This window comes from Bufo bufo, chromosome 6 (genome assembly GCF_905171765.1).
Source record: "Bufo bufo chromosome 6, aBufBuf1.1, whole genome shotgun sequence".
NCBI lineage: Eukaryota > Metazoa > Chordata > Amphibia > Anura > Bufonidae > Bufo > Bufo bufo.
The window spans coordinates 342238340-342489797 of record NC_053394.1 but is presented as its reverse complement, the minus strand read 5'-3'; the positions used below and the strand labels follow the sequence as shown (position 1 = coordinate 342489797).

General features: G+C 45.0%; 1 protein-coding gene across 3 annotated transcripts; it reads right to left on the bottom strand.

The window, feature by feature from the left end:
- Positions 1-16438: 16438 nt before the first annotated feature.
- DLGAP4 (DLG associated protein 4) lies at positions 16439-162529 on the bottom strand. 3 transcript variants are annotated; one of them, XM_040434917.1, is made up of 10 exons: positions 161531-162529; positions 160482-160693; positions 145760-145874; positions 138313-138853; positions 45486-45838; positions 41923-42011; positions 37715-38088; positions 35978-36069; positions 21790-21942; positions 16439-18104 (listed from the first exon to the last, which is right to left on the bottom strand). In XM_040434917.1, exons 1-10 carry the CDS (start codon positions 162527-162529, stop codon positions 17880-17882), a joined length of 3153 nt encoding a protein of 1050 aa, XP_040290851.1. In that variant the 3' UTR covers positions 16439-17879. The 3 variants fall into 3 exon arrangements, with proteins under 3 accessions (XP_040290851.1, XP_040290854.1, XP_040290853.1); XM_040434920.1 differs by lacking the exons at positions 138313-138853; positions 145760-145874; positions 160482-160693; positions 161531-162529 and adding an exon at positions 66992-67100; XM_040434919.1 differs by lacking the exons at positions 138313-138853; positions 145760-145874; positions 160482-160693; positions 161531-162529 and adding an exon at positions 66755-66902.
- Positions 162530-251458: the final 88929 nt, after the last annotated feature.

Here is a 251458-nt window from a genome sequence, read left to right as displayed (position 1 = left end):
CACCGGAGGGGCATGGCTTAATGGTAAGGGGCATCCCGAAATGTGGTGTAAAGTTAGACAAATGTGTTTTGCTATTGGCCAAATTAATCATCCAGTTTGGCACATCTTCAGACTGTCTACTCTTAAAGGGTTTCTGTCACCCCATTAAACCGTTTTTTTTTTTTTCTTTACTAATAATCCCTATAGTGCGATCTCATGATACATAAGCAAATTAATCATTTTGGTTCAGTAGAATTTGCTAAAAATCAATTTTTAAAATATGCTAATTACCTTGCTACCAGCAAGTAGGGCGGCTACTTGCTGGTAGCAGCCGCATCCTCCGATGGTAATGACGCCCCCTCGGCATGCTGATTGACAGGGCCAGGGAAGGGAATCGTTCTCTGCTGGCGCTGTTAGAATTTGAAATCTCGCGCCTGTCTTCAATCGGCGCAGGCGCACTGAGAGGCGACCGCTCGCTCGACCGCTCCATCCTCAATTCGCCTGCGTCGATGACGTCATCAAGTACACCCGGAAGAGAAGACGCCGGCATCGCTGGAAGGAGGCGGAGAGTCTGGTGACGTCGCTGGATGCTCGAATCAGGTAAGTATGTACATAATAAGCATGCTGCCACAAAAACCACCAACGAAATGGGAATAAATAATTTTATAAAAATGACAGTTATTAACACTATACCACCAACGATTATTAATAATAAATCTCTTCCGGGTGTACTTGATGACGTCATCGACGCAGGCGCATTGAGGATGGAGCGGTCGAGAGAGCGGCCGCCTCTCAGTGCGCCTGCGCCCATTGAAGACAGGTACGGCGCAGGCGCGAGATTTCAAATTCTAACAGCGCCAGCAGAGAACGATTCCCTTCCCTGGCCCTGTCAATCAGCATGCCGAGGGGGCGTCATTACCATCGGAGGATGCGGCTGCTACCAGCAAGTAGCCGCCCTACTTGCTGGTAGCAAGGTAATTAGCATATTTTAAAAATCGATTTTTAGCAAATTCTACTGAACCAAAATGATTAATTTGCTTATGTATCATGAGATCGCACTATAGGGAATATTAGTAAAGAAAAAAAAAAAAAACGGTTTAATGGGGTGACAGAAACCCTTTAAGGTCTCTTTACACGGGCCAACTATCAGGGCAATTATGGGAAGTAGCTTTCCTAGAAATGCTCGTTCAGATAACCGGCCTGTGTAAAGGTGTACAGGTCCTGCCTATCACCCGATAAACGGGCAATCGGGTGAAGACTAGTGATGAGCAAACCAACTTCGGATGAAACATCCGAAGTCGATTCGCATAAAACTTCATTTTAATACTGTACGGAGAAGGAGTTCCATACAGTATTAGAATGTATTGGCTCCGATGAGCCGAAGTAGACTTCGTGCAATAACTTCATAAATTAATTTGTACTCTAAAAAACCATTTCCCGAACTCAGGTTCTGTTCAATGTACCACTTGGAACCAAACCCGAGTTTGCGAAATGTTTTTTTACAGTACAAATTAATTTATTAAGTTATTGCGCGAAGTCTCGCGAGACTTTGCGAAGCAATAACTTCGGCTCATCGAAGCCAATACATTCTAATACCGTATGGAACTCCTGCTCCGTACAGTATTAGAATAAAGTTTTATGCGAATCGACTTCGGACGTTTCATCCGAAGTCGATTCGCTCATCCCTAGTGAAGACATTTGAACACCATGCGATTTTGCAAGTTCTCCCACTTAGAAATCATGTAGGGGTCTGAAATTCACATTGTAGGTGCATTCCCACTCTGAGAGACAGCATTTAAAAAAAATCAGGAAATCACATTGTATGATTTTTTAATAATTTATGTCTTGCACTGCTGAACATAAGCATTTGAACACCTGAGAAACAGCAAGAATTCTGGCTCTCAAAGACCTGTTACTGTGCCTTTAAAAAGTCCACCTCTACTCCACTCATTAATCTTACTTAGTATCACCTGTCTGAGCTCTTTAAAGACACCTGTCCACCCCAGAGTCAGTCAGACCCCAACTACTACCATGGGCAAGACCAAAGAGCTGTCAAAAGACACCAGAGACAAAATTGTGGACCTCCACAAGGCTGGAAAGGGCTACAGGGCAATTGCCAAGCAGCTTGGTGAAACTGTTGGAGCAATTGTTAGAAAATGGAAGAGGCTAAAGACGACTGTCAGTCTCCCTCGGACTAGGGCTCCATGCAAGATCTCACCTCGTGGGGTATCACCTCGTGTGATGATAAGAAAGGTGAGGAATCAGCCCAGAACTACAAGGGAGGAGCTGGTCAATGACATGAAGAGAGCTGGGACCGCAGTTTCAAAGGTCGGTAGAACACTACGCCATCATAGTTTCAAATCATGCATTGCATGGAAGGTTCCCCTGCTCAAGTTCTCACATGTCCAGCCCCGTCTAAAGTTTGCCAATGACCATCTGTCACGAGGGTATCGAGAACCACGCCTGACTCTGTTATACCCGGGGTCAGGAAGTCGCAGCGGTTGGCTGCACGCTCTATTTAATATAGGGCTGTTTTCCTTATGGTAGCTTTCTGGGTTTGCTTTGCAAACCCTTTTGGCTCACTCAGGGATCCGTAGCTCTTTCTCCTCAGCTGTTCCTTGTCCAGCACTCCCAATCCTCCTTATATTCCTCTCTCACACTTCTCTGGTTGCCAGAGATAGAACTTCCTGCCTGGACATCTATTCTGACCCTCTGGAGCTGTGTTGCTGCGTTCTCTGGTAGTTGGTCCAGAACGCTACCCTCCGGATCCCTGTTGGACCTTTGTGGTCTATTGTGATCGCCCACCTGGGTGTATGTGTTTGTTTGTTTTGTCTGTCCTCTCCCTGGTGTTTCCCTCTTAGTGATAGTGGTGCGGACTAGCGATCCCACCGGCCCGTTCACTATCTAGGGCTCATTTTTAGGGAAAGCCAGGGTTTAGGCACGTGATCGCCGCACGGGTGAGGAACCCGTCTAGGGATGTCAGGGCAGTCAGGTGCCAGCCGCAAGGTGAGTCAGGGGTCACCACCTTTCCCTCTCCCTTGGACAGGGCTTTCCCTTTTATCCTCCCTGTGCGTGACGTCGGTCATTACATTATCTCTGGCCCTTATTTTGTGTAGGTAAAAAAAAAAAATTTTGTTTTTACCTACATAGAATCCAGTATGGATCAAATTGCTGCTCTGTCCAAACAATTTCATGGCCTGTCTTTTGAGGTGGCAGGATTGAAGGCGTCCGTCCTCCAGCAACAGCAGCGATTGCAACTGACCGCAAGCCCAGCGGTTGCTACAGGTAACCAGGTTGTTGCGGAACCCAAGGTCCCTCTCCCTGACAGGTTTTCTGGGGGAAGGGACAAGTTTTTGACATTCCGTGAGGCCTGTAAGTTATATTTTAAACTGCGCCCTTACTCCTCTGGTAATGAAGATCAGCGGGTGGGGGTTGTTATTTCCCTGCTGCAGGGGGACCCGCAGTCCTGGGCGTTCTCTTTACCTACTGATTCCCAGGCTTTTCGGTCAGTGGATGAGTTTTTCGGGGCCTTGGGTCTCATATATGACGACCCTGACCGAGTCGCATTGGCTGAATCAAGATTACGGAGACTCTTACAAGGAGAGCGGCCGGTAGAGGAGTATTGCTCTAAATTCCGTAGGTGGGCTACGGATACCCAATGGAACGACCCGGCTCTCAGGAGTCAGTTCTGCTCTGGGTTATCCGAAAGGGTTAAGGATGCGCTTGCATTATATGAGACCCCCTTTTCCCTTGATGCGGTTATGTCCCTTTCTATCCGAATAGATAGACGCCTTAGGGACAGGTTGAAATAACCGGAGCAATTGGTAACCCCTCCCAAGCAGCAGTTAGTCTGTACGGACTTAGACGAGCCTATGCAGCTAAAAGGAACTACTTGTTAGGTCCGTCCTCCTGAGGCTCGCCGTAGGCGTGGGGTTTGTTTTTTCTGTGGGGAGAGGGGTCATTTCATTATTGTCTGTCCTTCTTTCCTCAGAAACAAAAGACCGTCGGAAAAACTACTAACCCCAGGCTGTGTGGAGGATGTCAGCCGGGGGGTATACGTTTCTTCCATACGTACATCGCAATTTGTGTTGCCAGCGGTTATTATTTTTGGTGATAAGATGGAGACTATTTATTTCTTTCTAGACAGTGGAGCAGGGGTAAATTTGATAGATGCCCATTTTGCCCGCACTATGGGTTTGTCTCTCTGTACGTTACAGAGACCCATTCCCATATTCGCTATTGATTCTGCTCCTCTGTCTCAGAGAAACCTCACCCACATTGTTCATAATTTACACCTTCGGGTAGGGGACCACCATAACGAGATGCTTTCAGGTTATGTTCTGGAGGGGCTTCCCACTCCGGTAGTGCTGGGTCTTCCCTGGTTGGTAGCGCACAATCCAGTAGTGGATTGGCAGGCCAGGGAGATATTGGAGTGGAGTGAGCAGTGCAGAGAAAATTGCTTAAATAGCAATTGCTTAGTCGCCTCCATAACTACCCTACCTACATTTATTTCGGACTTTGAGGATGTTTTTTCTGAAAAGGGTTGTCAGAAGTTACCACCTCATCGTCCTTATGATTGCCCGGTTAACCTTATTCCCGGCGCAAAATTACCCAAGACCAGGTTATATAATCTTTCGAGTCCAGAGAGACAAGCCATGAAAGATTATATCTCCGAGAGCTTGGCTAAGGGACACATCAGACCCTCTTCTTCACCCGTGGCTGCAGGGTTTTTCTTCGTTAAAAAGAAAGATGGGGGCCTGCGTCCTTGCTTAGATTTTCGCGAATTAAATCGGATAACCATCCGAGACCCATACCCTCTTCCTCTCATTCCTGACCTGTTTAACCAGATTGCGGGTGCTAGGTGGTTCTCCAAACTTGATCTTAGGGGGGCCTACAATCTGATTCGTATTAAGGAGGGGGATGAGTGGAAGACAGCGTTTAACACCCCCCGAGGGGCATTATGAAAATCTAGTTATGCCTTTCGGTCTGACCAATGCTCCTGCAGTCTTTCAACATTTCGTTAATGACATTTTTAGTCATCTAATCGTCAGGTTTGTGGTAATATACCTAGATGATATTTAAATTTATTCGTCTGATCTGAAAACACATGAGGTGCATGTCAGACAGGTACTGCAGGTCCTACGGACGAATAAATTATATGCTAAAATTGAAAAATGTGTCTTCGCCGTTCAGGAGATACAATTCCTAGGTTATTTTTTATCTGCTTCAGGTTTCCGTATGGATCCTAGGAAGGTCCAGGCAATTTTAGATTGGGATCTTCCTGAGAACCTCAAAGCACTACAACGGTTCTTGGGCTTCGCAAATTTCTATAGGAAATTCATTAAAAATTATTCACTTATTGTAAAACCGCTTACTGACATGACTAGGAAGGGGACTGATTTTTCTAAATGGTCTGACGCCGCTAAAGTTGCTTTTTCCTCTCTAAAAGAGAGGTTTACCTCAGCACCTCTACTAGTCCAACCTGATGTCTCTCAGCCTTTTATTGTTGAAGTCGATGCGTCAGAGGTGGGAGTGGGGGCGGTGCTGTCTCAGGGTCCGTCTCCTGGCAAATGGCGTCCTTGTGCTTTCTTTTCTAAAAAACTATCTGCAGCAGAAAAGAACTACGATATTGGCAATAGGGAACTATTAGCTATTAACCACTTGCCATCTGGGCCATTTGCCCCCTTCCTGACCAGGCCAAATTTTGCAAAACTGACATATCTCCCTTTATGTGGTAATAACTTTGGAACGCCTTTATTTATCCAAGTCATTCAGAGATTGTTTTCTCGTGACACATTGTACTTCATGATAGTCATAAATTTGAGTCAAAATATTTCACCTTTATTTATGAAAAAATCCCAAATTTACCCCAAAATTTGAAAAATTCGCAATTTTCTAAATTTCAATTTCTCTGCTTTTAAAACAGAAAGTGATACCTCATAAAATATTTATTATTTAACATTCCCCATATGTCTACTTTATGTTGGCATCATTTTGGAAATGTCATTTAATTTTTTTAGGACGTTAGAAGGCTTAGAAGTTTAGAAGCAATTCTTCAAATTTTTAAGAAAATTGCCAAAACCCACTTTATAAGGACCAGTTCAGGTCTGAAGTCACTTTGTGGGGCCTACATAGTGGATACCCCCATAAATGACCCCATTGTAGAAACTACACCCCTCAAGGTATTCAAAACCGATTTTACAAACTTTGTTAACCCTTTAGGCGTTCCACAAGAATTAAAGGAAAATGGAGATCAAATTTTTAAATTTCACTTTTTTGGCAGATTTTCCATTTTAATCAATTTTTTTCTTTAACACATCGATGGTTAACAGCCAAACAAAACTCAATATTTATTACCCAGATTCTGCGGTTTACAGAAACACCCCACATGTGGTCATAAACTGCTGTATGGGCACACGGCAGGGCGCAGAAGAACAGGAACTCCACATGGTTTTTAGATGCCATGTCCCATTTGAAGCCCCTTGATGCACCCTTACAGTAAAAACTCCCAAGAAGTGACCCCATTTTGGAAACTAGGGGATAAGGTGCCAGTTTTATTAGTACTATTTTTGGGTACATATGATTTTTTGATCATTCATTATAACACTTTATGGGGCTAGGTGACCAAAAAATTGGTTGTTTTAGCACAGTTTCTATTTATTTATTTTTACAGCGTTCACCTGAGGGGTTCAGTCAAGTGACATTTTTATAGAGCAGATTGTTACGGATGTGGCGATACCTAATATGTATACTTTTTCTCATTTATTAAAGTTTTACACAATAATAGCATTTTTGAAACAAAAAAATTATGTTTTAATGTGTCCATGTTCTGAGAGCTATAGTTTTTTTATTTTTTGAGAGATTTTCTTATGTAGGGGCTCATTTTTTGCGGGATGAGGTGACGGTTTTATTGGTGCTATTTTGTGGGACATACGCGTTTTTGATCACTTGGTGTTGCACCTTTTGTGATGCAAGGTGACAAAAATTGCTTGGTTTGACACAGTTTTTTTTGTTTTTTTTTTATGGTGTTCACCCGAGGGGTTAGGTCATGTGATATTTTTATAGAGCTGGTTTTTACGGACGCGGCAATACCTAATATGTATACTTTTTTTATTTGTTTCACTTTAACACAATAATAGCATTTTTGAAACCCAAAAAATGATGTTTTAGTGTCTCCATGTTCTAAGAGCTATAGTTTTTTTATTTTTTGAGAGATTTTCTTATGTAGGGGCTCATTTTTTGCGGGATGAGGTGACGGTTTTATTGGTACTATTTTGTGGGACATACGCGTTTTTGATCACTTGGTGTTGCACCTTTTGTGATGCAAGGTGACAAAAATTGCTTGTTTTGACACAGTTTTTTTTTGTTTTTTTTTTACGGTGTTCACCCGAGGGGTTAGGTCATGTGATATTTTTCTAGAGCCGGTTTTTACGGACGCGGCAATACCAAATATGTCTATTTTATTTTTTCTATTTTTAAATTTTTTTTTTTTATTCCTTACTTGGGAACTTTTTTTTTTTTTACATGTGAAACTTTTTTTATTTTATTTTTTCAACCCTTTATTTTTTTTATTTTATTTTACCCTTTTCGTCCCCCATAAGGTCATACAAGACCTCTGGGGGACATTTGCTTCACTTTTTCTTTTTTTTTTCACTGTTGATTTCTCCTGTAACTGGGGCTGACATAGTAGCCCCAGTTACAGGACAAATACACCCCTAGAGAGGCTGTACAGCAGCAATCCAGCGCTGTACAGCCTCACAGCCGGGCTGATCGAGGTCTCTCAGAGACCTCACACAGCCCCTGCACTCTCCGGTCACGGCGGTCACATGACCGCCGGGCCGGAACAGGAAGCGCACAGCGCTTCCTTCTCTGCAGACACAGCGCTCGGTGAGCGCTGTGTCTGCAGCGATCGTGAAGGCAGGGACACCTGGGCACTGTCCCTGCCTCCTCTCTGGGTTGCCCTGCTGTCACTGACAGCGGGCAACCCGATCAGCAGCTGCACGATTAGCGTGCAGCTGCTATTTCTGAAAGGACGTTCTAAAACGTGCTTTCAGAAATAGACGTCCACCCATAGGACGTTTATATCCTATGGGCGGACGTAAAGCGGTTAAACTTGCGTTTGAGGAGTGGCGTCACTTCTTAGAGGGGGCAGTCCACCCCGTCACTGTCATTACGGACCACAAAAATCTTCTGTACCTCGAATCAGCTAAGCGTCTCACCCCTAGACAGGCTAGGTGGTCGCTATTTTTTACCAGGTTTAACTTTGTTATTACCTATCGTCCTGGGGCAAAGAACACCAAGGCTGATGCACTATCTCGTTGTTTCCCTGGAGGGGGTAATGTGAGTGATCCGGTGCCCATTCTTCAAAGAGGAGTGGTTGTTTCTGCGGTACACTCTGTTTTGGAGGGGAAGGTGTTAGAGGCCCAGGGGGACGCCCCGGTCTCTTGCCCCTCAGAGAAATTGTTTGTACCGTTGAACCTACGTTTCGAATTATTAAAGGAACATCATAATTCGGCACTTGCTGGGCACCCGGGTAGTAATGCAACCTTGGAGCTATTGTCTCGTCGTTTTTGGTGGCCAAGGTTGCGTCAGGATGTATTGGATTTTGTGTCTTCTTGTTCTACCTGTGCGCGCGCAAAAGTTTCACATACACGTCCTGCAGGGTTTCTATTACCACTCGTTATTCCCAATAGACCATGGACACATCTGTCAATGGATTTTATCACTGACTTACCTTTGTCTGTGGGTAAAACAGTTATTTTGGTAGTAGTGGACAGGTTTAGCAAAATACTTCATTGCGTTACCCGCACTACCTAATGCTAAGACTCTTGCTCAGGTATTCGTCAGTGAAATCGTGAAGCTTCACGGGGTCCCCTCTGATGTTGTTTCGGATCGGGGTACCCAGTTAATTTCTAAATTTTGGAAAGCTTTTTGTTCCCGTTTGGGGGTACACTTGTCCTTTTCCTCAGCTTTCCATCCTCAGTCGAATGGACAGACTGAGCGTACCAACCAAAACCTGGAGACATATCTAAGATGTTTTGTGTCTGAAAACCAAGAGTTGTGGTCATCATATTTACCGTTAGCTGAGTTTGCCATAAATAATCGTCAGGAATCCACTGGCAAGTCACCATTTCTTGGTGCATATGGTTTTCATCCCCAATTCTGTACTTTCAAAGAGGGGGGGTCTTCTGGGGTTCCCGAAGAGGAACGGTTTTCGTCATCTCTTTCATCGGTATGGCAGAAGGTGCAAGCTAACTTGAAAAATATGGGAGGTAAATACAAATGCATGGCTGATAAGAGACGGTCGCCAGGTCCGGACCTAGGAGTGAATGACTATGTATGGTTGTCTACTAGGAATATTAAATTGAAGGTTCCCTCTTGGAAACTGGGTCCTAGGTTTATTGGCACTTACAAAATTGTAGCCATCATCAACCCCGTGGCTTTTCGCCTGGAGTTACCTCAGACTTTTAAAATTCATAATGTTTTTCATAAGTCGTTACTCAAAAAATATGTTCCACCATTAGAACTGTCACCGCTGCCACCCCCTCCTGTTGTCGTGGATGGTAATCTAGAATTTCAGATATCCAAAATTGTTAATTCTCGTCGGGTCCGCCGCTCTCTTCAATATCTGGTGCATTGGAGAGGTTACGGTCCCGAGGAAAGAATGTGGGTTCCTGCGTCTGAGGTAAACGCCGACAGGCTAGTTCGGGTTTTTCATGCCTCTCATCCTGAGAGACCTGGTCCTGAGTGTCCGGAGGCCCCTCGTAGAGAGGGGGGTACTGTCACGAGGGTATCGAGAACCACGCCTGACTCCGTTATACCCGGGGTCAGGAAGTCGCAGCGGTTGGCTGCACGCTCTATTTAATATAGGGCTGTTTTCCTTATGGTAGCTTTCTGGGTTTGCTTTGCAAACCCTTTTGGCTCACTCAGGGATCCGTAGCTCTTTCTCCTCAGCTGTTCCTTGTCCAGCACTCCCAATCCTCTTTATATTCCTCTCTCACACTTCTCTGGTTGCCAGAGATAGAACTTCCTGCCTGGACATCTATTCTGACCCTCTGGAGCTGTGTTGCTGCGTTCTCTGGTTGTTGGTCCAGAACGCTACCCTCCGGATCCCTGTTGGACCTTTGTGGTCTATTGTGATCGCCCACCTGGGTGTATGTGTTTGTTTGTTTTGTCTGTCCTCTCCCTGGTGTTTCCCTCTTAGTGATAGTGGTGCGGACTAGCGATCCCACCGGCCCGTTCACTATCTAGGGCTCATTTTAGGGAAAGCCAGGGTTTAGGCACGTGATCGCCGCACGGGTGAGGAACCCGTCTAGGGACGTCAGGGCAGTCAGGTGCCAGCCGCAAGGTGAGTTAGGGGTCACCACCTTTCCCTCTCCCTTGGGCAGGGCTTTCCCTTTTATCCTCCCTGTGCGTGACGTCGGTCATTACACCATCTGGATGATCCAGAGGAGGCATGGGAGAAAGTCATGTGGTCAGATGAGAGCAAAGTAGAACTTTTTGGTCTAAACTTCACTCGTCGTGTTTGGAGGAAAAAGAAGGATGAGTTGCATCCCAAGAACACCATCCCTACTGTGAAGCATGGAGGTGGTAACATCATGCTTTGGGGGTGCTTTTCTGCGAAGGGGACAGGACGACTGCACTGCATAAAGGGCTTCTGTCACCCCACAAAACTCTTTTTTTTTTTTTGGATAGTTACATTCCTTATAGCGCGATATAGGAGAATATAATCTTATCACTTACTTTCATGCGGCCGTTTCTTTAGAAAACGAAGTTTTATAATATGTAAATCCGGTCTCTACCAGCAAGTAGGGCGTCTACTTGCTGGTAGCCGCAGCAGAAAACCGCCCCCTCGCTGTGTTGATTGACAGGGCCAGCCGTGATCTCCTCCTCCAGCCGGCCCTGTCAGTATTTCAAAAATCGCGCGCCTCTGTTCATTCGGCGCAGGCGCTCTGAGATGAGGAGGCTCGTCTCCTCAGAACTCCCTCAGTGCGCCTGCGCCGATGACGTCTTCTCTTTCGGTGATGTCATCGGCGCAGGCGCACTGAGGGAGTTCTGAGGAGACGAGCCTCCTCATCTCAGAGCGCCTGCGCCGAATGAACAGAGGCGCGCGATTTTTGAAATACTGACAGGGCCGGCTGGAGGAGGAGATCACGGCTGGCCCTGTCAATCAACACAGCGAGGGGGCGGTTTTCTGCTGCGGCTACCAGCAAGTAGACGCCCTACTTGCTGGTAGAGACCGGATTTACATATTATAAAACTTCGTTTTCTAAAGAAACGGCCGCATGAAAGTAAGTGATAAGATTATATTCTCCTATATCTCGCTATAAGGAATGTAACTATCCAAAAAAAAAAAAAAAAAAGAGTTTTGTGGGGTGACAGAAGCCCTTTAAGGAGAGGATGAATGGGGCCATTTATTGTGAGATTTTGAGCAACAACCTCCTTCCCTCACTCAGAGCATTGAAGATGGGTCGTGTCTGGGTCTTCCAACATGACAACGACCCGAAGCACACAGCCAGGATAACCAAGGAGTGGCTCCGTAAGAAGCATATCAAGGTTCTGGAGTGGCCTAGCCAGTCTCCAGACCTAAATCCAATAGAACATCTTTGGAGGGAGCTGAAACTCTGTGTTGCTCAGCGACAGCCCCGAAACCTGACAGATCTAGAGGAGATCTGTGTGGAGGAGTGGGACAACATCCCTGCTGCAGTGTGTGCAAACCTGGTCAAGAACTACAGGAAACGTTTGACCTCTGTAATTGCAAACAAAGGCTTCTGTACCAAATATTAACACTGATTTTCTCAGGTGTTCAAATACTTATGTTCAGCAGTGCAGGACAAATAAATTCTTTATAAGGCTACTTTCACACTTGCGTTCAGAGCGGGTCCGTCTGGTATCTGCACAGACGGATCCGCTCCTATAATGCAAACGCTTAGATCCGTTCAGAACGGATCCGTTTGCATTACCATGATAATGCAAACGGATCCGTTTTGACTTTACATTGAAAGTCAATGGGGGACGGATCCGTTTGAAAATTGAGCCATACTGTGTCAACTTCAAACGGATCCGTCCCCATTGACTTACATTGTAAGTCTGGACGGATCCGTTTGCCTCCGCACGGCCAGGCGGACACCCGAACGCTGCAAGCAGCGTTCAGGTGTCCGTCTGCTGAGCGGAGCGGAGGACAAACGCTGCCAGACTGATGCATTCTGAGCGGATCTGCCTCCACTCAGAATGCATTAGGACTGGACGGATCCGTTCGGGGCCGCTTGTGAGAGCCTTCAAACGGAGCTCACAAGCGGACACCCGAACGCTAGTGTGAAAGTAGCCTAAATCATACAATGTGATTTCCTAAATTTTTATTTTTTTTACTCTGTCTCTTAAAGTGGGAATGCACCTCAATGTGAATTTCAGACCCCTCCATGATTTCTAAGTGGGAGAACTTGCAAAATCGCAGGGTGTTCAAATACTTCTGTTCCTCACTGTACATAAACCATTAATTATGGGCAACAGATTGTGCAGTGTAAACAGGAGTTTGCTGCTTAGACACAATTATTCTCTATGGGGATCAACAATCCCCGCAGAGGAGGCTCATCCCCATACGGTGGAGGCGATTGCTTCTGACGAGCAGGCAATTATCCGGAACAGATGCATTGTTCCCAATAATTGCCTTCTATGTTGATTCGTGCAATGTTTACGCAGTCTACATTGTAGACAGGACTGGTAAATCTGCCCCATTGTTTTTCTACTTTTTTGAGGTTCTAGTCCACCACTTTTCAGTACTGTTAAAAAATTGCAACAGCAACCAATGGGTATATCTTACAGCATACTTTTTGGTACACAGATGTACTGCATTTGCTTGAACTTGGTGCTAACCTAGCCTTAGGGATACTTACGAGTAGGTAATGCAAGCCAGATTAAAAATAAAGATATTTATTAGGTAGCAATAAAGAAAAAAAATAATAAGGGCATCAAGGGCCTTCTATGCAAAAATTTTGTAGCTTGTGTTTATAACCCCTTTAATAGCTTTATTAAAAGTGATTATTACATCTAATTTCGACAATGCTTGATAAGTTAACTATAAATTACCTTATGTATTCTGTAAATGTCTCTGTGAGCGATCTCTACTGAAGAACAGACGGAATATTATTGACAGAACTTCTACTGAGGTGCAGTATGTTACAACGGCCTATAGGGTCAATATACCCCTTCTCAGGGTTAAAGGGGTTGTCTCAGATAAGGAAAAAGGGTCTGCTACACCTGCCCCCAAAACATCCCATCGACAGAAGTGGGGTTTTTAAAAAAATAAAAATATCCACATAACCGTCTTCTAAATATGTGGAATAAAGCTAGAACAAGATGGCCGTCATACAGCATGAAACTACTGCATCATCATCAGGCTGTACTACTAATCCATATAATGCATGTGTGAGTACGGAAATCACATTACTTAAAGGGTTTGTCTAGGATTACAAAAAAAAAATGTTTTTCTTTTATAATAATGTAGGGAAGGGGGGGGGGGGGCTTATAGCAAAGCACAATCTCTACCCCATTATGGTGCAAGATATTTCCACTCAGGACAGAAGTTGGCATTTCTTTCCTCTATGACTCCCCTCCCCCTCTTATGCTGGATTTAGACGATTGTGCTCAGTCTAGGAAACACGGCCCGTGTGTCCGCCACATCTTCCGGACCAACTACGGCTCCCCTGACCCAAACGGACTGCATTATAGTGATTTATGACAAAGTCAGGTTCCACCTGATTGTAGATCTCTTGTACTGAGCTGACATGATGATGTTGAGTACAGTACAATAGACCCACAATCAGATGGGAACTGACTATCACAAATCACTATGATGCAGTCAGCTCAGGTCCGGGAAGCTGTAGTTGGTCCAGGAGATGCGGAGTCATTTGAATCACGCCTTCAAGACTGGTCTAGGGTCTGATTTAATTTTAGGAGTCTGGTCTTGTGTGTTGATAATTGTAGGGATCTTGTCTGGGGTCTGAATGAATGTTAGGGGTCACACTGGTAAAGCCCTTTAAGTTACATGACCAAATAGAGCTGGGCCTTAAATGGTGCAATGGTATAACAGCCCTGTAACCCAAGCCCACATTGACTGAGCTAGTCCTAGAAGCTCAAACTGAGTTTAGGGGTGTGAATAAATTTAGCGTTCTGAATTCATTTAGGGGATTAAATACATGCAAGGGTCTGGTAAGAGGATATTTACAAAAATGCCATGGCTCAACTCCATTCACTTTAATGGACAAGCATGGCACTGTTTCTAGGGGTAAGAAAAACTGCAATTTCCCCCTAATTCTGGAAAAACCCTTTAAAATTACACGATCAATGTAAGCTAGACATTCCATGATGCAACAGCACAATAGCCCTGTAACCCAAGCCCTCTTATTCACATTAGCTGACGGACATGTTGTTTGAGATAGTCTTAAAAGGCTGAATTTAGGGGTCTGGATAGGGAGCCTAAAAAAATTCAGGGCTCTGGATCTGTTTAGGGGTCTGATCTTGGTCTGAATTTATTTAGGAGTTATTTATCAAGTGCCCGCAGTGCTGGTCCCCCGCTATCTCTATCTTCCAGTCACCAGCTGGCTATGGGCATGATCACAAGCAGCGCTTCCGGCCAATGACTCGCTGAAGCTGGGATAAGGTCACAAGCAGCATGTTACCGCTGAAGCCAGTCATTGGCTGGTGCAGTGAAAGTGACAATGCCCATAGCCAACCATGGGGACCAGAACATGGAGGACCAGAGCAGCATGCTGCAAGCACATGATAAATAAAAAGTATTAAAGAAAAACCCCTTTGGTTAAATAAGTGATCTAGTCTTCCCACTAATAAAATAATAATATTTAGGCAAATATTTCTCGAAAATCTATAAAACAAGACATCTCTTGACACTTAGTTTAAAACTTTACCTGACCATAGACCCAGGTAAGCAGATGCAGCCCACAGACAAGAGAAGGAGAAAAAATTCCACTTTTTCCCTAATTCTGGAATACCCTTTAAATGGCATGACCGATGTGAGTTAGACATTCCATGATGTAATAAGACAATAGACTTGTAACCAAAGCCCGTTTGTTCACATTAGCTGACAACAGACATGTTCGTTGAGATAGTTTGAAAAGCTTCTGATCTGGGTCTGAATGAATTTACGGGTCTGGTCTGGGGTCTGAATGAATTTAGGATTCAGAATAAATTTAGGGGTCTGGTCTGGGTATGAATGAATTTAGGGGTCTGGTCTGGGGTCTGAATGAATTTAGGAATCGGAATAAATTTAGGGGTCTGATTTGGGTATGAATGAATTTAGGGGTCTGGTCGGGGTATGAATGAATTTAGGGATCTGGTCTATGAATGAATTTAGGGGTCTGGTTGGGGGATGAATGAATTTAGGGGTCTGGTCTATGAATGAATTTAAGGGTCTGGTCTGGGGTCTGAATGATTTCAGGGGTCTGAATGATTTCAGGGGTCTGAATGAATTTAGGAGTCTGAATGAATTTAAGGGTCTGGTCTGGGTATGAATAAATTTAGGGGTCTGGGGTCTGAATGAATTTAGGAGTATGAATGAATTTAGGGGTCTGGTCTGGGGCATGAATAATTTTAGGGGTCTGGTCTGGGGTCTGAATTAATTTAGGAGTCTGGTCTGGGTATGAATAAATTTAGTTTTTTTTTTCCCACTAATAAATAATATCTATTTATCAAAATATTTCTAGAGAATTTGTAAAAGAAGATGTTTTTACTGTTGGAGCTTAGCTCAGACCTTCACTTTATTGTAGACCCTGGTAAGTAGACTCAACCCACGGACAAGCATTGCACATTTTCTGGGGAGAAAAATAAAAACAGCCACATTTTTTTTTTTCTAATCCTGGAAAACCCCTTTAAGTTACATGACCAATCTGGCACAATGATACAACAGACGTTGGTTTAGTTGTAAAAGCTCTAATAAGCTGCAAGAACAGGGGTCAGGGGTTGCTATATTCACCAGTAACAAAAAATAAAAGTAATACTAAGTGTAAACTGTAACCTCTTAATTTCTTATAATGCTATATATATATATATTTTAAAAAAATCACATGCATGATATTTCCGAACTGTACACATTAACTTCTCTCCAGCATGACCTGTCTGAAGACTCGTAATATATCTTTAAATATAAATAGCCCTTTGTGTGGTTTCATCTCGCTGGATGTAACGTCCACAGAACATCACAGTCTCACTGCCATTGATAGAGAATAGAAGAAAAATCAGCAACCCCTATTTTTTGGGCGTTTTTAGTCCACAAGTATTTAAAAACCCACTTGTGGGACATTATTCCATCTGATGATGTAACGAGATGCAAAATAGAATTCGAGTGTAAAATACATTTAGAAATCAGCAGGGCCTCATACAACAGACCTGCTTTGCTACAAATTCCTTATTCCAGGCACAGCATGAATAGAGTCAATTCCACATATCAGGCTCTATTGCTCTTTATTGGGTGCATCCCTAGGAATAGATTTTTTTTTTCTCCAAAATTCCAAAACATCTGAATATTTTTTTAATTTTTTTTTTATTTAAACTTATTTTTTTTTTCTCCTAAAAATCCTGTTTCCACGTTTGCAAAACGTGAAGTTCGTTCCTGTCTGGTTCACGTGGGGAAGAAACCTACAAATGATGTCATCGATTGAAGAAGTGGGCAGGGGAAGGAGTTTGTGATGTCACCAGTGTATGATACTCAGCATCATTATACGGTGTGACCTGATCCTCAGCATCACCGTACAGTACAATATGTCTACTCGTTGATGTGTGTTATCAGAGCATAGAGATACGTGGTATCGCTATACGCGGAGATGTTTTCATTGGCGTGTAGAAAATTTATGTCATACAATGAGGTTGCATATTATTGGTGAACGGATACTCAGCAGCATTATACAGCGCAGCATGTTCAAGGTTAATGTATAGAGATACTCAGCATCACGATAGAGTGCGCCATGGCAAACTGTCAATGTATTGAGATACTGTGCATCGCCACAGGTCGGTGGGTTGACGACAGTGTACGGGGTATGTGATCTTATATAGTACAGTGTGCTTTGTTTCTCTTCGCATTGCTGGCCTAGCTTGCAGACTGGAGTTTTCAACAGCAATAATATTGTCTTCATTTAAAACCGGGTCTAAATCAGAACGACATTCATAATTAGCACTAAAAAAATAAAATAAAATAAAATGTAATCATCTGCTAGTAAAGTCAACAATGCATTGCAGTGCAGAGGCTGCCATTGATTGTGCAGAGCTGCTCATTGCCGCCCTCTGCTGGGAGCAGAGCACTGCATCTACAAATGCTGCAGAGCAATGTGCACGTCTACCAAGCCGGCGGTCTACTCCAACAGATGAAATTTAGGGGGCAAGTGTTTAATCGGAACCATACAAATCTGCATGCTCCTGCTTTATAAGGAGAGGGAGGCTGGCGGGGGGCGGAGGGGTTGATCCTTATTGCAATAGGTGCTACTTATCACAGACAAGGGGTGATACAAAGATGGCGGACCGTCCAAAACCAGGGTGCAGTCTTTGTGCAATAGTGAGATTTTGGGGTGCCTTATTGCCTCGGCCCAGATAAGGAGAGGGGTTAGTGGGGCTGCATAACATGGATACCCCTTCCAAAAAACCTTCCAATTTGGGTCTCTTCCCCACACAGACATGAAAAATCTCCTTAATTTTTAAGAATAATTAATTGAAAAGTCCTGCACACCATCTGTGGAACCCTCCTGACAGCACCTTGTGACTGCCAGGTTCAGCCGCCTAGAATTAGCGTGCTCTTGTGCCTTTCTCCCTGTGTCTCCCACTTGAGTCTGTCAGTAAGTCTATAGTTGCCAAGACCCTCCATTTCCCCATGATTGGCACACCAGAGGCTCTCTCACTCAGAGCCGCGTCTGTGCCTCTGGCACATAGATCTCGATGCTGTCCGCACTCTCTGTGGCAGAATTCTGGCGCACCGAGGCCGCTCTTTTGGCCGCCATCAGCCTTTTGCGGGCTTCTTGTCGCTGCTTGTCGCTGTTGGAGGGGCCTGGTGCCTTGTCACGACTCAGAGGAGGCTTGGGTCGGGCTGGTTTCTTTGGCACAGGGGGAGGAGGTCGTTTTATCTCCTGTGAAATGGATGGATAAAAACAATGAGATTTAATTTTTTATCCCCCCCCCCCATTATTTAGCATCTACAAGCAAAGTACAGAGTAACGATGGGTGCCATTCTTCTATCTTAGGCTACTTTCGCATATGCAGCACAGCAATCCGGCGGAAAACAGCCTGCCCAAGTTCTCTGGATCCCGCGTACCAGGATAGTGCCACCTGCCCGCTGGACCCTATTCACTATAAGGGAAACTAGTGGAGATCCGTCTGCCTCCTGGCATAAAGGTCAGCTAGACAAAAAAAACAAATACGTCGACTGGCCGAATCCCACCATATATGCTGGGGAGCGTCTGGATCATTATAGTCAATGAGGTCCGGTGGGCACATGGCACTATCCAGCTATGCCGAATCCAGAGAACTGTGGCAGGGGTTCCCTCCTGGATTGCTGTGCATTAGACAAACAAACAAAAACCTACACGGCCCAAATCCCACCATTAGATATGAGCGAAGCGAGATGTAACATCCAAAGTCACTTTGTTCAAAACTTCGGATTGATACTGTACGGAGATCCGTTTCCGTACAGTATTAGAAGGTATGGGCTCCGATGAGCCGAAGTTAGTTACTTGCATAGTCGCACGTGACTTTGTTGAATAACTTTGGTAGTTGATTTTTCAAGTGGAAAACCACTTTAAGGCTTCAGACCGAACTCTGCTTCAGTTCCGACTACTACCTCGGAACAGAAGTCGAGTTCTGTTTCAAGTTTTAAAGTGTTTTTTTTTTGTTTTTTTTCTTCCTCTTTTTATTCATTTTATTATTTTCAAATGTTGAAAAATTATGATTTGAAGTGATATTATGTTATAATGAATTATAAGTTGGGTAAAGATATATTGGATAATAATAAAAATCTATTACCGAAGTTATTCAACGACGTCACGCGCCACTTGGCGAATAACTAACTTCGGCTCATGGGAGCCCATACATTCTAATACCGTACAGAGACGAATCTCCGTACAGTATTATTCCAAAGTTATGAACGAAGTGGCTTCGCTCATGACCACCCATCATATATGCCGGGGAGCGCCTGGATCCCCGCTGATTTTCATTATAGTCAATGGAGTCCAGTGGGTACGCGGCATAATCCGGCTATGCCGGATCCAGAGAACTCCGGCAGGCTCTTATCTGCCGGATTGCTGTGCCTGAAACTAGCCTTAGCAATGTTACAATATTGAGAATTAATACAATAATTTCACCTTTTTACAACCCAGTGCTGTATTTCTTCCTCAATGTACATATTCCCTATTCACAATCGGCAGTGGGCGGCCACGTGGAACTGAGAAAACTCTGTTGCCCCATCCCAAAGACACACTTTTATTTAAAATATTTATTTTATTTTTCCTTATTTTTTCATCTGCGTCCACTCTAATGCCTGGTTAGTTACTGCATATCAGAGACGGAAGAAGAAAAAAGAGGGTTAGTCGCTGGGCCTTCAAGACGAGGGTCCAGGAATAACTTCGCAGGGCGCCAAAGGGAAGGCAGACAGTCTAAAAGCAAGGTTCAACTCAATTGGACAAAAATATATTATACAACGTTATTGGTAGAGCAAAGGAGGGGCAGGCTGCCAATGGTCTCAACCTAACCCTGATGCCCTCAGGGTAGGTGATAGGAATGAAAAAGTGATGTTGCGCCGAAACGCTAAAAAGGACCAAAGAGGAGGCGCCAAAATCCCTAGGATCTGGGACTTGGATTATAAAAAACCCCAAAAAAGAATCTATGGGGTTTGTACAGGCAAGTGGAGTGACAATACTTACACACTCTCAGGATGTATACACTTTCGGGATCAGATCACATATGGTCAACAGTGGTAAAAATTACACATACAGCAGTGGTGTAGAAAATTGCGTATAAAATCAAGGCGTGACATATAAAATCAAAATATTAGTGACTCACTTCACCCAGGAGGGTAATGTGGGATAAAGATCAAGACACCCACATCACACCTCCTGCGCCTGGGTCGCCCGTAGAGATATCAGAAACGAACAATGACCACTCAAGAGTCTTTGTTCTTTTTTCTTTTCTTTTATTCCAAAGCCAGGGTGGGGGAGTGAGCAGCTCAACGCGTTTCGGGGCCTCTTAATGGGCCCCCTTCATCAGGAGCAGATACTCCTAATATTTTGATTTTATATGTCACGCCTTGATTTTCTACACCACTGCTGTATGTGTAATTTTTACCACTGTTGACCATATGTGATCTGATCCCGAAAGTGTATACACCCTGAGAGTGTGTAAGTATTGTCACTCCACTTGCCTGTACAAACCCCATAGATTCTTTTTTTGGTTTTTTTTTATAATCCAAGTCCCAGATCCTAGGGATTTTGGCGCCTCCTCTTTAGTTACTGCATTACAGGTTATGGAAATATCCTATCATACTGGTGTTCCACCCATTACCCATCCCTGTGACGTAAGTTTGGATATTGAGATCTTGTGAATACGTTTTGTCAGAGCAGAGACAAAAAGTGCTTTCAACGAAAATAATAGGATAAAGGCCACGCTGGGGAGAAAGCAGACGGCAGCTGCTCGGAGGGGAGTGCTGTATTTGTGGGAATTTGGAAAATGTCAGGACTAAGTCATGCATGAAGGATACTGTGCTAATGAAAAGACATATGGAGAGCAGCAAAACCCGGCCAAATTATTATTAACGGCGCCACTTTTACCATGGCCTTACTCTGTGCTCCCAGTGTTTATTTGGCAAAGCACATAAAAAATAAAAAAACTGCTATTTTTGTACAGAAAGCAATGGGAGGCTTTGAACAAAACTGGATTCTGGTTTATATTCCTTTGGTTATGTCTCGTGTAAATATTAGGAGAGGAGACTACGCACAGAAATGTAAGTTATGTGAAGATCTCGGAATCTGTGTGGCTGCTTCTTAGTTAAAGGCTATGAACACCTTCAGAGACAATTTCTTTACGATTGCCTTTTAGGCTATTTCACATCTGCGTTTTTTGCTGGATCCATCATGGATTAAGCAGAAACGCTTCCATTAGGATTATACAACCATCTGCACCCGTCCGTTATGAACAGATCCGGTTGTATTATCTCTAAAATGACCAAGACGACTTACAGGGGTTTTGGTGCCGGATTCTTTTGTGTCCGAGAAAACGGATCCGGCGCCATTAACTTACATTGCTCCGTATCCCATGACGCACTCAAAAACACTGCTTGCAGCAAATTTCTGTGCGTCATGGGAACGGAACGGAACAGAGTGCATTCTGGTTCTGTACAGGGTTTTCAGCTTCTGGCTGACGGCAAACTGAAGTCTTGAAAATGGTGAGAAATTAAAAAATGCACCTGTCAGCAGGATCACCCCTATTAAATCAGGCATAGGGCCTGGTTAGGTATGCAGCTGTTTGCGGTGCTCCCAAGAAAAATAAAATAAATAGTGCTTCAGTGCACCGAGGGGTGTGACCATCACCAGAAAGCCGACAGGCTACGCCCCATCCCTCGGTGCACCAAAGCCCTCATGTGTATAAAGAACAAAACCCTCTTTTCTTGGGAACACCATAACCGACAGGTATCACTGGATGTCAGCAGAATCAACCCCACCCAACAATATGCCTGGTTTAATAGGGTTGATCCTGCTGATCCGGTTGATCTTTACAAATAAACTCCTGGAGCGTGCATCTATTCGCCTAGGAAACAATACTTACATTTCTATCAGGGATCTCGCTCAATGCCCAGCCATTGGCCTTGAGCTGGAAGAGTTCATCAAATTTCATGCTAATATCTTCTATGGAAAGCTGCAACAGGTCCCAGAATCCGGCAAGGTCCTGCGCTGATGGACGTGGGTTTGAGTTGGGGTTCTAGAAAGAAGGAATAAAGGGTGAGGCGTGAGGTTATTTTAGATTTTTTTTTTATACAGCATTATAATAAAACCTTCGACGAGCGGAGACAGAGACATCCCCCACAGCAATGTGAGATCAGCTGTGCAGTCACTTAGATGTGCCACATGCCCATCAGAGTGCCAGGGGTTTTATATGTCCTCACAATCTCCTGCCCCTTCCACATTCTCCCAGCACATTACTGAATAGTGTGACTACATTACCAGCTGTCGCACACTCCCTCCTCCATGTCCTTCCACAATACAGGTTTTTAGAATCTCGCCAAGAAGCACACGTGGATTAATCAGTATCTGAGTCCCACGGTCAGTGACAGAATCACTTGTGCTACACAGAGTCTCCTGCACTACGTCATACCAAAGACATATGCAATATACGGTATTATACATAATGGGAAAGAGAAGGCAACTTGCAGATACAGGGGTTATCCCACGAAAAATATTACAAATGAGGTATTATTGCAATATACATGCAATAAAAATATCGTTCGTTTTTTTTATGTACATTACATTTTCATTTCTGGTAGCGCCCCCTGCTGTTTCTCATGTGGCTGAAATTCTGGTTCACTCTATCTTCCCTGCAGCTGGGGCTTTGAGCGAGGGGGTATTTTCTCTGCAGGGGAGGAAATGGTTAAAAATAGCTGGCCGCGGCGCACTCCTGGGAGATGCAGGTGCTTGATGGTCACCCACAGAAAGCTGAGGAGCTGCAGAGAGGTGAGTAAAGCAGCTAAGAAGGGTGAAAATAACATTGGAGAGCAGCGGTTTCTGCAGTGATATAGGTACCATAAGGCTTCACGCATACAGCCATTTTTTTTTACCGCTGTAAAAATGTCCTATCCTTGTCTGCAAAATGGACAAGAGTAGGACATGTTCTATTTTTTTTTGTGGGCGAGTGGAATGGACAAACGGATCGCATGCGGACTGAAAATACGGTCATGTGCATGGGGCCTAATGGCGTGCATTACTCCAGATATTTTTCTTTAATTTGTGGAAAAACCCCTTTTAAACATATTTGGGAATTGCATCATAAGCAATTGCCCACTTTAATAATCATTTCACAGGCAGGAACAAATCCGACAATGAGCCCACAGGGCAGCAGGGTAGTTACCAGGCACACTTTGTGACAGCCTGCATTCCGTGAAAGTGAAGCTGCTCTGGGGCTGAGGTGGGGCGGCTCAGGAGCAATTCAATGGTTTTTATGAATGGTCAATATAAAGAAAACTTGGCCAGGGAAATCACTTTTTTGATACCAAAAGCTTGGTAAAAATTGCCACCCCATTAGCCAAATACAGCACATTGGGGCAGATTTTTACGACGGCAAATGAGAATTCAGCCACAAACTGCACAAAAAAACAGACATAGCTAAATGGAGTCCTAAAATGCATCACGTTTATTAATATACTGCGCCATAACTTTGGTAAAAACGTAATCCAGCCAAGAAGTGGCATAAGGCCTCATGCACACGACCGTGGCGATTTTGCAGTCTGCAAACCTCGGATCCGCAAAACACTGAGGTGGCCTGTGTGCCATCCGCATTATTTTGTAGACCCATTGACCTCAATGGGTCCATGGTCGGCATTTAGCGGACATATTCTACCTTTTTGCGGAATGGACATATGGATGCAGAAAGCACATAGATGATCCATGCACTTTACACATCGGTATGTCCCATCCGCATAAAAATAGAACATGTCCTAAACCTTACCGCAAAATGCAGACCACGGACTCGCTGAAGTCAATGGGTCTCCAAAAAATGTGGATGCAATACAGACAGTATCCGTATTTTGCAGACCGCTAAATACATACGGTCGTGTGGATGAGTCCTAAGTCTGAGAAAACTCTCCAACATGTCTATCAGGCTGCACAAAATCCATCCACGCAGCGAAGGCGATGTGATAGATTTGGCACACCTTCTGCCGGTCTTCTCTAGGTTTGTGCTGTATTCACTATAGACAGTATTAAAAGGAGTTATCCCATGACTAATGTAAAAAATTAAAATCAGTCATCATATAGGACATGACAATCTCTTTCTAACAAAGTTAGAACCAGCCCTGTACTTCACATGGATCCAGAGATCTCCACATTCATTGCTCTGCTAGTTATATCAAGCTGACAGCTCAAGGGGAGTGTCTATTCTGGGTCAGCTAAGAGGGCGTGTCTCAGCTCTCCCTATCACAGCTCAGGGGGCGTGTCTCTGCTCTCCCCATCACAGCTCAGGAGGCGTGTCTCTGCTCTCCCCATCACAGCTCAGGGGGCGTGTCTCTGCTCTCCCCATCACAGCTCAGGAGGCAGTTGAAGCATGAAACTGAGCATGTACGGCCATCTCAGTGAGCAAAAAAAAAAAAACAGCAGGTGGCGCTATACAGATACATTTTATTAAATAACTCAGTGGCTGTACTAAATGTTTAATTATCTGCAATTACAAAAGAATTCAGATCCAGGTGCTGGTTTGAAAACTGTGGTATATTTTTCGTGGGACAATAAATCTATCTCCTTGAGCAGCATGTGCATTGCACAGCGCTATCTATAGCACATTACAAAGCAATAGGACATCTTCCTATATAGCAAGCACACAATATTTCTGATCCTAATTATTGCACTGTAAAAATATCCCAGGATTTATTCCGGAAATCCGGCTGTGCGAGAGGTACTTTGATAGATGGCTGCATATGGGTTATACCTCATTACACGGCAACAATAGTTGTACACTGGAAAATATTTTTTTTTTCCAGGACTGCTGCCTTAAAGTGCTTTGCTATCTAAACTGCTAATGGAAGACTCTGCTCCAAGGCATTACAATATCATATATAGACGAGGAGATATATCTGTGGAAGAGCAGAGTTCATAACGGCAGGCCATTACCAAAGACCTAAATCGGTTTTATAGCCCCTTATATATCATAGGAGGCCTGTAAAGTCTTAAAAAAAACCAAAAAAATAAAAAACATTGGGGTAAATATATTAATAATATTGGAAAGAGTCACTGTACTTTCACACAATTTCTTTTCTTTTAATAGAAAATAGTGTAACTAGCAAAATTCTAAATCACTTCATTTAGGCTACTTTCACACTTGCGGCAGTGTGATCCGGCGGGCAGTGCCGTCGTCGGAACTGGCCCGCCGGATCCGCATGTGACTGAAAGCATTTGTAAGACGGATCCGGATGCGCATCCGTCTCAGAAATGCATTACAAGAACGGATCCGTCTCTCCGCTTGTCATGCGGACAGACGGATCGGTCTTGTATTTTTTTCCCCATATTTACTGGTCTGTGCATGCGCAGGCCGGAAGGACGGATCCGGCATTTTGAATGCCGGATCATGCACTAATACATTCCTATGGGGAAAAATGCCGGATCCGGCATTCAGGCAAGTCTTCAGTTTTTTTTGCCGGAGATAAAACCGTAGCATGCTGCGGTTTTATCTTTTGCCTGATCAGTCAAAACGACTGAACTGAAGACATCCTGATGCATCCTGAACGGATTGCTCTCCATTCAGAATGCATGGGGATATGCCTAATCATTTCTATTTCGGTATAGAGCCCCTGTGATGGAACTCTATGGCGGAAAAGAAAAACGCTAGTGTGAAAGTACCCTTAAAAAATCTGCCTGCATCCACCTAAAAAAAAGCTGTAAAGTCATGGCCACTAGGGGTCTCACTTCCACCTAAGTCACAGTCCACTGTCTGTTGTTGGGCAAAATCGGTTCCTGGTAACAGAGACTAAGAAGACTGGCTGAGAGAAACTGGGGGCGTGTCGGAGCTTTCTGAGATCCTGAGCCTGATAAAAGAACTGCTTCTACTCTACTTCTGAGCCCCCTGTGTGTCTGTAAGTTTGATTTCCCCCTCATCTATTCTGTGAGCTCAGAGCTGAAAACAAACATAGTGGAAAGGATGTCACAGCAGTACAGTGCTGCCAGAATGGTGACACCAACTGTTTCTTAGAGAAATGCATCTAGCTGTGCAGCTGAAACAAAGAATAATAAGGTTGAAAAAAACATTAGGGAAGCCCAAACATAACTGTTCCTTCACAGTTATGATTGTACAAAAAAGCACATTCCAATTTTTTTTTTTTTACTCAGTTGGGCAGGATAGAATGGTATGAGTGTTTTATGGTACCTGCAACGAATGGGAGCCAATTGGCAGAGAAATGACATAGATTACTGCAATTTCCATGAAGCACTAGAGTTTACAATGACAGGGGAGAACTATATACAGCCTTAGAGCCCCTTTTACACCGGCAGACACTGATTTATAGGTGACAATCAAAAAGTGGCAGAAATTATTTAAAAAAATGTCACCATGTAATTGATCAATTTCTTTTTTTCACCCCATATTCGCACCATTCTGTCACAGCTGAAATGACAGCCCTGTGCACCTTCTATACAGCAACTTTTCAACTGCATTCCTTTTAGGCAAATGATATAGATTATCGAGACAATTCCCCTGGGCAAGTACACAATACAGCTGGGTAGCCACGTATCCATGCTTAACACACTCTATGACAACCTGACAACCCTCCCACTACATTACAGTTCACACAAGATGAGAGAGAGTGAACAGGGAACATGGGCACAGCAGGAGATGTACATGTCAAGATTATACAAAAATTCTAAAGCTATCGGAAAAACATCCTTGAAATTGAAGGAAGAAAACCCCCAATTTTACCAACTGAGATGTTGGTAAGTATCCGAAAATAAAAAAAAAATGGTCTTGGGTTTCTACATCGCCTATGCAAACTATGGGGGTCATTGACTATGTGGAGTACGCCACTTTTTGCCGTACTTTTGGTGTCGATTCGGTGGCCGAAAAAGGGGGTGTGGTGTGGGCGGCCGATGTGTCTCATTTACCATTTTCTACACCGGTTTATGGCGTGGAAAATGATCTTAAACTACGGCAGCAAGGGAGCTGGCGTCGTTTAAACCATGTTCCACGGCCGGCGCCTCTACATAGGTTTGGCGCCTCCGTCGCCAGCGCAGGGGTATTAAGACCAGTGTATACATCGCCGGTCTTAATAAATGAGCCCATGTGCGTCTCCATGGTAACAGTCAACTTTTTTGAGTTATTCTGTAGTCGTACTTCCTTCCAATTGCCCCCTATTTTATGTTCAGCTGCATAGAAGCTAAAGAAATACAAATGGAAGGAATCTGTTACAAAGCTGCTTCATTTTAGATGTATTGAGAGATTAAAAGTACATTCACCCACTTTTAATACACATCAAAAATTCAGACATGTATTTGCATGGGGATCAGTGGCGGAAATATGAGGCCGATCCTTGAATTTCTGCTGTGGATTTGCAGTTTGTCATGCCGTGGATCCATACGCGGATTATCAATGGGGGTGATCCGAATGCGGCTGCACGCAGGGTTTGTTTGTAGACTGGAATCATTAAAGCACAATGGTCTGCAGGGGAGCTGTGTACATAAATTTTTTTATTTTTAACCAGCGCTATCCGTTTTCCAGACGTGCACATAGCCTTTAATTCATTTGCCATTTAAAGCACATATACCACAATGCACGATGGAAGCAGCACAATAATTCACAATGCAAAAATAAAAGTAAATTAATCCAACCCGATAAGTGCATCGAAACGACTAATACTGAAATGAGAGCCCTAATGTGCTTTAGAACAAATGCTCCCAGACAGGCGGATACAACATATCAAATGACTATTTTACTGCCTTTCCATTGAAACCTTTTGGCTTAATGCACCCATTACAACACATCCTTAAATACTGCAGCTTCCTCCCACGTAGCCGACAAACCCCTGAGCACTATCCAGGCAAAACTCACCACCACACAATGCATCTCTATTGAAAAGGAAAATCTCCTTACGGGTTGACTAACCATTTTTCCTGGAATTTTATCCATAGCCGCTGACAAATCCTATAATCTTGTTGCCACCCTAAACAGCACATCTGAGGCTACGGTGAATGTAAGATATATTTAACATGGATCTGAGTTAAATATTTATTTTCTCCTCTGACATCAGTTTCCCAGAAAAGCCAAGAATCTATATTTTTGTGAAATGCAAATGTTAGATCGGGAAACAGTTCCATCAGTTTCAAATATATCTTTTGTTTTCAAGTTAAAGGGGTATTCCGGTTGTGACAAGTTATCCCCTATGCACAGTGTAAGGGATAACTATCAGATCATTGGGGGTCCTATGAGACCCCCCTGATCATGAGAACGGGACCCCGTACCTCCTTCAGTCATCTTCCGGAAACAACTGAGTGCAGCGCCCGACTATTTCCGGAACTCCCATAGAGATGAGTGGAGCAGCAGTGCACATGCCCACCCTGCTGCTCTGTTCATTTCGGGGGACCTGTTCTTATGATCGGTGGGGGTCACAGCATTAAGACCCTCACCAATCTCATAGTTATCCCCTATCCTGTGGAATACTCCTTTAAAGGCCATGTAAACATTTGGGGGCAATTTTTTATTATTATTGCACTGTACTCATTTTGAGCTAAAAACTATTTTTTTAAATTGGTTTAATTATAAATATGGAATCCTTTTTTCTGTACAGAGCTGACATGCTCTAGTACAGGGGTGCACAACCTTTTCTGGTTGGGGGCCACATTGTCAGCCTGAACCAATTACAAGGGCCGGAAATAAAACTTAAAGGGGTATTACCAACAGAAATATTTTATTTATGGCATATAGAATATACAGTATATATCATAAATGTCTACTTACACTTCTAGTGCTCCCATCTATGAGGGAATACATGCAAGATATATGTGATATATGTGAGCAGCCACAATAGACATACATGTCTGCTACCAGATGGTTTGGGGGCCACACAGAATGGTATTAAGGGCCGCATGAGGCCCCTGGGCCACAGGTTGTGCACCCCTGCTCTAGTAGCACCCTTTGGACTGTCTGTCTTTTCCGTCAGGCCAGGAGCTGACGGACTCCTTATCTCTTCTCTCTGACCTTACAAACACTCACTATAGCTCAGTTCTTATCTTACTGATAAGAATGTGACTTAAATGACCTCTCTGTAGTTTAGAGATAAGGGTTATTAGATGACCAGGACAAAGTAAAAGTGAAAGTACCAGTCACACAGCTAGAAAAACAGTTAACCCTTTGTGACTGTATGGCTCAATATTTTTTTTAATAAAGACCAATTGAAAAAATGATTTTTAGCCAAAAACGATTAACATGCGATCATAAAAAAAAATTGCCTCCAAAAGGTGTACATAGCCTTTAATGTTAACCACCTCCGGACCGCCTAACGCAGGATCGCGTTCCGGAGGTGGCAGCCCTGCGCACAGTCACGCATATATGCGTCATCTCGCGAGACGCGAGAATTCCTGTGAACGCGCGCACACAGGCGCGCGCGCTCACAGGAACGGAAGGTAAGAGAGTTGATCTCCAGCCTGCCAGCGGCGATCGTTCGCTGGCAGGCTGGAGATGTATTTTTTTTTAACCCTAACAGGTATATTAGACGCTGTTTTGATAACAGCGTCTAATATACCTGCTACCTGGTCCTCTGGTGGTCCCCTTTGTTTGGATCGACCACCAGAGGACACAGGTAGCTCAGTAAAGTCCCACCAAGCACCACTACACTACACTACACCCCCCCCCGTCACTTATTAACCCCTTATTAGCCCCTGATCACCCCATATAGACTCCCTGATCACCCCCCTGTCATTGATTACCCCCCTGTCATTGATCAACCCCCTGTAAAGCTCCATTCAGACGTCCGCATGATTTTTACGGATCCACTGATAGATGGATCGGATCCGCAAAACGCATCCGGACGTCTGAATGAAGCCTTACAGGGGCGTGATCAATGACTGTGGTTATCACCCCATATAGACTCCCTGATCACCCCCCTGTCATTGATTACACCCCTGTCATTGATCAACCCCCTGTAAAGCTCCATTCAGATGTCCGCATGATTTTTACGGATGCACTGATAGATGGATCGGATCCGCAAAACGCATCCGGACGTCTGAATGAAGCCTTACAGGGGCGTGATCAATGACTGTGGTGATCACCCCATATAGACTCCCTGATCACCCCCCTGTCATTGATTACACCCCTGTCATTGATTACACCCCTGTCATTGATTACCCCCCTGTAAAGCTCCATTCAGACGTCCGCATGATTTTTACGGATCCACTGATAGATGGATCGGATCCGCAAAACGCATCCGGACGTCTGAATGAAGCCTTACAGGGGCATGATCAATGACTGTGGTGATCACCCCATATAGACTCCCTGATCACCCCCCTGTCATTGATCAACCCCCTGTAAAGCTCCATTCAGATGTCCGCATGATTTTTACGGATGCACTGATAGATGGATCGGATCCGCAAAACGCACACGGACGTCTGAATGAAGCCTTACAGGGGCATGATCAATGACTGTGGTTATCACCCCATATAGACTCCCTGATCACCCCCCTGTCATTGATCACCCCCCTGTCATTGATCACCCCCCCTGTCATTGATCACCCCTCTGTAAGGCTCCATTCAGACATTTTTTTGGCCCAAGTTAGCGGAATTATTTTTTTTTTTTCTTACAAAGTCTCATATTCCACTAACTTGTGTCAAAAAATAAAATCTCACATGAACTCACCATACCCCTCACGGAATCCAAATGCGTAAAATTTTTTAGACATTTATATTCCAGACTTCTTCTCACGCTTTAGGGCCCCTAGAATGCCAGGGCAGTATAAATACCCCACATGTGACCCCATTTCGGAAAGAAGACACCCCCAGGTATTCCGTGAGGGGCATATTGAGTCCATGAAAGATTGAAATTTTTGTCCCAAGTTAGCGGAACGGGAGACTTTGTGAGAAAAAAATTAAAAATATCAATTTCCGCTAACTTGTGCCAAAATTTTTTTTTTCTATGAACTCGCCATGCCCCTCATTGAATACCTTGGGGTGTCTTCTTTCCAAAATGGGGTCACATGTGGGGTATTTATACTGCCCTGGCATTCTAGGGGCCCCAAAGCGTGAGAAGAAGTCTGGTATCCAAATGTCTAAAAATGCCCTCCTAAAAGGAATTTGGGCACCTTTGCGCATCTAGGCTGCAAAAAAGTGTCACACATCTGGTATCGCCGTACTCAGGAGAAGTTGGGGAATGTGTTTTGGGGTGTCATTTTACATATACCCATGCTGGGTGAGAGAAATATCTTGGTCAAATGCCAACTTTGTATAAAAAAATGGGAAAAGTTGTCTTTTGCCAAGATATTTCTCTCACCCAGCAAGGGTATATGTAAAATGACACCCCAAAACACATTCCCCAACTTCTCCTGAATACGGCGATACCACATGTGTGACACTTTTTTGCAGCCTAGGTGGGCAAAGGGGCCCATATTCCAAAGAGCACCTTTAGGATTTCACAGGTCATTTACCTACTTACCACACATTAGGGCCCCTGGAAAATGCCAGGGCAGTATAACTACCCCACAAGTGACCCCATTTTGGAAAGAAGACACCCCAAGGTATTCCGTGAGGGGCATGGCGAGTTCCTAGAATTTTTTATTTTTTGTCACAAGTTAGTGGAAAATGCTGATTTTTTTTTTTTTTTTCATACAAAGTCTCATATTCCACTAACTTGTGACAAAAAATAAAAACTTCCATGAACTCACTATGCCCATCAGCGAATACCTTGGGGTGTCTTCTTTCCAAAATGGGGTCACTTGTGGGGTAGTTATACTGCCCTGGCATTCTAGTGGCCCAAATGTGTGGTAAGGAGTTTGAAATCAAATTCTGTAATAAATGACCTGTGAAATCCGAAAGGTGCTCTTTGGAATATGGGCCCCTTTGCCCACCTAGGCTGCAAAAAAGTGTCACACATCTGGTATCTGCGTACTCAGGAGAAGGTGGGGAATGTGTTTTGGGGTGTCATTTTACATATACCCCTGCTGGGTGAGAGAAATATCTTGGCAAAAGACAACTTTTCCCATTTTTTTATACAAAGTTGGCATTTGACCAAGATATTTCTCTCACCCAGCATGGGTATATGTAAAAAGACACCCCAAAACACATTCCCCAACTTCTACTGAATACGGAGATACCAGATGTGTGACACTTTTTTGCAGCCTAGGTGGGCAAAGGGGCCCATATTCCAAAGAGCACCTTTCGGATTTCACTCGTCATTTTTTACAGAATTTGATTTCAAACTCCTTACCACACATTTGGGCCCCTAGAATGCCAGGGCAGTATAACTACCCCACAAGTGACCCCATTTTGGAAAGAAGAGACCCCAAGGTATTCGCTGATGGGCATAGTGAGTTCATAGAAGTTTTTATTTTTTGTCACAAGTTAGTGGAATATGAGACTTTGTATGAAAAAAGAAAAAAAAAAAAAAATCATCATTTTCCACTAACTTGTGACAAAAAATAAAAAATTCTAGGAACTTGCCATGCCCCTCACGAAATACCTTGGGGTGTCTTCTTTCCAAAATGGGGTCACTTGTGGGGTAGTTATACTGCCCTGGCATTCTAGGGGCCCAAATGTGTGGTAAGGAGTTTGAAATCAAATTCTGGAAAAAATGACCTGTGAAATCCGAAAGGTACTCTTTGGAATATGGGCCCCTTTGCCCACCTAGGCTGCAAAAAAGTGTCACACATCTGGTATTGCCGTACTCAGGAGAAGGTGGGGAATGTGTTTTGGGGTGTCTTTTTACATATACCCATGCTGGGTGAGAGAAATATCTTGGCAAAAGACAACTTTTCCCATTTTTTTATACAAAGTTGGCATTTGACCAAGATATTTATCTCACCCAGCATGGGTATATGTAAAAAGACACCCCAAAACACATTCCTCAACTTCTCCTGAATACAGAGATACCAGATGTGTGACACTTTTTTGCAGCCTAGGTGGGCAAAGGGGCCCATATTCCAAAGAGCACCTTTCGGATTTCACTCGTAATTTTTTACAGAATTTGATTTCAAACTCCTTACCACACATTTGGGCCCCTAGAATGCCAGGGCAGTATAACTACCCCACAAGGGACCCCATTTTGGAAAGAAGAGACCCCAAGGTATTTCGTGATGGGCATAGTGAGTTCATAGAAGTTTTTATTTTTTGTCACAAGTTAGTGGAATATGAGACTTTGTAAGAAAAAAAATAAAAATAAAAAAAATCATCATTTTCCGCTAACTTGTGACAAAAAATAAAAAGTTCTATGAACTCACTATGCCCATCAGCGAATACCTTAGGGTGTGTTCTTTCCGAAATGGGGTCATTTGTGGGGTGTTTGTACTGTCTGGGCATTGTAGAACCTCAGGAATCATGACAGGTGCTCAGAAAGTCAGAGCTGCTTCAAAAAGCGGAAATTCACATTTTTGTACCATAGTTTGTAAACGCTATAACTTTTACCCAAACCATTTTTTTTTTACCCAAACATTTTTTTTTTATCAAAGACATGTAGAACTATAAATTTAGAGCAAAATTTCTATATGGATCTCGTTTTTTTTTGCAAAATTTTACAACTGAAAGTGAAAAATGTCATTTTTTTGCAAAAAAATCGTTAAATTTCGATTAATAACAAAAAAAGTAAAAATGTCAGCAGCAATGAAATACCACCAAATGAAAGCTCTATTAGTGAGAAGAAAAGGAGGTAAAATTCATTTGGGTGGTAAGTTGCATGACCGAGCAATAAACGGTGAAAGTAGTGTAGGTCAGAAGTGTAAAAAGTGGCCTGGTCTTTCAGGGTGTTTAAGCACTGGGGGCTGAGGTGGTTAATGCTAGGTTATCAGAAAATTACTTAAAGGGTTTCTATCACTTCATATGACATAATTAGCTGGCAGACACTAGCGATCTGCTAGTGTCTGCTCTGGCCAACCATCCTACTATAATGACTTGTGGGGCAGCGGTTTTGCTAAAAAACTAACTTTTATAAATATGCTAATGAGCCTCTAGGTGCTATGTGGGCGTCATTAGCACCTAGAGGCTCCGTCTACCTTCATACACAGCGGCCGCCCAGCACGTCCCTCCAGCCCGCCCATGTCCTCCTCCGTGTGACGCAGCGGCCGAATTCTTGCGCATGCGCCGTGCGCGGCTGTATTCGGCGCATTAGAGATGTCTGAGCTCGGAGCGGTCAGACATTCAATGCGCATGCGCCGAATACAGCCGCGCATGCGCATTGAATGTCTGACCGCTCCGAGCTCAGACATCTCTAATGCGCCGAATACAGCCGCGCACGGCGCATGCGCAAGAATTCGGCCGCTGCGTCACACGGAGGAGGACATGGGCGGGCTGGAGGGACGTGCTGGGCGGCCGCTGTGTATGAAGGTAGACGGAGCCTCTAGGTGCTAATGACGCCCACATAGCACCTAGAGGCTCATTAGCATATTTATAAAAGTTAGTTTTTTAGCAAAACCGTTGCCCCACAAGTGATTATAGTAGGATGGTTGGCCAGAGCAGACACTAGCAGATCGCTAGTGTCTGCCAGCTAATTATGTCATATGAAGTGATAGAAACCCTTTAAAGGGGAACCTAACTTACATTTCTGATATGTCTTATAGCGGTGTCAGAAGAGAACATTGATGGAGGTCCATGAGCTTGGACTTCCACCGATTCCTCAAATGGGTAGGCCAGAGGGGTCTAAAAACCACTCCCTCCACTATAAGAATACATGACCAAGCCGACACACGTTACGGTATGCCATCAGTTCATCAACCAGAGAATGCAACCATTAGCTTTCATCTATCTAGGAGACGTGTGTGTGTCGGACATCTCCTGTTCTTGGGATCTCATCATCCAGGTTACACAGAATTTACTAATGTTAACCGCATCTGTTCCATTTAGATGGAGAAGGACCCAATATCTAAAATGACTGAATCCAAGGTCAACAGAAATGCAACTGAATAATTTAGGCAGGCCAGAATTAAACTATAGGATTAATTATTTAGGAATGTGCAAGTCATAATAGATATTATGGGAAGGCGGTGTATATCAGGGACGGACTGGCGACATGTTTCCAGCTGCAGATTAACCATTTTCTGCTCTGTGTGCTTGTTGAACGTATTGTGGACCAGACAATGGTATCATTTTTTATGCATTCAATATACTCTATATATAATACACTTATATTTAACCAACCTTCCAGGCTCCCCCCACTAAAGACTCCTTTACACTGGCCAAACATCAGGCAGATCATCGCTAACAAGCGGTTGTAGTAATGTTTGTGAGCGATAATCTGCCGTGTAAAGGTGCCGACGATTAACCGATGAATGATTGAAAGTAACACTTGTTCTTCGGGCAATTGTATCTTTCATCCGGACACCTAAATCATTGTTTGCCGGCAGCAAATTGTGCCGCAAATAATGATTCTGTATGAGGACGAGTGATGACATTAGCGATCAGTCCTCCCCATACTGTGGAGGAGATCGCTGCATGTAAACGTGGTCTCCTTCACTGACAAGCAAGCAAGGATTCCTTCCTAACAATCGTCTGCTTAGTTGAGCAATGTAAATGGGCCTTAAGGCTCACTTGCCTCAGTACATAATAACTAAAAAAGAAAGTAATCTACTCCACATACAGCTTCAGGATGATCCATTTCTATGCCCCACAGTCTTAATGGGGTTGGCCACCTTCTGGGGGGTTGGGCAAACCCCTCCTCCTGGCCAGACCTGCAAAAGGGAAGCATACTTACCTGCTCCCCACTCAGGTCGCCCTCTGTCAACATCGGCTTTGAAACCGCCGCAGCCAATCATTTGCTGCAGTGGTGACCTGCCCCCATTGCGCCATGTGACCAATTGACTTGACTGAAAAGGAGCAATTTACTGCTGGGGCCGTTGATTGGCTGCAGTGGTGACAAAGTGGACGTCTGGCAAGTTTATGGAGGGGAAGTGGGCCTTTCAAGGCTGCCTAATAATTGGCTGCTCAAATATATTCTGGCCTTGCTTGTATTGATCTTACGGTGAATATGTAAATAACAAAAAAGTATAAAAAGTCAAGATTTTCATTAGATATTATGCACATAAAATAAATCCCACACAGGATACATGCTTGTTCCTCTTGTATGGACCTCTTACCAGGTTTTGCTCACACAAGCCACGGAACTGCTGGAACTTCTGCGACATCAGAAGCTGAGCGCTGCCAACAGCACTGAGGAGCTTCCCAATCACTGCAAGCAGAAGGCAGAGGTCAGGATGGACACGTTTCAAGAGAGACATGCTTATCTGGGAGATAAATTGGCGTTTACTTTGCCAGCTTGGCTACTGGCACCAGGTTCTCACTGAGAAAGGACTAATGGAAATAGCTACAGCGTCCAAACCACAAAATAGCATCACATGCTCCTGTGAGTGTGTGTATAATATATATATATATATATATATACACACACACATACACACACACACACACACACACAGATATATATATGGCTACTTTCACACTGGCACTGTTCCGGCACGCTGCGGTATTTGTCCGGCCGCCTCTCAGCATGTTTGCAGTGCTGCGGCCGCATCTCCCGCCCATCCCCATTATAGTGGATGGGGTCGGCCCGGACTTCTGGCAGCACACGAGTGTGCTAGTACGGCTCCGGCAGGCTGTTCCCCTGCCAGGACAGCCTGCCGGACAAACTAATAGTGTGAAAGTAGCCTAAAACAGCTACAAAAACAGCATGAAAGCAAAATAAAAGTACAAAGGTAAATCCTACATTTGAATGAAATTCTATATGTCTATGGTTTTAGACTCTGTGTTAAAGGGGTTACACCACAACCATTCACCACAGTACCCACCAGTCATACATTTATCACCTATATGTCACCTGTCGCTATCAGTCCCATAGACATTGAAAGGAGCAGCAAAGCCCATGCATGAATGCCACTCCATTCAAACTTCTCTGTAAAAGGGGCCTTGGGACCCACGTAGTGAACAGAGGGGTTTCAGTGGTTAGACCCCCATGATCATACATTTATCACCTGTCCTATGGATTGGTGCTAACTCTTCCTTATGGGATAACCCCTGTAAATGTTATGGAATGTAACCACGACCCATGCAAAGGCACCTTTAAAGGACATCTGTCAGCAGTTTTGTACCTATGAAACTGTCTGACCTGTTACATGTGCGCTTGGCAGCTGAAGGCATCTGTGTTTGCCCCATGTTCATATGTGCCACCATTGATGTTTCAATATATGAAAATAAGTCTCTGGGAGCAACGGGGGCGTTGCCATTACACCTAGAGGCTCAGCAATCACTGCAACTGCCGCGCCTTCTGCACTGTGATTGACAAGGCTAGGAGTGATCATGTTTAAACTGCCTGGTCCTGTGAAAGTGGAGAGGGCGTGGCAATAGCAGAGAGAGCAGAGCTTCTAGGTGTAACGGCAACGCCCCCATTGCTCCTAGAGGCTCATTTGCATATATTAAAACATCATTTTTCTCCGCAGTGTGGGCACATATGAACATTGGACCAACACAGATGCCTTCAGCTGCCAAGTGCACATGTAACAGGTCAGCCAGTTTCATAGGAACAAATCTGCTGACAGATGCCCTGTAAGATTAGGGCCTATATACCGTATCCTGTCAGTGCTAGTGAAACTGCACCCATAAACTGGAAGTCGGGGGCCAGAAGAAGCGAGCACCATTACTGAGACACAGGCTGCAGAGAAATGTTACCTAGGGCCCACTATACTGGATGCCATTTCACCCACTTATTCAATGTTCTTAAGACATCTGTCAGATGACCTAATTCCGCCATCCATACACGTTAACTACCCAACATTACCGCCAGTTGGACACCTATGACCCAGAACCATTAAAAGGATTACCTTCTTCACACAAGTTGTTATCGCCCGTCTCCCTCTGCATCTGCTTACACCAGCCCTCCAGCCTTTCTGTCTCAGCCTGCAACAACTTCAGGAACCAGTGTCCATCCCTGCGGCAAGCGCCCGCCTGGGTAGGCTCGGTAGAAGGAGGAGAGGCTGCAGAGTCCAGCCAAGGGTCAGGAGGAGGAAGGGCAGAGGCCTCTGTTTCCCCACCATCTCCATAGGAGAGGTGCTTTTTGGGGAGGGGCACTGGAGGACATGGGGTGGGATGGCGAGGGGGTGGGCAGTCGGGCACACTCTTGTCAGATGAATTGCTGGGCTCTTGAGTATCAGAATCTGTCTCTTGCTTGGAGGTCATACTGCTGGATCGGCTATTCCTATTGCCGGACAAGAAAAAAAATAAAAAAAAGTTAGGAGCTGCCAGGTTTCTAAAGAAGTAAAAGTGCAACAAGAAGTGGAGACTCATCTGTGAAGCTGGTCTTACACATGACAGTTACATCATCTAGAATGTGGCCGATATATCGTCCGTGGGATGAACGTATGAACGTTCCCACTAGCATCAAGCCAGGCAAAACCATCAGATCAAACACGTATTAGATTAGAAAAGAAAAGAAAAAAGGGGGGGGGAGGGGGATTTGCTCACACGATCATCCAAATTTGGCAGGTCATGCCATGCAAATTTACTTTCAGCAGACCATGGCTTAAAGGGAGTCTGTCACCTCCATATGGCCATATACAGTGCTTACATGGCTCTGTAGCACACCTATACAGGATTGGAACGGTACCTTGGTTCTTTTCTTTAGACTTCCACCAGCAGGAAAAACTAAGTTTAATTCATATACAAATGAGCACTTGCAAGTGCCCAGGGGCGGCGTTCAGTGTGTAGGTGCCCAGGCTGCCCTGCCTTCTTTTCACTTTACTCCTCCCCAGCCTCTGCCTTTGCCCGCCCTTCAAGTCCGGACCTATCGATGAGGCAAGAGACTTGGAGGGCGGGCAAAGGCAGAGGCTGGGGAGGAGTAAAGTGAAAAGAAGGCAGGGCAGCCTGGGCACCTACACACTGAACTCCGCCCCTAGGCACTTGCGGAGTGCTCATTTGCATATGAATTAAACTAGTTTTTTTCTGCTGGTGCAAGTCTAAAGACAAAGACAAAGGTACCGTTCCAATCCTGTATAGGTGTGTACAGAGCCATGTAAGCACTGTATATGGCCATATGGAGGTGACAGACTCCCTTTAAATGTTATAACCTGACAGGCCAAATTTCTAGCTGGGAGACGTCTGCGGTCAGCTGAATGGCCAAAACTGGACTTTTATATATATGAGCTGCTGCGGATATACCATAAATTTGATTATTTTTTTTTTATGGATTAATGAAAAAATAGACATGCATACAATTGCAAATGGTGAAAGCAATGGTATATGTATGCAAGGTGAAGAGATAGAAGTACTTAAAGGGGTATGACGGGAACCCAAACATTTTTGCAGAAGGCCAGGAATGTTGTAAAATAAAAATAAAGCTCATCAACCTGTTCAGTTCCCCTCCATTCCAGCACCAACACTGTCGTGGTTCTGGTGGTCTTTGTGATGACTGCTCCACATGATCGCTGCAAGTAATCACTGGTCTCAGTGCTTACATTAGGTAGTCATGTATGTCATCACTGCTGAAAAACTGGTTCTGCAGCGACGACTTACCAGCCTACCACATGTGACTGTGGAGGCCAGGGATTGGCTACAGAGCTGGAAATCAAAACTGGGTGGGGAAGCACCAGAACAGAAGCAGATGTACCATGTTTTTCGCCCTATAAGACGTAATTTTTCCCCTTCAAAGTGGGAGGAAAATGTCACGGTGAATACTATGGGACCCACAATCAGACTGGGGTCTGATTGTGGGTCTGATCTGAGGTCTTCTTAACATTGGGGTCCAATCTGAGGTCTGATTGAGGGTCTTATTAACATTGCGGATCTGATTGGGGCTGTGAGTTGAGGTCTGATTAACACTGGGGGTCCGATTGGTGGTCTGATCTGAGGTCTAATTAAAAATATGTTTTTCTTATTGTCCTCCTCTAAAACCTAGCTGCATCTTATGGGCAGGTGCGTCTTATAGGGTGAAAAATCTGGTATGTAATTTCTACATGTGCTGATGAAGAAGGCCCCATAGCAAAATAAAAACGTGGGCTCCTTCTCCTGGTTAAATTTTCAGCATTCTAAAAACCTCCATGACCATCATCCACAGCCATGGGAGCTATTGCTTCTGCAGTTCCTGTCGTTCTATAGTATCTAAAACACTTAAAATATGGCTGTGCAACAGCTGCCTGCCATCACAGACAATGGAACAAAGCTAGTCAACTTCTCCAGCTTATCCACCTTCCTACCAAATCATTGAACCCTGTAAATCTGGTGATGGAGGGTGAGAGCTTACATATAACTTCCCTTTTCCCTCTGAGATCATCCCTATAAAATCTGATGAAGCAGATTAGTGAAGCTTACCGTATACCGATATACTGATGCTCACTGGAGCATGAATTATATATTTGTGGCTATGCTTGCTTACACGAACAAAGAATTCACCTTGTCTGCGCTGAACTTTTATGCAAATGTACAAAACAGAGGAGGACAAGAACACAAATAGCCATAAAATGATAAGATCGGATATTTACATATGCTAGCGCACATTCGCACTGTGCAGATACTGGGTGTTACACCACGCTCTAGCTGCCCCGCTAGCTTTAGAAAGGATCTGTCCGCTCTCTCGACTTGTCTGTTTTATATTCCCCCATTAAAGAACAATGCAAAATCACATTACATAGGCATCTGTGATCTGCTGTTCCTCTGTTTTTCCTCCTGGAAATGTATGAATAAACTGACAACTGGGAATAATTATTCCCTTACACAGATTAATAACGTTGTACTATTACTGACACTCTCAGACCGGTGGACGCATACATCTTGCAACATTTTTTCCCCACATAGGGACTAATTGGATTTGCAGAGTGACTGCAGTTTTACACTAATTTTCTGTCAAGTTGGACTTTTAAAGTTTAATTAATAAAATTAATTGAAACAACAAAATGGGGGAGATTTATCAAAGTGGGGTAAAGTAGAACTGGCTTAGCTGACTGTAGCAACCAATCAGGTTCCACCTTTCATTTTCCAAAGGAGCTGTGACAAATGAAAGGAGGAATCTGATTGGTTGCTATGGGCAACTAAACCAGTTCTACTTTACACCAGTTTGATAAATCTCCCCCAATATGTGCTGAAAGACTGTGACGTATCTTGTTCAGTAACTTAAGTTGGTCATACATATTAGATCAGCGTAAGCTAAACCTGCCAATTTCGGAATGACCAGCCAACCATCTAATGTGTACAGGATGTTGGTGGAGATATGGATCAGGCAGTTAGATTTCAACACGCCCGATTCTTTTGTTCTCGAGGAGAGATAAGCAGCAGCCAAGCGAGTCTGGCAGCTGCTTTCTACCCTTTCCTGTCCAGAACACATGTACGCTTAGCACAGCTGACCATGCACATGTACGTGTTTATGGGGAGGGGTTGGGAGAGAGAGCTGTCAGCTGATCATCCAATGCGTATGCCTGGCCAAAACGCCCTTTACATGAGTGGGGGATAGGGTCGATCACACGACAAACGAGCAAAGCAAGCGATCATTTAAGTGGCACATAAAATCATCGCTTGTCGGCAGCACATGGCTCTGTCTAAACAGGGATGAGCTGCCAAGGAAATCGAATATGTATGGGGATGAACGATCGTAGTGGTGATCCTTCATCCCATATAGAGAGGATAAGAGCATGTAAAGGCAAGATATATAGGGTAGGAGTGTTCACAGGAATATGTAGAGTCATGCCGCCCTTCAGCTCATATGAGCAAACGCTCGCTTGTTGACCGATTTGCATCTTTCCCCAGGAATCAATAGAACTGAATGAGGGAGGAACGACTATGGTAGCAATCGTTCCTCCCACTTTCACTTTGCTTCGGACTGTGTAACAGCCTGATGCAAACAAGCGCTGATGGTCGCGTTCATCATCAATTGGCGCTCATCCTGTGGGATTATCGGGGCGTCTAATACAACCCTAAGTCTTCATTACTGTGGCCACCAGGAAAGGACTTGTTTGTCCAGGCGAAGCATTTTTAAATCAGATTCATTTAAGGGCAACACGGACTGTAATCCTTTTTTCCGTCTGGCAGGACATAGTAAGCTTACCTCCACTCTTCTTCCACTTGGACTCCGATGGACTGAAATCTGGCGGGAGGGGGCGGCTCGGGAACAGGCACTGGTTGTATGCTATCCACCTGTATAAAGGGGATATACGATGAGATTATAATAAAACAGTGATTGGGATATTAGCATGTATCAGGGATGCTGAACCTGTGGCCCTCCAGCTGTTTCAAAACTACAACTCCCAGCATGCCCTAATAGTTGTAGGTAGGGATGAGCGAATCGACTTAGGATGAAACATCTGAAGTCCATTCGCATAAAACTTCATTCTAATACGGCGCAGAGCAGGAGCTCCGTACAGTATTAGAATGTATTGGCTCCGATTAAGTTATTGCTTCCAAGTGGTCCCTTAGAACCGAACCCGAGTCCGGGAAATGTTTTTTACAGTACAAATTAATTTATGACTTTATTGAGCGAAGTCTCGTTAGACTTCGCGAAGCAATAACTTTGGCTCATCGGAGCCAATACATTCTAATACTGTATGGAGCTCCTGCTCCGTACAGTATTAGAACAAAGTTTTATGCGAATCGACCTCGGACGTTTCATCCGAAGTCGATTCGCTCATCCCTAGTTGTAGGCTGTCCCGGCATGATGGCAATTGTAGTTTTGCAACAGCTGGAGGCCTGGAGGTTTGGCATGCCTTGCATACATCAATAGAAGTACTATATGGAAAAATAGATATTTACGGACATTTTCCACTGACATTTCTATAGACCTCGCAATCTGACGATTCTACAGTCAGTAGTCTGTCACAGATGACTTTTTTCCTTCTGCCAACCATTAACTGACTTGTAAAGTAGTAACCACGGCTCTCAAAATTGTACTGCCGAGGTTACTACTTTCCACGTTGGTGAGGAGATTTTTCCTACCACAGAGCACCTTGCTTATACCAGTGAGTTTTACCACCATTAACTGACTGACATGCAGTTATTCCGCCTGCTTTATAGGACATACTGTAGTCAGTAAGCTGCAAAAAGAGGTTCTGCAGCAGCTGAAGTGTGTATGAAAAGGAATAATATTCCCTTAACTAGAAATTCTAAAGCATACTAGAAATGACCTTGGACCTCTGCAACCTGTCCGTCAGCAAGTGGCATTCATCATGTAGAGAAGGTTACTACAAGGCACTTACTAATGTATAGTAATTCTCCATATTGTCTCCTTCGCTGGCTGGATTCATTTTTCCATCACATTATACACGGCTCGTTTTCTGGCCGTTACACCTAGAGGCTCTGCTCTCTCTGCAATTGCTGTGTCCTCTGCACTATGACAAGGCCAAGACAATGTAAATGTGATCACATCTGACTGGCCCTGTCAATCACGTTGCAGAGAGAGCAGAGCCTCTAGGTGTAATGGCAACGCCCCCGTTGCTCCTAGAGGCTCCTTTGCATATATTAAAACTTCATTTTTCTCAGCAATGCGGACACATATGAACATGGGACCAACACAGATGCCTTCAGCTGCCAAGTGCACATGTAACAGGTCAGCCAGTGTCATAGGTACAGATCTGCTGACAGATGCCCTTTAAAATGTATCCTCACATGAAATCAACATGAGGTGGTTCAGATCTTACAGTAGGAAGAACATCTGAGCTGCACCAGTGACAATCATTGCTCGGAGCCCAAAATCTGCCCAGAGCAGTTGTCACCTCCATTCTTTCACACCTCGGTGAAGGGCATGTATGTCTGAACTTGGCCGTAACTGCGAAACACTACACGCCCAGATACAGGACCATTTTTGTACCAACAACTGCATTTCTACAGTGAATTTCTGATAAGGGCGTAAGGTAGATTTATCATCACAGATGGCAATTACTTTAATGAACACTTGCATCTTTTTCCCACGGCGCTCTCTGAGCGGTATAATAAACTACTTTTAATTGAATGGTGCAGGCATTTCTGGAATCACATCGTGGATTCACACGTCAGGTGATGGGAAGTCAGAAATGTCAGTATCAAAAGACACAGCGCTGTATGAACTACAGAGTATGGGGAATTACGAATTGCTGAGGATCAGAAAAACATGACCGCTGTCCCCAGCTTGTGTGCGGGTGTGCAGCTCTCCCTATTCATTTCAATGGAACAGAGCTGCAATACCAGATGCAGCCTGTGGACAGGTGTGGCACTATTTCAGGAAGCAGCCATGTTTTTCTAATCCTGGACAACCCCTTTAATAAAGTAGTAAGCTTGAAGCGTATGTTTTAAAATGTCCAAGTGACAGCAATGCCCAAGTTCTTTAAGGGATTGTTCAGTTTCCACATTTTATATATAGTGGGGGCTCCCACTGTGGGAAACCCACATAATCAGCTGTCTCAATGCAAATTCTAATTCTTCTTGCGCCACTGTAGGAAAAAGGAATCAGTCCAGAGCCGAGGTGCAGGGCGATATGGAGGAGACCAAGATGACCTAATAGGACTACAGGAAAGCACCTAAAGGGGGTTTGCCCTGCATGTCGTCAGCAGAACATAAGCTGCTAATTACCACTACAGGTTACTGTAAAGCAGGAAGCTTCTCCTGATGGTAGCAGTAGTCCAAAACTTCCCCCACAAGCTCGGCAGGTTATTACTGGAACAATTATGTGACTAATGGGATTGATTCCATGAATAACATTATACACAGGCTGTGTTACACCTGCTCGTTAGCAACCATCTGGCAGTGTAAAACTGCCGCCGATTGCCGATGAACAGGCAAACGCTCGATCAGGCAATCCAAATCTTTTGACATCTTAAAAAATAATCAGATCTGACGCCGGCAAACCATTATACAGTATGGGGACGAGTGATGGCATAGCGATCGCCCCTCCGCTGACTCGCGCAGGGCAAAGGCATATTCTGGAGATCCGGTGATGTACCGGGCTTTCCATGGGGAAAGCTACGTCACCGGCACTAAAGAGCGGGCTTTAGCGCTGCCCTAGCCTGTACAACGGCTAGGGCAGCGCTAAAGCCCACCCATCAGTTGGTAGTGGGCAGTGTAATATTATACAGCGCAGTGCAAGTGAGAGCATCGGAGCAAGAAATTCTCCAATGCTCATGTTTACCTGAAACCAGACAACCCCTTTAAGGGAACTTCTATCACTACAATTCTCTAATCTAATGATAGTTTTAAAGGGGTAGGCTCATCGTGGACACTGATGGTATATTGCTAGGTGTGGGTCTCTATGTCCAGAACAGGCCATCCAAAGTGACGGAGAGCACACTACGCGCACTTGGCTATTTCCGTCAGCCCTACAGCGTTGAAGAGCGCAAAGCGCAAGCGCGGCTGCCTCTCTATTCACTGCTTTGGGACTGCCAGAAATAACCAAGCCGGCTCGCAGTTATTTTCAGAACTGCCGTAGCGGTAGAGGGTGGCCGCATATGTGAGGCTGCTCTCTGTTCACATTCTGGAGATAGGAGCAGGTCTCAGAGGTGTGGGACCCGCACCTATCTGACATTCATGGACTATCCCAGCGATCAATGTATTGGCTATTGAACACTACTGTGTGCGTGTATTATAGGGCTGAAAAAGCAGAGATTCCCAAGAGGAACCAGGTAATGTTGCATGTTTTAGACTCACCTGAATTCCAATGGAGGACAGTTTACGTTTCGGGAAGGGTTCAGGGGCGCGCGGCTCTTCTTTGATGCTTTTTACGGCTGCATTTTTTGGGGGTACTTCAGGAGGGATTTGCCTGATTGGAGTTGGGGGGGCAATGCGGGTTACACTGGGTGCCCGGGTGCTTTCAAGGCTCTCAGTGGAGGTGCTGAGCCCAGACTGGCTGTTGGCTTCACTCTGCCCCTCCTGTGCATCCAGATAGGAGTCCTGGGCAGATTCAGTACTACTTTGTACAGTCACAGATATGAAGGGTTTGGAGGTGGTGCGAGGGGGTACAGGTGGGGGGGTCTTCTTGTAACCCACCAGACAAGAGGAGCCTGTGAGAACAGAGAAGAAGCTATATTAACAAGTACAATACACCATCATAATCAGCATATGTCAACAGGTACGTGGCTTCTGGCATTATGACAACCTCGGCACCAAGAGTTATTAGCGGTTGCGTATCTTTACTATTGGAGTCCTGAAGGTTTTGTGTATATGAAGCACCGTAAATGCAGATGTACCGCACCACAAAGTCATCCAGGGGCTATCCCATGAAAAGTATTACTATGCAATGAATACAGCATACTTTATTGCAATAAAAATATTGTTGGGTTGTGTACATGACATTTTTCCCTCTGGTAGCGCCCCCTGCTGTTTATCCTATGGCCATTATTCTGGTCCACCTTCTCCTGCATTCAGTGGTGGACAGTAGCTTCCCTGCTCCAGCATAGCGATGTGATCAGAAACCTTTCATCCATTATTCCTAAATTCATAGACATATACAGTATAGCTATGTCTCTCTCTAAATTGGGGGGAAGGGGAGCATTGCATACCCTAGTGCTATTAAATACTGGAATCGTTGGGGTCGTGGGTAAGGGACTATTTTCTATGCAGGGGAAGAAGATAGGAAAGCAATGGCAAAGCACTCCTAGGAGATGCAGGCGCTTGATAGTCACATGGGATGAGCTGCTGCCCACCCGCAGAAACATCCAACCCCTATAATGGCTTCCCCAAGAAAAATGATGTTTTACTATATGCAAATGAGGCTCTAGGGGCAATGGGGGCGTTGCCATTACACCTAAAGGATCTGCTCTCTCTGCAACCTCTGCACTTTGATTGACAGAGCCAGGCAGTGAAAATGTGATCACACTTGGCCCGGTCAAAGAGTAGTTGCAGAGAGAGCAGAGCCTCTAGGTGCTCCTAAAGGCTTATTTGCATATATTAAAACGTCATTTTTCTCAGCAATGCGGACACATATGAACATGGGACCAACACAGATGCCTTCAGCTGCCAAGTGCACATGTAACAGGTCCGCCAGTGTCATAGGTACAAATCTGCTGACAGATGCCCTTTACAGCACTACCTATATGTCCACATCATTTGGATCTATACCATTGCAGTATAGCTCCCTCTGTACACTATGTTGGCACGGTATGGCACATTATGCATACGACCCTCTGAATGGCATTATCCTGTCCACTGTCTGCACTACATCGTTTACCTCCAGGTATGGTACTGACACAATGGAGGTGGCGTATATCTGGCGCAGATTCTGACGCACGCCATGTTGTGGCAGAATCTGACACCTCTTCCCCGCTCAAGCCAGGTCTAAAAAAAAGGGCGTGTGGCATAGACAGGGAATTTTCTACCCCTGGTTTAGGCGTAGAAAATGGTCTAAATGTAAGACAGCAAGGAAGCCGTCATACATTTAGAATCGACGGTGGATGCGCCAAAGTTATGTAGAGACCTGTGGGATCCACCGCCAGCGCTTATTTAGACTGGCGTCTAAAAGGCTGGTCTTAATAAATGTTATATGCACTAAATGGTCATCCTCTATGACGGGGAATAAATTGTGATCGTTTGTCCCTATACAGATCCATTGTTTACACAGGACGACGTGATGCCAGCAAATGAGGATGGGGCTACATGTGTCACAAAACTATCTTTCGCACCAATGTCACACAAGATTTCTTGAAATAACAGTCAATGGTGTTGCCCTGCGACACGACAGTCGCAAAAAATCCATCCAAGTTGGATTTTTGTGTGACTGTCGCTTTGCAGTCAGCAACACCATTGACTATCATTACAATAAATGACGCAATGTAGTTGTACCCTTTTTGTCGCACGACACATGTCATCATGTAGCCCTAGCGTTAAAGATGTGATCATCCAACAAATGAAAACGGTTGCTCATTTGTCAGATAATCAGCGGCATCTTTACACGGGGCAATTATTGGGAATGAGTATTCCTATGAATGCTCATTTCTGATAATTACCCTGATCCTCAGCCTTTGCAACCCCTATGATGCCTCGCATCACTCCTCATGCCCGCATGAAGGGGGATAGGGTGCCGCAGCCGATAGCAGGCCGCTACGGGATCGAGCCTCCCCAGCATCGCGGGTGATACTAGGGACGCTCGTTCCCTTCGCGGCCTGCTCTTGGCTGCCTCCCCCGTCCCAACGGTGCAACGGGGCGATGCAGCGGCAGCCGTGCAGGCATCAGGTGCGCCGTGCCGGGCAACAGGGTAAGTATATCCTGTACGAGGTGCATTATGGGGGGCCTTATAGGGGTTGGATAACCCCTTTTGGCTATAACTATGGCGCCCTGTTATGTATCTTCATTTAATCATCTAGGACTTGGCGATAAAAGGCTCAGAATATGGAAATATTGCTGTGCAGAGGCTCTCCGGGTAATCCTAGAGAAACATCAATGCATAAAGCGATCTCCATGTGTCTATAAGGTTCAGAGCTGGAAGGCACAAGGTTCCGCTGTGAGTTACGACACCGCTGGAGACGGCGTATACGGTTTACTGGTAGCGAGAGGTTCTGGAATGCTGCAAAGTCCTATTAAAATACTCAGACACAATTCACACACTGCCACTTAATGCACTATTACAGACACATGTAATAAGCAAAGCAGACGCAACGTACACAAGACAGCTGCCACGCAACATAGCAGAGCCTGTACAATAGGCCTACATGCTGCATACCAGACACATAGTATTACATTCCACACCGCGCACATTCGCAGACACACACCCTGCATAGACACTTCCAGGGATTAGTGTCTGACTCGCTATCCTGATTACTTCCCTTGATGTCTGACCTACATTTCCTGCACACATCAGCCGGTGACATATTCAGGACTGCTCGTAGCAACAATTCAAGCTCAAATTAAAAATGCAACTAATCTGTTAATGTGCACACAATAGATTGTGCCCTAAGAAAAAGAAGACCGCGAGGGATGTATTCCTTATAAAGGGATTTTCTTAGCGGGGGTACCGGCTCTCCTTAAGGAGACCGGCTGTGTATGGAGACTTGCGTTGTTGTTTTCCAGTGTTGAGATCTTATGTCGGATCTCAATACCGGAATTAACAACGCAAGGGTGAAAGTAGCCTTACTGGCAATGCTCCATGGGAAAATGATATGTCAAGAGGTACCTGCCAGGGAAAGAGAACCGTCTCGCTTGTGCCACCTTAGGCTACTTTCACACTAGCGTTCGGAGCGGGTCCGTCTGATGTTTCATCAGACGGATCCGCTCCTATAATGCAGACGTTTGCATCCGTTCAGAACGGATCCGTCTGCATTATAACTTAGAAAAATTTCTAAGTGTGAAAGTAGCCTGAGCGGATCCGTCCAGACTTTACATTGAAAGTCAATGGGGGACGGATCCGTTTGAAGATTGAGCCATATGGTGTCATCTTCAAACGGATCCGTCCCCATTGACTTACATTATAAGTCTGGACGGATCCGCTTGCCTCCGCACGGCCAGGCGGACACCCGAACGCTGCAAGCTGCGTTCAGGTGTCCGCTTGCTGAGCGGAGGCTGAACGCTGCCAGACTGATGCATTCTGAGCAGATCCGCGTCCACTGAGAATGCATTAGGGCAGTACAGATGCATTCGGTGCCGCTTGTGAGCCCCTTCAAACGGAGCTCACGAGCGGACACCCGAACGCTAGTGTGAAAGTAGCCTTAGGGATATGCTCTGTGACCTGTGCAGTAGGGATGAGCGAATCGACTTCGGATGAAACGTCCAAAGTTCATTTGCATAAAACTTTGTTCTAATACGACGCAGAGCAGGAGCTCCGTACAGTATTAGAATGTATTGGCGCCGATGAGCCGAAGTTATTGCTTCGCGAAGTCTCGCAAGACTACATAAATTAATTTGTACTGTAAAAAAAACATTTCCCGAACTTGGGTTCGGTTCCAAGTGGTACCTTGGAGGAAACTTCGGATGTTTCATCCGAAGTCGATTCGCTCATCCCTACTGTGCAGAGTTCAGGAGGGAGCAGATAAGCTGTGATATCACCTATTGTCAATGGTGGATCCTGAGTTATATATATATATATATATATTTTACGCACTTATATAGCGCTACTATATTCCGCAGCACTTTACAGACATTAGCATCCTACTGTCCCCAATGGGGCTCACAATCTAAGTTCCCTATCAGCATGTCTTTGGAGTGTGGGAGGAACCCGGAGGAAAACCCAGGAAAACACGGGTAGAACATACAAACTCCATGCAGATGTGAACCTAGAACCCCAGCACTGCAAGGCACCAGTGCTAACCACTGAGCCACAGGTTTTATATTATATAATATATATATATATAAAATATAATATATGTCATTGTAATCTTGCCTGTGATGAGAATGAGATGACTGCTGAAAAGAGATCTGTACAGACCACGCCTGTTATTAGGCTTTGGGGCCAGAGAGAAAACTGTAGGATTTTTTTTTTATGCAGATATTGACATGGAAAAGTAAAAGTAACATCGCAAAAAATATGACAGCATGATTTAAACTGAAATAAACCGATAGCTGTACACAGTGGAATATATTCTACTTGTTCTTGGGAATCCACCGGGAATCTAAACCTTCACTTTTCTATAAGAAATGGGAGAAACGGGTCAATAGGGATTACGGAAGAGACTTTCCATCATGGGAACTGTCTTCTGAAAGATACAGAGCACTACTGACGGCAGAATAGACCAGATTACCTGAATGCTTTGTGACCCAAGTTATAAGAATGGAGACAACATGGTGTGTCTCTACAAACATACTGGGGGTCACTTCTCAAGCTCAAATACTCTTAAATTAGGCGTATTTCAGGCGCAGATTGCGGCACAACGATTAGTAGCGCAACTTCTCCCCGGAAATAAGTTAGCGTGGCGTGGGCGGGAAGGGCCGGCAGGCCAGTCTCATTTACCGTTTTTCTACGTTTCAGGTATAGAAAAAGGTCTAAATATAAAATAGCTTGAAAGTTGTCCTACATTTAGAAGTGGCAGAGGATCCGCCGAAGTTATGGAGAGGCTGGCGCTATGAAGCCAACTATAGGGCTTTATTAAGATGGTCGTCTAAAACGCCGGTCTTAATAAATGCCCCCCCCCTGAAGGGTAGAGCAGATGCCCATTTTGTATAGATTGAATGAAATTTGTTTTGAGGACCTGAATGGATTAATATAGCCTATAGAATGACGGGTCTTATTGATGTCAAGACGCCCAAGCTAAAAGTAATGTTCGGTTCAATCACCTTCTACCGTCATGTTGGTACACATCTGTCAAGCGGCTGATCATGGCGCAATCATTTTCCTGACTGCTTTGTATACACGCAAGGATTACTGTGCCAAGTGCTGTCATTCCGACAGATGCATAATTGCGGGGTATGGCAGGTTCTGTCATAGACATATCAGTTGATAACTCATTAAATAATCATCGCCCTCAAAGCCCTCTCTAGATTAACAGGGAGTAAAAAACAGTACGTGCTCCGTGTGCATAAGGGCTCATTCACACGCCATATCCATGCTGCGGACCACAATGCATGGGAACCGACCGCGTAGACTCATTGACTTGAATGGGTCTGCAAAAGACTGGACATGTCCACGGACCCAAAAGCCCACAGAAGGGCTTCCGAGTGTTTCCGTGGGCTTTTGATCCATGCCTCCCGCTCCATAAAAGATAGGACATGTCCTATCTTTTGCAGTATTTTGCGGATGGTGGACCCATTCCAGTCAATGGGTTCAAACGACAGCACGGAGTTCACACCGATGGTGCCCATGTATTGCGGACCCGCTGTTGGCGGTCTGCAACACAGGCACGGCGACCATGCGGTCGTGTTGGCGGCCGCGGGTATGGTTGCTGCCGCATGGCCTTACTTCCCCCTCTTGCTCCAGAAGCGGGAATAAAACCACTGAAATGGGCATTGCGGCCATGATTGCAGCAGGTCATCCGCTGCTTTCAGCCTTCCATAAAAAAAAATTTTAAAAGTAGATTCATTTCATTTTATTTTTTTATGGGACCAAGTACAGTGATAGGCTATTTCGGCGGACCTATAGAGAATGAATGGAGCGGCAGGGTACATGCTCAGCCTGCGGCTCCCTTAGGGTGGGGTTCTCAGGATCAGTGGGGGTCCCGGCGTTCAGATCCTCACCGATCAGTTAGATACCTGCGGATATGGGATACCTTAAAAACTTGACACAACCACTTTAATGATATTTGTGCTGTCTAATAAAGAAGATATATTTTCTAAAAATGAGTGCCCATTTCTGCTTATTTATCAATATTATACACTAAAGACAATTGTAGGTTTATCAATAAGGAAACCTTGTCCATAGACTGGCCTTTAGAGAGGACCTGTCCCCTCTCCCGACAGGTCTGCTTTAGTAACTACTTGCATTCCCAGTGTAATACCTATTCTGGAGCCTCTTTCCATATAACTAGGTTATGCGATTCCTCTGTTATTCATGCTAGAAGTTGTGAATGAATTGCTAGCAGTTAACAATGAAGGTCCAGATGGGTGTTGGGGGTGTGACACTAGCAGCACTGATTGGGACACCCCTCTGAACCTTTCTTACAGACTGCTGGCTATTCATTTAGGACTAGAACAATACAGAGTCACATGAATAGATAAGCTGGAATAATGACATAGAATATGCAAGCAGTTACTAAAACAGACATGTCAGGGGAGGTGACAGGTCCTCTTGAAACTCATACATAAGGAAAGTCTTTGTCTTGGATTTTTTCCAGATGGGTGTTCTGTACTATTTCAACCTCATAATGACACGAGGGACAATAATTCCTGCATGGCTGCACGCTACAATGCTTCTGTTACAGATCGGCTCTCAGTTCTTGTTATACAAGCAAGATGGTTCCAAGAATTCTGGAAGCAACGCGGCCCCAAAAAATGACCAAAATCCTCAGGCTCCGACAACATACAGTTCCAATATCTTATTCTCAAAAATTGTTTCTTAACTAAAGTACCGGTACACAAATCTGATGGGAATTTTGTTGGATTTTTTTTACTGGGTTTATTAACTCAATGCTTGCACGTGAGGGTTTAAAGGGCATCTGTCAGCAGTTTTGTGCCTATGACACTGGCTGACCTGTTACATGTGCTCTTGGCAGCTGAAGGCATCTGTGTTGGCCCCATGTTCATATGTGTCCGCATTGCTGAGAAAAATGATGTTTTAATATATGCAAATGAGCCTCGAGGAGCAACATTACACCTAGAGGCTCTGCTCTCTCTGCAACGTGATTGACAGGGCCAGTCAGCTGTGATCAGATTTACATTGTGCTGGCCCTGTCATAGTGCAGAGGACACGGCAATTGCAGAATAAGCAGAGCCTTTAGGTGTAAGGGCAACGCCCCCGTTGCTCCTAGAGCCTCATTTGCATATATGAAAACTTCCTGTTTCTCAGCAACGCGGGCACATATGAACATGGGACCAACACAGACGCCTTCATGGAAAGGATCCGTAATTTGCAGAACAACATATGGACACGGCCACGTGCATGAAGCCTACCTTATTTTTGCAAAGGATAAGGGTGTTAGGCATGGGAATTCACAAGCTCCACCATCATAGAGCTCTAATAAGAAGTGGGACTCAGACCGCGATCCAAATATACGGCCACCGACTGCTGGGGGGAATCATGCCACCTGTCACTTTGCAGTCCCCGTCTAAACGTCTTCCTGATATTTAGCCTGGTTGCCATCTAACGGCCTACATATTCATGATGACAGAGGAAGCCACACATGAAAGCAGACCTGTCACATTCTGCACATCAAATGACTGTCGACGCTGACATCCGAGGAACGCGCGTCCATGTATAATGCGCTGGCTGTCCGGTCTCTTATGTACGTACAAGTCCTAACACAGCAGCTGATGTCATTTATTATTATAGCATTCATAGGACTATAAAGCCGAAATAATGAAATTGGAATTTTAAAAATTGATCTCTTACTCAGCTCCACTCGAGACCCTCCAGGCTCCTCCGAGCACTGAAGGAATTCAAGGAGACCCATTAACAGTACGTGGCATGAACATTCAATTATTTCACGAGTACTGACAAAGAGACCTAGAAAATTACGGTTTAGAAAATGTAGACTGGCATGATGACATAACCATTAACGTATACATTTTCTGTGTACGTTAAAGGGAGTCTGTCACCTCCATATGGCCATATACAGCGCTTACATTGCCCTGTAGCACAGGATTGTAATGGTTCCTTTGTCTTTACACTTGCAGAAGCTGGAAAAACGAACTTTGATTGATATGCAAATGAGCACTCGCAAGTGCCCAGGGGCGGCGTTCACTGTGTTGGTGCCCAGGCTGCCCTGCCTTCTTTCATTGTTCCCCCGCCCCAGCCTCTTCCTATGCCCGCCCTCCTATTCCCTTGCGTCATCCTAAGGTCCGGCCGAGATCCCGCGACTGTGCACTTCCTCACCGGGCTGGAGCATGCGCACTGCGATGCCCATTGTGGGCATTGCATCGCTTTAACTACTGCGCATGCGCCGGCAAACGCCACATTGCCGCTGGTTTTGCGCCGTTCTCCGGAGCATGCGCAGTAGTTAAAGCGATGCCATGCCAACGATGGGCATCGCAGTGCGCATGCTCCGGCCCGGCGAGGCAGTGCGCAGGATCTCTGCCGGACCTTAGGATGACGCAAGGGAATAGGAGGGCGGGCATAGGCGGAGGCTGGGAACAATGAAAGAAGGCAAGGCAGCCTGGGCACCAACACAGTGAACGCCGCCCCTGGGCACTTGCGAGTGCTCATTTGCATATCAATCAAAGTTCGTTTTTCCAGCTTCTGCAAGTGTAAAGACAAAGACACCATTACAATCCTGTATAGGTGAGCTATAGGGCAATGTAAGCGCTGGATATGGCCATATGGAGGTGACAGACTCCCTTTAAACGTATTACAAAATAGTGATAGGAACCCACATTCTCTGCAGATGAAATATTTCTTCATTTAGGGTGGGTTCACATGTGGCGAATTAATTTGCAGTGAATCAAGAAAATCACTGCGGAAAAAAACACCTGAAAAGGGCAGGTTTCTGGTATTTTATTTTATACTAGATGGTCCTAACCTACTTTAGCATATCTTGAGTTCTGTTCACACTGGCTGTGTGCACTCCGCATTGTGGTCAGATCCATTGACTTCAATGGGTCCATGATCCGCAAGATGTGACGAAAAATAGGACATGTTCTATCTTTTGCAGTGTGGAGGCGCATACCCGGAAGCCCAGATTGGCATCACAGCATTACTTTTACACTATGTGTTCAATAGTCCAGTGGTCAGTCATTAATGTGTGTGCACCCTTGCAGACACATAGGCAGCGTGTACCCTCGTAACGTAGCGCGCAATATTATTTTATCTTCCACTAGCAGAAGGACCTGGCTTCGCTCGGGTATATTTCATTTAATGTTTGTTTCTGTCGTTAAAAGATATCAACAGTATCCTCCATAACAGTGACCTCTACAGCACACCGCCCCTTTAACAGTGAACTCCACAGTCCCCCACCCCCTAATACTGACCCCCCCCACAGTGTGCGGCTACTTTAAAATGGGACCTCCACAGCAGCTCATCCCCTTAACTTTGACCTTCACAGCAGCCCGCCCCCTTAAGGGTCCATTCACACGTCCGTAGCGTGTTTTCCGGATCCACAGATACGCAAAAACACGGACAGCGGCAATGTTCGTTCCGCATTTTGCGGACTGCACATTGCCGGCACTAATAGAATATGCCTATTCTTGTCCGCAATTGCGGACAAGAATAGGACATGTTCTATTTTTTTCGGGAACGGAATTGCAGACCCGGAAGTGCAGGTCCGCAATTCCGTATCCAGGCAGCACATCGTGCTGCCCCATAGAAATGAATGGGTCTGCAATTCCGTTCCGCAAAATGCGGAACGAAATTGCGGACGTATGAATGGACCCTAACAGCGAGTTTCACAGCACCCCACTACCTTGACAGTGACCTCCTCAGGGGCCTGCCCCCTTAACAGTGACCTCCACAGTACCCCACTGCCTTAGCAGTGACCTCACAGTACCCTGCTGCCTTAACAGTGACCTCCACAGTACCCCACTGCCTTAGCAGTGACCTCACAGTACCCTGCTGCCTTAACAGTGACCTCCACAGCAGTCGCCTCTTTAATAGTGGCCCCTGCCCCCTTAACAGTGACCTCCACAGCGCCCTGCCCCTTTAATGCTAGGGCTACACGACGACTTGTGTCGCGCAACACTTTGTCTCAACAATTTTTATAATTAAAGCCTATGGTGTTGCACTGTGACATGCTGCAACAGCCGCAAAAAATCTATCCAAGATGGATTTTTCTGCGACTGTCGTGTCGCAGCATGTCACATGTTGCAGTGCAACACTATAGACCAGGGATCAGCAACCTTCGGCACTCTAGCTGCTGTGAAACTACAACTCCCAGCATGCAAACATGGTCGGCTGCTCTGACAACTCACATAGAAGTTAATAGAGCATTCTGGGAGTTGTAGTTTCAGAACATCTGGAGTGCCGGAGGTTGCTGATCCCTGCTATAGACTATCATTATAAAAATTGTCGCGCCAATCAATGTCGCGCAACACATTTCGTCGTGTAGCCCTAGCCTAAAGCTGACCTACAGCAGTGAAGAAAAGTGGCTGGGTTGTTATGGAAACCTGGAGAAAACGGTGTGTATGTGGAGACTAAGGGCCTGCGAGCTTCTATTGGCTGATAAGGGACATGTGACTGTGTATGGCAGTTGGGATATGAAGAGAAAGACTTGCAGGCTTGTATTGGCTAATGCAGGTCATTTTTTGGGAATATCTCAGGAACGATACGTCCTAGAGAGCCGAGACCCCCACAAGATTTCTTTCCAGGCAGCAAGGGACGTGTATAAGTTTCGTTGAAATCGATGGTTGCATTTTTAAGTGATCGCGGAACATACATACATATATTAGGGTGGCCAGACGTCCGGTTTTAGGCTGGACAGTCCGGTTTTCAGGCTCCCTGTCCTCCGTCCAGCGCAGTGCCTGGACGGACACAGGGATGTCCTCCTTTTCAGTAGCTATCTGAGCGTGAGCTGCAGCAACTGCGGCGGTACAAAGCGCACGGCGTCATAGCTACCAATGACGTCGTGCGCTCCTGCACTAAGCAGGATGCTAGTCCGGTATCTCACGGACCGTGTTCCACGGACGTGTGAATGAAGCCTAATGGAAGTACAGTATGAGCCTGTGGCAGGCGTCGGGCGCCATATCACAAATCAATAAGGCCCCTTTCACACGGGCGTTGCGGATTGGGGCCGGATGCGTTCAGGGAAAATGGTGCGATTTTGACACTAAAACAAGTCAGTTTTCACAGCGATTGCATTCCATGTTTGTGTTTTTTCCGCGCGGGTACAAAACATTGTAATGCGTTTTGCACGTGCGTGAGAAAAATCAGCATGTTTGGTACCCAGACCCGAACTTCTTCACAGTAGTTCGGGTTTGGGTTAGGTGTTGTGTAGATTTAATTATTTTCCCTTATAACATGGTTATAAGGAAAAATAATAGCATTCTTAATACAGAATGCATAGTACAATAGGGCTGGAGGGGTTAAAAAAAAATAAAAAAATAATTGAACTCACCTTAATCCACTTGATCGCGCAACCCGGCTTCTCTTCTGTCTTCTTCTTTGAGGAATAGGACCTTTGATGACGTCACTGCGCTCATCACATGGTCCATCACATGATCTTTTACCACAGCGATGGATCATGTGACGGACCATGTGATGAGGATGCAGTGACGTCATCAAAGGTCCTTTTCCTGTGCACAGCAAAGAAGAAGACAGAAGAGAAGCCGGGCTGCGCAATCAAGTGGATTAAGGCGAGTTATATTATTTAAAAAATTTTTTTAACCCCTCCAGCCCTATTGTACTATGCATTCTGTATTAGGAATGCTATTATTTTCCCTTATAACCACGTTATAAGGGAAAATAATAATGATCGGGTCCCCATCCCGATCGTCTCCTAGCAACCATGCGTGAAAAATCGCACCGCATCCGCACTTGCTTGCGATTTTCACGCAGCCCCATTTACTTCTATGGGGCCTGCGTTGCGTGAAAAACGCAGAATAGAGAACATGCTGCGATTTTCACACAACACACAAGTGATGCGTGAAAATCACCGCTCGTGTGCACAGCCCCATAGAAATGAACGGGTCCGGATTCAGTGCGGGTGCAATGCGTTCACGTCATGCATTGCACCCGTGCGGAAAACTCGCTCGTGTGAAAGAGGCCTAACACTGCCGCATGCGCTGGATCAAAATGACGATCTAAATGCAAAATAATTTTCCGCAATAATATTTAAAAATTCATTGACTGAATAAACAGTTTTTAATATAAAAAAATACGTTTTTCTGAATTAAGCAATTTGACACCCACCTTGGTAACGTTTCCTAGGTTTTCCTAAAGACTATAATAAACTTATATGTCTGCAACTCATTGTATGTGGATATCATGTCTAACCAGTCGTATGACTTCCATCCATCCTACTACTCCCCAGGAAATGGCCGCCAGGCCTCAGATGGTGGTTTCTAAGCAACAGACTCATTGCCTCCACACGGTTGCCGTGACAACACTCAGCCACGCAGCGTCCTTTTTAACCCTTTTGTTATTATGGCAACAAAGTTAGGCCCAAACCAGCACAAGTGAGCAGGGTCGCCGTGAGGAACAAACAGAAAGGAAGAACCGTGACTCCACTGCCCTGACAACCATGTGGCTTTGAAGCAGTGCTCCACACAAAGGTTTATCCAGGGTCGGCACAGCTCCGTCATGGGTCAAGTGTCCTGTCTGAGACATTTATAGACTTGTCAGCGTCTCCAGCAGCCAAATGGTGACAAAACAGGTGACAAGACTAGATTTTGCTTAAATGCGTCCACAAGGTCGTACTGGTCAACAAAGCTTACGTGATGACAGAAACTGGACAGGTCACAGGAACGTGCACCTACGATATAAACTTCCCAGTGCGGGCGACCCATGTTTTCACACAACGGTCACTCACTGAGACTAACGTCCTCAAGTTGTCCACTTCTGCAGAATATGGCGCTACTACAGCTCTGGTTACCCCTCTCCAGCTTTCCTAGTTCCCTGAAAGGCAACTCTGCCTGGTAACACGAAGGCCTCTTTCACACAGGCCAGAATTCCGCGCGCGTGCAATGTGTGAGGTGAACGCATTGCACCCGCACTGAATCCGGACCCATTCATTTCTATGGGGCTGTGCACACGAGCGGTGATTTTCACGCATCACTTGTGCGTTGCGTGAAAATCGCAGCATGCTCTATATTGTGAGTTTTTCCCGCAACGCAGGGCCCATAGAAGTGAATGGGGCTGCGTGAAAATCGCAAGCGTGCGGATGCGGTGCGATTTTCACGCATGGTTGCTAGGTGACGATCGGGATGGGGACCCAATCTTTATTATTTTCCCTTATAACATGGTTATAAGGGAAAATAATAGCATTCTTAATAAAGAATGCTAAGTTAGGGATGGAGGGGTTAAAAAAATAAATAATTAAACTCACCTCATCCACTTGCTCGCGCAGTCCGGCTTGTCTTCTTTCAGGACCTGGAAGAAAAGGACCTTTGGTGACGTCACTGCGCTCATCACATGGTGATGGACCATGTGATGAGCGCAGTGACGTCACCAAAGGTCCTTTTCTCCCAGGTCCTCGAAGAAGAAAGAAGACAAGCCGGGCTGTGCGAACAAGTGGATGAGGTGAGTTTAATTATTTATTTTTTTAACCCCTCCATCCCTAATTTACTTAGCATTCTGTATAAGGCTGGGTTCAGACCTGAGCGTCTTTGATATGCGCGTTTAACGCGCGCTTTTGACGCGCGTTTTTTGCAATAGTAAACGCGCGTTTGTGTGATTGACTGCAATGTCCTATGGCCACAAACGCGCTGTAAAACGCCCCAAAGAAGCTCAAGAACTTGTTTGAGCGTAGGGCGTTTTTCAGCGCGTTCAAACGCGCTGTAAAACGCTCAAGTGAGAACCAGGGCCATAGGGAAGCATTGGTTTTCATGTGTTGAGCGTTTTACAGCGCGTTTGAACGCGCTGTAAAACGCTCAAGTGTGAACCCAGCCTTAAGAATGCTATTATTTTCCCTTATAACCATGTTATAAGGAAAAATAATAAAATCTACACAACACTGATCCCAAACCCAAACTTCTGTGAAGAAGTCCGAGTTTCGGGTCTAGGTACCAAACATGCTGATTTTTCTCACGCGCGTGTAAAACACATTAAAAAGCTTTGCACTCGCGTGGAAAAATCGCACATTTTCCCGTGACGCACCCGCATCCTATCCGGCCCTCACACGCGACGCCCGTGTGAAAGAGGCCTAAGACATAAAATGGAGGACGTATAAAAGCGTACTTTTTTTTTTGTGTGGCCAATGTTCAGTTCCAGGGCTGTCCGTTGTAAGCTCGCCCAGCACCCTGACGGGAATATCGCCTGTGTGAAAAGGGCTACTAAGGGTACTTTCACACTAGCGTTTTTGTTTTCCGGTATTGAGTTCCATCACAGGAGCTCAATACCGGAAAAAAAAAGATCAGTTTTATCCTAATGCATTCTGAATGGAGAGCAATCCGTTCAGGATGCATCAGTTCAGTCCCTCTTATGTTTTTTGGACGAAGAAAATACCGCAGCATGCTGCAGTTTTATCTCCGGCCAAAAATACTGATCACTTGCCGGAATACTGGATCCAGCATTCATTTCCATTGAAGTGTATTAGTGCCGGATCCGGCATTCATTTCCATTGAAGTGTATTAGTGCCGGATCCGGCATTAAGTGTTCTGGCAAAACGGATCCGTGCGCAGACCTTTAAAAACGCAAAAAAAATAATAATACCGCATCCGTTTTTCCGGATGACACCGGAGAGACGGATCCGGTATTTCTTTTTTTTTTTAATCAGATCATTTTTATTAAAAGGTTTTACATACAGCCAATTGTTCAGATAAACCATACATTATATGACAATAGGATATCAATACAGTAAACTCAATCATACTTTATCCAAATCAGCATGTCAATAACACTGCATCAAAAAAAAAAAAAAAAATCTTTATTAAATCTCCCAGTCCCCCCCCCGTGTGGTCATCTCCCTCAACATGGACAAAAATGCTCCAATTCTCTTACATCTTAGCTTCCAAATCCCCTTAGGACCATTCCATTCCAAATATGCATCAATCTCTGAGACTTCCCCGCAGGTCCAGCCAGCCACACCTGCCATTGCTTCTTAAATTTCTGTACAGTGCCTCTTTTAATATAGATGCCACTCTCCATGGATATCATATGATTGACCATATTTATCCACTCTGACTTAGGCCTCATGCACACGACCGTTGTGTGCATCCGCGGCCGTTTTTTCCGTGGAAAAATCGGAAAATGCACCGTTTGGCTTCCGCGTCCGTGATCCGTTTTTCCAGTCCGTGAAAAAAATATGACCTGTCCTATTTTTTTCACGGACAACGTTTCTTGGACCCATTCAAGTCAATGGGTCCATGAAAAATCACGGATGCGCACAAGATAGTCATCCGCGTCCGTGATCCGTGTCCGTTTTTCCTATAATTTTCAATGCAAACTTGACTTAGTTTTTTTTTTCACTTTTCATGTCCGTGGATCCTCCAAAAATCAAGGAAGACCCACGGAAGAAAAAACGGTCACAGATCACGGAACAACGGAAATCCGTTTTGCGGACTGCAAAAAAAAAAAAACGGTCGTGTGCATGAGATCGGCTGTATCCAGTGTTTTGCAATGGATTTACATGCAATGTACAATAATTTAGCAATTGCTAATTTATAATCATTGGTGGTTGTTAGGTCCTCTACATACCCAAGATACCCCACCAGTGGAGTCTTTGGTAAAAATAACTCCATAGCCGTTTTCTATTTGTCTATACCCTCCACACCAGAAACGCTCCAGTTCTGTGCAGGACCAAAACATATGAGCCAAGTCTAGGGCAGTTAGAGTCCGCACGTAGACCCATCTTAAACAGGAGCCGTGGCGTCTTGTATACCCTATGAATAAGGAATAAATGCGATCGCCTATGTGCCACACTCATAGATATCGTGGGTACTGCCCCCAAAACATCCCTCCATTTTTCCTCCGACAGTTCTCCAACATCCCTCTCCCATTTAGCCTTAAGACTGGTTAATGGATCACGTACTACATCTAGTAGACTGGCATAAGCCATGGAGATAATGGTGCACGATGATCTGGCCTGCACCACTGAATCAATCACCGGCATGGAGTGCACAGTCCAAGGAGGAGTCTTCCGTTCCTGAGTCTGCATGGCATGTCTCAATGGTAAGTATTGGTAAAATACACGGTTCGACAATTGAAATTCTGTCTGTAGTTGTTGAAAGGATTTAAGATTATTCTCTAAGTACAGATGTGCTATTCTTGTTACCCCAGCTTTTCCCCAACTGTCAAAACCTTCCAGCTGGAATAGTTCCCCCAACCTTTCATTCCTCCAAATAGGGGTATATTTTGTACATCCAGTAACACCTATTAACTCCTTTGCTTTCTCCCAAATTTTATGTATCAGAATCATGGTAGGTAGGCCTGGTGATATCTGTCGAAACTTATGTGCCTCTAGTCGGATCCGGTATTTCAATGCATTTGTCAGACGGATCCGCAAATACCATCAGTTTGTGTCCGGATTGCCGAAACCGGCAGGCAGTTACGGCGACGGAACTGCCTGCCGGAATCCTCTGCCGCAAGTGTGAAAGTCCTCTTAGGGTGTCTTCACACGTGACGGAAAAATATGCCTTATAAAGATTTCCCCCTTATTATGATATGGGGTTAAAAAGTGTTAATTCCTGCCCCATGTTGCAGCTTTTCTATAGCACAATTTCTCCATTAGTTTCAATGCGGGATGAAATCCGCACAGAAATCCTCATCTGTGTATTTTTTTTTGTCCGATTTTTCTGCCACTTGTGAAGGCACCCTGAAAGAGGCCTAACGAGGTACCGTTTAATCACCTAGGAAAAGTGCCTTGTAGGAGTTGAAAGGGCAGCCATATCGAATATCATATTGTGCAGGCAGAGAACGTTGAATGTGGTATCTCCATTAATTAAAGCAGTTGTCCGATTAAAAATATTCTACATTTTTCAAACCAGCACCTGGATCAGAATACTTTTGCAATTGCATGTCATTAAAATTTTAGTACAGCCACGGAGTTAGTCAATAGAATGTATCTGTATAGCGCCACCTGCTGTTTGTTCATTTCATTATTTCTCTGTGCACCTCACTGTGGTGGTCGCACGCGCTCAGTTTAAATCTTCAATCGCTGCCAGTCATATCTTCTGTTAGAAGCTGTGACAGTTACAGGAAAAAAAGCTAAAGCAGAAAGACACGCCCTCCCACCTGGGAAAAGACACGCCCCTGAGGGTCCAGACTGAACTACATCTAGTAGAGCAATTGGACAACTGAATGGGGAGATCTCTGGATCCATGTGAGGTACAGGGCTGGTTCTAGCTTTGTTAGAAAGAGGTTGTCATGTACTATAGGACGTCTTATTGTCATTTTTTACATCAATCATGGGATAACCACTTTAAAAGGGACCCCGACACCATGAAAATGATATTCAATCTACCAGCAGCAGGAAAATCTGAGCAGATTGATCTGTTAGTTTTATGGGAAATGATTCAATAGGTTATTTAACTATGGAGTGAAATCCTCCCTCATCCTGGGCTTAGGAGTCCAGTGGGCGGAGTCACCCAATGACTGTCAGCCTTCCCTGTATGAGCAGGCACAGGACTGCCCACTAGACTCCTAATCATAGGGATTTCAATCAATTACGCATTATCATGAAGAAACGATATATGAATCTGCTCCGCCACTCCTGCCGATCGATCATTCGCTCGATATGACAGGTTCCCTTTAGGCTAAGTCTACACGACGACATTTGTCGCGCGACAATTTTTATAATGGCAGTCTATGGTGTCGCACTGCAACATGCAACATGCTGCGACTGCGACGCAACAGTCGCAGAAAATCCATTCGAGATGGATTTTTCTGCGACTGTTGCGTCGCAGTCGCAGCACGTTGCACGTTGCAGTGCGACACCATAGACTGCCATTATAAAAATAGTCGCGCGACATTAGTGCAACAAAATGTTGCGCTACAAATGTTGCAGTGTAGTTGTGCCCTATTTGTCGCGCAACAAATGTCGTCGTGTAGACGTAGCCTTAAATTCTGACACTGACTAATAACTGGATGACACTAAAACTGTACGACTTATTTTTTTAGCAAACAGAGGTGGTGTAGCACAGCGACAGATGTGTAACGACAAGGAGACATTTTACAGGAGATTCGGCTAAGCAGGCAAACAAAGCACAAGCGCTCCCTCCGCTCTGTGTATATATAATTATTTACAGCGTCGTACTGTTTTCACACAATTGCATCAGCAGCGGATGAGCAGATCAGCAGGGGCCGGGCGGGTGCTGAGCTAATTCTGGAACAAGGGATTTATAATATCACCATAGACATCAGAGCCAACGAAGCTCATTACATGCGAAAAAGAGCCACCGCCTCCTCTTGGCATCCCACCAAGTTTCTATCAAGCCGGTATCAATATCCAACACCTCAAGCGGCAAGATTGTTTTCTATGACTTTACCACAATGAGGCCACTTACACATCATCAGATCCCCTTCCTCGGGAGAAAAGTTGGCATCCTAATAAGGCTCCATGCATACGACCATGGCCGTAAGGTTACGACTGCACGGCGAAATGTGGCGCGTGACTTCTTGTTACAGAAAAGTCGCACAAATTTTCTGTAATGATAGTCAATGGCGTCGCAACAAGACATGCTGCGACAGTCGCAAAAAAAAAATAAATAAATCCATCCAAGCCGTATTTTTTGGTGACGGTCGCGTCGCACTGACACCATTGACTATCATTATAAAAAAGTTGCGCGACTTTTCTGTAACAAAAAGTCACACGACGCATGTCGCCATGTAGCCGGACACTAACAACAGACGCGCAAAGTATGAATCCCTTCCGTGTACGTTCCGTGATTTTCTCACTCCCATCACTAGAATGGACTATTCTCATCCGCAAAATGGACATGTCCTATAATTTGCTGAAACTGATCAAAACATGATTTGTGCCCGACCCCATAGAAATGAATGGGCCTGTGTGCCAACTGCAAAAATATGGATGAAAAATTCAGTCGTGTGTATGAAGGGGTTAAAATTGTATTATACCAAACACTCAAATTTCCCAAAAAGCAATGGGTACAATACCATATACTAACGCTAAAAATTAAAAGAAAATTAAAAATAAATATTGTATTAGGCTATTTCTCAGCTATATCGGTTCATGGGAAAGTTGGGTGACAATATTACATATTACAGTTCCCTGAGGGGTGATCACTTAGGGTACTTTCACACTTGCGGCAGAGTAATCCGGCAAGCAGTTCCGTCGCCGGAACTGCCTGCCGCATCCGACAAAACGTATGCAAACTGATGGCATTTGTAAGACTGCTCAGGATCCTGATCAGTCTGGAAAATGCATTGCAATACCGGATCCGTCTTTCCGGTGTCATCCGGCAAAACGGATCCGGCATTTATTTTTTTTCACCTTTATTTCGGTCTGCGCGACGGCTCCGGCGTTCCGGTATTTTTAATGCTGGATCCGGCAAGAAATACATCCAACAAGGAATTTTGGCCGAAGATAAAACCGTAGCATGCTACGGTATTATCTCCGTCCTGAACAGTTAAAACGACTGAACTGAAGACATCCTGATCGGAATGCTCTCCATTCAGAATGCATGGGGATAAAACTGATCAGTTCTTTTCCGGTATTGAGCCCCTAGGACGGAACTCAGTGCCGGAAAAGAAAAACGCTAGTGTGAAAGTACCCTTAGCTCTTACAGGCTCCAGAATGGCGAATCCACCTGGAAATGGAGTAATAAAGGCAGTGGGTTTCTATCAATGCACAACTATCAGCCTGGAAAATCCGAGTGACAACCCGAAGGGCCCAAAAAGTCCAGTATTTTACATCCACGTACGATCCCCTATTTTTAGAGTATTGCACACGGATCCGTTCATTTCTATGGGTCTGCAAAAAAAAAAAAAAAAAGACACCCCACAGATCCATGTGCTGGCCGCATCCATATGTGCGTTCCGCTAATTACAGAACATGTCCTATTGTCGTCCGTGATGTGGACGAGAATAGTCCTTTCTAGTGATGGGAGTGAGAAAAACACGGACTGCACACGGAAGCGTTGTGTACTTCGCGGATCCGTTGTTTGCGGATTCCAATACGTCCGTGGTCGTGTGCATGAGGGGCGTGCTTAATTGACAACGTTTTTAGAGTGGTAATACACCAAACACAGTCTACAGAGGTAGTAACAAGCAGTTGGAAAAAGAGAGAGACGTAACACATACCTGTACTGTTAGCAATACATAAAATAATACCGATACATTGGAACACATACACGGAAATAAGGACGCAAGCGGGGTAATAATACAATTAAAGCAAACTGGCCCTGTGCTAAAAAAATAAATAAAAAAAATATATAATAATAATAATTATTGATACCTATTTAATATCAGGGATGCTGCACAGCAATTCTCACACTAAACCCTGCTGCAAGCCTTGCCATCTATGGTGCAAAGGGTTAATGCAATAGCCGGTAGATGCAAGCTGGTAGCAGAGACAGACCTCGAGCGTCCTTGCCTGTACTTCAAGTGAATCTTCCGTCTTGTAGGATGCGGAGCAGGGTGTATCCACTGTACCACCCCATTGTGCTCCGAATTACATAAGTGGTGAGTAATGGCACATAGACACACCGCACCCTGCAGAGCATCGCACCCCACAGGAAAAAAATTAACCAACCCTGTATTTTTTTGTAATAATAATAATAATAATAATAATAATCAATGCTGCACGGTCTGTCCTACACAGGCATAACCTATAGGAAATATAAGGCAAAAAGCATCGCACCTGGTACCGCACAGGCTTGGGTCGCCGGTCGGATTGCCGCAAGCCACCGACAACTGTCTAGAGTACGGAAAGCTATCCCTACCTCCGGGATCGTGGGTTTGATATCATTTAGCTTAAAAAGGGTTAATTGCATTGCTGTCACTGAGCTGGCAGACACGCCCCCTTTTAAAGAGACGGTGCCATGTGACTACAGGATTCTGCTATGAGTCAGAAAACCACCGGCAAAGAAATACACACCCAGCATGTGTCATGTCTGTGCGGGACACACAGAGCCAAGCGTATTATTGTGAACATGAGGGGCGCACACTACATCCGAATAATGGATCCTGCTCGATTGGCACCGAGGACTCAATGACCTCCTACGTCCTGGGAAAAGTGAGGGCGGGCGTGTACGTGTGACACTCAGCAGCAGTCAATGTGACGCCCTCCATGCATTCTCCACCGCCGCTGCATTATGGAGGCAAACACAATGGCCTTCCCGTCAGCTGCTCGCAGACCTACGCGTGGACAGCTGGGGAGCAGCTGCTTTCACGGGCGTGGACTTTGGTTTGTACACAGTGATGTTCACTGTGGGACGTATTTAAGGATAGGAGCCCTAAGGCCCCTTTCACACGAGCGAGGTTTCCGCACGGGTGCGATGCGCGACGTGAAAGCATAGCATCCGCACTGAATCCAGACCAATTTGTGTTTTTTTTTCATACATCAGTTCTGCGTTGCGTGAAAAACGCAGCATGTTTTTTATATTTTGTGTTTTTCACGCAGCCCTGGCCCCATAGAAGTGAATGGGGCTTTAGTGAAAAACGCATTGTATCCGGAAGCAAGTGCGGATGCAATGCGTTTTTCACGGATGGTTGCAAAGAGATGTTGTTTGTAAACCTTTCGTTTTTTATCACGCGCGTGAAAAACGCATCAAAACGCATTGCACCCGCGCGGAAACAACTGAACGCAATCGCAGACAAAACTGACCAAACTTGTTTGCAAAATGGTGCGAGTTTCACTGAACGCATCCGGACCTAATCCGTCACGCTCGTGTGAAAGAGGCCTAAGGATAACTAATGTCCTATCCTTAGGACATATTTACGAAGAGCGGCTTTTCCGCCGCCGTTAGATTCGTCTAATTTCCGATGACGTGTATTTTGGCATAAATTGCACCAAAATGTGGCACGTCTAGATTTAGGCCTCATGCACACGACCGTATTTTGTTTCCGTGTCCGTTCCGTTTTTTTTTGCGGATAGGATGCGGACCCATTAATTTCAATGGGTCCGCAAAAAACGCGGACAGCACACTGTGTGCTGTCCGCATCAGTATGTCCGTTCCGTTGCTCCGCAAAAAAAATAGTGCATATCCTATTTTTTTCTAGTTTGCGGACAGGGATAGGCATTATTACAATGGATCCGCAAGAAAAACGGATCCGCAAAAAAAAACGGATGCCATATGGAACGTCATTCGTTTTTTTTGTGGATCCGCAATTTGCGGACCGCAAAACACATACAGTCGTGTGCATGTAGCCTTAGAGAAATTATTTAGGCCTAGCCTGACAAAGGGGTGATGCTTTCTGGAAAGGGGCTGCATCTTCCCGTGAAAGGGAGCGTGTCCTAAGATGCATCACTTCGTTGCAAAATTGTGCCATAATTTTGGAGTAAAATTCTCTCTCAAAGTAAGCCAACCAATAGAGCTGGGAATAGAATAGAGCTGGGCCTCAAGCACACGACTGTGTCCGTATTGCGCTCCGCAAGCAAAATACGGACACCTTCCACGTGCAATACTCATTTTTCTCACACCTATTACTTGAAATGACCATTCCTGCCTGCAATACGGACAAGAATAGGACACATTTTACAAATTGTGGAACGGACGCACGGAGGCAGATTTTTTTTAATGGACCCATAGAAATGAATGGGTCCAAGTGTGATCCGGAAAAAAGAAAAGAAAACATGGATATGAACTACTGTCCTGTGCATGAGGCCTATTCCTGCGCCACACTTATCATCCACCCTGAGCCCCTGTGATAAATCTGGTGCAGAGGTAGACTCTAAGCTTACACCACCTATAGGATTAGTAAACCTGGGCAACGCTGGGCCGCCGGGTGCTTCATATAGAAGCAATGCGTGAAGGGGAGAATACCTCCGTAATACCGCCAGCGATGGAGAGCACCGTGACTGTTCTCAGATTTAGGCCTCCTGCACACGGCCGTTTTTTCCCCCCGTTTACTGGCCGTTTACTCCGTATGCATTCCGTTTCCGTATTTCCGTTCTGTTTTAACATAGAACATGTCCTATTATTGCCTGCAAATCACGTTCCGTGACTCCATTCAAGTCAATGGGTCCTCAAAAAAAACGGAACACATATGGAAATGCACCCGTATGTCTTCCGTTTCCGTTCCGTTTTTTGCTGAACCATCTATTGAAAATGTTATGCCCAGCCCAATTTTATCTATGTAATTACTGTATACTGTATATGCCATACGGAAAAACGGAACAGAAAAATGGAACAGAAACGGAAACACAACGGACACAAAAAACGGAACAACGGATCCGTCAAAAACGGACCGCAAAACACTGAAAAAGCCATACGGTCGTGTGCAATAGGCCTTAAGATGTATTCAACAGAAAGACAAAGCGCCCGCTGCCTTTAAAAGAAATCTGGTGTATTTTTCTATCTTCTGTGCCCAAATCTGTAAATACGTAGAATAAACGTCGCACTGATTTTAACGGGAATCCGTGCTCTAGTTTAAACGGCGCAGATTTTCCTGTGTGTGGATATCAAGCCTGCATTGCAGAAAAACAATACTATTTCCATGTCCATTCTTGGCCGTGCCCAACTAAATGGGGGGTAAACCCATGTGCTGACGGTTGGGTCAGCCTTGGACTTCTGCGTTATATACAAACCGGATTTTTCCGATGTGCATTTCCTTCCTAAGGAGTTATAGTAAGGCTGTATGCTCCCCAAGTGCCTTATAGCAAGCCGTAATATGGTCATGAGGCCCAGAGGTGCCATTAGTGATCCTTAGGGCTCAAGCACATGACGGTTGTTGTTTTGCAGTGGCAAAACATGGATACTGGCCGTGTGTATTGCGTATTTTGCGTCACGGAACAGCTGGCCCATAATAGAACAGTCCTATCCTTGTCTGTAATGTGCACAATAAAAGGGCATCCATGTAGGCGTATGAACACGGAATGCACACGCACGTCATTTCCGGGTTTTTTTGGGAGCCCCAATGAAGTGAATAGTTCCGAAAAAAATTAAATGGAACGGACAAAAAATACGTTCACATGCGTGAGCCCTTACTAGCCCAACTTGTCGATGGAGTCAGCAAGGCACCACTGGCGTCCACTGTGTGATGTCACAACCAGAATTTCATCTTTCTGCTCCGATGACTGAAGAGAAATATGGAGAAGTGAACTCAGCCTTAGGCCCTATGCACGCAACACAAAATTTTTGCGGATCAGAAGAGGACCCATTCATTTCAGCCGGGTCAAAAAAGATGCGGACAGCACACCGTGCGATATCTGCATCCGTATGTCGGCTCCGCATAGAACATGTCCTAGATTTGTCCATTTATCGGACATAGTGCGGGACATGTAGAAGGGGAAAATGCGGGATGCACACAGCCGGGATCCGCGTTTTGCGGACTGCAAAATACATATGGTCATGTGCATGAGGCCTTGGAGTGCAGTAATGACGAAAGAACTTAAAGGGGTATCCCAACTTTGGAACATTGATGGCCTGTTCTCAGGAGCGGTCACTGATATTTGATCAGCGGGGGTCTGACTCTTGGCACAATGCCGATGAGGGTCGGTGTCCGTGATGGCATTAGTTACAAGATGCTCAGTAGTTCATCCGCGAAGAATGTGCGTTTGGTCCGGGTGTCCATGCGTCATCCACGGCCAGGCTGAAAATTGGTTTCAAGAGCGTCTCCTACCAATGGTATATGAAAACCAAGGATGGTATCCGTACTGTGTCCGTGGCTTTCACGGATCCATAAACTACTATGTGTGTGAAGGATCCGTAATCACGGACAAAAATAGGACATGTTTCTGCCGTGTCAACACGGACCCACAGTCCGTGGAAAGCCACTGATGTGTGGATAGGTATGTGTGCGGACTGCGATTCACTGATGTGTGAAAGACTCCGTAAGCCGGGATACCCCTTTAATACAAAAAGGTATTATTTGCAAGAGCAGAATTATTATACAAGGGTAGCCATACAGATGAATCTGCCTACAATTGTCGCCTTACCAATTTCTACTACGATCAGAAGCATCATGAAATATTACTGTCAAGTATCCTTCCTGTCCGGCAATACCGCACAAGAATCCTAGCACTGAATAAATAATGGGGCTTCTGACGGGCGCCGCTGAGCCTCCAGGCCTCCTGCACATTCCCTGCTACCCGTAAGAAAGCTATTTTTCTCTCCAAGACAGTTTTGATGCATGAGGCTTCCATGTACAGTTTTAGGCCCGTGTGCACCCGCACCGCAAAAAAGTCATGCATGTAATACTTTTTTGCGGTGCGGACCCCATTCAAGTGGATGGGTCCGAGATCTGCATGCGGCGGCCCCGTGGTCGGTGCCCGTGCGTTGCGGACCACAAATTGCAGCACGGGCCTGGCCAGCACACGGTTGCAGCACGGGCCTGGCCAGCACACGGTCGTGTGCATGAGCCCTAAGTACTGGGCCATTGCTGAGAAACGTAAATTGCGATCCGCAATGCACGGGAACCGACCGTGGGGCCGCCGCATGCAGATCTCGGACCCATTCACTTGAATGGGATCCGCACCGCAAAAAAGTAGTGCATGCACTACTTTTTTTGCGGTGCGGAGGCACGGACAGAAAACCCACGGAACCACACTGTAGTTCTTCCGTGGGCCTCCGATCCGTGCCTCCGTTCAGCATCACCCGGATTGTGGAGGTGCACACAGCCGGTGCCCGTGTATTGTGGGCCGCAATACGGCCACGTGCATGAGCCCTAAGAATGATTTAAAAATAAGTTTTAATAGTTTAAATCTGAATTTTTTCTGCAGCAGGACAATATCCCCAAATATACAATCACTGCCATTAAAGGGGTCGTCTCACTTCAGCAAGTGGCATTTATCATGTAGAGAAAGTTAATACAAGGCACTTACTAATGTATTGTAATTGTCCATATTGTCTCCTTTGCTGGCTGGATTCATTTTTCCATCACATTATACACTGCTTGTTTCCAAGGGTTAAATGCAGGCCTCTCTGGTGGCCAGGACTGTGGGAGTTTGCATAGGCACGCATGCGCAGCAGATCCCATCCCAGCCATATATTATCTGCTGCAGTGGTGGCCAGGGCAGGATCTGCAGCACATGCGTGCCTGTGCACGCTCCCAACGTCCTGGCCACCAGAGAGGCCTGCACTATAGTGTGCAAGCACGACCCCCGCTGCTGGATTGCAGGTGGTCGTAACCCCCTGTGATGGAAAAATAAATCCAGCCAGCAAAGGAAGCAATATGGACAATTACAATACATTAGTAAGTGCCTTGTATTAAATGCCATTTGCTGAAGTCAGACGACCCCTTTAAGGGTCTATCTTCAGAGTAAAGAAGAACAAGGAGTCCTGGATGTGATGATATGGCTCCCAAAGAGCCCTGATCTCAACATTATCAAGTCTTTTTGGGATTACATGAAGAGACAGGAGTGGAACAACCCTACATCCACAGAAGATCTGTGGTTAGTTCTTCAAATTGTTTGCTCCTATAAAATCTGCATGCCACTGAACTTGGAAGAATTGAGGAAAAGGGTGGTCACACCAAATATTGATTGGATTTAGAGTTCTCTCTCATTGATTCACTTTACCTTCTGTTAATTGATCAATGTGAACCATTAACACTTCTATTTTTGAAAGCATTCTTACTTTGCAGCCTTTTTCACACACCTCCTGCACATGTAGAACTATTTCTTCCATCACACGTATGGGCCGACAGCTGTCACCGCTCTACCCTTCTGGTATTCACCTGGTGGCTGCCTGAACAAGGAGGTTCACACAGCGCAGTGCCAATTAGAGGAGCTCACAACAAGACAAAAAGCAGTGACAGAACTTATCCCTAACGAGTCACTGCATCCTGCAGAGCTGACGCTCACAGACATCCACACACGATACGCTTCTCTGTATACTCAGGTGTCCTTTTGTCCTCGGTAGTAGGGTCAAAGATCACACAGTATACAAACTCCTGACATTGCGCGCGAAACCCTAAATCAAGCAACACTCACATGTCAACACTTCAAGTGGACATCTGCAGATTTGCAGCACTAGGGAATGGAGAGAGGGCAAGGTAGCTTCAGCATAGGCGAAGGGCAGCTGTGGAAATGATGACATCATTCTACGTGCAGTATGTCCTAATCACCCTACAAGGAGTGATCTCACTGAACTTTTATATACTGTAGATCCACGTGGTGCCACAAAGTATCAAGAGTGCCAAACTATGCCTCCGTCTCAGAGAACTAGTGAGCACCTCCCATGGGAACTTTCATTGATTTTTATAAGGGGTTGGTGCTCCCCGAGTACACAGATACCTGCGTGGGGAATAGAGTGGTCATGTGGACCTACATGGTATAAAGGTACCCGAGCATGGTGTAGTGTAATGTTGGTACGTGACCAGAATCCACATTACTAATCCAATTGCCCTAAGGCTGGCCATACACATGCCAAGCATGCATCTGTTCTGAATACGGAGAGGGGAAAAAGTCACAGCTTGCCGCCCCCACAACAAAAGGATTGGGCATGCTGAAATCCACCTGCCCAATCCCCTAAAACTGGATACCGGTGAAGAGCCCCATAGATATTAGATGATTGACCAGTCCCATCGAAAATTGTTGGGTTCGGATGACGTATTTCATGTGCACTTGGCAGCTAAAGGCATCTGTGTTGGTCCCATGTTCATATGTGCCCGCATTGCTGAGAAAAGGGATTGTTTTATATATGCAAATGAGCCTCTAGGAGCAACAGGGGCGTTGCCGTTACACCTAGAGGCTCTGTTCTCACTGCAACTGCCACGCCCTCTGTACTTTGATTGGCGGGGTCAGGCATGATCATATTTAGGGCTCATGCACCCAAGCATGTGTGGCCCCGTACGGCGGCCTGCATACAGTGGGTCCGCAAATATACGGGCACAGGCGATGTGCACGCCATATCATGGATGCGGACCTATTGACTTGAATGGGTTTGCAAACCTCAAAATGCGGAGCGGAGGCACTACGAAGCGCTTCAATATAAAAAATAGAACATATCCTATTTTTTGAGGTGTGGACCGTCTCTTGTGGATCGCAAATTGTGGTCCCTAATCCAGAGGCACCATTCGTGTGGCCTGAGCTGGCGGATGCAGAACCATTTGAGTCAGCGATCCGTCTGCACCGCCAAAAAATTAAGCCTATTCTATTTTTTTTTTGTGGTGCTCAGGCACTGACCAAAATGCCACGGAAGCGCTCCGTAGTGTTTCCGGGCCTTTCTGCTCCGTGCCTCTTCTCTATATCTTCTGGATTGCAGACGTGAATGGGTCCGCATCCGTGATACTGTGTGCAGGCGGCCGGCGCCCACAGTTGGCCGTCCGCAATATGGGCATGGGCCGCACATGAGCCCTTAGGGACACATTGTCCCCTAGAAATGCTCTTTGTAGCCTTTTAGTCTCACGGTTACTTCTGCATCTATCTTATACATCACCAGCCAAAGACGGCAGGGCATAATCCTGAGGCCTGACCTCACATTGAGAGCCCCCCCCCCATTAAATCCAATAAACAGATCAGTTAGCACGCAACTACCTGCACGTAAGACCCTTCCTGCGTACTAAATTATTGGTTCAAATAAGGTCCTCAAAACCCTTGAAGGGGAATTCTATCTCCAAATCCATTCTGCTCAGACGGTTGATGAAAAGCTCTGGATCGGCCTGAAACACGCCACATAGTAAAACGTCTACCTCGCCATATTCCCCCAGGCGGGTACAAAGGAAACTGGACAAATACAAGAATTCAGGTTATTTATGCAGGAAAAGTCGAAAATATGAACGCGGCAAACTTAGGCCTTGTATAGTATACACTTCAGTGAATCAGGGGGCAACTACACAACAGTATCCGTTTTGCAGTCCGCAAATTGCGGATCTGCAAAATAGGGATACCGGTCATGTGCGTTGCACATTTAGAGGATCAGCACATCCTTCCCTGTTAGAAATGCCACAAAATGGACATGAATAGGACACGTTCTTTCTTTTCGCGGACTGCGGAATGGACATACAGATGCAATATCTACTGAAATGAATGGGGCCACATCCGATCGACACAAAAAAAAAAAAAAAAAAAAGAAGTAGAATGGATGCGGACCGAAAATACGGTTTTAAGGTATCAGTGGATAAACCCACGAAGACGCACACTACTTTGGAGCAGACCAAACATGCCCATTGGATCCGTGAAAAACCCCTGGCACAACACAGATGGCATCCGTGTTTGGTCTGAGGTTTTCCCAGACTACTGGTAGGAGGAGATGTTCTGGACCAATGAAACGCTTGTAGAGCAGAAGTAATGGCGGCACATACCCCTCCATTACCAGCAGTGACTGCCATGCCTACGAAGTTAGAAGCCAGAACCCTGAATATTTTTGCGAATTTGAAGGGGGAGAGGTAGGTGGACACGGTTTACGAACCAAGAAAATACTTGACACAATGGGGGAGATTTATCATCATCTCCCTGCATCAGAAAAGCGCCGTAAAAAAAAAGGACAAAAAAAGGCACTACGTGTTTGCTATTGTTTAAATGGGAAGTTTTTACGCCACTTTTCAGAAAGGGGGGTGCGACAAGGGCAGGATAGAGAGGTGGCAAATTTATCTTCATTTATGCCAGCTTTCTGGTGCAAATGAAGCCTGAAATCGACGGTAGCTCAGAGCTGCCGTAGATTACCGTCTAGGCGCATGGACTGCCGGAGGATGCGCCTAATTTATGAACAGTCCTGTGCCTCGTCGTAAATTAGGCGCATCCTCAGGCAGCAAAAGGGATATCAGGACTGGCGCAGAAAGCACCGTTCTTGCTAAACCTCCTCCCAATTTATCCAGTGATAGGAAAAATGCCCTTGGTGGTGAAGACCTGTCCACCATAGCGATCACTGGATATTCTGCTAGCAAACAACTCGGCGACCTTTGATAAAGGTGGCGCACGGGATGCCCCCGGCTGGCCCTATGTTGTGGCAGCTGCTCCACGGCACCAGTAACAGGAGTAGTAACAGCTGTGGTGGCGACCCCATACTGAGCAGTCCTTCCATCTGACCCCATCTTACCTCCACAAGGCCCACCTATAAGGCCTCATTCATCTCTGACCATACATCTTAATAGGTCTGTGGCACTGCACACGTTTTTTTCACCCATTATCTTTGCGTTGAGGGGGGGAAAAACTAATAAAAAAAATTAAAAAAATCACAGCATCTTCTATATTGTGCGTTTTTCACGCAGATCTGGCTCCACAGAAGTGAACAGGGCTTGCATGAAAAAAAAAAACTGAAGACTTTCGGATAAAAAGCGTTTCTCACGGAGGATTGCTAAGAGATGCCGAGTGTTATTCTTCACGCATTTGAAAAACGCATCAAAAACGGATTGCACCCATGCGGAAAAAACTGACACTCAGAACGCAATCGCAAACAAGAGGAATTGAACCAGAACAGACCCCGACTCCGTATCGCTCGTGTGAATTAAAGGGGTTAAAGGGGCTGTCTCACTTCAGCAAGTGGTATTTATAATGTAGAGAAAGTTAATACAAGACACTTACTAATGTATTGTGATTGTCCATATTGCTTCCTTTGCTGGCTGGATTCATTTTTCCATTACATTATACACTGCTGGTTTCCATGGTTACGACCATCCTGCAATCCGTCAGCAGTGGTCGTGCTTGCACACTGGTGGCCGGGACCATAGGACCGCACATAGGCTGGTGCTTCTTCCTATAGTATGCAATCACGACCACTGCTGCTGGATTACAAGGTGGTCGTAACTATGGAAACGATGTATAAAGTGATGGAAAAACGAATCCAGCCAGCAAAGGAAGCAACATGGACAAAGACAAACCCTTTAAGTCCATAGAACATGCTGTGATTTTTTCCTGACCTCAAAGTTGTGCACAGACTCAATGAGATGAATGGGTCAGGACTCCGTCCGGATGCAGTCTGTCTGCAAAACGGATCACATCCGGACAGAATAGTCACTCGTGCGATATTAGCCTGCGCTCCCCGCGGTCCGGACACCCGCTCCCTACTAGCTATTAAAAGCGCCACACCAATAACAGGAAAAAAGCCCGACTGACACCACATGGAGCAACATCAGACATCTGAGCGACTGACAAGAGACCACCGCAGAGAGACGCACAAACAGGAATCCCCACCGCGTCCCACAAAACATCACAGGCGAGGCGGGCAAAACCCCCATCCAGAGATCAACGGGCACACACACAGAGAGCGCCGCCTGGCACCAGACGAAATGAACAGTGCACCGTGTTAAATTAGTATTTTCCTCAACCAGGTTCAGGCATGTATACCCAGACATGTGTCATATGCCACGTCCAGCCAGCAACGTAACCCAGACTCGGCATGAATGGTGCCAATCTAGATGCCATGCGCCAGTAAGGGAAGCAATGCCAACTGGCACCAGGGTGACAATAACCGTTGCATGCAAGAAATAAATAAAATAAAAAAGCAAGCAAAGCACCCACCCCAATATATAGAAACTATTCCTGGGGCGGGCAGCAGGCCTGGCACAGCGCTGATCAAAATCTAATGCTGTAAATGACTGCACTTCTCCAGTATAGTAAGAGCGTGGCCAAAATCTCCATGCCAGCCTCACAGTTAACCGTGTCCGTGCCAAGACTACGGAGGGGAGAAAAATCTGCCAGCGGAACAGATCTATGCCAGGGCTCCAGTAGCCATGGGTGGCACTTCCACATGGGTATCCTCCCACAACCCCAAAAAAAAAAAACATGCGAGGTGACTTGGCATGAAGACATGCCAAAAATAGAGGGATCAGACTGATGCCCGCTGGTGGGTGATGTGAATGATAATGGGTCTATAGAGATATGCCACCTTCTCCAGCTGGCATCACTGCCATAGCAGCTCCACAGCACAAGGGGAGAGGATGGAGGAGGAAGATGGGGCTTCAGCTCAAATACAAGGAGAGGAGCTGCTCCGGGCACCAGCAGGGTGGGTATGGAGGGCATGCCATGCAGGAGGGGCACAACACACAGAATCCAGAAAACGGTGCACTCACATTGCCTCCACAGCTCTTGAAACAAAGCCAGGATGATGGAATCAGTGAGTGGGAGAGACGGGGAGGGGCTCCGGGGGTCTCTAGCGGATGGGCACAAAGGGGGTCCAGGTGCCAGATCGGAGAATAGGTCGGGGTGGTGATGGTGGATAGACGTGCAGAATACGGACAAGGGGGATCCGCCCTATTCATTCATAGGAAATCGTCGTGCTGAAGAAAGCCCTGTGGAGGCTCCCACTGCGATCAGGCCGGAGACGGGGCGGCAGGCGGAGGGCACTGCTCCGGGCACCGGGGTGATGATGTGGGGGAAGGAGCGGTGACAGAGAGAGAGAGACAAGGGACAGACACGGACACTCACCCTCCTGCCTGCTCCCTCTGCAGCGTCTCCCCTTTAAGAGGAGGGGCCGCTTGGGTTAAAGCCCGGCTCGAAGACCCCGCCCAGCTGTAACGTCATGACACCGGAGGGGGCGGGGCTTAGGCTTACTCACGATGACGTAGCCGGTTAAAAGGCCAGCGTGAAGACAGCGTCCTTTTATTATTTCCCCCATCTATTTCTTAAAGAGACAGACACAGCTATAAGGGAGACGTTACCTTCCTATGGCGGGCCGTACACTTGCTGCTGTGGAAGGAAGCGGTTGAAGCCGACCAGGTTTCCTAGGCGACAGAGGACCCTTCCCGTGACTGTGTACAGGGGGAGGGGCGGAGCAGGCACTATCTGCAGAGCCACATGTCCCTCCAACCACAGGCTGCTCACACATGCAGAAGAGGGCCCCTGTATATGGGGCCCCCTTGCTGTTGCTGGTATCCATTAGGTCAGGCCCTGACATAGACAGAAGGAAGCTGCTTTTAAGCTGGCAGTGGGGCCCTTACCTATTGGGCCCCTGTGCAGCCTTAGGGTCAGTTCACGCAGAGTCTTATGGTGCAGATTTGGGAGCATTTCTGCCTCAGAATCCGCAAAAAAAAAAAAAAAAGCCTCAAATTTTACAGTTGTAAAAAAGAAACATGGGGGGGAGCTGAATCGGGGGCAGAATCCGCGCTAAATCTGCCATTGAAATCAATGGGAAGCTGAAAAAAACAGCTCCAAAATCCATGCGTTTTTGTGTGTGTGTTTTCCGCACGTTTTTGAGCGCAGATCTGCTTAGAAAATCTCAGGCTGTAAATTCAGCTTTGTATTGAAGCGAACACCCATTGGTTAAAAAAAAAAAAAGACGTGATAAAAACTCCATTAAAAATGCGTAAAAACTGTGCTGAAAAATAAACGCAGATTCCACGCTATTTTTTTAAGCGTGTTTCTGAAAATCCGCCGTGTGAACTTGCCCTTACATTTTGCACCTATGGTTCAGCCCTCTCGGACTGTCAGGGAGGCTCCCGGATACATAGGGGAGAACGCCTGGACTTTCGGAAGACCCGGCAGATCTCCCGGGTGCCCCTAGCTGTGTGCGGCACGGGGGCCGATTCATCAGACACGGTGAGGGGCAGCTTAACGGGATGAGGGGGGGGGGGTGCCTAGATCTGTGAGAAATCATCACCACAATCCCTTATCTCCCGCACCATTCTGCCCAAAATGACGCCCCACCCCCTCCTCAATGAGAAGAACAAGTACTGTAAATATTGGGGGGCACTGTATTTACAGGGTTTGTCAGCAGAAAAGTTATTAACCCTTTCACCCCCTGATTTTTTGTTTTGTTTGTTTTTTGAGTTTTCGTTTTGCGCTCCCTGCCTTCCCAGAGCCAGAACTTTTTTTTTTGTCTGTTCACATAGCCATATGAGGGCTTGCTTCTTGCGGGACAAGTTGTACTTTAATATTGCATATGATGCAGTGAGAAGCGGGAAAAAAAATCCAAATGGGGTGAGATTGCAATAAAAACAGCAATTCCACCACAGTTTTAAGTTTTTTTTTTATTTACGACGTGCAATAAAAATGAACAGTTACTTTCAGGTGAGTACGATTCCGGCGATACCTTATATGTATAGTTTTTCTTGCGTTTTGATAGAGCTAAAAAAATTAAAATGTGGTAAAAAATTAGTTTTATTTTTTTGTCTCCATATTTTGACCCCTATAACTTTTTTGTAATTATGTGTACGGAACTGTGTGGGGGCTCATTTTTTGCGGGGCGATCTGAACTTTTCATTGATACCATTCTGGGATGTGTATGAGCATTGGAGTCTATGAAAATTGCTTGTTTCCTATGGAGCCCTATTACAGGCAAGGGCTCCATAGGAAATACTATGCAGCAGCCTCCTGTCATTCACAAAGACAGGGGCTTCTGCACACAAGCTCCGGCTCCGCCAATTGCCACACCGCGGAGCCGGAGCACCACTGAAAGCGCGCGCTTCCGGTGTTTCACGCGCTCAGATGCCGTGGTCATTAGTCACCTCTTAAGGGGGTACCCCATTTATGGCCTCTCCCTGACCGATCTCAAGAACGGGGCCCCATCTCGCAGCTGCGGTGAATGGACAGGTAGCGGCGCATGCTCGGCTCTCTCCACTTCTACTAGACCGCCTGCACATGGGTGCAGGTGAGATAACAAACATCCGTGCGGATTTATATGCGTTTCTGCAACATATGCGCACCAAAATCTAATCACAGTTTTTGGTGCAGATTTGATGCGCAGATCTCGCCCCTTCCAATGAAAAGGGCGAAATCTGCAGCTAAAACCACAGGCATAACTGAAATCCATAATGCAGGTCAATATCCGCACAGAAAAAACCTACAAAGTGAACGTGAGAATAGTGAAATCTTAGACACTTTACTGGTGCTGTACTACGCTGCACAGAAAAACTACAAGTATACCGCAACGTGCACAGAAGCGTCAAGTCAACTCTAATAGAAGGAAATGGAGAGAGCCGAGCATGCACATCCATACACTGCAGCCAGCAAACTCTATGTACAGCTCCATACACTGCAGCCAGCAAACTCCATGTACAGCTCCATACACTGCAGCCAGCAAACTCCATGTACAGCTCCATACACTGCAGCCAGCAAACTCCATGTACAGCTCCATACACTGCAGCCAGCAAACTCCATGTACAGCTCCATACACTGCAGCCAGCAAACTCCATGTACAGCTCCATACACTGCTGCCAGCAAACTCCATGTACAGCTCCATACACTGCAGCCAGCAAACTCCATGTACAGCTCCATACACTGCAGCCAGCAAACTCCATGTACAGCTCCATACACTGCAGCCAGCAAACTCCATGTACAGCTCCATACACTGCAGCCAGCTAACTCCATGTACAGCTCCATACACTGCAGCCAGCAAACTCCATGTACAGCTCCATACACTGCAGCCAGCTAACTCCATGTACAGCTCCATACACTGCAGCCAGCAAACTCCATGTACAGCTCCATACACTGCAGCCAGCAAACTCCATGTACAGCTCCATACACTGCAGCCAGCAAACTCCATGTACAGCTCCATACACTGCAGCCAGCAAACTCCATGTACAGCTCCATACACTGCTGCCAGCAAACTCCATGCACAGCTCCATACACTGCAGCCAGCAAACTCCATGCACAGCTCCATACACTGCAGCCAGCAAACTCCATGTACAGCTCCATACACTGCAGCCAGCAAACTCCATGCACAGCTCCATACACTGCAGCCAGCAAACTCCATGCACAGCTCCATACACTGCTGCCAGCAAACTCCATGCACAGCTCCATACACTGCAGCCAGCAAACTCCATGCACAGCTCCATACACTGCAGCCAGCAAACTCCATGTACAGCTCCATACACTGCAGCCAGCAAACTCCATGTACAGCTCCATACACTGCAGCCAGCAAACTCCATGTACAGCTCCATACACTGCAGCCAGCAAACTCCATGTACAGCTCCATACACTGCAGCCAGCAAACTCCATGTACAGCTCCATACACTGCAGCCAGCAAACTCCATGTACAGCTCCATACACTGCAGCCAGCAAACTCCATGTACAGCTCCATACACTGCAGCCAGCAAACTCCATGTACAGCTCCATACACTGCTGCCAGCAAACTCCATGCACAGCTCCATACACTGCAGCCAGCAAACTCCATGCACAGCTCCATACACTGCAGCCAGCAAACTCCATGCACAGCTCCATACACTGCAGCCAGCAAACTCCATGTACAGCTCCATACACTGCTGCCAGCAAACTCCATGCACAGCTCCATACACTGCTGCCAGCAAACTCCATGCACAGCTCCATACACTGCAGCCAGCAAACTCCATGTACAGCTCCATACACTGCTGCCAGCAAACTCCATGTACAGCTCCATACACTGCAGCCAGCAAACTCCATGTACAGCTCCATACACTGCAGCCAGCAAACTCCATGTACAGCTCCATACACTGCAGCCAGCAAACTCCATGCACAGCTCCATACACTGCTGCCAGCAAACTCCATGCACAGCTCCATACACTGCAGCCAGCAAACTCCATGTACAGCTCCATACACTGCAGCCAGCTAACTCCATGTACAGCTCCATACACTGCAGCCAGCTAACTCCATGCACAGCTCCATACACTGCAGCCAGCAAACTCCATGCACAGCTCCATACACTGCAGCCAGCAAACTCCATGTACAGCTCCATACACTGCAGCCAGCTAACTCCATGTACAGCTCCATACACTGCAGCCAGCAAACTCCATGTACAGCTCCATACACTGCAGCCAGCAAACTCCATGTACAGCTCCATACACTGCTGCCAGCAAACTCCATGTACAGCTCCATACACTGCAGCCAGCAAACTCCATGTACAGCTCCATACACTGCTGCCAGCAAACTCCATGTACAGCTCCATACACTGCTGCCAGCAAACTCCATGTACAGCTCCATACACTGCAGCCAGCAAACTCCATGTACAGCTCCATACACTGCAGCCAGCAAACTCCATGTACAGCTCCATACACTGCAGCCAGCAAACTCCATGTACAGCTCCATACACTGCAGCCAGCAAACTCCATGTACAGCTCCATACACTGCAGCCAGCAAACTCCATGTACAGCTCCATACACTGCAGCCAGCAAACTCCATGTACAGCTCCATACACTGCAGCCAGCAAACTCCATGTACAGCTCCATACACTGCAGCCAGCAAACTCCATGTACAGCTCCATACACTGCAGCCAGCAAACTCCATGTACAGCTCCATACACTGCAGCCAGCAAACTCCATGTACAGCTCCATACACTGCAGCCAGCAAACTCCATGTACAGCTCCATACACTGCAGCCAGCAAACTCCATGTACAGCTCCATACACTGCAGCCAGCAAACTCCATGTACAGCTCCATACACTGCTGCCAGCAAACTCCATGTACAGCTCCATACACTGCTGCCAGCAAACTCCATGCACAGCTCCATACACTGCAGCCAGCAAACTCCATGTACAGCTCCATACACTGCAGCCAGCAAACTCCATGTGTAGCTCCATATACTGCAGCCAGCAAACTCCATGTACAGCTCCATACACTGCAGCCAGCAAACTCCATGTACAGCTCCATACACTGCAGCCAACAAACAGGGCCTGGACTAAGGCCTCTTTCACACTTGCGTTGTCCGGATCCGGCGTGTACTCCACTTGCCAGAATTACACGCCGGATCCGGAAAAACGCAAGTGTACTGAAAGCATTTGAAGACGGAGCCGTCTTCAAAATGCTTTCAGTGTTACTATGGCAGCCAGGACGCTATTAAAGTCCTGGTTGCCATAGTGGGAGCGGGGGAGCGGTATACTTACAGTCCGTGCGGCTCCCGGGGCGCTGCAGAATGACGTCAGAGCGCCCCATGCACATGGATGACGTGTCCATGAGATCACGTGATCCATGCGCTTGGGGCGCCCTGACGTCACTCTGGAGCGCCCGGGGAGCCGCACGGACGGTAAGTATGCTGCTCCCCAGCTCCCCGCTACACTTTACCATGGCTGCCAGGACTTTAGCGTCCCGGCAGCCATGGTAACCATCAGAAAAAGCTAAACGTCGGGTCCGGCAATGCGCCGAAACGACGTTTAGCTTAAGGCCGGATCCGGATCAATGCCTTTCAATGGGCATTAATTCCGGATCCGGCCTTGCGGCAAGTCTTCAGGATTTTTGGCCGGAGCAAAAAGCGCAGCATACTGCAGTATTTTCTCCGGCCAAAAAACGTTCCGTTCCGGAACTGAAGACATCCTGATGCATCCTGAACGGATTTCTCTCCATTCAGAATGCATTAGGATAAAACTGATCAGGATTCTTCCGGCATAGAGCCCCGACGACGGAACTCTATGCCGGAAGAAAAGAACGCAGGTGTGAAAGAGCCCTAAGGGGCTCTATACCGGAAAAGAACTGATCAGGCATATCCCCATGCATTCTGAATGGAGAGTAATCCGTTCAGTTTGCATCAGGATGTCTTCAGTTCAGTCGTTTTGACTGATCAGGCAAAAGAGAAAACCGCAGCATGCTACGGTTTTATCTCCGGCTAAAAAAGCTGAAGACTTGCCTGAATGCCGGATCCGGCCTTTTTTCCCATAGGAATGTATTAGTGCCGGATCCGGCATTCAGAATACCGGAATGCCGGATCCGTCCTTCCGGTATGCGCATGCGCAGACTGAAAAAAAGGTGAAAAAATAAATGCCGGATCCGTTTTTGCCGGATGACACCGGAAAGACGGATCCGGCATTTCAATGCATTTTTTCGACTGATCAGGCATTTTTAAGACTGATCAGGATCCTGATCAGTCTTACTAATGCCATCAGTTAGCATACATTTTGCCTGATCAGGCAGGCAGTTCCGGCGACGGAACTGCTTGCCGGATCTCTCTGCCGCAAGTGTGAAAGTAGCCTAAGATAGATGTGAGTCCCAAAAGGTGGAACCTGCATCTATCAGACTTTTATGGCAAGTCCTGTGGATAAGTCAGAGATGGGAATATTCCTTTCAAGAACCATTTTCAATGCCCCGACTGGCAGAATTGGGGTACATTCACATGTGGCAGCTTTTGCTGCAGAAATGTCTGCCATTGCCTCACTCATCTGAATGAGATTAGCATAAATCATGGGAATTAGAAAGCAGCACTGACCCGGGCAGTGCTGGAGCGGCAGTGGCGGGGGATCGGTGGAGGTTAGTATTTCTTATGTTTCTGACCCATTATGAGCCCACCTGCAAATCGCCTTGTGGATGTGTTCAGTGAAAAATGCGCGATTTCGCAGGCGAAGTCATTCAGTTTAGCCTGCGATCACGTTCAGCTCAGTTTTTATCGTGTGGGTGCAATGCGTTTTGCACGCGCATGATAAAAATCTGAATGTATACAAACAACATCTCTTAGCAGCCATCCGTGAAAAGTGCATCGCATCCGCACTTGCTTGTGGATGCGATGCGGTTTTCACGCAGCTCCATTCACTTCTTTGGGGCCAGCGTTGCGTGAAAATCACAGAATATAGAACATGCTGCGATTTTCACGCAACGCACATGTGATGCGTGAAAACCAACGCACATGTACACAGTCCCATTGAAATGAATAGGTCCAGATTCGGGGGGGGGGGGGGGGGGCGCAATGCATTCGCATCACGCATTTCACCCGCGCAGAATACTTGCTCGTGTGAAAGGGGCCTTAGAGATATGAGACAGATTTATCAGTGCGTTTATGCCAGTTGTGTGTAAGTGCATTCAGGATGAGCGCCATATTCATAAAGCACCTATTCCACAACAGTTGGGTAAAGTAGGTGTGGAGTGTAACTTTTTAATTAAAAATGCCGTCCACTTATAATAATCTTGCTAGGGGGCATAGGAAGTTTTGCTATGAGATCTGTGTATGCCCCAATGTCTTATTTCCTACCGCTTTGATATCACCAACATATTCTGTCTAGTATGCAGGGATCACAATGTCCCTATTTATATTGAGGATCACTACTAAGGACAGGCTGTTATCCTAAGGAACGATATATATATATTTGATTAATTAGAAAATGTTTTCTTTCCTGACATTTGGCCAGCAAATCTGACCAGAATGCCCCTGACCTGTATAGAGTAAATATCTGGTGCAGTGACCCAGAGCTGTGCACTCCGTGCCCCCCCTGGGGCATGACGTAGACATCTATTCTCCATATAGGCCAGTGACTCCACACAGCAGCATTTACTGACCGAGTCTTGTCTGGAAAGTACGATGGAGCAGACAGGCAAAAAAATCCTGCTGGACATAATTAAAATTTAATGTGTATATAAATAACCTTAAAGGGGTTAATTAATTAATTATTAATTGAAGCTAATAATATCAAATCTGTGGGGGTCAGATACCCAGGAGCCCCAGCGGTCAGCTGTTTGCAGTAGCCAGCTATGGTGGAAGCGTAAGAGTGGACGGAGCCGGAAGCAGAAGGCTCCATCGCCAATGTAATGACCGTGCTGGCTTACTGCTGCTCAGCTCCAGTTCACTTAGGGGGTCATTTATTAAGACCGACGTTTTAGACACCAGTCTTAATAGCCCCCTATATCTGACTGTGAACACGCCAAAGTTATGAAGAGGCGCCGGCCTCTCCATAACTTCGGCGCATCCAGCTCCAGTTGTAAATATAAGACAGCTTCCATGCTGTCTTACATTTAGACCGTTTTCTACGCCTAAACCAGGTGTAAAAACAGATGAATGAGAGGGACCTGCCGGCCTGTCCCCGCTCACAGCACGCCCACTTTTTAGACCGGTCATGATCAGGGAAAAGTCGCAGATTGCCGCACAACTAACTGCGCCTGAACCACGCCTAATATAGCCATATATCAGGATAAAAAATGACCCCCTTGGTGTCCACTGTTATATTTCCAGCGCAAGCGACTGCCGCAAACAGTCCCAGGTGTCGGACCCCCACCTATCTGATATCGATGACCTGACCTGGGAATAGGTCATCAGGTATCTTAGTGGGCCAAGCGGGCACCAACTAGTCATTTCCAACAGTAGACAGAATTTTTTAAGGGTTAATGTATGTGGCAGATCACCTCATCATGCCCCATTGATGTTTGCATGTGCCAAGTGTTGGCATACCCACCCTCCCTTTCTCTGGTGGTTAGTTGTACTCTTTTATGGCAGTTTTTCTGTTTTAGTTGCTTACGGATTATGCAACACTGTAAGACGCATGTGGTTAGCGTTATCACATCATTATTAAACCCCATGGTGGGTGGCATGATCACGGTGGGTGGCATAATCACACAATTATCATTACTGTGGGCCTCTAAGTTGATTCCAGTGTGTGCCCAATGCACCCAGGCTGTTCATTTCCCCTGTGTGTCCATGTACCATCTACTCTACCGACCTCGGTATGTACCAGGTATAGGAAAGTTAAAGGGGGTTTCCAACACCCGACATTCATCCCTTATTCACAGGGTAGATTATATTTGTCTTATTTCTGGGGGCTCCACCGCTAGGACCTCACTAGAATGGGGGTCCTGATCCACTTGTTCCTCCTAACTGCCCAGCCATAGTAAGTAAGAAGATGAATGGAGCGAGAGCGAGAACATTGTGTCTATAGGGATAGAGGAAACCGCTCTCCGCTGTATTGTCTGTCTCCATCAGCTTAAAGGGGTTGTCTGGGACTCAAACGTTGATAGCTTATCCTCAGCCTAGGTCATCAATATCTCATTAGTGGTGGTGGTACATGTCGTTAGGAAGCATAGGCTTTCATTTTGCAGCAGAACTTGACATCTACCTTCTGTAAGCATAGTATAAACTACCGTAATAAGCAGAAATAACGGATGAAATATGTCTGAAGTGCCACAAAGCCAACGCAGATGTCTGGATGTGTCATCTCCCAATAGTCACTTTTCTCTAAGAAAAAACCCAACTAATTAAAAGGAAATAACTGGCACTTGATTTGACAGAAATTGTCAGCAAAGAACAAAGCTTTACATCTTCAGCTATGATCTTTTTTTACAGTGAATATTCCCCAAAATATTCATTTGAGGATGAAGGATCCCCTATATATTCCCCTATATACAGTGATTCAAATCCTAATTAACTGTATTCCGTGCAACAGAGAAAACGAACGGACCTCCAGACTATTGCCAGATAAATATTTGCCCCTGTGGCACACCCATCTGGCTCATGATAAAACTGAATATCACAGCACTTGCTACATTCACATGCGACATTCTCCACGAATGCAGAATCCGCGCGGCCGCCGGGCTGTCATCCGCTTATTAAAATTTGATGCCTCTTAATACTCCCTTTGCTCCTATTGATATCTCTGGATAATAAAATGATACATCCTGGAGTCCTCCTGTGATTTATGGTTATTGTATTCCAGTTATACTATAGGAGCACAGACAATATCCAGCCCGACGTCTAGAAATATCATATTGAACTTTTCATAATTCAACAGTATTGAAATAAATGACTTCTATACCCAGCATACCCTAGGAGGCCATCGCTAGTGCAATGCTGACAACCCATGGATCTGCAACGTATATAGGACTTTATAGGTTAATGTATCATATTTTATAGCCCTCTCCCACAGCGACCCATGAGCTGCATCAACCCAGAGCTGCATTAGCTGGTTCTGTAAGTTATTTAAAGGGCATCTGTCAGCAGAGTTGTGCCTATGAAATTGGTTGACCTGTTGCAGGGTGAAGACATCTGTGTTGGTCCCATATTTATATGTGTCCGCATTGCTGTAAGTAGAGGGCCAACCCAAATTTAAAGGGCATCTGTCAGCAGGTTTGTCCCTATGAAACTGGCTGACCTGTTACATGTGCACTTGGCAGCTGAAGACATCCGTGTTGGTCCCATGTTCATATGTGTCCGCATTGCTGAGAAAAATGATGTTTTAATATATGCAAATGAGCCTCTAGGAGCAACGGGGGCGTTACCATTACACCTAGAGGCTCTGCCCTCTCTGCAACTGCTCCTCCCTCTCCACTTTGACCGGCAGTGTAAATTATCACACCTGCCTGGTCCTGTCAATTAAAGTGGAGAGGGCGCGGCAGTTGCAGAGAGAGCAGAGTCTCTAGGTGTAATGGCAACGCCCCCGTTGCTCCTAGAGGCTCATTTGCATATATTAAAACATCATTTTTCTCAGCAATGAGGACACATATGAACATGGGACCAACACGGATGTCTTCAGCTGCCAAGTGCACATGTAACAGGTCAGCCAGTTTCATAGGGACAAACCTGCTGACAGATGCCCTTTAAATTTGGGTTGGCCCCCTGCTTACAGAGGAAAAAAAAATCTCCCGCTCAGAATTCTGTTAAAAATAAGAAGAATCCAGCCTCAGCCAATCAGTAGCTGAGGAGGGTCACTGCTGAAGGCAATGTTTGTACGAAGAGGGGGACGGGACAACCAAGAAGTGTCAAAATAGGAGCATCTGGGAATCGGCGTGGAATACGTTTAAAAAATATATTTTTTTAAAGCATTCTTAGCCTTTTCAACATTTTTGGCCACGCTACCCCTTTAATAATGTGTCTAACGTGTCATTAGACTGTAATTGTTTCAGTGACTTTTCAGAATAAGCCGTCGCGTGTACAGCATATTATTTTCTACATTTATTGCCAGTTTCCTCCGCACTTCCCACCATCCTATGCTAGATTAATTGGTGCTTTTAGAAAGTGCAACTTGTGCCACAAAAAAACAGGCCCTTTGTACAGCTATGTGACCAGAGTTATGACTCCGGGAAGGCAGGAAGTAAAAAACTAAAATGCAAATATGGGAAATCGCTGTATCAGGAAGGGGTTAATCAGTCATACTAAAACACTGGATGGTCATTCACAAAGACCGGCTTTTTACACTGGTCTTGGTTTTCCCCTGCGCCTACTTTATGATTCACCAATGGCAGTATGTGCGCCTGGAGTAAAAGGTACCCCAGACCCTGAGAAGAGTAGTTTTTACTCCTCTTTTTACGCCCAGGCGTAAAATGTGCTGTCTCGGGCCCCTATCACTCCCAAGGGGCAAGGACGGTGCGAAAACATCCGTGCAACAACATATTGTCACACGGTCGTTCAAAAAAGGATCTTGTGACTATTTTTACACCAAAAGCTTCGTAAATGTCCCCCATTGTGTCAGATACGCCAAATTTTGATGATCACTTGATATAAAGCAGAGCCTTTGTCGGAGGTCAGTAATGAATGGTCTCCTAAAGTCAGATTCCAGCCAGGATTATATAGAGGCTGTTTGCATCCAGGGGCGGACTGGGAACTGGGAAGTAGCCCTGGAAAAAAAAACTAAAAGTGGCCGTATGTCGTAGGTGGATCCAGATTGACAAGAAGGCGGGGCAACACAAGTAAGCGGGGGCCGGCAGTATCTTAGTGGAGCACAAAATACCGCCCCAGCAGAACCAAATGCCACAATGCAGCATAAAATACTGAGGACAGTGATGCAGTTAAAGGCACCTGTGGCCGCCGGCCAGGAGCACAAGTACCTAATACTCCTAGCATTAATTAAGGCTGAGAGCATCGGATCATTATGTATCCAGCTGGCGGCTGTGAGGAGGGCTCCAGTGGCCTCCTGGGCATCGGCCCACCGGAATACTTCCCTGTAGTCTATGGCCAGTCCGCCCCTGATTGCATCCTATTTTCGATAGGAGGCCTGTAAAAACGTCCTATGTACAATCATTGGCAATTATTGCAATACTCAGATTACAGGTTGGATCTTCAAAAAATCATTTAGTTTCATTATTTTTCAAGGTCCTGTGACCTGTGGCATTTATCTGAAGATATTTGCAATTACATTCACTGAAACCTCGTAATCATTAAAGAAAATCTCAGGTAGTAAACACAAGGCACAAGGTTTTACTGATGCTCATTATTTTCTGCTTATGATTCATGTGTTGCTTTTTCTGAATATTCTAGCCATCATTAGTATAAAAATCCAACAACAGGACCTAATAGTACAACAAATGTCCTAAATAACCCAGGAAAATCTATTATAGGCACAGGAACTCGTTCTCGTCTCAGTCCAAATCCATTGCTACCTGCAATCAAGGTCATCAGGACACTATTCCGGCGCCATTCTCAATGTAAGACAACGTCCGAGCTGTCCTAAAACAGGCGTAGAAAATGGTAAATGAGACCGCCCCCTTCCATGCCCATTTTAGACCTGGCGTGACCGGGGAGAAGTAACTAAAATATACTGCCCCAGAACAGCTAAATACCACAACACAATATACTGCTCTAGCAGAACCAGATACCACAGTGCAGCACAATATACTGCCCCAGCAGAACCAGATACCACAGTGCAGCACAATATACTGCCCCAGCAGAACCAGATACCACAGTGCAGCATAATATACTGCCCTAGCAGAACCAGATACCACAGTACAGCACAATATACTGCCCCAGCAGAACCAAATACCACAGTACAGCACAATATATTGCTCCAGCAGAACCAGATACCACAGTGCAGCACAATATACTGCTCCAGCAGAACCATATACCACAGTGCAGCACAATATACTGCCCCAGCAGAACCAAGTACCACAGTGCAGCACAATATACTGCTCCAGCAGAACCAGATACCACAGTGCAGCACAATATACTGCTCCAGCAGAACCAGATACCACAGTGCAGCACAATATACTGCTCCAGCAGAACCAGATACCACAGTGCAGCACAATATACTGCTCCAGCAGAACCAGATACCACAGTACAGCACAATATACTGCCCCAGCAGAACCAAATACCACAGTGCAGCACAATATATTGCTCCAGCAGAACCAGATACCACAGTGCAGCACAATATACTGCTCCAGCAGAACCATATACCACAGTGCAGCACAATATACTGCCCCAGCAGAACCAAGTACCACAGTGCAGCACAATATACTGCTCCAGCAGAACCAGATACCACAGTGCAGCACAATATACTGCTCCAGCAGAACCAGATACCACAGTGCAGCACAATATACTGCTCCAGCAGAACCAGATACCACAGTGCAGCACAATATACTGCTCCAGCAGAACCAGATACCACAGTGCAGCACAATATACTGCTCCAGCAGAACCAGATACCACAGTGCAGCACAATATACTGCCCCAGCAGAACCAGATACCACAGTGCAGCACAATATACTGCCGCAGCAGAACCAAATATCATAGGGCAGCACAGTATACTGCCCCAGCAGAACCAGATACCACAGTGCAGCACAGTATACTGCCCCAGCAGAACCAGATACCACAGTGCAGCACAATATACTGCCCCAGCAGAACCACATACCACAGTGCAGCACAATATACAGTTGTGTTCACAATTATTCAACCCCCACTGAAATTGAGTGTTTTGGCCAGTTTGACATTGATTTTGATCATTTCAGTCATCTTGTTTACAATTAAATCAAAGAGGCACTTGTAAGTCAGACAAATATAACGTAACATTTATAATGAAATAACCACAAATGTCTTTTCTGTGCTCACATCATTATCAGTTTTATTCAACCCCCAAGTGACATTCAATCTTAGTACTTAGTACAACATCCTTTTCCAGTTATAACAGCTTTTAAACGTGAAGCATAGCTTGACACAAGTGTCTTGCAGCGATCTACGGGTATCTTTGCCCATTCTTCATGGGCAAAAGCCTCCAGTTCAGTCACATTCTTAGGCTTGCGCGCTGCAACTGCTTTCTTTAAGTCCCACCAGAGGATCTCAATCGGATTTAAGTCTGGTGACTGCGATGGCCACTTCAAAATGTTCCAGCCTTTAATCTGCAACCATGCTCTAGTGGACTTGGAGGTATGCTTGGGATCATTGTCCTGTTGAAAGGTCCAACGTCTCCCAAGCCTCAGGTTTGTGACGGACTGCATCACATTTTCATCCAATATCTCCTGGTACTGAAGAGAATTCATGGTACCTTGCACACGCTGAAGCTTCCCTGTACCTGTAGAAGCAAAACAGCCCCAAAGCATGATTGACCCCCCGCCATGCTTCACAGTAGGCAAGGTGTTCTTTTCTTCATAGGCCTTGTTCTTCCTCCTCCAAACATAGCGTTGATCCATGGGCCCAAACAGTTCTAATTTTGTTTCATCAGTCCACAGAACACTATCCCAAAACTTTTGTGGTTTGTCCACATGACTTTTGGCATACTGCAGTCGACTCTTCTTATTCTTTGGAGACAGCAAGGGGGTGCGCCTGGGAGTTCTGGCATGGAGGCCTTCATTACGCAGTGTGCGCCCTATTGTCTGAGCTGAAACTTCAGTACCCACATCTGACAAATCTGTTTTCAGTTCCTCAGCAGTCACACGGGGACTTTTCTCCACTTTGCGCTTCAGGTAGCGCACAGCAGTCGAAGTCAGCATCTTCTTTCTGCCACGACCAGGTAGCTTTTCAACAGTGCCCTTTGCCTTGAATTTGCGAATGATGCTTCCTATGGTGTCTCTTGGTATGTTTAACAGCTTTGCAATCTTCTTATAGCCATTGCCCTTCCTGTGAAGAGAAATCACCTCTTCTCTTGTCTTCCTGGACCATTCTCTTGACTTCACCATGTTTGTAAACACACCAGTAAATGTCTAGAAGGAGCTGAGTATCACAGTCCTTTTACATCTGCCTAATTGGTGCTTATTATGCTTGATTGCTGCTCCTTGACATCCACAGGTGTTTTCAATACCTGATCGAAAACACTTGAATGAACCTCTGTTCTTAAGAGTGGTAGTCTTTAAGGGGTTGAATAATTGTGTCAATGAAGAAATCACAAAAAAAAACATTTAATACTGTATTACAGAAACAATTGATGTCATTTTAGTTGCATTTGGTTCTTTAAAAAGTCCTTGTAAGATTTCATTCTGAACACAATTACAAATGTACACTAAATTCCCTAAAACCCTTTACAGCATTGGGGGTTGAATAATTTTGAACACAACTGTACTGCTCCAGCAGAACCAAATACCACAGTGCCGCACAATATACTGCTCTAGCAGAACCAGATACCACAGTGCAGCACAATATACTGCTCCAGCAGAACCAGATACCACAGTGCAGCACAATATACTGCTCCAGCAGAACCAGATACCATAGTGCAGCACAATATACTGCCCCAGCAGAACCAGATACCACAGTGCAGCACAATATACTGCCCCAGCAGAATCATATACCACAGTGTGGCACAGTATACTGCCCCAGAAGAACCAGATACCGCAGTGCAGCACAATATTCTGCCCCAGCAGAACCAGATACCACAGTGCAGCACAATATACTGCCCCAGCAGAATCATATACCACAGTGTGGCACAGTATACTGCCCCAGCAGAACCAAATACCACAGTGCAGCACAATATTCTGCCCCAGCAGAACCAGATACCACAGTGCAGCACAATATACTGCCCCAGAAGAACCAGATACCGCAGTGCAGCACAATATACTGCCCCAGAAGAACCAGATACCGCAGTGCAGCACAATATTCTGCCCCAGCAGAACCAGATACCACAGTGCAGCACAATATACTGCCCCAGCAGAATCATATACCACAGTGTGGCACAGTATACTGCCCCAGCAGAACCAAATACCACAGTGCAGCACAATATTCTGCCCCAGCAGAACCAGATACCACAGTGCAGCACAATATACTGCCCCAGAAGAACCAGATACCGCAGTGCAGCACAATATTCTGCCCCAGCAGAACCAGATACCACAGTGCAGCACAATATACTGCCCCAGCAGAATCATATACCACAGTGTGGCACAGTATACTGCCCCAGCAGAACCAGATACCACAGTGCAGCACAATATACTGCCCCAGCAGAACCAGATACCACAGTGCAGCCAGCACAGTATACTGCCCCAGCAGAACCAGATACCATAGTGCAGCACAATATACTGCCCCAGCAGAACCAAATACCACAGTGCAGCACAAAATACTGCCCCAGCAAAACCAGATACTACAGTGCAGCACAATATACTGCCCCAGCAGAACCAAATACCACTGTGCAGCACAATATACTGCCCCAGCAGAACCAAATACTACAGTGCGGCACAGTATACTGCCCCAGCAGAATCATATACCACAGTGCAGCATAATATACTGCCCCAGAAGAACCAAATACCACAGTGCAGCACAATATACTGCCTCAGCAGAACCAAATACCACAGTACAGCACAAAACACTGCCTCAGAAGAACTAAATACCACAGTGCAGCACAATATACTGCCCTAGCAGAACCAAATACCACAGTACAGCACAGTATACTGCCCCAGCAGAACCAGATACCACAGTGCAGCACAATATACTGCTCCAGCCGAACCAAATACCACAGTGCAGCACAATATACTGTTCCAGCAGAACCAAATACCACAGTGCAGCACAATATACTGCTCCAGCAGAACCAGATACCACAGTGCAGCACAATATACTGCCCCAGCAGAACCAGATACCACAGTGCAGCACAATACACTGCCCCAGCAGAACCAAATACCACAGTGCAGCACAATATACTGCCCCTGAGAACAGCAAGAATCCAGGAGTGAACCTGCAGCCGCCTGCCAGGTCAGGCAGCCCATCTACATCTTACCTACCCTGGTGTACTATGAAATGCCACCCCTCTGTAACAATGCTGATTGTGCACAAGACTGCAGAACTGGACTTCAGCTGTAGCACTCACCTTTCCCAAGTCCTAACAGTGGCTCTTGGTACTCCCAGGGACTGAACTGCACAACAACAATACAATTGCAAAAACAATATAAAGGAGTGGATGACAGATCTATGGGTTACAGCGGTAAGTAGCGAACAGAATTGAAGCAATACTGAACTGGTCCTTTCAGAATTTAACCCAGCAAATCAGTCAAAACAATTTAACAGCTCAGCAATGAACAAATCCCAAACACAACAAAAAAGACTGTAGAACTACAGATTTCAGAATACACAAAAAACACACTAGACAGAACAAGGTACAGTCATGGAACTACAGATCCAGGAACATAGCACAAGATGCAAAATATCTGGAAGGAATTCAACAAGGAAACTCTATATCCAGCAACCTAAATGCAGTAAGTTCTGGCTATATAAAGGCTCAACAATCAGCAACTCCAACCTAATTAACCAGGCTAAGCTAGGACGTAACTAAACCCAGATTCAAGGCAGTTGCAAGGGAGTAACTAGGTGAACATGTAGCAACAGGAAGGTCCCTGCTGCTCCTAACTCGATCATCACACAAGCCATGGTTGCATGTGCCAGGGATTCTGCCCACATTTTTGGTGAAGATCCATTACTATAGAGACCCTTACACCTTTCTTTCCCACCCATATTTCTACACAATTGTATACGCATTCTTCAATTTACGATGTGGTTACGATGATGGGTCTCATCTTTTTAGCAACCGTGTTATTTTGACGAAACAGTAGGGAATAAACAGCTGAATAAAATCGTGTTGTGACAGAAGAGGGCAACTCAAGGACTCCCTGATTTTTTTTTTTTTTTGTATTTTAGGTGGAAAAGCTCCTTAGGGAAGAAGAGGGCTGACATTATTAGGCCATGTTTAGATGACATAACAGTTGCTAGTGGGTATTACAAGGTTCATTTCTGGGCCCTAGTTTCTGTGGATATGGCATAGAGAGTGACGTTTTCATGCCGGCGGATGAGCTAGATTCTTGTACAGTAATTAGCTGACAAGTTAATCGTATTGCACTGCAAAGTCCTGTACTCAACTTAAAGTTAAATTGGGAAACAGTAAATTAATTTTGGGAAGTAATAGGATTCACAAGAACACTATAAGACAGGATCCTGACACAAACAGTCTTAGGGCTCATACACACAACCGTATGGCTTTTTCAGTGTTTTGCGGGCCGTTTTTAACGGATCCGTTTTTCAGTTTTTTGTTTTAGTAGTGTTTCGGATTCCGTTTTTCCGTATGGCATATACAGTATACAGTAAATACATAGAAGAAATTGGGTTGGGCATAACATTTCCAATAGATGGTTCCACAAAAACAGAACGGATACGGAAGACATACGGAGTACATTCCCATTGACTTGAATGGAGCCACGGAACGTGATTTGCGGCCTGGCCTGGAGAAGACGTCAATCAAGCACCGCCGAATCCAGGAAGTGAACGTCGCGCTGGACAAAGGTAAGTATGAAAACTGAAGATGGGAATACCCCTTTAAGGAAAATGAAGTTTAATCTTGTCTTTCTTCCATCTCCAACTGGTGGATAAGGGCGTGGGGCTTAAAGAGCAACTAAACTTTTGACTAAGAATTTTATAAGATGTCCCTAATGCCCTAATGAAACTTTTTCTAATATACTTTATTAATGGATTTTCGATTTTTATTAGACTTTTTCGAACCTAAAGTGCACCATTCCCTGTGCGCTTAAAACTGACATTTCCGGAAAAGATGAGTGTGCATATTGCTGCTCCTGCCTGTTCCCCACCGGAGGACTACCAACTCCTGGCATAGCCTTGTGCTATGCCAGGATTAGCTGAGTGAAGCGGGCTCCTGCCCATACGCACTACGGCTGCAGCCCCATTCATAAAATGTGTACAGCCTGTACTCCGTGCGCTGTGGCCCCATTCATATAGTGTACAGCCGGTACTCCGTACACCGCTGAGCAGTCAGTTTTAGGGAAAGTCTAATAAAGATAGAAAATCCATTAATAAAGTATATTAGAAAAAGATTTAGTAGGGCATTAGGGACATCTTATAAAAATTTTAGTCAAAGGTTTAGTTACTCTTTAAAAGAGGCTGAACAATCTACTTATCCTACTGCAGAGGGGGGAGGCTCCTGCTCAGTTTAAGGCCTCATGCACACAGCCATTGTTTTGGTCCGGCTCAGGCGCGGACCCATTCACTTCAATGGGGCCGCAAAAGATGCGGACAGCACTCCGTGTGCTGTCCGCATCCGTTGCTCCGTTCCGTGGCCACGCAAAAAAAATATAACATGTCCTATTCTTGTCCGCAAAACGGACAAGAATAGGCAGTTATATCAATGGCCGCCCATTCCGTTCCGCAAATAAATTGCGGAAGGCACACGGGCGGCTTCCGTTTTTTGTGGATCCGCGTTTGCGGACCGCAAAAAACAGCACGGTTGTGTGCATGTAGCCTTATATCAAGTCACAGGATTGTGTGGAGGGGGAGGACATGGCTCATTTCCTGGGAGAGATAGAGAAGAATTCTTCAGGCCTCTTGCACACGAGCGTTGTGCGCCCATGGCCATATTGCGGCCTGCATACGGCGGGTCCGCAATACATGGGCACTGGCCCGTGTGCACTCCGCATCACGGATGCGGACCCATTCACTTGAATGGGTCCGCAATCATGGAGATGCGGAACGGAAGTATGGATCGGAACCCCACGGAAGCACTAGGCAGTGCTTCCGTGGTGTTTCTGTCCGTGCCTCCGCACCGCAAAAAAGTAAAACTTGTTCTATTTTTTTGCGGTGCGGACGGATCACGGACCCATTCTAGTTGAATGGGTCTTGATCCGTCCCAGCCTCCGCACGGACGTTGCCCGTGCATTGGGGACTGCAAATTGCGGTCCCCAATGCACGGAACGGATGCACAACGTTCGTATGCAAGAGGCCTTATGTAATTCTTAGTTTCAGTTGTAATATGAGGCAGGATAGGACCAAGGGGATGGAGGAGATGAAGAGTGGAAGAGCTGGCATACATTTTTTAAAATATTTTTTGTGTATTCACTGTGTTCAGTGTTCCTTTTTATTTTGATATCATTAGGGACAGGTCTTTTAATTGTGATCTACAGCTGGCACTTGTCTGGGGCTCCTTTGACAGGTGCTTCATGTTTAGGCAGGGGCTATATGGGGCAGAGCCACAGTATGTTTTCCATTGGGAATAATAGAAGTTAGAGATATATCAAAAATGTTAAGGGGGGGATGATTCTAAAATGCATTGTTGCATTGTTGCATACTGAACCCTGCAGCGTGCGCCAGTGATGTGAGTGAGATGAGTCCGATGGGGCTCGCTGTCCCCACCCTCCCCTCCTGTTCGGTCTCTTTCCTATCCGTAACAGGAAAGAAACCTGAAATTACGCCAGCAGCCGCATGGTCTCATGCTACTTTCAGCCTGCCATTCATTTCAATGGGAGGCAGCTCTGAGAATTGCAATGGCCATGGTGGCGCTGAGAAGGGACAAGTCGTGGCCACAGCTATAGACCGCTACTACGTGATCCTCAGCGCTGCCTCCCATTGAAATAAATGGAAGGCAGAAAGGGCATGGCAGGATTTCGGTAAAATTTCTGTGCGTCTGCCCACTCCAAAATTCCACAGAAAGAAATGCAGTACAAACGGTCCCTTATCTAGTAGATGCCTGAAATATATGCTTAAAGAGCAGAGGTGATAGCAGTTATAGCAGACCCCTCTGTGGGGGGCTGGACCAAAAGCGGGACTCAGGTCTAAGGTCTCCCCATATAAAAATCTGGTTTGACAGGGGTCAAGTGGCCACTGCAGCCAATGACTGGCCACAGTGGTGACGTGTCACCCATCCGGCAGGTCACTGGGTCACATGACACATGGGCAACCCATCATTGCTGCAGCCAGTCTTTGCCTGTAGTGTACCCCAGAGTAGGGTACTTCCAAAGTTGTTTTTGTTATTTAATATTATTTAATGTGATTCGATGTATTGTATTGTACCCATATGGTTCTGTAGGATGAACCCTCACTTTGACATTATAGGAGGCAAGGAGATGGACTTAGGTCCACCCCAGTTCAGAATTCTAGTCTTAGCTGAGGAAAAGAGAGGAGCTACATGTGCTCACTGCTTGGAGAAACTATTCCTGAGTCTCAGAGAATCACTATCTCTGAGATATTTACAGCATTAAAGCCCTCTCTACTCTACAGTACTCCAAATAGGGAAAAGGAAGAACTAGAAGGTCCATAAATCTGCAAGGCCAAGCACTGGAGTCAGTCAGTAAGGTATTCACTGTTTAAGGCTGATAGAGACTTTACTGCAGTGAGAGGGACATTGATAATCTGCTATCAGGGATGTACAGTACTTTCTACCGTTGAATGTACTACAACTCCCATTCTGGACTTCAGTAAAGACAGACTTGCCTATTTTCTACATCTTGCCTGGTTACTGACTCCAGCACCATTCACCAGCCACATCACCTGCCATGCAGACGTACAAAAAGCATATGTCACCGCCGGCTCTGGGAGAGATCTTAGAAGTTCAGATAGACAGAAGACTCAGGAGTTGATCTGACAGATCTCTCTTGTTTTCATTGTTGCTGACAGGTTTCCACCGCTTCGCAGGTGTTGCTCATTATCAGTCAGGTGGCTCCTTTATATGTTCCACCTTTCACTGGTTTCCCTGCGGTTAATAGTTCTTCTGAGGAGTGCTCTGCTTGTGTGGTGATTATCCTGTTCCAGTGGCTTCTCAAGCTAAGTCCTTTCCCTTTTCTTGTTGTGTCAGTCCTGACTAGGCCTCAGGGAGACACTGGTTCCTTCAGGTTGGAAGGAGCTTGTTGCCTCTTTCCCTGTTCCCTAAGCTGAGGGTTTGGTGCAGTGTGTCAGCAGTCTTAGGTTCCCGTGCATGTGCATTTCTACCTTTGAGACTTGCACATGTGGTTAGCAGCTTAGGGAGAGAGTCAGGGTTTGCTAGGAGGTGACGTCTTTATTCCCTAGGCTTGGGGCCTAGTCTGTAGTTGTTTTGTTGTTGTTTCCTTCCCCGTACTACCTGTAACAGCATAACACCAAGGACACCCCAACTACCATCAAGCAAGAGCCTCAACATTTCACAAAGTGTGATGAGAGGGGGCTAGCACCGAGCTGCTCTAATGGTTTCCTTCAAGGTATGTACACCTTTGGGGGCAATTTGTTGATTATTGCATTGTATTTATGGAGTAATTTTTTGGGTACATAGCTGAGATGTTGTAGAAGCAGTCTGTGGATTTTCTGTCCTTTCCATATAGCTCAGTTCTTATCTTACTGATACGATTGTGGCTTAACCACCTCCGGACCGCCTAACGCAGGATCGCGTTCCGGAGGTGGCAGCGCTGTGCACAGTCACGCATATACGCGTCATCTCGCGAGACGCGAGATTTCCTGTGAACGCGCGCACACAGGCGCGCGCGCTCACAGGAACGGAAGATAAGAGAGTTGATCTCCAGCCTGCCAGCGGCGATCGTTCGCTGGCAGGCTGGAGATGTGTTTTTTTTTTTTTAACCCCTAACAGGTGTATTAGACGCTGTTTTGATAACAGCGTCTAATATACCTGCTACCTGGTCCTCTGGTGGTCCCCTTTGTTTGGATCGACCACCAGAGGACACAGGTAGCTCAGTAAAGTAGCACCAAGCACCACTACACTACACTACACCCCCCCCCCCCCGTCACTTATTAACCCCTTATTAGCCCCTGATCACCCCATATAGACTCCCTGATCACCCCCCTGTCATTGATTACCCCCCTGTCATTGATCAACCCCCTGTAAAGCTCCATTCAGATGTCCGCATTATTTTTACGGATCCACTGATAGATGGACCGGATCCGCAAAACGCATACGGACGTCTGAATGAAGCCTTACAGGGGCGTGATCAATGACTGTGGTTATCACCCCATATAGACTCCCTGATCACCCCCCTGTCATTAATTACACCCGTCATTGATCAACCCCCTGTAAAGCTCCATTCAGATGTCCGCATGATTTTTACGGATCCACTGATAGATGGATCGGATCCGCAAAACGCATACGGACGTCTGAATGAAGCCTTACAGGGGCGTGATCAATGACTGTGGTTATCACCCCATATAGACTCCCTGATCACCCCCCTGTCATTGATTACACCCGTCATTGATCAACCCCCTGTAAAGCTCCATTCAGATGTCCGCATGATTTTTACGGATCCACTGATAGATGGATCGGATCCGCAAAACGCATACGGACGTCTGAATGAAGCCTTACAGGGGCGTGATCAATCACTGTGGTTATCAGCCCATATAGACTCCCTGATCACCCCCCTGTCATTGATTACACCCCTGTCATTGATCAACCCCCTGTAAAGCTCCATTCAGATGTCCGCATGATTTTTACGGATCCACTGATAGATGGATCGGATCCGCAAAACGCATACGGACATCTGAATGAAGCCTTACAGGGGCGTGATCAATGACTGTGGTTATCACCCCATATAGACTCCCTGATCACCCCCCTGTCATTGATTACACCCCTGTCATTGATCAACCCCCTGTAAAGCTCCATTCAGATGTCCGCATGATTTTTACGGATCCACTGATAGATGGATCGGATCCGCAAAACGCATACGGACGTCTGAATGAAGCCTTACAGGGGCGTGATCAATGACTGTGGTTATCACCCCATATAGACTCCCTGATCACCCCCCTGTCATTGATTACACCCCTGTCATTGATCAACCCCCTGTAAAGCTCCATTCAGATGTCCGCATGATTTTTACGGATCCACTGATAGATGGATCGGATCCGCAAAACACATACAGGCGTCTCCCTGGAGCCTTCCAGGGGGGGTGATCATCCCATATAGACTCCCTGATCACCCCCCTGTCATTGATCACTTCCCCCCCCTGTCATTGATCACCCCCCCCCCCCTGTCATGCTGCATTCAGATGTCCGTATGATTTTTACGGATCCACGGATACATGGATCGGATCCGCAAAACACATACGGACATCTAAATGGAGCCTTACAGGGGGGTGATCAATGACAGGGGGGTGATCACCCCATATAGACTCTCTGATCACCACCCCTGTCATTGATCACCCCCCCTGTCATTGATCACCCTCTGTAAGGCTCCATTCAGACATTTTTTTGGCCCAAGTTAGCGGAATTTTTTTTTTTTTTTCTTACAAAGTCTCATATTCCACTAACTTGTGTCAAAAAATAAAATCTCACATGAACTCACCATACCCCTCACGGAATCCAAATGCGTAAATTTTTTTTAGACATTTATATTCCAGACTTCTTCTCACGCTTTAGGGCCCCTAGAATGCCAGGGCAGTATAAATACCCCACATGTGACCCCATTTCGGAAAGAAGACACCCCCAGGTATTCCGTGAGGGGCATATTGAGTCCATGAAAGATTGAAATTTTTGTCCCAAGTTAGCGGAAAGGGAGACTTTGTGAGAAAAAAATAAAAAATATCAATTTCCGCTAACTTGTGCCAAAAAAAAAAAAATTCTATGAACTCGCCATGCCCCTCATTGAATACCTTGGGGTGTCTTCTTTCCAAAATGGGGTCACATGTGGGGTATTTATACTGCCCTGGCATTCTAGGGGCCCCAAAGCGTGAGAAGAAGTCTGGTATCCAAATGTCTAAAAATGCCCTCCTAAAAGGAATTTGGGCACCTTTGCGCATCTAGGCTGCAAAAAAGTGTCACACATCTGGTATCGCCGTACTCAGGAGAAGTTGGGGAATGTGTTTTGGGGTGTCATTTTACATATACCCATGCTGGGTGAGAGAAATATCTTGGCAAAAGACAACTTTTCCCATTTTTTTATACAAAGTTGGCATTTGACCAAGATATTTATCTCACCCAGCATGGGTATATGTAAAAAGACACCCCAAAACACATTCCCCAACTTCTCCTGAGTACGGAGATACCAGATGTGTGACACTTTTTTGCAGCCTAGGTGGGCAAAGGGGCCCATATTCCAAAGAGCACCTTTCGGATTTCACTGGTCATTTTTTACAGAATTTGATTTCAAACTCCTTACCACACATTTGGGCCCCTAGAATGCCAGGGCAGTATAACTACCCCACAAGTGACCCCATTTTGGAAAGAAGAGACCCCAAGGTATTTCGTGATGGGCATAGTGAGTTCCGCTAACTTGTGACAAAAAATAAAAAGTTCTATGAACTCACTATGCCCATCAGCGAATACCTTAGGGTGTGTACTTTCCGAAATGGGGTCATTTGTGGGGTGTTTGTACTGTCTGGCCATTGTAGAACCTCAGGAAACATGACAGGTGCTCAGAAAGTCAGAGCTGCTTCAAAAAGCGGAAATTCACATTTTTGTACCATAGTTTGTAAACGCTATAACTTTTACCCAAACCATTTTTTTTTTACCCAAACATTTTTTTTTTATCAAAGACATGTAGAACAATAAATTTAGAGCAAAATTTATATATGGATCTCGTTTTTTTTGCAAAATTTTACAACTGAAAGTGAAAAATGTCATTTTTTTGCAAAAAAATCGTTAAATTTCGATTAATAACAAAAAAAGTAAAAATGTCAGCAGCAATGAAATACCACCAAATGAAAGCTCTATTAGTGAGAAGAAAAGGAGGTAAAATTCATTTGGGTGGTAAGTTGCATGACCGAGCAATAAACGGTGAAAGTAGTGTAGTGCAGAAGTGTAAAAAGTGGCCTGGTCTTTCAGGGTGTTTAAGCTAGGGGGGGCTGAGGTGGTTAAATAAGTGTTTATGACCTCTTAGTAGTTTAGTGATAAGGTTTATTAGAAACCCACAAAGTGAAAGTGTTTTTTTTTACACAATAAAAGCACACAGAGCTATGGGGACTGGATATTGCGGATGTGCTAGCGGCCATCTAGCAACCCATGTCCTCAGCTCTATACACAAAATCCCGGTGACAGGTTCCCTTTAAGAGTAAATCCATATCATGTAACACTAAAATCGTCCTCATGTAACAGTAGCAGCACAGTGGACTCAGTTTTACAAAATTTCACATACTGCATAAAAAATCAGTGTGGAATCTGCTGCAGAATTCACCTGTGATATGAACTTTAAATCGGGAGCGAGCATATAGAGTTATGTCGCAGATTTTACATCGGATTCGTTGTCGATCTGTGGTGAAAATCAGGGGTGGACTGGGAACTTAAAGTGACCCTGGAAAAAACCTGGAAAGTGGCACCATGTTGAAGGTGGATCCAAATTGAAAGAAGAGAAGGTTTGGCCAGCAATACCTGTGCAGAACAAAACACTGTGCAGCACAAAATACTGCCCCCAGCAGAACCAGATGAGACAGTGCAGCACAATATACTGCCCCCAGCAGAACCAGATGAGACAGTGCAGCACAATATACTGCCCCCAGCAGAACCAGATGACACAGTGCAGCACAATATACTGCCCCCAGCAGAACCAGATGACACAGTGCAGCACAAAATACTGCCCCCAGCAGAACCAGATGACACAGTGCAGCACAATATACTGCCGCCCGCTCCACAGAATGAAACTGCACCACCATCCTCCTGAGGACACCATACAGTTGAATTTAGGAGGGCACCTGCGGCAGATGGCGAGGTGCATGAGTACCTGACGCTCTTACATTAATTTATGCTGAGAGCATCAGATCTTTATGTACCTGGCTGGCGTCTAAAAGGGGGGCTTGGACGGCTCTCTCAGCACTGGCCCACCAGGAAATTTACCTGTAGGGTCTATGGCCTGTCCATCCATGGTGGGAAATCTCTGATGGAAGTTACATCCCAATTCTGTTTTCATGCATTGATTACTAGGAGACTCTCACTGCATACAGCATTGCACTTCTCCTGGTTAGTTTAGTGTGTACCATACCTCCAAAAGCTACTTCAACCCTTACTGAGTTTCACTATGGGGCACTAATATGTATTTTTTTTTCTTTTCCTTTTTTATTTGTATATAATATGAAGTTCATTCAAAGTGAAGGGAATCACAGTGCCATATTTATAGCATCAAAAAAACAACAACCCCCAACAGAAAGAAAATGAAAAACTTCAGTTCTCTCTCCCATATCCTCCTGCTCTTCCTTCTCCTTATATCTCAAAACAAGGCCAAGTTCCTATAATCATTATTCTTTGAAAAATTGAACCATGGCTTGTAAGTTTCAAATACCTGTCTTTATCAAGTCTTGTCTTTTCTCCATACAGAACATTATTTAGTCTGCCCACTACTAGTTGGAGTACGATGATTTCTTCGTACACCCATGTTAGGGTCTTAGACACATAAATTTGCGATCTCAGAATCTCCAGAATAAGCTCATGCGTTTTTTTGCTGTGATTTTTTTAATTGTTTTTCTAGCAGTCTGTCTGACCATTAGTGTTTCTTTTATGGTGTTTTCCCTATTGAGAAGGTGATGTAAAAATGCCTGAAAAAAAAACAAAAAAACCGCCAAGAACTACAAGAAGACAGAAAGAAAAATAAATGCCACTTAATTCACAAAAACACCAGTACAAAAAAAAAGGCTTTTGTGTCCTGCATTTAATTTTCCCCATAGACCTTCGGCTAACATCTTGAGCTGACGTTGTTACAGAAAAAAAAAGCACCAAAAACACAGGTGCAAAAATGCAACTAAAAACACAAAGTGCAGAAAAAAAAGGATGATCTAAGTTTGGTTCAGTAGAACCATTTTGCAAATATAACTGAAGTATCACCATCAAGATTGTACACCCATTGGCCAACCTCATGTATGGTCACAGGTGGACGCCACAACTTCTGCCCGTACCGTTAGTGCTATGGCAATTGTGTGCATTATCTGTCGAAAAACTTAAAGCGGTTATGCCATGATTGATGTGAAAAATGAAAATCAGATATCATATAGTAGATGACAATATCCTTCTAACAAAGCTAGAACCAGCCATGTACCTCCCATGGATCTCCCCAATCATTCCTCCAATAGTTCTGCTAGATTTATTTCAGGCTGGCAGCTCAGAGGGCATGTCCTTTCTACTGCAGCTCTATCCCTGTAACTGACACAGCCTCTAACAGAAGACATGGCTGATGGGGGCAGTTGAAGATTTAAACTGAGCACGTGTGACCACGTTAGTGAGGTGGACAGAGAGATAAGGAAAAGAATAAACAGCAGGTGGAGCTATACAGATACATTTTATTTAATAGCTCAGTGGCTATACTACATTTTTTATTACTTGCAATTACGAAAGTATTCAGATCCAGGTGCTGGTTTGAAAAATGTGGAATATTTTTGTGGCACAACCCCTTCACGACAATTGCCGGCTCGTCGGTAGAGTTAAGGCAGTGCATTTGCTCTTCCTCATACACTTTTACTGTATGAGGACAAGTGATGGCTGCTGCAAATACAAATTCGTTTAGACCTTCTGCCCAGAAACCATGATTGAGGTTTCCGCATCCACCAATCATTTCACCACAGCAAAAAACGCAGGTGTCCTAAAGATCTGCCTGACAATCTGGCAGTCTAAATTCAGCTTTACTTGCCGCACCTGATGTTAGAAGGACATGCACGATTTTACATGGGTTGAGACAAATACCCTTATCTGTACGGAGCAGGAAGACGAGAAACAGGCCTGATGCAATTAAACTGCAGGCAGACATGATAAAGGGAGAGCTGACTCAGTTGTGTTAATTAGGGAGGATCAGAGGATGGAAGGAGTGGGTCACAGTTCAAAATGGACAAGTCATTAATGTTCGGAGGTATTAACCGGGCTTAAGTGAGTGGACGCTGCGCCATTAGCAGAACCACTTAGATGGCAACAATAATGCATCACAAAACTAGCTGATCGTTTTCGGATGAAATGGATTAAAGCCGCATCAGCACTTCAGCCATACACACCCAGACCTAACACTGAGTTCTAACACTGAGTCCTAGTGGATGCCCGGCAGCAATATACTCTCCGGCATCCTGGGCCACTTCATCATTCATGCCCAGCTGTAAAGGAGAATAAAGCTATAGTGTGATTGGGATGACATAACTAGGAGGAATTAAGAATTCGGCCTGGTTTGCAAACAGATTTTTCATTAAAGTGTTATCCAACCCCTATAATGCCCCCCAAAATGCCCAGGCCCCTCATATTGGTTGTAATTACCCTGCTGCCCGGCACCCACGTCGCTTCTGATGCCAGCACGGCCGCCGCTGCATCTCCCCGTCGTGCGGATCAAAACATCTGCCGATGGGGGTGGGCAACCAATAGCAGGCCGCAACGGGGCGGAGCCTCCCTAGCTTTTGATCCACACTACGGGGAGGTGCAGCGGCGGCCATGTGGGCATCAGAAGCTACGCAGATGTCGGGAGCAGGGTAAGTATAACCAGTATGAGGGGCCCGGTTTGCATGAATTACACCTATTATGTTTAATGATTGATAAAAAAAATGGCTGCACAACATTTTACATACAATGGGGATCATTCTAAATTAAAGTGGTATTATACTTGCTATAAATGGAAAAATAGAAGCTCTTTGCGCACATATTTGATCAAACGTGTGTCGGGCCCATCTACCAGGCGTCAAGGTGGCTTCCGCAGACGGGTCCCTAACACTAGTATACTGCCTCTCTTGGACTTGCTTAAGCCTACAATTTTCAGGGCAGTGTAAGATTCAGCTACATTTATACTCTACTCAGAAGCCCCAGGCAGATGGGTGTTGCTCAGTCTAAAAGAGGCGCTACCCTCAATATACATGTATACTACAAGAAAATTTAGACTAGCACATTCATATTCATAGTCACAGGTGCATATCCATCAAGCGAACATGGTTGATAAAATAAAAATGGCTGCACAACATTTTACATACAATGGGGATCATTCTAAATTAAAATAGTATTATACCTACTATAAATGGAAAAATATGAGCTCTTTGCGCACATTTTTGATCAAACGTGTGTCGCGCCCATCTACCAGGTGTCAATGTGGCTATTTTTATAAAATATACAGTGACACTTTATTTAGCTCAGTAATGAATCAGTTAGGTTACAGATCAGTTGTGTAACATTGGTCAGAAGGTTACCTGAAGGCTTATGGGCCTTGGTGCTAAAATTCACGACATGGCACAGAGCTTTACAATGTCAAGTTGTTTGAAGCTACTGTATAATGTGACTCCTAGAGCACTCTGTGGGTCCCTACTGTCGCTCCGTATGCCTCTGACTTCATATGAAGAAATGCAGTCTTATCTCTGCCACATTCCATGCCGCTAAATGCCGTTGTAATGTGCCATCTTTTCAATTCTAGACCCTAAAATTAATTTCAGACCCCCAGACCAGACCCCTGAATGAATCCCCTACCCTAAATGAATACAGACCCCGGAATACTGTTCAAAATTAATTCAGGCCCAACCAACAGCAAAGAAGGTAAATGCCCCATTACATGGGCTGATACAGCGGGCAAATATAGGGAACAAACTGTTTGTTCTCAATAATTGCCTACTCGTTACAAGAGGTGAGAACTGTATTTACATGCAGCAATCACTTCCGCTGTATGGGGACAGGCGATTACTTGAGTGTATCTGCATCCTCGCATACATATATTGTTTCTGATAGCATGATCTGCTGCCCCGAAAGGATGACAAGTTGTTTGTTCATTGGAGATCGGTGCCACCATTAAACAGGGCAATTATCAGGGGGATTCTTTCATAGGAACTCTCTTTCCCAATAATTACCTGATCATCGGCCTGTGTAAAGGGTCCGTAGGTAGCAGATACTGTAGTAGCCTGGTTGCAATCGCTAGGCCACTGTGTCTACTTTACAAAATGCATATTGAAATACTCTTTTAAGGAATTTAGTACGCTCTAGAGCCCGTCTACAAATCCGAGCAGAGAATAGCTACAAAGACGACGCCTTCCTCAGGAGGACATACGTGAAAGGTTATTAAAAGAGATTGTGTGAAGTGGACAACTACAAGGTCACTTTCAGACGGAAGTATTTTAATTAGTATTTTGCATCAGAATTTACAAGCCAAAACAAAAGGTGTTCACACAGCCGTATTGTCAGGTGCACTTTGGCATGTGAAATCTGCTCCCCATTGTTTATAATGAGAATCCATGTTGCTGTGGATTTTTCCATTGAAGAGAGCTAATCCACGTTTGGATCTGCGCCAGTTGTTAATGCAAATCTGTGGCAGAAATAAGAGCGTCAACCTCATATTTCTGCTGCAGATTTTACCTTGGAACAAACAGTGAATGTACAATAGAAACACTTTCGCCTCTTCAGTTTTGGAAGCACTCCTAGTTTTGGCTTACAAATACTGATGCTAAATATTGACCAACATACTTCTGTGTGAAAATGGCCTAAGGTCAACGAATGACAGATTGGACAACCAGTGTATTAGCAAAATAAGTATTTCACTACTGTCTCTACCTACTTGGACGATCCACCCTAAATGAAGGCCCCCAACTGGGCAACGGTCCCTTCCCTGACAAATTGTGCAGGACCTACTTAGGGGAGACAAAAGTGGAAGTCATAAATGACCGAATCAAAACCAGAGATTGCCGTCAGAACCAAGGAATAAACAAATGCAGAGTAATATACCAAGCAAGGTCAAAACCAGAAGGTAACATCAGAACCAGAATCAGCAGTCAGAGGCAAAGTCACTAACAGGCAGAAGATCAGCAGATACCTGTTTAAATACCTTGCCTTCAGGAAGCACATGACTCTGTACCCACATTGATTGGCCTAGCGTCCCTGTTCCTCGGTAGGCCAACTATCTCCACTGTCAGGGCTGGTTGCCACAGCAATAGAGCAATGCTGGCGGTGCAGCAATAGCGAGGCATGACTTGTTGCAGTAGTGCGGCCAGGTAAGTAACAGTCTGGGAGAAATAGACTGAATACCAGTAGTTCTGTGAGCTTCAAGCATACAGATTCCTGTAGCTTTCATGCCAGTTTTAACAAGCTTATTCTTTTCGGAAAACACGCTTCATTGGTTTTGGCTTTAAAAAAAAACTGCATTAAAAAAAACCTTCATGTGTGAGCATACCTATACTGCTGTACGCACCCACTTGTCTGAGCTCAGGGAGCATTACATACTCTTTTACGCAATCACACCAGCTTAGGAGCATTGAAGAGTTAAAGGGGTTGTTCCAAGATATAAACTTATCACCTAGCCAAAGGATAGGAGATGAGTATCTGATCGATGTAGGTCTGACCGATGTAACTTCCACTGATTCCAAGAATGGTGGTCCCATGCCCCGGGATAAATGATTCGGTAGGTCAAGCATATGTGCTGCCACTCCACTTATTCTCTGTGGGACTGCCAGTGATCTATCTCTGACAGTCCCATAGAGAATGAATGGAGTCCAGTTGTTCTGTCCCCAGATGCAGATCCAGTTGTTTCTGTCTGTTTAGCAATTGACATTGCATTTAACTGTGTTGTAATTCATTTGCATTGCATTGTGTGGTAACAGCACCATCTATTGATGAGTTTAGGTATTTCATCCAGCCTGTTTTTCTCTATTCATTATGGGAGTCCCAGAGCATTGTAGGTAGTTCCTGGTTCTTGCTAGTCTTGTACTGGTACAGCAAGCAGCCACCATCTTATGTCTCAGGAGCCACACACTCTCACTGGTTTCCTGCCACGTCATCTGTTATTCAGCCTGTTTTTGAGCATAGCCGGTAAGAGCACTATCTATGTGTCATTTACTGCAGTTTATTATGTTTTGTATCTGATAGCTCACTATCATTGTATTATCTCATATACTGAATGTATAGCAGATTGTGAATTATGCCATGTACCATGGATATTTATGTTCTAAAATACTACTGTTTTATTCTGTAGTTTCACCTTTCCTGTCATTCTACAAGCAATAAAGAGAACCTTAAAGCTGAACAGTCTCTTTTCCTCAGAGGACAGAAGGTTTAGCTACATGTCAAATTACACACCGTGCTAACGTGTATGAGGACAGTATAGTGAAACGACTGCTGAGAACAAGCTCAGTGAATAACTGCCAAAGACAGCAGTGAAACGACTGCTGAGAACAAGCTCTGAAGATCAGACTGACGGAGCCGCCATTATCCACGCGGAGCCTGCATACGGATATCGCAACAGTCTCCTAACAGTCGCACTGAATATCTGACTATACGGAGCACGCCATTATCCACGCAGAGCCTATTGCAGCAGTCTCCTAACAGTCACAACATGTCTAATAGTCGAGCATCTAATAGGACATCGATCAGAGAAGCTGCCGCCATTGCCCTCGCAAAAGCAGAAGCTGCAAAGGCAAGAGCCAGCTTCACAGAACAAGAGATGCAGATAAAGCTGGAGAAATCGCAACTTGAAGCGACTCTAGAAAAACTCGCCGCAGATAAAGAGACAGCAGCTGCCATAGCAGAAGCAGAATTTCTAGAAGCCACGGAACTTCAGGAAAACAAGAGTCATCGCAGTATCGTCCATCCAGGACTTGAATTCCAAGATCCACAACAGCGAACCTTACAATATGTCTATCAACATTCCAAGTCAGATGACGACCCAGATCCACAGCTTAATACAAAGATGTTTGTTGACAAGCAAAGACAACATGCTTATTCGGATCATTAGAAAGTCGACTATCAGTCTCCTTGCAGCAGACTAGAGAATACATATCAGAGTGAAACTGCCTACAACAACTTCCCTCCAGAACAGAGAATCAGAAATCTGCCCCTGCTAAGAGATATGCCCTTTGCTTCAGAACGGTATTACACAGACCGGATAAAACCAGAGACTTCCATCAGGTATGGCCGTGCACCACACATTCACTCTGACAACACACCACCAGCCGGTTCCAGCGCCAATCAAGCCACAATGGACTTTGCCAGGTTCCTTGCTCGACGTGACCTGGTCACCAAGGGACTTGTAAAGTTCAGCGACCACGTTGAGAACTATCGAGCTTGCTTCCAAAATGCCATCAGAGACTTAGGTCTGTCATGTAGTGAGGAACTGGATCTCCTGGTAAAATGGCTGGGAAGTGAGTCCGCCGAACACGCTAGAAGGATTAGAGACATCAATGTAAATTATCCAGACATTGGTCTAAAAATGGTCTGGGATAGACTTGATGAGGTTTATGGCGCAGCAGAGGTCATAGAAAGCGCCTTATTTAAGAGAATTGAGGACTTTCCTAAAATAGCGAACAAAGGCTATTCAAAGCTTAGAGAGTTAAGTGACTTATTAATGGAGTTCAGTGTAGCAAAGGCAGAAGGGGATCTGGTGGGATTAACATTCCTTGACACTGCTAGAGGTGTGAATCCCATAGTTCAGAAGCTCCCATACAACCTGCAAGAGAAGTGGGTCATGTATGGTTCTCGGTATAAACAGACTTACAATGTACCATTTCCTCCATTTAATGTGTTTGTAGATTTTGTCTCTGAACAAGCAAAAATCTGAAATGATCCTAGCTTTGATTTCATGATGTCATGTGCCACCACTTCAGTCAGTAAACCTCGTAGGGCAACAGTGGAGGTCCACAAAATTAACGTTTCTTCCACAGGTTCAGTCCATAAAGAGTTCAGCTCCTATCAAGGAGGAGACAAACCCAAGGACCCGACCAGACAGTGTCCCTTACACAGGAAACCTCATTCTATACTTAAGTGCAGAACCTTCAGAGAAAAGTCATTGGAAGACCGCAAGACCTTCCTCAAGGAGAACAACATCTGTTTTAAATGCTGCTCTTCAACTTCGCACTTCGCCAGGGACTGTGAGGTTAGTGCAAAGTGTGCCGAATGTGACAGCACAAACCATAACACAGCTCTACACCGTGGGCCACCATCGTGGGCTTCACCCAAAACCCAAGAGCATAGCGGGGAGCTGAAGGACACAAATACTGACACTTTGGCAGTTACTTCTAAATGTACAGAGGTTTGCAGATACCTCAGGGGAGGCAGATCCTGCTCTAAAATCTCCCTAGTGAAGGTTTACCCAGCAGACGACCGAAGCAAAGCCATCAAAGTGTATGCAATTCTAGACGATCAAAGCAACAGGTCGTTAGCGAAGTCTGCCTTCTTTGATAGCTTCGACATCAAAGGACCCGGTGCCCCCTACTCTCTAAGAACTTGTGCTGGTACAGTGGAAACAGCCGGAAGGAGGGCAAGCGATGGTCAAGTGCGTCTGCATTTACCAACTATACTGGAATGTAACCAGATTCCTGACAACAGGTCCGAGATACCTACGCCAGAAGTAGCAGCGCATCAGCCTCACCTGAAGCGTATAAGACACCTGATCCCGAACCTTGATCCTGAAGCTCAGATAGTCTTACTCCTCGGGAGGGATATCCTACAAGTCCACAAGGTTAGACAGCAGATTAATGGACCTGACAACGCTCCATACGCCCAGAGACTTGACCTAGGATGGGTCATTGTAGGAGAAGTCTGTTTGGGAGGTGTACACAAACCAACAACTGTCTACAGCATGCTTACCAGTACACTTGAGAATGGACGCCCATCTCTTCTCCAACCATGCGAAAATCACTTCTTCATCAAGGAACTGCCTCAAAGCACTTCATCACCAGGTACCTTTGCAGGTCCCACCTCCGATGACTTCGTCTGGGATGCCAATCAAGACCACCTGGGATCCACAGTCTTCCGAAAGACTAAAGAAGACAATCGTATAGCGATGTCATTCAAAGATAGACTGTTCCTAGATATAATGGAGCAGGGAATGATGCAGGACGAAACAAGAAGCTGGGTTGCACCTCTACCCTTTAAGCCTCAAAGACAATGCTTACCCAACAATAGAGCAAGTTTTCAAGCGATTTGTCTCTCTCAGGCACAACCTATGAAGCAAACCTGAGATGAGAGATCACTTCTTTACCTTCATGGAAAAGATATTCCGGAACGGTCATGCAGAGCTAGCACCTGTACTTTGAGACTCGGAAGAGCGCTGGTACCTGCCCATGTTTGGCGTGTATCACCCGAAGAAGCCAGGTCAGATCAGAGTAGTGTTTGACTCAAGTGCCAAGTGTGAAGGCGTATCATTGAACGACGTTTTGCTGTCAGGCCCGGATCTAAACAACAAGCTCATAGGAGTGCTTCTCTGTTGCATTCACGGCTGATATCCAACAGATGTTCCATTGCTTCCTAGTTAATAAGGAACATAGAAATTTCTTGAGATTCCTATGGTTCAGGGACAACGATCCCTCTAAAGATGTTAGAGTATCGTATGAAAGTTCACATCTTCGGCAATAGTCCTTCTCCTGCAGTCGCCATCTATGGATTAAGACGCGCAGCTCAGAAAGTAGAAGAAAAGTACGGAGCGGAAGTCAGACTCTTTATAGAGAAGGACTTCTATGTGGATGACTGTCTGAAATCAATGCCCTCAGATTATACTGCAATCAGTCTTCTTAAAAGAACCCAAGAGATGCTCTCTCTGTCTAACCTGAGGCTACACAAGATCGCTTCTAACAGCCAGAAATTGATGGAAGCCTTTCCTTCTCAGGACCATTCAGAAGACTTGAAGGATTTAGACCTAGGCTTTGACTCACCTCCGATGCAACGGAGCCTTGGCCTGCTATGGGACATAAAAGCTGATACTTTCACTTTCCAGGTTAGCAGAGAAGAAAAATCCTTTACTCGCAGAGGAGTACTGTCAGAGGAGTCGGCCATAAGCAGTTTATATGACCCACTGGGATTTGCAGCTCCTATACTCATCGAAGGTAAAGCTATGTTAAGAGACTTCACCAGAGAAGGGTCGAACTGGGACACTCCCCTTCCCATGAAGGAAAGAACCACGTGGATGGCCTGGAAGAAATCCCTTACAGCCTTATTGGATCTTCACATAGCTCGTCCATATGTTTCTGTACCAACTACCAAGGTTGAGACACAAAAACTTTGTTTTCTGCGATGCTTCAGTCAAAGCAATTACGGCAGTAGCTTACTTGAAGACGTTAGATACCAGCGGACAATGCCATGTAGAGTTCGTCATGAGTAAAGCGAAACTAACGCCACTCCAGGAACACACAATACCACGCCTGGAACTATGTGCCGCGGTGTTAGCGGTGGAGTTAGCCGAACTCATCGCTGCAGAAATGGACCTGGAGATTAAAGACTCTGAGTTCTATACAGATAGCAAGATAGTACTGGGATATATCTGTAATGAAGCTAGACGCTTCTATGTCTACATCAACAGAGTTCTAGGGATCATAAGATCTACCTCTCCTGAACAATGGAAATATGTACCTACTTATCTCAACCCTGCAGACCAAGCAACCAGATCCATCGCTGCTGACCGTCTCAAGGATACGATTTGGTTTACAGGCCCCACCTTTTTGTATAAACCGACACCCAACACAACAGAAACTGCCATGTTCGAACTAGTAGACCCAACAGTTCTCACACCCGCCACACTGCTTACCCAAAAGACTGAACAAATTTGTGCACCACCCGGAGAATTCAATTCCAAAGATCTTTACAAGAATCGATGGAGAAAAGTACAGAGTCTCTCAAACTCGTTCTGGGACAAGTGGAAAAAGCTATACATTCCCACTCTGCAACCGAGGAGAAAGTGGCAAACCAGCAAGCCTAATCTCCAGACCGGCGATGTAGTCCTAATGAAAGACTGCCAGTCACAAAGAAACGAGTGGCCGTTAGGTCTTGTGACTAAGACATTCCCAAGTAAGGATGGAATTATACGCAAAGTAGAATTGAAAATACGGAGACGGGGAGAGACCTAATTGTTCCTTAGACCAGTAGGAGAACTCGTTCTACTGTTTGCACCCAACAAATACAATAGTGACGTCGGTTGACGTCAAGCGGGGAGTGTTCTGTCCCCAGATGCAGATCCAGTTGTTTCTGTCTGTTTAGCAATTGACATTGCATTTAACTGTGGTGTAATTCATGTGCATTGCATTGTGTGGTAACAGCACCATCTACTGATGAGTTCATGTATTTCATCCAGCCTGTTTTTCTCTATGCATTATGGGAGTCCCAGAGCATTGTAGGTAGTTCCTGGTTCTTGCTAGTCTTGTGCAAGCAGCCACCATCTTATGTCTCAGGAGCCACACACTCTCACTGGTTTCCTGCCCCATCATCTGTTATTCAGCCTGTTTTTGAGCATAGTCGGTAAGAGCACTATCTATGTGTCATTTACTGCAGTTTATTATGTTTATTGTATCTGATAGCTCACTATCATTGTATTATCTCATATACAGAATGTATAGCAGATTATTCTGTGTCTTATGCCATGTACCATGGATATTTATGTTCTAAAATACTACTGTTTTATTCTGTAGTTTAACCTTTCCTGTCATTCTACGAGCAATAAAGAGAACCTTAAAGCTGAACAGTCTCTTTTCCTCAGAGGACAGAAGGTTTAGCTACATGTCAAATTACACACCGTGCTAACGTGTATGAGGACAGTATACCAGTGGTCAGCACCCCACCAATCAGATACTTGTGGATAGGTGATAAGTTTATATCATAGTACAACCCCTTTAAGTTTACTGCACTTCTGCCTCTTTTTTGTGGACGCTGCAACTGAAATCTATGGAGGCTCTGTGGGACTCACTTATCAAAACTAATAGAAAAACCAGCCTTATTGACCATAGCAACCTATGTTAGTGCAGTATTCATCTTTCCTGAGCAGCGCTCTGGCTGGTTGCTTAGGACAATGACGGCAGTTTTTCTGTTAGTTTTGATAAAGGACCATCATTGCATCGGCACTTTCTGCAGGTGTTGTGGTCTTCTCCATTATAAGGGCACTCAGAAATAAAGGGTGGATGAGCAGATTTTTGTGGCACCCTTTGTGCATGGCATGTACGTAACCCGTGCCAGGAGATAGCATCTATGTTTGTAGGAAATGCACGGATATTACACCATAATATGCTTATATGTAGTCCTGTGGATATTCTACTCTACACGTATGGTGAATTTTACTTCTAATAAGGCCTCATGCAAAGACCATTGTTGTGGTCTGCATCCGAGCCTCATTTTTTGCGGCTCGGGTGCGAACCCATTCACTTCAATGGGGCCGCAAAAGATGCAGACAGCGCTCCGTGTGCTGTCCGCATCCGTTGCAGCGTTCCGTGGCCCCGCAAAAAAAAAATATAGCATGTCCTATTCTTGTCCATTTTGCGGACAAGAATAGACAATTCTACAATGGGCGGCTTCCGTTTTTTGCGGATCCGCGGTTTGCGTACCGCAAAAAATGGAACGGTCGTGTGCATGAGGCCTAAGACTGATGAGCAGCTTGATGGGCAGGTCCAAGAACACAAAAGTTAACTACAACCAGGAACATCTTCATGGAGTGTGAATGATTTCCCTCCAGGCAATTAGGCTATAAGTATTAAGCCTCATTCACACGTCAGTGTTTCACGGACGTGTGCTGTACGTGTTCTCCACAGATAGCACACGTCCCTATTCATTTTTAATGTGTGTATTCACACATCAGTATTTTAGCACGGTCCGTGGGTCCGTTTTTTTGCATGGATGCATGCTCTATTTTGTCCGTTTTTTTTATCCATCAGGCCCATTATAGTCTATGGGTCCGTGAAAACCACGGATGGCATCCGTGTTGCATCCGTGTTTCACGGATCATTAAGAAGAGATTCTTTGAAAATTATTTTTCAGCTGTTTAGTGTCAGTGAAACACGGACAGCAAAAAACGGACACACGAACCCAACACGGACCCTTCACAGACAACTACACAGATGCATCAAAGACCACCTGCTCACGGATTTGAGCACGGACTCAATGAGGCTTTATACAGAGGCCAATGTATAGGAATAAAGTGCTATGAAATATGTTTTAGCATTGTATTGCTTTTACAGCTGGCATCAGTGTAGATACTTTGGAGGTCATTTATTAAATTTGCTATGATATTTTTGTGCCGTAAAAATGTCGCAAGAGATGCCACATGCGACATTTTGTGCTTATGCCGTGGCTCGGGAGGAGACGGAGCGAAGGATGGGAGTGGTAGCGGCTCTGGCTAAAACAGTCAATTACAGTGGCAATCCTCACACCGATGCTCCTTTAAGGCAGGGCACACCTTGATGTTAGGGCTCCTGTCTGATATTAGTAGGGGTGCCCTTGAAGTTACAGGCTTGGTGCAGGTGCAAAGCAGGAGGTGTAGGGTGCAATGGCCGGTATATGGTGCAGCAGTCAGTAACCAGGCCAGAGGTAAAAAACAAACATCTCTCTTTAATAAAGTACAGAATGGGAGTTATAGTACATCCAACAGTATCAAAACACAGTTCCATCAATTCACAGTGCAAATCTCCCCAGATAACAATGTATGTATTTGAGTAAGAAAGGGATTTCTAGTACTCTTTCCTCTATCTTTCCAAAGTCTCTCTACTCTTGCAATGATATCTGTAACTTCCAACTGAGGAATACAGGGTTAAAAGTGTTTACCGAGATTTTTTTTTTTTTTTTTTATGACCTATCCTCTGGGCTAGGGACAGATCCAGGATCCACAGTCAACTTCCTGTAGGGGCTGTGTCACAGCTGGTTAGCTCTGTCACTTCCACACATAACCAGATTGGGAATATACATGGCATAAAATGACATAACATTAAATAACAAAACAATTTTGCAAGTACCCTGGTTTGGGATACTGCACTTATTTTCTTAAACATCTGGTGAGCCTCACCCCTTTCAGAAGTGGAGTAAAAAGTTGGTCAGGATTACAGATTAGAACAGTGTTATGTTTCATTCATGATGTGCATCTTTTCAAAAAGTCACTAAAAAGTTGCATCTTCATGCTAGCCTACCCCCTGGCATACTTTCACTGACAGTGGCTAGACCACATTGCGTAAAATCTGAGCACCACTTCATAAATATGGTGCATCAACACAAACCAAAGACACTAAAAACACCTCAAATGATAATTCCCCCTTTTGTGTGAAAAGCCATATGTTCTCTCTTTCATTTTATTATAAAAAAAACAAGTGGAGATGAGGTAACACCATGAGAATATTGAGGACCCGTGACGGCCATTTTTCACTACCAGGGGCAGATGCAGATGGCTCCAGGGCTAGGCCAGTTAATAGGCCCTTTGTTGTCCAATAGCTGCTCGTCATAGAGTATAATCCATTTGTAATTGTCAACTATGCTATTTAATTAAATCTAAAACGCAATTCAAACTGGATTTGTCATGTACTGTCAGCGTACAGGGCGAAATAAATCCCCCAAAACATTTGCTGACAAGCCCATAGGCTTTAAAGTGGTTATCCAGGATTTAACAAATTGCTGTCAATCGACTAGATTTGTGATGATGAGACATTCTGTAATTTACAATAATTACAGTTTTGCTTCTGTTTAGCCTATTCCCATGTTGGTAATATGACCTTTTCCACTCGCCAACGTCACATCCTCCAATCCATTGCCACTCCCTGCGCAGGGGCGTAGAGAGGGGGGGCAGATGGGGCAAGTGCCCACAGGCGCACCCGCCCGGCAGTTCCTTTCACCGATTCACTATTCTACTGAGCTCTGGCGCTCCCCCCTCAGGCCGCACATCATGCTGCTGGCTATAGGAGGAGTGTTGAAAGCCCAGGAATCAGCTATCACGGTCGGCGTGACTATCACATACGTGACACAGAGGGAGGGAACGAGGAAGGCCCTGCCCAAGTGAGAGGGAAGGTGGTGACCCCTGACTCACCTTGCGGCTGGCACCTGGCTGCCCTGACGTCCCTAGACGGGTTCCTCACCCGTACGCCGATCACGTGCCTAAAGCCCTGGCTTTCCCTGAGCTGAGCCCTAGATAGTGAACAGGGCGGTGGGAACACTAGTCCGCACCACTAGCTCTAAGGGAAAACACCAAGGGGAGGACAGACAACACAGACTCAACATATAATCCCAGGAGGGCGACAACAGGAGACAACAATAAGCCCAACAGGGATCCGGAGGGAAGCACTCTGGAACGACAACCAGGATTCACAACTCCAGTGGGTCAGTATAGATGTCCAGGCAGGAAGCTCTATAACTGGCAACTAGAGAAGTGTGAGGGGAGAATATAAGGAGGTTGGGAGTGGCAGACAAAAAACAGCTGAGGAGGAGAAGCTACGGATCCCTGAGTGAGACAAAAAGGATAGCAAGGCAAACACAGAAAACAATCACTAAGAAACAACGTGATCTTTAGATATAGAGCGCGCAGCCACCCGCTGCGACTTCCTGACCCCGGGTATAACGGAGTCAGACGTGGCTCTTGATACCCTCGTGACAGTACCCCCCCTTTCACGAGGGGCCTCCGGACACTCAGGACCAGGTCTCCCCGGATGAGAGGCATGGAAAGCCTGAATTAACCTGTTGGCGTTTACCTCTGACGCTGGAACCCACATTCTTTCCTCGGGACCGTAACCCCTCCAATGCACCAGATACTGAAGAGAGCGGCGGACCCAACGAGAATCAACAATTCTGGCTATTTGAAACTCCAGATTACCAGCCACAATAACAGGAGGAGGTGGCAGCGGCGATGGTTCTAGAGGTGGAACATACTTCTTGAGTAACGATTTATGGAAGACGTTATGGATCTTAAAAGTCTGAGGTAGCTCCAGGCGAAAAGCCACAGGGTTAATGACGGCTACTATTTTATAGGGACCAATGAACCTAGGGCCCAGTTTCCAAGAAGGAACCTTCAACTTAATATTCCTAGTAGACAACCACACATAGTCATTCACTCCTAGGTCCGGACCTGGCGACCGTTTCTTATCGGCCATGCATTTATATTTACCACTCATCTTTTTCAAGTTAACTTGCACCTTCTGCCATACCGATGAAAGAGATGAAGAAAACCTTTCCTCTTCGGGAACCCCAGAAGACCCCCCCTCTTTGAAAGTACAAAATTGGGGATGAAAACCGTATGCACCAAGGAATGGTGACTTGCCAGTGGACTCCTGATAATGATTATTTATGGCAAACTCAGCTAACGGTAAATATGATGACCACAACTCTTGGTTTTCAGACACAAAGCACCTTAAATATGTTTCCAGGTTTTGGTTGGTACGCTCAGTCTGTCCATTCGACTGAGGATGGAAAGCTGAGGAAAAGGACAAGTGAACCCCCAAACGGGAACAAAAAGCTTTCCAAAGCTTAGAAATAAACTGGGTTCCCCGATCCGAAACCACATCGGAAGGGACCCCGTGAAGCTTCACGATTTCACTGATAAACACCTGAGCAAGAGTTTTAGCATTAGGAAGTGCAGGTAGCGCAATAAAGTGTACCATTTTGCTAAACCTGTCTACTACTACCAAGATAACTGTTTTACCCGCCGACAACGGTAAGTCAGTGATGAAATCCATTGACAGATGTGTCCATGGCCTATTGGGGATGAAAAGTGGCAATAAAGACCCTGCTGGACGTGTATGAGAGACTTTCGCGCGTGCACAAGTAGAACAAGTAGACACGAAATCCATTACATCCTGACGCAACCTTGGCCACCAAAAACGACGAGATAATAGCTCCAAGGTTGCTTTACTACCCGGGTGTCCAGCAAGTGCCGAATTATGATGTTCTTTTAATAATTCAAGACGCAGGTTTAACGGTACAAACAATTTCTCTGAGGGGCAAGAGGCCGGGGCGTCCCCCTGAGCCTCTAACACCTTTCCCTCTAGAACAGAGTGTACAGCAGAGACAACCACTCCTCTTTGTAATATAGGTACCGGATCACTAACATTACCCCCTCCAGGGAAACTACGAGATAATGCGTCTGCCTTGGTATTTTTTGCCCCAGGACGATAGGTGATTACAAAGTTAAATCTGGTAAAGAATAGCGACCACCTAGCTTGTCTAGGGGTGAGACGCTTAGCCGATTCTAGGTACAGAAGGTTTTTGTGATCCGTAATCACCGTGACGGGGTGGATTGCTCCCTCTAAGAAGTGACGCCACTCTTCAAGCGCCAGTTTAATCGCCAACAGTTCCCTATTTCCAATATCATAATTCTTCTCTGCAGAAGATAATTTTTTGGAAAAGAAAGCGCAAGGACGCCATTTGCCAGGAGACGGACCCTGAGACAATACAGCCCCCACTCCCACCTCTGACGCATCTACCTCGACAATAAAAGGCTGGGAGACATCAGGTTGAATTAGAACAGGTGCCGAGGTAAACCTCTCCTTTAGAGAAGAAAATGCATCTTTAGCGGCGTCAGACCATTTGGAAAAATCCGTCCCCTTCCTAGTCATGTCGGTAAGGGGTTTAACGATCACTGAATAATTTTTAATGAACTTTCTATAGAAATTAGCGAAACCCAAAAACCGTTGTAGGGCTTTAAGGTTCTCAGGAAGATCCCAATCTAAAATTGCCTGGACCTTCCCAGGATCCATGCGGAAACCTGAAGCAGATAATAGATATCCCAGGAACTGTAATTCCTGAACGGCGAAGACACATTTTTCAATTTTCGCATATAATTTATTCGTCCGTAGGACCTGCAGTACTTGCCTGACATGCACCTCATGTGTTTTCAGATCAGCCGAATAAATTAAGATATCATCTAGGTATATGACTACAAACCTGCCGATGAGATGACTAAAAATATCATTAACGAAATGTTGGAAGACAGCAGGGGCATTGGTCAGACCGAAAGGCATAACTAGATTTTCATAATGCCCCTCAGGGGTGTTAAAAGCTGTCTTCCACTCATCCCCTTCCTTGATACGAATCAGATTGTAGGCCCCCCTAAGATCAAGTTTGGAGAACCACTTAGCACCCGCAATCTGATTAAAAAGGTCAGGAATGAGAGGAAGAGGGTATGGGTCACGGATGGTTATCTGGTTTAACTCACGGAAATCTAAGCAAGGACGCAGGCCCCCATCTTTCTTTTTAACAAAGAAAAACCCTGCAGCCATGGGTGAAGAAGAGGGTCTGATGTGTCCCTTAGCCAGACTCTCGGAGATATAATCTTTCATGGCTTGTCTCTCGGGACCCGAAAGATTATACAACTTGGACTTGGGTAATTTTGCCCCGGGAATCAGGTTAACCGGGCAATCATAAGGACGATGAGGTGGTAGCTTCTGACAACCCTTTTCAGAAAAAACGTCCTCAAAGTCCGAAATAAATGTAGGTAGGGGAGCTATGGAGGCGATTAAGCAATTGTTATTTAAGCAATTCTCTCTGCAATGATCACTCCACTCCAATATCTCCCTGGCCTGCCAATCCACCACTGGATTGTGCGCTACCAACCAGGGAAGACCCAATACCACCGGAGAGGGAAGGCCCTCCAGAACGTAACATGAAAGACACTCATTATGGTGGTCCCCTACCCGAAGGTGTAAATTATGAACAATGTGGGTGAGGTTTCTCTGAGACAGAGGAGCAGAATCTATAGCGAATACGGGAATAGGTCTCTGCAGCGTACAGAGAGACAAACCCATAGTGCGGGCAAAATGGGCATCAATCAAGTTTACCCCTGCTCCACTGTCTAGAAAAAAAGAAATAGACTCCGTCTTAACACCAAAAACAATGACCGCTGGTAACACAAATTGAGATGTTCGTATGGAGGAAACGTATACCCCCCGGCTGACATCCTCCGCACAGCCCGGGGTTAGTAGTTTTCCGACGGTCTTTTGTTTTTGAGAAAGGAGGGACAGACATTAATGAAATGACCCTTCCCCCCACAGAAAAAACAAGCCCCCCCCCTACGGCGAACCTCGGGAGGACGGACCTGACGAGAAGTTCCCCCTAGCTGCATAGGCTCATCTAAGTCAGTACAGGCTGACTGTTGCTTGGGAGAGGTAACCAATTGCTCAGGAACTTTCGATCTCTCCCTAAGACGTCTATCTATTCTGATAGAGAGGGACATAACAGCATCAAGGGAAAGGGGGGTCTCATACAGCGCCAGTGCATCCTTAACCCTTTCAGATAACCCAGAGCAGAACTGACTCCTGAGAGCCGGGTCGTTCCACTGAGTATCCGTAGCCCACCTACGGAACTCTGAGCAATATTCCTCTGCTGACCGATCTCCCTGTAGGAGTCTCCGTAACTTCGACTCAGCCAGGGCGACTCGGTCAGGGTCATCATATATGAGACCCAAAGCCCCAAAAAATCCCTCCACTGACCGAAGAGCCTGAGAACCAGGGGGTAACGAGAACGCCCAGGATTGCGGATCCCCCTGAAGCAGGGAAATGACAATCCCTACCCGCTGTTCTTCATTACCTGAGGAGTAAGGGCGCAACTTAAAATATAATTTGCAGGCCTCACGGAACGTCGCAAATTTGTCCCTTCCCCCAGAAAATCTGTCAGGAAGAGCAACCTTGGGTTCTGTAACAACCTGGTTACCCATAGCAACCGCTGGGGGTGCGGTCTGCTGCATTTGCTGCTGTTGTTGGAGAACAGACGCCTTCAATCCTGCCACCTCCAAAGACAGGCCTTGAAGCTGTTCTGCCAAGGCATCAATAGGATCCATATTGGATTCTAAGTAGAGAAAAAAAAAAACAACAAATAAAATTTATATATTTTTTTTTCTCAAAAAGTAAGGGCCAGTTATAATATCACGGTCGGCGTGACTATCACATACGTGACACAGAGGGAGGGAATGAGGAAGGCCCTGCCCAAGTGAGAGGGAAGGTGGTGACCCCTGACTCACCTTGCGGCTGGCACCTGGCTGCCCTGACGTCCCTAGACGGGTTCCTCACCCGTACGCCGATCACGTGCCTAAAGCCCTGGCTTTCCCTGAGCTGAGCCCTAGATAGTGAACAGGGCGGTGGGAACACTAGTCCGCACCACTAGCTCTACGGGAAAACACCAAGGGGAGGACAGACAACACAGACTCAACATATAATCCCAGGAGGGCGACAACAGGAGACAACAATAAGCCCAACAGGGATCCGGAGGGAAGCACTCTGGAACGACAACCAGGATTCACAACTCCAGTGGGTCAGTATAGATGTCCAGGCAGGAAGCTCTATAACTGGCAACTAGAGAAGTGTGAGGGGAGAATATAAGGAGGTTGGGAGTGGCAGACAAAAAACAGCTGAGGAGGAGAAGCTACGGATCCCTGAGTGAGACAAAAAGGATAGCAAGGCAAACACAGAAAACAATCACTAAGAAACAACGTGATCTTTAGATATAGAGCGCGCAGCCACCCGCTGCGACTTCCTGACCCCGGGTATAACGGAGTCAGACGTGGCTCTTGATACCCTCGTGACATCAGCCTTCTGCACAGCCAGCAGTGCGATGTGTGTATGGGACTGCATTGTCAGGCAAGCAGGTACACGTAAGTATTGTGTTTTTTCTTTCTTTCATGGAGCTGGAGAGGGAACTGTGGGCCACACGGAGGACATAACTACTGTGAAGGGGTACAAAATTAGGCATAACTACAGTGAGGGGCACAAAAGTGGGCATACTTACTGTAAGGGGCACAAAGATGGGCATAAGATGGGCTTAACTACTGTGATGGGCACAAAGGGTAGTATGACTACTGTGAGCGGGCACAAAGGTGGGTATAACTACTGTGAGGGGGCACAAATCGGGCATAACTACTGTGAGGGGGCACAAAGATGGGCATAATTGCTGTTACGGCAACTAAGGTGGGTATAACTACTGTGAGGGGGCACAAATCGGGCATAACTACTGTGAGGGGCACAAAGATGGGCATAATTACTGTTACGGCAACTAAGGTGGGTATAACTACTGTGAGGGGGCACAAAGATGGCCATAACTACTGTGACGGGCACAAAGGTGGGTATAACTACTGTGAAGGGGCACAAAAGTTGGCATAACTACAGTGAGGGGGCACAAAAGTGGGCATAACTAAAGTGAAGGGGCACAAAGATGGGCATAACTACTGGGACGGGCAATAAGGTGGGTATAACTACTGTGAGGAGGCACAAAGATGAGCATAACTACTGTGACGGGCACAAAGGTGGGTATAACTACTGTGAGGGGGCACAAAGGTGGGCATAACTACTGTGAGCACAAAGGTGGGTATAACTACTGTGATGAGCACAAAAGGTGGGTATAACTACTGTGACGAGCACAAAGGTGGCCATAACTACATTGAGGGGCCACAAGGAGGACATAAATACTGTGAAGGGGCACAAAAGTGGGCATAACTACTGTGATGAGCACAAAGGTGGGCATAACTACATTGAGGGGCAACAAGAAGAACATAACTACTGTGAAGGGGCACAAAGGCAGGCATAACTAATATTAGGGGCACAAAGATGCGCATAACTACTGTGAGGGGGCACAATGTGGGCATTAGTACTTTGAGGGGGCACAATGTGGGTGGCAACCAGTGGCTGCATGGCTTCGGAGTAAAACTGTGCTTCCATTGGCCGACACCGGTGGGTTTGGCTTGCCCAAAGCTGGCAGCCACACCGCCGGGCAGTGCCCTAAATATGTCTGTAGATTAAGAACAGTATTGCCTCGTGGCAAGTAAATTTATATCTCACTTTTTATATTGTTTGTCTTTAGTTTAGTTTATTCCTACTGATAGGAGTAGCTTAGCTTATTCCGGTTATATTAACTTACCACTACCCACAGAATAGGGAATAACTATTAGATCGATGGGGGTCCTACTTCTGGAACTCCCACCGATCACGAGAACAGTACCCGTACTCCGTGGAGTGGCCGGTAAGGAATGCGATCAGCCACTCCATTCATTTCTATGGGAGTCCCGGAGATGGGAGATAAATTGATATAATCAGAATATCCCTTTTAAGGCCTCATGCACACGACCGTTGTGTGCACCCGTGGCCGTTGTTCCGTTTTCCGTGATTTTCTGCGGACCCATTGACTTTCAATAGGTCCGTTGAAAACTCGGAAAATGCACCGTTTGTCATCCGCCTCCGTGATCCGTGTATCCTGTCCGTCAAAAAAATATGACCAGTCCTATTTTTTTGACGGACAACGGTTCACGGACCCATTCAAGTCAATGGGTCCGTGAAAAAACACGGATGCACACAAGATTGGCATCCGTGTCCGTGATCCGTGTCCGTAGGCTACTTTCATACAGACGGATCCGAAGATCTGTCTGCATAAAAGCTTTTTCAGAGCTGAGTTTTCACTTCGTGAAAACTCAAATCCGACAGTATATTCTAACACAGAGGTGTTCCCATAGTGATGGGGACGCTTCTAGTTAGAATATACTACGAACTGTGTACATGACTGCCCCCTGCTGCCTGGCAGCACCCGATCTCTTACAGGGGGCTGTGATCCGCACAATTAACCCCTCAGGTGCCGCACCTGAAGGGGTTAATTGTGCATATCATATCCCCCTGTAAGAGATCAGGGGCTGCCAGGCAGCAGGGGGCAGACCCCCCTCCCTCCCCAGTTTTAATTTCATTGGTGGCCAGTGTGCGCCCCCCCCCGGCCCCCCTCCCTCTATTGTATTATCATTGGTGGCCAGTGTGCGCCCCCCCGGCCCCCCTCTATTGTATTAATATCATTGGTGGCGAGTGTGCGGCCGCCCCTCTCCCCCCCCCCCCCAGATCATTGGTGGCAACGGAGAGTTCCGATCGGAGTCCCAGTTTAATCGCTGGGGCTCGGATCGGTAACCATGGCAACCAGGACGCTACTGCAGTCCTAGTTGCCATGGTTACTTAGCAATATTAGAAGCATCATACTTACCTGCTGCGCTGTGTGTGACCGGCCGGGAGCTCCTCCTACTGGTAAGTGACAGATCATTAAGCAATGCGCCGTACAGACCTGTCACTTACCAGTAGGAGGAGCTCCCGGCCGGTCACAGACAGCGCAGCAGGTAAGTATGATGCTTCTAATATTGCTAAGTAACCATGGCAACCAGGACTGCAGTAGCGTCCTGGTTGCCATGGTTACCGATCGGAGCCCCAGTGATTATACTGGGTCTCCGATCGGAACTCTCCGCTGCCACCAATGATCGGGGGTGGGGGGGGGGGAGAGGGGAGGCCTCCAATGATATTAATACAATAGAGGGGGGGCCGGGGGGGCGCACACTGGCCACCAATGATAATACAATAGAGGGAGGGAGGGGGGCCGCACACTGGCCACCAATGATAATACAATAGAGAGAGGGAGGGAGGGGGGGGGGCGGGGGGAAAATCCCGCACACTGGCCACCAATGATATTCAAACTGGGGAGGGAGGGGGGTCTGCGCCCTGCTGCCTGGCAGCCCCTGATCTCTTACAGGGGGCTATGATACGCACAATTAACCCCTTCAGGTGCGGCACCTAAGGGGTTAATTGTGCTGATCACAGCCCCCTGTAAGAGATCGGGTGCTGCCAGGCAGCAGGGGGCAGTCATGTACACAGTTCGTAGTATATTCTAACTTGAAGCGTCCCCATCACCATGGGAACGCCTTTGTGTTAGAATATACTGTCGGATATGAGTTTTCACGATGTAACTCAAATCCGATGGTATATTCTAACATAGCATAGAGGCGTTCCCATGGTGATGGGGACGCTTCAAGTTAAAATATACCATCCGATTGGAGAAAACTCCGATCCGATGGTGTATTAACTCCTGACTTTACATTGAAAGTCAATGGGGGACGGATCCGTTTGCAATTGCATCATATTGTGTCAATGTCAAACGGATCCGTACACATTGACTTGCATTGTAAGTCAGGATGGATCCGTTTGGCTCCGCACGGCCAGGCGGACACCAAAACGACCCACAGACGAAAAAATGGTCACGGATCACGGACCAACGGAACTCCGTTTTGCGAACCGTGAAAAAATACTGTTGTGTGCATGAGGCCTAACTGCAAGCTTTGATGGAGCTTGTACATTGCCTTTAAGAGGGAACATACTTTTCCATGTGCAACAGTATTATTTTCAGTTGTTTTCTGAGAAGGCATCAATATAATTTCCTTACTGAAAATGCACTTGCCTAGCAGCAAGACTCCTGTAAAGAGGTCATGAATAAGTAAAACCGTTAAAGCTGGCTGGCCATTTTACTAATATGTATGTGAAGAATTTAACAAAGCAATTAATGTCAATTTCTCTACTTAAAGTGGTTGTCCCATAAAAAATATTCTAAAGTTTTCAAACCAGCACCTGGATCTGAATACTTTTGTAATTGCATGTAATAAAAAATTTGGTATAGCCGTGTATCTGTATAGCGCCACCTGCTGTTTGTTTTTTCCTTATTTCTTTGTCCTGCTCACTGAGATGGTCGCACATGCTCGGTTTCATCCTTTAATTGCCTCCTGAGCTGTGATAGGGAGAGCTGAAGCACGCCCCCTGAGCTGTGATAGGGAGAGCTGAGACACACCCCCTGAGCTGTGATAGGGAGAGATGAGACACGCCCCTTGAGCTGTGATAGGGAGAGCTGAGACACTCCTCCTTAGCAGCCCCAGAAAAGACACTCCCCTTGAGCTGTCAGCTTGATATAACTAGCAGAGCAATGAATGTGGAGATCTCTGGATCCATGTGAGGTACAGGGCTGGTTCTAGCTTTGTTAGAAAGAGATTGGCATGTACTACCGTATTTTTCGCCCTATAAGATGCACTTTTTTCCCCCCAAAAGTGAGGGGGAAATGGCAGTGCGTCTTATGGGCCGAATGCTAATACTGATACATAGCCGGCTGCGATGCTGCACAGCGCAGCAGTGCATTAGCGGGGAGGGAGGAGGGGCTGGAGGCCGGCAACTCGCGGCTTTCACAGAAGTATACATATCTAAACAGTAATCCTTAACGTCGAGTAACTTTAACTTTAAAGCAGCACTATCCTGTTTACTACCTTACAATCAAGCTCTGGTAACAGACAGAGCGGGCGGCGGCGTAACGTCACTCACTCACGTCACGCGCCTGCTCCTCCCAATTTATGAATGAAGCAGGCGTAGCAAGCGCGTGACGTGAGTGACGTTACGCCACCTCCCGCTCTGCCTGTTACCAGAGCTCTTTTGGTAAGAGGACGTTTTTGCCAAACCTCAACCTTGTCCTTAACCTTGTTTATCGCTGGGGTTACATTTAAGCTAATATATTTGTTTATGTTGGCAGATATTTTTGTCCCCAAATATTTAAAGTGGTCTGTGCAATCCAACACCTGTATGCCAACCGAGCAATCTCCAGTCTGTCGATTTTAATGGTAGATCTCACTCCACTTTTCTAATAATTCCCATCCCCACCCATGCCTTGGTTGAAATTGATGGACGTATGTCTTTTTTCAACCGTATTAACTATGTAACTACAAATCTAAATAGACTGGAAAACTCATGTTGCATTAGTTCTGTCCAGTTAATAGTGAGAATCCAATATTCAGGATCAGGGGCGGATCGGCCATAGACCTTACAGGGAAATTTCCTGGTGGGCCAATGCCCAGGGGGCCGGCCAGTGGAAGTTTTTTGTATTTTGTGCTGCTGGCAGTATTTTGTGATGGACTGTGGTATGTGGCACTGTTGGGGTCGTATAATGTGCCACAATAGGGTATTGCTGGCCCTGCCCTTCATCAATTTGGACCCATCTAAATAAACAGAACCACTTTTAGTATTTTTTTCCATGGCCACTTTAAAATCCCAGGTCGCCCTTGTTAAGGACTCTTTATCTATTGGACAGAGTGGACAACAGCCACCAAGAGTGTAACGGATCTCCTGGCACCCCGACTGGGTACCTCCGCTGATGGATGCTCCTAGTGCTTCCCGAGAGCTCCAAGCATTCCACTTGACACCGTAAGCACTACAGACCCCACGAACCGCCGCAGCTTGGTTGGGATCTCGCTGTCTTCTACCCACCCTGGACCTACGACAAGGCTCCAGGCTCCAGTGGGTGAACCTCTCTTCCTTCAGAAAGCGATGCAGGAACAAGCTCTTAAAAGACCTCAGTGATTATAGCCAGGGGAGTATACAGTGTATAGCATTCCCCAGTGTAGATACAGCCTCCCCCCCCATCCCCCACACATGAGACGAGGCTCTATGTTGAGGGTAAAACAGGCGCTCTTTAATGTGGCTACATGTCAGCCTTTTATGCAGGTCTTCCAGCAAGGGACACTCCCCCTGGGGACCTCTAGAAGACTGTGACAGTTTATACATTAGCCAATCACATGCATTTACAGTATTGAAACCTTCCCAGCAACCACCCCCCTCTGTCTGTGACACAATCAACAAAATACAATGGGCATTGCCTGTGATACAATTACCAAACACAATTAACAAAACACAATAGGCTCTGCCTGTGATACAATTACCAAACATAATGGGCTAACTTAATCACTCACAGGCAGAAAACACAAATTTTCCCCAAGACACAGAAAACACCTCAAAACCCCACATATCCCCATTATACATCCATAGATAGCTCTGATCTGGGCGAACAACATATCCAAAAATCACCCAGATCTGAGCAGGGGTTCCAGAATTCCATGGAAGTCACATTTGGCCGACCGCAAGCATGGCTTTCCTGCCCAAAACAGTGCCACAGATTTAGGCTGTGCGGCCGGTCTGTCTTCTCCTTCAAAGTTAGTATATGGGCCATAATCCTGAGACAAGAGGCTGGCAAACAGGCCCCTCCAAAACCCAGTGGCGAGGTTAGTTTCATCACACATCTCCCCCTTCCAGGGAAGACTAACCAACTACCTGACTCCATGCCGGTTGGTACCTGAGTTAGTCTGGCAGCCCACCCACAACCAAATATTGGACCTGTTGAATTGGGTAGCCTGTCTCTGTCCAGTGAGTCCACCAAGGTTGTGTTGGTAACTAGAACTCCCAGTCTCTGTGTCGCTTTCTGGCTGGGAGTGGAGGTTGCTTTGTGGGCAGGGATCAGCGGTACTCTGCCCTGGTGCCAGCGCATCAGCTAGGGTAGCCTGTGGGGAGTCAGGCACTGGACAAGAGGATAGGGGAGGGCAAATGCCAACTGTGCTCTGCCCAGATGCCAGCTCCTCCGCTGGGGTAGCCTGTGGGGAGTCAGGCTCTGGACAAGACGATAGGGGAGGGCAGAGGCCAACTGCGCTCTGCCCAGATGCCAGCTCTTCCGCTGGGGTAGCCTGTGGGGAGTCAGGCTCTGGACAAGAGGATAGGGGAGGGCAGAGGCCGACTGCGCTCTGCCCAGATGCCAGCTCTTCTGCTGGGGTAGCCTGTGGGGAGTCAGGCTCTGGACAAGAGGATAGGGGAGGGCAGAGGCCGACTGCGCTCTGCCCAGATGCCAGCTCTTCCACTGGGATGGGGTCCGGAATCCTACCCCCAGGACCTTGTTGCAGATCGGCTGTGGAGAGGAGGGATCACTTACCTCCTCCTCCTGGCATTCCTGCGGGGTTGGTTGGGGATCTGTACCGGCCGTCCAGCATCCCTGTAGGTCTGGTGCAGAGACCGCGGTCCCATCTGCAACATCGGAGTTAGGGGTGCTGTCTCCCTGTGGTTGGGGAGAGAGACCGGTTGTCTCCTCTCCCTGCAAGGTACACTGCTGCTGGGGAATGGAGATGATGCTCTTCTCTCCCTGTAAAACATACTGCCGCTGGGGAGCAGGACCGACTGTCCATACTCCATGAAACTCCGGCTGCCTTCGGGGATCTGGGCGGACTGCCCAGCATCCCTGTAGGGCCGGTGGAGAGACCTCAGTCCCATCTCCACCTGCCACAGGGGGTTTCCCCCAGGACCAGTCTATGAGGTCCCCTATTTCTGCAGCTGGTACTGAAGCAGGGGATACTTTAGTCGGGTCTTCCCAGCTGTAGGGTTATAGGTCTGGGACTGCCACCCAGCTCTCTGGCAGTGTATATTGGGGCCGAATTGAGCTGAGGAAGTATCGGTAATCCTGCTCCAGCTTCCACTCAATTGTCACTAGAGATGCCAGGTCTTGTCTCACCTCTCTCGCTGTAGCCCAACCATGCATACCCTCCCTGTAGTCATAGATATCCCAGAACTGGGACTCTCTAACATCTTCAAACTCTGGTTCTGCGAAGGCCTCAAACAGGCCAGGGCCATCGTAATCCTCAACCTCGGGTCTGTCGTGCTCAGCCATCCAGGGGGAGTGCCGAATCCATTACCACCAGAGTGCCTGGTAGGCGTCATCTAGCCAAAGCTCCTTCCATACCAGGCTCTCGAGTTCTGTTGCCCACTCATCCAGGGGCTGCTCTACCAGAAGGGGCATTTGCAGGGCCACTCGCATCTGCAACCGCTGCTCCTCAGTGGGGAGACTCTTGCCCCGCCGACGCTGTACGTCTTCCAGGGCCTCATGCCAGATGCCTTTCCGGACTACATCCCTCCAGTCCGGGTCATCCTCCTCCTCATAGTGGAACGCTGTTCGGGAACAAACTGGTTCCATACTGCTATAGCCAGGGGCGCTGTACGGGGACAAGCGTTGCCCTCAATTTTGTAAATCCACGAACGGTGTCTCCGAACTGCTTCTCCTCTCACTAGGATGCCACCCCACTGCTGCCACCAATGTAACAGATCTCCTGGCACCCCGACTGGGTACCTCCGTTGATGGATGCTCCTAGTGCTTCCCGGGTTTCCAAGCACTCCACTTTACACCGTAAGCACTGCAGACCCCACAAACCGCAGCAGCTTGGTTGGGGTCTCGCCGTCTCCTACCCACCCTGGACCTACGACAAGGGTCCAGTGGGTGAACCTCTCTTCCTTCAGAGAGCGATGCAGGAACAAGCTCTTAAAAGAGCTCAGTGTTTATAGCCAGGGGAGTATACAGCGTATAGCAATCCCCATTGTAGATGCAGCCTTTCCCCCTACACATGAGATGAGGCTCTATGTTGAGGGTAAAACAGAAGCTCTTTAATGGGGCTACATATCAGCCTTTTATGCAGGTCTTCCAGCAAGGGACACTCCCCTGGGGACCTTGTGGAAGACTGAGACAGTTGCCAATCACATGCATTAAAACCTTCCCAGCAACCACCCCCCTCTGTCTGTGACGCAATCAACAAAATACAATTGGGCTTTGCCTGTGATACAATTACGAAACATAATGGGCTAACTTAAAGGGAGTCTGTCACCTCCATAAGGCCATATACAGTGCTTACATGGCTCTGTAGCACACTTATACAGGATTGTAACGGTACCTTTGTTCTTTTCTTTAGACTTGAACAAGCAGGAAAAATGAAATTTAATTCATATGCAAATGAGCACTCCGCAAGTGCCCAGGGGCGGTGTTCAGTGTGTAGGTGCCCAGGCTGCTCTGCCTTCTTTTCACTTTACTCCTCCCCAGTCTCTGCCTTTGCCCGCCCTTCAAGTCTCTTGCCTCATCGATAGGTCCGGCCGAGGGCATGCGCACTAGGTGAAGCGATGCAGTGCACATGCCCCAGCCCGGCGAAGCAGTGCACAGGCGTGGGATCTTGGCCGGACCTAGTGATGACGTAAAGGACTTGGAGGGCAGGCAAAGGAAGAGACTGGGGAGGAGTAAAGTGAAAAGAAGGCAGAGCAGCCTGGGCACCTACACACTGAACGCCGCCCTTGGGCACTTGCGAGTGCTCATTTGCATATTAATTAAACTTGGTTTTTCCTGCTTGTGCAAGTCTAAAGAAAAGAACAAAGGTACCGTTACAATCCTGTATAGGTGTGCTACAGGACAATGTAAGCCATATGGAGGTGACAGACTCCCTTTAATCACTCACAGGCAGAAAACACAAATTTTTCCCAAGAAACAGAAAACTCCTCAAAACCCCACATATCCCCATAATTTATACATCCATGGATAGCTCTGATCTGGGCGAACAACATATCCAAAAATCACCCAGATCCGAGCATTGGTTCCCGAATTCCATCGAATTCACATTTGGCCAACCGCAAGCATGGCTTTCCTGCCCAAAACAGTTCCACAGATTTAGGCCTATTGCACATGACCGTATCGCTTTTTCAGTGTTTTGCGGTCCATTTTTCACGGATCCGTTGTTCAGTTTTTTGTTTCCGTTGTGTTTCCACTTCTGTTCCGTTTTTCTGTATGGCATATACAGTATACAGTAATTACATAGAAAAAATTGGGCTGGGCATAAAATTATCAATAGATGGTTCCGCAAAAACGGAACGGATACGGAAGACATACGGATGCATTTCCGTATGTGTTCTGTTTTTTCTGCGGAGCCATTGAGTTAAATGGAGCCACGTAACGTGATTTGCGGGCAATAATATCTTTCAACGGAACAGAAAAACTGAAATACGGAAACAGAATTCATACGGAGTACATTCAGTTTTTTTTTGCGGACCCATTGAAATGAATGTCCACGCAAAAAACGGCCCATAAACGGGGAAAAAAAATGGTCTTGTGCATGAGGCCTTAGGCTGTGCGGCTGGTCTATATTCTCCTTCAAAGTTAGTATATGGGCCATAATCCTGAGGCAAGAGGCTGGCAAACAGGTCCCTCCAAAACCCAGTGGCGAGGTTAGTTTAGTCACAAAGAGAATCTCTCGAGTTCAGTGGGTCGATGCGTCTGTGCATTACACACATCAATGGGAACTGTGTAACGTTTAATTTCCCAAACTGTTGGGTGCCTACAAAGATTACGGCTGATTGTTGGGGGATCCAGAAGTGGGGCACCTTGGGATTAGCTTATCATTTGGGAACCATTTTAGTAAAAAAGCATTGTACTATGAAGACAACTCCTATGATTTAAAAAAGGGATAGAAGGGACTTGTGTTTGCCCCCCTCCCCGAACCCTTTCCAGGACACTTGTGTTAATTCACAAACCCTTCTTTCTGAAGGTTTACACCACCCAGGAGCAAAAGGAACCAACCAAGGGACCGACAGCAGCCACATGGTCTTCATGTGAGGAATGCATGTCTTTTTCTCTAGTGTATTTCAATTACGATGTAAACCTCCGTTGTCCCCAAAAAAGCAAATCAACAGGATGGAAGATTTTTCATAATATCACACATATTTTTTTTGTTTTCAGACTCAGAGCACAAAAGTGGTTTCACATACTGCTAATGAAATCTTTACAGTTAGGATACTTTCACACTAGCGGCAGGGGAGTCAGTCAGGCTGTTCCGGCGGGTGAACAGCCTGTCGGGTCCGTCCTGCCGCTAGTTCATGTGTGCCCCTGGACTGCTGCTCCGTCCCCATTGACTATAATGGGGGCGGAGTTCCGACGGCAGCGCACGCCGAGAGGCAGCCGGACTAAAAGTACTGCATGTCGTAGTTTTTGTCTGGCTGCCTCTCGCCGTGCGCTGCTGTGCTGCCACCGGAACTCCGCCCCTGCCCCCATTACAGTCAATGGGGACGGAGCGGCAGTCCAGGGTCACACGTGAACTAGCAGCAGGACAGATCCGACAGGCTGTTCACCCACCAGAAGAGCCTGCCGGAGTCCCCTGCCGCTAGTGTGAAACTAGCCTTAAATGAGTTTTCCAGGATTTTGATATTGATTGCCTCTTCTCAGAATAGGTCATCAATATCTAATCGGTGGGGGGTCCAACTCCCAAACCCCTGCTGATAAGCTGTTTAAAGAGGCTGCGGCACTCCAGCGAGCGCTGCGGCCTTTTACTAGGCCAGTAACGTCATGTAACATGGCCTATGTGCAGCAAAGTTCCATTCAAGTAAATTGGCCTGAGCTGCAATACTAAGTATAGGCACTATACAATGAACAGCACCAGGCCTGCTAAACTGTTAGGAATGTCTCAGCCTCTTCAAACAGCTGATCGATGGTGGTGGCTAGTGTTGGACCCCTCACCCATCAGATACTGATGATCTATCATAAGGATAGGACATCAATATTTTCCTCTTGAAAAACCACAATTAAAAGGGGTTGTCCGGGTTCAGAGCTGAACCCGGAAATATCCCCATCGTCACCCCTCATTTCATGCTCCAATGCTTTCCTTTGCCCTCCGCTGAATCACCCAGGGTAAAGGCTTTTTTATGGAGATGCGGTGTTGTACCGGGCTCTCCATAGGGTAAACTAGGCAGAGGCTTCCGCCCAGCAGTGTTGCCAGTGAGGTCACCAGCACAGATGGGCGGACTCTAGCGCTGTCCTAGCCATTTTACAGGCTAGGGCAGTGCTAAAGCCGGCCCATCAGTGCCGCTGATGTCACCAGGATCACCGCTAGGCGGAAGTCTCCACCTAATTTACCCTATGGAAAGCCCGGTATATCACCGCATCTCCATAAAAAGCCTTTACACTGGGTGATTCAGCGCAGGGCAAAGGAGAACATCGGAGCATGAAATGCTCCAATGCTCATATTAGAGGGGCTGCCTGGGAGAAGATGGGCATACGTCCGGAGTCAACTCTGAACCCGGACAACCCCTTTAATGTGGACAGTTAAAGCAACCCTACAAGATACCCTTTACTAAGGCTCGTTCCCCAGTACGTGTATATGCCTGATAATCACCTTTTTCTCACTTGTGGTTTAGTAGCCTATACTTTATAATCATTCTGTCCTTGTTGTAATATAAATCTTCTCTCCATGCACTGACTTTATGGGGAGCTTGTGACAGACTAGTTTTTATACACAGCAGCCAATCAGGGCAGGCAGAGCTGTAAGGGGAGGGAGAGAGCAGCAGCCTTAGCCTTAATGATAAGAAAGGGGGCGTGTCTCAGACCACCTCAGGCTCCCTGTAAGCACTGGAGCTAAACTGTAGTCACAGATTGCAACCTGCCCTAACAGAGCAGACCTAAAGAACAACCAAGGAGTAAGATCTGATGAAAATGAATATATATTTTTTTACATTCTGACTGAACAGTCACTTTAGCAATTAATGCCACATGGAACAGCGCAAGTTATTATAAAGAGTTATTACTTTTAGCAGCATGACAAGCAGACAGGAGTACAGTAGGCAGTATTTGTATGATCTGTATGGGCAAAGTGGTGATTTGTGGAAGGAATGAAAGAGGGATGCATTATGGAGCATTGTGAATATCTATATGAATAATCTCCGGGGTTAGAAGAGGATTAGTAGAGGAATGAGAAAAAAATCTCCTATAATATATTTCAATCATTGCTTCATCCTCTACGTATGACTGAGGGTAACCCATTCCTGGTTGTAGTGGACATGCATTTGGAACTGATAGGTCTGATGAAATATGAAGATCAGCAAGCTATACAAATGCTGGTCCTGCTATGGATAACTCACCGATGTGTCTGGGTAGAGTCCGGCTGGTGATTGGTAAAGGGGGAGACATGGACTGTAGGGAAGTTGTGTCGTCGTCCTGTGAGCAGCCGGCCTGGATGGCACGGAGGTAGCTGTGGCTGCGTGAGCGGAAGTAACTGGGTAGATGGAGGTCAAAAGCTTCATGTTGGGAATTTTCAGTTTCCCTGAACATAGCCGGAACCAAGGGGTACCGCTCTCTCTTTTCTTCTGGTGACATTGGGTATCTTACATTTGGCTCCTCTGGAACTTGAGACAAGGGGTACCTTTCCCTCAGCTCCTCAGGCACCTGGCACAGTGGATATTGTTCGCTCTCTTCTTCCTCCACTTGGCAAAGCTGGAACCTGTCTCGAGGTTCCTCTGGTACTTGACATAGATTGTATCTTTCGATTGGTTCTTCTGGGACTTGGCACAATGGATACCGATCCCTCTGTTCCTCAGCTACCTGACTGAGGGAATGATATATGTCCCTCGTCTCTTCCATGTCTTGTGTTTGGTACTGCAGCACGCAGCGTGGCTCAGTATCCTATGAGAATAAAGAAGTAAGAACATTTTTATTAAAGAGAACCTGTCTCCATGATAATGCATAGTGATGAGTGGCAGGGGTCATATTCGAATTCGCAATATTTTGTGAATATTTTGTAGAATATTCGTTGAATATTCGCGAATTTGAATATTTGTTATATTCTACGATTTTTTTCACTCGAAAAATCGGCAAGGTAATGATTGCATAATATGCAGATTTTCGTAATGCGAATTTTTAGCGCAAATTTTTTAATTGCCGAGTAAAAAGATGATTCCTCCCTGCTTCTTGCTTGTGGGCCAATGAGTCATAGCACTATATCGAATATATTTGTTTTTTCGAATATTCGTAATATTCTAAAACAAGAATATATAGCAATATAGCCAATATTCGAAAAAACGAATGTAGAGCAATTTAGCTAACATAGTGCTATAATCTTTTTTTTTTTATAGTTATAATTTTTTTCTCATCTGAAGTTCAGATTGGAAAAAAATGTCAACTATTAAAAAAAATATATTATAGCACTATATTACCTAAATTGCTGTACATTCGGTTTTTTCGAATATTCGAAAAAAACTAATATATTCGATATAGTGCTATATATTCGTTTTTTAGAATATTCATCATTTTTCCCATCTAAAGTCATGATTCCTCCCTGCTTCTTGCTTGTGGGCCAAGCAGGGAGGAATCATGTTTTTACTCGGCAATTGAAAAATTTGCGATAAAAATTTGCATTACGAAAATTCGCAATCAACACTACTCCTAAAGTCAAAGATATTGCAGCCTTCTCATTGGCCCACAAGCTAGAAGCAGGGAGGAATCATGTGTACTGAGAATTATTAGGAACACCTGTTCTATTTCTCATTAATGCAATTATCTAGTCAACCAATCACATGGCAGTTGCTTCAATGCATTTAGGGGGGTGGTCCTGGTCAAGACAATCTCCTGAACTCCAAACTGAATGTCAGAATGGGAAAGAAAGGTGATTTAAGCAATTTTGAGCGTGGCATGGTTGTTGGTGCCAGATGGGCCGGTCTGAGTATTTCACAATCTGCTCAGTTACTGGGATTTTCACGCACAACCATTTCTAGGGTTTACAAAGAATGGTGTGAAAAGGGAAAAACATCCAGTATGCGGCAGTCCTGTGGGCAGAAATGCCTTGTGGATGCTAGAGGTCAGAGGAGAATGGGCCGACTGATTCAAGCTGATAGAAGAGCAACGTTGACTGAAATAACCACTCGTTACAACCGAGGTATGCAGCAAAGCATTTGTGAAGCCACAACACGCACAACCTTGAGGCGGATGGGCTACAACAGCAGAAGACCCCACCGGGTACCACTCATCTCCACTACAAATAGGAAAAAGAGGCTACAATTTGCACGAGCTCACCAAAATTAGACTGTTGAAGACTGGAAAAATGTTGCCTGGTCTGATGAGTCTCGATTTCTGTTGAGACATTCCAATGGTAGAGTCCGAATTTGGCGTAAACAGAATGAGAACATGTATCCATCATGCCTTGTTACCACTGTGCAGGCTGGTGGTGGTGGTGTAATGGTGTGGGGGATGTTTTCTGGGCACACTTTAGGCCTCTTAGTGCCAATTGGGCATCGTTTAAATGCCACGGGCTACCTGAGCATTGTTTCTGACCATGTCCATCCCTTCATGACCACCATGTACCCATCCTCTGATGGCTACTTCCAGCAGGATAATGCACCATGTCACAAAGCTCGAATCATTTCAAATTGGTTTCTTGAACATGACAATGAGTTCACTGCACTAAAATGGCCCCCACCGTCACCAGATCTCAACCCAATAGAGCATCTTTGGGATGTGGTGGAACGGGAGCTTCGTGCCCTGGATGTGCATCCCTCAAATCTCCATCAACTGCAAGATGCTATCCTATTAATATGGGCCAACATTTCTAAAGAATGCTATCAGCACCTTGTTGAATCAATGCCACGTAGAATTAAGGCAGTTCTGAAGGCAAAAGGGGGTCCAACACCGTATTAGTATGGTGTTCCTAATAATTCTTTAGGTGAGTGTATATCACTATATTCTAAATATTCGCAAATTTTCGAAGTACCAATATTCGCGATAAAATTTGCAATTCGAATATTCGTGATCAACACTAATAATACAGTGAAATCTGCAGGCAGCATGTTATAGAGCAGGAGGAGCTGAGCAGATTGATATTTTGTCAGTCACTGAATAAGCTCACAATAAGCAGATATTTAAATGCATAATTTACAGGTTTTATGGAATCTTTTCCCACAAAACTAAACATACCGTAAATTGCTCAGCTCCTCCTGCCCTATAACTGGCTGCCTATAGATTGCACTGCATATATGGTGACAGGTCCTCTTCAACATCTTCAAATATAGCTTTTTTTCTATTAAATGCTCCAAACAAAATATAATCCACAGATATGATTTCATAGCTCATGTGCATACAGTGAAATATTAAAGTGTATGCCTAATAGTGTTTATTCTGTCACGCAATCCACACCACAGTGACTCTAAGGCTACTTTCACACTAGCATTTCTATTTTCCGGTATTGAGATCCGTCAAAATGTAACTGAACAAAACGGAATTCTCCAAAATGCATTCTGTTCCGTTTGGTTGCGTTCTCATATCGGAGACTAAACTGCAGCACGCTGCGGTTTTCTTTCCATCATGGGATGCGGAGCAAGACGGATCCGTCATGACCCACAACGCTCTGACACAAAAGAAAACGGATCCGTCCTCCATTGACTTGCAATGGAGTTCATGACGGATCCATCTTGGCTATGTTAAAGATAATACAACCGGATCTGTTCATAACGGATGCAGATGGTTGTATTATCAGTAACGGAAGCATTTTTGCTGAGCCCTGCCGGATCCAGCAAAAACGCTAGTGTGAAAGTATCCTAAGGCACTATTTCCTCCAGGGTTTTTGCAGGATCCTCACATTCTCTGTGGCATCACACCCTGGCACTAAACAGACTCAGGAGGTGGTGTGCAGCATGGCATACAACGCCCTGACCCTGGCTGGCATCAAATCGCTTTGTCATCTCTAACCCTAAGGCCCCTTTCACACGGGCGAGAATTCCGCGCGGGTGCAATGCGTGAGGTGAACGCATTGCACCCGCACTGAATCCGGACCCATTCACTTCAATGGGGCTGTGCAGATGAGCAGTGATTTTCACGCATCATTTGTGCGTTGCGTGAAAATCGCAGCATGCTCTATATTCTGCGTTTTTCACGCAACGCAGGCCCCATAGAAATGAATGGGCTGCGTGAAAATCTCAAGCATCCGTAAGCAAGTGTGGATGCGGTGCAATTTTCACGCATGGTTGCTAGGAGATGATAGGGATGAGCAACCCGGGACCCCATTAAAGTCTATTCACAGTATTATTTTCTCTTATAACATTGTTATAAGGGAAAATAAGAGCATTCTTAATGCAGAATGCTTAGTAAAATGTGCCTTGAGGGGTTAAAAAAAATAAAAAATTAACTCACCTCTTCCACTTGATCGCGCAGCCAGCATCGTCTTCTTTCTTCTTCTTTCAGGACCTGCGAAAGGATCTTTGACGTATCTTCTGAATGAAGATAGAAGATCCTTCTATCTTCATTCAGCAGGACCTACGCTGACGTCACCACGTGGTGAGCGCGATTACCCTATCAAAGGTCCTTTTGCAGGTCCTGAAAGAAGAAGAAAGAAGACGATCCCGGCTGTGCGAACAAGTGGATGTGGTGAGTTATGTTTTTATAATTTTTTAACCCTCAATTGGCATTATACTTAACATTCTGTATTAAAGAGTGTTATTATTTTTTCATTATAACCATGTGGCAGTGCCGCAGGTTGCCCACCCCTGATCCAATGTGTATGGGGGGCCTACGACTCTTTCCTGATGGCAGATGGCAGAGGAAATAAGGATCTGGCAGGCTGATACATTTGTTCTCAGGAAAATAATCTACTGTCCGAGGAGGAATACATGAATGATGGGATCGGAAGTGATAGCCAACAAGTGTTTGGCCAGCAACTGTCTTATGTGTGTAGCCGGCCTTAGGCCCCTTTCACACGAGCTAGTATTCCGCGCGGGTGCAATGCATGACCCATTTATTTCAATGGGGCTGTTTACATGAGCGTTGGCTTTTACGCATCACTTGTGCGTTGCGTGAAAATCGCAGCATGTTCTATATTCTGCGATTTTCACACAACGCTGGACCCATAGAAGTGAATGGGGCTGCCTGAAAAATCGCATCGCATCCGCAAGCAAGTGCGGATGCGATGCGTTTTTCACTGATGGTTACTAAGAGATGGTGTTTGTAAACATTCATTTTTTTATCACGCGCGTGCAAAACGCATTAAATCGCATTGCACCCGCGCAATAAAAACTGAACAACTGAACGCGATCACAGACAAAACTGAACTTGCTTGCGAAATCGCACATTTTTCACTGAATGCATCTGCAACGCATCCGAACCTAATCCGCTCACGCTCGTCTGCAAGGGGCCTTGGGCCTTAGGGCTCAGGCATGCGAACATATTTTTTTCCGTGTTCGTTCAGTTTTTTTTGCGGCGTGTATGCAGAACCATTCTCTTCAATGGGGCCACAAAAAATTGAATTTACTCCGTGTGCATTCCGTTTCCGTATGTCCCTTCGGCAAAAAAATAGAACATGTCCTATTATTGTCCACATTACGCACAAGGATAGTACTGTTCTATTAGGGGTCAGCTGTTACGTAGTGCAAAATACAGAATGCACACGGCTGGTATGGCAAAACAACAACAGTCATGTACACGTCAGTGTTTTTGTCAGTGATTTCCATCAGAGATAAGGTATAATAGAACGATTTTCACCTGTTCTTTTAGAGCTGTACCTGATGGAAATCACTGACCAAATAATGACTGTGTGAATAAGGCCTTAGACTAGGTTCACACTGAGTTTTTTGGATGTGGATTCGAAGCAGATCTACCTACAGGATCTTCAGCCAAAGCAAGAAGTGGATCCACCATTAAGGAGGAGTATAAATCCTACCTTTATATTACTGATTCCTTTCAAATCCACTTCTAGCTTTGGCTGAAAATCCTGCAGGAAGATCTGTCTCAAATCCTCATCCAAGAATCTCTGTGTGAATCTAGCCTAAGGTAAAGGAGAAGCAATCACAAACCAGAGAAAAAATATTGTGGACTAGTCATTAGAAACAAAAAAAATCATCAGGAGGGAACAGAAAAGACTACTTTTTGCAATACATTTTCTAAGCCTGGACAGTGAAGGTCATGCTTTCTCCAACTGGAAATTGAATGCTGTAGCCAAATTGGCTGGAGTCCCGTGAAGTTTGGCAGCCTTGCCAACAGAAAATCTTGCTTTCATTTTGATAAAATATGGAAATACATTTTAGTCTGGATGTCCAACAGTTCATTAAAGGAGTTCTCCGGGAATTAAGAAAATGAAAATATGTAAATATTACTTTATTATAAATATATTCCCAAATACCTTTCATTAGTTATAATGGCTCGTTTTGTCTAGGGAGCAATGATTAGGAGAAACAAAATGGCCGCTGTCCTATTAGTACACACAAAACCTGTCCTAATCACACAGGAGGACAAGTTACTTCACAACACTGAGCTAAAGAGCTGCCTCCTCCTCCTCTCTGCTCTGCTTGTCAGGGATTATGTTCCTGAATACAGTTTATTAAGATATTTAGCTGAATTTTTGTGGGAATGGAGTTCATAAGGAAACATGAAGAACAGAGAGGATGGAGAGAACAGACTGTGGTAATGTGGGGCTGTGGTAATAAAGACTGCATACAAGAACTGCTGCTCATTAGCCAGATCTGCTCATGAACTCAATTCCAACAGAGATTCAGCTAAAGATCTAATCTGCATTCAGGATCATAATCCCTGACAAGCAGAGAGAAGGATGAGGCAGCTCTACATCTCAGTGTTCTGCAGTAACTTGTCCTCCTGTGTGATTAGGACAGGTTTTGTGTGTACTGATAGGACAGCGGCCATTTTGTTTCTCCTAATCATTGCTCCCTAGACAAAAAGCCATTATAACTAATGAAAGGCATTTGGGAATAGATTTATAATAAAGTAATATTTAAGTATTTTCATTTTCTTAATTCCCGGAGAACCAGTTTAAGAAAGTGCACTTTATCACGGAGTATGACCATCTTAGGCTGCATTCACACGTCCGTGGTGTGTTGCGGACCCGCAAATTGCGGGTCCGCAACACACCAGCCCGGCACCCCCATAGAAATGCCTATTCTTGTCCACAAGCTGCGGACAAAAATAGGACATGCTCTATCTTTTTGCGGAGCTACGGACCCAAAGATCGGGGCCGCGCACCGCAAATGCGGATGCGGACAGCACACTGTGTGCTGTCCGCATCCATTCCGTCCCCATAAAGAATTAATGGGTCCGCACCCGTTCCGCAAAATTGCGGAACGGATGCGGACCCATTTTGCGGACTTGTGAATGGAGCCTTATTGTGTGGTGGCTTTCACTATGAAGGCAGTGTAATGGCACATAGACTGTTGTTGCATTACGTGTTTGCTTGGTTCTTCACTAGTGTTGAGTGAACTTGCGGTTTCAAGTTCGGCGTACAAGGTTCAGGTTATCTAAGAATTCCGTTATGGATTTTACTAACATGGGCGATAAGTTATGGTATGGTAGTGGAATCCATAACTGAATTCTTAGATAACCTGAACCCAAACTTTGCACGCCGAACTCGAAACCACAAGTTCGCTCAACACTATTCTTCACCAGACAGCCATGAAATACAGTGTCTTGCATGATATATATTTTACTGTACTGTGTCTCTTATATCCGTAATAACCCATTGGAATGGATTCTAGAATAAAATGGCTTCTAGAAAAGTAGTGCTGACTGCACACAGGTATGTATAGGTGCAGCCCTCCTCACCTGGCATAGACTGCTCTCTTCTGTTGCGCTCTCAGTCAGCTGATTATAATCCTCTTCCCAACTCTGGAACTTTGGAGGGGACAGAATGTCCATGGAGTCCACACGTTCCAGACTCCTATGAAAATGATCACAAACAATTCTGGTTGTTCAGTGAAGAAATAACACATAGCATAATATTTCCATAGGCCATGTATCTGCATTGTGGTCCGCAAACCAGGGATTTGCAAAATACGGACACATTATGTGTCCAATCTGCTTTTTTCTCACTTCTTTTACTAGAAATTACTATTTTTGTCTACTATACAGACAATAGGGCATGTTCTATAATTTGCAAAACGTACACAACATGAGATATCCACGTGTTCCATTTTTTTGTGGAACTATAGAAATGAGTGGGTCCATGTGCAATCCACACAAAAATGCGAATGAGACATAGATAAAAGATACAGACATGTGCATGAGGTCTAAGAGATGCCAATTTCCTGCGGTCTGAAGCCTAGGTTCTCAACCTTTGGTACATGTACCCCTTGAAGAGCTCACTGAGTCTCCTGGGGATACTTGCACTGTCCTCGTGGTGTTTAGTGATGAGCGGCAGGGGCAATATTCAAATTAGTGATATTTTGCAAATATTTTGTAGAATGTTCATCATATATTCGTGAATTCGCTATTATTTTCTTGATTGCGAAAATCGGCAATGTAATATTCGCGTAAAGCGGGCGCAATACAGGCGTGGGTCACTTTTGCTACATTTTCCAAGCTGCTAGAAGTTTCCTGAGACTGGAGAAAATGGTTGGCACAGCAGAACATTACAATAGCTTTATATGCAGATAGAGTGCTCCAATATATTTGCAATTGCGCTAATCGGCAATTAATTATGCACATTTTTTGGCGCAATACGTGAAACTTCACATTTTAGTAGGTCTGACTACATATTACTGATTGGTGTACTAAGTATTGTTGTGACATCACAGCACTATGTCTGTAGCATGTATGTATGGACAGCAGAACCTATCACACTGCCTAACACCCTGCACTGGAACCTACCAGCTACACTATATCAGGATATAACCTACACTGACTATCTCCCACTAACTATCTGTATTATATATATATATATATATATATATACATACATATACATATACAGTCAGGTCCATAAATATTGGGACATCGACACAATTCTAACATTTTTGGCTCTATACACCACCACAATGGATTTGAAATGAAATGAACAAGATGTGCTTTAACTGCATACTGTCAGCTTTAATTTGAGGGTATTTACATCCAAATCAGGTGAACGGTGTAGGAATTACAACAGTTTGCATATGTGCCTGCCACTTGTTAAGGGGCCAAAAGTAATGGGACAGAATAATAATCATAAATCAAACTTTCACTTTTTAATACTTGGTTGCAAATCCTTTGCAGCCAATTACAGCCTGAAGTCTGGAACGCATAGACATCACCAGACGCTGGGTTTCATCCCTGATGATGCTCTGCCAGGCCTCTACTGCAACTGTCTTCAGTTCCTGCTTGTTCTTGGGGCATTTTCCCTTCAGTTTTGTCTTCAGCAAGTGAAATGCATGCTCAATCGGATTCAGGTCAGGTGATTGACTTGGCCATTGCATAACATTCCACTTCTTTACCTTAAACTCTTTGGTTGATTTTGCAGTATGCTTTGGGTCATTGTCCATCTGCACTGTGAAGCGCCGTCCAATGAATTCTGAAGCATTTGGCAGAATATGAGCAGATAATATTGCCCGAAACACTTCAGAATTCATCCTGCTGCTTTTGTCAGCAGTCACATCAATAAATACAAGAGAACCAGTTCCATTGGCAGCCATACATGCCCACGCCATGACACTACCACCACCATGCTTCACTGATGAGGTGGTATGCTTAGGATCATGAGCAGTTCCTTTCCTTCTCCATACTCTTCTCTTCCCATCACTCTGGTACAAGTTGATCTTGGTCTCATCTGTCCATAGGATGTTGTTCCAGAAGTGTGAAGGCTTTTTTAGATGTCGTTTGGCAAACTCTAATCTGGCCTTCCTGTTTTTGAGGCTCACCAATGGTTTACATCTTGTGGTGACCCTCTGTATTCACTCTGGTGAAGTCTTCTCTTGATTGTTGACTTTGACACACATACACCTACCTCCTGGAGAGTGTTCTTGATCTGGCCAACTGTTGTGAAGGGTGTTTTCTTCACCAGGGAAAGAATTCTTCGGTCATCCACCACAGTTGTTTTCCGTGGTCTTCCGGGTCTTTTGGTGTTGCTTTGCTCACCGGTGCGATCCTTCTTTTTAAGAATGTTCCAAACAGTGGTTTTGGCCACGCCTAATGTTTTTGCTATCTCTCTGATGGGTTTGTTGTGTTTTTTCAGCCTAATGATGGCTTGCTTCACTGATAGTGACAGCGCTTTGGATCTCATCTTGAGAGTTGACAGCAACAGATTCCAAATACAAATAGCAGACTGGAAATGAACTCTGGACCTTTTATCTGCTCATTGTAATTGGGATAATGAGGGAATAACACACACCTGGCCATGGAACAGCTGATAAGCCAATTGTCCCTTAACAAGTGGCAGGCACATATGCAAACTGTTGTAATTCCTACACCGTTCACCTGATTTGGATGTAAATACCCTCAAATTAAAGCTGACAGTCTGCAGTTAAAGCACATCTTGTTCGTTTCATTTCAAATCCATTGTGGTGGTGTATAGAGCCAAAAATGTTAGAATTGTGTCGATGTCCCAATATTTATGGACCTGACTGTATATAAGCTATCTAACTAACTAACTATCTAATGTAATGACACCGTAAAGCACAGAGCACAACAATGACACTGCTGTCTCTCTCAGAACTCCATAAAACTGTAGAAAATGGCTGCTGGAGAGGTTCTTATATAGTAAGGGGTAGGCAGCTTCCCTATTGGTTGCTAGGGATGTTGCTAAGCTGTGACAAAGACATTGCAGCCTTCTCATTGGCCCACAGGCAAGAAGCAGGGAGGGATCATGGGTTCAGATGAAAAAAAATCTAGAATATTTGAAAATACGAATATATAGCACTATATTCTAAATATTCGTGAATTCTCGAAGTGCCGATATTCACGATTAATATTCGCTATTTGAATATTCGCGCCCAACACTAGTGGTGTTCTTTTGGTGCAGTACAGTGTATGACCATAGCCTTGGGGATACATTGATGTGATTTATTTGGTAAGGGCCAGGGGTACTTGGTTTAGGAAATACAGGTCTACAAAACTGATATGATTCAATGCTGCTTGCTAAATAGTCTTTGCCAAGTGACTTAAAAGGGTGTTCAGGACTTAATATTAGATCAGTAGGGGTTCAGTTCCTGGCGCCCCAATGATCAGCTGATTAATTCTGCTTTACCCGGCACAGATACTACAAAATGTACAGAGCTGTGCCTGGCAAATCGTCCTGGCAAATTTGTGCCTGGCAAATTCGTCCCTCAGAAACCAGTTGGGTTCCGCCAACTTTTTTGACCATCAATATGAGCTTGGCAAGAATCCGACACCCTGCACCTCTGCTGATCAGCTGTTTCTTTGCATCCCCAGCAACTGAAGTTGGCGCCAGAACTACACAGCTACGTCCTGTGTATAGTGGACGGAGCTGGTAACTGCAGCGCTGCTCTCATTAAAGTGAATGGGAGCAGCACTCCAGATACCTGTCCACCACACAATGGATGGAGTTGTGTAGTTCTGGCACTGACTTTGTTGGGAACAGATGACCAGTGGGGGTGTGGGGGAACAGAAGCAGCAGGAATGGGACATATGTCAGTTCCGTGGTACCCGCAAAAAGATAGAATATGTTGTATTATTGTGTATTTTACAGACAAGGATAGGACTGTTCTATAGAGGCCAGGGCGGTACGTTCCGCAAAATGAGGAACTCACACGGCCGGACCACAAAACTGGCTACGGCCATGTGCATGAGTCTTTAATGGTAGGAAACCTCTTTAAATGTGGACAATGGAGGAACATAAGAGATATGGTTGATGTGTTAAGTTGGTGTAGGCAATTGTATTTAAATAATAGTAGAACAAAAGTGTTATGATTTAGCTTTTTTAGGTTTATTATTCTTTTTAGTACTTTTTTATATCTGTAGGTTGCATTGTTCAATATTCTTCTAATATATTGAGAAATAAAAAAAAAAGAAGATTTTATAGGTTTGAGGAGGACACATTATGTTGGAGACTACATTTAGAAATGCAAAAAAACATACATTGTGGGGGTGTCACAGTCTAAGAGAATAAAACATGAGTGTCATACACTGGTGGACCAGTACAGTTCAGTATGTTGTAAGGAAATGCAAGGACATTGTGTGCCTCTCTATAGTTACCATACAACGGCTCTTCCTAAAGATGGCCATCCACATTCAACTAAAGTTGATAAAAATGGACGATTTCAACCACAACAAATGTCCACCAGGTGAAATTTACAATGAACGACCATTAAAGAGATTTTCCCATCTCAGACAATGGGGGCATATTGCTAGGATATGCCCCCATTGTCTGATAGGTGCAGGTCCCACCTCTGGGACCCTCACCTACACTGAGTACGGAGCCCGGAAAGTTATGGAGGTGCACAGCGCATGCGCAGCCGCCCTCCATTCATTGCGCTGGCTCAGCTATTTCCGTCGGCCCCATAAAAATGAATGGCAGCGGTGGCTGCGCAAGCGTGGTGTCCTCCTATTCACTACTACGGGGAGTGAGCTTGGTGGTGGCCGGACCCCGCTAAACTCTGAGTTTTCTGGCCGCCACCTTCCCTGCTCCGTTCTTGGTGTAAGTATGGGTGCCAGAGGTTGGACCTGCACCTATCTGACAATGGGGGCATATCCTGGGAATAACCCTTTAAAGATCCACAAACAGAAAGATCATTCATCCTTGGCATGGTGTCATGAACTTGTATGGACTAAAATGTGTATGGCTCCACTGATGGAAGATCACTCGCCATTCATTCAATGGTTCTTCAACCACCAACCTCTCTGATGTGTATGGCCATCTAAAGGGTTAGTCCCATCTCAAAAATGTATCTGCAGGGTATCTAAAAGGTGTGGGTCTCAACTCCCACCATCTTGAGAATGGGAATCCCTTGAACACCATCAATGGACAGGTAGTCGCTCATGTGCTACTCTCTCCATTCATGTCTATGAGGGTTCTGAAAGTAACGAAGTATGGACTGGAGTGTTGTATTAAAAATTGCCTTTTTCATTGTTAATTTGTGTACTTGCTGCATATTTAAACAGATCTCACCAGCATGTTCTGCCCCCCCTTCTCTCTGACAGCCACCATTATATGATATATAAGATGCCATGTTAAGGCTACATTCACACGACTGTATGTGTTTTGTGATCTGCAAAAAATATGAATGCCGTCCTTTTGGCATCTGTATTGCATCAGTTTTGTTTGCGGATCCATTGTAACAATGCCTATCCTTGTCTGCAAAACGGACAAGAATAGGACATGCTCTATCTTTTTAGGGGCTACAGAAAGGACAAATGGATGCGGACAGCACACGGTGTGCTGTCCACATTAAAATGAATGGGTCCTCATCCAATCCGCAAAAAAAACGGAACAGACACAGAAACAAAATGCGTCCATGTAAATGTAGCCTAACCCTGTTAACCCTGTAACCCTTTAATCCGAAGCGCCAGATTAAACTCCTGCTCCTGGAATGCAGCAGAAGCAGGTTGGGTCCCCAGCTGCTAGTGACAGCAGGTGACCCCGAGGAGACGACATCAGCAGTTTATTACCGCTTCTGCCTTCACTTCTGCTCGGTGCATAGTGCTCAGTGAATAGAGGAAATGGCTTTTTCTCAGGGGCATAGAAGAGTTTGCGTCTGTTTTCCTTTGTAATTGTGTCTCCTTTGGGCGCCCCAGTAACAGTTAAAATGCAAGTGCAAAAGGCAAAATAAAAAAAAGTGTCAGTGCCTCTTGGGAGACATATGTGCCAAAAAATAAATAACAAAAAAAAGTTTAAAAATATAATAAAATACTAATAAGATTTAAAAAAAAAATCGCCCACAAAACTATACATATTATTTGTGTAAGGGGCTTACGGTAGTACAGTGAAGAGCCCTGGGAAAGCAGGGAATGAGTGCAGTCGGTTGTGGTGTGCCGAAACCGAGGGTGAGGTAGGCCTGAGAAAGAAGAGGGCCTACCCAAGGAAAAGATATGGAAGAAATGAGTTGTAAATGAGTGGAGTGGTGGGAGGGTCAAAAGCTCAGACCTCAATGATGCAGGAGCCAGGTAAGGGGAGTGCCCTAAATAGGCTGGAGGCGGACCTCAGCCCCTCCCACAAATCCAGGCAATCTGCCTTAATACTTGTGTAAGGGGCTTACGGTAGTACAGTGAAGAGCCCTGGGAAAGCAGGGAATGAGTGCAGTCGGTTGTGGTGTGCCGAAACCGAGGGTGAGGTAGGCCTGAGAAAGAAGAGGGCAAAAATGGAAATAAACCAGTTTATTGTAGCCAATTGATGTATCAATAGCTTGACCCGACATGTTTTGGAAAGCCACTCTTAACTCTTGTGTTGGATTGGGAATGTATTGCGCGTAAGCGGATGACTCCCAGCGCCCCAATTCCCTGATGACATGAGTGAGGATGTTGGCACTGGAGGCCGTGAACGTGGCTCCAATGCGAAAGGAGTGCCCTGAGTAGTTCGCTGCGTTGAGGCCTAGTTGTGTGAGGGATGACCCGGCATGGGTCATGAAGGTGGTAGTGGTGAGTACCGAACCATGTAGTTGAAGTAGCGGTTGAGAGGGTAGAACTTGTGACGCTGATTGTAAGCATCCAGGACCCTGACTGGACACCATCTGTTGTGCGTGGGGTAATATGAAATGTTGACGGGTAAGTGCTGACTATTCTTGGAGTGAGGTAAGGACAGGATGTAGTGAACCATGTGTTTTGACAAGTGGGAGACAAGAAGACAAGGTGAGGTTCGGGTCGTGGAGGCTGTAGTGAATTTCCCGGAACTCAGGAATCCGTAGAAGGCCAAGTAAATTGCCGTTTTGATGATGGAGTTGGTATCTGTTTCAAGAGGCGTGGCGTCCAGTAAGTCGGATAATGCTTTGAAGATATGATTGATTATGGGTAGCCTCTGGGCTGGACGTGCGGGTTCCGTTTCCTGAATACCTCTGAGTATGGATTTGATCTGGTGCGAGGACATGAAGCTGATGTTATTGGGGTGTATGATTAGCATATGATGTTGAAATGCCAGTGAGATATAGTTTGATGGTGTTGTATGACATTTGAGTTTGAGGTGGCAAAAAGAAGACAACCCCGGAAGAGACATCATGACAAAAGGGTGCGTGATGTTGTGTTCCAACAGGGACCTGTTGAATAGTGTGAACGCTCTGTTGTATGTTCTATGTGTATTGTCTGATAGTGCTAAGTGGGACAAAGACTGGCTATGCCGCATGATGCCTTCTAATCCAGAATGAGCTGTTTGAAATGATGGAGTGATGGAGGCCGTGGGTGACGCTGATGAGAGAGCTTGATGAAATGCCTGAAACTTGACGCGAGACAGATTGTCAGCTGCCGTATTGCACACCCCCCGGGACATGGAAACAATGTAAGAAGAAATCATTGCAAGCGGCCAACCAAGGAAGTCTCCGCAGAAACCTCACAATTGTGAGAGATTTGGAACGATCCTGTTGATGAACTGGCAGGTCGTATGGTTGTCGGAATAGCACCGGACCGACATGTTTGCCCATGAATGACCCTACGCTACGGCAGCCGCCACGATGGGGTAGACCTTGAAAGCGCTGAGGCAGTGGAGAATCCTTCCAAACCCCGGACCGCAGGAGGCCAGCTGCCCCACAGCCAATCGTTCCCAAAAATGGCCGCGAAGCCTGTGGTAGATGCCGCATCTGACCAGATAGAGGGGGAAGAGTCCGACGGCTGAGGGAGAAACAAGCTCCCACCATTCCAGGTGGACAGAAATCTCCCCCACATGCCCAGACCTGCCGCAGCGTGGGCATCCAGGGACAACCTGTGCGAGTCGTGTAGGAAAAAAGGGAAGAGGTGCAGAAGCCGTGATATAAATGAGCGACCCTGAGGTGGATGCGCATGGCAAAGATCAGGGAGCCCAGCAGGGACTGCAGTTCTTTGCGGTTGCCGGTGCTGAGTTGAAGGTAGTTGTCTATGTGGGCGAGAATGTCCTGGATCTTCCCGGATGGCAAACTGGCTTGCATTGAGGCTGAATCCAACTGGGTACCCAGGAAAGGTGATGACCGTGTCTGGCCCTTCTGTCTTCTTGGTGGCGATGGGTACCCCAGGTTCCTCCTCCGGTATTATGTGCGCCGGGCTGACTTCTTGGTCCTCCAGGCTAACGGTCGACGTGATCACTGGCAATCCGGCCGGCGCCGGTGCCGCTGCCGGCCCTGCCAAGGAGAGGGTCGCGGTGACCGATTCCAGCCTCTCCAACCTGGCGTTGACTTTAGACATGGATGACATTTAGAGAGGACAGCATGGTATGTATATCCCCTGTGCTGGACTGGCTAGGTCCTTCCCTTGCCTCCCTGTTATCGATTGGCGTGCGCAGCAGCCGGAAAAACTCTGCTTTCCTCGCCGTGGCGGGGAAGGGAACAAGCCGTCACCTTAACTCCGTCGTTATGCGCGGGATTGTCCAGGATCTGATGGGTGCTGGACTGGCTAGACCGTCTCCCTGGGTAGCAGTGACGGATCTAGCAGGGGTGCCAGGTAGGGAGAAGTTCTCTATCCCTTCCAGAGACATGGTAAAACAAAACAGTTGATTAGCTTGGGGAAACACAGGATCGTGCTGGCAAGCTAGCTAGGCCGGAAGGCGAAAAAATTATACTTGCATGGTGACAGATGAGGCCCTGCTAATTTGCCAAGCGGCTTGAGAGGCTCTACCTATGATTTGGCGCGAGGGGTTAATGAGGCCACTTGTGGTAGTGGCAGGAGCGTTGGCCTCTCGGTGACTGTAAGACAGGACTAGGGGAAGGGAGTGACAGGTGAGGCCCTCTCTATGCAACACGCGAGGCGGCTTACTAACGAGGTGGCGCGTTGGGCGGGTGCCTCTGTACGTTTGAGGCGGGGTGTCGGCCTCGCGGGACCACTAACTGCTGGCGAAGCCAAGAAGGGGGTAACCTAGTGGGATGATGGTGCCCCTAAGCCAGCACGCTGACCCTAACGGGATCATTCGAAATGTAAGGAAGACTTTTGTTAAATGAGCAGGTGAACGTACCTGGTGGTAAGAAAAAATTCTCCGGATACATGGTAGTGCAAAATACAATATAGGTTGACCGCCTGAAAAAGGGGGAGGGTAGACATAAAATAGTGTGATGAAATGTGACAATGTACATGGAACATATGCATGACCCGGAGGATCATGACGGTTGTTCATGAAATGATAGCTTGCGCCTGGTGTGAGAAGAGACCAGCGCGTGGCGCATGACCGTGCACAAGTGGGAATGTGCGTTTTGCAATCCAATGGAACGTATTGGTCTGTGTCCTTTAATTATTATTATTTTTTTTTTTGGTGACCAGCTGATATCTCTTCCCCCCCCCCCCCTTTTTTTTTTTTTTCTTTTCTTTATTAGTAACCAGACGATAACTCCTCCCCCCTGTTTTTTTTTTTTTGTTTTGTTTTTAATTATTGTGTGGGGCTGCTGGGGTGATGTTTGACTTTGGAGGGGCGTGCTGGAAGCCCCCCCTGCAACCTGCGCAGGAGGGGCCCCCTGTGTGTCCGGCGCCCCCTGAGCTTTTGTTGGGGCTGCTGGGGTGATATATGACTTGGAGGGGCGCGCTGGAAGGCCCCCCTGCCGTCCGACGGCGGCCCCCCGCATCAGATGCGGCGCGCACGGTCGCCGGGACACCGCGCACGCGCCGACGGAATCGCCGCGCATGCGCAGAACCCCGGCCGCGCATGCGCAGACCAGGCACCAGGACGCGGCCGGGCGCCATCGGCCGCGTGGCAGGAGGAGCGGTAAAACAGGCAGGAGGCGGTTGGGAGGGGATGTCTGTGCAGCGGTCAGCCCAGAGGAGGTTGAAATGAATAGGGGGTGTGCCGGTTGCACCGCCCCTGGCCCCTGTAGCTGCGCACGTGAATACATGGGGGGGGGCCATGAACGTTGCTGGCGAAGTTAAGTGAATCATGTGGATCATGCTTGGAAGTTTATGTGATTGTTTGTAAGGAGTAACATTTTGGAGCATATGAAAATGAAAAGCCATTTATTTTGACCCCATTCGTCCGGAGTCCCCCCACGGCCGCCGGGACACCGCGCATGCGCCGTCGAAATCGCCGCGCATGCGCAGAACCCCGGCCGCGCATGCGCTGACCAGGCACCAGGATGCGGCCGGGCGCCATCGGCCGCGCGGCAGGAGGAGCGGCAAAACAGGCAGGAGGCGGTGGGGAGGGGATGTCTGTGCAGCAGTAAGCCCAGTGGAGGTTGAAATGAATGGGGGGTGTGCCGGGTGTACCGCAGCTGGCCCCTGTGCTGTGTACATGAATACGAGGAGGGGGGGGGGAGGAGGGCATGAATGTTGGATGTTGAGGGGTGAAATGAAATAACCAGAAATGGGGAATGGGGCTGGAACCATCAGGGAGCTGACCGGAGTGACGGTCCTGTGGGGAGACGCCAGAATAGGCATGAGCAATGAGCTGCCGGTGATTGCTGCGAGAAGCCGTGACATGGGTGCAGCGTGTGTGATATAAACAACAGAAATGGGGGATTGATCCAGGCACCATTGGCCGCCTGCTGCAGAGCTGTTGACCGAAATGGTGGTACGGTTTGTGAACAAATGCGCATGAACAGGTGTGACAGAAATGAATACTGGTGACTTTGTATGAAAACCGTGACATTGGTGCGCATTGATGAAAATGAAATGAACCGGTACAGGGGCAACCGTGAGGCCCTGCCTGTACCGTATGAATGACTCATACGCATTTGTGCTCCTGCAGCCGTGCACATGAACATGAGGAGGGGGGGGGGGGGGGCATGAATGTGGGTGATTGTGGGGTGATATGGACTGAAAAAGAAATGGGGAACGAGCCTGGAACCACAGGGATGCTGACCGCAGTGTTGTTTCTGTGGGATTGCTTGAACAAGACATGACAAAATGAGATGCTGGTGACTGTGAGAAATCCGTGACATTAGCGCAGCGTCCATGAAATGAAATGAAACAGAAATGGGGGATTAGGCCAGAAACCATTGCCGCATGCTGCAGAGGTGTTGACCGGAATCGTAGTACGGTGTGGACAATTGCGCATGAACAAGGCGTGACAGAAATGAATACTGGTGACTTGTATGAGAAAAACCGTGACATTGGTTCAGCGTATGATGAAATGAACCGGTACAGGGGGCAACCGTGAGGCCCTGCCTGTACCATATGGATGACTCAGAAAACCACTGCCTGCATGCCGCAGGGGTGTTGACCGGAGTGGTGATACGGTGCAGATAAATTTATGTATGAACAAGACATGACAGAAATGAAATGCTGGTGACCTGGGCGAGAAAGCTGTGACATTAGTGCAGCGTTTGGTGAAATGAAATGAACAGAAATGGGGGGTTGCCCAGGAACGACTGCATGCCTGCCGCAGGGGTGCCGACCAGAATAGTGGTACGGTGTAGACAAATTTGTGCATGAACAAGGCGTGACAGAAATGAAATACTGGTGACTTGTACGAGAAAATAGTGACATTGGTGCAGCGTATGATGAAATGAAATGAACCGGTACAGGGGGCAACCGTGAGGCCCCGGCTGCACCGTATGGATGACTCGCAGTTTAACGGGCAAACGTGACACACAGTGAACCTGAGTAAAGCCGGAAAAATAGAACCGATATGCTCCAAATCCAGAACTGATGGCAACGAAAAACTCCCAGAAAATCAGCGACTCGCAGGCAACTCTCCAGACACTCCACAAGCGACCTCCTCTCTCAAAAGCTCAGACCTCAATGATGCAGGAGCCAGGTAAGGGGAGTGCCCTAAATAGGCTGGAGGCGGACCTCAGCCCCTCCCACAAATCCAGGCAATCTGCCTTAATACATATCAAAATCACCAACACAAAATAGGGAAACTATTGTAATAATTTATTTTGGTGTCAGTTTGCATACTTAAAGGATATTGTGGAGAATATTATCTATTGTGGGAAAAAATGACATTTACATTTATTTTACACAGTTTTCCCCAAATAAAACTATAAAAAGAAGCAAAATCATTAAAAAACATAATAAAATTGTAATAATTTATTTTGGTGTCAGTTTGCATATTTAAAGAATATAGAGCTATATTGTGGGAGAAAAATGACGTTTTAATTTTTTTCCCACAGTTTTCCCCGAATAAAACAATAAAAAGAAACAAAATCACTAAAAAAAAATAATAAAATGCCCAATGTGTCACGTAGTAAAAAAAAAAAATTATAATAAAAAAACAAAAATATTTTGATAGTCCAACAAATAGAAAAGTTACAACCATTAAATTATTATGTTCAGGCCTGGTCAATAAGCATTGAAATTGTAGCATACACGCAATAACATCTTATCTAGTAACTTAAGTAGAAAATATACTGTAGATGAGGGCAGCAGTATTACCCCTTGGTCACCACTGAGGGGCACTATATTCACAAGCAAGAATCAATAAGATCAGTTTCCTCTTACATGCTTTAGGCAGCCTGGGACTGGGGCCCACCAGAGGAAATAATTCTGAGGGCCCACCTGATGTATATATGGATCTTAAGGCCCCTGTTTTTATTAGAGGTCCAATCATTGTCGGATTGGGGTACTTAGGGCCCACCAGTGTAACTGATTCTGGGGGCCCACCTTAAGGCTCCTGCACACAAACTTATTTTTTTTCTATGTCACTTCACTTAAATTGGGCCGCAAAAAAAATGACTCTGTGTGCATTCTGTGTCTGTATGTCCGCATGGCCGTTCTGCAAAATGATAGAACATGTCCTATTATTGTCGGCATTACAGACAAGGATAGGATTGTTCTATTAGAGGCCGGCTGTTCTGTTCCGCATAATGTGGAATGCACACACCCGGTATCCATGTTTTGCAGGTCCGCAATTTGCAGACTGCAAAACATCCAACGGTCGTGTTCATGAGCACTTACAGTGATAACAGAAATATTAAAGATGAAGTATGATGGCAGACATTCACAGCAAAATGCACAAACATACATGTGGCAGAATTTACACATATATGGATATCCTGCACTTAAAGGGAACCTGTCACCAGGATTTTGTTTAAAGAGCTGAGGACATAGGTTGCTAGATGGCCGCTAGCACATCCGCAATACCCAATACCCAGTCCCCATAGCTCCGTGTGCTTTTATTGTGTAAAAAAAAACCTATTTGATCCATATGCAAATTAACCTGAGATGAGTCCTGTACGTGAGATGAGTCCAGCGTGAAGGAGCCCAGCACTGCCCGCATCCTCAGAATCTCCTCCTTGCTCCCCGACGTCAGAAAGCTAGAGCGCCGTAATCTCGCGATGCGCGAGCTAGTGCATGCGCAGTTCCTTCCCTAAAGCTGATGCCAGCACAGGGAAGGAACAATATGAGGACACTGCGCATGTGCTAGCTCGCTTGAAAACCTGGACAACCCCTTTAAATCCTCCACCATTCCACCAGTATCTCTTTACATTGCAGCAGTGATGCCTGTAAATACGGACTACCATCACTGCCGCCATGTAAACCATCCGTGTCAATACTGGAGAATGTGACGCACTGTGCAGAATTTTTCAGTCATAAGTCCAACCCTATTTGCAGGTCATAACCTTTAACAAAGCCCAAGCAAAGGTACTAGAGGAGCAACGTGAGCAAAGGGAACAAAACAGAGGGTCATAACTGAAGCAGAGACATTAGGGTCACCTGAGGCAGGGTAGTAGTGTGGGTCCTGGAGCAGGGATAACTGGAGAAGAGGCAATATTAGCAGTGCATTTAGAGTGGGGGCATCTGGAGCTGGGGCACTAATGGGGGTGCACCTAAAGCTGAGGCATTAGGGTTGCCTGAGGCAGGGTAATAGTGGTGATCCTGGAGCAGAGGTATTAGGGGGGTAACTGGAAAAGATGCAATATTATGGGTGCATTTAGAGTGGGGGCATTGGGGGGTATCTGGAGTTGGGGCACTTATGAGGGTGCACCTAAAGCAGAGGCATTGGGGGGACCTGGGGCAGAGTCCCCCCAATGCCACTGAACTCTGCAGAGAGCACCACACATTCATAGAACTGTGTCTGCTATAAACAAATCCCCTATTTCCCCCTTACAGTCTCCTACAGCTCACTACTGTCACACACCTGAGAAATCAGCCCAGCACCGCAGACTAGTCCTTCTCTCCAGCAGCCAGTTTTCTGACAGCAGGGAGGGCAGGAGAATGGCCAGACATGTTCTCTCCTCCTTCACTGCCAGCAGCTGGGAAGTTTAGAAGATACTGCGGGGCCCCCTGTACAGTTTACACCAGTAGGAGGCTGCATCACTGTGCCATGCTACAATAATTATCTCTCCTGAGAAACAATAGAAATAATTACTCTTCCGTCTTATCTCTGGGCGCAGGAGACTGGGGGCCCACTGAGGAATCCCCTCCCGGGTGGGTCAGTCCGAGCCTGGGTCCAATATTGTCAGAGCTTGGGCCCACCTGAGGATCCTCTGGTACTCTGGTGGGCCAGTCTGACCCTGGATTTAGGTGTCTGTCTAAATTTGGGACAGTAGTAAAAAAAAAAGGGAAAACAACTTCTAGGTACCTCTGTGTGGTGCTCTGCTCACTTAGTGACTGTTGTGTGGCCTTGAGGTAGCTCTGCCTCCTTGCTGCAGTTTTGGGGGAAGGTTGGGGGCTCCCTTCTGAGTCTTCACTGTCCGCATCACCCATAGCTTTAATGTAGCTTCCACTGCGCATCCGTCGACATGGGATGTCATCATCCTTGCATGGTGCTCCAGACCACTCTCCACCCGGCACCTATAAATCAAATATATAGTTGACAAAGATAATCTAGATATTGAACAAATAAATACATTTACTAAATCTTTACATTTTTTCCTCAGTGCTAAAGTGGCCAGAAATAAAATAATCATAACCATAGCAACCAATCAGATTCCACCTTTCATTTTTCAGAGCTCCTATGGAAAATAAAAGGTGGCATCCAATTGGTTGCTATGGGCAACTGAGTCATTTTTCCTTTTCACCAGTTTTGATAAATCTCCCCGTATTTTGGCCAAAAAGGGAAATGGATGAATACTATGGACATTCAAACATGTTCTCTCTAAGAGGGTTAGTAGATATGGGTCCATCCGACAGATATGGAGCAGTTTATGTTGGGGGGAAGCTAAAAAAAAGGAAAGTTGAACCCGTCGGATTTGTTTTCCCCACGAAAGCCTGGTCCTCAGACTGAGCCTGAGTATTTCAGTATTTTTGGACTTTATCCAGTGGACTCTCTTTTGTATTTGCTTGGCTGCTATGGAATGGGTAGGTGAATGGATAAATAGGGGGCCATACTAATCCAGCCTACTGATTTTGGTAATTTTCCCTGAGAAGCTAAGCATTCAGAGCTATATGGATAGTATTGATATTAGGCAGCATTTCACAGCCTGGAATAGGTCCTGTGTATTAATAGATAAAACGTAATCTTGTCAAAAATTTATAACACAAGGTTATGGTATTTTGTTTTTGCAGCTAGATACAAAACATCTGTTTATATATACATTGTGCCCTCTAATTTTAGCTGAATGCCTAAAAAGCCTACTTTTTGGTCTCATTTTTATCAGTAATGCTCTCATTTGAACCCTGGTCACCTACCTGCAGATACTGGTAGCTAAGATCCTGGTGACAAGACTTTGACTTGAGCAGTGCTTTGTCTATGGTGCCAGATGCCTTCTGACATACATCTCGGGCATGACTTAGTGTTAGTGTTGACCACGAACCTCTTTTGAGTGATGATGTTGAACTAGCGGGGACCACCTCACGAGGTGTAGGCAAAGGGGACAAAGTAAGTGATGGGGGCTGGAAGGGCGTGAACTTGAGGTCATTATTGCTTTTAGATGCTTTCAACATGCTCTCACTGATAGTATTATATCCACTTAAGAAATGTCGAGTTCCATGATCGGGGCGCCTTCCAAGAGTCATCATGCCCGCTGGGTTGCGGTAACTGCCTGTATCACTATCCAAATTGTCATCCGAACTCCACCATCCAGAAACTCCACCGCTTCGAGCCTGGCCCTTACCATCCCCCTTTCCACGTTCTTTACTTTTACTACGTTTTGTTCCCTTGGCATCGTCTGATGACCCTTTCTTGCCATTCACACTGGCCCTTCCACCACCCTCAAGAGACTGTGACTTTGCAAAGAGTTTTTGCACAGAGTGGACTAGATGACGGATGCGCCCAGGGCTTTCGCTGCGGTCCTTTCCCTCTGGGGCTTGCCTTTGGAACTGAAGTGTACTGAAGCCATCTCTGTGAATGGGCAACTGCTTTTCAAACTGGTCCAGGAGGCTGGCAGGAAGGCGGTTGATTTTGGCAGGAGGTGCATGTGGGGTCGGATATGGTGGTGTCTCCTCAGGAGGTTCATAATGGGAATTAAAGTGAATACGAGGAAAGGTGCTACTGTTTGAGAGCTGGTTGTTGAGGGGATACAGGCAGTCAGGGTGTAGGGAGTTGTCAGGGTATCGAGGTTCTGGTGGATAGGCCTCAGTAGAACTGATTAGGTAAGGTGTCCGTTCTTGTTGAACATACAGGGTGTCTGAATGAGAGTCCAGGTTCCCGGACAGGTGCCGGCTACGGGTGTCCCCCAAACCCTTCATTGCAGTCGGCACCTGCAGATCATCTCGTCACAGGTTGCTAATTTGGATTTCTGAAGCCCTGAAAAAAAACAAAACGTGCTTGTTACTATGGACCAAAAATACATGACCTGAAATCTTCTGCTGATTACAAACAGGGTATGGATTATTCTTGTTTCTGGTCTAACATTGTTTAGTGTTCTTCTGTCATCCGCTTATCCAGATACCCTTTGGGAGCTCCTCCTAATACCATTCCCTCATCATTTGCGATAATAATTCTTCCCTTTGTTCAGCTGTCCTTCAGATTGACTATAATATCACCACTGATTCCTCCCTCTGTGCCCTAAACTTTTATATCATTCATTACACAAGCTTGTATATTATGGTGTTTTGCCAGTATCTTTTTCTACACCCCCCCCCCACATGAATATCCAAGACCATATTCTTCACCTTCTCTTCTTACCATCTCTCCGTCTCTTCATGTATCATACTATCACTGTCCTTGTGACTGTCCCTCTATTCTTCTATCCCTTGGCTCAGGATTAGAGATAAGAACACTGTCAGAAATTACAGTTTCTCCCTCCTCACCCCCACTCATGTTTTAAACAACATAAAAGTGGACGGGAGGGAGAGGAGCCAGACCCAGTACAGCGGATCATAGACGCACAATCCTAGGGACTTAATCAGGATATTAATCTTTTTGGTTTAACCTTTCTCATAGTGTTGCACTGCTATCACCAATTCTCTATCAATACCCAGCCATCTTGCACATTGCTGTTTCCTCGCTCTTGTACAGTTCTCTCTAGATCTATGCCACTTTCGCTCGCAGATATGCCGCTATCTATCACTCTGCCAGTGTCTATAATCTTCATAGCCTGACCTCTAGTTCCTCTCTGTCATTGACACAAATCTACAATCCTTACCAAAAACGTTCTCCTTTTTTTATCCCAATCCCTGATTACATCCTTAAAATTTGATGATTAATAATCTTAAAGGGGTATTCCTATGTCAGACATTGATGGCATATCGTTAGGAAACACTGTCAATGTCAAATAGGTGCTGGTGCCACCTCTGGGACCCGCTCCTATCTCCAGAACAGGGCCCCCAAAGTGAATAGAGAGCAGCCACACATGCCTAGCCCTCCTCCATTCACGGCTGTCTTGGCTATTTCCGGCAGTCCCATAGCAGTGAATAGAGAGGTGGCCACATTTGGTGTACTCTACATTCAATGCTATGGAACTGAAAATAGCTTACCACATGCGAGTGAGCTCGGCTGTTTTCGGAACTCCCATAGCAATGAATGGGGGGCACACCGAACATGCGCCTTATGTTCTCCTTTCATTCGGGGGCCACAATCTTGAGATAGGAGCAGGTCCCAGACGTGAGACCTGCACCTATCTGATATTGATGGCATATGCTAGTGTTATGGATGAAATACCCCCTTAATGCCTCAGCGTCTCACTAACATGGAAGTCTACCCTATTCCATTCTGCCTGGGACCAAAAAATTTAAGCGGCCTCCAGTTTAGGGATACGTTGCTTAAAGCAGCCCCCTAATAGATCATGTTCTGAGAAATACTCCCATAGAAAACATAGCAAATCAGCTAGGGGATTGTCCAGGGTGGATATTGACAACATGGGGCCCCTGTGCAAACCCCCCCCCCCCCCCCAAAAAAAACCTTTTTCAACTGACAAGGTGCTAGCCATGTAGTATACCTCATTCATAACTCTCCATAAAATCCTTCACAAATGTGCGATCATCATTTGTGAGCCATGGGTGACAATGAGTATAGTATCTTATATGTGATCTGATAGTGGAGAGCATTCTTTTTATAGGTGGAAGTGGGCCCCATGACTGTGCAGTGTATGTACGCTTCTGTGATGATCTATGGCATTGATGCCCGGCTGGCTGCTGGGAGGCCACAGTCGGCTCATGTGTTTGCTGTGCAGTCCTGGCCCAGAAGAAGGCAGCTGCATAGAGTACAGTTGTCTTCTCCAGATTTATGATCATGCAGGAGTGCTCCTGAATGCTGAGCAGCCTGTCTGATCATAGAGAGAGCTGTCATCTGTCAGCTGTTCTTTCTCCTGCACCAGAGCTATGAAGTAACAGAGAAGGAAGCTTATCTTTGCTACCTCTGGCACAACAGAAAGGAGTTGATATGAGCCACCGCTAATTGGCCGCTTGCAGTAACTTTCTTGTAGGAGTTAACTGAGTGGCATGCTAGCTTAAAGGATTGTTTTCTTCTGGCTGTTGTTTTATGGATGGCTGTGGCTGTCACTATTATAGGGACAGTATGGATGACCCATAAAGTCTTCCAAAAATACATGAACCAACCATATCAGCTGTTTCCCTCAGGTTCAGCCTAATATCAAATATTTTTAAGGATGTCTCCCCTTGAAGATCGTTTAGTTTTTGGGTCCAAAATTCTGTGCTGATTGAAGGGGTTTTCCAGCAGTAGAGTACAGATAGCTCATCAATATCTCATCGGTGGGGATCTAACTTCCGAACCCTCACCGGTCAGCTGTTTGAAGAGGCTGTGGCCCTCCGGTGAACACTGCAGCCTCTTCCTAGACCAGTGACGTCTCGTTCATCAGTCACATGGTCTAGGTGCACCTCCTTCCCATTCAAGTGAATAGGCCTAGGTTGCCATACCAAGCACAATCACTATACAATGTATTGCGCTGTGCTTGGTATGCTTTGAGAAGGCCGCAGTGCTCCCCGGAACGCCATGGCCTGTTTCTGATCGGTGAAAGTAATTTCAACATACAATGGTCTTTCTTTTTAAATTAAAACGACATTCAGCATGTAATGCGTAGACAGTCTGGATCAGTGGTGCATTCAATTGGATGGAAGATGAAGCCTATTAGCATGGTGATACCACTGGTATAGCCGAATGCATGCACTGATTAAATGTCTAATAGTGCCTCTCAACAATGCTGGGGGGTGCTACATGTCCTGTGCTTCTTTTTACTTGTACCAGGGTGAGCTACTTCTTTCAATACTAGGGTAGGGTGGCTGCATTTTATTTTTTTGGTACACCGTTGACTTCATAGTCCCAGGAACTTACAAGGTTTTCGGGAAACCTCATTGAAGTTTAATCCATTACCGCGCCTGATGAAGCATCGCTGATACCCATAATTTGCATCAGCAGTTTTTCCACTGGCTGTGAATAAAATCACCTCATGCACCATTGGTGTGCTGTTCCTTTGCCCTTGGTTGTACGCATTTGGATGGGAAGTGGTTGGTCCCCCAGGAACTGGAACTCAACACTCCATGATTTGGAGCCATGCTGCCTGAAAACCCCCACATAACACATCCACAGTCATCCACAGCTTTCTGACTTTTAGATGGTAAGACTTGCTGTATCCTTATTCATTATCTGCCTATCTGCCTTTAGTCTTCATTTTATCCTATTTTGGGTTTTAAAACTTTGGGGACTTCGGAACCAATTAGTAGTTTTCCATAGAGTTATGATTTCAAGTGATGACATTTTCAACATAAAATTAACCAATTAAATAGATTTTTGGGGACATAGATATAGTTTTCAGTGCTGGCGGGTGCACAAAGCAACTGATCAGTGGGGATGCCGCCAATCTAATACTGAGAATAGGTCACCAGTATCTAAGTCCTGGAACACCCCTTTAACATTACAATTGGGGGGGAAGGGGGGACTGTAATAGGGAACATCTGGCAGGGGTTAAGACCTTCTTATAGCACTGTAACTATATGTAAATGGGTCCGAAGACTACCGGTAGCACTGAGTACATGAAATGGACACTGCAGTTATGTTGCCTGCAGGTATATGCATCATGCATTAATTGTATCCATGTATGGTAACTATATAAAGGACAAAAACCTCACCCATACATAGGGGTTAGTTTGGCTGTTTGTTTGTTTTTAGAAATCACATAGAATTCAATGGAGAAATCCATGCAGGTGTATGGCCGCCTCCCAATTCACCCTTCAGTTGGCCAACAGCTATCTCTCCCGACTTCCTAACAACTCCACCATATACATCTTCAGCTCTGCCTATGGGGAGAAGGCAGAAAGCTGCTACCTGGAGAACAAAACGAGTGGTCGAAAAAATATCAATTTTACCCTATCCTTCTTTCCCCCCAACATCATTTGTCAGGGAAGAGTCAGGAGCTCCCCACACACATTAGAGTGTCAGCCAAACCCTTCCCGGGTTTTGCCGACAATACACTAATGTGTATGGGAGCCTATAAGTCTGTGCTCTTGGTTGTGGTCTTAGTAGTGATACAGTATGCCAACTTTTCAAACATTCATGGCATAACCTTTGGATGTATCGAGCAGAGGTGTAGCGCGAGGCGTTGGCTAGGGCATTACAGTGAATCTTTGCCTAGCTACTCCTCAGGTCTAAAGTGGGAGACACAACCTTCTACTCAACTCTTATGCAGTGTGGTATTTTTCCATCTAGGACCATACAACATACATTTCCCCTTTGCCTTCACTTATTACATCCATACTTCGCTGTATTGCATGCATTACTTCCCCACTCGAGTTTGGAGACACATTATCCACTGCATTATGTGTCATCCAGGATATTAAATGTTAATATTGGAATACATCCATTAAACAGCTGACAACGTTTAATTTTGGACCATGTTCTAGTTGAATGTATCGAGGGATATAACCTTGTTCTAAATACTAAGACGTACAATTCCCCACCCCTCCTCCTGCCTCACAGATTTTCGTGTCCACCACAGATAACCCTTCATGCCGAACATGTTGCCTCCACAATACAGTCAGGATTAATAGAATTGTGTTATACGCGAGCATTACGCTAGAATTCATTATTTATTGTGCTACTTTCCTTGTTATCACTCTACCTCTGTTCCATGGATTTTTCCATCTTTGTCTTGTCACCGATTCTCCTTCCTCTGCAAACTCGACTATTTTTTATCCTGCAGGATAGAAAAAAAGTGAGCGGGTTGAGAGCGAGAAGGGAGGTAGGAAACATGAAAGAGAAAACTGAAGAGGGAGAGGTATCTACGGAGAACGGAGAGAGGGATGGATGGAGAGAATAAGCAGGCTGCAATAAAATAGGGACAAGAAATTGAGGAATATTGTGCTGAAGGTAAAAATGAGACACTAGGTTTGCACAGAAAACTCAAGATGAGAGTGACGCAGAGGACAAGAAGAAGCCTGATGAAGAATGTGGGATAAGCTGAAGATGTGGTGAGGCCGTGATCTTGCAACTGGACCAATTCCCATGGTGTAGAAGAGTGAAATGGTGACAATTGATAATAGTAGAGGTTGACCAGATGAATGTTACCAGGTCCTGAGATATCAAAGAGGTAGATATTTTACATCTCTATGAATCTGGTAGCATTACTCTAGCAGAATACTGAATACCTTCAGAATAATTATACTGAATATGTGAATAAATGCCATAGTGCATGTATACATATAATTACTATATTGAAAAAATGTAAGCAAATATCAGGACATAAAAAAGGGAAATATGAGGAAATTTTCAAGGGAAAAGGGCAGGTGGTATCACAGTAAAAAGCAATGACAATCTGAAAGTTGTATCTAGCCATGAAATGTACTGTCATACTTAAATGCTATGTGCACCTTCAGGGCAATTTTTTTATTATTGCATTTTACTCATTTCAGGCTAAAAACATTCTTTCATTTGATCTTCATTAAAAATGTTCAGCCGTTTTTTAAACACAAGGGTTATAAAATCAGTCTGTCGCTCCTCACCTGATAGCTCATGTGAAGACTTATCTCTGACCTCATAAACACTCATTATAGCTAAACTCTTATTAAACTGATAAGAATGTGGCTTAAATGATTGTCAGCTGATGGGATTGAGAAGTGATACTCTTCAAACAGACAGATTTTTTTTTAATCCTTGTACCTCAAAAACAGCTGAACATTTTTAATAAAGACCAAAGAAAAAAAATTTTTTTTAGCCCAAAATAATTAAAATGCAATCATAATAAAAAAAAATTGCCCCAAAGGTTTCCATAACCTTTGGGCCTCTTTCACACTGACGTGTGTGACTCGTGCCTGTGCTGCGGCCCGCAAATAGCGGGCCGCAATGCACGATCGCCGGCCGTAGGTCAGCCGCATCGGATCGCGGACCCATTCACTTTAATGGGTCCGCGATCCGCCTGTTCCGCTAAAAGATAGGACATGTTCTATCTTTTTGCGGAACGGAAGTACGGGACGTAACCCCACGGAGGCACTCCGTAGTGCTTCCGAGGGGTCCCGTCTCGTGCGGCCGTTCCGCGATTCCGGATTTGCGGACCCATTGAAGTGAATGGGTCCGCATCCGTGATGCGGAATGCACACGGAACTGTGGCCGTGTATTGCGGCCCGCGATTTGCGGGCCGCAATACGGCCACGGATCACACACGTCAGTGTGAAAGAGGCCTTAAATGTAGTTTGGGATCTTGTATTACATGGCTTAAAGGATAATGGACAATCCATTTTTGTTAGGGTGGTCCATTGAGTACAAAGTGATCATAATGTATCCCATAGTTAGATCTCGATTCAGATCTGCTGTACTCTGTGGTGGAACCAGGATGGGATACATTCCATGCAGCACCACCACAGGATAACTGAAGAATTACACTGTGTCCACTGAAATTCACAGGCTAAGCATGTAATGCATTATTCAACAACCTATGGTTGTGGAGCAACTCATGGCTCCCACACACCATGCTTTTGGTTTTTTAGATGTTGGCAGCTGCAGATACCATTGTATACTAGTTGGTCCAGATATGTTATTACACTGCTCAAAAAAATAAAGGGAACACAAAAATAACAAATCCTAGATCTGAGTTAATTAAATATTCTTCTGAAATACTTTGTTCTTTACATAGTTGAATGTGCTGACAACAAAATCACAAAAAAAATAAAAATGGAAATCAAATTTTTTAACCCATGGAGGTCTGGATTTGGAGTCACCCTCAAAATTAAAGTGGAAAAACACACTACAGGCTGATCCAACTTTGATGTAATGTCCTTAAAACAAGTCAAAATGAGGCTCAGTAGTGTGTGTGGCCTCCACGTGCCTGTATGACCTCCCTACAACGCCTGTGCATGCTCCTGATGAGGTGGCGGACGGTCTCCTGAGGGATCTCCTCCCAGACCTGGACTAAAGCATCTGCCAACTCCTGGACAGTCTGTGGTGCAACGTGACATTGGTGGATAGAGCGAGACGTGATGTCCCAGATGTGCTCAATTGTATTCAGGTCTGGGGAACGGGCGGGCCAGTCCATAGCATCAATGCCTTCGTCTTGCAGGAACTGCTGACACACTCCAGCCACCCGCACCAGCATATGGTCTCACAAGGGGTCTGAGGATCTCATCTCGGTACCTAATGGCAGTCAGGCTACCTCTGGCGAGCACATGGAGGGCTGTGCGGCCCTCCAAAGAAATGCCACCCCACACCATTACTGATCCAATGCCAAACCGGTCATGCTGGAGGATGTTGCAGGCTGCAGAACGTTCTCCACAGCGTCTCCAGACTCTGTCACGTCTGTCACATCTGTCACATGTGCTCAGTGTGAACCTGCTTTCATCTGTGAAGAGCACAGGGCGCCAGTGGCGAATTTGCCAATCTTGGTGTTTTCTGGCAAATGCCAAACGTCCTGCACGGTGTTGGGCTGTAAACACAACCCCCACCTGTGGACGTCGGGCCCTCATATCACCCTCATGGAGTCTGTTTCTGACCGTTTGAGCAGACACATGCACATTTGTGGCCTGCTAGAGGTCATTTTGCAGGGCTCTGGCAGTGCTCCTCCTGTTCCTCCTTGCACAAAGGCGGAGGTAGCGGTCCTGCTGCTGGGTTGTTGCCCTCCTACGGCCTCCTCCACGTCTCTTGATGTACTGGCCTGTCTCCTGGTAGCGCTTCCATGCTCTGGACACTACGCTGACAGACACAGCAAACCTTCTTGCCACAGCTCGCATTGATGTGCCATCCTGGATAAGCTGCACTACCTGAACCACTTGTGTGGGTTGTAGACTCCGTCTCATGCTACCACTAGAGTGAAAGCACCGCCAGCATTCAAAAGTGACAAAAACATCAGCCAGGAAGCATAGGAACTGAGAAGTGGTCAGGTCACCACCTGCAGAACCACTCCTTTATTGGGGGTGTCCTGCTAATTGCCTATAATTTCCACCTGTTGTCTATCCCATTTGCACAACAGCATGTGAAATTGATTGTCACTCAGTGTTGCTTCCTAAGTGGACAGTTTGATTTCACAGAAGTGTGATTGACTTGGAGTTACATTGTGTTGTTTAAGTGTTCCCTTTATTTTTTTGAGCAGTGTATTATTGTACATTGCCACTATGGTCAAAATCATATGGCTAACAGTTTTTCCTTTGTTTATAAATATCTCATAGCTCAGCACTATCTGGCCTATCTGAAAATCGTTCACAGGTTGGAAAAGATTGGGGATCTCATCTTTAAGGGTGGGTTCACATCACGTTTTATGCCTCCGTTTGCCGTTCTTGTATCCTGCACAGTCCGGTAAAAAAAAGGATACGTTTTGTTAAATAATAGAGCTCTATGGTAGACGGATGCCATTGTATGGCATCAGTCTGAGGCATCCCTTTAACGTATACGTTTTCTGTATACATTAAACGGACAGTAAAAACATGATGTGAACCCACTCTAATGCATAGCTTGCTGGATCCTCTGGCTTATACATTTGGAGGATTGTCTTTTACCCTCTGTTGACCCGTGTACCAAAGGAAAATTGGTTTTCTAAACCTCACAGCCAGGTCAAGATGTTCATTGTACCTGAGTCTGGGCTACTCCTATATATCCGCCAGAACAGGTCGGGAGGAAATGTCAGATGAATACTACAAAAGATTTCTAGTTCTCAGGAAGAATTACTACAAGGAAAGAGGAGAATCTAAGATCTGTACTCTCCATATACTACTGAATATTTATATAAGAAAGAGTGCTCAGCAGTAACCCATAAAAATTATATTAAAATGAAAAAAAAAATGTTTCAGAATTTTGGATTTTCCTGAATGTCCTTTGGCAGCAGAACTTTTGTGACTGTGCTGCCTATGTGCAGCGTCCCACATGTGTGTGTAAAGGGGACGCTTCAAGCATCTGTAATTGTAATGTATGGTATTCTTTATTTTCTGGCTGGCAATGTCATTACATCCATTCGCCCCTAGGTGGTGCTGGCACCACATAGTATATATAGTGGGTGTGTCTAGCTTAGAGGAGAGAGAAAAGTAGAGCAGTATGTAGTCAAAGGAGGAAGAAGCAAGTCCATGGAGGAGAGAGTCAGACCTAAGCCACCATGTAACGGCTGTACTTTCCTCTGGGCTCTGATCAAGCCTAGAGAAGATCATTACAGAGGACCAGCACCAGACAGTGAGTCTATACACCGAGATGCAAGGAGACTAGTAAGGGTAACAGCTAACTATAGCTTATGGATCTCATCAGCACAAGTGATCAGGAGTGGCTTTCAGAGTGCCTGGACACAACTAGACAATTTAGGCAAAATTGTCATTATCACTAACTTAACCTTCTGGGTGGTAGTGAAAAAACAATAAAATCAGTTTCTAGATGAGTTTCCAGCCAAATAACGAAGCAGATGTGTTTGCCTGTCGTAAGGGGGACGCCCTTAAAGGAATACTCATAGATAAGTAATTATTAGCATCTTTAGTGCCAGTGTGCTGTGAAGTAAACATAGGATTTCTACTAGGATCCTTGCCTGTCAAGAGTCTACTCCTAAAAGGAACGTTCCTCATAGACATTTGCCACTACCAGATAATAGAATTACCAATGAACTTATTACTTATGCCATATAAAACGCTTCTTATTGATGAATTGTACCAACTGTCCAGAGGCTATTGATCTTCAGTAAATGTTCAACTGGTTTACAATTACTGACTCCTCATTCTTACAACTACTACTCTCAACATTTGCACCTAACGGTGCTGGCGTCACGAACACAAGGGCCCAGCCACCACAAGCACCCTAAACATCACCACCATCAAAGGCACCTCAACTTCTATCTGGCTGGTGTTCCCTGCAACAGAGAGTGCCCCGGAAGATCTCTTGCTGTCTTCCCATCCACTGCACTGCCGACCCAGGGAGGCATCTGCTAATCGTGAGTACAAATGAACTATTATCCCATCGGCCCAACACGCTGCATATGGACTACAGGAAATGAAAATTTCAGGTAAATACCTTTTTGTTTTCCTGAACTTCTTACGGCAGCACAGTCACAAAAGTTGTGCTGCCTATGAACTACAGGAAATGAACATTTCAGGTGACTACATTTTCATTATTTCGGATGGACAGTAATCAAGACAGTTTTGTCTGGGGAGCAATCATTAGTAGAAATAAAATGGCCGCCGTCCTATTAGTACACACAAAACCTGTCCTAATCACACAGCAGGACAAGTTACTTCACAACACTGAGATAAAGAGCTGCCTCATCCTCCTCTCTGCTCTGCTTGTCAGGAATTACAGTATGATTCTGAATTTAGTTTAATATGATCTTCAGCTGAATCTCTGTAGGAAATGGGCATCTGGCTAATGAGCAGCAGCACTTGTATGCAGTCTCCATTACCACAGCCCCACATTACCACAGACTGTCCTGTCTGCCCTCTCTGTATTTCATGTCTCTTCATGAACTCCATTCCTACAGCTATTCGGCTAAAGTTCTTATCAGATGTATTCAGGATGATAATCCCTGACAATCAGAGCAGAGAGGAGGATGAGGCAGCTTTTTAGCTCAGTGTTCTGAAGTAACTTGTCCTGCTGTGTGATTAGGACAGGTCCAACAACCCTGTAGAGGTGGCAACAGGTTACTAATGCTTAAAAAACTGGAAAGTTTTTGGATCCATACTCTGCAAACTCTTGAACCAAGGGGTCTCAATCAAGAGTATGAATTGAGCGCATTTCTGTAGATAATAGATGAAGTTCAGTTTCCTTTATACTCTTATTATTTTGTTTGGTTTTTAATTTTATATTTATTTGTTTAGTCACAGAAAAAATGACATAAAAATGACAAGAATGGATACCCTTCATCCAAGCATAGCCTGTACGAGATAAATACATCTCAGGGTAATTATTCTCCTTTTTTTTTTTTTGGCTTTAATTGACTGTGTCTGTCTGTATCGCATGTTTTCTAGCTTGCCGCTTGTATTTTCTTTCACACAGATAGGATATCTACTATTATTGCGATTATGCATTAAAACATGTCTTCTGTTGAGAGTTTATGTTTTGTATATACATGTTACCATGGCGATGTGACGTCAACACGTGTGGACGCCGGTGATGGCGCACTATTTAAATGTGTTTGTAGTAATGCATATCATGCTTGACAAAGGCTCGCATTCGAGCCGAAACACGTGTCGCCTGTTGCGCTGTATCCTATGCTTTTCCAATAAAGCAATACCATTATTCACAAGCAGTGAGTGCCGGTCTTTTTCTTTTGATATTGAAGCGGGTTGTTCCACCCTGGACGCGAGCACCACGATACACGGAGGAGTGCCGACTGCTTGTATTTTTTGTGTGATTAGGACAGGTTTTGTGTGTACTAACAGGATGGCGGCCATTTTATTTCTCCTAATGATTGCCCCTTAGACAAAACAAGCCATTATAACTAATCAATAGTATTTGGGAATATATTTATAATAAAGTAATATTTAAGTATTTTCATTTTCTTAATTCCCAGAGAACCCCTTTAATAGAGAGTATTTAGAATGATAGAGGACACCTGGCAGATTAGTCTGTTTTTCTAGGAGTCCAGAAGGTCTCCCCTTTTTCCTGGAGTCAACCTGACAAATGAGGAGATTTGAGAGAATAGTTTGCAGAGTACAAAAATAAGAACAACTTTTAACAATAGATAGGGCTGGTGGCAGTTGAAGGATGGAACAGAGCATGGGCGTCTATCTCAGTAGGTGGACGTGCACATTACTATACAGATTACACACCAGGGGGGCGCCATCATAATGAAGTAAAGAGGATATCAACAACTGGGGCATTTTTGTGACAAAGTAAATGACAAAAAGTACCTGGTTTTTGATGATGAATTACTGTATATTAAAATAACACTTAAAGGGGTTATCCCATGACTAATGTGAAAAATTAAAATCAGACATCATATAGTACATGGCAATTTCTTTCCAACAAAGCTAGAACCAGCCCTGTACTTCACATGGATCCAGAGATCTCCCCATTCACTGCTCTACTAGATTTATATCAAGCTGAAAGCTCAAGGGGAGTGTCTTTTCTGCTACAGCTCAGGGGGCGTGTCTCAGCTCTGCCTATCACAGCTCAGGAGGCAGTTGAAGGATGAAACTGAGCATGTGCGGCCATCTCAGTGAGCAGGTCAAAGAAATAAGAAAAGAAAAAAACTGCAGGTAGGGCTATACAGATACATTTTATTTAATAGCTCAGTGGCTATGCTAAATTTTTAATTACATGCAATTACAAAAGTACTCAAATCCAGGTGCTGGTTTGAAAACTGTACAATATTATTCGTGGGACAACCCCCTTTAATGGTGGCACAACCCTTATAATAGATGCATTATGCACATCAGTTAGGGCTTCTATCCTTATGAAGAGCTAATGTAAAAAATACCAGAAAGCTCTATAGTTAATATTAAAAGAAAGAATATAGCAAGCAATGTAATACAATGCTTTAGTGGGGAGTTAATACGATAGGATTCTGTATTCTTTCCAGCACATACAGAAGTTTGGACACACCTTCTCATTCAAAGAGTTTTCTTTATTTTCATGACTATGAAAATTGTAGATTCACACTGAAGGCATCAAAACTATGAATTAACACATGTGGAATTATATACATAACAAACAAGTGTGAAACAACTGAAAATATGTCATATTCTAGGTTCTTCAAAGTAGCCACCTTTCGCTTTGATTACTGCTTTGCACACTCTTGGCATTCTCTTGATGAGCTTCAAGAGGTAGTCTCCTGAAATGGTTTTCCAACAGTCTTGAAGGAGTTCCCAGAGATGCTTAGCACTTGTTGGCCCTTTTGCCTTCACTCTGCGATCCAGCTCACCCCAAACCATCTTAATTGGGTTAAGGGGGAAATAGGGGATTTGTTTATAGTAGACACAGATCTATGAATGTGTGATGCTCTCTGCAGAGTTCAAAGTGGCACTGGGGGAACTCTGCCCTAGGTCACCCCAATGCCTCTGCTTTAAGTGCACCCTCATAAGTGCCCCAGCTCCAGACGCTCCCAATGCCCCCACTCTAAATGTATTCCTAATATTGCATGTTTTCCAGTTGCCCCCCTAATACCTCTGCTCCAGGATCACCACAATTACCCAGCCTCAGGTGACCCTAATGCACCTTTGCTTGGGCTTTGTTAAAGGTTATGACCTAGAAAGGGGGTTGGACTCTGAAAAATTCTGCACAGTGCGTCACATTCTCCAGTATTGACACATATGGTTTGCATGGCGGTAGTGATGATATTCCTTATTTACAGGCATCACTGCTGCCATGTAAAGAGATACTGGTGGTGGAGGATTTAAAGGGGTTGTACAGATTTCCAAGATATCCTCTCCACACCATACGGCATAACTATATAATTAGTGGGGTCCGATTCTGCGACCCCCACTGATCCCAGGAACGGGTCCTGTTCCCCCTTTTTGATGGTGTGGCAGGCCACACATGCCATGCTGCTCCATTTATTCTCTTTGGGACCACTGGGAATAGTCAGCGCTGTACTCCGCCTTCTCCGGAGACCCCATAGAGAATGGATGGAGACGGCAGGGCATGCTCAACCTGCCACTCAATCAAGAAGGGGGATCAGTGGGGGCTCCAGCGTTCAGACCCCCACGGATCACTTAGTTATCCCCGATCCTGTGGATAGAGGATAACTAGAAAAGTGGACACAGGCCCTTTAACAGGAGAGCATTTCTATTTTAGTTTGACACATATTTTGGGCCAGATTTTTCATTTTTATTTTATTTTTTTATTTTTACACCCAAAGAAAACCTTTAAGGATAGGGAATATGAAAAGGTCCAACAGCTATGACACGACAGGTGATAAGTGTCTGATTGATGGGGGTCTGACTGCTGGGACACCCATGATCAAGAACACGTGGTCTTAAAGGGACACTGACACGCCCGATAAACATATTTAGTTATTCCTATGCAGTCATAGGTCTATTAAAGTGTATTACAATCACATAAGAGTACCCCCAGTCGGCGTTTTAAACCATGTAAAAACAACTTTATAATCATCTGTCAATCAGCTTCCTTTATGCCCAAGGGGCGGTTTTTCACATCTCTTTATGCCCAAGGGGCGTTTTTACTCCTACCTTTGTGCCCAGCCGCGCCTCAACTGTCGCTTCCTAGCGCCACCCAGCTCATTATTATTCACTGGCTGGGCGGCTTTTACAGTCCCCGATCCTCCCGAGCCGACGCAGGCGCAGCAGGAGACGCTGGCATTGAATAAGGGACGCAGGCGCACTGCGAGTGAGGGTGCCGGGCAAGTTATCCGGCGCACGCGCAGAAGGTACAAGTGAGTTCAATGCCAGGGTCTCCTGCTGCATTGAACTCACTTGTACATAAATTGGCGGTAATGCAATTGAATGTCTCAGGACCCCTTTTTTCATGATCAGTGGGTGTTCCAGCAGTCAGACCCCAGCAATCTGATATTTATCACCTATCCTGTAGATAGGCAATAGGTCATTATGGTAGGACAACCCTTTTAAATATACTGTTTATTATCTGCAATCTGAGGAGGTTACGATTTGGTAGATTTCATGCCAGACATTTATGCTTAAAGAGGTTAAAGGGTTGTCTCACTTCAGTAAATGGCATTTATCATGCAGTTAATACAAGGCACTTACTAATGTATTGTGATTGCCCATATTGCCTCCTTTCCATCACATTATAAACAGCACATATCTGTGGTTATTACCACCGTGTAATCCAGCAGTCGTGGCCGTGATTACACACTATAGGGAAAGGCTGGAAGTGAGCATAGGCCAACACCTTTCCCTATAGTGTGCAAGCACGGCCACCGCTGCTGGATTACAAGGTGGTAATAACCACGGATATGTGCTATGTATAATGTGATGGAAATGAGGCAATATGGACAATCACAATACATTAGTAAGTGCCTTGTATTAACTTTCTCTACATGATAAATCCAAATTGCTGAAGTGAGACAACCCCTTTAATTGTGCTACACTTAATAGGGTTAGGCATAAATGTCTTGGTGTGTGTGCATTGCGTGTTTCCTATGTGTGATTGGTGTGTGCTATATATGTTCTATGTATCAGTGGTGTATGTGCAGTATGTGACATATGCATCAGTGGCATGTGAGCCATGTACAGTTGCAAGAAAAAGTATGTGAACCCTTTGGAATGATATGGATTTCTGCACAAATTGGTCATAAAATGTGATCTGATCTTCATCTTGGTCATAACAATAGACAATCACAGTCTGCTTAAACTAATAATACACAAAGAATTAAATGTTACCATGTTTTTATTGAACACACCATGTAAATATTCACAGTGCAGGTGTAAAAAGTATGTGAACCCTTGGATTTAATAACTGGTTGAACCTCCTTTGGCAGCAATAACTTCAACCAAACGTTTCCTGTAGTTGCAGATCAGACGTGCACAACGGTCAGGAGTAATTCTTGACCATTCCTCTTTACAGAACTGTTTCAGTTCAGCAATATTCTTGGGATGTCTGGTGTGAATCGCTTTCTTGAGGTCATGCCACAGCATCTCAATTGGGTTGAGGTCAGGACTCTGACTGGGCCACTCCAGAAGGCATATTTTCTTCTGTTTAAGCCATTCTGTTGTTGATCTACTTCTATGCTTTGGGTCGCTGTCCTGTTGCAACACCCATCTTCTGTTGAGCTTCAGCTGGTGGACAGATGGCCTTAAGTTCTCCTGCAAAATGTCTTGATAAACTTTGGAATTCATTTTTCCTTCGATGAAAGCAATCCGTCCAGGCCCTGACGCAGCAAAGCAGCCCCAAACCATGATGCCCCCACCACCATACTTCACAGTTGGGATGAGGTTTTGATGTTGGTGTGCTGTGCCTCTTTTTCTCCACACATAGTGTTGTGTGTTTCTTCCAAACAACTCAACTTTGGTTTCATCTGTCCACAGCATATTTTGCCAGTACTGCTGTGGAACATCCAGGTGCTCTTGTGCAAACTGTAAACGTGCAGCAATGTTTTTCTGGACAGCAGTGGCTTCCTCTGTGGTTTCCTCCCATGAAATCCATTCTTGTTTAGTGTTTTACGTATCGTTGATTCGCTAACAGGGATGTTAGCATATGCCAGAGACTTTTGTAAGTCTTTAGCTGGCACTCTAGGATTCTTCTTCACCTCATTGAGCAGTCTGCGCTGTGCTCTTGCAGTCATCTTTACAGGACGGCCACTCCTAGAGAGAGTAGCAGCAGTGCTGAACTTTCTCCATTTATAGACAATTTGTCTTACTGTGGACTGATGAACAGCAAGGCTTTTGGAGATACTTTTATAACCCTTTCCAACTTTATGCAAGTCAACAATTCTTAATCGTAGGTCTTCTGAGAGCTCTTTTGTGCGAGACATCAGTCACATCAGGCAATGCTTCTTGTGAAAAGCAAACCCAGAACTGGTGGGTGTTTTTTATAGGACAGGGCAGTTGTAACCAACACCTCCAATCTCATCTCATTGATTGGACTCCAGTTGGCTGACACCTCACTCCAATTAGCTCTTGGAGATGTCATTAGTCTAGGGGTTCACATACTTTTTCCACCTGCACTGTGAATGTTTACATGGTGTGTTCAATAAAAACATGGTAACATTTAATTCTTTGTGTGTTATTAGTTTAAGCAGACTGTGATTGTCTATTGTTGTGACTTAGATGAAGATCAGATCACATTTTATGACCATCTTTAATATTTCTGTTATCACTGTAAGTGCTCATGAACACGATCGTTGGATGTTTTGCCGTCTGCAAATTGCGGATCCGCAAAACATGGATACCGGGTGTGTGCATTCCACATTATGAAGAACAGAACAGCCGGCCTCTAATAGAACAGTCCTATCCTTGTCTGTAATGTAGACAATAATAGGACATGTTCTATCATTTTGCAGAACGGCCATGCAGATTTACAGACACAGAATGCACACGGAGTCCTTTTTTTTTTTTTTTGCGGCCCCATTGAAGTGAAGTCAACGGTACGGACATGGAAAAAAAATACGTTTGTGTGCAGGAGCCTTAAGGTGGGCCCCAGAATCAGTTACACTGGTGGGCCCTAAGTACCCCAGTCCGACACTGATAGAAAGTGAAGAATTTGTAAAACAGAGAGAAAGGATGTGGAGAGGACACTTCCATGCAAATCCCTCTATCTCTTAATCCATGCCCGGGTTCTACAAAGTGTACTGAGACCCCTATCTAATTGTTGGTGAAGTCGATCCCACTGCACTTTTTTTCTTTTTAATTTTATGATTTATTTTATTTCAGAAATAACCTATTAATCCTTATAGATGATATGACCGATGAATACAAGGAGCCGACAGTGTTGTTATGCTGCACTTGTTCATGGGATTTATATCATTAGTTCTCATCATACACAAAGTTTGACTATGATGACAGTTGTAATATAATCCTAATCATAAAGATTTGGAAACTCTAATATTACTTTGTAATACTTTTATATCCCCTTATATACTTAGATAAATCACTGAAAAAAGGTGCACCACAATAATATGCGACTGACCATACTGGCTAGATCCTCAAACTGATGTTAAAAGCTAAGACTTTAGCCAATATCTCCCTCCCATTGTATTAGGGATCTTACTATGGAGGTATTGAGGATCTTGGCTCTGAGTCGGCCCTTAGTACCTGTCAGACTGTGTTCACACACGATAGGTAGTTTAGCGGTAGGACCCACGCCACACTGAGATACCTTGACGGGGTGCGCAGGGCTCCGATATGTTCCTGACTGGAAGATATTGGCTAAAGTCTCAGCTTTTGAGGTGTGAGGGTCTAGCCAATATGGTCAGTCGCATATTATTGTGGTGCACCTTTTTTCAGTGATTTATGTATTTTTATATTTTCATCCACACATTATTTCATCTTGTGTAGGATGTTTTTGTGGTGCATGTGGTCCGCTGCCGACATCCTCCATTGTATGCATTTTTGCTGGGGATTGCCATTAGCAACGGATCACATGTGGAGGAATTGCTCCCCCGATTATAAACACGGTACAGTATTTGGGGTTCAGCATTTCCTTCTATTTAGGTCACTTTATTCAGTGATTTTTCCCCCTATATACTTACTTTAATATCGCTGTCTGTTGTTCCCTATCATAGAGAATTATTAGCGAGTGCTCTTTGCCAGGATCTACATGCATAACTCGCTGAAGAGATGATTATTCATCCCAATAGTACTTTTTGTCCCTGGTGGCAGAGAGAAAGATGGCAGCCATTCTCCAGCACTAAAGCATAGAGATCTATGTCTTTTTATATACCAGTTGAGAAAAACAAGCCTAAGCTTTATTTCCCATTATATAGAAAGAGGAAAACCAGTTAGTTGGAATCAGGCATGTGTTCCTGGCACTGTACATATGTGGCTCTGTTCACATTTGCACAAATAACTTCCATTGTCCTGTTCCGTCATAAGAGGACAAAAACAAAAATGCTATGTATTATTCTGTCAGAGCTATACTGACATCCACCAGCAGGCTGTGCCAGAGAGGTGCAGCCTGCTAGGAATACACTAAAGGCAGGCCTGGGCTTTCTTTAGGCCCTAGGCTGTCATGCCAAGATGTTGGCACCGCGTGATTTCATTTGTAAGGTGTTGATGAGAGACAGAAGGAGTCTGCTCCTGCTGCAACTGCTCAGATGCTGCGGTCACTATTGACAGTGGCATCTAAGGGCTTAATCGCCCCATATCAGCACTTGTGCCAGTCCAGGTCATTACAGCCAGAGCGCGCTGCACAGGAATTCCCTGCAGCACTTAGACCATAAAAAGGTGGCCCAGCCTGAGGGCCCTTAGTGACCACCGTAGAAAGGCGTATTGATGGTCACTAAGAGGTTAAGTGAGCACCTACTGGCCTGTGTAAAAGGACCATAAGTGGATTGTCTGGCGGTCCTTGAAAGGGAGACAAAACAAAGAAACAGGCCGGTTTCAACTTATCTGAGCCTAATTCTTTACCAGAAGAGCTTCTCTCTTACTAATGAAATAACATGCATGACCAAGTAGAACATGTATGTTTATGAGGGTGTGTTAGGGCTGAAAGCTTTTTACTGAAGGATTTGTTGGCCAACAGAGATGGCCAGCTTTAATCTGTGTAGACTTGATCTTCGTTAACCAGCACTATTGACTGGATAGACTGGATCCTCTATGGATACTCTATGCATAGCCTTATTAAATGGACACTTCCATCACATTAATAGAAAAGTGCTTTTCCGAATTTTTGGCAATTATTTTTTATTTTTTTCATTTTGTCAGTATTATACTATTGAAAATTAAATACAAATACTGGCCAGTCAGCAGAGATAAAACTTCTATATAGATAATGAACCCATTGTCCATTTATTGCTGCTGTGAGGGGAAAATTTTATCTGCAAGTATAATTGTAGATTGTAGAATTGGAATAACAGTGTGAAAGCTCTATTGTTCTTTTGATAGGCCTAGATAAAGACGGTGACAGAAGAGCATTGCATTGATCAGTGTAATGTGTGACGCTCTAATTGAGTCAGTCATCTCCTCTTCCCTGTCTGGTCAGAGTGAATGGTCTGACTGATAAAGTCAAGCTAAAAGTTCAAAGAAAAGAGGACGTTAAAAAACCAGGACAGGAAGTAGAATACATGGAGTGACTTCAAAAGCAGATCTAGAAAATCCACCCATTAAAAAATGATATGAATATTCACATACAGGCCCTTAATATGTAATCAAAAATATTTGATGGTAGTATCTCCTTAAGCAACTAGAGTAGCGTGAGGGTACCTAGCTGAGATGGTTTCAACCAATGTGTTAATTATCATTTGCATTTGGAATGAGTGGATGCGCTGTGGCACAGGGACTGCTAAATAATTAAACAGAAGCAAAACAGGATCAGCAAAACAGAAGTAAATATTGGAAAAGTTACATTAAACCTGCAGTAGGCATAGAGAGAGAGCAGTCCCTTATGGAAGCAAGTTCTGGGAGAGAAAGCCTCCATGTCTGTAGGCACCATCAAAACCTTGGCAAACTGAACTTGGGGGGAGGGGGGGGAGGGAATAATCAGTGGGAAATAATTTTATTGCTTGTTGTAACCCCAAAGGCATGGTGCTGTCTGGCTTATGGATAGAAAAATAGGCTGGAATATCTGACCGCCATCTAATATACTGTATTTGGCAAAATCTACAGCTATAAGACATTCGGTTGACACAGTAAGGCTGTAATAAGAGGAAATTTAGCTAAGGAACTTTTTTTTAGAAAGTCTGTAGCATCCGAGAAAATGTAAAGCTCTACAGAAATCTAAAGGCAGAAAATGAGGTCAACTGAAAGAGAACAGAAATTGCTGAAAATGGCAACACTGGAACACTGGAAAGGAATAGTAGAAGAAGATGGAAATGCTAAGCTTCAGGGGCATTAAGAGCTGGCGAGAAAAATAATTGACTCAGAAGGTAAGGTCCAGAGGGGTGCATCTTTTTTTTTTTTTAAAGAAAAGCCAACACATTTAAACAGAAAACAAAAGAATCCGAAAATTTATACGACTGACCCCCCCCCCCCCATGACAGCAATGTTGAAAAGTGTAGATATAGAGTAAACATGGGGGAGAATTTATCAAGCCCTGCACACCAGAATTCTGGATTAAAAAGTAAAGGTTTTAGTTTTTTTTAGCAACTTGCAGCGGTCAGCTTTGCAACTTTTTGAGCACTGCACCTTCCAGCGCCACCTACAGATTTGGAGTAAAAACTTGGACAGAAGTTAGAGTAGATCACTTTTGTGCCACAAAATTGCAACTCCATGCCAACCACATTGCACCAAATGTATTATTAATGCGCAACATTTTCATAAATTTGGCACAGGTGCATAAAATCTAAACTCAAATACACATACATTGATAAACTCCCCCCATAATGCCTATGGCTATCTTAAAACCATCCATATAGGAGGTAAGGCTGTCCACACACCAGATAAAGATCCACATTTTGGCCAACCATTAACTGAAAAATTTACGTGATGGCTGATGGCAGAACTCTTTCTGCAGAACATTTAGTCCGAAATGATTGCTTGAATTAGGCCGATCATTTGGCATTTTGCATCAGCCTGTTTAGTCTTGTATATGGTAGGAATAGTTCATATGACTGATCCCACGGATAACTGATCTGCCACAAGGCTAATTATGATCTCATGTATGTGACCAGCCTTACAGACCTGGAATGATGAGTTTCAAAGGCTTGTTTGCAATAAGATAACCAGTACAAAACCCCCAATGAATCCCTCACAGGGGGAAGGAATATTAAAACCAAAAAATTAAGGAAAAATGAGACAAGCATGCCCCAGAGTATAGAACTCAATATTAAAGGGAGGTTGTCACCAAGACATTCACTGATAAGCCAGGCACGATGTCTTGTAGGACTATCTCAGGTGAATGTAATGATACCCTTCACTTAGCGATCCGTTGCTTTGTTCTGGTGGAAAAGTACTTGTAATCCATATGCAAATGAGCAGTTAAGTGTCCTAAAGGGTGAGCCCAAGCCACTCGGTGCACCCTTGCTCCTCCTGCTTCTTCAGCCGCTCCTCTCCTTTTTGACTTGCAAGGCTAGGTTCCTGCGTGGTCATCTCGCCTGTCAATGAAGAGGTAAAGGGAAGTGCTGGCAGAGGAAGCAGGAGGAGCATGAGTACACAAAGTGTATTGAGTCCACCCTCAGTGCACTTAGCTGCTGATTTACATATGAATTAAAAGCACTTTTCCTCCAGACTGAAAGGCATCAGTACATTTAGCTGAGCTAGTCCTACAAGGTACTGTAAGTGGTTTAAATGTGAATTTCCTGGTGACAGACTCCCTTTAAGGCATCAGCCCAGAGATTGGATCAATAACTTATGGAGGAGTTTACCTAGAAATAAGTAAGGGCTCTGCTCTAGATAGAAACATAATAATATAAATGTGCAGAGTAGGAGGAAGACAACCAGGGTTGCCACCATTTATAATAGGTCCACTGATTCGGCCCTCATGGCTTCTATTTTTATCATAAACTACCAGAAGGACCCGGCTTTGCACGGGTATATTTCATCTATTTCATTTAATGTTTGTGTGTGTCGTTAAAAGATATCGACAGTATCCCCCATAACAGTGACCTCTACAGCACCCCGCCCCTTAAACAGTGAACTCCACAGTCCCTCACCCCCTAACACTGACCCCCCCACAGTGCCCCGCAACTTTAAAATTGGACCTCCACAGCAGTCCATGCCCTTAACTTTGACCTTCACAGCAGCCCGCCCCTTTAACAGTGAGTTTCACAGCACCCCACTCCATTGACAGTGACCTCACAGTACCCTACTGCCTTAACAGTGACATCCACAGCAGTTGCCCCTTTAATAGTGGCCCCTGCCCCCTTAACAGTGACCTCCACTGTGTCCGCCCTTTTAACAGTGACCTCCACAGCGGCCTGCCCCTTTAACAGTAACATCCACAGTGGATGCCTCTTTAACAGTGACCTCCACAGTGCCCGCCCCTTTAATGCTAGGGCTACACGGTGACATGTGTCGCGCGACATTTTGTCTCAACAATTTTTATAATGATAGTCTATGGTGTCGCACTGTGACATGTAGCATGCTGCAACTGCGACACGACAGTTTAAAAAAAATCCATCCAAGATGGATTTTTCTGCAACTGTCACGTCGCAGACGCAGCATGCTACATGTCACAGTGCGACACCATAGACTATCATTATAAAAATTGTTGCGTGGCATTGGTGCGACATCAATGTCGTGTAACACATGCAGCAGTGGAGTTGTGCCCTATGTGTAGTGCGACTTATTGTTGTGCGACACATTTTGTCGTGTAGCCCTAGCCTAAAGCTGACCTACAGCAGTGAAGAAAAATGGCTGGGTTGTTATGGAAACCTGGAGTAAAACTGTGTGTATGTGGAGACTAAAGGCCTGCGAGCTTCTATTGGCTGATAAGGGACATGTGACCGTGTGTATGGCAGTTGGGATATGAAGAGAAAGACTTGCAGGCTTGTATTGGCTAATGCAGGTCATTTTTTGGGAATATCTCAGGAACGGTACGTCCTAGAGAGCTGAGACCCCCACAAGATTTCTTTCCAGGTAGCAAGGGATGTGTATACCGAGTTTCGTTGAAATCGATGGTTATCTCCTAATAAGCTAAGGGAGCTTATGTAAAGACATATTTAGAACCTCGGCTATGTTATCAGTGAGCAGATGAAGGACCACTAGATGCTATTACACAGACCACCACGTATAGGAAAACTAATGGACATGCAGAATGCAGTCTGACAGGCACCATATATGTCCTGTGGAGGATCTTTAAAGAGGACCTTTCACCACTCCTGACATCTGTTTTAGTAACTACTTGCATTCCCCATGTAATAACAATTCTGGAGCCTCTATTCTTATGTCTGTATGTTGTGCCATTCCTTTATTATTCCTGCTAGAAGTTATGAATGAATTACTAGCAGTTTACAATGAAGGTCCAGATGGGTGTCCCTCCCCAGTCTGAAACTGGCAGCACTGATTTGGATAGTGTCAGACTTTGCAGGGACACAACCCCAACACCCATTTGGACCTTCATTGCAAACGGCTAGTAATTCATTCATAACTATTCAGGAAAAGGTAGGAAAATGTTAATTTTAAAGTCTATTAGTTTATTATTAAGAAGAAGATCATGTAGATATGTAAGGCTATGTGATATCCACTAGGTAAAAGAAGCGGATTATATCCCCTGCAGGGGCGTAGCTAAAGGCTCATGGGCCCTAGTGCAAGAGTTCAGCTTGGGCCCCCTTCCCTCAGTGCTTAGTGGCCAGGTGCAGGGAAGCACATAGGCTTCGTACTGCCTGAGGCAAAAATTTAAATGGCACCCCCACCCCCTGCCAAATTCTTGACCTAAGCTCTTCCCTCCAAGCAGAGGTGTAACTAGACCAGCATGCGCTTTCCATATTACCTGTGTCTTCTTATGTGGCACAAGTGGCACCCCCTGTAGTTACAACTCTGACTCATTAGGTGAGGATGAGGCAGGGCCGGCGCCACCAGTAAGGCGAACTAGGCAGTCGCCTAGGGCGCCACTTAGCAGGGGGCGCCCGCCGCGGTTTAAAAAAAAAAAAAAAAAAGTTGGTTATAACTAACATAACAGTGGCGGCTGGCGGCGACCCTCATGCTGCGCCGCCTGAGCGGCTGAGCGCTCTAAAGAATCCCGGGGGGCCGCGGCGGCGGGCGGCACATGTCAGACAGGCAGCGCACACGCAGACACAGGCAGCAGGCTGCGCAGCACTGAGCTGAGCCGGCGCCTGCTGACTCCTGACAGAGCGCCGCTGCCTCAGTAAAGCCGTGGGGGCGGGGGGGGGGGGGGTCTGACGTCCTGACTCTGAGTGACTATTCTAACTGCTGCTAGCTTATGCCGGCTTACCTGGCTTCAGGCTGCAGTGCAGAGGGTGGAGCGGAGGCGGAGCTCTGCTGACTTTGGAGCTAATGAGTAATGATCTTCTTGATTTGAACTCCCTGGCCCCTCCCACCCTTGAGCACGTGACACAGTCAGAGAGAGGGGTGGAGCGAAGGAGGAAGAAGAGAAGGCGGCAAGGCCGCACACTGAGCAGCCCAGCAGCCAGCCACGGCCACAGTGGCCCACCACCAGCAATTTGCCTCCCCCGACCCCCAGTGCGGCAGTGCAGTGCCTGTGCCTTCTCCTTCTGGGACAGAACTAGAAGTGGGCTCCTAGCCTCCTACCTGCCTGGATTGGAGTGCAGCCTGCAGGTGCAGCTGCTTTCTTCTTCCCCAGGACCCCAGCCAGGGCGACATTGGTGAATGGTGTATGTACCGTGTTTGTCTCCAGTCCCCAGAGCCCGACCAAGAGCCAGACTGCAGCCAGAGACCAGCTCATCTTATTGTCCTGGACTGGTAAGTAGTCAGTAGACAATGCAATATGTTTATTATTTACTGTATTTTTTGCCTTATAAGATGCACTTTTCCCCCCAAAAGTGGGGGGAAAATGGCCGTGCATCTTATAAAGCGGATTGGGGATACTTCGCTGGCCGCTATGCTGCACAGCGCGGCCAGCGAAGTATCAGTGTGGAGGGAGGAGGCGGGGAAACTCATGGCGGGGCCCGGTGCAGTGACTTTACTCTAATACACCGGGCCCCGCAGCTGTTAAGTACATTCAATCCGAATGGGTCCGCAATTACTGTACTGTACTTACTGTACTAGTACCTTATGTATATCATTAAGATGGCGCAGACCAGCAGCTCCCTCGGTCATGCGCCACCTGCCGCAGCTCCCTCCTCATGCGCCGCCTGCCCGTCTGCCTGTTCATTCATAAAGTGAGATAAGCAGGCAGGCGGCGCATGAGGAGGGAGCTGCGGCAGGCGGCGCATGACCGAGGGAGCTGCCAGTCTGCGCCGTCTTAATGCTATACATAAGGTACTACAGTAAGTACAGTACAGTAATTGTGGACCCATTCGGATTGAATGGACTTAACAGCTGCGGCGGGGCCCAGTGTATTAGAGTAGAATCACTGCACCGGGCCCCACCATGAGTGTCTCCGCCTCCTCCCTCCACACTGATGCATCTGATGGGGGATCTGTAAATGACACTTATGGGGATCTGTGGATGACATAAGTGTCATCCACAGATCCCCCCCCCCCATAACAGTGAGTCATCCACAGATCCCCCCCCCATAACAGTGAGTCATCCACAGATTCCCCCCCATAACAGTGAGTCATCCACAGATCCCCCCATAACAGTGTGTCATCCACAGATCCCCCATAACAGTGCGTCATCCACAGATCCCCCATAACAGTGCGTCAGCCACAGATCCCCCCCATAACAGTGCGTCATCCACAGATCCCCCCCATAACAGTGAGTCATCCACAGATCCCCCCATAACAGTGAGTCATCCACAGATCCCCCATAACAGTGAGTCATCCACAGATCCCCCCATAACAGTGAGTCATCCACAGATCCCCCCATAACAGTGCATCATCCACAGATCCCCCCATAACAGTGCATCATTCACAGATCACCCCCATAACAGTGCGTCATCCTCAGATTCCCCCATAACAGTGCGTCATCCACAGATCCCCCCCATAACAGTGCGTCATCCACAGATCATCTGATAAGGGGGGGGGGGGCAATTTTTATCTTGCCTAGGGCGGCTATAATCCTTGCACCGACCCTGGGATGAGGGTATGGAAAAATGGGGGCTTATTGGTGGTTCTCTGCTCCATAGAATGGTAGTCAGTGAAATGAGAGCTGAATTCACCTGTATTGCTGTCAGTTGAATACTGCAGCAGGGAGGCAGTATTTTGTGCTCCACTGTAGTATTTGGTTCTATTGGGGCAGTATTTTGTACCCCGCCTAAATCTGTTTCTTCGGCCTACTTGTGCCATTTGGCTCCAGGAGAAGTATATGGTGGGCTCAGCATGCATGTTGGTACTTGCATCCCTGGATCCGATGAAAGCTGTAATGGCACCGGACGGGGTTAAAAGCAGAGTGTACTTGGCTTGCATGCTGACCTGCATTCCCTGGGCTTTATGTGGCTGTCATGGCCCATAAACAGGTAGGAACAAGAGTTAGGGACCACTCAAATGAGACGACCTTGACGCAGTGAGTGGCTTATTACGCTTTGGCCAAAATGTACACCAATGTCTCATCCAGCATGGAGGCAGGGCAGAATGCTGGATGTAGTGTGCGATCACATTTTTTCTGTTTGTATATGTATTTCGTCATAGTGATATGCACCTACATGCGGGTTGTGCGGACTCAACCCCCCACATTTTTACTTGTGTTGTACCTCCTTCTGTCAGTCTGGACCTGCCTACAACCATATTGACAATCTTGTGAATATTATGTGGGACTTTACTATTAGGTTTGAAACCTAGTTGGTCTTTGTGAAATAGACCAGGAGCTAGCAGGTTTGGTTGTTTTGATAGATTTTGAGTGGGGGCTTCAAAAATGCCTAATATAATTTTTTATAGTAACCTGCCAACAGGTCTTCAGAGATACAAGCTTTTCCAAGTTTTGGTTGTTTGATAACCTGTTCGACTTCCTCATCTATTATCTTCACACTTAAACCCAGTGCCTATGGCTGGGGAAAGTTGAGGTAATGAGACTTGGATGATAAAAATGCCTTGGGTGACTGAGCTGGGGGTTCAGAGTAAAGGGCCTGATAGTATTGAATGAAAACGTCATAAATGGGATTCGAATTAGAAATCGGCTGACCCTTGCATGGCTGAATCTTTTATGTGTTTCATACATTCTCTGTCCCAGTTATTATTAGGCTTGTTTGTCCACCTGTAGCATTTGGTCTATGTCGATCTCAGTGCATGTTCTGTTTATGTGATGAATTGTATCACATTGAACTTTAACCCCTTTCACAGGACACTGACTTCAATTTTTATTCCATATATTTGACTGTTTTATGTAATTTTATTTTATTTTTTTTAAAAGCAGGTGGATGGTTTTCTGGATATAATGTTTTGAAGCCACTCCATGTATTCTAGTTCCTGTGCAGATATGCAAATATACAAAAGACAGAACAGACTAGGTAAGTCCATAATTAGAGAGTATTCAAATCCTAAATACAATGCAAAGCATCAGTGAACAAGAATATGTACCAGATACCAAGGGGTAGTATCACACACAGCTTTTTGTGGCATTTTTTTTTAGCCAAAACTGGAAGTACCGTAAGTTGGAATGGAATGAGAAACATAAAGAAAAGACTAATGTTTCTGGATCTCCTGGTTTTGGCTCAAAAACTTCCATAAAGAATGCCACAAAAAGCTGTGTGTGACACCACCCTAAATGTGATTTCACCAGTCACACTCCAAAAGAAAGCATTAGGTGAAACATTCATTGGAGAACAAGGTGGAGGACGTGTCAGGCTGGTGCAGACATCTCACTAGGGTCAGTATAGGTTTTTGTGATGACTATTGATGCTATTCAGAACTGGTTTGAGGTGAGTACACAGCTCACTATTACGTTGGCTGGTGCAATCACATTTATGGTATCTTAGCACATATTCTTTTTCTGATGTGGCTTTATATGCTACAAGGAGGTAGGTTATAAACTCCATTCCTGATGGCATTACAAATGAAGATATATATGATGATGCCTTTGACTTGTTATAATTGTGAAGATGTTTGCGGTCACATATTTCATGTTTTCAGGAAGTTTTCTAGTCTGGTTGATCTTTCGCACACTGCATGAAAGATCAATTCTAATTTCATGGATTACCAGTTCCCTAAGCATCCTACTTCTGCTTCTTCACCAATGCACTGACGGCCTGCAAGAAGTTGACCATGTGCCACCTGATTGATTCTACATTGGTGTGTGTCCAAGCTTTGCTCCACCCTTAAAATGCAGTTTCCAAAGGTTTAGGGTGTCATAAATTTAGAGGGCCTGAGAACTGTTAAAGGTCCTTACTGTACCTTTAATAAACACTGTTTTATTAGATCAAGTTTCAAGATTGAGGCTGGAAGATCTCTCGCCAACTGGACAACTGGATATTTTAGTGTATATTAAACAGTATCATTCTATATGAAAAGGCTCAGAATTAAAGAGGACCTGTCACCTGGTTGAAAAAAGTGAAAAAACCCCAAAAACACCTCAGTTTAATGCCCTCGCTAGGGGAGTCTTGTCACAGATGTATCATAGGCCGCAGGCAAGGGTTTTTACTCAGGGGCACTTATCCAAACCATTTGACCTTCAAAAAGGGACTCGACAGGGATGCCCCCTATACCCATTATTATTTAATCTGGCACTAGAACCACTGGCTAGAGAACTATGCAGGTCTAACTTATTTGAAGGGATTAAGATAGGAAAGACACAAGTGAAGGTGGCATTATTCGCCGATGATATTATCTTATTTATGTCTAAACCACAGGGGCAGATTGATAGCGTTTTTAGGGCGCTGGAGAGATTCGGGAAGTACTCCGGGTATAAAGTAAACATGTCAAAGTGTGAACTTCTGCCGATAGACCAGAGGAATAAGTTTGAGGTGGACGGCAATAGGGGTGTTATAGGGTCCTTAATAAAATCCCAAATTAAATACCTAGGCATAAAGATTGGACGGACGCCGCATTCCATCTATCAGTTAAACTATCCACCTTTACTCAATAAAATTCAAGATTATCTAGCCAGACATTACCACTATCTTTAATGGGGGGGGGGGGGGGGCATTTAATTAAAATGTTAGCAATGTCCAAACTGATGTATCCACTCCAGACCATACCGGTGCTCCTAAGGCATGTAGATGTGAGGAACTTGGAGAGATGCTTTACAAAATTCATTTGGGGTGGCAAGAAATCAAGAGTCTCACTGAGGAAGTTGAAACTGCGGAGGGAGATTGGAGGGCTAAATGTGCCTGACGTCAGAGGTTACAATTTGGCTTGTTTGAGTAGACACCTACTAGATTGGTTTAATGAGACTTCCCACTACTCAAATCTGAGATTGGAGAGGCAGCTACCGGCACCCTGGGATTTAAAGTCTCTAGTGCATACCAAACTATCTCAACTACCCCGCTTAGCTAGATGCTTGCTAATCTTACGAGACTCCATTATAACATGGAAGAACCTTAGAAAGTTGTACAAATTACCGTACCAGATCTCGAAACACCTCCCTTTGCACAATAATCCAGCTTTTACACCAGGGCAATCCGAGCGGTCGTTCAGGGAATGGAAGATCAAAGGCATTAAGACAGTAAATGATCTGTTCCATACCCAGGAAAATAGATGGGCGACTCTACAAGAACTAGAGGATAGGTGGGGGTTGACAGGATCTAATTTGTTCCCATATCTGCAGATTAATCATTATTGTAAAAGTCTAGCTATCAACATGACTGGTGAGTGGAACCGGAATAAATTTGATTCACTCATTACTTCTGGCAACAGACAATCCATATCACACCTATACGGCAGTTTGCGGTACCTTTGGGAGGACTCTATCTCTCAGGGATTGTTCGGGAGATGGGGGAACAAATTAGATCTAGTGGAGGTTTATCCAATGGCGAGAACTGGTATAGCAGCCTTACACAAGGCAGTGGTAAACGAGACGATGAGAGAAACTGACCTTTTGCATGGGTTGTGGAGTTGCACAAAATTAGTGGAGTATTGGAAGATGGTGGGTCTGATTCTACGTGACGGCAGTAATTTTAAGGAGGAACTGGATATCCAAATGGCAATACTACATGCAGGACAGCAGGAGGAGTCAAATGAGGGGGGAAATGGGCAGAACAGGGGTCTCACAGCAATGGGGCACAGGATAGTCCTTGAGGCCAAAAGATGTTTGTTGTCCAACTGGTTAGAACCAAGGGTCCCATCGAAGGCTGAACTTCTAAGACGTCTGCATCGCATGCTTCATTTAGAGTGGCTGGAAGCAACGGGTAAAAAAGAAACAGCCGGAAAGAAGCTGTATAAAACCTGGAAAAAGTTCATGATAAATTTCATGGGGGTGGCTGAAACATCAATGATCATGAAACCGTTTACCCTAACTGCTTGGTATTTGCAGGAGGATATCAAGGGACGGCTGGGGAGGCTTAAGGTTTGTAGTCGTTAGTGATTCAGGACAGGATAAGTAGGAGGAGATAAAGAAGAGTCAGGATATTAGGTTAGCGTCGGTGGCGAATAAGAAGGGGCTCAGAGAGATGTGTATACCCTTGACAGATACATTTGAATTGTTATTATTATTATTATTTTCCATGTACGTGGTGGGAGGGGACTAAAATGGGGAAAAATTGTATTGTATTATGTTAGTAGATCCTGACAAAGATGTGTCAACTAATATGTATGACATGGAAGAGTATGGAAATGTGAACTTTATTGTATTATGGATGATATTGTATTGTTTTTCAAGATCATGATGCAATACTAATAAACATCTTTGTTAAAAAAAAATGGGGGGAACAGGGGCGGACTGGGAACTTAAAGTGGCCTTGGAAAAAGTACTAAAAGTGGTTTTGTAGTCGGGTCCAACTTGATGGAAGGAAGGACAAACACAAGTCCATCACAAATACCACAGTCCATCACAAAATCCTGCAGCCAGCAGCACAAAATACATCCCCAAAAACTTCCACTGGCCGGCTGTGAGAAGGGCTCAGGTGGTCCCCTGGGCATCAGCCCATCGCAAAAGGTCTATGGCCAATCCGCCCCTGAGGGCAAGCATATTAAAAAAAAACAAAAAAAACACCAGACCATTGAAGGCACTTTTTATTTTTTTCAATGAGGTGACAGATCATTTTTAAAAGCCTCATGGCAAAATCTGTAACAGAACCCCCACCTATGAGACACTTGTGATGATGATGATGATGATGATGATGTATAGTCTTGTGTACACGCAGTCTTACCCTTAGGGCCTCGATTCGTTTAGCTGGCTGATTCAATAAGGGAGGAAAAAGAAGAAGACATGACACTTTGCCATGGGCCGCAAAGGCCTAGAGAATAAGGCACCTATTCCAGAGACCAATTTCCCAGCACTTATCAAATGGAGAATCAAGAAAAAGGGAGGGAAGGTAGGGGGATCTCAAGGTTCAAAGGGTTCGGACGAGATATAGAGAATGTGAAGAGAACAAAATTAATAAACGTGAGGAAAAGGTATCTTTAAAATAGAAGGGACATTACCAACTATGAATTTATAGACTAAGATTTAGGAAAACCCCCAAAATTCTCCCCCCAAATGTCTCCTTATATAGAGCCATTGGAGTTTTTGGGCCTCCTTCATGGTTCCAGGGTGGCTGCAACCTCCAAGTGACACAATCTCTAGGCTAATACCTCACCTCATAGTTAATCCCATTGTCAAAAAGTACAGACGCCGGAACATAACACGCTGTGACATCATCAGTCCGATCAATACAGTCCCGCAAAGCAAGCGTGCTCGCTACTTATCGCTTTATACATGACAACCTGCTAAGGAGGATAAGAACGAAAGCCGGGCGGATATATTTAGAAGTGGCATAAACATTCCATTCTATTTTAGATGTATTATTCATCTTGGTAATACATTATTTTTGTGATATATTAACGTTAAGTAATAGCTTCTTAAAGAGAGGTCAGTATATTCCGAAATGGCTATATATGAATACTTTATAAGCCCGTTACCTTTTATGAAGATATATAGCCCCGGAGCACAGCTGTCCTTTGCATTATGCAGGTCACGTTTGTATGTGTGCATTGAGCACACAGAGCTTTTGTGTATCGCGCACATGGTATAGAGCACGCATGATAAAAAGAGACCAAGTTTGCTATCTAATCTCTATCTGTGCTCTGTGGGATACCATGGCAGTCATAGTATAGATGTATACAGGATATATCTTCTATGGTCATGACAAATCCGGAGTGGAACGTATTGTCAAGCACATATTCAGAAGATACCACAAGTCGATAATGAATTCTACATCTGTGCTGCTCCACTATACTGACCCTTATAGCGCTCCCTCCCCTCCCTCTCTGCCTCCTTTCATCTTACACTTCATCCCTCGCATGGCCTTCATTTGGTCTTTTAAACGCTCAGTACAGAAATCAGACCCCTTACTGCTTCTTAATTAATATCATTAACAGGATTAAATGTCTGTATATCGGAGAACTGCACGCTTTACTTGACATTCTCCCTTATCTCACTTTTTATTACTACTCCCGCTATGCATAGCCAAGCCACCATCGTCCCCCGTATTACTGCCCTACTTTTACATAAGCTGGTGGCTCTAGCCGATGAAGCAGCATAGGAGATTGAAAGAAGAACAAACCAGAAGCTCTAAGGACGTTCCAGAATTTCGCGTATGATGGCATCAGGTTTTTAGGAATCGGCTTCGGTTTCATATGTTGTTGTAGAGGTCTTAAAGGGTGCTTGTCATCATGAGTGACAGTATAAAACTGCCTGGAAGGGTTGATCCTGCTGATTAAAACGATATCTGTCTTGTGAAAATCAGTTGCAGCGTTCCAGAGAAAAAAATACTTTTCTTCTTTATGCAGTTGAGGGCTTCAGTCCACCAAGGGGCGGGTCTTGACCCCTTGCCCCTCAGCTTTCTATTGCTGACCCGCCCTTAAACGCACCGAAGCCCTCAATTGCTTAAAGGATAAATTACTTTATTTCTCAGGAACTCCTCAACCGATTTTCACAAGACAGGTATCATTTTGATCAGCAGGATCAACTCAACCCTGCAGTACTCCTGGTTTGATAAATTCAATCCTGCTGACAAACAACCTGTCATCAACTTTGTGCTGCCCATACTAACGGCAGCATAAATTTGAAACAGGTGAGATGATTTCAGCGGTCTGTTATTTAAAAGTTAAAAGTAAGTGGTTGCCGAGAACCAACATCACAATCATTGCAGACTGGGCCTGGAAAAGAGTCCCGGCCACCTGAGAAGAGTCATGGTTATTCATGAAGTCCTGCTCTCCTGCTCACCTGCTGATGACTGACAGTCTTCTACATAGTTTTCTCCCTTTCTCTCTAGGAGAGAACTGCCAATCATCAGCAGATGGGTGAGAGAGCAGGAGATTAGGAATAACCAGGACTCTTCCCAGGTAGATTTGACTCTTTTCAAGGCCTGTGCTGCAATGATGTTTTGATCCGCTCGATGGAGAGATGCAGCTGCGCCAGGAGCAACACGGGTGCCGAGGAGCAGAGTAAGTATAACCTTTATGCTGTGCCCGGGCATTTTGGGGGGCATTACAGGAGTTGGATAATCTCTACAGGTACTTTTATAGGTTTCATTCATAAATATCATTACTAAATCTTTGTTGTTTTTGAGGAAAAGCAGGAAAAAATTTTTTTTCAGTAGTTACAATCTTTGAGTTGTGTGGATCTGTAATTCAGCTTGCACGCAAATCTGTGGGGCCTTACCATGGACCCTTGTGTCATTTCGTATCAATCCAACAGAAAACAAAATGTTGTATCAGATGCTGTACTAGGGCGGCTTCGCTTCTAGGCGAGAATATATACGGTGCCTTGGAGACACCATATGGCAGCACACTGAGTGCCTACAACTGCTGAACCATAGGGACGCCATGTGCCACAAAACAGGCTCTTCTGTGTGCAAGTCCTAACATAAATGGTAAAGTCTGCTGAGTGCAATAACTGCGGTCAGAGAACGATGAGTGACGTAGTATTCTGTCATGATAAAAATACATATGACATTAAGGTAGCTTGCTCACGGTGACATTTCCAGCATCTAATTCCATTTCCATTAGTTCCCTTTAGTACATGGTAAATGACTCAAATCACACAGGGCATCCATCTCCATTAAGTGTTGAAGATTTTCATGTGACATTAAGAGTAACTCCACCCAAAATACAGAACTCTGTACATGTGAAGATACATTTAGTAAATACACTCACTGTCAGATTGCTGCAAAACTCAGCATGCAGTTATGTTTCTTAACACCAGAGGGTGTAAAAATGCTTCCCCCACTGTCTTATAAAAAGGCTCTTAGAGGCTACTTTTGTGTAGTGTGCCTCTTGTAAGAAATTGTTTACTGTAGACATAGCTCTGTGACACACTCAAAGACATTTTGCCCAGTTGACATACTTTGAGAGGGGACAAACTGACCACCATCTAGGTCGTTCTGACCTAGCTGTGTTGAAAGCAGCGGTTACAGGAAGGCACACATATGGAGAACAGGCTCTGGACGGCCCAGACAGACCAGCAGTATAGACAATCGTTTATCTGCCGATAAGCACAAGAAGCTCCCACTGGTTCAATGTCCACCATCCAGACACAGGTGGCACCTTCATTACACACCCTTGTCTCTGCCCAGACCATCCATTTAGAGGCGCTTAGCAGGAGGAAATTTAGTGTCACTATGCCCACTGTGTGTCCTGCCAGCCACCGTCGCCTTTGTTTGCAGTGGTGTCTTAAACGAGAAACCTGGTCTGCTATGGGCTGGAACTGTATGGTCTATGGTGGTGAATCCAGGTTCCGTTTGGGATCTATCAATGATCGGGTTTGAGTATGGAGGACTCACGGTGAGCGCTTCAATCCTGCCTTTGTTGTGGAGCGACACACTGCCACAACTGCTGGTGTGATGATCTGGGGAGCCATTGCATAGGTCGGTCACCCCCAGTAGTGATACAAGGGACACTTACAGCTCAGCGATATGTGCAGAACATCCTGCAGACACATGTGTTACCTCTCATGTTAGGGCTTCCAACTGGCATTTTTCAGCAGGATAATAGTCACCCACACATAGTAAGTATTCCTAGGAATGTCTCTGCCAGATTTCAACACTTCCTTGCCTGTCCGGTCACCAGATTTATCTCCAAGCATTTACGGGACCAGCTGGGACGCCAGCTTCAGCAACCTATGAGTGTGCAGGATCTACAGGCCCTGCTGTAAGATCTGTGGGAAAATGTGCTGCGGGATACCATACAGAACCTGTATGCCTCCATGTCCAACCGTATGTCATACTGTATCCAGGCTAGAGACCATATCTCATCTTGTATCCAGGCTAGTGACCGTATCTCATCTTGTATCCAGGCTAGAGACCGTATCTCATCTTGAATCCAGGCTAGAGGCCGTATCTCATCTTGTATCCAGGCTAGAGGCCGTATCTCATCTTGTATCCAGACTAGAGGCCATATCTCATCTTCAAAGAAAAAATGTGGGGGATTGGGTCAGCACAACCTGTATGTAGGTGCACATCACTATGGCGAAATACATATACAAACGGAAAATACAAATGTGATAGCACTCTACATCCAGCATTCCTCCATGCTGGATGTAGAGTGCTATCACATTTGTATTTTCCGTTTGTATATGTATTTCGCCATAGTGATGTGCACCTACATACAGGTTGTGCTGACCCAATCCCCCACATTTTTTCTTTGTAGTATATATTGGAGGCGTGGCGATCTCCTTGGAGTCATGCACACCTGACCAGTCAATCTGTCCTGGAGGCTGGTTTTAAAGTCAGTATAAAACTGAGTCTGCTTATATAGAACCTACCAGTAGCTATTTGGTTCCAGGAGAAGTATATGGTGGGCTCAGCATGCATGTTGGTACTTGCATCCCTGGATCCGATGAAAGCTGTAATGGCACCGGACGGGGTTAAAAGCAGAGTGTGCTTGACGTGTATGCTGACCTGCATTCCCTGGACTTTGTGTGGCTGTCATGGCCCATGAACAGGTAGGAACTAGTGTTAGGGACCACTCATTAGAGGCGACCTTGACGTGGTGAGTGGCTTATTACGCTTTGGCCAAAATGTACACCAATGCCTCATCCAGCATGGAGGAATGCTGGATGTAGAGTGCTATCACATTTGTATTTTCCGTATCTCATCTTTGATGTCGCCGTGTGCTCCTTTGTCTCGTTCTCACAACCGAAAACGACCGCCAGAAGTACAATCGGGAAATCCTTGGTGTAGTGTGCGTCGATGTGTGCGCAATTCCTCCAAAATAACATCACAGAGACGTTCTCAAGTAGGTTCCAATAATGTGCCTGCCTCCCAGCGGTTAGGCGTGGTTTATTTATACCAGAAGATGGGAGGCGGTTTTACAATCATGACCAATGAGGAGACAGGTTATGGTATGAATTGATTGGCTGGCGAAGATGTGAATGATTGCGCGAACTTATGTTCGCGCGTTCACACACATATTCGCGCCCTTTCCGTTGCCGCGCTTATCCTCGTAGATAAAGAAACCCCTGTTCAACGGTCCACATCCCTCCCTCCTCAGCCGACGCCATGACACTGGTATCCTGCAGTAATACCAGGCTGGTCACAAATCAGCTACAGGTTGGGACGACCAGACCATCGTGCGAAAGTCTCTGCGCAGATGCAAACGCGAATGCGAACAAATCTGCGCATCTCCATAGGATAGATGGCGACCATTTGGCGAACAATAATTTTTCCACAACATCTTGTATCCAGGCTAGAGGCCGTATCTCACCTTGTATCCAGGCTAGAGACCATATCCCATCTTTTATCCAGGTTAGAGGCCTATATCATGTTGTATCCAGGCTAGAGGCCATATCTCATCTTGTATCCAGGCTAGAGGCCGTATCTCATGTTGTATCTACCATAGGCTAGAGGCTGTATCTCATCTTGTATGCAGGCTAGAGGCCGTATCTTATGTTGCATCTAGGCTGAGGGTGTATCTCATCTTGCATCCAGGCTAGAGGCCCTATCTCATCTTGTATCCAGGCTAGAGGCCGTATCTTATGTTGCATCTAGGCTAGAGGCTGTATCTCATCTTGTATCCAGGCTAGAGGCTGTATCTCATCTTGTATCCAGGCTAGAGGCTGTATCTCATCTTGTATCCAGGCTAGAGGCTGTATCTCATCTTGTATCCAGGCTAGAGGCCGTATCTTATCTTGTATCCAGGCTAGAGGCCATATCTCATCTTGTATCCAGGCTAGAGGCGGCCCAACAGGACCTAGAGCCTCCTTTTATTTGTACAGTTTTCCCCAATAAACTTCTCCTTTCGCTCTAATATTGTAATCACGGTAAATCTATCTTCATTACAGTCACACATAGAAAGTTTCATTCCTTTCAGCAATTCGTTCTTGGTGCATTATTTTTTGTTGTTGTCAATCAGTGTGCTGTATTCCTCATGTAACAATACCGCTGCATATTTCCTTAGAACTCTACATTGCGATGTTTCTTTGTTGTTCCTCCAGGAAATGTATGAATAAATTAAAAACTGTCTGTAACCACTTGGGGATGTGTACCTACACAGTCTGACATTGTCCAATCAGTGCTGATAGTGCCGGATTGTGCAGGAACACATCTCTTTGACAAAGGGAATTTTAATACCCAGCGGTCACTTTATTCAAAAACTTCTAGGAGGAATAAAAAAAAGAAACGCCGCAATGCAGAGTTCTACGCAAAGATGCTCCAGAGTTATTTCACGGACATTGCAAGTATAAAACTGAAATGTCATGCACACAACAGGGCCATGCCATCAAAGGCTGCATACAGAGCCCCTGCAGCTCGGTGCTACAGAGTCATAGGCACTCCGCCTGTCATGGTTTGGGGCATTGAGCAGCCATGGACCTAGGTGCAAAACTGTTCTATAGACTGCGAAGTAAAATCACTATCTCCAAGGCAGTGAGACAATATAATGTTGCCACATTCTGCACATAATGCAATCTGGCACTGCCTAAAATTTATATTTGAGTAGGGTTTCCCTTTAATACTCTCTCTCTCTCTCATATACTTCTGTTTTTCAGATAGATCTTACATTGCTCAGTGAAAGTTTGCATTACTTTGCTTTTAATTAAGTCTTTTATATGCAGCCTGTGCCATAATTATAAGGTACTCCAGTCACTGCAGGGCTCCGTACAGTAAGGGTATTCATTTTTTTAAGGCCTCATGCACACAACTGTATCCATTTTGCAGTCTGCAAATCGCAGATCCGCAAGATATGGATGTCCTCTGTGTGCGGTCTGCATTTTATTAGAGGACCCATTTTTTTCAATGCGTTCGAGGTCCACATTTTGCAGACATATTCTATCTTTTTGTGGCATAAATCATACTTGCCTCCTCCATTTGCTTGCGGCGGGTTGGCCGCGGCCATCTTGCTTGAAAATTTGGTGCAAAGTCTTGTGCGGCCTGAGATGACATCACCATGCCGGCCGCCGTGTTGACATCATACGTCACCACACACCGGATTTTGGCCGAGATCAGGATAGCGGCGGGCGGCACGTCGCGAGCGAGTGGAGGAGGTAGGTATGATTTTTATATTTTTTTCGGGTTAAATCGATTACCTACCATGAAGCCCAAGGAAATTTGGCTTCACAGCGAATCGAATTTATCCTGAAATTCGGGTCGGATTCGATTTTCTCAACACTAGTGATATCCATCATTGCAATCCTGACTGTGATGAAAATGAGATGACTGCTGAAAAGTAATCTGTATAGACTAAGAAATGGCGCCTATTACAGTCCTGATCAAAAGTTTAAGACCACTTGAAAAATGGCAAAAAATCATATTCAGCATGGCTGGATCTTAACAAGGTTCCAAGTAGAGCTTCAACATGCAACAAGAAGAAATGGGAGTGAGACAAAACGTTTATTGAGCATTCAATTTAATGAAAACAACGAATAAACTGAAACAGGCTGTTTTTCAGCTGATCAAAAGTTTAGGACCACACCTCCAAAAAAAAACTAAACCCCCCCAAAACAGAAATCCAACTTCCAAACATGAACTCAGTAATGAGTAGCTCCGCCATTATTGTTTATCACTTCAAAAATTTGTTTCGGCATGCTTGATGCAAGCATTTCCATGAGGTGAGTGGGAACATTTCTCCAAGTGGTGAAGACTGCCACACGAAGGCCATCTACTGTCTGGAACTGTTGTCCATTTTTGTAAACTTCCCCTGCCATCCATCCCCAAAGGTTCTCAATTGGATTCAGATCAGGGGAACACGCAGGATGGGCCAAAAGAGTGATGTTATTCTCCTGGAAGAAGTCCCTTGTCCTGCGGGCATTGTGTACTGTAGCGTTGTCCTGTTGAAAAACCCAGTCGTTACCATTCAGACGAGGGCCCTCAGTCATGAGGAATGCTCTCTGCAACATGTGGACATAGCCAGCGGCCGTTTGACGCCCCTGGACTAACTAAAGCTTCATTGTTCCACTGAAGGAAAAAGCACCCCAGACCATTATGGCGCCCCCTCCACTGTGGCGCGTAGAAAACATCTCAGGTGGGATCTGCTTGTCATGCCAGTAACGTTGGAAACCATCAGGACCATCAAGGTTACATTTTTTCTCATCAGAGAGTAAAACTTTCTTCCACCTTTGAATGTCCCATGTTTGGTGCTCTCTTGCAAAGTCCAAACGAGCAGTTCTGTGGCGTTCAAGGAGACGAGATCTTTGAAGACGTTTTTTGTTTTTGAAGCCCTTCAGTCTCAGATGCCGTCTGATGGTTATGGGGCTGCAGTCAGCACCAGTAAGGGCCTTTTTTTGGGTCGAGGATCGTCCAGTGTCTTGACGGACAGCCAATTGGATCCTCCGGCTCAGTGCTGAGGACATTTTTTTGGGTCTTCCACTTGACTTTTTTGTTCCATAACCCTCAGGATCATTAAAGAAATTCCAAATGACTGTCTTACTGCGTCCCACCTCAGCAGCGATGGCGCGCTGTGAGAGACCCTGCTTATGCAGTTCAACAACCCGACCACGTTCAAAAAGAGAGAGTTTTTTTTGCCTTTGCCATCACAACGTGTGACTACCTGACAGAAAATGACAATGAATCCACATCTTTGAACAGATTTGGCCTTTTAAAGGCATGTGGTCCTAAAATTTGGATCAGCTGAAAAACAGCCTGTTTCAGTTTATTCGTTGTTTTCATTAAATTGAATGCTCAAAAAATGTTTTGTCTCACTCCCATTGCATGTTGAAGCTCTACTTGGAACCTTGTTAAGATCCAGCCATGCTAAATTTGATTTTTTGCCATTTTTCAAGTGGTCTTAAACTTTTGATCAGGACTGTATTAGGCTTAGTGGCCAGGATTTTAGGATTTTTTTTGTTAAAATATAGATTGTAGATTGCAAGCTCTTGGGGACAGGGTCCTCTAACCCCTGTGTACCAGTATGTCACTAAGGTCATGCTTATTGTACTTATGTTGTTTTATATTATGTATGTATACCCAGTATACAGTCCCATGGAATTAATGGTGCTTTATTATAATAATAAAAATAATAATAATAATAATAATCATCTTCATCTTCATCAATCAATCAATCATCTTCATCAATCAATCATCTTCATCAATCATCTTCATCAATCATCTTCATCAATCAATCATCTTCATCATCAATCAATCATCTTCATCAATCTTAAAATACTTTTTACATGAAAAAAAAAAATGATTGAAACAATACGTCATTATCATGACCCATTCCCTTTAAAATCCACCATGTTCACACAACTATACGTAGATATAGATCTTGCATTATGCTAAATTTGGAGACCAAGCTTTGTTTCGGTCCTGGCCCTCCACTAGAATGGTAGTATGGAGAGTCACAGCTTGAGGCCCCCATGCAAAATTATATACCTTGACTCAAAACCTAAATACAGAGAACGGGCCACCATATATCATGACTCAGGCTTTATGCAGTGATCGAAGAGATGAAATATTTAGCATATTGTTAATCACACGACAAAACATGGTGGTAATGTATAATTTACAAGGATATATTGACTTTATATTACATCTTGAAAGCTAGAGTTTTGCATTATTTATGTGATAACTTGATTAACAACCACATTGCAAGATTTCATCCCCGAGAACAACAGTCTCTAGAGTGGGGCGCCCCAGCTGTGGCGAAAGTACAACTCTCATGCTGCTGGGACACGCTGAGACTTGTAGTTTTGCATCAGCTAGAGAGCAGTGGTTTGGATGGCATTTCCCTAGGACATTGCTGAACATTTCTGTATATAATTAGCTGTTGGCAAGCTCCAGTGGAATAAGTCGGGTAGGTAAAATCTTTAGATAGCTACCAGCTACTTTGGCCTTCCCTCCCCACCCCATACCTGCCTGAGTGTTGATGTTTTCACAAAACTGCTGCCAGACACCTCTAGAGGCGGCATTTCTCTCCTGTCATTATATGTCGCTCTTTATTGCAGTGAGATTGTGTTGGCGATCTTGCCTTCATTTTTCTTTCTTTTTTTGGGGACTCTGAAAGGAGTTGTCCCATCTTAGGGCCCATTCACACGACTGATTTTGAAAAACACGCTTAAAAAATCAGCGCGGAATCCACAATTTTTTTTTTCAGTGCTAAAAAAGGCACATTTTTGGTGCTGTTTTTGACACATTTTGATGTATCTTTTCTTTAACCTTTGAGTTTTCACTTCAATACAAAGCTGCATTTTTAGCTCGCGGATCTGTACCTAAAATGCGCAGAAAATGCACACAAAAAACTGCACGGACTGTTGTTTTTTTCTGCTTCCTATTCATTTCAATGGCAGATTCAGCGCTGATTCTTTTTTACACGTGTTCATTGAAATGAATGGGAGGCTGTACTGAGGCGTTTTTTTTCTTTCTTGGAGCTCTTCAAAATCAGCGTCTATAACTCTTTGTGAACTGGTGCTCAGACATTTATGGCATGGATGTGGGTCCCATCTGCCCACATTGGGGGCCCGATGGAGATGTTGCCCACCCCATGCATGGCTTTTCATCCACTTCTGAAGGAGCTATGCACTTTCACAGCCACATCTCCATTCAGTTCCTGCCTGCCTGACCGTAGCAGGAAGGGGCTTGGGGACCCTCATTCTGGAGATAGGTACAAGTCCCAGAGGTGGGACCTCGTGTATCATAGCATATGCTTTTATAACATATCTTTTGATGACTTAGCATTCCACAATCATTAAATAAAATTACTTATCATTGCTCTGTTAAATGGTTTATTTGGGTCCAAGCAGCATTTTTTCCTGCTGTATTTACGCCAAATAATGCGTATTTCTTCCCCATAATTTTTCTTCTGCTTTTCTGTCTGCTTACAGCCTTCTCTGCATCACACCCCAGATGTTTTGTCGCTTACCTTCCTGCCTTTCCTGCTGGGTTTGCTAACCAAACGCAGCATGCCTAGTGCTGTGCTCATTCTCAGCACCAGCTCCGCCTGCCTTCCTGATGCAATGTACGTGATCAGTGATGATGCCATACATTGCAGAGGACCGGAAGACAGAAGAGAAAATCCGGAATGGGACGTCCGCAGAAGCAGGCATATCCTGGCTGAAGAAGTCATGTGACCAGAGGGAAGAATCGGTGGTAAGTATAGTCCAATCTTCCTTTCACAACTTTAAAGGGGTTTTCTGAGTGTTTAATATTGATGACCTATCCTCAGGATACGTCTGCAATATCTGATCAGCGGGGGTGCGACTTTTGGCACCCCCACTAACCAGATGTTTTAAGAGACAGCTGTGCTCCTCTGAGTGCTGTAGCCTTTTCCTAGGCTAGTAACGTCACGTTCATCAGTCATATGGCCTAGGCGCAGCTCAGTCCCATTCAAGTGAAAGGGCCTGAGGTGCAATACGAAGAACAGCCACTATACAATGGACAGTGCTGTGCTTGAAAGCTGGGAGGAGGAGTGCCCCAGCCTGTTCAAACAGCTGATCGGAGGGGGTGCTGGGTGTTGGACCCCTTACAATCTGATATTGATGTCCTATCCTGAGCATAGGTCATCAATATTAAACACCTGGAACACTCCTTTAATTAAAGGTGGCAATTTTAGCATTGACCTGAAAAAAAACCTTAATGTTTTAATTGTTAAAGGAGCTGTCACATGGTGAAAAATTTTTTTTATACTAAAAGTCTCAGAGATCTGTCTTCAGAAACACCCAGCTATCAGCTGTTATTACCTTTGACTGGCCGTACATTTCCCATGAAGCTGCCTGCCATTTAATCATATGGCTGTGCATGTAATAAACACATACACTCCTCAACATTGAAGTCGCAACACCAAGAAGAAAAAGTCTTGGCATTATAGATACCGCAGGGTCTACAGAAACAAAATGGAAACAAAATTGTGCTGTCCCTGCTATTGTTTATTTGGTTTATGAAGTTATCTATGGTTGTATTCATTATGTCATTCATCTTGTAACTCCTCCTCCTCTGTAAGCTCACATCCTGTTTCCTGCAGTCTTTTCAGACATGCATTGCAGAGCTGGAGAGAGGATTTTCCTTTAACTTCTATCATATTTCAAGGAATATTCAATAAATTATCTGAAAGCATACCCATTGCATTAAAACAAGCACTCACCATCCATATTACATATCCATAATTAAACAAATGATGTAAAATACTATTTATTATATAACATGTGTTAAAATTGAAATTAAAATTGGATAAAATAATATATTAAAATAATACAAAGGTGCCTATAACACCACTTGTGGTGTTGCGGCAAATATCTCCCCTATAGAATACACACAAAAAATGCTTCAATATAGAGTGCTGATGTTTAGATCAATATAGAATCAAAATTAAAATTGAAACTTTGCCATTCATAAAAGTTCAGAACAGTAGAAGCGCTCTTATATTAGGTCCAATATATATGGAATAAATAGGGCACCAATGATATCACTCTTGCATCATCCGAAGCAATATATCTAGAACGATCCTCTTTTGGTTGTTAGTATCCTCCTTTTTCTTGAAAATTTATGTTAGTGTTTAAAAAACGTCTCTACTCACTCGAGACTTGTTTTACACCTACACCAAAGGCGTCCCTCCAGGTATAGGTACACTCACCAACCCTTGTATTTTCGTCAGGCGTGTATATGCCGACTTTCTGTGCAGGTGCCGTACTTCTTCGGTCTCTCCCTGTAGCTGGTATCCCACGTGATGCCCCGTCACGTGACTCATGTAACGGAGCTTGTGATTCATTGTTTGTCACGGGATGCCTGGATGTGTGTTAGATAGATCGTAAAGAAAATGCTTCTCAGTTTATCCAAGAGTGCCTTTTTGTCGTCCTTGATGTAAAAAAAATATAAATGGACTATATAGATAGGTTATGGTGGGTAGTTGCGGTCTCTATTTGCACCAGACGTGCTTCGAGGTGTTCCTATCTCTTCATCAGTGGCCAGTGGTGTTATAGGCACCTCTGTATTTTACTACCGTATTTTCCGACATATAAGACGACTGGGCGTATAAGACGACCCCCAACTTTTCCATTTAAAATATAGGGTTTGGGCTATACTCGCCGTATAAGACTACCCCTAAATGCCCATCCCTCCCTGTCTTCAAGACGATCTTCTCCAGTCCAGGGAACTGACTGGGATCTGTGGATGGCACTTTTATGGGGAGGGGGATCTGTGGATGGCATTGTTATGGGAGGGGGATCAGTGGATGACACTGCTATGGGGGGGATCTATGGATGACACTATATAGCATCTTATGCTATATGTGTCATCCACAGATCCACCCCATGACAGTGTCATACACAGATCCCCCTCCCTATAACAGTGTCATCCACAGATCCCCCGCTAAACAGTGCCATCCACAGATCCCCCTCCCCATAACAGTCTCACCCACAGATCCCCCCCATGACAGTGCCATCCACAGATACCCCCCCATGACAGTGCCATCCACAGATTCCCCCCCCCATGACAGTGCCATCCACAGATCCCCCTCCCCGACGCTCAGAGGAGTATACATTTATTAACTGTAATCCGTAACTCTAACTTTAACTCAGCGCTTATCTCTTTACTAGGGTATCTTACTCTCAGCTCCGGTAACAAGCAGTGCGGGTGGCACTCACTCACTGACGTCACGCGCCTGCGCCGCCTAGTGGGAGGAGCATGCTCATGACGTCAGTGAGTGAGCGCCGCCCGCACTGCTTGTACTGGAGTGGAGCGTAAGAAACCCTAGTAAAGAGATGAGCGCTGATTTAAAGTTACGGATTACAATTAATAAATGTATACTCCTATGAGCGTCAGGGCCCTGTATATTTTAACCCCCAGGCAAGCGTCCCCGTCACCATGGGAACGCCTGGGGTTAGAATATACCATTGCATCTGAGTATACCCGGCATATAAGATGACTCCCGACTTTTGAAAAGAATTTCTAGTGTTAGAAAGTCGTCTTATACGCCGGAAAATACTGTATATTATTTTATCCAATTTTAATTTCAATTTTAACACGTTATATAATAAATAGTATTTTACATCATTTGTTTAATTATGGATATGTAATATGGATGGTGAGTGATTTGTTTAATTTATCACTTGAAATATACGCCATAACCTTAGTGACTGGTTGAGTCACTTTAAACTATGCACCCCCACCATAGTCAAGGGAGAGGTGAGCCACTATAAAACTATACACATATGCATTGCATCTCCCTCACTGGAATTCTACAGTTCATGCAGCTGATGTCACTAGAGGAATGAGCATAGCAAGTTCACTATCTTTCATTGCTTGTACAAGAGATTGCCATTCACACCATACACTGGTGGCAGAATAGGTAAAGGAAACATAAGTCTACAGTATCTGCATGTACATACATGTTCTGCAAGCGAGTCTACCTTTATTGCAGAGCAAAATGTATGATCTAAACGTGTGATCAAATGAACACAAAGATTAGAGAGAATTTTGAGGCAACCAGAGATGTGTTCCACAACAATCTAGACCATTTATGGGAAACTGCTGAACACTACACGGCAGCTCTTCGATGCTTTAACAACAATGCAGCAGATTTAACCATAGCTTTGAATCATCATAGTACATCACATTCCTGAGTAACTCTGACATTGATGATGCCTCAGCAGAGCTAGCTGAGAGAAAGATTCTGTTCCAAAGAAGGGATGAGGCAGAACTCCGCATCGCACACGTGCAAGAGGTTAGATCACATCGATCAACTTCTTCTTCCAGATCATCTCGTTTCAGAAGGTCAGGATTATGTGGCAAGCTATTATAATTCCATGCCAATGCAAAACAAGTTAGTGTTAGAAGTTCCTTTGCTAAGAATGTAGCAAAGTTAAGAGCAAAATGGCAAAGAATGAAGCAGAAGTAAAAGCATAACTGGCAAAGAAAGAAGCAGAGGCAAGGGCAAAGATGGCACAGATAAGTGGAAAAGATAATTCTCTAAATTGAAAATGAAGAAGCATCTGCCTTACCTAACAAGCATTATGCCAAGATACTGATCTAGACTGCTTCATCCTAGGAGAAGTGAAGACCCAGTTGATCGCACTACTGATTACATGCTAAAGCAATCATCACTTAAGGCTGTATTACACTACTAGATTTAGCAGACAATTGTCGGGAAGGAAGAGTTCCTTCCCAACAATCGCCTGCTCGTTAGTGGAGGAGACCACACTTACATGCAGCAATATCCTCCACAGTATGGGAAGGAGTGATCGCTAAAGCCATTGCTTGTCCCCATACAGAATCATTATTTGCCAACAGTAGAGCATGCTTAGACAGCACGATCTGCTGCTAGCAAACAATGACTTTTATGACCTCATGAAAGATGTGATTACCTGTTGAAGGCATTTCGACCTTTACAATGGCAGATCATCACTAACAATTGTTCCTACCAACGCTTGTTAGCGTTTATCTGGCCTTGGCATCGGCCAGTGTGATACAACCCTTACACCTGCTAGCCACATTGATCTAACTCTAAAAACAGAAACTTCTAAGTTGCACGTGTCAGCGACACTTCCGATCACCCATATGGATGTACGCACACAGCAAGAAATATTACTGCTTACCAGTGACAAGGTAACTTCCAGCACCAAGCCAGCAGATCCTCCAGAGACTAAACCACAGCTTAGCCCTTACGCTACATAATTTTGTCCTGATACATCTCAGCCTTATATGCCAGAGAAGTTAAAAGAAAACAGCAAGGCATCAAGGAATGGAAGATCAGACATGTCTCACTTTGCCAGATACTGTATATTATATGCAAGGAGCTAATAAACAACAGTCTTTCAAAGTTTGATGACTGAGCTAAGAACTATAGGGCCTGGAAATCAACTTGCGAAGCTGTAATTCATGATCTTAACCTCAACACCAAGGAAAAACTTGACTTGCTCGTCAACTGTTTAGGCTCAGAATCTGCAGAGCACATCAAGTCATTGAGAGCAGTTCATGTGGACCATTCAGAGGAAGGCCTTGCATGGGAGCAACATAGGAGAGACTTGAGCATACCTACGGCAGTTCTGAAGCCAAAGAAAGTGACTTTAAAAGACTTCAAACCTTCCCAAACATAACTAACAAGGACAACCACAAGCTCCAGGATCTGAGTGACCTGCTAAAGGAACTGGTATTGGCTAAATCAGACCTCAATCTGTCATAACTAGGTTACCTTGATACCGCTCATGGCGTGAATTCAGTGGTGTCCAAACTACCATATAGAATGCAGGAAAAATGGGCAGAACAGGGCTCCAGGTGTAAAAGAGAACATAAAGTGTCCTTTCCACCATCTCTTATTTTTCTAGATTTATCAGTGACCATGCTCACAAAAAGAATGTTCCTAGCTTCAATTGCTAAACCTACTCCGCTAGCTTCATCATCCTCAGGGTATGACAGTTATACAAAAAGACTTAAAGGGAATGTCACATTGTTTTCTGTTGGTTAAAACCAGATAGATAAATATATCCTTTTTTTCTAATCTGTTTTTATTTTCTGATTGCAGATTTTTTTATTCTATTTCCTGAACATAATTATGGGGGCAGCCATCTTGCCTGAGCTGTTCCAATCAACATTTATAGATATGCTTTACAGCAGCCCCATGGGCCGTACACACAATGGACAGTAGCTAACTGATTAACTTCTATGTCATGGTCTAGGTCATGGTCTGTAACCTGTGAAGAGGTCATTCTGTATGTAAGGAGTAGATAAGCTTTGACAATCACCTATTGTGAATGACAGATCCTATGTTATCTGTTTTTGGTGCTATCTGTTATTCCAATCCTGCCTGTAATGATAAGCAGATAATTGCAGTAAAGTGATCTGTACAGACCAAAAAATGGTGCCTATTAAGCTTCGAGGCCAGTACAAAAATGGCAGGATTTCTATGTTTTTTTTTACATAGATATTGACATAGAAAATTAAAAATAACATCACCAAAAATTATTTTAAAATATGTTTAAGGCTTCGTTCACATCACCGTTCAGCCTTTCCGTTCTCCTGCTCCGTCTGATGGGGGTCTTATCTGAGGTCTGATATTGGGTCGGGGTCTGACATAGAGGTCTAAAGGGGGTTTGGTCTGATATGGGGGATCTTATTTAGGGTTTTATATGGGGGTCTGATCTGAAAGGAAGGGGAGATTGTTTTTGTACTAGCGCACAATATAAAGGGGTGTTTTTGTACTAACGCACTTCCTGTATGGTACCAGTATTTTCAGGGGGACTGTTTCTGCAGGAAAGTATTGGGGAGCACAGTGGGCACAGTATTGGGGGTGGCAGGATAGGGTGTTGAGAAGGTGAGGAGGAGGATGGAAAAGTAGGAAAGTAAGATGTCTGTTTGTTAAACTCTGCAGAGACGAGGCACGGCTGAAAAAAGTCACCATGGCGGTCTGGTCTGACAGGAGAAGAAGAGGAAAGAGAATATCTACATCAGAGAAGAGAAGTCACTTGATGTAAGGGGTAAATACATGGCGCTGTTTTACCCTGTATGTTCTATAGCGCTGTATTTAATGTTTTCCAAGTATGTCTTTAAAGGGGTTGTCCGCTTTTTATTTTTTGTATGAGCGCTGCCTTCTCTGCTCTATTTACCTGCTCATCACTGCAAATGCTACGGCGAGCAGGTGAACAGAGCAGAGAAAGCAGCTCTCATATGAGCGCTGCCCTCTCTTCAAATACAGTGGGATGCGAAAGTTTGGGCAACCTTGTTAATCGGCATGATTTTCCTGTATAATCGTTGGTTGTTACGATAAAAAATGTCAGTTAAATATATCAGATAGGAGACACACACAGTGATATTTGAGAAGTGAAATTAAGTTTATTGGATTTACAGAAAGTGTGCTATAATTGTTGAAACAAAATTAGGCAGGTGCATAAATTTGGGCACCACAAAAAAGAAATGAAATCAATATTTAGTAGATCCTCCTTTTGCAGAAATTACAGCCTCTAAACGCTTCCTGTAGGTTCCAATGAGAGTCTGGATTCTGGTTGAAAGTATTTTGGACCATTCCTCTTTACAAAACATCTTTAGTTCATTCAGGTTTGATGGCTTCCGAGCATGGACATCTCTCTTAGTCACACCACAGATTTTCAATTATATTCAGGTCTGGGGACTGAGATGGCCATTCCAGAACGTTGTACTTGTTCCTCTGCATAAATGCCTTAGTGGATTTTGAGCAGTGTTTAGGGTCGTTGTCTTGTTGAAAGATCCAGCCCCGGCGCAGCTTCAGCTTTGTCACTGATTCCTGGACATTGGTCTCCAGAATCTGCTGATACTGAGTGGAATCCATGCGTTCCTCAACTTTGACAAGATTCCCAGTCCCTGCACTGGCCACAGAGCCCCACAGCATGATGGAACCACCACCATATTTTACTGTAGGTAGCAGGTGTTTTTCTTGGAATGCTGTGTTCTTTTTCCTCCATGCATAACGCCCCTTGTTAAGGCCAAATAACTCAATTTTAGTTTCATCAGTCCACAGCACCTTATTCCAAAATGAAGCTGGCTTGTCCAAATGTGCTTTAGCCCACCTCAAGCGGCACTTTTTGTGCTGTGGGCAGAGAAAAGGCTTCCTCTGCATCACTCTCGCATACAGCATCTCCTTGTGTAAAGTGCGCCGAATGGTTGAATGATGCACAGTGACTCCATCTGCAGCAAGATGATGTTGTAGGTCTTTGGTGCTGGTCTGTGGATTGACTCTGACTGTTCTCACCATTCGTCGCTTCTGTCTATCCAAGATTTTTCTTGGTCTGCCACTTCGAGCCTTAACTTGAACTGAGCCTGTGGTCTTCCATTTCGTCAATATGTTCCTAACTGTGGAAACAGACAGCTAAAATCTCTGAGACAGCTTTCTGTATCCTTCCTCTAAACCGTGACGGTGAACAATCTTTGTCTTCAGGTCATTTGAGAGTTGTTTTGAGACCCCCATGTTGCTACTCTTCAGAGAAAATTAAAAGAGGAGGGAAACTTACAATTGATCCCCTTAAATACTCTTTCTCATAATTGGATTCACCTGTGTATGTAGGTCAGGGGTCACTGAGCTTACCAAGCCAATTTGAGTTCCAATAATTAGTTTAAAGGTTTTGGAATCAATAAAATGACAACAGTGCCCAAATTTATGCACCTGCCTAATTTTGTTTAAACAATTATAGCACACTTTCTGTAAATCCAATAAACTTCATTTCACTTCTCAAACATCACTGTGTGTGTCTCCTATATGATATATTTAACTGACATTTTTTATCGTAACAACCAAAGATTTATACAGGAAAATCATGACGATTAACAAGGTTGCCCAAACTTTCGCATCCCACTGTAGCTGATCGTCAGGGGTACCGAAGGACCCCGGCTGATCTGATATAGCTTGCTGCATTTTCCAAGTGCTGCTTTTTATAAGTGCATTGGAGATATTCAGGAGACTAACTTAGACTAACTCAGAGCTTTTCCACTGTAGCAGAACTTCAGCTGTGTTTCTGGTGGATACTCAGACACTGTGTTTCAAAACAGGTAAGGAATTTGTTAGACAGGTTATCACTATTGTCTGATTGCAAATGAGCATAGGTGATTAAGGTGTTAAATTTGTTGTTGGGGGAGGAGCTTTTTTGGGATTGTGTGTATATGTAGCCACATAGTATTAGCTTGCTGCATTTTCCAAGTGCTGCTTTTTATAAGTTCATTGGAGATATTCAGGAGATACTGAGGAGGTAATCTAGAGGTGGATACAATCTAAAAAAGTAAGATTTGTTTGTTTAAAATCTTTCCCCTCTTTAAAATGGCAGACCTGGTTCTGTGCAGGAATTGTTGTGCTTTTATTTCAGGTTCTACTCTTTGGAGGTTTGGATGCTGTCTGATCTGTAGACATCTCTCCGTAATGCAGCAGGAAATTGCATTTTTGAAATCTGAGATTTGTAAATTAACCGTTAAACAAACTAAGGCTGAGAACGTTGCAATGCCTCTGCCACAGAGGCCCCCTAGAAATGGTAGATGGGTTACTGCAGGTTATGGTAGACTGAGAGTTGTTGATAGAAGACATGTCCCACAGTCTGTGGCTCTCCATAATTCATTTGCAGCACTTTCAGAGTGCAAGAGCAACATGGAGGATGGCTCAAGCACAGTGGGTGAAAGACAATCCTCTCCCATGCCTAAAGTATGCAACACTGCAGCCAAAGACAAAAAGGAGAAGGTGAGGACTGATGGTAAGCAGCTGTTTGTGGGTGATTCCATCTACGAGGTGTGAAGTTTGAGGAAAATGGTGTTGTGAGATGTCTCCCTGGTGCTACCGCTAGCAGGGATAGACGACGTATCCTTAATATTGTTAGGCAAGCAAAGCAGGAAAGGGAGGTGGATGTTATTGTCCATTTTGGGACACATGATCTGGCTTGCAATGAGGTTTCAAAGGTGAAGGAAGCTTTTCACACACTTGGAAATGATATACGGGAGGTTGCATCAACTGTTTCATTCTCTGCAGTTTTGCCTGTGCATAACCTTCAGCATGACAAGAAAATGGCATTAAGGAATTCAATGTATGGCTTGGTGAATGGTGTCTGAACCAAGGGTTTGGCTTTGTGTCTCATGTTAGCTCTCGTTGGAATGGAAAAGAACTGTAAAAGAAAGATGGTTTGCATCTTTCTCTCAAGGGAATGAATGTCCTCAGTGAACAATTCCAAGTATTTGCTAAGGAGCATTTAAACTAGGAAAGGGGGGCAAAAGAGTGATAATACAGCAGTCCGACTGCCCCCCGGAACAATGCCAGAAGATGCCAGTAGCACATAGGTTAAGAAATGACAAGCTCAGAGTCTTGTCTACAAATGCTCGCAGTTTAGGGAGTAAGATCAATGAACTTGAGGCTATAATGGCATCTGAGAATATAGATTTAGTGGCTGTTACTGAGACGTGGTTCAATGGGAGTAATGACTGAGATATAACAATATCAGGGTTATCTCTATATAGGAAAGACAGAGAAGGCAAGAAGGGGGAGGGGTGGCCCTGTATGTGAAAGCTAGTATAAAATCTAATTTAATACAAGTTAGCGAGACACATTTAGAGTCAGCTTGGGATACCTTGCAGCTTGATAATCATAAGGTAACTCGTGTAGGTGTGATATATAGACCACCTAGCCAAGTCAAAGAATTAGATGATCTACTAGTTGAGGAAATAGCTAAAATGACATTGAAGGGGGAAGTTATTATTATAGGAGACTTTAATCTTCCTGATGTAAACTGGAAAACCAAAATAGCTAGTTCTGCCAGGAGTACAGATATTCTAAATTCCCTACTGGGATTATCTCTACAGCAAGTATTTGAGGAGCCAACCCGGAAGGAGGCCATTTTAGATTTAGTATTCACAAATGGGAATTTGGTATCTGATATGTCACTCTGGCTGTGATATGTCACTCTGGCTGTGACCTTCCGTCCTTGCTCGTTCGGCACTACTCGCTGAAGTTTCGTTTCTGTGTATTATTTGTGGTTCTGTATGGGTTAACTCCCCTGTGTGCCTATTAGGAGTTAATCCTCTCTGTCTGCTCCATGGGTGTGGCCTCTCTGCTGCACCCATGGAACCTGTATATAAGGCTGAGGTTTCCTCAGTTCTGTGTCAGCTCTCCTGGTGTGTGTTGTCTTGTCCTGCTCCTGTTTGTACTCACTCTCCCATGCTGCTGACCCATGGGATCCGTGTCTGTCTGTCTGTGCGTTTCCCTACTTGTTCATTGACGTCTCTCCTGTCCTCTTTGATGTCCTCTTTCCTATGTTTCTGTTATCTGTTCTGCCAGTTATGTTTGTTGTGTATATGTCTCTGTTCAGCAAGCCCTTGCTGCACCTTTCTTTGCAGCAGAGTGCAATGCGCAAGGCCATGCAGTTTACTACTGGTGGAGCAAGTCCTTCTTTGCTCATTGTCACTCCTGTTTCCTTGCTATGTATTCCTTCTTGTGTTATTAGTTGCCCTGCTTATATTTGCCTGTCTGTTATGTTTGCCTATGTGCCGTCGGTACCTTCTGGTACCTGTTGTCCATTCGTTCCTGCTGTCACTGTCTAGTTCACGTTCCAGAGTGGACCCTGGCAACTTCCTGCTGCAAAGTCTAACCCTACCATCGGGGGCCCTAGTGAATACCAGGAGTTGCTTAGTCACGCCCCTCTGGAGTATTACTAGACAGATTTTTTTGATTGGGTGACTAAAATAATAGATGGCGGAGGTGCAGTAGACATCGCTTATCTAGACTTTAGTAAGGCTTTTGATACTCTCCCACATAGAAGGCTTATCAATTACTTGCAGTCTTTGGGCTTGGACTCCCATATTGTTGAATGGATTAGGCAGTGGCTGAGGGACAGACAACATAGGGTTGTAGTCAATGGAGTATATTCAGACCATGGTCTTGCTACCAGTGGGGTACCTCAGGGATCTGTTCTGGGACCCATATTGTTTAATATCTTTATCAGCGAAATTGCAGAAGGCCTCGATGGTAAGGTGTGTCTTTTTGCTGATGACACAAAGATTTGTAACAGGGTTGATGTTCCTGGAGGGATACACCAAATGGAAAAGGATTTAGGAAAACTAGAGGAATGGTCAAAAATCTGGCAACTAAATCTTAATGTTGATAAGTGCAAGATAATGCACCTGGGGCGTAAAAACCCAAGAGCAGAATATAAAATCAGTGATACAGTCCTAACCTCAGTATCTGAGGAAAGGGATTTAGGGGTCATTATTTCAGAAGACTTAAAGGTAGGCAGACAATGTCACAGAGCAGCAGGAAATGCTAGCAGAATGCTTGGGTGTATAGGGAGAGGCATTACCAGTAGAAAGAGGGAGGTGCTCATGCCGCTCTACAGAGCACTAGTGAGACCTCATTTGGAGTATTGTGCGCAGTACTAGAGACCATATCTCCAGAAGGATATTGATACTTTGGAGAGAGTTCAGAGAAGAGCTACTAAACTAGTACATGGATTGCAGGATAAAACTTACCAGGAAAGATTAAAGGACCTTAACATGTATAGCTTGGAAGAAAGACGAGACAGAGGGGATATGATAGAAACTTTTAAATACATAAAGGGAATCAACAAGGTAAAAGAGGAGAGAATATTTAAAATAAGAAAAACTGCTACAAGAGGACATAGTTTTAAATGTAAAGGTTTAAAAGTAATATCAGGAAGTATTACTTTACTGAGAGAGTAGTGGATGCATGGAATAGCCTTCCTGCAGAAGTAGTAGTTGCAAATACAGTGAAGGAGTTTAAGCATGCATGGGATAGGCATAAGGCCATCCTTCATATAAGATAGAGCCAGCGGCTATTTATAGTATTCAGTATATTAGGCAGACTAGATGGGCCAAATGGTTCTTATCTGCCGACACATTCTATGTTTCTATGTTTCTATATTGATGACCTATTCTGAGGATAGGTCATCAGTAGTAAAAAGAGCACAACCCCTTTAACAGTAGGACTGGAGAGAAGGGGGGGGCATTTCAATATTTGCCTTGGGCAGCAGAAAAGCTAGGTGCACCAGTATTGAGTGAAGTGGGGGGGGGGGGGGGGGGAGGGGCAAGCTTAACTTTTGCACCAGGGCCAATGAGCCTTTAGCTGCGCCCCTGGTCATAAGCCTCTCTCTGCAGAGGACATTGCCCTAGGGGAGTCAATTGTGATATGTAATGTACAGCAGAGTGTCTTTGCATAAAACTGCAATATATACATGACAAGCAAGAAACAGCCCCATTGTCAAACTACAACCAGTATTCATGGCATGCTGAGGGTTGGTGGTCACTTATACAGGGCCAAGTTGGAGAATTTAGAAAGGAATCCTCTGATTATTCTGTCTGTCACCATGTTACCACACTGCTGATATGGCATTGTCATGAAAGGGTCAAGCACCAAGGTAGACATTTCATTGAGGGTACTTTAGGAGCTGCAGGCCTTTGGATAGTAGAAGCAAAAAGACAGATTATCCACCTAAATCACCATTGCGTTTAGTTTTACAAGTTATGGGGAAAATTGCAACAACAGCAAATATCTGATTTGCTTGCAGATAGGAAAAGTACTAAGACACTGTTTACTTACATTGACCTGGATGTCTTTGGGCCATGGACAGTTACTTACGTAGAACCAGATGTGGTCACAAAGAGATTAAACAATGGACAGTGTTGTAGGAGTGATAGAATCCAAGGACATTTCTAGTTTTATCAATGCCTTAAGTTGATTTCTCACCATCAGAGGACCAGTAAAACTATTGAGATCTGATTGTGGAACCAACTTCAGAGAATTGCAAATGAACTCTAAGCCAGTCCAGAATGAATTGACTGCCAATGGTTGCACATGGGTCTTTAACCCTCCCTATGCTTCTCATATGGGTGGATCATGGGAAAGGATGATAGGCATTATTCTTAAGATATTGGATTATATGCTCATAGATTCAAATTTTTCAAGGCTTACTTATGAGGCTTTGACCACCTTCTTAGTGTAGGTGTCTGCTATTGTCAATTGAAGGCCTCTCGTTCCTGTATCGATGGATCCAGAACTCATCTTATTCTTACTCCAATGACTCTTCTCACTCAGAAACTTGGAACTGTTCCTAGTCCACCTGAATAATCTACATCTGGTAACCTATATTTGAGACTATTGAAACGTGTTCAACATCTGGCTAACTGGCTCTAGAGTAGATGGAAAAGGGAGTACCTTACTCTTCTTCAAGGACCAAGAAAATGGCAGAATATCAAAACGAACTTACAGGTAGGAGATCTTGTTTTCATGAAAGAAACGCATGGCCCATTGAACTTCTTGTAAGGTGGAAGTTACTACTGCAAAACAAGGTGACTCCAAATCTTTCATCGTGGTTATATCCAAGGTTGTCTTGCTGTTATCTGTAGAGGAGTAATTCGCTGTCAAGTCAGAAGAAACCTTCAAAGAACTTTCATTCAACCTAGGTATTTATCCTTGAATATGTACTCGAACCCTGACAATTAGTGCCACTTCTCTATATGAATTTGTTATCAATTTGAATATGCCAGGAACAGTTGAACATCAGACAGACATTACTCCTTAATGTCAGTTCATATAGTGAAATCCAAGGATTTCAGACAGGTAGTGTGCTGTCCCAGCTATGAGTTCTAGAAATCATTATTATATTCTGTTATCCACATACTTAGCGCATTTTGCTGCCATCTAGTGCCCATTGTTATATTTGGTTTTATGAAGTTATTTATGGTTGTAATTCATTATTTCATTCATCCTGTAACTTCTCTTCTGTGAGCTCACACCTTGTTTCCTGCAGTCTATTCCTGTTTGTCAGACAAGCTTCACAGAGCTGGAGAGAAGCTGGTGTTGCTAGAGGAATGAGCACTTGCCACTCACACTTATCAAAGATATCTCTCACGTACATTGGTGGCAGTATAAAGATATTCAAAACATCTCGATTTATTCAGGATTGAGTATGAGAGCATAAACACTTTGGCAATGCTATCAGTGAGGTTATTAACGGATGTCTGTGGAATGTCCTGTGATTATGAATGTACTTAGGCATGCAAATCCTCAAGATCCACTGCTGGCAGCTCCCTTTGCAATTGCCGACCAATGACATCTTAAATGTGCTCGATGGGAGACAAGTCCACAGATGCTGCAGGCCATGGTAGCACATTTAGGCAATGTTGGCTGCTTATAGTACCATGAGTGTCATTCTTCTAATCAGATTATCTGTCCATGCAGAGGTTCACCTTTGTGAATCTCTTGCTGTCATTCCAGTTTGTCATTGTTCTCTCAACCACTGGGATACCCAACGTTGAGCAGTGCCGATATCTCGACCTAGGCACATAACGATCTTCTGGAGTGATAAACCAAGGTCTCTTACTTCAAGGATTCTGTCCCTCTCAATTGGCAACAAGAAGTGACAAACAGAAGTTATCGCATAATCATCTCATTCAACTTGATCTGATTTTTAAGGTTTCATGGGGCTAAAAACTTTACTTTCAATCTGGATTTTATGCCCCTTTCACATGCCATAGATTGGAGCTAGGTGCTTGAAAATTTGATCATTGGCAGATCTTAGTGACACCTGCTACGTTCTCAATTTGCATAACCTTACGGCTTGTCCTTCTTAGTGTAGCAATTTCACTGTTGAGGAGTGTATAATAATAATAGGCTGGGTCTGTCCAAGCAGAACATCCCCTCCATGATGTCCATATACCCTAATAGGACGTAAGAATAAACTTGATAAGATAATCCTTTTACCTATTTCTTAGCAATTAAGAAAACTTGTTAATCATATAAAAATATGGATGTGTAAAATGCTTTGTTCTCTGGGAGATGAATATACAAACAAGTAAAATTACTACAATTCGGTCTGGGTCTGATTTGGCCGAATCAACCATTCTATTTAATTATTCTATTAATTTATTCAGAAAGTGCTTTGTTTGCATGGAAAAGTCTCTCTCTTTCCTTCACTCTCTGTCTCTTTTTCTCTCCTTCTCTCTTATTTTCTCTTTGTTTCTTTCTCTCACTGTCTCTCTGTTTTTCTCTCTATTTATCACTCTTTTTTTCTCTCTGTATTTCTCTCTTTCTGTCCCTGTTTTTCTCTCTCTCTCCATCTCTCTCTTTCTCTCTGTCTCTCCCTCTTTATTTCTGTCTCTGTTTCTCTCTCTCTCTCTTCCTCTGTCTTTATCTCTTTCTCTCTGTCTTTCTCTCAGTCTCCATTATTCTCTTTCCGACTCTGTTTTTCTGTCTCTCTTTCTCTTGCTTTTTTCTCTTTTGCTCTCTGTCTCTCTCTTCCTCTCTCGTTTTCTCGTCACTTTTTCTCTTTTTCCCTCTGTTTCTTTCTCTCGTTCTCTTTGTCTTTCTCTCCTTCTGTATTTCTTTTTTTTGTTTCTTTCTCTTTCTCTCTTTTTCTCCCTCTCTTTCTGTCTCTTTCCCTCTATCTCCTTCTTTTCCCTTGATTCTCCTGAATTGAAAGACAAGTTTTTAAAAAATTTGGGTCAATTTCCGAATTTTAGAAACCATTTGCATATATAAATATAGATCATTACGATATACTTGTACTATCTCAATTAAAGCTGATATCGAGCCAATTGCTGTTATCCCAAGGTTCCTTTATTCCACAATCTGAATGATAATGAATGAAGTTGTACAAGAACGTGCACACTTCTCAATGTAATTCATCCCCCGGTTGTACAACCCCAACAATCCCACACAAAAGCCTTGTGTACAGCATTAGTTTAGCAGTCAATAAAGGTTCCTTGATTGATTCAGCCCCCCTCCTCCTCATACCAAGTAATTACTGCAGGCGTCTCTGCCATATTCGGGTTTGCGGAAAATCGTTTAGTTAGCAATCGGCTTTTCACAATCAAGCAGCTCACATGCTGCACGGGGAGAAATTACTGAAAACCTCATCACAGGATGCAGAGAGATGGCAGAATCAAACGCATTTACCAATGAGATGTATGGGAACAGATGGAGGACCCGCATTGGCTGCATGAGCCTTCATTCATAAAATTTCTCCTTCTTATACAACCATAGACCATAGGCATAGGATTCTAGTGAGGTGACGCACTGTGATAACACATTCAGAATATATAGTGTGATGCGAAGGACATAAATACTAATAAAATACATATAATTGGGTGAAGGTGAGAAATATAACCTGAAATATGGGTGGTTTATACATTATCCTATGCTATTTTTTGACACAATCTAGCTATGATTATGCTAATAAAATGAATACAAATTAAAATAAAATGAACACATCATCCTGTAACTGCCATCAATGAGTGACACCATCCAGTTCCTTAGATAATACAGCTTAAGCGATATTATCTAGTCACAGTATTGAAGACTATGTCACGCTGACTCATGAATGGCAGAAGTTATTGGTGCATAAAGCAGCTTCATATGCATGAATAATAATAACCTTCATTTACGGAGCGCCAGGATATTCTTAGCCCACTAAATGCCTGCGTCTCTATCTGTATACTCACAAACAGGGATGTGGCAGGATCTATACTGAGCCCCCTGCTTGTGGTGGTCTGTGTCTATGCTCATGCGGAGATGTTAGCGCATCTAAACATCCTCATGAACGTCTGATGCCTAACCGCACCTTTTCTAATTGACAATCCAGAAATTGCTGCTTGGGGGAAGGCCAGTTCTAAACTGCAGAAGTTCCAATATTAGTGGTGTGAATCGCCTCTATGATTATGTCCATGTACAGGCCATAGACATAAGATGAATACCAAACCTGCCAATTTTGGTAGGGCTGGTTGATCATCAGATGCGTATGGAGGTGTCCCGATTCTCTCCGAACAGCAGATGTCGAAGGGAAACAAGTGTTAGGCATATTGTATATCAACATGGCCAATAGGGATGGGCAAATCAATTGTAAATGAATGGGCTCTAGGGATGAGCGAACCCGAACATCACTGGGTTCGGTGTTCGGGTGGGTTAGGAAAATGGAATGGAATGGAATTGTAGACAGAATGCAAAACGGAAGCCTTTAGGAGGTATTCCGTTTTGATCCGTCATAATAGAAGTCTATGGTCAAGCATAATGGATCTGTCTGGTTTCAGTTATGCAGGACGGAAAACAAAGTAATGCATAATGGAAACCAGATGGATTCGTTATACTTGGCCATAGACTTCTATTATGATGGATCAAAACAGAATGCCTGTTAAAGGCTTCCGTTTTGCATTCCGTCTATAAATTCCATTATATTCCATTTTCCTAACCCACCCGAACACCGAACCCGAACCCGGGGAAGTTCAAGTTCTCTCAAGGCTAATGGTTTTCAATCCAAATGGATTCATTTCAGACATATTTTGTAAAGAGAGTGAAGGAAAGAGAAAATGAATTTAAAAAATCTTAGGAGACCGCAGAGGGTTAAATTTTCAAGCTAATTGGAGCATTTTCGATTTGGGTAGAGTCAATTTGGACCACAATTTAATTGGTCAACTAATTTCACCAAATCAAACCTAAATCTAATTTAGAGCAATTCATTCATTTCTAACACTGATTACTTTTTTAAGGGAGCAGCTTATACCCCTTTCAATATTCAGGACACATGGTTGAATGTGCATGGGTATAGGTTTTAGAATAGCTGCCAACCAGCAGCTAATGTCAAGTTCATACTTCCATCAGTTAGGGTACATTCACAAGACCATATGAATGGGTCCGCATCCGTTCCGCAATTTTGCGGAAATGGATGCGGACCCATTCATTTCAATGGGTCTGCAAAAGATGCAGACAGCACACAATATGTCGTTCCGTTCCGCGGGCCCAGCTAAAAATATAGAGCACATCCTATTCTTGTCCACAAGCGCATACGTCCGGTATCCGTGATTTGCAGATCCGCAATTTGCAGACTGCAAAACACGGCACGGTCGTGTGAATGTACCCTTATTGTGAGACAAAATCAGGTGCGGGTCAAAAACAGAACAGGTGAAGATCTTTCCATTATACCTTATCTCTGTGTAGGCTTCACTTCTGGTTTTGGCTCACAATCACTGATGGAAATAACTGAAGTGTGAAACCTATTTTGAGTTTATGGGGGGCTGGAGGTCCCATTCATGGTTCCATATGTATTAGCCAGAGAGAGGAAGACATACAAAAACTATTCTCTCTCGATCATCCAGCATGTCCCTGCATTACACAGACAGTGTAATGATTTATTTCCCCTGTGGTGACGCTGTAGGGAAACTGAACACCACCTGCCACATTTCTGCTACAGATGACAGCTCGTGTTTCCAACCTGTGATCAACTCATCGATAAAAGAACCTAGCAAAACAGGACTGTCCAAAGCAGTCAGCCCACGAAGCTTCATCTTTTGTAACATACAGGATTAATTGTGGCATACAAACAGTGTTGGACTGGCCCTACCAGAGGATTCAAAAAAATATTTGAAGCTGCTTTGCCACCAGAGTCTATTTCTTTAAATCAAAACCTATTAGAAATTATTGATAATATAAGGGTTGGGCCCCGAGAATAATTTCCTCTGGAGGGCCCAAGGAACCCTCACATTCATGCCCTACCCCTTGCTGTGTAGAAATATTATGTACAATGAGCTAAAGCGAGGCCAGTAGAAACTCTCATGTAGACCCTTCACATGAAAATATATCAGACTTGGTGCCTGTACAGTATATGTTCCTGTGTTATACTTTATTTATGAGGCAGCATTTTCTGCAGCGCTGTCATTTAACACATCAAATAACTCATATGTTGTGTTCACTGTCCTTAAAGAGATCCATAAAGATACCTATTGGCAACTGGACACAATGAATAACTGGTCTGATACATATTTCATAGGCTCCTGCAGGGATACTTACAATGTTGTCTAGTGCACTCCGCCAACACTTCCATATCACACCATAGTTGACTGGCCTTTCCAGATTTATGTAAGAAAGTAGAATTTGTGTTATTTTGCCAAAATCAAAGTCAACGAAGCAATGTGTCTTCTACAGTGTAAGATTTATAGATTGTTCTGCATGGGAAGAGGTACCTGTATAACCTAATCGAGAGGGAGTCTACATAATAGCTTATTTTTGGACATTGCATGGCACTTAAAGGGGTCTCTCGGGAGGAGAATATTGATAGCCTATCCTCAGGATAGGTCACCAATATCTGATCAGTGGTGGCTGCCACCTATCAGCTTTTTGAAGAGGCTGCCCTGCTTCAAGCAGCTGATCAGAGAGGGTGCCGGAAGTTGGATCCCAACTGATCACACGTTGATCAGAGATTGATGACCTTTCCTGAGGACAAGTCATCAATGTTTTACTCACTGAAAACCCCTTTAATATAATGACCATGTTTAGGGTTGAAGAACAGGTCTACGGCAAGAATTACGGCACCGCTTCGCTAATAAAGCAGGTTTATGACAAGCTACACGTATACTTGGCAGATAAGAATGTTGGCAATGTCAGAGCTGGTGGATCAGGAGGTATCTTCTGACTGATCCAGGTTCAGAATGCCCTCTGGGATGCAGAGGTCCTTGTAACAACACCTATGAATACTATATCCTTTTCACTAGAGGAACCAAGTTTGGATATAAGACTGCATTCTTCTAAATCAGAGCAGAACATGTAGAAAGATCAATGGAACAAGGTATTGTACATGCAGCCCATGAAACTGCTAAGGTGTCCACGGAGAGATGTGGACCTGTCCTGGTCCCATACCATTTGCTTGTATGTGTTAAATGCCTAGAACAGGCTCTGCTTTGCAGAGAAAGTCCACTGCTAGCAAACAAGGGGCTCTGGAATTAGAAAGGATGTAGAACCCCAGGACCGTCTGTACTGGGTAGCAAAACCTGGTGCTATAATGTAGAGCCACGTCTGCCATGAGGCTCCCCCTCTTATGTTTGGACCACTGATAATAGCAAAGGCAGCAAACTATGAATGTCTGCATTGATAGTGTGGTCAATGTCTATGTGAGACCCTACAGCCAGCACATCCTGAACTGAATGAGGGAATGGATTCTGGTAATGTAAGGGATCGTCTGCAAAGTTAAACTGGCCATGGCTTTCTTTTTATGGAGCGATGACCCACCTTTACATAGGAACCTATAGGTGAGTGGTCAGGTTGAAGTTGCACCTGTGCCCATGATCCTGATGGGGCCCTGTGGAGACCGCATATTAAAGAAAACATGATGTTGAAAGGCCTTAGTACAGATTGTACATCAGGGCCCAGGAGCGTCAATGTGCATGGTAAAAGCCAATGCTACAACCTGTTTGTCCCAACAAACATCAGCAACTGTCTTGACCTTTGGCCCCTATTGATGTGACTCTTGTGACAAGTCTGATTAATGGAAAAAATAATAGCATGTTTTATGACTTTATGTTGTTCCATTCATCTATTATTCCTACTAGAGGTTTATGACTAAATGTACAATTGGATGTTACCAGCTGGGGGGTGTCCCTGCACAGTCTGACACTATCCAATCAGTGCTGCCAGAGTCAGATAACACCTCTTACTGATAACACCCTATTGTACATTTATTCATAACCTTCTAGTAGGAATAATAGAGGAATAGCACAGCGTAGAGTCATAAAAATAGGTGCTCCTGAATTGTCATTTCAGTTATTTACTAGACATGTCAGGAGAGGTGACAGGTCCTCCTTAAAGAGTTAAAACGGTCCTCCCAACAAGAATCACACTCGAGCGAGGATTTGTTTTCACACCGATCATGTCTGACTAATGGCAAAGTGTGTGAAAACGACGGACATCTATATGCCTGCCATCATCCCCGGTTAGATACAAGCTAATAGACAACAAATCTAACGCTAGGAGAAGGACACGTGCTCGGAGACATAATGTGAGATTCCTGCTGACGAGCATCTTTATTGCAAAGATTCCCTTGTTTTCCTGGATTATGCAAAAGTATTTATTTCTACCTAAATCAGCGCTGACAGTTTCCGCTTACTGACCCCAATTTGTGGAAATGAAGCATGTATAATTTAGCTGGGGATTTCAGCACCTCGGACAGGTCATAAAAGTGTTAAAGGCCTCGGTTGATTTATACCTAAACCCATAAACCGTAATGTATTCTACTTGCTCTTGTGTGCGCACCAGTGCTTTTGGCCACTGAGCAAACAATGTAATTGGGGCCATAGGGATTGGGGGTGGGGGCCGCTGCCACTACCAGTGGGACCCTCCTATTTTAATTGCATTGAATACAATGGTGAAGCAGGGAGCTGTCAGATCCATTCTCCACCGTTCGCTCTGCAACCAGTGGTTTGGTGCAGGCAGGTGTGATGAAGTGACATCATCATGCCTGCCGCACCTGTCCACCAGACATACCAGAGCAGATCTATGGTGGTCGTGGGAACGCAGGGTAGATGAGCATGGCCTGTGTGTGTGTATGTGGGGGGGGGGGGGAAACACAGCAGGGGGGCATTAAATTGCATTAAGGGCACAAGTAGGGGAAATTATACTGTATGAGGGGTACATCAGAGGGTATCATACTGTATGGGGCACATAAGGGTTCCATATTAGGGGTGTTATGGGGCACAGCCTCACAATGCTATGGGGAAGACTTTAGCTGTGCTTCCATGTGGAGCTTGGGGGTGGGACAGGGACCCCCAGATATAACTTTGGTTGGGGCCACAGAAATGCCACATCTGCACCTGTGTACTGTATCGCACCTAAAGTTGGAGGCGCCCGCTGTCCCAGTATCAGCAATATTAACACAGGAACCTGTAATGCTTCAAGTCCATAGGACGTAAGATGTCAGCAGTCACAAGACCACCTTCTTGGACTGCCTACCTCCACTACAGAGCAGGTGCTGAAGGGTAATGGACACTTCCAGAGCATGCGCAGATACAGGAGATTCTGCTTTCCCATAGAAATTTATGGGAAGCGCAGCCACCGCTCCATTTGCTTCTATGGGACTGCTGGAAATAGCTGAGCCATCCCAGCTATTTTTGTAACTCTCATAGAAAAGAATGGAGGGTGGCTGACATGTGCATCTACTCTCCGCTCACTTCGATGGTCCTGTTTTCAGACTGGTGGCATATCCTAGCGATATGCCACCAATGTCACATGAGACAATCCCCTTAAAGAGGTCATCTAGGATTTAAAAACATCACTGCGTTCATCAAAAAACAGCACCATACTTGCCTACAGGTCATCTTTGATATTACACTATTCACTTCAACAGCGCTGTTTCTGGAAGAAAGCAGGTATGTTGTTCTAATCCTGGATGAGCCCTTGTTACATTGTGACACTGCAGCTAATGATTTTTAATGAGGTCACAATGAGACACGTGAGATACCACGACTGTGACAGTCACAGAAAATCAAATGCTGTTGGACTTTTTTAGTTGCAGGTCAGGAGTTGCGCGTGAATTTGCCATCCCAGATCACAATGCAAGTCGCATGTGAATTGCCTGTAACTTTTCTGTGATTCGGCCGTGTTTCTACATCGATATCACCAGGGCCGTCTTTAATATTGATTGGACCCTGGGCAAGATGGAGAACACAAGTGCCGCTGCCGCATTCACGGGTCCATACTTTATTAACTAAGTAGCAGGACATGTAGGGCATACATGGGGGATGTCCCTGCACTTACTATTAATTCTGGGCGCCACTCCGTTGCGCTGCTGTGGCCCCCGTTACATTCTCCCGCGCTGTATGCTAAGTAACAGCATCGGCACACCAGGGAGGAGACATCAGCTTTTCTCCCTGGGCGATCCTTCTCGCGGAACGTCACAGCCAGGGAGAAAAAAAAACTCGCCTTCTCCCCGGCTGTGACGCTCTGCGCTGCGATTGGACAGCGCTACAGCCAGGGAGAAGGAACGCCCAGGGAGAAAAGTCTCCTCCCTGGTGTTCCAATGCTGTTACTTAGCATACAGCGAGGGAGAATGTAACGGGGACCACAGCGGTGCAATGGAGACCAGAAATAATAGTAAGTGCAGGGACATCCCCCATGTATGCCCTATATGTCCTGCTACTTAGTTAATAAAGTATGGACCCATGAAAGGCCCTCCAGTGGCCAACAGGGCTCAAAAGGCAGCTGCCCCTTTTGCCCCGCGTTAAAGACGGTCCTGCATATCACGACTCGATAAACGTGATGTGAAAAAAAAATTGAAAAATGTTTTTCGCCGCACAACTTTTCTGGGACACCTTGGTCCTCCTTGTAGTCCTAGCCTTATAAGCCTCAAGCACACAACCGTATCCATTTTATGGTCTGAAAATCGCAGATCCCTAAAACATGGATGTACTCTGTGTGCCGTCTGCATTTTTTTGCAGACCCATTGACTTCAATGGATCTGTGGTCCACATTTTGCCTAACAGACATACGGATGCGTAAAGCACAAGGATGATTCATGTGCTTTCTGCATCTGTATGACCAGGGGCGTAGCTAAAGGCTAATGGGCCCTGGTGCAAGAGTTCAGCTTGGGCCTCTCTTCCCTCACTGCTTTGTGGCCAGGGACACGGGTGCACATAGCCTGCCTGCTGCCTGAGGCCAAAATTGAAACGGCACCCCTCCCCCCCCATGCCAAATTTTTGACCTAACCCCTTCTCTCCAGCCAGAGGAGTAACTTGACCAGCATGCACTTTTTATAATACCGGTGTTTTCTTATGCAGCACAAGGGTCTTCGGGCCCTCAGGCTCCTGGGCTCGGTAGCGACTGCTACCTCTGCACCCCCTATAGCTACGCCCCTGCGTATGACTGTTCCACAAAAAGACATGTCCTATACTTGGCCACAAAATGTGGACCGCAGACCCATTGAAATTAATGGGTCTGCAAAAAATTGACATACCGCGAACTTCACACAGATTTCATCCATATTTTGCGGATCCGCATTTTGTGGACCGCAAAATACATACGGTCGTGGGCATGAGGCCTTAGTCTTCATTTTCATATCATTTACATTTGTTGGACAGCTGAACAGAATCTATTAACCATTTCAGGCTGCAGAAAGGCAAACAATAACAATGGTATTAATTACAGGAAAGTCCTAAAAATGTCTGCTCCGCGATCGCTACGCTGTGAGATTAATTTCCAGCTGGGAGAACAGCTATACATATGTGTGAATGATATCAGCAGCTCTTTTATAAAGCTTTGTACATTCGCCTTTAATGGGATTTTCTCATCCAGATTGGAATATTCATATCCATAAATGACGCCATAAACATACTGCTGAACCGTAACAGTGATAACCACAATAACATCTGACTGGTGGGGCTGTTATCTGTCGCATATAGATACGCTTCTCTACATTAGCACAATGGATGGTGATACTTTTACAGGAAATCCAGCTGTAGTTCTCCATCCTCTCATGTATATCACTGTCCGCTGCCATACATCTGTCTAATATTCTTCTGCGTAGCTCAGAACTCAGCCGTGCTTATTTAGGCCTCATGCAAACGACCGTTGCAAATTGTGTATCCGCAAAACACGGATGGTGTCCGTGTGCGTTCCGCAATTTGCAGAACAGCACAGACAGCCATTAATAATACTGCCTATTCTAGTCCGCAAAATGTTATATTTTTTTACAGACAACGGAACGGAGCAACGGATGCGGAAAGCACACGGAGTGCTGTACGAATCTTTTGCGGCCCCATTGAAGTGAATGGGTCTTCATCCAATGCGGACCAAAACAACGGTTGTGTGCATGAGGCCTTAGGCTGAGGCTACACCTAGACTTTTTGTAGCGCTATGGATGTTTTATACTGATGACCTATACTAAGGATAGGTCATCAGTATCTAATCGGTGGGGGTCCAACACTTGGGACCATTGGCAATCAGTGGTTTGAGAAGGCTGTATTGCTCTGGTGAGCACCGTGGCCCCCTGGCAGCTTACCAAGCACAGCGCCGTGCATTGTATAGTATGGCAGCATGGCTGTATTCACATGAATGGGGCAGAGCTGCACCTAGACCACGTGACCAATAAACGTGACGTCACTGGCCTAGGGTAAACTGTGAGAAGGCTGTGGAGTTCACTGGCCTTTTCAAGCAGCTGATTGGTGGGGTACTGGGAGTCAGACCCCCACTAATCAGATACTGATGACCTATGCTGAGGATAGGTCATCAGTATAACAGCCAGAAAACCTCTTTAAAGGGCATCTGTCAGCAGATTTGTACCTATGACACTGGATGACCTGTTACATGTGCACTTGGCAGCTGAAGACATCTGTGTTGGTCCTATGTTCATATGTGCCCGCATTGCTGAGAAACATGATGGTTTAATATATGCAAATGAGCTACTAGGAGCAACAGGGGCGTTGTCGTTACACCTAGAGGCTCAGCTCTCTCTGCAACTGCCACGCCTTCTCCAATTTGACAGGGTCAGTGAAAACATCATGACACCTGGTCCTGTCAATCAAAGTGCAGAGGGCGCGGCAGTTGCAGAGAGGGCAGAGCCTCTAGGTGTAATGGCAAAGCCCCCATTGCTCCTAGAGACTCATTTGCATATATTAAAACATCATTTTTCTCAGCAATGCGGGCACATATGAACATGGGACCAACACAGATGTCTTCAGCTGCCAAATACACATGTAACAGGTCAGCCAGTGTCATAGGTACAAATCTGCTGACAGATGTCCTTTAACTCAAGTGACAGCTGCAGAGCACAAGATTGCATACAAGTCAGTTTACTGCTTTGTACTGCAACTGTTCACTCAATAGTTAAAATCAACCAAAAGTGCTACATAAAGTCTAGCTGTAGCCCCAGCCTCAGGCTGTATTCACATTTGCATTAGAGGCTCCTTTAGGTAATGTGATGGCCACCATGATGGAAAACCCACAGACCCCATCATAGTCAATAGGGTTTGTCAGGCGCCATTGCTGTCCATTAAGTGGCGCTGGAATCGTTTTTGTTGTTCTATGATAGAGCAGAACAAAGGTTATGAACACTGCAGATGTGAACATGGCCTTACTTCTCATCAGACTGTATATCCAGGGGCGGATCGGCCATAGACCTTACAGGGATCCCGGTGGGCCGATGCCCAGGGAGCCGCCTGAGCCCTCCTCACAGCCGGCCAGTGGAAGTTTTTGGGGATGAATTTTGTGCTGCTGGCGGCAGGATTTTGTGATGGACTGTGGTATTTCTGACTAAATATCGCCCTGTTTTTCACCCACTAACTAGAATAAAACGTAACTTTTATTTTATCCCATTTGTTATAATCTCATTTTAAAAGGTTGCAGTGTAGCTCTCAAGATTATCGGCGAATATATTAGGAGTCTACTGTCTACTGCCTGTTGTCTCAGCAGTGACTACATTAATCTTTCTTAGTTATATACACTGGCGTATTGCGCGCATACACCAGATCTAACCACCAGAATGTATACAATATATAGATGTCCTAGCTGTGCTACTACAGCTTCCATCTAAAAACACCAACTAAACGCTGCCCCCTGACATGTTTCACCGGTGTCCTCAGGGGAATCGGGCAGTGTTTGACAGCGAAGAAAGCCCTTTTTATTTGCTCTGATGGTGACGTCCCTAGTTCGTCACACCAGTAATAGCCTCCATCTAAATCAATGGTCAATGTACCTTATTCATTTCTATGGGAGCCAATCTAATCCCAAGGTGCGTCAATTTGCATTAGTCTTCATCAGTTCTCTCATGATCGGCTTATATCACTGCGGTCAATAACAGATGGATTGAAGCACTGATACAAACCAATGTCAATTTGTCATCATTTTTCACTCGGTTTCAGTCCTGTTCACACTACTGTCATGGCTTCTTTTCTTTTCAGAGCCACGGCCACTATGACAGATGCTTTTTCAAACAGATCCCAATGATTGCTGATGGATCCCGTTGACAGACTTCAGGGTCTATCAGGGATGCATGATTTCACAGCTATTCTGATCCTCAGACTAATGCAATTGCGAACAGAGCCTAATGTTTTTTTTTACAAAGACCTCCCCACCCCATGTGAAGAACACATTTCCGGTTCTGGATACAGAAAATTAGTCCATACTCCTTACGTGAAATCAAAGCTATTACCAAGTTTATATGCCACGGCTAGTGTAATGTGTGTGTCAAGATACCCTGTCCTTAAAGGGGTTTTCCAGGACCTATACTTAGGATAGGTCATCAATATCAGATTGGTGGAAGTCTGACACCCCGCACTCTTGCCAATCAGCCGTTGGCGCCAGAAACTTTCCAGTTGATAGAGCTCCACACACTGTGTAGTGGCCATTGCAGGGTACTGCAGCTCAGCTCCCATTCAAGTGAATAGGAGTTGAGCTGCAGAACACCAGTGCCGGAAGCTACACTGTGGATGGAGCCTAGTGTCTAATGTATGGTCTCCAGCACCTAAACCAGTGATGCCCAACCTGCGGCCCTCCAGCTGTTGTAAAACTGCAACTCCCATCATGCCCTGTTGTAGGTTGATAGCTATAGGCTGTCCAAGCATGCTGGGAGTTGTAGTTTTGCAACAGCTGGAGGGCCGCAGGTTGGGCATCCCTGACCTAAACTACACAGCGGGGTGTTGGAGCCCCACCAATCTTATATCCTGAGGATAGGTCATCAATGTCTAAGAGCTGGAAATCCCCTTTAAATAGCCTACTATGATCCATATTACCCAATACCCTTTTATCATCTTGTGATATACAGGTTATTGACATTGGGTAAGACATGAGAATGACAATAGACCAGTCATATATTTTTAAAGTACTGCTTATAAAAAACAAAAAACTCTACTTACGCCATTTGCAGGTTTGTTTGTAAGTGCATTGATAGGTTGTAGAACAGGAGACCATCATGAAACAACTTTTGGTGGGCTTACTGTCCCTAATACCATTGGAGTCTGTCTGAAATGGCTGATATCAGTGGACGGTAGGCTATAATCCACAGCACAGCAAATGTCTACAGAGCGCTCCCCCTTCCCCTCTCACGAATCTAGCTCATCTGCAATGTGCGTACCATCTTCCATCATGACCCATTTACAGGGTACACCCTGGCCCTTCCCCTGCTTCCTGCTGCAGTAATAATTAATATGAAAGGAGCCTTTTTTTTCACATCAAGCAATTAAGTCAGCAGAGGTTATTACAAAGGGAAAATAATTAGGAGGGTGAGGGGCTACTAGTGTAACGTCCCAGTGGGAAATGAATCCTCTTAGAAGATCGGACACGTGTCTAGTACAAGCTCTCGGCCTTCGTGCAAGGAAATACCCAAAATGCACTGGATGCTAGGGATAATGCACCCGCCATGCTTCATGGTGGTACAAAGCAGAGCACGAAGGACAGGGATGGACTGCGAACTTAAAGTGGCCCTGGAAAAAAACTAAAATTGGCCCTATTTTGTAGTGGGGCCCAAATTGACAGAACGCCTGGTCAACACAAGTAGGCAATACCATATTGCGGCACATTATACCACCCCCGCAGAGCAAAATGCCACAGTGCATCACAACATACTGCCCAAGCAGATACCAAATACCTCCCCAAAAACTGCCCCTCTGTGGTGGCCAGTGCCAGCTGCCATGTTCTGTCCTCCTACTCCAGTTGCCTTAGGATGGCAATAAAGATGAATTCAGGAGTCAGGAGGGTGGCGTCATAACATTACGTACCATGGCTGGCGATCATGAGGAGGGCTGAGGTGGCCCCCTAGGTATCGGCCCACTGGGAAGGTTTTCTGTAAGGTCTATGGCCAGTCCACCCTTGTCTATACAGGCCCAGATGTTACATCCATACAGGACCTTTGTACGTTGAGGCCTGACCTCTATCACACATTGGCACGTAAGCTGTCAATGGTCTCTACCGACCTCCTGTATCCATTGACTTTAATGGTTTCACTTTAATGGTTTTCCAACGACCGTGTCTATGATCCCTCATGCACATTATAGTCTATAGGTCTGTGAAGACCACGGAGGCAACAGGGATGGCATCCGTGTTCTGTCAGTGATTTTCACGGATCATTATTAGAAGAGGAGATGCTCTAGAAATAAATTTGCAGCCTGGTGGAATACGGATGATACACGGAGGGCAAAAAACAGACACATGGACCAAGCATGGATCCTTCATGGACACCATCACGGATGAACCACTGACCATCTTGTCATCATAGACTCATGTTAGAGGCTGTAGATGTCATTGGGTTGTACATAGTGCTGTCTGGTTTCAAGGAGACTTCTATGTGGATGTTGCTCCATTAAGGGATGTCTCATACCCTGTCATCCACTCTTCTAAGCTGTTTCCTCCTCCAGTCTCCTGAGTCATGCTCTTTAACCCCATACAGCGGTGTACGTCTGCCTAGCTTCACGAGGGTTAAATCCATCTATCTAGTGCCATTTGCATCAGAATGGCTTTTCCAGATTGTATGAAGATCCTGAGCATCCAGATGACCTTGTAATGTCCTTGTCATGCTGGCATGTCAGTGCATGAATCTTCCTGCCCCCAAACCATGAGGATGAATTCCACTTCTTTAACCCAGGGACAGGAAGGGATCCTGTGGCACCTCCATTGGCTCCTGCCATGCCCTGTGCAGTGGGCAGGGGGGTTGGGTGGTGGTGAGCCCTCGTAATAATAATCTGCAACGAGTGGTTCCTCTCCAAACTGCTGCCACGAAAACTTGACAGACACTTATAGACTGGTATTACTGGAAAACACTATAGAGGGAGCCCACATTGCTTCATGGCAGATGTTAACCCCTTATATGCTGCACATGTAAAATCCCTGCTAACAGCTGAATCAAAGAGGAGCTATAAAGCAAGCAATCAGCTTTGGATCGAAGCAGTATAAGGATCATACGGTAAAGATCAGGGAATATTCAGATGCAAACAGCAGAGGTACTGCCATACAGCTGAACAACAGAAGGGAAAGAAACCCACACAGGGCAGAGGTAGTGATCATCATATGCCATACAGGGCAAAATCTAAAGCCAAAATGTACTACTTATTTTGCTGAAAATAGTGCAAGGGTTTCAACTGGGGCTAGGAGGACAATCTGCCGTAGACTATAAGGGTACATGTACACCGACAGATTATCTGACAGATTTTCTGACCAACCATTGGTCAGATGGCCTATTACACACACAGATCTTTTGTTATACACACAAACTATTGGTCTGATTGGACAGATATTGGTCAGATAATCTGTTGGTGTAAATGCAGCTTAATTCGTAAAAAATGCAAATCATGTGGATTTAGGTAACATAATGACTATAATGTGACCATATAGCATACAGCAAGGACAGAGCAATAGAGAGGGCACTAAGGACATTTAAAAAAAAAAAGTACATATACATACATACACATATGAACTCATACACATATGCACTCAAATTAAAACATACACACATTCTCATATATATATGCATACATACACATAGACACATATGGATACATAGTACATACACATATATACGCACACAAACACAAATATGCATACATATACACACAAGTCATAACGTACACACATACCTATGCATATATACACACATATAGATACATAGTACATAAACATATACACACTCATTCATAAATAGGAATACCTATAAGTACAAATGATAACATACATACACACACATATATATACACACATAAATACACATACACACATATGGATACATACAAGTATACACACATAAATATGCATACATACACATTAACAGACAAATATAGACACCCATACATACGCAGACATATGAATACATAGGCATATGCATACATACACATACACACATACATAGACATTTACACACATATGCATACAATACATACACATATACGCAAACATACATATTCATACATACACACCTATGAATGAGCATTTTCATACATACACACATTTATTTAAATAGATACCCATATATCAGTGAATGGACCCATATACATTCATATACATACTCATACACACAAACCTCACAGCCCCCAGACCAAGACAATGTCATCACCAGTATTACCCCAGCGGTACTGGGAGAGAGAATACAATTTCCTGTATTTCATTGAGTTTCACTGAGGACCATCCAGAAAGTGCTGTATACATGGATGATGAGGATGTGGTTCCTATAAGGATGCAAAGTTGAACACAGAAAACCAAGGCTGGAGTGAAGGACTGTGATTGCAGTAGGAGAAGGAGACAGATGTAGGGGGTTCTGGATGTGAGGGAGGGGGCAGCAGATGATAGTGAGCAGGATTAACCTGAGGGAACACAAGACAGCACAGTGCAGATTACACAGGGGAGCAAAGACCAAACACAGGAGGAGATTGAGAGAGAGGGAGGTGGAGACTGAAACTGTACAGCTGGGGGGAAAGACATCAGGGTATGGGCGATAGTAGCAGACATAGGGAGAGATGCATTGGGGTGGAGAGACAGAAGAAAATGTAAACATGTGGTATGAAGGGTCCTCAGCAAGCAGAGTGTTTTACCTCAATACAATTTTTGGAAGTTTGTGATGATGTCATGAAATGAAAAGTAACCGAACAACTGAATTTTCCTAAATTTGCAGTTCAGACTGGGATAGAAAACGTAATATTGGGTGAAAATCTGTACATATACATACGGTAGTAGCAGCAATATATTAGCAAATCTTACAAAGACCATACAAATCCCTAGGAAATAGCCTGCATTGGCAAGTTCAAGATGGTGTCCTTCTAGTAGACCTCAACAACAAGCTATCCGCTCTTTATAGATTCTTATGACATCGTATTCATAATGCACGCTCTCATGCATGTCTCATTGCCTTCTCTTTTGAGAGGTTCTAAAATTTTCATAAATTATGATTATTTAATTCAGAACTAAAAAGGCTATCACTAATCAGTCCCCAAGCTGAGATCTTTGGTGCCCCAGCTGTGAGAACATGGTGTGCATGCTACACGTGCCTGTGCATACACTGCATACACACAACAGTGATCTGAGCAGGAACCAACCAGGGTTGCAACGGGGTTGGACAAATTATCCAAAAATCACAGACAGCCACCATCTTTTATGGACAAATTGGAAAACTATAATGAACCATAAAAATTATAAGTAAGACATGTCTATAGGTCAGAGACTAATAATGAACAAATTATCAGTATTTACTTTGAGCTCCAAAAAGCAGAGAATTACTTCAAGTCCCACCAGTCTCGAAAAAAAATTATGGACACATCACATTTGTTTTTAAAAGTCCCCTATTTTTATGGACATTCCAGGAATTTCTGGATGGTTGGCAACTCTGGAACCAAGGTAAGTATATTACACAGTGGTAACTCTTTTAGTATTGAGTTTTATTAGAGTCATTTATGGAAACTGAAGAACCCCTTTAAGGAATATCTGGTAGCCTAAAGACCTGATAGCTCTCTGGAGGAGATATGTAAAAGAACAGCACAGAAGACATCTAGTAGTAGCCTAAAAGATCCCACAAGTAACAGCACATCCATCTACACAATACGTAGAGACCTGGGACGACAGATTGTTAGAGTCAACATACTGTAAGCATTTCGTTCCAGAAGGCCCCTATTATTTGATACCCCAGTTGCAAGAGCAAAAGTGACACCAAGCAAAAGGAACAATGGCAAGGCCAACAATGGTGAAGAATACCGACATTGTCAGCCTATGACGAGGATAGACCGGAATACATATTAGGCTTGGGAGATAAACACTTCAAGGGATTAGACAGCAATGGAAGACAGCTTGAAAGAGAGGCAAGACGGGAGCGGAGAAGAGAATGGAAGGAGATGGGCAGCAGAAGAAGAGGGGGATAGGGACACCAAATGTAAGAAGTGTGAGAAGTGAATGAGAAAAGTGAGACACCACAGTGCAAAGAGGAAACAAGGCTGCAGCAACCACTATGAACGGAGAGGAAATTTAACCCCTTGCTGCTCACACCCCAACACCTGATACCCAGGCAATGCTGCACTATTGGCGGCTCTTATTCAGATACGATCACAAGGTTATGAATCAGAGCCTCTTTCTGCACTGTTGTTCTATTAGTCTTGATGCAGGTGGGACATAGATAGCTAGGGGTGTGGTTAGGTAGCGATGATGTCAACATGCAGGAAACCCTGCTTAGCATCAGCAGTGACATCACAGGATATGACAAGCAGAGGTAAATACTGTTTGCTATTCTGCTTGGAGGTAAACAGAGATCAGGAAAAACTAAAAAGACTATGTGAACATGTAAAGGTAGCTCTGGAGAGATCTACAGGCCTGGACGTTGATCGTCTCTGCTGCCTTACACTATACATCCTATTAGCACATCCCTGACTGCATCTCAGGGCAAGGCTGAGGTCTGAGCATGACCAGTAAGAAATCCAATAGAAAGATCTCCCAGGGGGATAACCCCCCAAAAAACAGAAAAACACAGTGAAGGACAGGGTGCAGCCTGTGTGTATGCAATATAGCGGGTCAGACACAACACCCCACAAACACCTGACTGCAAAGGGCCCTGCATGGGGTGTCATAGGGTCCGCACTCTTGCTTTAGGGTGATGGATGTACCATTAACACCAGCAGTACTGTGAGATTGCAAAGGTTAACACTGCCCTCCACCCTGTGAATTCTCCAAAACCCCACTCTCATGACCATGGCCACTATTGGTACATCCACTGTCAACACGAGAGCAAAGATGCATCCCCCATCATCCGAAATGTCAGTCCTAGCAAGCTTAGCTCCATGCATAAGTCTTACCTGTACTCCACTGTGCAATATTCAACACGGTTCCTCTCACCCCCTCCAGTCTTCCTTCTTCTGTGTCTTCAGGTAAAAACCGGCTGCATCCCCCCCCCCCTCCTTAGTCGCCACCACCACCACCTCCTTCTCTCCACCTCTCCTCCCCCTCTCCTCCTTCTGCAGCGTTACAGAGGTCTCTCTCTTTCACTCTTTTCACCTCCTCCAGTCCACCCCAGTATAATCTGTTAGGGTGCCCCCCTCTTTCTTCCCCCCCACCCCCTATTTCCCACTCTGGTTGATGATGGAGAGCAGAGATGCTGTGACTGTGGCTGGTGCTGATGCAGGATCTATGTGCTCTGCCTCCCCACAGAGGAGAATGAGCGAGGGGGGGGGGGGGGGGAGGAGTGGAAGAGCAGGGCTGGAATCCTGCGGGGATGGGGATCTAGGACACGGGATCTGGAGCTCTCTATACACGCATCCAGCATGCACTAACTTCACATGTGCACATACATAGCCACACAGCGGATCGCAGCAGATTTTGAGTTCATTAGGCTTATGCAGCGGAGACATAATCCTAGACATAGCCATAGGCAACCTCAACCCAAACCAAAACGAGCTGAGTTCCCATCACGATTTTGTCCCACGGTGTATGACATATACTGTACATACCTCAGACGGCTGCAATACAGTGACATCTGTCACCATAGGGTCCCGCCATAAAAAAAACGGTATATGTCTGTGACCACGGGATGGAAAAGTGCAGAATACTATGCTTTTACATCTTTTTTTTTATTATTTCGCCACCCCCCTATTCTACTTCTCCCGGCTAATCGGTTCTGGCTCCATGGACCCTGACCTGTCTTCACTGCATGGTACTTCCGGTGATGTGTCCCCATGCGGCATGTCACCTTTAGGTCCCATCATTGGCTGTAGCAGCACACATGGTCCTGTTTGTGACCGAGGTTTAATGCAGGGAATGGAGCCCCTACAGCCTCCTACACGAGGCTCTGCTGGCCGTGTGAAGCCCATCTATGTAAAGCCCATAATTGTATTCACCAGTCGGAACCAGTCGCGTCCCCATCTATCCCTTGGTTGAACTTCATGGACTTATGTCTTTTTTCAACCGTATTAACTATGTAACAGGCATGCCGTAAAGAAGACAGCAGCAGTGCATTCTGGGAAAACAATGTTCTGTCTATAGTAGATTACTGTGCAGCAAGAGATCTATAAAGACCACACGTAAAGTGCTCTGAGCAGACACCGGACTGACATGACGTTTTGGGAAATTTAAAGGCGTTGTCCAGGATTAGAAAAAATATGGCTGATTTATTCCTAGAACAGCGCCACTCCTGTCCATTGGTTGTATCTGGTATTGCAGTGTAGTGTATGGAACTGAAATGCAATACCACCCACGGACAGGGGTGGCGCTGTTTCAGGGAAAAAGCAGCCACGTTTTTCTAATCTTTGACTACCCCTTTAAGATCAGATGCAAACCAAGTTGTGAATGCAAATATATCTAGATGGTAGCTGCAGAATTCTATCAAATGTAAAGCTGTTGTAAGAGGCGGCATGCACACTGCATCAACCATGGCTCTGATATCCTCATTTGTCCGCTTTTAGTTAGAAAGCTCCCACGAGGGGAATCTGATAAAAGGGCGTCCCAATGATAGGACTCAGTAATTAGCTGTAATCGGTGGGGGATTTGGCATCAAGTGTTTAATTCCCCTGCAGCACCACCGGAGGGGAAATGAAGCATTACACAGTTCCCATTGAAATCCATGTGCTGTCCATGTAATGCACCCGTCTGCCAGGTCCTCCAGCGCAAGAGAAGAGAGTGTCACTCTGGCGAGTAGATGTAGGTCCTGTACAGGGGACCCGTCTATAAACCCAGCATGTCCTTGCGTGTGCTTCTAAATAGGTTTTCTAAGGCTACTCTCACATCTGCGTTTTTCCTTTCCGGTACTGAGAACCATCACAGGATCTCAAAACCGGAGGAAAACGTTTCACTTTTGATCCCAATCATTGTCAATAGGAACAAAACTGAACTGAACAGAACGGAACGGAGTGCTCCATTATTGCCTCTGCATCTGAGGCCTTGTTTGACACGTGAGAAATGTCATTTTTTGGCGTTGTTTCGGGGTATATATAAATTACAGTATATCACTTTATTTTCTTCAGTAATATACCTATAAAGAAAAAAATAAGATTTTTGGCAATTTTTATTTTTATTTTTACTCTGTTTCATACTAAATAACCCCATGATTTAATTCTTTGGGTTATTACGGTTGTGTGGATATCTTATATGTGTATATTTTTTAATTAATGTGGGCACCATTTTTTTTATTTTACTCTAAATAATGGCAGTATTTTGGAGGGGGCGTTGCAATTTTTTTATTTTAATTTTATTAATTAGATTTATTATAAAAAATGTTTAAATGCCATTATGGAATTGCTATTTTAGAACTATATTTTATACTTATGACGTTTTAGTATACTCCTGCTAATACATTATGCTCTGTTTCGGTATGACAGCCCTGAGGTCCTTCATAGGTGCAGATAGCTCCCCTAGTCTCCAGTCAGGTCACTGGGAAACCCTGGTGAACCAATCACAGGGGGGAGGGGGAGTGCCTTTTGATCATGCTGGGGTCGGAGCCTCCTCTGATCCTGGTTGTGATGCAGGAGCCTGTGCTAAGACGTTCTCAGTGCAGGAGCGTTCTGGCAGCCCTGAACCCCCCTCGAGTGCAGTGACGCCAAAAGACATAGAAGCCCTGCATCACTCGCCGTCAAAAGACAGCGGGCAGTCATTAAGGGGTTAAAGGGAATTTTTAAGTAGCACAATATTAACGATTATGATATTAATTGATGTCATTAATATCAGATCAGTGGGAGTCCGACACCTAGCACCCCCAACGCTTTTTGAAGAGGCTGCGGTGATCTGGTGAGAGCTGCAACCTCTTCCTACACCAGGGATGTCATGTTCATCCGTCATATAGCCTAAAGGCGCAACTCTGTCCCATTCAACTGAATAGGCCTGGGCTGCAGTACCAAGCACCACCGCTATACAATGTACGACACTGCGCTTGGTGAGCTGAGAGAAGGTCTCACCGAAGTGCCGCAAACAGCTGATCGTGTCAGTGCCACGATCAGTTTGTACCCCTGGATGCTCATAAGATTTAAATCTGCTTATCATCCTCTTATGCAAAACTGTGTGTAGTAGCCTGCAAGTCAAATCTGGGACAATCCCCCAAATGTATGACATAGATCTATTTGTGCTGGTACTAGAACTAACTGCATTATAATGTCACTTCAAATCATGATTGTGTCATGACACTGGGTATTTTAAATCCCCCCCCCCTTCTTTTTATATTCGTTTTATCAAACCCCATTTGCTATCTCGTGCTAATTGAGTTATGTTTTCTATGCATATTCTGTTTAATCTATTCATATATCTAACGCTCATGTACCCGGTCACTTATGGAATATATGTTATTGCTTTCTCTAGATAATAGACCGCTGAGGAAGGCCGTCACTGGCCGAAACGTCCGGTCGCTACTTCTCATATATATGATTACTGTAAAAGGAACTGAATCATGAACTTTATATGATGTAATATAAATAAATAACTAATTGCAGACAAAGAAACTGTGTGCCGCAATTCCCTACTTTTCTACTACGACTTACAAGTCCTTGCACGCACCAGCAGCAACGGTGTGCGGTGCTTCACCTATATAACAGTGAAACGATACTGCGAGTCACCAGCACCCTCTTCAAGCATGTCAAATGTGTTTTCGTACGACATGAATACCGCCGACAGCATCGTATCAGGGGTGAATCTACCCCATGACTTCCTGCATATACCCAGCCATGAACTGAAATTTCGAGAGACCGTAGACGCCTAATTGGTTGGGAGCTCCATTGTAGCACCCTAACAGAAAGAGCCGGTCTGGGGGGCGTAGCATTGGGGAAAGGCGAGCATGACGGGGGGCTGGTTTGAGGGAGCCCCCTGGGAAGCCGATTGGCTAGTTTAAGCGATGGGGGGGCGTGGAGCGAGGGGTTAAATGGGCGAGGGTCTGGGGAAGAAGGAGGCCATTTTATGGTGAAACGGAGCTCCCACCCACCCACCCTTCTTTCCTTTTCCGGAGTCTGGGCCGCGTGGAAGGAGGATGTGGAGGGGAGGGAGGGTGTGGGGATCATGGGTCTAAATTTGTCACGGCGGCTGTGGCGGTGGGAGGTCCTTGAAGTTGGAGAGATTCAGGTGACGAGGATGGGAGGGCTCCACGGTTGGGGCTGGACTCCTATGGCTGGTGGTCGGTTGTGGCGGAATTTGGGCGAGCCGTCAGTGGTGCCTCCGAGCTGGCGCTTAACGGCTGGGGGCAAGTCGGCTCAAAGATACTGGCGAAAATTCCTAGGTTTGGGGCTTCCAGGACCTCCCCCGTTTTACTCAGGGATATGTTGGGAATAAGTTGGATATATCTTAAGGTTATGTTTTGTGGGAAATAAAAGGTTATTTATTCATGTATGTGTTTGCAATAAACGGCTTCTGTGGCCGATATAATCCAACTTGGTGTCCGTGTCTTATTGGGGTACTGACAAGGCCAGTTTAGGGGGATCGGGCTGGAGGTGGGGGGAGTCAGGGGTTAGTAAGTGAAGGATCAAGAAGGGCGAGCAGAGAATAACCAATACCCCGTCATGAGTACTACAGGAACAACAAAATCCCAAGAGGACTACGTTCACGACTAAGACCTACATTATTTGCAGACAATACGGAATTCTGCACAAGATTCAAAAGTATTTTGAACAAATGCTCATTTGATCTAATTTTACTCACTATAGAGCAATTTCAGAAATCCATTGAGGAACTAACGAAAAAAGTTAAAGAGCACAGAGACAACTTTAACAACAACGGCCCCAGAGGAGGAGTGAAGAAATGCAAAAGAAAGAAGCAACAAAGGCATACAAGCTACAGCAAAACTACTACGCACACAATCAGGACTAAATGATGAACAACAGGAATTTTGTCTCGAATTACTAAAAATCATACTGACAAAAAACGTCTTCATGTTTGGTGACACATACTACGCACAAAAGAGGGGCACCGCGATGGGAACTAATGTGGCCCCCCCCATATGCAAACGCCTACATGATGGCCTTTGAGGAGGACCACGTATATACACACACCCTGTTTCGCCAGTTTTCCACCATCTGGCTCCGACATTGACAATATTTTTTGCATATGGAGGGGACCCATTCCAGAAATAGAAAAGTTTGTAGAATACCTTAACCATATATACCCTGAATTATGCTTCACAATACACACCAACCAAGAGAAAATTTGCTTCCTTGATACCATAGTCAAACTTGTCTCAAGAGGTAGCATTACACTGGACATTTTCAGCAAACCCACCGACCGCAATAGCCTTCTTCACTATAACAGCTGTCATCCAAGAGCCACAAAGAACTCCCTCCCCAAGTCACAGTACAAACAGGTCAATCATATCGTCTCGGATAATGACACACGTGAAAAGAGACTGAACGAGATGACACACAAATTTCAGACAAGGGGATATCCAAAATCTCTCCTTGACTCTGCAAGAAGTAGCCTAGAGGAAACAACTACACCTCGTAAGAATGAATCCAAGAGAGTGGCATGCATCACAACATACCATCCCCAGGAACTAAGGAAACACTGGCCTATCTTGACAAAGGCATATCCCAATATAGAAGAATTTAGCCGACCACCACTCACAAGCTCTAAGAGACCCCCAAATATTAGGGACAAACTGGTCAAAGCGGATAAAGGAAGTTTTACCAAACTCCCAAAGCAAAAATTTCTCAAAAGCCGACGACAGGGAACATTTCCCTGCTTACATTGTGCACAATGTACCAGCGTGATAAGGGTGAATATGTTACTCATCCACGGACTGGACATCTTTATCCCATCAAAGGTTTCTTCACCTGTGACTCCAGCTTTGTGGTTTATTTGCTGAAATGCCCATGTGGTTTGGCATATGTGGGCGAAACCACACAACATGTTCGCGACAGGATCAGCAAACATAAATCCACAATAAGACTGGGACACACCATGTTGCCCACCCCCCCACCACTTCAACGAAAAGAAACACCAAATTTCACAACTACGGTTCCAAATACTGGAACAAATTGATTCTCCTAGACGCGGTGGGAAACAGACTTTACTCCTGAAGCAAAGGGAAGCCTATTGGATCCATAAATTAGGAACTTTGTCACCACATAGCCTCAACCGAGAATGTGATATACTGACAATTTGTGTCACTAACATATTGTTCACTTCTTTTTCTAGACTCGCTGAACCTACATCTAGTAAGGGTGAGACATATTCCCCCCTCTTTTCCCTCCATCCCACCTAGCCCTTCCCCTTTCCCCTCCCCCTTTTTCCCCTCTTCCCTCCCCCCCTCCGACTCACCCCATCCACATCCTTCCTCCTACAGGGACATACAGTTTATTTAATAAATCATTTATCTAATGAATCATTTAATGAATTAATACTAGTACCTTCTGTAATCATGTACATTATCCATCCTGTCCTCTTCAGGTGAATATAGATACATTTATTTGGGCATTATATAGCCCTAACCCCGATACTGAATAAGACAGCGCTCATCATGATCATCATCATTACTATAATATAAATACACCGTTTTGGTTACATTTTGCTTCAATGAACATATGTCTCCACCCACCCCCATAGAATACACAGAGCTCTGCATTCTTGGGCCACAGTCACGTGCTAGACAGGTGGAACGCACATTTGGACCGCATAACTTCCGGACACCATGAGCGTGACCTCAGATTTCCCCTTCCACCTAACTGCTGGGCGCTGAGACCGGAAGCACGTGACGCACAGGTGGAACGTGACTTCCGGATCATGTGACCAACCCTAGGCTGAGGCGCAGGCGCGCGGTGGACACACACTAGGTGATCCAGCGTTATCCCAGAACAGCAGACACACTATGGTAACTATCAGTTTGTACCCCTGGATGCTTATAAGATTTAAGTCTGCTTATCATCCTCTTATGCAAAACCCTGTGTAGTATTTTCCGGTCACTTATGGAATATATGTTATTGCTTTCTCTAGATAATAGACCGCTGAGGAAGGCCGTCACTGGCTGAAACGTCCGGTCCCTACTTCTCATATATGTGATTTCTGTAAAACCCTTGTAAAAGGAACTGGATCATGAACTTTATATGATGCAATATAAATAAATAACTAATTGCAGAAAAAAGAAACTGTGTGCCGCAATTCCCTACTTTTTTAATGCCACATGTTGGACCTCTGCCGATCCGAAACTGATGACCTATCTTGAGGATAGGACAGTAATTCTACCAGAAACCAGTAAACCTATGACATTAGGTCGATTGCCCATCGCGTTCACATCTGCTTTAGGAGCTTCCATCTCAGATTGCGCAAGAAATGCAGTACAAATAGTGGAACACGCTGCACTATTTCCCTGGTAAAATGACGGACACCATGACAGAAACCCAACAGATCCCTATATAGTCACACGATTGGTGTCCCTCAGGTGATAGATCAGTCTTTGGCTTGATTTCCGTTTTTCTGTCCATATGACAGAACTGAAAAATGCCCAACATGGCCAAAGACAAGTACTTACCTGCTGTCACATATCTGGAGCGGTGTCATGATTCGTACATGAATATTTCTGTTAGGTATTAGAGCCCTGGGAGAATTTATTCATTAAGAAGAATTTCCACTATAAGGGAGCATACCCGATCTTGGTGGGCAGGTTTGTTAGCAAATAGGATATCCTCTGGATAGGTCATCAGTATCTGATTGGCGGGGGCCGACACACGGAACCCCCGTCGATCAGCTGTCTGAGAAGACATCGGGGCTCCCGTGAGTGCCGCTGCCTTCTCCGTGTTTACCAAGCACAGCGCCATACCTTGTATAGTGACCGTGCTTGGTATTACGCTTAGTCTCATTCATTTCAATGTAGCTGAGATGCGTGTAGACCACGTGACTGATGAATGTGATGTCACTGGCCTGAGGAAAGCTGCGAGAAGGCCACAGCGCTCATATGAGCACCGATACCTTCTAAAGCAGCTGATCGGCGGAGGTTCCGGGTAATGGACCACACCGTTCAGATACTGATGACCTATAGGTCATCCGTTAAAAATTGTCGAAAAAAACCCTTTAAAGTTTTCTAGAAATGACTAAGACCCAACATATTATTGTCGTGTCACTCTCCACTTTGAAGGGGTTGTCTGGATTAGGCTACTTTCACATCTGCGTTTTTGCTGGATCCGTCAGGAGATCAGCAAAAAGAAATGCGTTCAGTAATACAACCGCTTGCATCCGTTCTAAGTCAATGGGCGTGTCCAAAAACGGATCCGGCAACATTTACTTGCATTGTGTTTCATGCTGTCTTGGTCAGTATCCCATGACATGACTTGCAGCGTTTTTCTGTCCGGCAAGGGAACGCAACCAAACGGAACGGAATGCATTCTGGTGCACTCCGTTCCATTCTGTTCAGTTCAGTTTTGTTCCTATTGACAATGAATGAATGGGATCAAAAGTGAAGCGTTTTCCTCCGGTTTTGAGATTCTGTGATGGTTCTCAGTACCGGAAAGGAAAAACGCAGAAGTGAGAGTAGCCTTAGAAAACCTATTTAGAAGCACACGCAAGGACATGCTGGGTTTATAGACGGGTCCCCTGTACAGGACCTACATCTACTCGCCAGAGTGACACTCTCTTCTCTTGCGCTGGAGGACCTGGCAGACGGGTGCATTACATGGACAGCACATGGATTTCAATGGGAACTGTGTAATGCTTCATTTCCCCTCCGGTGGTGCTGCAGGGGAATTAAACACTTGATGCCAAATCCCCCACCGATTACAGCTAATTACTGAGTCCTATCATTGGGACGCCCTTTTATCAGATTCCCCTCGTGGGAGCTTTCTAACTAAAAGCGGACAAATGAGGATATCAGAGCCATGGTTGATGCAGTGAGCATGCCGCCTCTTACAACAGCTTTACATTTGATAGAATTCTGCAGCTACCATCTAGATATATTTGCATTCACAACTTGGTTTGCTTATGATCTTAAAGGGGTAGTCAAAGATTAGAAAAACGTGGCTGCTTTTTCCCTGAAACAGCGCCACCCCTGTCCGTGGGTGGTATTGCATTTCAGTTCCATACACTACACTGCAATACCAGATACAACCAATGGACAGGAGTGGCGCTGTTCTAGGAATAAATCAGCCATATTTTTTCTAATCCTGGACAACTCCTTTAAATTTCCCAAAACGTCATGTGTCTGCTCAGAGCACTTTACGTGTGGTCTTTATAAATCTCTTACTGCACAGTAATCTACTATAGACAGAACATTATTGGCTGCTTTTTCCCTGAAACAGCGCCACCCCTGTCCGTGGGTGGTATTGCATTTCAGTTCTATACACTACACTGGAACTGAGCTGCAATACCAGATACAACCAATGGACAGGAGTGGCGCTGTTCTAGGAATAAATCAGCCATATTTTTTCTAATCCTGGACAACGCCTTTAAATTTCCCAAAACGTCATGTCAGTCCGGTGTCTGCTCAGAGCACTTTACGTGTGGTCTTTATAGATCTCTTGCTGCACAGTAATCTACTATAGACAAAACATTGTTTTCCCAGAATGCACTGCTGCTGTCTTCTTTACGGCATGCCTGTTACATAGTTAATACGGTTGAAAAAAGGCATAAGTCCATGAAGTTCAACCAAGGGATAGATGGGGACGCGACTGGTTCCGACTGGTGAATACAATTATGGGCTTTACATAGATGGGCTTCACACGGCCAGCAGAGCCTCGTGTAGGAGGCTGTAGGGGCTCCATTCCCTGCATTAAACCTCGGTCACAAACAGGACCATGTGTGCTGCTACAGCCAATGATGGGACCTAAAGGTGACATGCCGCATGGGGACACATCACCGGAAGTACCATGCAGTGAAGACAGGTCAGGGTCCATGGAGCCAGAACCGATTAGCCGGGAGCAGTAAAATAGGGGGGTGTTTGGACATCCAAACATTATAGTTTGTATACACATTTTGACAGTAAATCTCTCTTCCTTTAACTGTGAAGTATGGCTCCATGTTCTCTGAAGGGTCCTCACATAGAATAAGAGATCATGAAATGAGATGACTTGTTTTTCCTAGGGCTCTTTGTAGCCACTCTCTACTTTGGCTATGTGATGGAGGTCCCAAATGATGGAGGTCCCTTCTATTAACACTTGTTTGACAAGACAATAGGTTTTAAAAAAACAAAAAAACAAAACAAAAGACTCTTAGCCCATCTTGGATATTGACAACATACCATCAATGTCAGATACTTCCACCTCTGGAACCCACTACTATCTCCACAATGGTGTCTCCGAAGTGAAGAAGAGCTCACCACGCAAGCACATTGTGCTCTCCAGTCATTGCTATGGGAGTTCCGAAATTAGCTGCTCGCAAGCTCGCTCAGCTGTTTTCGGAATTCCCATAGCAGAAGGTTCCCACGCAGGCGCGGCTTCCCTCTGTTTACTTCAGCAGCCCCATTCTGGAGATAGAAGGTGGGACCCGCACCTATCTGTCATTGATGGCATACTGTATCTTAGCGATATGACATCAATGTCCCAGATGGGCCAACCCCTTTAAATGTTTCAAGGAATCTTTTACACAATGTCTGACTACCTAGCACTTACTATGAAGTTGAAAAAAATGATGTAAAAAAGAATGGAATAGAAATTCTCAATTTGTGAAGAAGGACACAGAACATGCATAATCCAGCTTTTTTGGTCATTATTTCTAGAAGGGTACTGGTTCTGTGCGCTGCATTCATGAGATAGGTGAACACGTCTCAGCGTTGGCCTGGTATAGCTGCTGAGAACTGCTGTACATACGCAGCCTGCGGGCTCATTCAGGAGACATTTGGCACAAGGAAGTTATTCACTCAGCGATCCGTCTGGATTGAGAACGAAATATAATACTGCACCGGATATCGAGCGGCTGCACACGTCTGCTGTTAGAAGAAGCAAGAATCCAACATACATGGTTATGTGGTGTCATTCATGAATATTGACTCTCATCACTAGTGTTAGGCTTGGAGGCTTCCTAGATGTCTGATCTTCAGCATGGTCCATGCTAAACATGATCTGCTTGGAGATAGATAGATAGATAGATAGATAGATAATAGATAGATAGATAGATAGATAGATAGATAGATAGATAGATAGATAGATAGGAGATAGATAGATAGATAGATAGATAGATAGATTATATATATATATAGATAGATAATAGATAGATAGTAGGTAGATAGTAGGTAGATAGGTACGTAGATAGGTAGATAGGTATGAGATAGATAGATAGATAGATATGAGATAGATAGATAGATAGATAGATATATATGAGATAGATAGATAGATAGATAGATAGATAGATAGATAGATATGAGATAGATACAGTTGTGTTCAAAATAATAGCAGTGTGTTTAAAAATTATAAAGCTCAAAATCCTTCTAGTAGCTTCTATTTCCATACACACAAATGCATTGGGAACACTACACATTCTATTCCAAATCAAAACATGAAGAAAAATATATCAAATTTGTGTTGTTCCTCTAAAAAAAATTGAAGAAAAGTATATATTAGACTGTTCAAAAAAAATAGCAGTGTTTGTATTCTTCTTTACAAACTCAGACATTCACTATATAAACTGAAAAATGTTTGAAGATTTTGCTTTCCTTTGAATCACTTAACTAATATTTAGTTGTATAACCTCTGTTTCTGAGAACTGCTGTACATCCGTGTTGCATGGAGTCAACCGACTTCTGGCCCCTGTGAACAGGTATTCCAGCCCAGGATGATTGGACTACATTCCACAGTTCTTCTCTATTTCTTGATTTTGCTTCAGAAACTGCATTTTTGATGTCACAAGTTTTCTATTGGATTAAGATCCGGGGATTGGGCTGACCACTCCGTAACGTCAATCTTGTTGGTCTGGAACCAAGATGTTGCACGTTTACTGGTGTGTTTGGGGTCGTTGTCTTGTTGGAACACCCATTTTAAGGGCATTTCCTCTTCAGAATAAGGCAGCATGACCTTTTCAAGTATTCTGATGTATTCAAACTGATCCATGATCCCTGGTATGCGATAAATAGGCCCAACACAGTAGTATGAGAAACATTCCCATATCATGATGCTTGCGCCACCATGCTTCACTGTCTTCACAGTGT

Bases quoted from the DNA above. Each gene is read 5' to 3' on its own strand.
- DLGAP4 (XM_040434917.1), bottom strand. From the start codon at position 162,529: ATGAAGGGTTTGGGGGACACCCGTAGCCGGCACCTGTCCGGGAACCTG. The intron at 42,012-45,485 runs GTGAGTCTAAAA...CCCTTTATACAG, and splicing joins TGTCCTCCATTGGAATTCAG to GTGGATAGCATACAACCAGT. The intron at 36,070-37,714 runs GTAATCCTTTTA...TTCTGCTTGCAG, and splicing joins TAACAACTTGTGTGAAGAAG to TGATTGGGAAGCTCCTCAGT.